This window comes from Saccopteryx leptura, chromosome 3 (assembly GCF_036850995.1).
Source record: "Saccopteryx leptura isolate mSacLep1 chromosome 3, mSacLep1_pri_phased_curated, whole genome shotgun sequence".
In the NCBI taxonomy this organism is placed as follows: domain Eukaryota; kingdom Metazoa; phylum Chordata; class Mammalia; order Chiroptera; family Emballonuridae; genus Saccopteryx; species Saccopteryx leptura.
This window is the reverse complement of record NC_089505.1, coordinates 337,551,765-337,840,122: the sequence shown is the minus strand read 5'-3', so window position 1 is coordinate 337,840,122 and position 288,358 is coordinate 337,551,765. Positions and strand designations below refer to the sequence as shown.

At 41.3% G+C, this 288,358-nt stretch overlaps 3 protein-coding genes and 5 pseudogenes across 8 annotated transcripts; 5 read left to right on the top strand and 3 right to left on the bottom strand.

Annotated features, from left to right (window-relative positions):
* Nucleotides 1-7,282: 7,282 nt before the first annotated feature.
* LOC136401807 (small nucleolar RNA U3) lies at nt 7,283-7,394 on the top strand (annotated as a pseudogene).
* A 59,878-nt stretch (nt 7,395-67,272) lies between these two features.
* Nucleotides 67,273-86,300, top strand: PABPC1 (poly(A) binding protein cytoplasmic 1). The gene is made up of 15 exons (XM_066379240.1): nt 67,273-67,950; nt 70,815-71,008; nt 71,538-71,653; nt 73,870-74,009; nt 76,001-76,095; nt 76,432-76,569; nt 76,762-76,857; nt 81,197-81,469; nt 81,664-81,754; nt 82,426-82,536; nt 82,629-82,783; nt 83,548-83,632; nt 84,171-84,301; nt 84,943-85,036; nt 85,848-86,300. The coding sequence occupies exons 1-14, from the start codon at nt 67,758-67,760 to the stop codon at nt 85,033-85,035; spliced, it is 1,911 nt and encodes a 636-aa protein (XP_066235337.1). The 5' UTR covers nt 67,273-67,757; the 3' UTR covers nt 85,036; nt 85,848-86,300.
* A 31,495-nt stretch (nt 86,301-117,795) lies between these two features.
* Nucleotides 117,796-122,508, bottom strand: LOC136401281 (malignant T-cell-amplified sequence 1-like; annotated as a pseudogene).
* A 10,469-nt stretch (nt 122,509-132,977) lies between these two features.
* LOC136398047 (protein FAM114A2 pseudogene) lies at nt 132,978-134,513 on the top strand (annotated as a pseudogene).
* Nucleotides 134,514-145,912: 11,399 nt separating this feature from the next.
* Nucleotides 145,913-148,766, bottom strand: LOC136398566 (tigger transposable element-derived protein 1-like; annotated as a pseudogene).
* Nucleotides 148,767-165,912: 17,146 nt separating this feature from the next.
* On the top strand, nt 165,913-239,493 carry SNX31 (sorting nexin 31). Of its 4 annotated transcripts, none has more exons than XM_066372481.1 (14): nt 165,913-165,995; nt 166,369-166,443; nt 179,980-180,094; nt 181,811-181,875; nt 197,489-197,599; nt 201,283-201,373; nt 202,864-202,951; nt 206,397-206,466; nt 213,181-213,273; nt 217,654-217,857; nt 225,689-225,802; nt 227,868-227,945; nt 234,430-234,486; nt 238,508-239,493. In XM_066372481.1, the coding sequence occupies exons 3-14, from the start codon at nt 180,037-180,039 to the stop codon at nt 238,598-238,600; spliced, it is 1,122 nt and encodes a 373-aa protein (XP_066228578.1). In that variant the 5' UTR covers nt 165,913-165,995; nt 166,369-166,443; nt 179,980-180,036; the 3' UTR covers nt 238,601-239,493. The 4 variants fall into 4 exon arrangements, with proteins under 4 accessions (XP_066228578.1, XP_066228577.1, XP_066228575.1 ...); XM_066372480.1 differs by lacking the exon at nt 165,913-165,995 and adding an exon at nt 166,108-166,262 and having other exon boundaries at nt 234,433-234,486; XM_066372478.1 differs by lacking the exon at nt 165,913-165,995 and adding an exon at nt 166,108-166,262.
* Nucleotides 239,494-253,096: 13,603 nt separating this feature from the next.
* Nucleotides 253,097-285,098, top strand: ANKRD46 (ankyrin repeat domain 46). 3 transcript variants are annotated; one of them, XM_066379241.1, is made up of 5 exons: nt 253,097-253,225; nt 272,572-272,671; nt 275,694-276,024; nt 277,694-277,852; nt 283,122-285,098. In XM_066379241.1, exons 3-5 carry the CDS (start codon nt 275,714-275,716, stop codon nt 283,336-283,338), a joined length of 687 nt encoding a protein of 228 aa, XP_066235338.1. In that variant the 5' UTR covers nt 253,097-253,225; nt 272,572-272,671; nt 275,694-275,713; the 3' UTR covers nt 283,339-285,098. The 3 variants fall into 3 exon arrangements, with proteins under 3 accessions (XP_066235338.1, XP_066235341.1, XP_066235340.1); XM_066379243.1 differs by lacking the exon at nt 253,097-253,225 and adding an exon at nt 253,609-253,687; XM_066379244.1 differs by lacking the exon at nt 272,572-272,671 and having other exon boundaries at nt 253,130-253,225.
* A 45-nt stretch (nt 285,099-285,143) lies between these two features.
* Nucleotides 285,144-285,940, bottom strand: LOC136398045 (ferritin light chain pseudogene; annotated as a pseudogene).
* Between the last annotated feature and the right edge of the window lie 2,418 nt (nt 285,941-288,358).

The window sequence follows — 288,358 nt, the reverse complement described above, 5'->3', positions numbered from 1 at the left end:
GCTTTCCTCTCTGTCTCTCCTTTCCCCTCCCGCAGCCAAGGCTCCATTGGAGCAAAAGATGGTCCGGGCGCTGGGGATGGCTCTGTGGCCTCTGCCTCAGGCGCTAGAGTGGCTCTGGTCGCAACATGGCGATGCCCAGGATGGGCAGAGCATTGCCCCCTGGTGGGCAGAGCGTCGCCCCTGGTGGGCGTGCCGGGTGGATCCCGGTCGGGCGCATGCGGGACTCTGTCTGACTGTCTCTCCCTGTTTCCAGCTTAAGAAAAATGAAAAAAAAATAAAAAATAAAAAAAATAAATGTAGAACGAATGAAGAAAATAGAAAATCGCCATTAGAACCACAGAGGTAATTGTTGCAGGTGAGATCCACACTAATGGATGCTAAAACTAGTAGGCAGAAGTTTGAGAAGAAACATAGTCTCCAAGTATTTCTACCAACATACTAATTCATTACAAAGAGAAAAACTGTAAGTGTACGCTGAAAAAATCAAGCAGATGCCATCTTAACCAAGTGATCAGGGTTCATATCACCAGTATTAAGACACATTGAACCTGACCTGTGGTGGCACAGTGGATAAGGCATTGACCTGAGATGCTGAGGTCGCCAGTTTAAAACCCTAGGCTTGCCCTATCAAGTCACATACTGAAGAGTTGATGCTTCCTGCTCTTCCCTCTACTCACCCCTTTCTCTCTCACTCACTCTCTCTAAAAAAATCAATAAATATTATAAAATATCTTTAAAAAGACACATTAAGCCCTGGCTGGTTGGCTCAGTGGTAGAGTGTCGGCCTAGTATGTAGATGTCCCAGGTTTGATTCCTGGTCAGGAAACACAGGAGAAGCACCCATCTGCTTCTACACCCTTCCTCCTCTCCTTTCTCTCTTTCTCTCTCTCTTCCCCTCCCGCAACCAAGGCTCCATTGGAGCAAAGTTGGCCTGGGCTCTGAGGATGGCTCCATGGCCTCTGTCTCAGATGCTAGAATGGCTCCTGTTGGAAAAGAACAACACTCTAAATGGACAGAGCATTGCCCCTAGTGGGCTTGCCAGGTGGATCCCGGTCAGGCACATGCGGGAGTCTGTCTCTCTGCCTCCCTGCCTCTCACTTCAGAAAAATACAAAAAAAAAAAAACCCAAACAAACACATTGACATTTTTTGACCCTCTGATATTTTGCACTAAGAAAGGTATTCATGCCAAAAATGCATAACTTCAACTTAATCATGAGAAAACATTGAACAACCACAAATTAAAGAACATTCTAGAAAATAACTGACCAGTACTCTTAAAAAATGTCAAGGTCATGAAAGACAAGGAAAGATGAAGAGAATGTCACAGATTGCAATTAAATAGTAATACATGACAACAGTGCAGCATGAGATCCTGGATTGGATCTGGGGACAGAAAAAGGACAATAATAGAAAAACTGGCGAAATATAAACAAACTCAGTAGTTTAGTTAATAATATTGCACTTGTACTAATTTCTCAATTTTGATCACTACTATTGGTATGCTAGTGTTAACATTAGGGAAAGGTGGGTGAAGTATATAATGGAAATCTCTGTATTTTTTGTGCAACTTTTATATAAGCCTAAAGTTAGGTCAAAACAAAAATGTTTTTTTAAATCATAAAGTGAAGCCCAGGGTTGCTCAGTTGGTAAAAATGTCATTTCAATGTGTCAAGATTGTGGGTTTGATCCTCAGCCAGGCCATACAGGAATTAAATAATGAATGCATAAATAATTTATAATTTATTATAAATAAATAACATATCTCTCTCTTTCCCTATCTAAAAATCAATAAATTATAAAATTTTAAAGGCAGTCAAGGCCTGATTGATGGCACAGTGGATAAAGCATCGATGCAGAGGTCCCTGGTTCGAAATCCTGAGGTTGTGGGCTTGAGCTCAGGCCCACTGGCTTGAGCGTGGGATTATCAACATGAGCCCAAGGTTGCTGGCTTGAGCCCAAGGTCACTGGCTCAGCGTGAGCACCTCAGTCAAAGCATGTATGAGAAGAAATCAATGAATAACTAAAGTGAAGCAACTACAAGGTGATACTTCTCATCTCTCTCCTCTCTCTATAGAAAAAAAAAGGCAGCCATGATTTAAAAAAAAAATAAAGTCATAAAGTAATGGAACTATTGTAGGACTTCCTTGCTTTATTAAATGATTTGGTATTAATTCTACTGTGAATTCCACATTGGGGGTAGGGAAGGAAAGATAAAGTGCTAGAATTATTTCAGGGCTCAGGGCTTCTAAGTGGTACTCTGGGCAAATTGATTGTTTTTGGAGGCTGAAAGAACTTAGAAACACCAGCTTCTGCATCACCACACCCTCTTCCAGGATGGTTTTAAGGTCTTGGGCTCCTGACTTCCAAGATTTATGGTCATACTTTATGGTGTCAATAAATCAATTCCACAAGAATGAACCATTCAACTTTAATTCCAGAGACAAATTATGCAGTACTGGGGGGGGGGTCATTTCCTTAGAGTAATAATAAAGTCTTTTTTGCAGGTGGTAAGAATTAGATGAGGACCTGGCCAGTGGCTCAGTGGATAGAGCATTGACCTGGCATATGGACATCCTGGGTTCAATTTCCAGTCAGGGCACACAGGAGAAGCAACCATCTGCTTCTCTCCCCCTCCCTCTCCCCCTCTGTCCATCTTCCCCTCCCACAGCCAGTGGCTTGATTGGTTCGAGAGGGCCCAGGGTGCTAAGGATAGTTTGGGTGGTCCAAGTGCGTCAGCCTCAGGTGCTAAAAATAGCTCGGTACTCAAACATCGGTCCTAGATGGGGTTGCCAGGTGGATCCTGGTTGGGGTGCATGTAGGAGTCTGCCTCACTATCTCCCCTTCTCTCAACTAAAAAAAAAAGGAATTAGATAATATAATATATGCTACATGGGTGGACCTTGAAAACAGTTTGCTGCACTTAGCCAGACACACAGGACAAATAGTGTCTGATTCCACTTACATGAGGCGCCTAAAATAGGTTAACTCATACTGACAGAAAGTAGAATAGTGGTTACCAGAGACTGGGGAAGGGAGAAATGAGGAATTATTGTTTAGCAAGTACAGAGTTTTCTTGGGATGATGCTAGACTTCTGGAGATTGATAGTAAGGATGGTTGTACATTATGATTGTACTTAATGTCACTAAATTGTACACTAAAAATGTTTAAAGTGGTAAATTTTATGTTAGGTATACCTTACCACAATAAAAAAAAAACTCCACTAAAAACATGTAAAAGAATTAGGTGAGATGATAAAAAGCTCCTATAAAGTCCCGGCCCATAGTGGACACTCAGATACCATTAGCTTCCTCCTTCACTAAGGTGTTAGAAAATAGAATTATTGTACAGTTGTTCAGTATGATTTTTGGCCATGGCAGCCACATATGACTTTTATAATTAACCACATTTTTAACCCTACTATGACCTGGTTTTCAGCACTTATTTTTTATACTTTATGACAGTTAAAGCTGAATGATGAATTCTTTAAAAATATTAAGCTCAAATATCCTGTAAGAGTACTTTTGTTTTAAATAGAGATAAAAACTGAAACTGACTAAATGATTTACAATACTGCTATGAGGAAATTTGGCCATTGCTCTAGATGCAACATTACAAATATGCTTGTAATTATACCCAATTCTGTTGACTAATGAAACATGTTCCTCCCTAGATTTTCCCAATTCCTTCTAACCCTTTCTCCACTCTAACCTCTCCTGCCCCTGTCATCACTAGCACAACTTCCCACCAAGTACACCTGAGCCAAGTGGGGAGGTAATTTCATACCTAGACTCAGCTTGGGGTTGGCATTGCTATGTGAGACCACTGAGGCTAAACTTGAAAATTACTCTTAGAGTTAGTGTTGTTAATGACATCTTACTGCTGCTGATCATGTGGCCAAACTCTGCTAACATGCCGACATGTGGCTGGCATTTTATCGCCCTTATCACTCAGCCCTGGTTTTGTGACAAGTCTCCTCACTGTCCAGTGAGACTTTAATGTTCAGCCTTTTTGTTAAATGAGGCTTACATGCAGGGCCATAGCCTTGGGTGGTAGGGGGAGACAGTCTTGCAGAAGGTTTCTTTTACATGGTTTTCTGTAATGAAACTTTGTATTGTTCTACATTTTTGCTTTGGTTTTATAATCACTGATTACATAATAAATTTTGATTCTGTGCCTGCAAAATCGGTTTGCATTATTAAAATCACAGGAGAGGATGCAGCCGCTTTGGAATACACAGTGATGGAGATGCCGTGTGCACACCTCCCACCCCCTTCACCACCATTCCTGCTGATCTCTTGGGAGATCAGTCCCACATTACACTACACTTTGTGGGGAGGGCAATGGCACAGCATGGCACCTCCTTCACTTTCGCACAAACAGTAGCAGATCCTAGGATGATTTGGGGAAAAAAAGAATGTTATGGAACTACTATTGACATATAACATTATGTTAGTTTCAGGTATACAGCCTAATTCAATATTTGTATATACTAATTGATCACCACAGTAGTCTAGCTACCATCTATAGCCATACAATTGACCTCCTTAACCTTTTTTGCCCGCTCCCAACCCCCTTTCCCTCTGGTAACCAGCAATCTGTTCTCTGTATTTACGAGTTTTGTTTGTTCATTTGTTTTGTTAGGTTCCACATATAAGTGAAATCATACAATATTTGTCTTTCTCTGTCGGACTTATTTTACTTAGCATAATGCTCTCCAGGTCTATCCATGTGTCACAAATGGCAAGATTCCCTTCTTTTCTATGGCAAAGTAAAATTCTACTCTCTGTGTATATATATACTGGAATAACACATGTCTATTTGTGTATATGTGTGTGCATTGTATAAGATGTATATCTTCTTTATTCATTTATCCATCAATGAAAACTTAGGTTGTTTCCATATGTTGGCTATTGTAAATAATGCTGCAATGAACATAGGAGTATATCTAAAATTATCTTTTTGTTTTCTTTGAATAAATACCCAAAAGTGGAATAGCTAGATTATATGGTAGATTTGTTTGTTTGTTTGTTTGTTTGTTTCAGATAGGGAGAGAGACAGAAATATCAATCTGTTTTCATATGTGCCCTACCAGGGATTGAAGTGGCAACCTCAGGATGATGCTCTAATCAACTGAGCTGTCCGGTCAGAGCTAGTAGTTCTATTTTTAATGACTGCCTTTTACTTCTATTTCTTTCTTAATTGCTCTAGCTGGGACTTCTAATATAATGTTCAATAAAAGTAACAAGAGTGGTCATGCTTGTCTTTTTTCTGATCTTAGAGGAAAAGCTTTTAGGTTTTCACTGTTGAGCTTGTCATATATGAGCTTTATTATGTCGAAGTACATTGTCTCTATACCTACTGTGTGGAGAGTTTTCATTATAATTCGATGTTCAATTTTTAAAATGCTTTTTCAGAATCTATGGAGAACATTGTATGATTTTTACCCTTTATTTTGTTGGTGCATCATGTTGATTGGTTTGCAAATGTTGAACCACACTTGCAGTCCCTGGAATAAATCCCGCATGATTACAGTATATGATCCATTTTCTATATTGCTGAATTCAGTTTGTTAATATTTTGTTGTTTTGAATGTATGTTCATCAGGGATGTTGGCCTATAATTTTCTTTTTGTGTGTTTTTCTTGTCTGGTTTTGATATCAGGGTAATACTGGCCTCGTAAAATGGGTTTGGAAGGATTCCCTCCTCTTCAAATTTTTGGAACAGTTTTAGAAAAATACATATTAAATGTTATTTAAGTGTTGGGTAGAATTCATACTGAAGCTGTATGGTCCTGGACTTCTGCTTGTTGGGAGATTTTTGGTTACTCATTTGATCTCCTTGCTAGTAATCGGTCTATTCAGACTTTCTATTATTTCATGGTTCAATCTTGGAAGATTATATGTTTTAGGAATGTATCCATTTCTTCTAGGTTATCTAATCTGTTGGTCTATGATTGATTATGGTAGCTTTTTATGATCCTTTGTACTTCTGTGGTATCAGCTGTAACTTCTCTTTCATTTCTGATTTTATTTATTTGAGCTGTCTCTTTTTCTTGGTAAATCTAGCTAAAAGTTTTAGGATGATTTGAAACTTGCAATCTTGCAAATCATCTACCTCTAGTGGGTCTATCTGCCTCACTTATGTCTAAGTGTTTGAAAGTCTGTGTTCCTTGGCCTCAAGATTAGGGTCACCAGATAAAATACATGACTCCCAGTTAAGTTCCAACTGCAGATAAACAATGAATAATTTTTTATTGATTGATTTTAGGGAGAGAGGAAGGGAGAGAGAGAAAAACAGGAACATCAGTCTGTTCCTGTATGTGCTTGACTAGGGACCGAACAGGCTACCTCTGTGCCTTGGGAGGAAGCTCTAGCCAACCGAGCTATCCGGCCAGGGTGGAATAATTTTTTTTAGTACATATGTCCTAAATATTTCATGGGATATACTTATACTAAAAAAAGTATTTATTATTTATCTGCCATTCAAATTTAACTGGGCATCATCTTATATTTATTTACTAAATCGGGCAACTCTACTTGAGATCAGGCTCGTGTTCATTGTCCTACCCTCTGGGTCTGTCCTTGTGGGATTTTGATAACACATCCTGCCAAGAAGTCTGAGACAGAATGAAGCAAAGGAAAAATTTTAATCACACTTGGCTTTTTGTTCTTATCTGGCTCCAGGTGTCACAGATATGCGTTAAATTCATAAATAAAACAAAGCATTCAGGTATAGCTGACGTTTAGATCATTTCTTATCCTGAAACTTTAGCAAGATTGGAAGAAGGATGTTGTGAAGAGGGAAGAATGATCTAGGGATCAAGAGACCTGGTCACTTATTCCAGGCTGAGTGGCCATGGCATGGCATTCTCTCTAGTTTTTATTTGAAAACTTAAAGGTTTAAATTAAATTACCTTTAGGGTTTCTTCCAGGTTCTATAATTCTAGCTTCAAAAGGTCTTAAACCTCCAAAGTATGTTATTGAAAATCACAATATTAGATTTTAAAAACTTTTAAACATCAGAAAATTTTTTATTAATGCTGATAGTTTTTCTGTTTTTTGTTGATAATTTTAAATAAATTGCTTATTGAATTTCTATCTGAGAAGGGTATCTTTTGACATTCTCAGAACTCTTGCTATTACATTAAATATTTGATGCAAACTTTTTATTAAATTAGTATCCAAGTACTAATTCAGATTCCTTGTCAGAAGACTATAATGAATTTTCCTTGGCTCTCATTTGTAAATGACTGTGGTAAAACCCAACATTCTAAATTGAAAAGACTATACTTTCAGGGATCAATTCTATAGTTTGTTACTAAATTGAAGCTATAACATAGACTATAGCATTAATAGTTACTCTAAGGAGAGATCGGTATGATCTTGGGTAAAGGAAGATATTTTAGGGAAACATGTTTAATTGAGGCCCAAAGTACATGCTAAGAAAAGGGGCATTTTAGTAAATATACTCCTCATTCCTTTCAACTACAGTCAATAAATATACTCATCACTTGGGCCATCCTGCACTCCCCTCTGGCCTTATTCTCTATTTATATTTTTATGGCAAAAATATCCATGTCCACAATATATTTTTTGTCTAAGTTTCAGAACTAAATTTCCACCTCCCCACTAGAAATTTCCACCTAGATGTAACATGGGCACCTCAAATTCAATAAGTCAGAATAAAATTCCTAGTACCTTCACCCTACAACAGGGGTCCCCAAACTACGGCCCCGCGGGCCACATGCGGCCCCCTAAGGCCATTTATCCAGCCCCCGCCGCACTTCCGGAAGGGGCATGTCTTTCATTGGTGGTCAGTGAGAGGAGCATAGTTCCCATTGAAATACTGGTCAGTTTGTCGATTTAAGTTTACTTGTTCTTTATTTTAAATATTGTATTTGTTCCCATTTTGTTTTTTTACTTTAAAATAAGATATGTGCAGTGTGCATAGGGATTTGTTCATAGTTTTTTTATAGTCCGGCCCTCCAATGGTCTGAGAGTCAGTGTATTGGTCTCTTCAAACTTGGCTAATGCTATTATTATCCACCATCATTATTAGCACATGCTAGAAATCTGGTAATTACCTCAACCCTGAATCAACAGGTTACCAAGCACTGAATTCTTCCTCCTGAATGTCTCTTGAATCTATGTCCCCTTTATTCATTGTAAAGTCACTGCCTTGGTTAAGCCCTCTCACCTGGACTACTACAGGGAGTGGTCTTCAGAAACTTTTTCACCATCTGCAGAGACAAGAGTAATATTTCTAAACTATGGCTCAGATCATCCTAAACTTTGCTTACAATGGCCCTCCACTGCCTACAGGAAGTGCAAGCTCTTTCACATGATGAACATGGCCTTTTAATTTCTGACCAGGCTGACTGCTCCAACTTCATCTCCCGATACTCTAACACTCAACAACTTGCCATTTTCCCAGTCTGTTACCCCCTTCCTGGCTTGCCTATTCTAATCCTTTCATATAACTATCCCCCTTCATTTTTTTTCAGCTGGCAAATTTCTACTCATCCTTCAAGACTTTGTTCAAGTGTCACCTCTGGGCAGGCTTCTCTGCCTAGTCCCCTTATTCCACCACATGCTCAGTTAATGACTCCTTCCCCTATGACGTCTCAGCTCATTGTTTATACCTTAATTATTCTGCTAACCTTTTGCATTAAAAGTATGTATTATTCATCAGCTTCCTCTATTAAATTAAGAACTCTTTGAAGATGGACCATGGTTTATTTGGCTTTGCATTCCTAGAACCTAGCCAAGGGCCTGGTGGAAGGCAAGTACTCCATAAACATTATTTGGGTGGGGTAAGGAGGGGGGATGAATAAATAAAATTTTTTTTAAAAGATGTGGCATTTTCAGATAGATATTGTGCTAAGTGCTTTATCTCATTTATTTCTTATAAAAACTTTATAGAGGAAGATACTACTATTAGCTTCATTTTATAGATAAGAAAACCAAGAGTTTAAATAACTTGTAAATACATAGTAAATAAGTCATGGGTGAAAGAGCCCACCCATGACTTTTGTTCCTGTAGATTCTTTCCATTCTTAATTGTGTGGAGGTATTAATGAGCAGAGAAGGGGATAAATGTCAGGAGGCATTAAGCGGGTACAATGAGGAGCAGGAATATTTGAGAGATTAGATAATGTTTCTCAATTATTAGAAACTCATTACAAATTCAATATTCTGTGAATCCCACTTAAATTTCTGGCTTCCTGGTCTTTATTTTGACTTTTTACATTTTTTATTACAACAAAATATTTGTTATTGTAGAAAAAGTGCACAAAACATATGTATGGTTTAAAAATAATGATTGTGTGTATAACCTCTACCCATGTCAGGAAGTAGAACTGCCAGGGCCTCAGAGCCTTGCTCCTCTTGTCTCTCTTCCTGGGCACTGAAGAACTGCCATCCTGACTTCTGCGATAATTGTTTCTTCGCTTTTACTTGTTGTTTTGCCATATACATAGAAATAGATCTAGTAGATATAGATATAGATACAGATATACAGACTTATAATGGTTCAATTTACAATCATTTGACTTGACAATTGTGCAAAAGTGATATACATTCAGTTGACACCATAATTTGAATTTTGAATTTTGATCTTTTCCTGAGCTGGTGATCTGTGGTATGATAGATACTCTCCCATGATCTGGGGAATAGCAATGAGCCCAGCTCCTGGTCAGCCACACAATCATGAAAATAAATAACCAATACTCTGCAATATAGTACATCATTAAAAGCAATTTCAACTATAATATTTTTAATTTATGATGGGATTATTAGGACCTAACCCCATCATAAATTGAGAAATTGAGGAGCATATCTATCTATCTATCTATCTATCTATCTATCTATCTATCTATCATCTATCTATCTATCTATCTATCTATCTATCTATCTATCTATCTATCATCTATCTATCCATTCTTCCAATAGTTTTCTATTGCTGCCATGACGAATTACTATAAATTTAGTGGCATAAAATTATCTTACAGTTCTAGGGGTCAGAGGTCTAAAATGACTCTGCAGGGCTCCTTCTAGAGACTCTAGGAGAGAATCTGTTCTCTCGCCTTCCCTACCTTTTCGAGGATGCCTACTTTCCTTGGCTTGTAGCCCTTCCTCCATCTTCAAAGCCAGCAGCACTCAATCTTCTCTACTCTCTGCCCTGTGTTCTCTTCCCTTTCTGACTCTGAGTCTCCTACCTCCCCTTGTGACTGCATTGAGCTCAACCGGATAATCCAGAATAATCTCTCCATATCAAGATTCTTATTTGCCAAGTTCCTTTAGCCTGTAAGGTAACATTCATAAATTCCAGTGATTATGTCATAAGCATCTTTGAGGAGCTATTATTTAGCTTATCACGATCCCTAAAAAATTTCCTCTAGCTATGTCTGTTTTTTGAACTTTATATATAAATATATGGAATCATATTGTATATATTCTTTTGCTCATATAATCTACTTACATTTAAAGAAATTGTATGTTGGAGTGTAAAACTACCATCTCACTTATATTTGTCTCATCTATTATACTATGTACTGCCTTTTCTTTCTTGCCTTCTTGGATTGTTCAAAAAAATTTTTTTTAATTCTTTCATTCTTTTACATCTACTGGTGTAGAAATTATATATTCACTATATTTTAGTGATTTTCCTAGAAATTAACATGCATCCTTAACTTAAAGTCTGAAATTAATCAATGCCTTTACCCTTTTCCCACATAGTTCAAAAACGCTGAAGCAGCCTGACCAGGCAGTGGTGCAGTGAATAGAGCGTCAGGCTGGGACATAGAGGACCCAGGTTCAAAACCCTGAGGTCGCCAGCTTGAGCACAAGCTCATCTGGTTTGAGCAAGACTTGAGCAAGGGGTCACTTGGTCTGCTGTAGCTTCCGGTCAAGGCACATATGAGAAAGAAATCAATGAACAACTAAGGTGCGGCAACGAAGAATTGATGCTTCTCATTTCTCTTCCTTCCTGTCTGTCTGTCCCTATCTGTCCCTCTCTCTTTCTCTGTCACAAAAAAAAATACCTTAAAGCATTTTAATTTTATGTACCCTTCCTGACATGTTATTGTTGTCAGATATTTTAATTCTATCTTGTTTTTATTATTTTTAACTTCTTCCCTTCAAGTCATTGTTATTATTGTTTTATACGGTTAGATGTATCCATATATCTTAACTTTTATTACTCTTTCTTTTTCTATCTTGGTTCTTCCTTGTAGGATCACTTTTATTCTACCCTCCCCCAAAGGGTTTTAAATGATAGTTCTTGTAGCAAACTCTTCCTGCTTTGATCTGTCTAAAAATGACTTTATTTTGACCTCATTCTTGAAAGATAGTTTTGCTGGATGTAGAATTCTAGCTTGGTAATTATTTAAATGCATTGATGGTTCCATTCCACTGACTTCTGACTTCCTTTTATCATTTCCTTTCTTACTGATGAGAATGCAGGTTTTTTTTTTCAGGTTGCCTTTGGTTCGTTCAGGTTTCACAATGATGAGTCTGGGTGTAGATTTTTCTTTTTTTCCTGCTTACTATTCTTGAATTTGTGGATTGATGTCTTTGGTCAGTTCTGAACATTCTTAGCCATTATCTCTTCAAATATTATCTTTATCCAAGCCCTTCTCTTTTTCTGAGATTCTGATTAAATGAATGCTAGATATTTTCATTCTGTTCTCCCTGTCTCTTAGCCTATCTTTTATATTTACTATATTGTTGTCTCTCTGTACTAAATGCTAAATAATTTCTTCTGATCTACATTTTAGTTTTCTGATTCTCTCTTTAGTTGTGTTTAAACTGTTTAAACATGTCTATTGAGTTTTTAATTTTGGTTATTGTATTGTTTTATTTTGAGAAGTTCTCTTTGGTTCTTTTTCAAATCTGCTAGGTTATTTATTTATTTATTTATTTATTGTATTTTTCTGAAGCTGGAAACGGGGAGAGACAGTCAGACAGACTCCCGCATGCGTCCGACCGGGATCCACCCGGCACGCCCACCAGGGGGCGACGCTCTCCCCACCAGGGGGCAATGCTCTGCCCCTCCGGGGTGTCTCTCTGTCATGATCAGAGCCACTCCAGTGCCTGGGGCAGAGGCCAAGGAGCCATCCCCAGCGCCCAGGCCATCTTTGCTCCAATGGAGCCTTAGCTGCTGGAGGGGAAGAGAGAGACAGAGAGGAAGGAGAGGGGGAGGGGTGGAGAAGCAGATGGGCACCTCTCCTGTGTGCCCTGGCCGGGAATCGAACCCGGGACCTCTGCACGCCAGGCCGACGCTCTACAACTGAGCCAACCGGCCAGGGCCTCATTTCTTTTATGTACATATATTTCCTCTTTGAATTTAGTAAGCTTAGTTGCTTTTATACACTCTAATAATTTCAAAATATTAAGTTTTTGGAGGTCTTCTTTTTCTAGTTCTCATTCTTGATGATTTATGTCATTATAGGCTAGTTTTTTTATTGTATGCTACTCATTGTTCTTGAAATTTTACTTAGAGGAATTCTTTGAAGCCTAGGATGACACTAATTTTCTCCAGAAAGAATTTTTTTGCCCCTGGTAGGCTCACAGGGGCACTTTAAACTAAATTCTAAATTTACAACTTGATAGATTTTTTTATGGTTTTATAGTTTTATTATTGTTGTTGCTTATTTATTTAATCACCAAGCAATATAGATTTAGAAGCTGTGAAAGTACAAACTCACAGCTGTAAATGATCAGTTTTTTACCATCACCACCTCTCTTGTGCAACTTTTCCTATCGTCTCCTGGGCCTCAGGGTAGATGCACATTTACTTTTTTTCACCCTCACCCTGAGGATTTGACCCACATTAATGATGAGAGGGGTGGGTTCTAGGATCTGATTCCATCCCCCTGACCTGAGAAGTCCTCAGAACCAAAAGTCAAGTTTGCCAAATTGGCAAATGTACTTAGTTCCAAAACAGCTCTAGGGTGCAACTTAAGGCCCTGGCCGGTTTGTTCAGTGGTAGAGCGCCGGTCTGGCGTGCAGAGGTCCTGGGTTCGATTCCCGGCCAGGGCACATAGGAGAAGCGCTCATCTGCTTCTCCACCCCTCCCCCTCTCCTTCCTCTCCGTCTCTCTCTTCCCCTCCCACAACCGAGGCTCCATTGGAGCAAAGATGGCCCGGGCGCTGGGGATGGCTCCTTGGCCTCTGCCCCAGGAGCTAGAGTGGCTCTGGTCACGACAGAGCGACGCCCTGGAGGGGCAGAGCATCGCCCCCTGGTGGGCGTGCCAGGTGGATCCCGGTCAGGCGCATGCGGGAGTCTGTCTGACCGTCTCTCCCCGTTCCTAGCTTCAGAAAAATACAAAAAAAAAAAAAAAAAAAAGGGTGCAACTTAACTTTCAGAGATCTTGTTATTCCTTTGATGTTGGGCTTTCATTTCTTACTATCTTGCCAGGTCTTTTATGCTTTTAAGAAGTTAAAAAAATTTTTAGTCAGGCCTGACCAGTGGTGGCGCAGTAGATGGAGCATTGACCTAGGACAGTAGTCATCAAACTCATCAGTCAACAGAGCCAAATATCAACAGTACAACAATTGAAATTTCTTTTGAGAGCCAAATTTTTTAAACTTAAACTATAAAAGTAGGTACATTGTTATTCACTTAATTAGGGTACTCCTAAACTGGCCTTTTCTAAAAACGTCCTCAGTCTGATTGAGGTACATTCGCTGAGGTCGACCCCTTCCAACTCTCCCACCCACACTCGTCTTGTATACTTGTTTTGTCTATCTCCTTTTGTTCATCCTCTCTATATGTCCACACCTTCTCAACATACCTTTCTCAATCCTCGACACTACATCTTCTTTCACTCCACAAATGCTTCCTAAAATTAATTTAATAAACTTTACTTAAAGTTTTAAGTCTTAGTTAAACTATAGGTAAGTTGAATAAAACTTGATATATATATATTAATAACGATATTATTTGATAAAATTAAATTGTAAGGTATACATAAAATTAAATCATGACAATGACTGACAAACACTAATGTGAACAATGGCCTTGCATCTCCTTGGAAAGCTTGGGTAAGTCAGGTTTGGATGTTGTTGTTTTTAATTTTAGGCATGATTCCAGGTTCTTATCAATAAGACGACTTCTCAATTTACTCTTGATAAGATTCATGCTTGAAAATGATTGTTGCATGAATATGTAGACCTGAATAAGAACAGCAAACGCTAGTTTTTTCAGCTGATCATATGAGTCAGGAATACTATTCCAGGTGTTAAAAATCAACATATCTTTCTTCTCCAGGTCTTTCAAAGCAGACCACTTGTGCTGTGAAACTAAGTTCACATTTGTTTTTCTCCAATATTTCTATATCAGCACAAAGACGTTCAAATTTCAATCTCCACAATTCTTTGTTTTTTTTTATTATTTTTTTATTTTTATAATAATTTTATTTTTTTTAATGGGGCAACATCAATAAATCAGGATACATATATTCAAAGATAATATATCCAGGTTATCTTGTCGTTCAATTATATTGCATACCCATCACCCAAAGTCAGGTTGTCCTCTGTCACCTTCTATCTAGTTTTCTTTGTGCCCCTCCCCCTCCCCCTTTCCCTCTCCCTTTCCCCCCTCCCCCTCTAACCACCACACTCTTATCAATGTCTTTTAGTCTCACTTTTATGTCCCACCTATGTATGGAATAATGCAGTTCCTGGTTTTTTCTGATTTACTTATTTCACTTCGTATCATGTTATCAAGATCCCACCATTTTGCTGTAAATGATCCGATGTCATCATTTCTTATGGCTGAGTAGTATTCCATAGTGTTATGTGCCACATCTTCTTTATCCAGTCATCTATTGACGGGCTTTTTGGTTGTTTCCATGTCCTGGCCACTGTGAACAATGCTGCAATGAACATGGGGCTGCATGTGTCTTTACGTATCAATGTTTCTGAGTTTTTGGGGTATATACCCAGTAGAGGGATTGCTGGGTCATAAGGTAGTTCTATTCTTTTGTTTCTTAAATCCAGCAATTGCATTTCAAAGTTGCCAATGTCAATATTAAAGGGAGAAAAATTTAATTCTATTACAGTAGCATTAAGAGGTTTTTTAACCAAGGCTAAAGTCACTTTGCTGTTTCTGAATTCCTGAAACTTGTTGAGAAAAGCTTCCCTCATATTTAAAAGTGTTGTGTGTTTTTTTTCTGTTTTTTTTTTTTTTTCATTTTTCCGAAGCTGGAAACGGGGAGGCAGTCAGACAGACTCCCGCATGCGCCCGACCGGGATTCACCCGGCATGCCCACCAGGGAGCGATGTTCTGCCCCTCTGGGGCGTCATCTGTTGCATCCAAAGCCATTCTAGCGCCCGAGGCAGAGGCCACAGAGCCATCCCCAGTGCTCGGGCCATCTTTGCTCCAATGGAGCCTCGGCTGCGGGAGGGGAAGAGAGAGACAGAGAGGAAAGAAGGGGGAGGGGGGGAGAAGCAAATGGGCGCTTCTCCTGTGTGCCCTGGCCGGGATTCGAACCCGGGACTCCTGCATGCCAGGCTGATGCTCTACCACTGAGCCAACCGGCCAGGGCCTAAAAGTATTGTTTTGAAATAGCAAATGTCAATATCAGAATTATTTTCTTGGCGATGTTTCAACAGGCTTGGAAAGTGAATCGAAGTTTCTCTTTCAAAATCTTGAGCAAAAAGAGATCATTTTTTTCGAATGAAATAACTTCTTCTAACATCGAAAAAAATGTGTTTCCTTTCCCCTGTAGTTTACAATTAAGCTGATTTAGATGAGACGTAACGTCTACCATGAAATAAAATTTTTGGATCCACTGATCATTTGTTAGTTCTGGATAGTGAACACCCTCTCAAGGAGAAATGCTTTAATTTCTGTTAATAAGGAAGCAAAACGTTTCAAAACGTTTCTTCTTGATAACTAATGTACCTTGTTATGCAGCAGAAGATCTGCATACTCTCCATTTCAACTAAAAATTCTTTAAGTTGCCGATGATTAAGAGCTTTAGCTATAATGGAGTTGATCATCTTAATTACCAATTCCATAACTTTGCAAATTTCTTCCGGAAATGTCTGTGCACAAAACGCTTCTTGATGAATGATGCAATGGTAAGTATCTTGTGATTAATTTTTTCTTTCAAAATAGCAACAAACCCTTTTCTTACGCTGGTCATACTTTTCACCCTGTCTGTTGAAACTGAGACAATTTTATTGAGTGGAATATGATGTTTTTCCAAACACTCAGTTATAGCATTTGCTATATCCTCTCCACATGTTTGACCTTTGAGTGGCAATAATCCTAAAAGTTTTTCTTTAGGACCTGTAGATGAAATAAATCATTCAAAAAGTGAAACTTGTGCTGTATCATTTATGTCACAAGACTCGTCAACTGCTATTGATAAAGCTGAAACCAATTTAAGATCTTCGACTTGCTGGCTGGTTATAGCCGAAGACATTTTGGCTGTTCTTTCACTGTTTTAGCAGACAATGGTAACTTTTTTTTTTTTTTTTTATACAGAGAGAGAGAGTCAGAGAGAGGGATAGATAAGGACAGACTGACAGGAACAGAGAGATGAGAAGCATCAATCATTAGTTTTTCGTTGTGACACCTTAGTTGTTCATTGATTGCTTTCTCATATGTGCCTTGACCGTGGGGCCACAGCAGACTGAGTAACCCCTTGCTCAACCCAGTGACCTTGGTTCCAAGCTGGTGAGCTTTTGCTCAAACCAGATGAGCCCGCACTCAAGCTGGCAACCTCGGGGTCTAGAACCTGGGTCCTCTGCATACTGGTCTGACGCTCTATCCACTGCACCACCGCCTGGTCAGGCCAATGGTAACTCTTTAATTGTTTTTTAGAATATCTGCTTTGTTCTTAAAATCCTGAAATAGCTCTTCGGATGCATTTATAAAACAACTTTTTATGTATTTGCCATCTGTATATGGTTTTCCTCTCTTAGCAATTTCTTGACTAACCACAAAACTTGCAATATTAACATTGTTGGAAGATTGCATCCAGTAATTAAATACAAAACTTGATTTTTCTTGACTCTTCCAAAGTTACTCAACTGCTTTCTTCCTTGCATCACCGACAGGATATTTTGTACTAAATGACACATGTTTAGTTGTAGAGTGTCTCTCCAAATGTGATTTCTTGTTATGCGCCAATTTTTCCTGACAAATAAGACAGGTCGGAAGGCCATTTAAGTTTTGAGTAAACGCAAAAGTCTCGGTCCATTCAACTTTAAATTCACGGTTTTCATCTTCCGTTTTTCTTTGCTTCTTCTTTGTAGCCACGTCAGACAGGGCACCTAAAAAATGTTTTATTTTATAATAATAAAGCCACCAACACAAAATAATTACAATTATTAAATTGATGACAAAAATACCTGTAGGATTTGCAGCTGGTTGGAAAAATCCAGGTAACTTTATGCTTCAAGTAAGAACTTTTGTCACCCACGCACGATTTGTGGACACGAGTAGCACTAACCACTGCACAATGAGACTGCTGACTGACTGGCTCACTCAACTCGTACATGAATTGCACTCGCCTCCCCTGCACTGCGTATCCTTGGCCCGCCTGCACTGTGTCTCCCATTGCCCAACTCACCGACACCCACGTGTATACCTGTGTGCCCGCACGTGGAATTTTGTGGAAGAGCCACACTCGAGGGGCCAAAGAGCCACACGTGGCTCACGAGCCACAGTTTGCTGACCACTGACCTAAGACACTAAAGTGCCATGTTCAAAACCCCAAGGTCACCTGCTTGAGAGCAGGCTTATCTGGCTTGAGTGCAGGCTTACCGCCTTGAGTGTGGGGTCACCAGCTTGAGTGTGGAATCATCGACATGATCCCATGGTCTCTGGTTTGAACCCAAGGTCACTGGCTTGAGCCCAAGGTCACTCGTTTGGGCAAGGGGTCACTAGCTTGGCTTGAGTCCCACATCAAGGCACCTATAAGAAGCTAAGATACCGCAACTCTGAGTTGATGCTTCTCATCTCTCTCCCATTCTGTCTGTCTGTCTGTCTCTCTCTCTCTGTGTCTCTCTCATGAAAAAAAAAGAAAAAATGTTAGTCAGCATTTTTGGTTGTTTCTAGTGGAAGGTTGGACTGATCCCTATCCTGTTGGATTACTGGAAATGAACATTCTCCCCTGATCTTCCCAGCTTTGGTTAAACTGCACCCTTGGAAACTAAAAAACCAACATGATCTGTTTGCTCTGAGCAAGTCAGCACATGGAAAAGTAAGTATACATTTTTAAAGTCTTCAAGATATGTTCCCTTAAGTAGACTACAAAAATTAATTGCATACAACTCTTTAGAAATATAGCTGAATTTTTCAAGGAAGTGTTTTTCAAAAAATGTAATTTTCTAACCACTACTAAATTATTTTAAAATTGCAGCACATTATCCAGAAATTACTTTTCCAACAAACTCAACTACCCACAAATGCAAGAGTAAGTATAAAATGACTCTACATAGTCTAACTAGATGGCAAAAGTTGCTCACCTAAGTTAATGTACTTTGTTCATCAGGAGATCCCTAGGCCTCGTTCAGAGCTTATTAACTGCTATTTCATACACAAGTCAGAGAAATCTCATTCTCTGGTTTCTAGTCCATAAACCTAAAACTATACAAGTTCTAAAAACTATAACTTGAAAGACAACATGCATGTTGAAAGGTAGTTTCATTATAAGAGCCAGGAATGGTGTCTGACAGCTCCACAAAGAGAGAGCAGATTTTTTTAGGTAAAAATCTGCCTAAAAACTCCAGAGGCACATGGAGCCGTTTAGCCCGATGCACTACCTACCGCTCATGGTAGGCTCGCTGCTCTCTCCGTGAGCAAACAGCTGTGCTCTTGGTACTGCTCTTGGAGCAGCTTCAAACCAGTGAGGCTGCTTCTGAAGGCAGCGGTCTGTAAGCCCATCAAGCATTGTCTGTATTTATAAGTAATTAAATTTAATCATCAATTTATGGTAAAAAAAAATTTTTTTTTTCTGATTTAGAGACTCTCACTTGCTAACAAGATCCAATAAATAAACATTTCTGTATTATAGTCTCTTAACACTCAATGTCCTTCTGAGAGTGACTACAGAAAATTCAGAGTTTATGAATGTCCTAAATTAAGGTGATCAACTTTTTTACAAGGAAAAGGACAAAAATAAATTGAAGAAAACAATATTGAAAATAAAAGAAACATTTTATTCATTGCAACAATAATACACTATAATATGATAAATGTATAATAAAATCATTTGTAATATTTTATATTGTAATTATGCTTACATGCCTATTACTTTTTAATAATAATTGTAAGGAAAGAGTACTCATTTAGATACAAATACGTCACATCACATGCAATGGATCGACTCTGCATCGATTGAATACAGACATTTACAGATTAGTCTTCCAATATCAAAAAGGAGGACATGTAGGAGGACACTTTTCGAGGGAGGACAGAACTGACAAAAGAAGGACTGTCCTCCCTAAAGGAGGACGATTGGCCCCCTTACCTAAATACACCTTTAAGTCTTCTAGTTTTCAGCCTAGGACTTCAAATAGAAACTTAAGAGAAAACAGCCAGACTGGCCACATGTGAGAGTCAGAAGGGTCTGGCTGTACTTCAGAGCAGCCTACTTTGGACAAGTTGTGCAGGTCCATGAAAGAGAACTTTTATCAGTGTCGATGGACATGTCAAGATTGCTAAGTGATAGCTAATAATCGGGGCTCCCAGGGTGCATGGGGAAGGAGATGTAAAGGGAGTGGGAAGAAAGAAAATGCTCCCCAGACGAGGCCTGCTTTTATTTATCTCCCTTTCAGGTCAAATAATGCCATCCTGCCTCTTGAAGTATGTGAGAAGCCAGGACTCTTAACTTACACATTGATTTTGGACCCAGCTGAAATGTAGGCCCTGTTTCTGTGGCATTAGAATCATTACTTGAAAGGTTTCAGACTTTGCTAATCTCATGAGATGAGATGATGAGTTTTAGCATCAGTCTCATTATTATATTGTCAGGACCCTTCTAGAGTCTTAAAAGCAGGAAAAACCCAGACATTGGCTTCTTGGGAGATGCTGGCTATGTCATAGCCTCCACTGTCCTTCCCTGCATTTGTCCTGTAGTATTTATCATACCAACTTGACTCTTTAAATATTGTTTTATATTTGTAATATTTTTCTTTTTTTATTCCCCAGATGGAGTCAAAAACTGACCTGAAGGAGAAAAGGGCTTTCATTTTGAATTGTAAAAGAAGTTTTATTTTGCAAGCCAATTCTGGTTAATTTGATGTTTTGAAGAAGACCGAAGCTGTTTCTAGGCTCTGGAGGAAAATGCTCTAAAATCCACTAATGATGTCTGTGCAGCACAGGAGAGGGCGGGCCGCAGGCCTGTCCAATATTTGTTATCCTGGGCTAGTGCAACAAATATTGATTGAAAACCTATTATATACCAAGTAGTGCATAACGTGCAGTCTTTTTGTTTGTTTGTGATTTCTTAAAGGCATCCTAAGAAGTGGCCCATATAGTTCTTCTCCCTGTCATCCACAGCCTTCATCTTGTTGGTAATGAATCCTGGCTGAATGTCATATGGTTATAGGTTACTGTCCTGTACATCTGAAGGAGCCAAGGTAGGGATTCACAGTGAGTACTCCAGGAGATCCACATCCTAAAAAGGACAGGAATGGCCTATAACCAGAGCAATTATTTTGTTGAAGTGGTTTGTTTTTTTTGTTGTTATTGTTGTTTTTTACAGAGACAGAGAGAGAGTCAGAGAGAGGGATAGACAGGAACAGACAGACAGGAACGGAGAGATGAGAAGCATCAATCATTAGTTTCTCATTGCGACACCTTAGTTGTTCATTGATTGCTTTCTCATATGTGCCTTGACCACGAGCCTTCAGCAGACCGAGTAACCCCTTGCTGGAGCCAGCGACCTTGGGTCCAAGCTGGTGAGCTTTGCTCAAACCAGATGAACCTGCGCTCAAGCTGGTGACCTCGGGGTCTTGAACCTGGGTCCTTCTACATCCCAGTTCGACGCTCTGTCCACTGCGCCACCACCTGGTCAGGCAAGAGAGCAATTATTTTGAAAAGGTATAGCTTTGTGAGTAGTGTCAGGAAGGCCAAAACCTAGAATAATCTGAGGTTTGTGAAATGCTCAACAAAAAGACTTTTACAAGCTATGTTTGGACTATAAATACCAATCAGGTAGGACTAAGATATATTTCTTGGGAGAGATATGTAATGCTAACAGATTATAAGAAAAAAAAATCACCAAATTATTTCCAATTACTTTCCTCCATTTAGGGTGTTTCTCACAGGGTGGTACATCAGAATCATCCAAAATGTTTGCTGAAATGCATACTCCTAGGCCCCACCTCAAATTTACTAAGCCTAAATCTCTGAGAGAAGGTTGGGAATGTGCATTTTTAACAGCCTCAGCCTCCTCTAAGAGATGCCGATGTGCTCTAGAGATACTAAACCACTACTCTTACAGACAACAATAGCTATGGGGAAATGAAGCCTGAGATAAATGAGGAGGTGGTGAGAGAGTACCAGCTGCTTCAAATGAGTTTAATTCTGTAAAACCTATCAAATACATCTAGGAAAATGAAATAACTTGCAAATGTGATCATATAAACATCAACATTAATCTTTAAGAAACCATGGAGAACGGCAGAAGTGCTTGAAGCTTAGAGATAGGCAAATATTGTTTGCCATTTCATGGCAGAAAGAGGGATTCAAAAAAATATAAAACGGGCCCTGACTGATTGGCTAAGTGGATAGAGTGTTGGCCTGGCATGTGGACATCCCGGACACTCATGAGAAGCAACCATCTGCTTCTTTTTCCCTCCCTCTCCCCCTTCTCTCTCTTTTCTACTCTTATAGCCAGTGGCTTGATTGGGTCAAGCGTCAACCCCTGGCATGAAGAATAGCTCAGTTGACTCAAATAGTGGCCCCAGAAGGGGGTTGCTGGTTGGATTCTGGTTGGGGCATATGTGGGAGTCTATTTTAATCTCCTCTCCTCTCACTTAAAAAAAAAAAAAAAATATATATATATATATATATATACACACACACACACACACACACATATATGTATGTATGTGTGTGTATACACACACACACACACACACACACACACAAACACACAGTGTGTCCATAAAGTCATGGTACACTTTTGACCGGTCACAGGAAAGCAACAAAAGATGATAGAAGTGTGAAATCTGCACCAAATAAAAAGAAAACCCTCCCAGTTTCTGTAGGATAATGTGGCAGCATGTGTGCATGTGCACATGATGACATAACACCGTGTATACAGCGGAGCAGCCCACAGCCATGCCAGTCGAGATGTGGACGGTACAGTGGGAAGTTCAGTGTGTTCTGTGGCTCGCTAAATTCGAATTCGTGACCAAAGTGCAACGTAAATATCAGCACGTTTATAACGAAGCACCACCACATAGGAATAACATTACTCGGTGGGATAAGCAGTTGAAGGAAACCAGCAGTTTGGTGGAGAAACCCTGTTCTGGTAGGTCATCAGTCAGTGACGAGTCTGTAGGGGCTATACAGGATAGCTACCTAAGGAGCCCTAAAAAATCTGTGTGTGAGCCCACATTGAACTGCACTGAATAGGTATGAAACTAGGAGAGTTTTTCTTTTATTTGGTGCAGGTTTCACATTTCTATTATCTTTTGTTGCTTTCCTGTGACTGGTCAAAAGTGTACCATGACTTTACAGACACACTGTAGATAGATAGATAGATAGATAGATAGATAGATAGATAGATAGATAGATAGATAGATAAATAGATAGATATAGATAGATATTTAACTCACACATATATATGTAACTGTTGGTTTTATGTGGATTCCTAGCAAAACTTGAAAAGGATTAACAAACAGTGTTTGTAAGCACATAAAAATGGAGTGTTGATCATTAAGAGTTAGCTTGGGGGATGCATTCGGGCAACACTAGAATCTATGTAAACACAATAAATTAAAATCAATAAAAAAAATAGTTAGCTTGGAGTTACCACAAATAAATCTGTATGTATCATTCATTTTAAGCTGCACCAATCCCTTGTTGAAAATACTCAAGTTATAAATTATAAATAAGAAATTCCATATACTAAACTAAACTCAATTCTTCTTCTTCCTCCTCTGCCTCCCCCTCTCCTCCTCTTCCCCTCCTTCACCCTCTTCCCTTTTCCTCCTCCTCCTTCTTCTTCTCTGCTAGAACAGTAGGTGAGGAATTTAGCTTAAGTTGGGTTGTTACGCATTTGACAAAATGTCTCATGGGAGGCATTGGGCGAGATGAAGAAATCTGAGAAACTTGATAAGATTAATATTTATTAAGAACTTACTATATGTCAGTGTTAAGCCTAATCCAGAGATACTCGAAACATTGAAGACGCAAACAAAGTCCGTCGATTACACACCAAAGCTTTATTGTCTAGCTTGGCCAAGCGGCTGCAGCAACGACAGAAATCTGAGGGAGAGCGCTCTGGCCCTTTGTTCTACCTAGTTTTTATAGTTTTGTATGTGGGAAGTACAGAAGCAAAAATTGCAATTAGGTGCCTTTTACCACTATTGGTTATAGTCATATGTCCTTTAACATGATAGGACTATGTTCAATTTGCAAGCCATACATCATTTTGGAGAAAACAAAATTTACAAGTCAACACAATGGTAGAAAGATGTCTCTTTACATATTAAAAGGCATTCCTATATTCTCTAATGTTTATCCGCCATCTCTGTCCAAAGTCACACACATTAACCACATGCATTCACATAGGAGAGGTAGTTTCCATGGGGACAAATACCCGCAAATGGCTCATTGCTATAAGAAAAGGTTTATTTTGGCTTTTCTCTTCCTGCACCTGGCTAGCCATTCACTCCTTTCCCCATAGGTGTGGTGGAATGTCTGGGAATCCATGTTTTCCTTCCCTTTGCATTTACAATACAATGCCAAGGGCCATCCTGGTTTTATGCCAATCACACAGTACAGAGACTATTCTCACAATTTCTCTGTGCACCTTAACCCAAATTAATAAAATGTTCTTCAAGCCTCTTAAAATATTAATATTAATTCTGCAGCTTTTGGTACTTTACAACACCTGCGGCTAAAGTGGCACAGTGGCTCCTCATCAGGAAATGTGCTGTTTTGTGAGTACTAATTCATTTAATCCTTGACCCATCCTTATAAAGTAAAAACTATCCCATTTTCTCAGTAAGTAAACTAAGCAAAGATTCATGAGGGGACTTACCCAGGGTCATATAGCTAAGATATGGTGGAGCTAGGGTTTGAGTGGTCTGCTCTGAGATCAAAGCTTGGGTGCCTAATAGCTGCACTATATTCCAGGTAAATGGAATCACAACTGAGTAAAATGCTGTCCAGACAGAGTTGATCTGTAGACTCATGCCAACCTGGGGGACTCACTAATGGCTGCATGTGTTGTAAAGTAACGTTTCACTGGGTTTATGTAGAGACACCAAGTCCAAATGAATTTTAAGGAATTTTATTAAAAGGAGGAGATTTAATAATATGCTGGCCACATATGACTAACACGGGGCATAGCTGACCCAAATCGTGCCGACTACAACCATGAGGCAGGTTATATACCTTTGATCACACACAGGTTGGCAGGAAAAGGAGGAGGGGGAGAGATGACACAATTCATTAGCAAGCTTCTAACATTAGTCTATAGGATTTATAAAAATATCTCTACACATTAAAACTTACAAGGTAATACAATAGCGAAAAATATTGTTCTACATATAAAAAGATATTCCTAAATTTTCTAGTGTTCATTTGCCATTCCTTTGTTTAGAGGTATATACATTGATTACACGTTTTCAGGAGGGGAGGGGGAGTCTACATGACATCAGGGAATAAGCATCCGCGAATGGCCCATCAAAGAAGGAAAGAGAGGACAGGAAAAGGGCGTGCCTTTCTCTCCCCTCCCCCCTCACCTGGCTAGGTGTTTACCCTGTTTCTCCCAGAGGTGGGGGGAGGGGGAATCTAAGTCTCCCCAGCACAAAATCTCTTTACAATACAATGTTGTTGTCTATCCTGAGTTGGTGCAAATCACACACAAATATAAAAATTATGTTTACAAAATCTCTCTGTACGCCTAGCCTAAATTATAAAATGCCCTTTAAGCTTCCTAGTAAAAGGGGTTTCCTACACAGTATGTCTCTACAAGCCAGAAAACTTCCACATTCCTCTCCTAAAATATTAATATTAATTTTTCCATTCTTTGGAACCTTACTACACATTAGTCCACAAAATCGTCCCAAAGGTGCTCCACATTTTTATTAATGACTTTGATAGAGGTATGGAAGTTGGGTTTATCAAATTTATAGATGGAAGAAAGCTAAAGGGAAGAATAATTAACATGATAAATGAGAGAATCATGATTCAGAATGATCTTGGCAGATGGGAATAACAGGCCAGAATGCACAGATGAAATTTAATAAGGAGAGCGTTGGCCTAGCGTGCGGAGGACCGGGGTTCGATTCCGGCCAGGGCACACAGGAGAAGCGCCCATTTGCTTCTCCACCCCTCCGCCGCGCTTTCCTCTCTGTCTCTCTCTTCCCCTCCTGCAGCCAAGGCTCCATTGGAGCAAAGATGGCCCGGGCGCTGGGGATGGCTCTGTGGCCTCTGCCTCAGGCGCTAGAGTGGCTCTGGTCGCAACATGGCGACGCCCAGGATGGGCAGAGCATCGCCCCCTGGTGGGCAGAGCGTCGCCCTATGGTGGGCGTGCCGGGTGGATCCCGGTCGGGCGCATGCGGGAGTCTGTCTGACTGTCTCTCCCTGTTTCCAGCTTCAGAAAAATGAAAAGAAAAAAAAAAAAAAGAAATTTAATAAGGACCATGGTAAAATTCTATACCCTGGTTTCAAAAGTAAGCACAGTTAGGAACACACAGCTAAAGAGCCTAAGAAAAAAAAATGTAGAAACCTAGGAGATTAATTAGAACTTTGATAGAATCGGTCTCCTATAGATTGAGTTCAAAATAAAAAAGTGCCGCAACAACACAGTGACTTCATGTACCTCTCTGTGTAACTGGCTCCCTGGCCCATACCACTCCAGATCTGAAGCTACCATATTGCATCAGGTCTAAGATGCCATTGATTGCAAGATGCACCAGTGTCTCAGCACCACTGAGGAAGGGGAGGGGATGCCATCAATTAAACTAGGACACAATGCTGTCACATCACTTCGTTAGCATTTTTAGTTTATAACGATTGAAAGAACTTTTAAAACATTAATAGCAATTTGAGAAAGGCACAGTGATTGTTGCAGCTCCTGACTCACGGCTGTCAGCTCTTGCCCAGGAACAGGTTGGTCAGGAAGTTTGTAAGGATATGGGCAAGATACCTATGCAGCCAGAGGGAGCAATTCACAGAAGAGAGCCACACTAACCAGCTTTACGGGTAAAACCCCTGGAGAAGGTGCGGGTTGACTTGATTAGAGGCACAAAGGAAAAGAATTTCAAAGTGAAAGTTCTCAGGATCAATATGAGAAAAACTCCTTGGGTTGAATGTTCTAAAATTTGGGATGGTTTCCAACAATGATCATTGATTTGCACCGTTCGTACAAGATTACGTAGATTACGTCTATGAATACAGAGCCAGGAGTAGAGACTGACGTTGCCATTTCTGACACTTAACTATTTTAATTAACTCAATTTCTAACAAAATGTTTAATAGACGTTAATTTTATCACATATCAAGTATGCATAAGCTTTGTGAGTAAGAAAGGTCAAAATCCAGAATAATCTGAGGTTTGTGAAATGCTCAACAAAAAGTCTTTTACAAGCTATGTTTGGACCATAAAGACCAATCAGGTAGGACTAAGATACATTTCTTGGGAGAGATATGTAATGCTAACAGATTATAAGAAAAAAATATCGCCAATTTATTTCTCATTATTTTCTTCCATTTAAGGTGTTTCTCACAGGGTGTTATATCAGAAGCACCTGGAGTGTTTGTTGAAATGTATACTCCCAGGCCCCATCTCAAATTTACTAAGCCTAAATCTCTGAGAGAAGGCTGGGAATGTGCATTTTAATAACCTCAGCCTCCTCTAAGAGATGCTGATAAATAAAAGAGAAATAAATAGGTTAAAGTATTCCCCAAACTTCTTATTCAGAATTCAGTTTTAGAAAGTGTGTTTCACTTCAGAATTGGCTATATATGTTCTATTTTTTCCAAATACAATCATCTTCCAGAAATGTCAGTTATGCAATTATTTTTTAAAACAATTCTTCCAATGATTTTCTTCTAAGCAGGTGACTCCATTCCCCTCCCCCCATCCAAAAGTTCTGATGCAGGTTCTTTTTTTTACCTTTTCTGGTGTCAAAGAAGGTTTCAGAAAATAACTAAGATAAATATTGCCTCCTCAAATGGTCCTTACATTATTTGCTGAATGAAACATTGATGGATGTCATTGTCCCTGTGCCATCAGAAATATAAAGCAAGCCTGACCGGTGGTGGGATCATGGTCACTGGCTTGAGCCCAAGGTTTCTGGCTTGAGCAAGGGGTTACTGGCTCAGCTAGAGTCCCTCAGTCAAGGCACGTATGAGAAGCAATCAATGAACAACTAAGGTGGCACAACTATGAGTTGATGCTTATCTCTCTCCCTTCCTATCTCTCTCTCTCTCTCTCTCTCTCTCTCTCTCTCTTTCTCTCATGCTCTCATAAAAATAAGAAAAATAAAGCAAGTTGGCACATGTGCAGGCAGCTACTGCTACATCTTTTCTGTCAAATGGCCAACAACAATTATGAGACACCATCAATTAGAACAAGCATCCTCATTTCAGAGATGTTAAATTGAAAAGGTATGTTCTAAGAATCCAAACATTCTTTGTAATTATGCTCTACTTGCATGTTAAACCCTATCCAAACTTTGGGATCTATGCTGTCCCATGACAAGGGAACTTCAAGAGATTCATACATTCAAGGATTTAATAGTTACAGTCCTATCTACTCTGGTCTAACTAAATCTAATCATCCACGATTTTGCTGAGAGAACCATTTGAATCCTTGGTTTCCAGGTGGGGTGTGAGTTAGTTCCTGAGCTGGAGAGTGGCTTTGGCTAACTGACATCCAGCAACTCCACCTCAATGTGTCATCTAGTTCCCACACCTCATGGCATGGGCAGGAGTCATCGCATACTCAATAACAATCTTTTCTGAAATGCGTGGTCATTAATTTGGGGATTTCCAAACAACATAAGATGCCTTTTTGTATAGTGAAGAGCATAAAAATTGAACTCAGGCCGACTTGGTTTCCATTCTGACACTTACTAGATGCATGATCTTGGCTGAGTTTGCCTTGCTAAGCTTCAATGTCCTCATCAGTAAAATAGAGGTTGCCATAATTATTGCTATCAAGTAAGATAATGTATATAAAATGCTGAACATCATGCCTGGCACATATAGTAAATGAACAATAAGTGGTCCACCAGAATAGATTTCAGATGGTTTAAAGCTTTAAATGTAAGAAGCGAAATAACAAAAATAGTTGAAGATGGCCCTGGCCAGTGGTTCAGTGGATAGAGCATGGGTCTAGCGTATGGACATCCTGGGTTCAATTTCTGGCCAGAGCACACAGGAGAAGCAACCATCTGCTGCTCCCCCTTCCCCTCTCCCCCTTCTCTCTTTCTTCCTTTCCCACAGCTAGTGGCTTGATTGGTTCAAGCACAGCCCTAGGGCTGTGGATAGCTTTGTTGGTCAAGCACGTCTGCCTCAGGTGCTAAAAAGAGGTCAGTACTGAAGTATCGGACCTAGACAGGGGTTGCCAGGTGGATCTTGGTAGGGGTGCATGTGGGAGTCTGTCTCACCATCTCCCCTCCGCTCACCTAAAAAAAAAATTTTTTTTTCAAAAATAGTTGCAGATAACATGGGAAATTATTTTTATAATAGCAGAATGGAGAAGGCTTTTCTAAATAAAGAAAAGACGCCTGAAATGAAAAGACTGATACATTTAACTACTTAAAAAATTAAACTTTTCTATATATTAATAGAAAAAAAATAAACGGACAAATGACAGACTGGAAAAAAAGTAGTTGTATCATATAACACAAAGGGGTATTTTCCTTAATATATAAAGATCTTCTAGAAATCAACAAGGAAAAGAACATTAAACTATTAGAAAGTTTTGCAAGGAATATGTAAAAAATATATAAATTGTTCTTAAATATATGAAAAGATGTGTAACCTCTTTCATAAGAAAAGAAGTAGACAAGTCAAAACTACAGCCACTCCCTGGTTTCTGTACCCTCCCTCTGACACTGTGCCTTACCCACCTGCCAGGACCTCTGCTCACTGACAAGTGCAGGACTTTCTTCACCTTGGACTCCCTCTCCTGCCTCCTTCTAGGACCCCACTGACTGTAAGCTCCTTGAGGGAGGAGCCCCTCCCCTATCCCCAGAACTTCCCCTAACTTCCAGGTTCTGAAGATTCCAGGCTGGCTCCCTACAGTGAGCACTGAACTTCGACTAGGAAGAGTTTTAAAACATGTTTTGTTTTTATATAGTATTGAGTCCGTATCCAGGAAGCAATAATCTGGAATGTTCTGTACCAATCAAACCACTGTAGACTAAAATGTTCTGTTCTTAGATAAAGGCAGTGCATTCAACTGAGGGCAGCCAGTAGGGTGACAGGTATTGAAACCATGTCATTCAGGAAATAGCTGAAGGAATTGAGGATGTTGGGGTTTGAAGGAAACTTGCTAAAAGCGAACACAGTTGTCCTCAAACAGGTGAAAGGCTATCTGTTTTCGGAGAGTGGGTCAGGCTTGCTGGGCGCAGCAACCGAGAGCAGAACTTGGAAGGAAGGGTACAAGCTGCTGGGAGAAGATCTGATAAACTTCGGAATAATCCGAGTTTGTTAAAAATGGAAAGAGTGCCTTTTAAGGGAACGACCTTTTTGTAGCTGCACATATTCAAGCAAACAGTGGATTACAGACTTTGAGGGAGAAATGCTTCTCAGAGACGTTACCACTGGCCAACCTAAAATCTCACTCTCTCTTTATTCTCTCTCTCTCTCACCATATACCAACACCTAACATCCCACATATTTTACTTTATCTTGTTCATTGTCAACTTCTCTCAACTGAATGGCACCTCCTGGAGACGAGGGACCACCTGCTCTGTTTGTTGCTGTACCCACGGCTTAGGACAGGCTTGCCATAGAGCAGGCATTCACTGCTGAATGAATGAATGAATGAATGAATGAATGGTCAGGGATCATAGTAGAAGGAAACTGCCTGGGGCAGTTAGGGGTCTGGTTATCTCTGGGCACTTTCCAGCTCAGGAATTTTAAGATTTTATAAGCCCTATAAAGTGTCCCTCATGGTTCCTGACATTTGGAGCTACCAGTGGCTGGAGAGGCATGTGACTGGGAGGACCAACGAGGCCATGCGTGCACATTCCCAAATAGGTGCAGAATGCATGTGGCAGTGCAGAGCAGGGACTGACGCGTGGCGACTAGGGGAGGCGAGAGGGGCAGACCAGTGAGGAGGAGTGATCTGAAACATGAGCTGTACAGGAGGGCATAGATTTTAGGTGGGAATCTCAGTCTTTGAGCAAGTTACTTAATGTCTCTGAGACTCAATTTCCTCATTTACAAAAGCCTTGCATAATATTGTGAAAATGAAATGTGAATCACTAGGCCCAGGGCCAATCGCAGAAGGTGGTTGTTCAGAAAGTGCTTGCTTTCCTTATGGTGACTGTTACTGTGCTAGCTGAGTTTGACTGAGTGAGATTTTATCAGTAGAGGTATGTAAAAAGGACTTGCAGAGTAGAGGGCAGGGCTCTGCAAAGGCTTACATGCAGGAACATAAAGTTTATACTAGAGCATGGAGCTCAAAAGCAGAGGGTACTGAACTCAGCTGCTTCCCTTCGGATCCTAGCTCTCACTAACTGAGTGACCTCAGGCAAGTCTAACATCTCTGTGCCTCGATATTGTCATCTGTAAAATGGGGCTAATTATAACACCTATGTCAGAGGTTGTTGTGAGGATAAAATGAGCTACCATATGTAAAGCATTTAGAACAGTGACTGGCACAATATGAACATATTAGCTATACATGTTAGCTTAAATTAAGATTATTATTATTATTCTGAAAAAAAGTCAGCCACAGGTCTGTTTAGTTGAAGGGGTGGAGGGAGACGTGGGGAGGCAGGGTGAAACCAGACACAGGCAGTGTGAGCGGTGTGAGCTCTGCCAGACATGGGCTTTCGTACATAGAAGTCCAGGCCCATGTTCAAGATCCAGCCCACATCCCTTGTCCGCTTCCCACAGAAAGCCCCTCCCAGCTGCCCCACCCTCTGGGTTCTCAGACCACCCTGGATTGCTGCTTTATATATACTGTTTATATTATCAATTACAGTTTTATATTATGCTTCTCCAACTCAATGTGGACTCATTGAGGAAGAAAAGAAAATGCCTGTTATAGGCCACAGTTAATCCATGGGTTCACAGGGGATATGTGGGTAGATAAGAACAGGTGGTCCTATGTTTTAATCCCACATCTCTCACTTCCTAGATATATGACCTGGGACAGTTGCTTAACATTACTAGACCTCACTTTCATCATCTATAAAATGGGGACAATATTATCACCTATCCCATAGGGCTGTTGTAAAGATTGATAACGCATAGAAAATATTTAGCACAGAGCTTGTGCTCATAGTAAACGTTTGGTAAGTGGTAGCTTTGATTATGCTCAAAGCAAGAAAGAACACTGCTAAAAAGCAATCCCATCAGCACAGTCTGTGGTTTACTGCAGACTGGAGTGGGGAGAGCAAGGTGAGGCACTCACTGAGCTAGCCCTGAGCTAGCCCTGCGCTGCTGCAGTGGGAAGGACCTTTGACCTACACTCTTTGCCCCTCCCACCCTCACCCCAAAGTGGAAGCACCAATCCTCCAATCCCATTGAGAGAACAGTCTTAGTTTCAGTAACAAAAGACTAAATACCAGACTATGGATTGCATCAATATCAATTTCCTAGATGTGATAGAATGCAAGATGTCAGCATTGAAACAGCATGAAAGGTAGATGGGGTCTCTCTATTATTTCTTATAACTGTATATAACTTATAATGATCTCAAAATAAAAATCACTTAAAAGCAAGTATCTAAATTAACTCTTATGTTTCATGGCCCCCTTTTTTACAGCCTTCATTTTCCATGACTCTGTTTCCACAGGTCTTGCCTGCCCTGTGTCCTGCACACAACAGCACTTACATTAAATAATATCAATGGCCCACACGAATCTTGTGAGAAAAGAAGACAGCAGAACTAAGACTCTAAATTTGCAGAGCTCCAGAGCTTCTTTGGCCACTATTCTTTGTAGAGCTCATAAAATCTGAGTGCTTAATTATTAAAAACAGCATTTTTAAGTGTTTTTTTTTTTATTACCACTGGGGTTTCCTTTATCTGTGCTCATCAGACTTTGTAGGCAGGCCCCGAGGAGTCATACAGCAGTAAGGAATGGCAAACTCAATCCCTCATCTCTGTCAAGCCTTTGCCCAAATGAGGCCCTGTCCAGGAGGCCTGCTCTGACCTCCCTGTTAAAGGTTTACAGCCCCTGTACACGTACCTACCCCTGCTAGGTGACTAATTGTCCTGATTTGCCAGGAAATCAAGGGGTTCCTAGAATAGAGACTTTTCGGTTTTAAAATAAGGACAGCCCCTGGAAAGCATGAAGGAATTGGTCACTCTAGGTTGCTTAGCCGACCTTATCTCTCTCCCCGACAAGCCGGGAAGATATTAGAGACAACGCATTCCAAGCTGAGGCTAGAGCAGGTGCAAGGTCTTGAGGCAAAATGTACTTGGTAAACCAAAGGGAGAGCAAGGAGGCAAGTGTAACTAGAGCAGAGTAAATAAGTGTGTGACAGAAAATTAAGACAGAAAGTTGGGGCAGGGGCAGATCATTGTAAGACTTGGCAGTCTTGGGAATTCTACGTACTCTGGATTTTATGTGCTTTGACAGAAGGGAAGCCATTGGAGGGTTTGAGTAAAGAAGTAACATGATCAGACTTTTACATTGTAAAAGTATCCCTGTGTTAAGAATAAACTGAGGTGGTGGGGAGGTAGAGGCAAGATAAGGGCCAAAGCAGGATGAACAGTTTGAAGGCTATTGCAATAATCCAGGTTGAGGTGATGGCTTAAACCAGGATTGCGGCAGTGGAAATAATGAATATTAGCTCCCAAAGCAGAGCTGATTGGATTTGCTGATAAGATGAATTTGGGGTATATGAGAAAGAGAGGAGTTGAGGGTGAATCCAGAATTCTTGGCCTGAACGATTAGTGGCATGGAGCTGCCATTTTCTCAGGAGGAACAGGCTTAAGGGCACAAGTCAAGAGTTCAGTGCAGGAGGTGTTGAATGTAAAACTACTATGGGCAACCAAGTCAAATGCTGAGTAGGCATCTTTAGATATATCAGTCTGGGCTTCCACAGAGGAATCGGGGTTAGAGATTTAAATCCAGAATCTTCCCAAATTGGTTATTTTTACCAGTACATGACTTAATGAGAATACCTGGGAGTGTTGCTAGGGAAGAGGACCCAGGACGGAGCCTTGGGTCTCCCCATTGCTTGGCAGTAGGGAATAGGAGGAACTATCAAAGGAGACCAAGAACGGCTGGACTTTGAGGTGGGAGGAGAGTGGCGAGTCTGGGGCATCCCAGAGAGCCAGTGAAAAGGGCTCTCAGAAGGAGCCAGTGAGCTGCTATGTCAAACGAAGCTGCTGAAATGAGTGCTGACAAAAGACGTTGGCATCACTCTGGCTTTGGCAGCACGATAGTCATTGATGACCCAATGGGAGCTGTTTTTCTGGGATGAAAGTCTGATTAGATTGGGTGTAAAAGAGAATGAACTAAATGCAATGTGGTGTCTTTGATTGGATCAAATAGAAAAGTACATTAGTGTAAAAACTGGTGACACCCTAAGTAAGTCTGGTGTTCAGTGAATAGTACTAATGTGCTAATGTTAGTTTCTTGGTTTTGACAAATATGCCATAGTAACATAGGACATTAATGTTATAAATACACAGGTGAGAGTTGTGTAGCTGCTCTCTGTATTATCTTTGTAACTTTTCTATAAATCTAAAATTATTTCAGCCTGACCAGGCGGTGGCGCAGTGGATAGAGCATCGGACTGGGATGCAGAGGATCCAGGTTGGAGACCCTGAGGTCGCCAGCTTGAGTGCGGGCTCATCTGGTTTGAGCAAAAAGCCCACCAGCTTGGACCCAAGGTCGCTGGCTCCAGCAAGGGGTTACTCGGTCTGCTGAAGGGCCGCGGTCAAGACACATATGAGAAAGCAATCAATGAACAACTAAGGTGTTGCAACGCACAATGAAAAACTAATGATTGATGCTTCTCATCTCTCCGTTCCCATCTGTCTGTCCCTGTCTATCCCTCTCTCTGACTCTCTGTCTCTGTAAAAAAATAAATTAATTAATTAATTTAAAAAATAATAATAAAATTATTTCAAAACAAAATATAGGCCCTGGTCGGTTGGCTCAGTGGTGGAGTGTCCATGTAGCATGTGGCTGTCCTGGGTTCCATTTCCAGTCAGGGCACACAGGAGAAGTGACCATCTGCTCCTCCCCCTGCTCCTCCCCCTGCTCTATCTCCCTCTCCCTCTCACTTACTTCCCCTCCCGCAGCCATGGCTCAATTGGTTTGAGCGCATCGGCCCAGGGAGTTGAGGATGGCTCCGTGGAGCTTCTACTTCAGGCTCTAAAAATAGCTCAGTTGCAAGCATGGTGCCAGATGGGCAGTGCATCAGCCCCAGACGGGGTTTGCCAGGTGGATCCCGGTTGGGGCACATGCAGGAGTCTTATCTCCCCTCCTCTCACTTGGGAAAGAAGAAAAAAAATCAGAGAGAGGGAGCGAAGGAGAGAGAAAAGATGAAAAGGAACCAGCAAATACAGACAACTCTCTAAAGATAGAATAGTTTGTCTGTGGATGACTTTTGGGCTCTGCTGAAATTCTACCACTATAATTTTCAGCTCTTTGAAAAGAGGTATTTTTTTTCCCTCTGCTCTAAAGCAAATGCTCCTGTAAACAAGAATCCATTAATCCTTTTAGTCATTTATACTTTAGTACAATAAAAAGTTTATCAGCTAGCTTTCTGAGAGCAAGTGGGGCAAGGAGGAAGTCAGGGTTACTTTCTTCATAATTTAGTCAAGGACTAGACTTCTTGAGTAAGGTACTTTATGCCTGTTTAGTTTTGCTTTCAATCTTTACATTATACTAATGTAAACTCTATCGTTCTTGGCCTCTTTTTCTTTTCTTTTCTCTCTCTCTCTCTCTCTCTCTTGCCCTTCCTCCCTCCCTCCCTCCCTCCCTCCCTCCCTCCCTTCATTTCTTTCTTTCCCCTTTCTTCCTTCTTTGATAATTATCACTTACAAAATTAGCAAAAATTGGGGCAGAAACTTGTTTTTTCCCTTGGTTACGGTGCTTTTAGGAAGTTGCATCTTTCACAACTCCCTTGCTCCTGGCAGTAACCCAAGGGTAATCCACTACAGAAAACCGTGTCTGAAGCCCCAGATAGCACTGCCAGGCCAGAGGATGGCTGCAGGAACGGCAGTCTCTCTGAAAATGACATGTTCTCGCCTTATCTCACTCTCACAGATTCTTGAACTTTTTGCTACTTGTGTTATTTAGAATAAGAGTATTAGATTCCTGGGAGTAGGAGAGAAACCCATACTAAGGTGAGGTCTTATATTTAAAGAAGCTGTTCTATGCATCTTTTTTTTTTTAGTCAAATGCCCCATGTGGAATTTTATAATCAATTTTTATAAATTCTTATAAATGAAAACAAGAAAAATATTTTGAACTATTTTTATTTTAGATTTTCTTTATTGAATTATTATTATTATTATTATTATTATTATTATTTCAGAGAGAAGAGTGAAAGAGAGACAGAGAAAGAGGGGGTAGATGAGAGAAGCATCAACTTGTAGTAGTTGCTTCCTGTATGTGCCTTGACCGGGCAAACCTAGGGATTTGAAATGGCAACCTCAGCAGGTCGATGCTTTATCCACTGCACCACCACTGGCCAGGATGAACTACTTTAAATAAGAAACTTCACAGTGTTACAACACAACAAAACTTTGGCTTTTTAAAGATGAAATTATACTTAAATAATTTTTAGTTCATCAAAGCAAAAACTTTAACTTCCAAAGGCAGAAGGAAATATAAACTAGTCAGTTAGTAACTGCAATTTCTACTAAACTTTAAAATACAACTGAGTTTGCCTGATCTACAGTGGTGTAGTGGATAAAGCATCAGCTTGGAACGCTGAAGTCGCCGCTTCAAAACCTTGGGCTTGCCAGGTCATGGCACATATGACAAGGAACTCCCTCTCTCTAAAATGAATAAACAAAATCTTTATAAAATAAAATACAACTGAGTTTATTATTACATATAAAATCCTTAGCTCCATAAAATTTGCTTTGCTGTTTTTATTTTTTTAATCCAACCATAGTATTCTTTTCAAATTTGTAATACTGTAATGGGTCCTTTTTGATCTTAGGAGACTTGTTACTGACTTCCAGGCCAATTTATAGAAAAATGAGAACCTGTCCAAGATCTCATTAAAGAGAAACACAAAACCTTTTATGTTGTTGGATATTTAGTCTTAAAAAACATAATGCTAGTGGAATCAAGAATCCTTATTTCATCTGTAACTTCAAATGCCACAATTTTACCTGGAAAGAAAAGTGAGTCCTTAGCTTGCCCTCACACATTGCTTTGGGAAGGTAGAAAAGCCCCCTTTGGGAAAGTGACGTTTAAGCTGAGACTGAGGCCAGGACCAAGTTCATGGGGGTATGACTTGTGTGATTAAAGAGGACCCCACACTCAGAAGGGCTTGTGCTTAGTTTAATTCTCTGCTGTTAACATCTTGAAATTTTTAATAATTTTTTTTCAGTGAGAGAGAGAGAGAGAGAGAGAGAGAGAGACAAGAAGCATAAATTTATAGTTGTGGCACTTTAGTTATTCATTGATTGCTTTCTAATATGTGCCTTAACAGGGGCTGGGGGGATGCTGCAGCTGAGCCAGTGACTCCTTGCTCAAGCCAGAAAGACCTTGGTCTCAAGCCAGCAACCTTGGGCTTCAAGCAAGCAGCCATTGATTGGGTCATGTCTATGATCCCATGCTCAAGCCAGCAAGTCTGCACTCAAGCTGGTAAGCCCTTGCTCAAGCCAGTGACCTTGGGGTTTCGAACCTGGGTCCTCAGCATCCCAGGTTGACACTCTATCCACTGCACCACCATCTGGTCATTTTTATTATTATTGTTAATTTCTTTTTTTTTAATGAGAGGAGTGAAGATACAGAGACAGACTCTTGCCTGCACCCTGACTAGAATCCAACTGGAGACCCCAGTCTGGATCTGATGCTCTGCCCATCTTTGGCAGATGCTCACAATCAAGCTATTTTTAGCACCTGAGGCAAAGGCTCAATGGAGCCATCAGTGCACAGGGCTAACACGCTCAAATCAACAGACCTATGGCTAAGGGAGGAAAAGAGAAAGAGAAGGGGAGTGGAAAGAGTGGAGAAGCAGATGATCGCCTCTACTGTGTGCCCTCACCAGGAATCCAACACAGGATTTTGACACGCCGGGTAGATGCTTTACCACTGAACCAACCAGCCAGGGCCAAAATTCTTAATAACTTTTTAATAAGAGGTTCTGATTTTTATTTTACTTGGGGTCCTTTATACCCATCCATTATACCAGTCAGTTCTAACTGGTATAGATTAGTGCTTTGTGAAATATTTGTTGAGTGGATGACAAGAAGGACCAGGTGTGCGCACAACCCGCAGAGGGATGTACCAGGCAGAAGGACTGGCAGGTGGCAAGGCCTTAACACTGGAAATGAGCTGGCATGTGTAAGCTGGGCTGCCATGCTGCACATTTCCAGGGGCATCATTCACCCTGAAGCTCACTGAATGCCCTCCCTGGAATTATGCAGTGCACAGTCTGTATGCCCACGTGGTGGCCCTGTGTGCAAGAAATAGGAAAGGCAGTAGGAATAAATCATTCCAAGGTGGAGGGGTGCTGGTGTAGACAGATTACTATAAGGAAGAGGAGAGAAGAATGCTATGAAATAGGAGGGTCAGGCAAGGGCCAGATCATATAGGGTTTTTATCTCTCCCCCTTCCTTCTTTTTTTTTTTGAGAGTGAGAGAGAGAGAGGCAGGGAGAGAGAGAGAGACAGGAACATTGAGCTGCTCCTGTATATGCCCTGACCAGGGAATTGAACTGGCAACCTCTGTGCTCCAAGATGACTCTCCAGAGCTATCCAGCCAGGGCTACATGGGGTCTCAGAGACCATGAGGATGAGCTTGTAGTGTATTGTGAGATGAGATGGACATGGATGAGTTTTAAGGAGATGAGTGGCATGATCTGATTTACATACAAGATGCTTCCCTGTGAAAAAATGGAGAGAGATGGTCAGAATGAAAGCAGGTAGACTGGTTAATAGTCTAGGTTAGTGATCACATCATGATGGCTGGACTTTGGTGGTAGCGGCAGAAAGTGAAGTGTGAGCCTACTCAGTGTGTATTTTACAACCAGTAGTAGTATTTACTAGTGTATTTACATCTGCTTCTGCTGGCAGTCACTATCCTGGTTTGTTCTATGTCATAGGAAGTCACTAAATTCTCAAGGTCATCCAGTGTGTCAGAGCTGACGGAGTCTGGTCTGACTCACCTGTTTCGAGAGTACACAGCTGCATAACAGATCTGGGTTTATTCAATTTAGATTATGAAGTCATACTCATATATGAAACAGGGAACTTGGCATTTGTGGATATATTTATTTTTGGTTATCAAGAGTTTCTGTCATATCAATAGGAAATGAAACCATAAAAAAGAAAACTATCAAAAGTACTTAAGACAAGAACTGCTGTATCATAATGACTATGTTCCCATAGCAATCTCACAAGATATGCAAAGACCTGGGGCCACTTTGCAGTCAGCACACGGCTATGGATTGACAGTGAGCTCATCGGTAGATGGTGGGAATCTGCTTGGAGCTGCCAGTCCTTCCAACGGGCAGAAACACTCACCAGCAGCCGGAGGTGAAAGCTGCCATAGCATTCAGCTACCTTAAAAGCACCCTGATGCACAATTGTCAGAGAACTTGTGTCGTGCTTTTCAGTAAGCAGGCTCCTCTTTCCAGCACGGGCATGGAGGGTAGAGGTGTGACAACGACTCTGCCTTGCTCTGGAGCTGGGAGGCAGGGCAGCACACCACAAGGACAAAAGGCAACGTGCCTGCGGAATGCTCAGGAGGAAAGGGAAGCCCATAAACCGACATAGTGTGTCACAATTAGACCCAGGGTGGGTCAGCTCTAGTACAGAGGAGGCAAAACAAACCACGATAATTCTGGAAAACAGTCCTACGGATGGGCGGAGAGCCACAAACCAGAAGACAGTTCGGTGTGGGAGAGAATGCTGAGGCTTCCTGCATATACACACACAGCATTAGGAGGAGAGAGGCGGCAGCTGCCCCGGAGTCCAGACTGGAAGACACGGCTCGTTCTGGCTCTGTCACCCACTAGCTGTGGAACATTGGGCATGTCTTTTAAGTTGTTTTAGTCTCAGTTTTTTGCATTTGTCACCAAAGACAAATTCTGAGTATCTGTCCTATGTGTCACTGCAGCAGCATTTGGAAGCGGTACCCACTGTGACCTTAAAGTGCCTTGCTACCACTCTGACCACTCTTCATTCGTTCCTCTCCTAGTGCTCCCCTTTTACAGGCCAGTGCTCCCCAGCCCTGGTCCCGCTTTCCATGTGACACTCCAGGCTGTCCTGGTCACATCCACGCTCTGACTACCAGTGCTTTCTAAATCTCTGTCTCCAGCACTAACTAGTCTCAGGGTCCTTGGACAACGGTCTAGGATTGGACAGTTCTATCTCAATACTTTTCAGTCAACTCCAACTCATGGTCTGGTATCAAGCTTATGTTCTTCTCTCCTTTCTCTTCCCCTAGAATCTCTACCACGGTTGTAGCATCAGCATCCACTTACCTAGAAAGCTAGAATTTCTCCTCTTCTCTTTCCTCCTTCATCATAAAATCAAAACAGTCATCAAAACAAATTTTATTTCTCAAACACAGATTGTGCTTTTCAATACATAGTGCTACTTCAGCTCTGCCTTTTTTTTTTTTTTTTTTTTTTTTTTTTTTTTTTTTTGCAATAGTGACAGAGGCTGTTAATTTTCTGCCAGTATTCATTCCTTGATTTTTCTTTTGGTATAGAACCCCAAGTTTTAGCTGTACACAACCCTGCCCAGTTAGAAACTACATATTCCAAGGTTCCTTATAACTAGGAACCACATGGCCACATGACTAGGTTCCAGCCAACAGAATGTCAGCAGAAGTGATGCACTCAAATGATTTGAAGAGAAAATGGTGGCCCTGGCCAGTGGCTCAGTGGATAGAGTGTCAGTCCAGCATATGGATGTTCTGGGTTCAATTCCTGGTCAAGGCACACAGGAGAAGCACCCATCTGCTTCTCTTTCCCTGCCTCTCCCCCTTCTCTCCCTCTTCCCCTCCTGTAGACAGTGGCTCAATTGGTTCAAGTGTGGCCCCAGGTGCTGAGGATAACTCAGTTGGTCTAAGCATCAGCTCTAGGCACTGAGGATAGCTCGGCTGATTCTAGCATTGGCCCCAGATAGGGTTGCTGGGTGGATCCCAGATGGGGCTCAAGCAGGAGTCTGCCTCACTATCTCCCCTCCTCTCACCTAAAAAAAAATGGTTTGCACTCTTTGCTTTCTTTCTACACTTTCCAGGCTGGTCCCAGAGTTTTGAACCTGAGAGATGAAAATGAAATCTTACGTGAGTATCTCTCAAACTTGAGTGTGCCTCAAAATCACCTGGACTGCTTGTTAAAACACAGGTTGCTGGGCCATGCTCAATCTAACAAGTTCCCGGGTGATACTCACACTGCTGGTCCAGGAACTGCACTTTGAGAACCGCTGTCTTAGGGGTGAGGAATAGATTGAAGAAATACAATGAAGTCATTATAGTCAAGCACCTAAATTACTAAAATCACGTAGGTTGAGGCCTGAGGAAACAATTCTATTCTTGTTCTGACTAGACTGGAAACCTAAACTTTTCAGTCCTGTGTCAATGGCTGAATATACCTCAGTTCCTTGTGTGTTAATACCTGGACATACTCCAGACCTCTAGATAACCCTAAGTGCCCCCTGAAGGACTCACATATCCAGACCACTGACGTCTATTATCCAGAGCGGACGTGACCAGACTTCCTGGTGTTATCTTGCAGACCACCTGGCACCCATCATTCAGACTGCCTGACATCTGACTAATAACTGCCTTGGACCAATTCTAGGGCTAAGAATGCAAGCCTAATTATTCTCAACAATACACTCTTTACTATAAAAACTCTGAACTTTTCTCTCTTCTTTGGAGCACTTTAGAACACTTTTGCCTACTTGTGTTTACAGTTTGCAAACTTTAAGACCCTTGAATAAATCTTTATCATTTATTTCTAGCCAAAACCTTCAGATTCTCTTTAAACTTATTTGACATGGGATAGTAGAGCGACAAGATTGAAAGGAATTGGGGTTTTTGAGTGGCCTAATGGAGTAGTGTCATGGCCCTTGACTGTTTATTTTGAGACTGTTACATGAGAAAGAAACTCTTTTGTTTTTGTCTTATTTTGAGTCTCTGTGTTACAGAATCTTAGTCTATATCCAAGTAATAAACTCTAGTCTATTCTTCATGATTCAACTTACATGATCTTTTCAAACCACTAATCTGACATAGCATTCCCCTGGTTTAAATTTGTCAAATCTTGCCTTTTGCAGCTTAACTCAACCACGATGTCCTGAAAATCTCTGAGACCTGGAACGTTGTGAGGAAGGTGCAGAATTTCAGGTGGCAAGCTGAAAATTGGGCATGACCCTCTCCTATTCCTCTGGGGAATATGATTTTTAAAATCTGAGCGCTCCAAAGGAGAAAGTATACAGTGACTATCTCCTCAGGGCAGATAATAACAATAACTACATCCTTGGATTATATGCCAGGCACATACTCTCCCAACTGCCCTGCTGGGGGGATCTACTACTAATAATGTATCTTTACTTAGCCAATGAAGGAACAGAGACACAGAAATGCACCGCTCAGAGCCCCTCAAGGAAAGGGCTCACCACCCAGCTCTCAATGGACAGCTTCCTGCTTCAGGGTTTCCCCAGCTGCAGAGACGCACATCACCCAAGGTCATACCCTGCCTGAGCATGTGGTGACAGAGGCCTGGCCACTGCAGCTTGATACAGGACAACTTGGACAGCCCATTCTCACTCAAGAACTTCCCATCAGGTTGGCTGAGACTTTGTTGGGCTGCTGTTGGACTTCTTCCTCTGCCAGCCCTGCTTTCCCTTCTTCCTCTCACGGCCTTGATTTCTAATACCCATCTGCACTTCAAAGTCTATCTCCGGTCCGCTTCAGAGAAACCGACCTGGGACACTGCCGAAAGTTCTATAGATGTCGTGGTAAGGCTGGGCTTCTGACAAAAACAGTTTACCTGTAATCACAACCCCACAGCAGATTGCAAAATTTACTCACAGGATAAGTTCAAGTTCCTTAGGGTGACATTCAAGACCCTTTGTAATTCAACTGCAATCTTCTTTGCGCACCTTACTTCCTACCAATCCCCATGATCAGGCTCTATTCCAGTGGTAGTCAACCTGGTCCCTACTGCCCACTAGTGGGCATTCCAGCTTTTATGGTGGGCAGTAGCGGAGCAACCAAAGTATAAATAAAAAGATAGATTTAACTATAGTAAGTTGTTTTATAAAGATTTATTCTGCCAAACAGTGAAAATCTGACATAAAGTACTTGGTAAGTAATTATTATTATATGCTTTATCTTGCTGTAACTCTGCTTTATAAATTTTATAAAAATTTTACTTCCCTACTTTATAAATCACCATTACTATGGAACCGGTGGGCGGTTAGAAAATGTTACTACTAACAGAGATACAAAAGTGGGCGGTAGGTATAAAAAGGTTGACTACCCCTGCTCTATTCCATTGCCATACCAAGCATTTGCTCAAGTGGTATTTTGACTGGAATGTTCTTCCTCCCCCAAACAAGGTCCTTCCAAGTCTAGCTCAGACATCATCTCTGTGAAGCCTCTCTGAGCCCCCTAGAGAGTAAGGAACAGCATAGTGTAGTGAATGAAGCCTGGGAGTCTGTCAGGCTTGAGTTCAGATTCCAACTGTGACACAGAGAGAATTCTGTAACTCCATCTCCTTCTGTAATACGGGGGATAATAACTCCCTCACTGGCTTGTGAATTCCATAAACTCTGTAAGTCTCATGTAGCTCGGTGCTCCTCCACCTTTAATAGGCATAGAGACAAATATCTTGCTAAAATGCAGATTTTGAATCGGTGGGGCTGGAGTGGGGCCTGAGATTCTGCATTTCTAAGAGCACCCAGATGATGTAGATGCTGATGTCTGGTGGACCACACTTTGAGTAGCAAGGCCCTAGCCCAGCACCCGGTACTTCATAGGCATTCAGTGATGTTTACATCTCCCTAGCCCCTTCTTACTCCTTCCTTTTGGTGCCCACAACACTTTGCTCACACCACCTGCATAATACTAACCTCATCATACCTCACTTAGTTGCTACATCTGTGTCTCCCACTAACCTGTGAGCAATTTAAGGATATAAACTGTATTCTCTTCCTCGCAATATCACTAGTGCCCAGTACAGAGCCAGGTATATAAAAAGGGATCAATAAATGTTTGATGAACTAAGCCTCTAAAATGGAAATATAAACATCAACTCTGCCTGTCTCAACAAGTTGTAATGAGCAAGTGTGATATTTTGGAAGAGAGCGCGTGGAAATGTATTGCGTGGTACAGACACGAAGTATGATCCGCCGCTTTCTTGTCAGCAGCGGCTCGGATTCGTGCAGCTGAAGCATGTTTACTCGTAGCAGTGGCTCACTCTGATGATTATAAAAACTCAGATTTATCTATAGTTTAAAAATAAACCAAATACTCTTAGAATAACAACTGTGGCATGTTTGCCTATGGTAAGAAAGGAGTTATAAGATGTAGATAAAAGGGATCTATCAATCAATCAGGAAGCAGGTACTGAGCACCTCTCTCCAGGTGGCACTGGGCTTCGGATCTACCTCCAGCAGCTGAGCAAGTGGTATCAGCCGTGTCATCCCATGCCTGTTTGAAGATGGGGAGATGAGTGGGGGATAGCAAGGTCAGAAGCAGGTTAGATGTGAGAATAGTTTGGGAAGTTGTTCAGAATCAGGCTCAAGAACAGAGAAAACACCCTGATCCTTTTTGGGTGGGGCCCCGGGCCATGTGGTGGGGTGAGCCAAGTGGCTTTACATGGTGTGTGGACATGACCCGTTTCACTAGTGGCTGATGGTCCCAGGAGTGGTGGGAGGGTATGCACCTCAAAACTAGCCACCTGGAACTCATTCCTGAAAAAAAGGTTATATAGTCAAGGGCTCATGCAGTGATTCACCTGAAACCTCCAGGTATATTCTCTCCAGCCTTTCCCACGTTTTCCATTGTCACAAAGATATTCTGTAATGAACATAAGACACAAAATCAGGAGATTGTTTGATAATTTTTAGTTCAAATTCTATCCAGCCTGACTAGTGGTGGCGCAGTAGAGGGTCAACTTGGGCCACTGGGGTCCCAGGTTTGAAACCCTGAGGTCGCCAGCTTGAGTGTGGGCTCATTGGCTTGAGCAGTGGGTCCCTAGCTTGAGTGCAGGGTCTTCGGCTTGAGCACAAGATCATCAACATGATCACAAGGTCACTGCCTTACAGCCCAAGGTCATTGGCTTGAGCCCCCCAATCAAAGCACTTATGAGAAGGCATGCACAAATTAATGCTTCTTACTCTCCTCCCTTTCTCCCCTTCCTCTCTATCTCTCTCCCCCTTCCTCTCTCTCATTTAAAATTCAGATGACCTCCTCCAAGACTGTCTTATGTGACTCTTGTAGCATTGGTCTCTGCTGTGACTGTGTAATCCATGTAACATGTGACATCAGTACCCACTGCACTCCAAGGCTGGGCCTTCCTCTTCCCGTTTGGAGCCAGCCCCTCTGGAGATGATCCCATTGCAGCTCTCATCCCATCTCCTCTAGGACTTGCTTCTATCATTAACTATTTCTCTCTTATATTCTGAGTTCTCTCGTCCACTGGCTCTTTGCTCTCAGGCTTCCTCAAGTCTTTCATGCTAAAAACAAAAAGTCCAGGCCCTTCCCAGGCAGCTCAGCTGGTTAGAGTATCATCACAATGTGCCAAGGTTGTTAGTTCGATCCTCTGTCAGGGCACATATAAGAATCAACCAATGAATGCATAAATAAGTGGAACAACTAATTGATGTTCTCTCTCTCAAATCAATAAACAAAATTTTTTAAAAGATTAAAATAAAAAGTCCACCAGTGAATTCTGTACCCTCTGCTATTGCCCACTTTTGTTTGCCTGCTCTTATAACAAAGAATAGCATCGGTGACTGGTCACACCCCTCAAGCTGGAATATCACTTCCAGAATCTGCTCAAGGCTACAGGTTAAGTAGTCCCCCTCCTCCTTCCATGTTTGTGGTAGATGGGGAAGACCTTGGATCCTACCTGAGGACCTAGCAGCGATGAAGGAAAGGGGCCCGCTTCCTTTCCATTCCTCTTTGCGTTTAGGAGCCAGGGGAGATTCCAGAGATTCCGGGTGAAAGACCAGCTTTCTCTCAGAAGACTCATACACACCATCTTATTTATTAATTTATTTTTAATATTTTATTTATCCATTTTAGAGAGGAGAGATGGGAGAGAGAGAGAGAGAGAGGGAGGGAGGGAGGGAGGGAGGAGAGGAGAGGAGAGTGGGGGAGGAGCAGGAAGCATCAACTCCCATATGTACCTTGACCAGGCAAGCCTAGGGTTTCAAACCAGCAACCTCAGCATTCTAGGTCGATGCTTTATCCACTGCGCCACCACAGATCAGGCTCATACACACCATTTTAATTTAGTTCAGATTGGACTGTGGAGGGAAGGACATCTTGGGCTCCCCCGTCACCTTGAAGTTAGAGGACTACACTTTAGATAAGTCCTTAGTCACATCCTTGGTCTTGCCTACAGAAAGCCATTGTCCAATGGGTCTGAGCAGGAACAAGCCTGAGCCCTGTGTGAATGATGGGGTATCTCATACTTCATAATGTGGTGGGTCTATATACCCTAGAAATTGGGGGTCAGGCAAGGTATGAGGAAATCAGAGCAGGGTTACTAACTAAAGGGGAAACGGCTCAGGAAGCATACTGATTCCGACGGTCAACAGATGGGCTTTCTCTCATTTCCAGATAGATTGCATCACTGAAAGCTATAATCATTCATGGGGAGCCTCCTGGCTTATTGTTCCCTCATTAGGAGGAACCTCTGTTGGAATGGAAGACAAATCCATCATCTACAAGTAGAGGGAAGCAAAAAGATGGAGAGGGTTTGAGGTGTCTAGTGAAAGTGGAGTGACGTTAAAGAAAGGGTCACCCGAGTCCCCTACCAGTATTGGTTTTAGGGATTCTCTTGTCTATCTAGGCTTCTTGTTCCTAATTGCTTAACTCCTAGGTAAGGCAGAAGATCAAAAAGAAAAGGCAGCCCAACAAAATGACTGTGGTCTACATCAGCATCTCAGGACAGAAAGCTCAGCAAGCCTTATAAAAGAGGGATCTACACTCAGTCTTCACTTCCCTGCTCCCATTCACTCCTGCCACACCACTGGAACCATCTTTCCCAGGGATACTGAAAACTCCCTTTGTGCAGAATCCAGTGGAATCCTTTAAGTCCTTATTTCCTGGATCTCTCTTAGGAGGTGTCACCCTTCTTTGAAACTGTTCCCTTGACTCCTGAAACTCTTCCATTCTACTTCTCTTCCTCTGGTAACAGGACTTTTGTTTCTTTTCACGGTTCTTCCTCTGCCTACCCCCTAAAAATTGCTGCCCAGGGATTTTTCCTTGGACTATTGTCCTTCTCTGTCTTGCCTGAGCAACCTTATTCGGTCTCAGACTTTAACTACTACTTCTATGTGGAGAACTTACAAATCCATAAGTCTAGTACTGTCTTCTCTGAGCATCCAGAAATTACATGTAACTGAATGCTGAACATCTCCATTTGGAAGTCACATGCACACACCTCAAAATTAATTTCTGCGCCTGACCAAGTGGTGGCGCAGTGGATAGAGCATCGGACTGAGACGCAGAGGACCCAGGTTCAAGACCTCGAGGTCACAGGCTTGAGCATGGGCTCATTTGATTTGAGCACAGCTCACCTACTTGAACTCAAGGTTGCTGGCTTGAGCAAGGGGTCATTTGGTCTGCTGTAGCCCCCCCCCCCCCCAGTCAAAGGCAAAAATAAGAAGACAATCAATGAACAACTAAGGTGCTGCAACAAAAAATTGATGCTTCTCATCTCTCTCTCTTCCTGTCTGTCTGTCCCTATCTGTCCCTCTCTCTGTCTCTCTCTCTGTTACAAAAATAAAAATAAAAATAAAAAAATAACATGAGCCTGACCAGGCGGTAGCACAGTGAATAGAGTGTCGAACTGGGATGCAGAGGACCCAGGTTCGAGACCCCCGAGGTCGCCAGCTTGAGTGCGGGCTCATCTGGTTTGAGGAAAAGCCCACCAGCTTGAACCCAAGGTCGCTGGCTCCAGCAAGGGGTTACTCGGTCTGCTGAAGGCCGCGGTCAAGGCACATATGAGAAAGCAATCAATGAACAACTAAGGTGTTGCAACACGCAAAGAAAAACTAATGATTGATGCTTCTCATCTCTCTCCGTTCCTGTCTGTCCCTGTCTATCCCTCTCTCTGACTCACTCTCTGTCTCTGTAAAAAAATATAAAAATAAATAAAAATTTTTAAAAAATGGTAAAAATTTTAAAAAAAATAACATGAGAAACTAACATTATTTTCATAACACTTAACCCCCGAACCTCGAGATGCTATACAACAAACCCTGAGATGCTTCCCCCTCTATTCCATACGTGAGTTTGTGGCACTGCCATCCACTCAGACACCCAAACCAGAACCTGGGTGACTTCCTGTCTCCTTTATTCTCTCTTCTGACATTGTGTGTCCAACTATTAAGTCCTTCGGGTATTTTCTTCTAAAATGTTTCTGCACTATAATAGGTCAGAACTATCTCTCTTCTACACTATAACCTCCTAACTTCCTCTGAACTAGTTCCATCTTAAAATCATAGTCCACCCTAGAGCTGGAGTGATAAATCCAAATTTGTCCTGTTGTCCTCTTGCTTAAAAAACTTGAATGACTTCTTCTTACCCATGAGGCTGACAGCTCTCTTTGATTTGACCCCATCTATTCTTTCAGCCCCCACAACTTATACGTGTTATTCCCACAGCTTGCCATGCTAATTCTCTTCTCCGTGCCCTGGACCAAGCTGGGAATGCCCTCTCTACTTCTCTTTACTTGTAAATTCTTACTTAGCCTTTAAGATCTAACTCAGAAGTTGTCTCCAAGAACCCTCCTCTGGACCCTCAAGGTGAAGTGTGGCTCCCTGTCATCATTCCCTATTACCTGGGGAAAAACAGGGAGGAGTAGCAGTCTCCTAAAACCTTCCCTTGGTGAATTTAGCAGTCCAGGCTTTGTACTCAACCTGACAGGTTCAGAAACCTGATTTCATTAGTTTATTGAGAATAGATCCTTCTCTTCATAGAAGCCTCAAATTAACTAACTCCTTTAAAAATGTATAGAGGCAGGGTATCAACAGATTAATTAGAAGAAGAGCTATTCCTTATAATTCCTTAGGACTGTAATACTGGAGTGTGCGAGAACAGTGAATTCTTTCCCTACAAAGAGACCTATCCATGCACATGAATGAGAATCAGCAGGGAAGCTAGATAAGTCAAACAACTCATGGAATTGGGCTTTAAAAAATGTGATGCCTCTTAGTCAGTACTCAGATGCTTGATGGGGATTTTTGCCCACCAAGGGACTAGGGAAAGAACAACAAGGAATTCTCACCCCCATAGAAATGGCACCCAATACCAGAAGGTGTGGATTAGGATATCAAAATTTAGCATAGGGGCCTTGGTAGCTCCTGCTACCTCAATAATGCATTGTGCAGACCCAATTACTTGGAAATCAGATAATCCTGTATGGGTAGACCAATGGCCCCTTTCTCAGGGGAAACTTAGGGCAGCTGCTCAATTGGTACAAGAGCAGATACAGCTTGGGCACATTGAACCATCTAATAGCCCATGGAATACACTTCCATATTTTGATCTTGTTGCCTCCTGAATTATCAAGGGGCATAGGCGACCCTTACAGCTTATAGGTTTTGAGCCTCAAAATTATTGTTGTTCTTTTTTTCAAGGGATCAACAACAATGGCTCTGGGAAACTTCCACTAAATGGCAAATCGCTCTTGCAAATCAATGGACAACTTTATACTGAAACTGTCAACTTAAAATCAGCTCAAAGTCTAGAATTATATGCCATGATCATGGCTTTTCAGCATTTGCCATATTCCCCCTTTAATCTATATACAGACAGCAAATATTTATGTATGGTGTTTCCACTATAAAGACTGCTGTCTTAGGGACAAATGCTGATGAACTATTTCAGCAGTTTCTCCTTCTTCAAAGACTTGTATGTCAACATAGAGCTCCATGTTTTATAGGACATACTTGAGCTCACTTCATGCTCCCTGGAGCTTTAGCACAAGGGAATGCCCTTTTTTGTTTTGGATTATTTTTTATTTTTTGTTTTTCTGAAGTTGGAAAAGGGGAGGCAGTCAGACAGACTCCCCGCATGTACCCGACCAGGATCCACCCGGCACACCTACCAGAGGGGGATGCTCTGCCCATCTGGGGTGTTGCTCTGTTGCAACCAGAGCCATTCTTGCACCTGAGGCAGAGGCCACAGAGCCATCCTCAGTGCCTGGGCCAACTTTGCTCCAATGGAGCCTTGGCTGCGGGAGGGGAGGAGAGAGACAGAGGGGAGGGAGAAGGGAAGGGGTGGAGAAGCAGATGGGCGCTTCTCCTGTGTGCCCTGGCAGGGAATTGAACCCGGGACTCCTGCACGCCAGGCCGATGCTCTACCACTGAGCCAACCGGCCAGGGCCTAGGAATTCCCTTGTTGATCAAACTACCCAAAAGAAAATTATTTGGAGCAACCATGACAGATCGAGCAATTCAGTCATACTATTCATCACCAGAACGCTGCAGCCCTGTGTAAACAGTTTCAACTTTCTCGAGAAGCAGCACGGCAGATTGGGAAATCCTGTCCAAGGGGTCGTATACTACAATCTGCCCCTTCATTTGGAGTTAACCCTCAAGGACCCATACCAGGACAACTTTGGCAAATGGATGTTACTCATATACCTTCATTTGGCAAACAGTCCTATGTCCACGTTACAGTGGATACATATTTTGGATTTATAGTAACCTCTGTCAGAACAGGAGAGGCTGCTAAGCATGTTATAGCTCATTGTCTTCATGCATTGTTCTATTATTGGATTTCCTAAACTGGTTAAACTGACAATGCTCCTGCATATGGAGCAAAAGCATTTACTGTATTTTGTCATTCTTACAATCTTTAAAGTCAAGGTATTATTAAAGTGTACCCAGCAAATATTTTAAGGTCAATTTAAAAGAAAAAAAACTTAAAAGGGGGAGTCATATCCTGGAACTCCTACGGGTCTACCATATCATGCTTTTTACTTAAAAAAATTTTTAATTTCTTTTGAATGCTGATGAACAGGAGATGCCAAATCTTTTTCTCCTGCAAACTACTACCTTCTTTATTTGATCCAGCTAATAACACTGTTTTGTCTTTTTCCAAATAGCTCCAGATATATGGAAAAGATTTATATAGACGATGGGGATCCTCAAACCCCTCAGCGAGATCTTTTGAGCATGGCTTTTAAGATATCAAGAGGCAGAAAAAGCCCAATAGAGATCAGGGGAACTACCAGCTTTTAGGATATGCCCTTAAAGGCTCCAACGCCCCAAAGGGGTCTCATAGGATGCCATCTGGGTCCTGCTTCAATAGTGGAAAGGAAGGTCATTGAGCTAAAGCCTGCCAGACTTACATGCCTCTGCTGTGAGGAAACAGGGACACTGGAAGGTAGGCTTCTCCCTCGCTCCTCTAAGGGAGGGTTCAGTCTCTTCCAGCCCTGCTCCAGCCACCTATGACCTAACCTTGCCCAGAATGCTGGGGTTTGCCACTGAAGGCTGAAGGTGCCCAGGGCCGTAGGCCCCATCTACGACACTGTGGACGAGCCTAGGATATTTCTTCCAAGAAGCAGGTAAACTGACCTCATTTGCACAAGGGCCACTTAACTATGTCTTGCCTGAATACTCAGGTTTTTAATTCTTTCCTCGAAGATCTCTGTTGTGGGTGTTGATAGTCCTATTTTCTGCTGCTTTGTTTAATATATAGTGTTTCCTTTATTCCTCCTACCTCAATGCCCCACTCATATTTCAGGCTGGGACCTACTCCTAATTTAGAGCTCTCTTTCCCCCTTTTGCCGACTTCTATTACGAATCTACCTTTGCCACCCAGCTTAGTGTATGCCAAGGTTCTCTTTACCAAGCCACAGTCGCAGAGCTCCAGGGAAAAGCAACCTGGTCTCATCTCTCCAGGCAGAGGAGAACAGAAGCTCCATCTCCACACATGCTCCAGATGGCTTTTTCAGTCTACCTGAATCATTACCAGCAGGAAGCAGCGGTCATTGGGACTTGGATGTGAGCTGAAAAGTATAGAATTGTGACAATTCCAGTGCCATGCGAACTTATCCTGGATGTGGACTTTTCCTGGACTCCTGCTCCTTGTGACAGCTCCTAACAGACTGAACTGGGGTTGGGTTGCATTTTTCATGGATTTGGCATGGTGTTGGGGTCAACTTGGACTTGGTGAACATATTAAGCACACTACTCTTTTATGGATTCTTGCTGTCTTGGCCAAGAGTTTGCTTAAAGGCTTTAATCACTGTAAAAAAAATTAGAAGACTGGATAAAGAAGATGTGGCACATATACACCATGGTATACTATTCAGCCATAAGAAATGATGACATCAGATCACTTACAACAAAATGGTGGGATCTTGATAACATTATACAGAGTGAAATAAGTAAATCAGAAAAAAACAAGAACTGCAGTATTCCATACATTGGTGGGACATAAAAACGAGACTAAGAGACATGGACAAGAGTGTAGTGGTTATGGGGGGTGAAGGGAGGGAAGGAGGGAGAGGGGGACGGGGTGGGGGAGGGGCACAAAGAAAACTAGATAGAAGGTGACGGAGGACAATCTGACTTTGGGTGATGGGTATGCAACAGAATTGAATGACAAGATAACCTGGACATGTTTTCTTTGAATATATGTACCCTGATTTATTGATGTCACCCCATTAAAATAAAAAGTTATTTATAAAAAAAAAAAAAGTGATGCCTCTATCTCCACATAAGGAACGGGCTTGCCAATGAGACCATAATGTTAGAAGTCTGTTCATTAATGTTCTCTCTTCCCTGGCCAAAGCCTGGCAGTCACTGCCAATGCTAGCCTCTGTAATCCTCTTTCTACTTCCCTGGCTGACCAAATTCCCATCTCCTGGTCTGAGTGCTTCTCTCTCTCATTAAGTCTTTAACGAAGTTTCAGAAGAGGTCTGTTAGCAAAGGCCATCATTCTGGCTTATGCTCTAATCCTTTAAGTGTAGACTTTATAGTTGAAGAAGTCAGACTTATTTCCAGGTTCTTGATGGGGACCTCTCCGTAGCAGCCAAATACAAAGTAGAAACTTTAACATTTATCTGTCATTAGCAGAAGCAGGGAGCCAGTGCCTTGCAGGGTGAGGGGATGGGAGTTTGGGGCACAGGTTTAACAATTCCCCTCCTCCACCTTCATTCCAGCACAATTTTCAAAAGCAGCAGCCTTGTAAACAATTTTTTCAAGTTAGAAGTTGCCACTTCAGTTGTTAACAGTGTGGTGAAAAGACTTATAGAAGAAGTGATGGATGCTCATGGGTCAGATCTTGAGACCTACAGAGAAGGAAGGCAAAGGATGGCACTGATTTTTCTGTGCCTCACACCCCCAACCCCAGCCCACCACCAACCCCGGGCAGTCCCAGAACCAGCAGTATCACCTGGAAACGTGTTCAAAACGCAGACTCTCCGGCCCTCCTCCTGACCTACTGCATCAGAAACTCGAGGAGTGTGGCTCAGTAATCTGTGTTCTAGCAGGCCCCTTGGGGAGAGTGTGATATGCAGCACAATTTGAGAACTACTGATTTATGGTTCTCCTCTCAATACACACTCCCACCCACACCCAGGCAGACCTGTTTCCTGGATAATTTCCACCTGCACTGCCCGTGCTGCCCCATGTCAGGAAGTCACTTTCCCAGGGCCAGGGTCAGGGTTAGGGATCCTGTTTTATTCAGATCTGTATTCTCAGGTCTAGTACACTGAAGGTTTAATACATGACTAATGAGCTAGACTGAATGGCATAAACTGAATTATATATGGTGGTTTGAGTTCACTTATGCTATTCCTTAGGTTTCTACAATTCTTGGGCAATACTCAAGATCTCTCTTTCATACCATTTCTTTTCATTTTCCTCAGAGATTCCTTTCCCTCTTCCCCATTTGCACGGAGCCCTCAAAGGTCCTATAGTCACAGTCCATTCTTTCCTCTCTGAGTTCAGTCCCTCAGAACTATTTACACTGTTTTAAATATCACTGCTATGGTATAATTTCCAGCTATAGAATCCCCCCCTGAATGTCCCAGCATGTCATACTCAACATGGCTGCCCCATGCTCTCTACCCTCTTTGTTCATTCCTGATCACCCACCCCCACTTGTCAGACCTCATTCCTTCTGTGAATGGTCTCACAATTCTCCCTCACTTTGGCTCTGACTCCTACTCTTACTGATGTCCCTGAATCTCTCCTCCATTTGTTGTTTCCATTCCATTTCATTCCATTCCATTCCAGTTAACAACACAATAACGTTTTAATTCCTGGGCAATTGTGATTGGCTCCCAACTGTTCTTTACCTCAAGTCTCTCCAACCTCTGATTCAATCACAGGTAATCACTATCAGAATAATTTTCATAAGACACCACTGTGGTCCTGACAGGGAAGGGAACACTGCAAAACAAACTATCATGAACATTACATACCTCCTGTACCTAAGAATTTTCACAGGTTCTCCCCCCCACACACACACATCATACAGTCCATCCACTTACATTAGCCTTATGCTTGAGCTAGGCTCCTCTCTCCCCATTCACTCTAATTTTTTCTGCCCTTCCCTCTCTGACAGCCCTCTGGAACTCAAAAATTTATCTTTATCATGTAAGCCATTTGACTTCCAACTTACTCCTGCCATCCCCTCAAGACTACCTTTTTACAATCAAAATGACCTAAGAAAGTGTTTTGCTAAGTCTAGTTATTTAGCTAAAGACAGTTTTTTTCTCCTAAAAGAAGTCCTGTTGACTGATTTTAATCTTAACAATCTACTGCTCACAAAAATTAGGGGATCAGGCTCATTTCAGTCTGCATTTTCACCAATGAAATAAAAGTTGGTTTTGCATCTCATTTGCATAATTGAACTTTCTTTGACTTGTCGTTTGCTTTTCTGATGTTCTTGTTTAATTAAAAAAATCAGGCCTGACCTGTGGTGGCGCAGTGGATAAAGCGTCAACCTGGAACGCTGAGGTTGCCGGTTCAAAACCCTGGGCTTGCCTGGTCAAGGCACATATGGGAGTTGATGCCTCCTGCTCCTCCCTCCCCCTTCTCTCTCTCTCTTTCTCACTCACTCTCTCTCCTCTCTAAAAATTAATAAAAGAAAAATTTAAAAAAATCAAATGCTTCCTTTTTTATCGCTTCATAATCATTTTGAAATATCCCCTAATTTTTGTGAGCAGTATAACTTTTCTCCCCCATACAAGGTGATGAAGATCATACAGGCTCAGACTACAGTAGGATATCAACATTTGGCCTAGTCAAGTTCTGCACTTTCTTAAAAATCAGCCTTGAAGGGGTGGTGGGAAGACAGTGCAGCACTAGAATGATGAGGCTTACTACACTTCCATAGACAAAGCTAAATCTGTTTCTTTTTGGATGTCTCTAGAGCAGTGGTTTTCATCTGGTGTGCCATAAGAGTTTTTAAAACATGCAATACCTGACTATATAGTCAGGGGCACTAACATCTTTTCCCTTAGATTGTCAAATAAAATAACGACAACAACCAACACAATAGCTGTCCAGTGTCAACGAATCAAAATTATACCTAGTGTTTTGTCAGCATGGCAAAAAAATGTATTTTTAGTGTGCCACAGAATTTTAGTAGTTTATGTGTGCGATGAGATATAAAAGGTTGAAAATAGCTGCTCTAGAGAGAGGGCAAGAACTGAAGACCCAGAGGCCAAGAGACACTCTAGCCATAGAGAAATCTCCCAGTTTAAAAGGTAAAATCCCAAACATTTCCTGGTAAGGTGTTCCTACATTTCCTGGAATGATATAATTGTTTTCTTGGTAAGTATGCATCTCTCAATCCTGGGAAGATTTAGAATTAGTAGAGATATAGAGAAGGAAATCCAACCTCACAGTATTTTATTTTTGTATTAGGGGATCTATATACAGTATTTGTTATTTTAAATGCTTCTAATATTTAATAGTATTTAATAGAAATACTTTTAATGTTTAGCAAAATACATGAAAATTAAACTTGCAATGTTGATATACACTAAGTAATTGACTTAGACTTAATTTTAAATTAAAAACTTTTTAAAAGTTTATACCCTGTGTTGGAAATTTAGTACCACATGCATTTGTTTATTTTTTAGTTTTATGAGAATCACTTAAGAATTTTGAAGGGCTTATTAATCAGAAAATTAGTATTTAAAAAAGATACTCAAATTATTAAATTACTAAGTGTACTTTAAAATGATAAACGAAATGGATCAGACATCAATTTGCTAGATTTATAAATGGAATTTAGAAATGGACATGTTTAATATAAAAGCTTAAGCACAAATTTTGAATTTGAAAGTAATGAATATTAATTTTTAAAATCAAAGTAGCTTCTAAATAATCATTTCAGGATGAAAAGTCTTAACACATTTTTTAAAATCCTTTCCTTTAGTTTTTCTTTTTTTATGCTAACATAGAGAAAGCTTACAAGAAAACATCCAAATCTATAAATGTGAATTCTCCTCAACAGCGCCCTGGCGAGAAAAGGGCATTTGAGGCTATGTGAGTAGGCAGCGAATGCAGTTTGGGGGAGAGAGTCAGAAAATGACACAATACAAACTCTGACTCCTCACCTTCTTTCCAGACCTGTTTCTCTGGTTGCCTTCAACCAAACATCCTTGCACCACCTTCAACTTTGCATTTCAAAAACTTAGCTCATCACTTTTAATCCCCATCTCCCCACTCTTAGCCAAAAGGCTTCCTCAGAATTAACACGTTTATTGCACTGTAATCAGCGAGCTCAATCAGCTGGAAACCTGGTCGTTTTACACTCTTTTATTTCTCCGCTAGTCTAAATCTATCTTCCAGTCCTGACTAGCCTTTCTCTGAAAGTCACTTTCCTTCCACTTCCTCTCTCACCACCACCGTCTGCGATTATGTCACCTTCCACCGGGATTACTGCACTAGCCTTTGGTCCGTCTCCCCTGCCGTGATTCCTTCTACACAGCCTCTGAGAGTCATCAAACTGCTTTCATCTCTTTTATTTGTGTAAGCTTTTACGAGCTCCCCACTGTCTGTCAATATAATCCAACTCCCCTTGACATCTAAGGTCTTCTACCAACTGGAAATACTCATTTTAGCATCCTCAGCTTTTTCTTTCTCTCTCTTTCTCTCTCTCTCTCTCTCTCTCTCTCTCTCTCTCTCCCCTTCTTTCCCTCCCTCCCTCCCTTCCTCTCTCTCTCTTTCTTTTTTTCTTTCAAGTGAAAGAAGGAGAGATAGTTCCCTTATTAACTCTGCTTTACCAGGTATATTGTTTTAAGCAAAATTTAATCTTTCCTGATTCCAATAATCTCATCAGTAAAATGAACAGAAGATGCCTTAGGAGGGGGTTTTAAAAATCAAAAAAATGGACATAAATAAAAAACTTTTTACAAACTTTAAAGTACCAAACAGGTGTATATTTTCAGTAACAACGAGGTAAGCACTTGGCTAATAATGACCAATACACGTTGACTTAGTGACTCGAACGAGTATAAGATGAAGAGCACATATCACTATTTCATAAGTGGCATCACTTCATAGATGGCATATCATAGCGGATGCAAGTAGCTTTAGTGATTCAAACACTGAACGTCTCTTACTTATGGAAGTAAATAGAACTCCAGATAGATGTTAATAAAATAAAATAAAATATACCATCATATAAAAACAGTATTTCTTTTAGAGTCATTTAGTATGTTTACTTAATTATGAGAAACTATTCAAAAGGGCAAACACTGTTTTAGGTCTTAAAAATACATTGGTAAAGACAGTTGAAGTTCTTGTTGTCCAGCATCTAACATTTCAATGAGAGATAACATGTAAATAAACAAATAACTATAGATTACAATAAGTGCTATAAAGATAGTAGTGTGAGCTGGAGAGAGGGAGCACTATAGATGGCACATTAAGAGACAGACATTAAGGAGGAGATGACATCTAAACTGAGGTTGGAGGATGAAGTAGAGAGCCACAGGAAGAGCCCAGGAAAGAGCATGCTAGACCCAGAGGAGTGAGGCAAAGGCCCTGAGGCAGGAAAGCCTGGCTGTGATAAGAGCCTCTGTGGCCAGAACCCAGATACTGAAGAGAAGTCTGGAGCTAGAGCATGCAAAGCTTGGTAGGTCTCAGTGAGAAGTTTAAATTTTATTCTCTGTGTGATGGGGTTAAAGGGGCCTAATTCTTATTAAAAGTATATTATTTTTTAAAACCATAGCATTATCATAATATAATAAATTGGGTCATTTCACAAAGTTTAGCAAGATTTGGATTAAAATATAAATTTAACAGCCTGACCAGGCGGTAGCGGAGTGGATAGAGCGTTGGACTGGGATGCAGAAGACCCAGGTTTGAGACCCCGAGGTCGCCAGCTTGAGTGTGGGCTCATCTGGTTTGAGGAAAAGCCCACTAGCTTGAACCCAAGGTCGCTGGCTCCAGCGGGGGGTTACTGGGTCTGCTGAAGGCCCGCGGTCAAGGCACATATGAGAAAGCAATCAATGAACAACTAAGGTGTTGCAGCGTGCAATGAAAAACTAATGATTGATGCTTCTCACCTCTCTCCATTTCTGTCTGTCTGTCCCTGTCTGTCCCTCTCTCTGACTCACTCTCTGTCTCTATAAAAAATAAATAAATAAATAAAAAATATAAATTTAACAGAAAAAAACTAGGAATTTTTAAATGTGGGCATCCTCCATATGGGTGAGGTGAGTGAGTAGGAGCGGCTAAAGGTTCTACCTGCTGTTATTCTTACCTTTCTTGTGAAATTTGTATTCTTCACATTCCAAATGCAAACTGTTTTATCAGTTGTTAACAGGGCAGACAGGCCACCTTCAGGTATCCTTCAAAATCAATTCTCAAGACTCTGCAGTCATAAGGAAGGCGGAGATTGTTGCTGTACTGATATGAAGTGATCCCTAAAATAAGAGGAAAACCCTTGCACGTAATGAAGGCACACCATCTTTATGTATAATTTTATATATATGCATAAAGTATCCCTGGCACACATAAGAAACTGATAACATGGGTCATCTCTATGAGTAGCTGGGAAATGGAGAGATTTCTTCCTGTCTACCTTTTTATATCATATTTTTAAATATTTTATTTTTTTAAACTTGTCATTTGTCTTAATTTTATTAATTGATTTTAGTGAGACAGAGAGGAAGAAGGAGAGAAGGAGAAAGAGGGAGGGAGGAAGGGGGAGAGGAGAGAGAGAGAGAGAGAAACACTTACTTGTTGTTCCACTTAGTTGTGCATTCATTGGTCGCTTATTGGTCACTTCCCATAGGTGTCCTGACCAGGGATCAAACTCTCAATCTTGGTGTTTCCAGACGAATCTCTAACTGACTGAGCTAACCCACCAGGGCTATTTTTTAATAGTTTAAAATATGCTTACCTTATTGAATAGCACAGATATAGATCATTTTTCCAACACATAAGTTCTATAAGATAGCCTAAAAAATGCAAACAGGTTTATGAACTAGCTTTAAAACTTAGCTGATCAATACATAGAGACTTAGGAATACAAAAATTCAAATATGTTCCTAAACTAGTTTTCCCAAGATGACTCACCAGAATGGCACCTTGAGGTGCAATCAAAACTCCCAGCATTAGATTTATAAGGCAGTTTAGGATATGATTGTTATCACTACAAAAAAAAAAATTGGTTCGCATTAGTATAGACACTGGCAGTTATGGACTAAAAGTCTAAATGTAAACTTAGATTAAGTAAGACCATATACTTGATATTTACTGAATTTGATATTCTGCACTGATTCAATGAGTCAAATAGTACTAACACGGTGTGTGAGTAATGAGATTCAAATTATATTTAACTTCTTTAATACAATTTGTCAACTTTTCTCATTTTTGCTATCATTATGAACTCAGCTTTTTACAAATTAACACATTTCAACTAACCAGAATCATCATTTTCCTTTTGATACTCAAATGGACAGAATTTAGTCAGTAGGTATCCCTCAATGGCCTTCTGTGTTCTTCCATGCAACACCGTTCTTTTTGAAAGCACTCTTGCTTTCTGGCCCAATAAAATGTTCCAAGATTTACCTGTACCTTCCCAGACCCAGACATGAATCAGCCATTTTTCTAAGGTGTGTTGTTTCCTTTTAAGTGAAAAATAGTATTCAGCCCCATAATTTAGGTCTTGGGAGTGCATATCATCAGACTTATGATGATGGAGTAACATTGTTCCTTGGCCATTTCATTGAACAGAGCTAGAAAAAATTTTTTCATGATTTTACTTTATTTGTTCAATGAGAGGAGGGAAAGCAGAGACAGACTCCTACATGCACCCTGATTGAGATCCACCAGCAAGCCCACTAGGGGGCAATGCTTTGCTCATCTGGGGCGTTGTTCCATTGCTCAGCAACCAAGCTCTTCTTAGCACCTGAGGCAGAGGCCATAGAGCCATCCTCAGCACTCAGGGCCAACTTGCTCAAACCATTCAAGCTATGGCTGTGGGAGAGAGAGAGAGAGAGAGAGAGAGAGAGAGAGAGAGAGAAGGAGAAGGAGGGGAAGGGGTGGAGAAGCAGGTGGTAACTTCTGTGTGCCCCGACCAGGAATTGAACCTGGGACTTCCACACACCAGGCCAATGCTCTACTACTGAGCCAACCAGCCAGGGCTCATGACATTCTTGATGTTATTTCCTCCATCTCATTATTTCAGGTACTTCCCCCCATCTTAAGTCCCCAGATCAAAGACCTCATCCTTAAAACTTGCATTGTCTCTATTTGAATCAGTTGTTCAACTTTTTTTTTTAATCAATTTTTTTTTTGTTGCATTTTTCCAAAGCTGGAAATGGGGAGGCAGTCAGACAGACTCCCGCATGCGCCCGACCGGGATCCACCCGGCATGCCCACCAGGGAGCGATGCTCTGCCCCTCTGGGGCATCACTCTGTTGCATCCAGAGCCATTCTAGCGCCTGAGGCAGAGGCCACAGAGCCATCTCAGCACCCGGGCCATCTTTGCTCCAATGGAGCCTCGGCTGCGGGAAGGGAAGAGAGAGACAGAGAGGAAGGAGAGGGGGAGGGGTGGAGAAGCAGATGAGTGCTTCTCCTGTGTGCCCTGGCCGGGAATTGAACCCAGGACTCCTGCACGCCAGGCCAACACTCTACCACCGAGCCAACCGGCCAGGGCCTAGTTGTTCAACTTTTTAAGCAAATGTATTTATTGATTTTAGAAAGAGAGGAAAGGAAAGAAAGACAGAAACATCAATCTGTTCCTGTATGTGCCCTGTCCAGGGATCAAACCCACAAACTCTGTGAACGGGGACAGTGTGCTAGTCAATTTACCTATACTACCAGGGCAGTTTTTCAACTTCTTTACGCCTTAATTACCTCGCTAACAATATTGTAGTTTCACACCTGATAGGGTGTGATGAGGGGGCACATAAAAACTCAATAAAAATTAGCTCTTAATATTAATAAAATTTTTCCACTTACCATAAATGTATTTTTGTTATTCTTTATACCTATGTACTTAGATTATTTGTGCCTTAGGAACCATGGTTCTAGAGTATAATCCATTTCAAAGTTCTCACTCTGACCCCTCCTCACATAATTCATACCCTAGATTTAAATTAGATTTTTCTTTTTGTTAGTCATCTAATATTTACATTGTCTCAACATAACAATTGCATTTTTCTGTCCTCCAAATTAGTTTAGGACAGTAACAGTTGTATATTTTATATATCTGTATGTGTGTGTATGTTTAATACTTCTGCCATGAATTTGAATTTATTATCTGCTAAATCAATGTGTAGTTATATTTATGGAAATGAGAATCAATAATGTACATGATGTAATGTCAGTTCAGTTTACATATAATAACCTTATTCAGGTCTCACAATAATCCTATTAGGTAAGTAATGGTATGCCTGTTATATCATACCTATATATCGATGGCATACCTTATTGTTATTACAACAAACACACTGGTTTTACACAACCAGTATAAATGGCTATGTTGATGGCTATGCCATTAGAAAAGCACTTTGTAAGAAATCTAAGTATTCTGAGATTTCTCTGTGTTTCTTTTTCTCTTCTACAATAAAGCCTTTAATTACTCTTTTGTCCCAATATTGCTTCTGCGTTTAAGACCCACTTTAAGTAGGTCTGTTTCAGGATCTTCATACTTGGCAGTCATTTTCTCAGAACTAATGTTATGTTATATCATCTGACACAATGTCAGAACCAATTGAAACCTCTTTTATAAATTCCTTTCTTTGTTCTTGGTTAGTATGAGGAAAATATGTAATTCGTGTACAAGAAAACGTAAAATCTGAAGGGACTCATTATAGGACATCCTTCTGATCATGATCACGACAATTTACAAATCTGTATAGGTGTTGTATTCCTCTCCAACCCACAAATCTAATGAAGCAAATAGCTATTCTTCTTAAACAATGCACAGTTTGGGTCTTATCATGAAAATTAATATTTTTCTACTTTAAGAATATACATAGCCTGACCTGTGGTGGCGCAGTGGACCTGGAATGCTGAGAGCTCTGGTTCGAAACTCTGGGCTTGCCCAGTCAAGGCACTTGTCCTTTCTCTCCTCCACTCTTTAAAATCAATAAAAATAAATCATTTTTTTAAAAAAGAATATAGATAAAGTGTATCCCCTTCACTCTCACTATTCATCTCAAATATATCAATATCTCTCAGTGTTACCAAAAGATCTTATAAGCTCAGTCAACATGAAACACTATAGTCTGGAGATAGTCTGAATATATCCTGGAAATAGCCTGAAAATTATTTATAAATCTCTAGTGAAGTTCAAGTGAACAAATTCTCTCGAGAACTCCACCTTTTATTTACTAAAACAGGTTAATTGAATGGTGTTGATGTCATTTGACATTCTCAGGCACCCATGGTGAGATGCTGCACTTAACAGCTTTCGGATCTAAAATTAGATATACACAGGCAAGCCAGATAAACATAGACAACATTTTTTAGGACCAAAAAGAAATGATGGGAGAGAAAAATGAGAGTAGTGTATTGAAACACCGAAGGGAATTGACAAATATTATGTCTTCTGTAGTCCTAACTACCTCTATCAGAAGCTACCATACTGCTAAACTTTAAGAGAGAAGCTGTCTAATAACCCCTGAAGGGTGATAGAATATTAATGGGATTGCCATTGTATAGGGTCCTTAGTTCTGGAGGTCCAGAAACTCCTTTTATCCAGCAGTCCTTGTCTGCCCCTTCTTGCCTGGTACTAGAAGTCTACTTCTTCCAAGCTCAGCACTGGAAATGAGCGACCGGCCAGTATGTTAGGAAATACTCCCTGCAATAGCCTATGCAGTTTAGAAGTAGTGCATTGCAGAAGGCTGCCAAGTGCTCTGGACATGAACACAGCCCTATGGTGCCCATGTGAACTTCAAGGTGAGATCTCCTGATTAACCCCCATCTTTGTGTGGTCAATACACAAGCCTGGCTGGCCTTCTCCCTCAGGTTAAATTAAAAAAAAAAAATCACCTCCAATGTGCCAGCCTTCATGCTTGGTGGTAGGAATACAGATAAATAGAGCATAGGCTGTTTTAGAGCTTACAAGTTATTTTGGGAGACAGCTCCTAAGCAGACTATTTTAAAATGATGTGCTAAATGTAGCAGCAGAGGGGTGGGTGGTCAGGGTAAAACCCAAAGGCAGAGTACCCAGCCCGGTGTGGTGGTCAGGAAGGGTGATGAAGAGACAGGGAATAGTCTGTAGAGCTGGGCAGAACCAGGAGACTTGTAGCCCAGAAGCCAAGAGTGTATTTAAAAAAGAGGAGGAAAACAGGGTCAGATTCTGCAGATGTTGAACAAAATGAACCTGAAGAAAGTCAATTGTCCTGACCTGCAGTGGAGCAGTAGGTAAAGCATTGACTTGGAATGCTGATGCTTCCAATTCCTCACCCCCCCCCCCCTTCTCTCTTCTTTCTCTTAAAAGCAATATATAAAAATTTTTTTAAAGAAAGTCAATTGGATTTGTCAAATAGAAGAGGACACAATGATGGCTGTTGACAGGGCAGTTTGGATATGGGAGAAATCGTATACTAGATGGCTTGAGGAATTAAGGGGAGACAAGAAGTGTAAATAAAGTTTGACTGAAAAAGAAAGTAAATTAGAGAAGAATATGTTATTAGGGGAGAGGTGGGGTTTTCTTGTGTTTTGTTTTTTAATCAGAAAGGTTTCTAATTGGAGAGAAATGAACTGGTTGGAGATAAAGAGGTGACTTGATTGATGGGCCAAGGGAACAGGTTCTTGGTTCCAATTTCAGATAGCATTCCTGTTCCTGCCTGAGATGGGCTCTGACTCCGTCTCCTGATTCAACTAGTTCTCTCCCCGCAGAGATGAACTTTGCTTCTAGTTTCCCTTGTACATACTCAACTGTACCTCCCTAAAATATGACAATGACATGCCCTGAATGTCAAGAATCACAGCTGCATGAGAACGTTGATGACCCTTTTCCTTCCCAAAGTATTTATTAATCAACAAAGAGCTGATATACCTTCCCAGTGACTAGAATACTTCTGTCTACTCCAGGGCATCAATTTCCTACATCAAGGTGCCCTGGAAGCTCAACTATTAATTGGACTTAGCAGTTGGGAAACTGCTTGTTCAAAATGGCTTCATAACAAAGAGAAGTCTTTTGAGAGTTATTTAATCCAAGTTCTAGTAAACCTGATTAGTAAGCTCTTTCTAGTGACTGGAGTATTCAAACCCACCCTAGATAGTGCTCACCAAAATCTTGTTCTCTGACAAAATTCTAGACTCCAGACCATTTCTTTTCGTCTTTGTTATTTACAAACATGTTTTAGTGAGGTTCATCAAAAACTGTTCCCTCATCTTCTCCTACTAGAAGTATATACATAAAATCCCCCGGATAATCTTAGTAATTATCAATATTTGTATAATTTAATTTATAAGTTATTGGAGGTGATTTCCCTTTACCCCTTTATTGATTTCAACTCTTCTTTTATCCTTGTTTGGCTTTTCATATTGTATGTTCAGTAACTTAATTAAAAAACTAAAATGGCCCTTGCCAGTTGGCTCAGTGGTAGAGCATTGGCCCGGCATGTGGAAGTCCTTAGTTCGATTCTGGCCATGGCACACAAAAGTAGCACCCATCTGCTTCCTCTCCCTTCCCCCTCTCTTTTCTCTCTGTCTTTCTCTTTTCCCACAGCCAAGGTTCCTTTGGAGCAAAGCTGGCCCAGGCACTCAGGCGCTAGAATGACTCCAGTTGCAATGGAGCAACACCCAAGATGGGCAGAGCATTGCCCCATAGTGGGCATGCTGGGCGGATCCCGGTCGGGCACATGCAGGAGTCTCTCTTTGCCTCTCTGCTTCTCATTTCAGAAAAAAAAACCCAAACTAAAATGAAGTCATGTTTTCTTTTAAAGTACAGTAATGGAATTTTTATGCTCTTATTTTTTAGAAAGTAACTTAGAAGCTAATAAAAAATTGTCATAGCTAAAATGCTGGGATTGAATGTTTATTGTTTCAATTAAATTAAGGTTTCATTGTTTATATTTATGACTATCAGAGGAACTCATCGTAAGCCTCCTGAGTACAGGAATTTTTGTTTCATCTATCTTCCTAACTTCTGGATATATTACTCTCCAGTTGGTAAGCACTCTATAAATATATTGGATTGATTTTAATCAGTTCTTATAGACTGAATGGTGATTTATCATTTAGTAATAGATGTATTTTAATGCACAGTCCTAAATTTTTTGCTCTTTTGCCTAATAAAGCACATGAGGCAACATGTTTTTCAGAAATATCTTCTTCTTACCAGGATAGGGATAAAGAGAACTTATGTGGGACTCTGCTGGTTTAATTTTTAATTAAAAAGAGAATAGAGTACCCGATCCATACCTGCCAATATATGTGCCATGCACTGAAGTTTACTGAATTAAGGAATGCACTGGACAATCATTTGAGACGGTTCCCTTAACAGTAAAATCATTACTACTTGCTCTGCGTCCCACACAAGATTGCTATAGAGAACAAATCATAGGATGTTCATGCAAGTCCTTTAAAAACTATTAAATACAGCCTGGCCTGTGGTGGCGTAGTGGATAAAGCATTGATTTGGAATGCTGAGGTCTCTGGTTCAAGACCCTGGGCTTGCCCAGTCAAGGCACATACAACAAGCAATCCATGAACAACTAAAGTGAAGCAACTATGACTTGATATTTCTTGTTCTCTCCCCTCCTCTCTCTGTAAAATCAATAAATAAAATTAAAAAAACTATTAAATACATTATTACAAGAAAATGGGAATTTGTATGTTGATATAGTCATTCCCATTAACTGGCATTTTCTATGGCTATCTATTCATTAAACTTAGCATTCCTATTAAAGGCCACCACTAATGTATAAAATTGCTTAAAACATTGGTAATATTGCATTATAGACTATTCCTAAATTTGCCTGGTTGCGGGTCTGTGGTGCCATGTAAAACTGTAATAGATTCATACTTTTAAGAAAAAACATTTTTTCCGAGTCATTTCTTCTGCCTCGAGGAAACTTTTGACAGAAATAGCACGAATCAATGATTCCAACCTAGCATCTTACATTAATAGTGATCACGATACTTTAAAAAGGGAAGGGGACAAAAAACCCCAAACAGCTTTCCCAAATTAAAGTCACCGACCAACGACAGGGTCCAATGAAGAGACTGAGGAGAGTCTAAGGCTCGGAAACCAAAGGCCAAGGAACCCAAGCACCCCTCCCCCCACTCCACTAAGGGCACCGCGGGGCGGCAAACGGGGTTTAGCCCCGGGACGGTTGGGGGCCGCCCGGACTGCGGCCGGTTGGGGTCACTGGGCACTGCGGCCGTTGGGGACTCCAGCTCCCAGCAGGCAATGCTCCTGCGGCCGACGCGCGGGGCGGTGCTGCGGATGGGACTCGTAGTGCGGTCGGGGTAGGAGAAAGGGGAAGTCTGCGCTGGCTCCTTTCACACACGTTTTGGAAACGGGACCTAGAAGGGATCACGACTGCCCACTTGTGCCCGGCGTCCCTCGGGGGCGGGGACTACCGAAACCGGGCTGGCTGCGACGGGAGGAAGCCCGGGCGACCGTGCACGTGGGGAGTAGTTAGTCCCGAGGAACCCGGAAGCTCCGCGCACCGCCCACGGCGACGGTGACGGGTTAACGCTTCTCCCGGGTGGAGGTAGGGGCGGGGTGTGTGGAAGAGGGCGGTCCCACCCGACAGCTCCAGAGCGTCCTCCGAGCCGGCCCTCCCCTCCCCCACGGGCCCCGCCCCCCCAGCCGCGGCGCGTGCGCAGAATTCCCGCCCTTCGCCCTAGCCCCACCCCTGTACCCGCAGCAGCCGCCGCCGCCGCCGCCGCCGCCGCCGCCTCCTCTTCCTTCCACTCTGCTTTCTCCACCTCCTGTTTTCTCTTCCCTCCACCCTCTTGCCTCCTTTTCTCCTCCTCCTCCTCCGGCGCTGACGCTTACGTAGGGTCCTGGCGTCAGACGCGCTGGGGCGGGGCGAGCACCGCGTGGGGTATAAGTAGAGGGTGCAGGAGGCGGTGCTTCCCCTTCTCCCCGGCGGTTAGTGCTGAGAGTGCGGAGTGTGTGCTCCGGGCTCGGAACACACATTTATTATTAAAAAACCCAAAAAAATCTAAAAAAATCTCTTAAAAAACCCAAAAAAAATTTACAAAAAGTCCGCGTCTCCTCCGCCGGAGACTTTTATTTTTTTTTTCTTCCTTTTTATAAAATAACCCGGTGAAGCAGCCGAGACCGACCCGCCCGCGGCCCCGCAGCAGCTCCAAGAAGGAACCAAGAGACCGAGGCCTTCTCGCTGCCCGGACCCGAAACCGCCACTCTCGCTCCCCAGCCGGCAGCCAGCGGCAGCGGATCGAACCCGTTTCTGCGGCTGTTGAGTAGTTTTCGATTCCGGTTGATTTTTGTCCCTCTGCGCTTACCCCCCGCTCCCCTCCCCCCGGCTCCGGCCCCTGCACCCGCTCTCCTCCTCTCACGGAAAGGTCGCGGCCTGTGGCCCTGCGGGCAGCCGTGCCGAGATGAACCCCAGCGCCCCCAGCTACCCTATGGCCTCGCTCTACGTGGGGGACCTACACCCCGACGTGACCGAGGCGATGCTCTACGAGAAGTTCAGCCCGGCCGGGCCCATCCTCTCCATCCGGGTCTGCAGGGACATGATCACCCGCCGCTCCTTGGGCTACGCGTATGTGAACTTCCAGCAGCCAGCGGACGGTGAGAGCTGGGCCCGGCGGGCGGGCGGCCATCGGGCTCGGGCGGGCGGGCTAGGCCGGCGGGCCCCCCGGTGGGGGCGGAGCGGGCGGGAGGGCATGTCACCCCCACCCCCAGGGCAGGCGTGGAGAGAGGCTCGGGCGCCGGGACCCGGCTCCCCAAACCGGCGGGGAACACGCGGAGCCGGCAGCCGCACGCCCCTCGCACGCCTGGCCACTTCCTCCTTTGCAACCATTTTCTCGGCCTCAGCCGCTCTCAAACTTTAGGGTGATGACGCGCTGGGAGGGTTGGTGAGGTTGGGTTCTTCCACGACGCTTCCGCCAGTAGCCGGGGGGTTCTGGGGCGCCGAGCCCCCTGTTGCGGTAGTATGTAGGGGCGCTCTTAACACCTGGTCTTTTGCCGGCGCCTCAGCACCGGGAGGAAGTGCAATTCGGTGCTCGAAAAATACCACGTGTTGAACCCTGTAACCTAACAGGCCCGAGGCCTGTTCTGTTACTGGCCCAATCTCCTGGGAAAGTGACAGGGCCTTAGAATAAAATTAATATGGTGATACAGTGGTGATTCTCAGGTTTCCGATTCCATTCTTAATAACTTGTCAGTGATTGATGGCTCTAGAAATGTAAATTACCGATGAGCTGCACATTTGCTGTTTTCCCTTAGTTCTAGCACTCCTCACTGTAACCTTTAACAGAAGGGTTAGAGGAGGGAACGTGGAGGATGAGCCCTTTGAAGCCCTTTTTTTTCTCCGGCAATTTAGGTCATTTTAATTTTTTAATCAAGTTATTTTCGTAATTTGTTCACAATATTGTTTTTTCTCTTCTCAAGTTCCTATGATTTTGATGGGTTTACTCAGAAACATATACACCAAGTTTGGCTGTAAAATGTTACTTGGGACCACAGTGTAGACTGGATTATTATTAAAGTGGCATAAGAGTAGTTCAGGTTTTTAAAAAGTGCCCCAGAATATCCATACCATAAATCATGGCGAATGATTGAGTACTGAGTAACATTCGAATGTAGCTTGAAACTTACGTGTAAGTATATTGCTAATCTTGTATTTTATTTTGAAGTTAAGCAGTTCACAGAAACAAATTTTGGCAGATAAGATGTGTGGCCCTGATGCATATTGCCAGGGTGTTTTCTATTTTATTAAATTCACTTAGTAGAACTTAGATTACATAATGGTTAGCTTTCCACTAGGTAAAGTTAATATTGAAATTTTGGGTAAGCAGACTATTGAGTGACACTGAGCCAGAATTTGTAAAACTGCACTGCAGGTTTCCTGCCCTTTTGCTCTGTAAGCAGTAGTAGCTCCAGCTGTCATTCTACAACAGTCCTTTCTATTACTGGCCAAGATTAATCACTGAAAATAATATCAGGGAACATAACTTTGGATCAGGTAATCTTGATCTAACGAATAGAGAGAAATTGAACAAATCCTAGAGACCAGAAAATGGTAGCTTTTGAAAAGTGTTTTTTATTTTTTCTAAGCTTAACCATTTTACATTTTTTTAAAAAGCACTAAATTTCTTGGGACTTGAAAAGTTGAACTTTGGGTTATGGTTATAGTATACCCTCTGTATTATCAGTCTATAATAATAGAACAGTGCTGTGACTGTTCAAAAGAAGACAGCATTTCTATATGTGTGAATTACTATCTTTCCAAATAGTTTTTCAGTGGGTTATTTTTCCCTTTATTTATTGCTACATGGATGGACATGTAGAATAGCTTATGATAGTGACCAGGTTCCAATTTAACAGAAAGAGGTGGCTCATTCAAAAGAAGCAAAGTCAGCTAAAAAAAAAAAAAAATTTAAAGGAGCTGAGCAGGTGTGGTCAATTGATATCGTCACTATTTCTGGGAAATGAAACTTTCATTTATAAAATAGAATTTGTCCTCTCAATAACTTTACAGTTAGATTGGCATAGGATTTGTGAAACTTGGTGTAGAACTTAAAATGGACTGTTTTTCTCTTCTTAAGGAACGAGTCTTTTTCACTTAGAGGATGTATTTTTTTTCAGTTACAGACCTAACTTTAATAAGTGTTTCTTTAATGATGCATATAATTCTTCATAGATCCTGAAATCAGAGGGTAGATCTTGAAATTTCTTAGCAGTATTCAAAAAATAATTGGTTAAATTATCAGCTGTTAAGTAGAAAAGTGATCTAAGATAAATTTAGTTTTGTGTGTCAAGAAAGCATTAGTAGTGAATTGTGAATATTGTGGACTTGGTAGTTCAGGAATTCTGTGTTGTAAAGGTAAGTATGCCCAATTTCCCATTAGTTTTTGAAGGCCTGATTCAAATCTTGATCTGAATAGATAAAGCCTTTCCTTTTTGTGTTTACATGGCAATAGGAAGTTGTGCCAAATCCCCCTAATTCAGAGACTTTCATTTTTTAAGATAATTAACTAGTTTTTGTGTAATATTGGCAGTGATAAGCTGCCAATGAAAGGACCGATTTTGGCAAGACAGAGGAAAGAAGTTTAAATGCTTAAAAATTCACAAACTACTCTTAGCCTGTGGATAATCTGTAATTACCTAATGTCTTTAATGTGAAAAGGAATCTTGGTTTTATGTTGACTAGGAACAAAAGTGTGCTTTTAAATATGGCAATTAAAGGAAGAGATTGTTTTCCTTTCAGTGATATGTCATTCGTTAACGGGGGAAATTGGAGGTTCTGATTTGTCTGTTACTTCAGTTTAAATCTCAGCTAGTGCAAGGTAAGGTCCAGCCATGTTGAAGTGTGAAGAAATAAGATTGTGGGCCCAAGAACCACTCCTCCCTCGTGCAATAGTTTATATAATTTTAAGTGGGCTGTGAAAGTTTAGAAGTAATAATTCACTATGGAAATGTCTTTCTTGCAGCGGAGCGTGCTTTGGACACCATGAATTTTGATGTTATAAAGGGCAAGCCAGTTCGCATCATGTGGTCTCAGCGTGATCCATCGCTTCGCAAAAGTGGAGTGGGCAACATATTCATTAAAAATCTGGACAAATCCATTGATAATAAAGCACTGTATGATACATTTTCTGCTTTTGGTAACATCCTTTCATGTAAGGTAAGGAAAAATATGACAGGAAAACATGTATACTGTTTTGTTTTAGCTACTTATAGATTATCCCTTAAAATAGTAAGCATACACTTACTGAATACCTTTATTTCCCAAACACCCAGGTTAGATGACTGAAAAGTTATAGTTTTGACCCTTGAATAAATAACAGTCATTTGAACTGTGTGGGTCACATAAATGCAGGTTTTTTTCCAATATACCTATACTGTTTACTGTCTGTGGTTGGCAATCCATGGGTATAGATGGCCAATTATGCATTTTCTATACTGTTTTATATAGTGGACTTCCACAGATTTTGGTATCTGCATAGGTCCTGGAACCAATTCCCCAGGGATGCAGAGAGGCAGCCTATGTATTTAGGGGGTCAAAGTTATATGTGGATTTTTGACTCTGCTGTGGTATCAGCTTCCCCAAGCCATCTCTACCGTCTCAGTGTTGGTCCACTGTAATTCTCAACAGTGGGAGAATGCTAAATTAATAGTAAGTAATGAAAAACTGGTACACATTTTTTTCCCAGGTGGTTTGTGATGAGAATGGTTCCAAGGGTTATGGATTTGTACATTTTGAGACACAGGAAGCAGCGGAAAGAGCTATTGAAAAAATGAATGGGATGCTTCTAAATGATCGCAAAGTGTAAGTATAAATATTGAGTTAATCATCTTTAATTCTTAGTAGTTCAAATCAGTGCATTAATTTTATAAGTTGATGTATTTTAGCTCTTAAAGAAATAGAATGAAAGTTAATAACATCTTGGGAGAGATTTTATAATCGTCTCTTCCACATTCCATTAATTAATAAAGATGTAAAGAGCAAGCCAGTTCAAACCAAAAAGAAAAAGGAAAAAAATGGGTATCCTGGGATATCGAGCTTTTTCAGAGTAAGTGTATAGTTGAAGAACTAGGAATCCAGACAAACTTAATCATAATTCCTGAGGTAGTAATTAGCTCATTTTACGTTTGAGGAAACTGAGGCTAAAGTAATATGCCTGTAATTAAATGTTGGCATGACAAATGCGCTCAGATACAGACCCAGTGGACTAAACTCTTGAGTTGAGGGATGACTCTTGGTTATACTGTTGGAATTCACTGATGAAATTTAAAGATTTATTTTAACCTTTTGAACCTCCTTCATCTCTTTAAAGAAAAAGCTGAATTAAACCAGAAGTCTTCATGATTAAGCTTTCTGAAATAAACTTGTTCTTAAAAGTTGCAAACTTTTAAAATAATGGCACTGATAAAACCTGTATAAGACTATTTCTGCTGTGGTCTGTAAGGATTCACATTTTGAGCCAAAAAAAAAAGGCAAAATCTTAAAATATTTTCAGTGCCAATGGATCTGGGCAAATTTAGCAGTGAGGTCATACTGTAAATGATCTGTGAGTTCATGTTGCTGGATAATGATGGCATACAAATTAGATTTGGTTATAGGTCAGCTGCATCACTCTTAAGGCATGGTTCTCATAAACCAGTGCATCAAGTGGTGTGGTCAGTCTACATGAAGGAGTCATGCGCCTGTTTGAATTCTGTGTCAATTACATGGTGAAGGAAAGACTTTGTAATATGTGAAGAACCTAAGTCTAAAACTAGCAACTACTTAATATAAACAGTGTTTATAAAGGCTAATCCTTGGTACATCTTTGAATGAGAAATACTCAGCATCATTACTATTTGCAAATGAAAACATAGTTTGCCTGTGAGCAGCACTTTGGTGGGGAGGTAGTGCCCACTGCTGGTGGGGCAGTATAAAAAAAAAGACTTGATTTTATTGCTGTTTTGCATATTAAATGATACAACCCTTTGGGAAAACAGTTTGACTGTATATATAAAGTTAATTTCTGCATGTTATAAGAACAACTAGTAAAGTCTCATGAAGTTCCGGCATTATTTACAAAGATAGAAAGTTTATGTAAATAATGGCCACAGTGGAATATTATGCTCCCATTGAGAACATTTATAAAATTCATAACATTGGTCTTAATGCTGTGACCTAAGGATGTTCTCCATAGGATGTAGTAGACATTCAGTAGGGCTATGTTTCCCTGAGGAGAATACATTAAAAAAAAATCAACATGGAGAAGCACTACCATATGGGTGGGTAGGAGGTGATATAAGGAAATAAAATCATAGGTATCTCCTTTAATGTTCTTAAACACAGAAAACAGAAAGACATGAGAAGTCGATCATGATTTGTGTTTATAGATTTTAAACATATTTTGTTGATAATGTTGCAAAGAAAATTATGCCAGGGTAGTGTATGTTGAGAAGACAGAATTAACAAATTACTTTTTCAGTTAGGAAATTGCAAACAAAATGCAAGAGCCACTTTGAAACAGCTGTGAAAGCTTTCATGTCTGTTCATTGGCATCCCACTCATCTGTAGTAATAGATGTGATCTCTTTAACCCTGGGTTAGCTGTTCAGAAAGTAGAGAAGTGTGTGTATCAGGAAAAATGTTTTGGCCCTGGCCAGTGGCGCAGTGGCTGAGTGTCAGTTTGGAGCGCTGGGGTTGCTGGTTCGAGCCCCAGTCAGGGCATATAAGAGAGGCGATCAATAGCATAACTAAGTGGAACAAAAAATTGATGCTTCTTTTTCTCTGTTTTTCCATTTCTCTCAAAAAAATTTTTTTTTAATGAAGCAAAGATAAATGTTTTTTTTGTGATTGTAGTTATGAAGTTATATTTTGTGCTTTTATTTCTGTAGTTGAGGCTCTATTTGTTTTATAATATATAGTGTGCTTGTTATTAGAGATTCTGAAGTTATCAGTAACATTTACAAAATCAACCATCAGGCTTAATTAATGTGAAATTTATAAAATGGAACCTAATTTTATAGTTCTTTTGTGTTTTATTAGATTTGTGGGACGATTTAAGTCTCGTAAAGAACGAGAAGCAGAACTTGGAGCTAGGGCAAAAGAGTTCACCAACGTTTACATCAAGAATTTTGGAGAAGACATGGATGATGAGCGCCTTAAGGATCTCTTTGGCAAGTTTGGTAATGTGTCTGAATTAAATTTTTACACTCAAAGTTTTGAGTAATTGCTCAATATTAGTTTTGACTGATTATACTAAAACTAAATGAGACTTAATGCTACTTAAAATATTTGTAATCATTTATATTAAGCTACTGGTAGTCTTTTATACCGGTGGTCCCCAGGCCGCGGACTGGTACCGGTTCGCAGAGAAAGAATAAATAACTTAAATTATTTTCGTTTTATTTATATTTAAGTCTGAACGATGTTTTATTTTTAAAAAATGACCAGATTCCCTCTGTTACATCCATCTAAGACTCATTCTTGACACTTATCTCGGTCATGTGATACATTTAATCCATCCCACCCTAAAGGCCGGTCCGTGAAAATATTTTCTGACATTAAACCGGTCCATGGCCCAAAAAAGGTTGGGGACCACTGTTTTATACTACAAAGTAGTATATAAATAGAATTTTTTACAGTTTAAAGATTAATAACATTGTATTAGCACAATAAGGTGTGGCTGTAATTGGACCAGATATGGAAGATTTTGCTATGTTAAATTTTGGTGGACTTGTCCACTTATATGATCCCAGGAATGTAAGGGACAGAAAAGCTCAGCAGCTTTAGGCTCTATGGTCAGTCTAAGTAGCATCATCTTTGAGCAATTTAAAACTCATTGAGCCTAACCAGGTGGTGGCACAGTGGATAGAGCATCGACTTGGGACACTGAGACACGGGTTTGAAACCCCATGGTCACTGGCTTGAGCAAGGGGTCACTGGCTCAGATGAAGCCCCCCAGTCAAAGCACAATGGGAAAACAATCACTGAACAACTAAGGTGCCACGACTATGAGATGACACTTCTCATCTCCTTAATTAATTTTAAAAAACTGACTTAGAGACAAGGCCAAAGAGGGAGATTTTCCGAGACTTATCTCCTTGGGATGGCCTTCTGAATCTATAGGATCTAACTACTCTTCCCTTGCATTTCAAATTAACTTCATTAAACTTCAAATTAATGAACTGTAACCAACCTTACTTTAGTTTGTAAGTGATCTAAAGATGAATTAATTTGTACATTTTTGCAAATGATTTGCTTGTCCTGTACCCTTTGCTTTTTTTATGTTGATGAACATGGTGGCTTTTCTTGAAAGCTTTTGCCAAGCTAACATGCCCCATTGAACCTCTCTACTCCTTGGAGCAAAAAAAAAAGTTATCTTTGCACAAAGATGAATTGTGTTAGATGAGGAAAATGTGACGTCCTGTCTTGCATCTTATTCCAAATTTTTTTTAGTGACTGACTTTTGTATATTTTGTCTGTTTTTTTGTATTAGAAGCTATTTCTAAAGTTAGTTTTGTATATTGTTAACGGCTTATCCCAAATGAATAATGCTGTCAGTTGACAACTGATAGTAAATTTGTCAATTACGTACTTGATGGTTTTTTATAGCAGAGATTGATGAGCTCTGTATAGCAGATTGATTGGTATAGCAGAGAACCTACGCTCGTACCTCTTGCAAATTTTCTTTAATCAAATGTGGTTATTCTAGCCTTTTTGCTCTACCTACCTGAGAAATAGCTACCTCAGTTAAATTAAGTGTTCTGTGAATTCGGAAACATGCCACCTCCTTTAGATGATTCTTTGTTATTTCCAAATGTCATATGCTATATTCCCTCCACTGCCTGTTGAAATCTAGTGGGCTAAGGCTTAAGAAATTCTTTCTTAATTCTGATGTCAAGAAAACCAAATTGTTGGGTTAAAAATAAAGCAAATATGTTTTGTACTAATGCTAAGAATAAAACATTTTTTAACAGTTGTCTAAAATATGTCTTCATAAGTGGGGGCAGAAATGTTTCAGGGAATATTTTCTTAACCTTTTAGTAGAAACAAAGCATCTTTGAAGAGAATATTTGGTACTCGTGCATGGCTTTTGTTTTTCTATGATGTAATTTGAAATGTATAAACTAAATGTATGGAACATCTTTGAGTCATTATTTAAAAACTTTTTTAGGACCTGCCTTAAGTGTGAAAGTAATGACTGATGAAAGTGGAAAATCCAAAGGTTTTGGATTTGTAAGCTTCGAAAGGCATGAAGATGCACAGAAAGTAAGACAGACTTAAATACGCTAATTCAGGCATGGTGGGGTTTTCTATATTTTATGGTAAAGGGGGATATAATAGTCAAACTTACATGCATACCAATGACTATTTTACATGTTTATTTTTACATGTATTGTTTTGAATTATTTGCATTTTATATATTTTGAGGGTATAAATTGGGAATGTATATATATTTTCCCATAATCTCAAAGTTTAGTTTTCATGATGGATCTGTCTAGCTTTTATGACCTAGCATTTTTTTATTGTTAAAGTAATGAACTGGACTATTTCAAGTTAGTAGTTAAGTTTTTTGTAACTATTTTCTTCCCTTTTTTTTGTAAGGCTGTGGATGAGATGAATGGAAAGGAGCTCAATGGAAAACAAATTTATGTTGGCCGAGCTCAGAAAAAAGTGGAACGACAGACGGAACTTAAGCGCAAATTTGAACAGATGAAGCAAGATAGAATCACCAGATACCAGGTTTATTTTTAATTGAACAAGCAAGATAAGAAAGGGATGAGGAAACTTATTTTATGTTCATTTCATATACTGCCAGGTAACCACAGAGTGTGTGAGGGGAAAGGAGAAGAAACATGGGATGAGGCAGTTGGAAGCATGCTTTAAGTGCCACCATGGTTTTCTTCCCTCTCTTACTTTTATTTTTTTTTTAAGGGTGTTAACCTTTATGTGAAAAATCTTGATGATGGTATTGATGATGAACGTCTCCGGAAAGAGTTTTCTCCATTTGGTACAATCACTAGTGCAAAGGTAAGCATATGATACATAAGTTTTTTAGATTTTGAGAAAACCATAAATATAAGTGTCTACCGGAAAGTTTTGTTCGTTTTTTGGAATAAAACAAAATACAAATTTTTTTTTACCGTCAATAAACTTTATTAAATAATATAATTGCCATTATTATTAATGATTTCTTGCCAGCATGAGGGCAATTTGTATATCCCATTTTTGGAAAATGTTATCTTTTGATGTGAAAAATTGAACCAGTGCTTGTTTGATATCTTCATTTTTGAATTTTTTGCCCTTCAAAAAATTTTGTAAGGACAAAAACAAGAGATAGTCAGAGGGTGCTAAGTCCGGGAAATATGGTGGATGTGACAGACATGCTTCTGTAGCATTTCTTCCTAGTTGAAATTCGTAAAAATTACAGTGGCGTAAATGAACTTTATTAGTAGCCATGGGTACACTATGGCTTCACACATAAGACTAACGTGAATCAACTTTGTTTTAGTTAATTTGCTACGTCAGTATGTATACATTAAGTGATAAAAATAGAGAGGCATGTATGTTTACGTGTCGAAACTTGTGATAGAAACGGACAACTTTCCGGTAGACCTTATATATGTATTTAAATTTTGCATTAATAGTTATTTTCTTTATAAGTGAATAGTCCAAATGGGTTTCTCTCCCTCTAAATCTTGTTTTTCTGGAAATTGAGTTTTTGCTTCACTTCAAAATTCAAATTTAAAGCAGATGTTCTAGCCTCCTGGTGTACTTTTGCAGGTGGAGAGTTACAGATTCTTGCCTGAGGAAGGCTGCAGTTGATGACCATAGTTAACTTATTAACTATTGGGCTAATCTTTATGCACTTGATCATTCTGGGGAGTCCAACTTCAAGCCCCCAGCAGTGAAGAGAGACCATTTTCCCTTTTACTTGAAATCAGAAATTGAGAAATAACAGTAGTAGGATTCTATTCTAAATTCTGAAATTTTGATTCAAGAACCTTGTACCCCAGGTATTTTTTTATGGTGTTCAAGGTCCCAAGAATTCCTCTGAACGTAGTTTTGCGCATATGTGTTGGGTCAGGGCTAACTAAACTTGAGTCAGCTTCTGAGAAGAGTGTAGGGGAAATTAAAACGCGGTGCACTGGAATGACCTGTGGCTCATCTTTCTACTCAGCTTTTCCTGGCAACCCCCTTGACCGAGGGAGTGACTGAAAGCGAGGAATTGGGACACAGTAGATGAATACAAATAAAAAAGCAAGTGATGTGGTTGCCTTGTGTTTCCACCTGTGCTTTTGTGAGAGTACCTGAAGTGTGATAGAATTTATTTTTGAGTGTCTTTTTTTTTTTTTTTCCCCAGAGACAGAGAGGGATAGATAGGGACAGACAGACGGGAATGGAGAGAGATGAGAAACATCAATCATCAATTTTTTGTTGTGACACCTTAGTTGTTCATTGATTGCTTTCTCATATGTGCCTTGACCGTGGGCCTCCAGCAGAACGAGTAACCCCTTGCTCGAGCCAGCAACCTTCGGTCCAAGTTGGTGAGCTTTTTTTTGCTCAAGCCAGATGAGCCTGCACTCAGCTGGTGACCTCTGGGTCTCGAACCTGGGTCCTTCACATCCCAGTCCGACGATCTATCCACTGCGCCACCGCCTGGTCAGGCTTGAGTGTCTTTATCCTCAGTATTTTTCCTTAAAGCTGTTTAAATGAATATTATGCATCAGTTTATTTTGAACGTATGGCGTTTGCATGCTTTACAAAGGAGTGTCTTTAAAGTCTTGTGGATTATAGTATCAGTTTGCAAGGAGGTGAAAAGTTGGGCAAAAATTTATATATTTTAGAGGAGGTGGTCATTATGTAGATTTAATATTGCATGCTGAAAAAACACATTTAGCAAGACAGGAAGATAAAAAGTGAAAGGTGATGCCTGTGTCATCTTCCATTTTCAGTTTCCAAAGAGCTTGGGTGGCATTCCTAGATAATTGTTTATTGTTGTCCAAACTGTTAATATATATAAATAGGTTTTAAAATACAGGATTATACCATACATATTCTGCATTTTATTAACATTATATTCAAATACAGTGTGTATTTCAGGCATTTTTCTCTTTTTTTTCTTTTTTGCCAAGAGCTAAATATTCATGGAATGGATGTATCATAAATTGTTATACCTGTGTTGATAGCATCTGGGCTGCTTTGTATGTGTCCACTGTTAAATCCACCTCTGATAAATATTTATATATACACGTACATGCACACATGTATATACTTTTGCACACATGCCAATATTTCTGAAGTTCTAGAATTGAAATTGCTGGTTTGTGGGTATATATGTTTAAAAACAAAATTATCCAGAAGGACTGAACAAATTTCTACTAGTCTTGTCAATTTTTAGTACAAAGTGATACATATCTTTTCAAATGGTGACAGGTTTTTTCATGTATTTACTAATTTTGCCTTTATATGCATATTATTGTATTGCATTGATTGGTTGTCTTGTTAATTTAGGGAGAATTTTATGTCAGGCCTTTGGTTTATATTGCATATATTTTCTTCAAGTCTTTTACTTAAGACTTTGAGATCTTGTACGTCATCTTAGATTTTTCATATATTTTTGCGTTTTATATTCAGATTGAGAATCTGGCAATTTTTTTTTAACATGATGTGAATAAGAGAGTTAACTTAATTCTTTTCAATTATCCTAATGTACCATGTACTCAATAAATAGTTTGTCTTTTTCCCACTGTTTTTAAAATGGTTAATTTTAGGGAAAGGGGGGGGGGGTGAGGCACAAAGAAAACTAGATAGAAGGTGACAGAGGACAATCTGACTTTGGGTGATGGGTATGCAACATAATTGAATGACAAGATAACCTGGACATGTTATCTTTGAATATATGTATCCTTATTTATTGATGTCACCCCATTAAAAAAATAAAATTATTTAAAAAAAATAAATAAAATGGTTAGTTTTAACATACTAAATTCCCAAAATTGCATGGATGTGTTTCTGGAGGCATTTAAATATAGATATAATTGACTTAACAGTTTTAGGTTTACAACACAGTAATTCAGTGTTTGTAATGTGAAGTGATCACCACAATATATCACCATACATAGTTACAAAAAATATTTTTCTTGTGATAAGAACACTTTTAAGATTTACCTTAGCACCCTTCAACTATATAATACCGTGTTATTAAGTATAGTCTCCACACTGTACATTGTTTCCACGATTTATTTTGTAGCTAGGGGTTTGTACTGTTTAATCCCCTTTACCCAGTTTCCCCACCCCTCTGGCACCAACCAGTCTGTTTTCTGTATCCATGAACCTGGGAGGGGTTTTTTTGGTTTCTTTTCTTTTTGTTTGGGTTTTGTGTGTTAGTGCGGTTTTTTTGTTTTGTTTGGATTCCACATATAACAGATATTGGAGCCTGTTTTGTTCCTGTGCCACCAGCATACCATGTAATGAGGCTGAATAGCACGTTGATGCACATTGCAGGGCTAGTGAGGAGTTTGCATCTCCTCACTGCTCATTTAAAAGATCTTCGCAGCCAATGGAAACTTTGTCTTGAATATTGTTTTTACCCCAATATTCGTGACTCTTCTGGTCTTGAGTGTAAAGCATTTATTTTAAAATACAAGTGTAGGTTTAAACCCCCCTCCCACCTTTCTTTAAAAAATAGCAAGGGGTTTGTACTGTTTAATCCCCTTTACCCAGTTTCCCCACTTGTCATCTTGAATTGCTAAGAGTTTAATTTTTCTTTTTTGAGAGAGACAGGGAGGGAAAAGATGAGAAGCATCAACTTGTAGTTGCTTCACTTTAGTTGCTCACTGATTGCTTCTCATGTGCCTTGACTGGGGGACTTCACCCCAGCCAGTGACCTTTTGGCTGAAGCTGATGAGCCCTCTCTCAAGCCAGTGACTTTCGGTTTCAAACGTAGGACCTCAGTGTCCCAGGTCGAAGTCTGTCCACTGTGCCATCACCAGTCAGGCAAGAAGAGTCTAATTTAATTGGATATTTCTAGTGGTACTGAAAGAGTCAGATTTAGTAGGCCATGAATGTATCTAGAGATATTTAAACTTTAATATTGAAAATTTTAACATCTATGACTATCTAAAAAAGTTGCTGTTGTACCCTCTACTTACTTGCTTTCTCCTTTGCTTGGCCAGAATAATACTTGTGTGGACGTGCCCTTAATTTTTAGATATTATGGGGAAATTGTGAGGAAAAAAAACGGTGAAAGTATTAAACAAGGTTTGGTTATTTGAGTCAGTGGTTATGATTATAATTGTAATGCTCTCTTTTTGTGCCTCATTTACCATTGCATTAACCTTGTTTAATATTTTTTTTCTTTCAATAGGTTATGATGGAGGGGGGTCGCAGCAAAGGGTTTGGTTTTGTATGTTTCTCCTCCCCAGAAGAAGCCACTAAAGCTGTTACAGAAATGAATGGTAGGATTGTGGCCACCAAGCCATTGTATGTAGCTTTAGCTCAGCGCAAAGAAGAGCGCCAGGCTCACCTCACTAACCAGTATATGCAGAGAATGGCAAGTGTGAGAGCTGTCCCCAACCCCGTAATCAACCCGTACCAGCCAGCACCTCCTTCAGGTTACTTCATGGCAGCTATCCCCCAGGTAGGTTTTTATATTTGGTCATTTTTTATTTTGTGATAATGATAAAACTTTAAGGGGAATATATTAGGAGACGTGAATTATGATTTAAGTTTTTAAAATGCTCACACTGTGTGAGAACCTGCTAAATGTTTTGAGAGTATAGCTGGCTGCATTATTTGCTTTCCTTTGCTGATGTGTTTGCTTGCTTTCTGCAGACTCAGAACCGTGCTGCATACTATCCTCCTAGCCAAATTGCTCAACTAAGACCAAGTCCTCGCTGGACTGCTCAGGGTGCCAGACCTCATCGTAAGCCTTTCACTTTTTTTCTTAACGGAATGAATTATTTGAAATAAAAATACATATGAGGCCAATTAACTGTCATATTAACTTATTTTTCATAATTTCTGGCTTTCAGTGATTATTTTGAGGAATCCGGGCATTTTTTAAAAAGGAATTGTGAAATGCTTTACCTTTCCTGTATTAGTGAGACAGTGATTTCTCTGCTGGTTTGGTTTTCCTTTATGATAAGTTTGGGAACAGATCCAACCTTTTTATAAAAAAACTCGTTTATTTTACTTTGAAGTATTTTGTCTTTTTATTACTTTTTTGTTTTTCTTTTATTGTTAGCATCCAGCTCTTAATTTCATATTTGGTTAGGCGGTAGTTTTAAGAGATCTTGTTCTGTGTGAGGACCAGGGTCCTGGCATTTTGTCCTTGCCCTGTCTGTAGAACAGTGCTGTATTACAGAAGCACTTGGAACAAGATTTATGTTTCATGTTCAGATGTTAAGGATTTTTATTTACTGATGGTCTGCTCTGATAAATCTGGGGAAATTACAGGTGTGTGACTAAGCTTTTAAAAATCGTATTTATGTTTGGACATTTTTATTCTTTGTGCAAACTTCAGCTCTTAAAAAAGCAGCATAAACACTTCCAGTGAGTTTTGTGTTGATGTGTGTTTGTTGTCTTTAAATGCAGCATTCCAAAATATGCCCGGTGCTATTCGCCCAGCCGCTCCTAGACCACCATTTAGTACTATGAGACCAGCTTCTTCACAGGTTCCACGAGTCATGTCGACACAGCGTGTTGGTGAGGCTTAACCCTGCCTGTAACAATTGATCTCCAATTTTGAAGTAGCAGGTAAATGTACAAAAATATTTAAAAAAAAATTTTTTTTTTAGCTAATACATCAACACAGACAATGGGTCCACGTCCTGCAGCTGCTGCTGCTGCAGCTGCTCCTGCTGTCCGCACAGTTCCACAGTATAAATATGCTGCGGGCGTTCGCAATCCTCAGCAACATCTTAATGCACAGCCGCAAGTCACCATGCAGCAGGTATGGACTTACTGCTTTCTTCATAACGGTGACAGACCTTGGTTGCAATCAAAGAATTTACTTGTGTGGCTTGAGTTGAGAGTTTTGTTAGGTATAGCTGTAAGGAAGAAAGGTAAAATAAAGTTTAGTTTGTGAGATGTAGCTTGCCCTTTTTACCCTGGGACCAAAACTCATTGATCATAAATAGAAATCTGGTTCCAGTGAATATTCCTGAAAAAGATGAGATATCCCATGTGGTTATAATACTTGAGCAACTAAGTGTTAATAGTCATGCTGTATTTCTGTGTTATTGTTTTGTTTTGTTTTTAAGAGAGAGGAAGGGAGATAGTGAGACATGTCCGCATGCTCCTAGACCGGAATACACCCGGCTGGTGCTCGAATCAACGGAGCTATTTTTAGCTCCTGAGGGAGCTGTGCTTTGAAGCAGCCAAGCTATCCTTAGCACCTGGGGCCGACGTTCAAACCAGTCTAGCCAGTGGCTTAGAGAGAAGAAAAGAGAACAGGGAGACAGAGGAGAAGCAGATGGTCACTCCTTGTGTGTCCTGACTGGGATTTGAAGCCAGATATCCATATGCCAGGCCGAAGCTCTCTTCACTGAACCTAGCCTGCCAGGGCCTTATGCTGCATTTCTGATCCACTTAGCTTCTGTTTCTGTTTAGATTGCAGTCTTCATCATTTCTGTGATTTTCCAGTACTGGTTGTCCTTTGTGCTTGCCATTACTTCTGCACTTTAAACTTAGGAGTTTTTCTATTTTATATCTAAGCCTGCTGTTCATGTACAAGGTCAGGAGCCTTTGACTGCTTCCATGTTGGCATCTGCCCCTCCTCAAGAGCAAAAGCAAATGTTGGGTAAGTACCTTTGTCCTACCTAGTTGGCTAGAGACTAGAAAATAGATACATAGACCTCCTTTGCACCTAATGACAGCTAGGGTGGCAAGATTCATCTGAATTTGGCCTGAATGATTATAATGGTGCAGTTTGCATAACGAAAGCCCAGAACGCTATTGATGTGTGTAGCTTTCGGTGGTTAGGGTAACAGGGCATCGCGCTCTATTTCCCTTGAACTCGCACAGCATTTTTGGAAGTAAGAATTTGAAACAAATGAGGAAAGAACTGTGACTTTACTTGAGCACATTATAACAATTTAATATAGTAACATAGCTTAATCTCACTTTTTTTTTAACTAATAATTGCCAAGAATTAATTGCCTTTGATGGATCTTAATCTGTTTTATACTATTTTTCTCATTAAAGATTTAGTGAAATGGTGGGGAATGGGTTAGCATATATTTGCTCTTTATAAAAGGTTCTTATATCCCAGTTTTAATGTTAGATGCTTTAAAGGTTATTTTTGATTGACAAGAGTTTTTGAATGTTTTTGTTTCTAGGTGAACGGCTGTTTCCTTTAATTCAAGCCATGCACCCTACTCTTGCTGGTAAAATCACTGGCATGTTGTTGGAGATTGATAATTCAGAACTTCTTCATATGCTTGAGTCTCCAGAGTCTCTCCGTTCTAAAGTAATTTAAATTTATCATTTCTCTTAACAGCCTCTTAGTCTGTGTATGTATATTTCAGGGCTTTTTGTAGGAACTTAGTTTCATAGAACATTTTAAACTGCTATATACAGGGTGGGACAAAAGTAGGTTTACAGTTGTATGTGAAAAACAACACTTATTCTTGGATTCTTATTTATTGTATTTCCCATACAAACAACTGTAAGCCTACTCTTGCCTACCCTGTACAAATCACACACAGTTCTAAGAGCTTTGTAAGTATTAATTGTAAGTTCCAGTAATAACCTGCGGTGCTATTATCATTTATAAATGGGGAAGCAAGCACAGAGAAGCTGAATAATTTTCCCAATGCTCCAAAGCTAGGAAGTAACAGAGTTTGGTTTCAAATGTAGTCATTTGTACTCTCCTATCCATGTTCTCTTAACTGCTACTTTATTGGAAAAAGGTAGTGATATTTGCTAATTTTTCAGCTTTGGGGGATTTTTGGTAGGAGAGCACTGGTGGAATGGAACCCAAAAAGATATGAATACAGTTGGAATGTTTTGTTGTGTTCTGTTTTTATTAATAGTTTGATAAGCATTTGTTTAGAGTTGAGATCCTTCTGGTTAGTCCTTTTGATAGCCAATTTGTTCCTTTTCTTTAAGGTTGATGAAGCTGTAGCTGTACTACAAGCCCACCAAGCTAAAGAGGCTGCCCAGAAAGCAGTCAACAGTGCCACTGGTGTTCCCACCGTTTAAAGTGAGCTTTCCCTCAGGCTTATTGTTTTAAGCTTGTTTCTTTTATCTTGTTAACAGAGCATATTTTGAAACATAGCAAAGATTTATTTTGCCATTAATTCCAAATGTATTGCTAATTTTTCAAAGAGAAGTAGAAATATAAAAATTAAATTTTACCTGTTGCCCTGGTATTGACTTGAATTTTTAAAATCAAAATATGATTAAACATTTTGTATAGTAATTTTATTAAATGGCCTGTAATGGGGGTTGGCCCTTTGTGTATGTATGCTGAGGGCTTTCCCTAGCTTATCCGTCTGCTATTGCCCTTCATTACTCCCAGGAAACAGGGTAATGTAGCTGGTATGTTCAGGAGCAGGGATCGGCTAAGCTGTTCTGTTGTAAAGGATCAGATAGAAAATATTTTGGGTTTTGTAGGCCTTGTCTTTGTTGGCAGTAATTCAGCTATCACTGTTACTGTGTGAAAGCAACCATAGACAGTAGGTGGTGGTTGTCTAGTAAAATCTGACAGAAACAGGCTGCAGACTGAATTTCACGCATGGCTTTAATTTGCTACTGATAAGTACTAGTATGGGCCTCCTTCCTTGTTTTGTTGGTTTTGGTTTTATTAAGTATATTTATGTAACAGGCAAGATTAAGGTGTACCACATGTAAATTTGATACATTTCTGTATTATGATATGATCATCATTGTAGCAATACTTAGTATCTCTATAACTTTATATAATGATTCTTTCTTTGTAGTAGTTGGAATAGTTAAGATCTAGTCCCATAACAAGTTTGATGATCATAGTCTTTTTTCCTTCACATTTACAGATTGATCAGGGACCACAAAGAGAACTCGTGCTTCACCGAAGAAAAATAGCTAAACATCGAAAAACTTAAATATTATGAAGAAAAAAAAAAACATTGCAAAATATAAAATAAATAAAAAAAGGAAAGGAAACTTTGGACCTTATGTACCGAGCAAATGCCAGGTCTAGCAAACATAATGCTAGTCCTAGATTACTTATTGATTTTAAAACAAACAAAAAAAACCCACAAAAAAATAGTAAAATATAAAAACAAATTAATGTTTTATAGACCCGGGAAAAGAATTTTCAGCAAAGTACAAAAATTTAAAACATTCCTTTCTTTAATTTTATAATTCTTTACTGTGGAATAGCTCAGAATATTACTTCTGTTTAAATTCACAGAATTGATAACTGAGCAAGGAAACATAATTTGGATTATAAAATTTTTGCTTTAATAAAAATTCCTTAAAGAGTGCAGAGTGATGTTATTTTATTTCTCTTGGCTTGTGTCAATAGATAAGCTGGAATTAGCATAAGAACCTCTTGTAACAAAGGTACTAATTAGTTTCAAGAATGTCTTGTTTTTATGGAAAAGAGGCACAAGACAATTGCTCTAAAGTATTTTATGAATTTAGATTTCCTTGTGCATTCTTAAACAAGGTGTATCTGTATTTGTTAAGTGATCTTAACATTCCTTTGAGATGGTGCCAGTTTATGACCTGACTGTATTAAGGTTTCTAGGTTAAGAGAAGCCCTCATTTGTATAGTAGAAGATAGTAACAGCAGTTACTATATATAGAGAGGAGAGTGTGTTTGGTATAAGTTTTATATTGATTAAATGTCAAAAATTAGGATTCATTTTAAACAGTTTTGAAAAGTCTTAATTATGATTTCATCTCAGTATAATACCCTATCCAGAATGCTGTGAGAAATGAAGGTTAAAGGTTCTGCCTTTAGAGAATGCATATTAGAAGGTCAGGGCCAGGGCCTAGGACATCTGCATGAAACAAATATCCCTGGCAATTCAAAGCACTTGAGAATGGTCTCAACACCAGCTCTGTTGCCTTTGGGAGCAACTTATCCATATAAAACCATTCCTATGACAGTGACAACCTTCTGCACGATGAAGCCGTACAGTGCTTTGTACCTGGAGTACTTTTCACTGGCTTCCAATTTTGAACCCCAAACCCCACCTCTGTCCCATGATGTAAATCAGTGTACCTATAGGCATTCTAATGACTTGTATTTTGCCTAACCGTGGACTTATCTGTAAGGGGGCTTGACGTTTAAGATGAAAACAATTTCTCAGTCACCATGAATTTTTTTTCTCTGTTTTAGGAAGGTAGAGAAATACATATCCTATAGACTATTTTTAAAATTTGAATACAAACAAAATTGTTCAAGCTTTGAGATTTTAAAGGAGCCAGATCTTCCTCAGGGCACATAAACAGGAACAGGTCAATGTTCCAGTTTCTGTCTCCCTCTAAAATCAATTTTAAAAAATATAAAGAAGCATACTTTAGTTTGATACACCTTAGAAGTTATATCTATAAACTTAACAGTTGTATTCTAAAATCTAGAGTTGTAGATAGGAGTTTGAACAGACAGTAGCTTTATGTGATAGGAAGATACTTCATCTGTTCTGCATATATACCTTCATTTTCGTAGATGAAGCAAACTTCTGACTAGTTGATTTCAAATTTATGGCAGCTTCTCGAAAGTTTTAAGACTAAATTTGATACGTGACATTTTTCTGTAGGTACTAGATGTATACTGGCTAATTGAAGCTTTTTTAGCCTAGAATCTTTTCTCCATTTCAGCATTTATAATGAGACTTGCATGTATAAAATCAGCTAAAGGAATGTATTCTTTATACTTTTACAGTGTACTCTCTTTGATTATACAGGTGTCACTTAATGGTACATTCTGAGAAATAATTAGGCAATTTCTTATGTGGACATTATAAAGATTTTATTTACTGCTTTTTAGAGAGGAGTGGGAAGCATGAACTTGAAGTGGCTTCTCATATCTACCTTGACAGGGCAATCCTGGGGTTTCAAGCCAGCAACTTCAGCATTCCAGGCCAATGCTCTATCCGCTCTGCCACCACAGGTCAGGCTCTTACAATCTTTAGGGACTGCCATTATACAGGCAGTGTGTTATTTAATGACCAAAGTGCCATGCAGTACATGACTATTTTCCCTCATCAAACTATAGTCACGAGCCCTGGCCGGTTGGATCAGTGGTAGAGCGTCGGCCTGGCGTGCAGAAGTCCTGGGTTCGATTCTCGGCCAGGGCACACGGGAGAAGCGCCCATCTGCTTCTCCACACCTCCCCCTCTCTTTCCTCTCTGTCTCTCTTTAACCCCTCCTGCAGCCGAGGCTCCATTGGAGCAAAGATGGCCCGGGCGCTGGGGATGGCTCCTCCGCCTCTGCCCCGGGCGGGCGCTAGAGTGGCTCTGGTCGCAACAGAGCGACGTCCCCTGGTGGGCGTGCCGGGTGGATCCCAGTCGGGAGCATGCGGGAGTCTGTTTGACTGTTTCTCCCCGTTTCTGGCTTCAGAATTTAAAGAAACAAAAACTATAGTCACGCATGGCTTAGGAATGGGCATGCATGATGGGGGATATGTACTAAGAAATGTGTCATTAATTTGAACAGGGTGTGCACTTTCTCAAACCTGGGTGGTATAGCCCATTACACATACAGTCTATATGGTATAGCCTGTTATTCCTAGGCTACAACCAGGACAGGATTTTATATTGAATACTGTAGGCTGTTGTAATGGTATTTGTATGTCTAAACATAGAAAAAGGTACATGTTTTAAACAATAAAAACGGCATAAAAGGTAACATGGAAAACCTGTATAGGGTACTTACCAAGCAGGAATGGAGTTTGGAGGACTGGGAGCTGCTCTGGCTGAGTCTGCTTAGTGACTGAAGGTCTAGGACATTACTATAGACTAAACACTAACACTTAGGCTACACTATTTTTTAAAACTTTTTCTTCAATAATAAACTTTAGCTTACTGCAACTTTTTGCTTTTTTTTACTTTTTGGATCTTTGGTAATACTATGCTTAAAACTAACCCATTGTACAACTGTACAAAAATACTTTATATCCTTATTCTAGATGCTTTTTTTAAACTTTAAGATTAAGACTCAAACATTTAGCCCAGGCCTGTGGGCTCAGGGACCACCTCTACATCTTGTTCCCCTGGGAGGTCCTCGGGCAGTAACACATGGAGCTGTCATCTAGACACGAGGAACAGTGCCTTCTAGAACACCTGATCCCTCAGGATATTTCTGAGGCTGTTAAAACTCAGAAGTTTGTCCATGGTGGTTTGCTTGGGTTGTTTCTATTTCTAAGTTCCTATAAGCAGGTAATGCATCATGAACATTATTAATGAAAACCTTTTAGGTGTTGGGGTTCATGTTTTCAAACTTTTGAAGGACTTGGCTGAGATCTGCAAAATTTTCTGACCCCTTGACTTGTTCTGCAGTTTCCTTTTCGTTTTCAGCTATGCCTTCCTGCTCCAGCCCAGCACCTCAGTCAGTTCCTCAGGAACCCCCTCTAAGAGCTGCTCACTGTCGTCTTGACCCACATCCAGCTAGAGTTGTTTGCCGTCTAACCACAGGCTTGATTTTTGCAACCTCATCTTTGTCAAATCTTTTAAAGTTAAAGACCAACATTTTTTTTTTTAACCAGGCTTAATTCACTTTATTTTACTTATATAAAATTACATAGTGGCCATAACAGGAGCCTCTGCACAGAAACTGATGTGGGTCTTTACAAGATGATAGACAAACATTTTTTTGTTCATTTTAGAGAAGAAAGAATGAAGAGTGGGAGGAGCAGGAAGCATCAACTCCCATATATGCCTTGACCAGGCAAGGCCAGGGTTTTGAACCGGCGACCTCAGTGTTCCAGGTCGACGCTTTATCCACTGCACCACCACAGGTCAAGCAATAAAACATTTTAAGTGTCTTTCAGGTGACATACCCTCCTTGGTGATACCACTCCAAGCCCAAGTGAGGTTCTCAATGCAGTCCTAGATATAATCCTTTCAAAGATGCATCAGGCTCTTCATTTTGCTGGCATAGCAATTCAGAAGGACATCTTGGAAGAGAAGCCAGGTCATCTGTGACTTTTTAAAAGTTATATTTATTGATTTTTTTTTTTAGAGAGAGAAAAACATTGATTTGCTGTTCCACTCATTTATGCATTCATTGGTTGACTCTTGTATGTGCCTTGACCAAGATCAAACCCACAACCTGGAATGATGTTCTAATCAACCAAGCTCCTTGGCCAGGGCTCATCCACGACTTCTTATTGCTCCTGTAGTAACACTGGCAATGTGTGCTTATTGACATGCTTGAAGGCTCTGAGGTTTTCACCATGCCAGATAACAAAGGGTTTCAGTTTATAGCCTGCAAAATTGTCCCCAACTCCCTAAGCAAGACTGTTATCCTGGCCTTAAAAGTCTTGAAACAAAAGTGACTATGAAGGTGGAAAATCGGTGATGGTTATTACCTCTCTTCAAACATTTATTTTCAGAAGACGGAGTTAATTTTACTCCACAGCCAGCTTACCTAGAGTTTCCAAAAGTTTTCTGTTCCCTTCTCATCGGCACTGGTAGATTCACTACTCACTTTTACATTATGCAATGAATAATGATTCTTGAATCATTTGAATTACCTGGAGCTAGGAGAAAGTTCAACATCACAGTTAGGTCTAGCCTTTTCTTTCAACATGGCCAACAATGATTTTTTGTTCTGGCCATGATCATCATGGTGCTGAGAGGGATGTGTGGTCTTCAGTCCAGGTCATTAGGAGTTTCTCCAAGTCCCATATAGTCCCTTCTCGAATTTTTGTTAGTACAGTTGCTTTCAATGAAGCACATCCCTTGAACAGTTTCTGTCACTTTATTCTTGTTCAAGATCGTAGCTCTGGTGGAATGGGACGTGCATGACAGGTGAAAACTGTAACTGATTTTCTACCTTCTCAGTTCTTAATCACTTAATTTTGTCCCCAGGTCATTCACTGACGTGGCTGCTTACTGGGAATGTTGGTTGTAAATTTTGTACACTTTGGGGACATTATGAACAAAACATGGGACTGAATCATTTTGTGCTTGATTTAATCAAGTGACATGGTAAATGTATGAGGCTGCTGCTGATGTAACCATACTGTTGTACAGCAAAAAAAATTTTATAAGTATATTGCACTCTGAAATAATGATCTATTGATAGTATAATAAATACATAAACCCATAATTGTCATTTGTTATTTTTAAGTATGATGTGCTGTATAATTGTGCTATGTTTTTGTATGACTGGCAGCACAGTAGGCTTGTTTACGCCAGCATCACCACAAACATCAGTAATGCATTACACTATGATGTTACAATGTCTACAATGTTACTAAGTTCTAGGAATTTTACAGCTCTATTATAATCTTATGGGACCACTATTTGTATATGAGATCTGTATTAGACCAAAACATCGTTATGCATTATGCAACTCATGACAGTAATGGATTACAGGTGACATTTTAGAGTACTTTGAAATTTTTTTTTCTTTTGATATAAAACCATAGTCCCAGATTATGCATTTGTACTGAGTAAATATCTGAAAAGGACCTGGACATCTGTGTTTAATGAGTGCATTCTTCCTATAAATGAATTTCCTCCTATCCGCAGGGGGTATGTTGCAAAACCCCCAGCCGGTGCCTGAAACCATGGGCATTTTTATATTTTCATTTAAAGGAGGCATTTACTGCTTCTCTTTGGCATATCTGAATTGCCAGTATCACTACTTTTGTGCTTTGGGGCCATTGTTAAGTAAAATAAGGGTCATTTGAACACAAGCACTGTAGTACTGTGACAGTCAATCTGCTCACAGAGATGGCTATTAACGGGCGAGCAGGAGGTGTAGAGCGTGGAGATGCTGAACAGAGGGATGATTCATGTCCTGGGCAGGACAGTATGAGATTTCATCACACTACTCAGAATGGCACACAATTTAAAAGTTATGAATTGTTTATTTCTCTCTGGAAATTTCCATTTATTATTTTCAGACATGTTAACTGCAGGTAACAAACTATGGAAAGCGAAACTGCAGATAAGGGGATGACTGTAAACCAGTTCTTATGGAAACAAAGTAAAATCAGAAGTTGGGGTCAAACTGGAAGCAAAATGGGTGGAATTGGCCAATATACTGGCCAATACCGCCAAGCCATGATAGTCTGATACACTGCTCTACGAGGAAACCAAAGCATCATGGAGACATCTTGGGGTCTCCCAGTGAGGGCGGGTACACCTTTGGACGTTAATGAATTTCTGTCTCCCTTAATCTAGACTTCATATTGACTCGCTTTCTTTTTTAAATGAAGTTTGACAATCTAATTGGTTAGATTTAGGGTTCTTAGTTAGACTTTGACACATCTCAGATCTCAATCACCTAGTTTTGAGTGCTACATATATACATGGCAGAATTAAAGGGTAGCCCAATTTCAAATTTTAGGTGTTGTCTTATTCAGTTTATTTTTGTGTGTGTTTGTGTGTGTGTGTGTGTGTGTGTGTGTGTTTCTGAAGTTGGAAACGGGGAGGCAGTCAGACAGACTCCCGCATGCGCCCGACCGGGATCCACCCGGCATGCCCACCAGGGGGCGATGGTCTATTGCAACCAGAGCTATTCTAGCACCTGAGGCAGAGGCCACAGAGCCATCCTCAGCGCCCAGGCCATCTTTGCTCCAATGGAGCCTCGGCTGCGGGAGGGGAAGAGAGAGACAGAGAGGAAAGAGAGGGGGAGGGGTGGAGAAGCAGATGGGCGCTTCTCCTGTGTGCCCTGGCTGGGAATCGAACCTGGGACTCCTGCATGCCAGGCCGACGCTCTACCACTGAGCCAACCGGCCAGGGCCTTATTCAGCTTTTTATCTGTTCATCGTAATCATGGCAAATTTGATGGGGGAATAAAGATTGTTTTATCTACAAAGGTTAAAAAACACATAATTTGGGTGCCACAGTCATCACAAATCTTCTCTCCACCATCCCCTGTATCTGAACAAACCAAGTCGAATGTATTGGGGCGGTTTCTCAGTAGAAAAAGCCACCTTGGCTCGATTCTTTGCCTTCCACTTTCTTCTATTCATCATTGCAGCTTTGGTCATAGTACATTTACTGTTCCTCCACGAAACAGGATCCAGTCCCACAGGCATCCCCTCAAATGCAGACATAATCCCCTTCTGTCTTTGTTACTAATAATATTCCTGAAAACTTGAAACAACGTGGGATATTCATTAGCCTAAGCTAATATTTTTTTTTTTCTGTAAAGAAAAGACTCTTCACATTGGAAGTCAAAGTATTTGTATTTTTTGGAAAGATCCTATAAAATATATAGTAACCACTGAACAGATATATATAAGCAGAAGGATTTATGGTTGGTGGTGGGGTTTTGTTTTTAAATATCAATCCCTCCCCAACCCCCAGTAAAAGGTATGGTATTTGAAATATTTTATGATTATTTTCAAATTGCCAAGTAGATGTGCCGTCTGACATCCAAAAGTACTTTATCAGGCCCCAAATATTTTTTCCATCTTATTGAATTTATTGGGGGGATACTGTTAACAAAATTATACAGGTTTCATGCATGCACTTCCACAATTCATCATCTGTGCACTGTATTGTGTGTTCGCCACCTGTTGGGAAAATGAGTTTGTAAAATTTGTGTTATATGAGTTTGCTCACTTTTATTGTTAAAAATGGCGCTAGGCAGCCAGGTATGTGATCTGTGAAATTGCTAATTCCTGCTTAGGAAGGGCCATTGTTATGCTAATGTGTGCTGGAGGAGAGGTTTTGGCACCAGAAAAGTTTTAAAAAGAGAGAGGGAGAAAGAAGCCAAGATGGCAGGGAAAGAGAAGCCAGTTTGCAGAGAGAGAGGCCATATTGGCAGAGTGAGTGCAGACGGGGAACCAGAGGTGAGGGGCTTTGGGACTGGTGAGGCCTTTGATTCTAAGAGAAACCAGAGAAGATTTCCCTGGTTGTGGAACCAGAGACTGAGTCACTGTCTTTGTGAGCCCTGTGTGTTTGTTTGTTTGTTGTCCTGTGCGAGTTTTGAATAAAGAAATGGCCCACAGTTTTTTGGTTCCACTATTTCTTTTCTGTCTGTCCGAATCTAATGGAAACCTGCAATATGCATGGCCACGACAACGACGCCGTGACTACTGACCATACACCACCCCAAGTCTCCTTCGATCACCATTTGTCCCCCACGCCCTCCTTCACTTTTCCCCTCTTCCAGGCTTAGTCTCCAGATGTTAATATTTCCCAATCACTGAAGTCAATCTAAGACATTTTTACCTTTGCTGGGGAGGGGGGGGGGAGGGTAGGGAAAGAGACAGGAAAAGAGAGAGATAAACATCAACTCATAGTTGTGGCACTTTTAGTTGTTGTTCATTGATTGCTTTCTCATACATGCCTTGATCAGGAGCTCCAGCTAAGTCAGTGACCGTTTGCTCAAGCCAGCGACCTAGGCTTCAAGTCAGTGACCTTTGGGCTCAAGCCAGCAACCTTTGGGCTCAATCCAGGGACCTTGGGATCATGTTGATGATCTCACGCTCAAGTCAGCAACCCTGCTCTCAAGCTGGTGACTCTGTGCTCAAGCTGGTGAGCCTGTGCTCAAGCTGGATGGGCATGCACTCAAGCCAGTGACCTCAGGTTTTGAATCTAAGATCTCAGCATCCCAGGTCAATGCTCTATCTATTGCATCACTATTTGGCCATTTTGACCGTTTTCTAAAGTAATAGCCTAAAAAGTTATAGTGTAAACGAATCAGATGCTAAACTGTATGTAAACCAATTTTTCTACTTTTAAACTTAATTGTTGAATAGATCTATCTTTTAAAGTAATCACTTACAAATGTTGGTGACTATTATTTACAATACCAGTTGTGATACACTGATAATTTGTTGGCATCTTAATTATGGCCAACAATGCGGACTAAGCACACGAGGAACAAAGCTCATGTTCACTAAGAAGAGATGGCCCTCGTGGGCACCTGGATAAAGCAGTGATTCTTAAGGTGGTGGCATGTGTTGTTTGAAAAGTCATACAATCTCTTTTTTGGTTTCTTTTTGTTTTGTTTTGGTTTTTTGTTTGTTTAGAGTCTTTTTTCTAATAGTGAAAGAAATGCCTGCATTTGAGTCAATAATTATAAATTCTAACACTGACCATGTGCCACATATTTACTCATCAAGCGAACTCTTTACCTGCACTATGTCATTTAATTCTTATAACTAACCTATAAGATTGGTTCAGTAATATATTATCATTTACAGATAAAGAAACAAAAGCTTCAATAAGTATAGTGGCTTGCCCAAAGTACATAGTAGGTGGTGGTGAAGCTGGAATTTAAATCCACACCTGCCAGCTCTACAATTCACAGTGTTAGGCTCTATGTAATAAACTGCCTATAAGCTACAAGAAAAAAAATGTTCCATAAAATCTTAGGTACAGCCTGACCAGGCCATAGCACAGTGGATAGAGCATTGGACTGAGATGTGCAAGACCCAGATTCGAGGCCCCGAGGTCACTGGCTTGAGCATGGATTCATCTGGTTTGAGCAAAGCTCACCAGTTTGTGCCCAAAGTCACTGGCTTGAGCAAGGGGTCACTTGGTCAGCTGTAGCGCCCCAGTCAAGGCACATATGAGAATGCAATCAACGAACAACTAAGGTGCCGCAATGAAGAACTGATGCTTCTCATTTCTCTTTCTTCCTGTCTGACTGTTCCTATCTGTCCCTCTCTCTGTCTCTCTCTGTCTCTGTCAAAAAAAAAAGAAAAAAGAAATTTAATGAGCTACAAGAAAACTCAGAAAGATAAGTCTACAAAGTCAGTAATAAAACTAATGAACAGAAGAAGTCTTTACCAAAGAGATCATAAAATATAACCAAACAAAAATTTTTGAGCTGAAAAATTAAATGAAGGAGATGAAGAATGCAATAGAGAACATTTGTAATAAGGCAAGCCAGGTGGAAGAAAAAATAAGTGACTTAAAAAATAGGAATTTAGAGCCCTGACTGGATAGCTCAGTTGGTTGGAGCATCATCCCAAAGCACAGAGGTTACCAGTTTGATACCCGTTTGGGGCACATCCTGTCTCCTTTTTGTGTGTGTGTGTATTTTTCTGAAGTTAGAAGCAGAGAGGCAGTCAGACTCCCGCATGTGCCTGACCAGAATCCACCTGGCATGCCCACCAGGGGGCGATGCTCTGCCCTCTGTTGCGGCCAGAGCCATTCTAGTGCCTGAGGCAAAGGCCATGGAGCCCTCCTCAGTTCCCAGGCCAACTTTGTTCCAATGGAGCCTTGGCTGTGGGAGGGTAAGAGAGAGATAGAGAGGAAGGAGGGGGGGGGGTGGAGAAGCAGATGGGAGCTTCTTCTATGTGCTCTGATCAGGAATCGAACCTGACACTTCCATACACTGGGCTGATGCTCTACCGGTGAGCCAACTGGCCAGGGTCCACATCTTGTCACTTTCCTGCTCTTTCTCCTTCCTCTCTTTAAGATCAATAAAATAAACATTAAATTTAAAAAAAGAATATAGAAATAATTTAGTTAGAAGAGGAGAGAGAACTAAGATCTAAAACCAGTGAAGAAACCTTATGAGAATTACTGGCTTCAATCAGAAAGACAAATATAAGAATTAGTGTACCAGAAGGGAAGGAGTAGAGGACAGAAAGATTATTTAAAGAAATAATAGCTGAGAACTTCTCAAATTTGGAGAAGGACTTGGACCTATACATTCATGAAGCTAATAGAACATGCTATTTTTTTTTTTTTTGAGAGAGAGAGAGAGAGAGGCATAGACAGAAAGGGAGAGAGATGAGAAGCATCAACTTGTAGTGTGCTGAAAACTATCAGACATTGATGAAAGAAATTCATGAAGACACAAATATATGAAATGACATTTTGTGCTCATGAATTGGAAGAATTGATATCAAATAGTCATAGTGACCTTAAGAAAAAAGAAGGCCAGTTAGCTTAGTGGTAGAGCATCAGCCTGGTGTGTGGATGTTCCAGGTTCGATTCCCAGTCAGGGCACACAGGAGAAGCAACAATTTGCTTCTCTCCCTCACCCCTCCCCCTTTGCTCTCTCTCTCCTCCTCCCACAGCCATGGCTTGAGTGTTTCAGGCATATCAGCCCTGGACACTGGGGATGGCTTTGTGGAGCCTCCACCTCAGGCGCTAAGAAAATGGCTCGGTTGCAAGCATGGCCCCAAATGGGCAGAGCATCGGCCCCAGACTGAGGTTGCTGGGTAGATCCCAGTCCAGGTGCATGCAGGAGTCTGTCTCACTATCTCCCTTCCTCTCACTTGGAAAAGAAAAAAAAAATTAAAAAGAAAAAGATAAAAAGTTTCATCTAATAATACTTTATCAGGCAAAATTATCTTTCAGCCTGGTTGGTGGTAGCACAGTTGATAGAGCATTGACCCCGAGGTTGCCAGCTTGAATGCAGGCTCATCTGGCTTGAGCCTGGGCTCATCAGCTTGAGCAAAGGGTTGCCAGCTTGAGCATAGGATCATCGACATAATCCTATGGTCACTGACTTGAGCCCAAAGGTCACTAGTTTGAAACCTAAGGTCATTGGCTTGAGTAAGTGTTCACTGGCTCAACTGGAGCTCCTCAACAAGGCACATATGAGAAAGCAATCAATAACAACTACAGTGATGCAACTATGAGTTGATGCTTCTCATCTCTCTCCTTTCCTGTCTTTTTCTCTCTAGAAAAAAATAAAAAGGAAAAAGAAAAAAATTATCTTTAAGATATAGGAAAAAAAATAAAAGATTTTCCAGACAAACAAAAGCTGAGGAATTTTATCACCACTAGATCTGCCTTGAAAAGAATGCTGAAAGAAGTTCTTTAAACTAAAATGAAAATATGCTAATCAGAGACACCAAAACATATGACAGAACACAACACTGTGGTAAAGGTAAAAAATAGTAAGAGTTAGAAAACTGTACCTCTATATTAGAATGGTGTGTTAATATTAAATTAGAATTTACATTATTAACTATAGTATAAATATTAAAAGAAAAAATATTAGCAATCACTATAGCTTAATACAATTTAACAAATTGTTAACAAATACAGGGGGTTCTCAGGTTATGACACAGTTCTGTTCCTATGACAGTGACGTAACCCGAATTTTGGTGTAAGTCACTTACTTAGCGTAATACAGTTGTAAAATCATTATCTAGAGCATAAAACACAACTAAGCCACAGAAAAAGAAAAGGACATAAATATAGGAGCCATGATAAGGGCCAAAAAGTTGCCAAACCAAGCAACCCAAACAAAACACTTGCGCTTTTAACAGTCCAAAAATGGCTAGGTGAGCATACTGGGGGACACCAGCTCCCTCACTTATATGCTGCATTACTGCGAGTTCTTCTGCTGCACACAATCAAACTATGCCTGTGCAGTCCATAAGTACGACGCTAACAGCATAAGCCAAAACACTCATGTCTCAGTTTTTTAAAGTTTTTATGGGAATGAGGGTTGTAAACTCAAAATGTCGTATGTCAAGACTGTCATAACCCGAGGACCCCCTGTACACAGTATAAAAAGAAGTAAATTGTGGCATCAAAAATGTAAAAAGGGAGGATTAAAAGGAGATAACTTTTATAGATGAGTGAAGATAAGTTTCTAACAGCATGAAATAAACTGTTTTACTATGAGATGCTTTATGTAAGCCTCATAGTAGCCACAAACCAAAACTGTAGAGTAAATTCATGAAAAAGGGGGCAGGGTAGAGCATACCACTATGAAAAACTACCAATTTACAAAGGTAGGGTGTTACAGGAAAAAAAGAAACAATGGAGATAAAAAACAATGAGAAGTCAAACAATAAGATAGCAGTAGTCAGTCCTTACCTGTTACTAATCACTCTAAATGTAAATGAATTAAATTCATCAATCAAAAGGCACAAATGGCTAGATAAATAAAGAAGCATGACACAAATATATGCTGCCTATAGGACACTTATCTCAGCCTTGAAGATACTCATAGGCTCAAACTGAAGAGATGAAAAAATATATTCCCTGCAAGAGGAAACCCGAATAAACAGGGATACCACACTTATTTCGGACAAAGACTTTAAAGCAAAAATGATAATGAGACAAAGAAGGTTATTATATAATGATAAAGTGTTCAATTCTCAAAAAGATAAACAATTATAAATATAAACACACTCAACATTGGAGCACATAAATATATTAAGCAAATACAGATCTAAAGGGGAGAAATAAACAGCAATACAATACTAGTTAGGGACTTTAATACCCCACTATCAGCATTTGATAGATCATACAGACAAAAATATTAATAAGAAAATGTTGGAACTGAACCATACCAAATTAACTTCATAGACATAGAGAACACTTCATCCAAAAGCAGCAGAATTCACATTTGTATGGCCAGCAGCCACGGCCATCATCTCAGCCGCCTGGCCCATGCAGGTTCGCATTGGTTTTGGACAGTCGGTAATGGAACAACAGAGCCAAGAACTGGTGGGCCATCACCTTTAATCCTAGCTTGCACCCAGCAGGCAAGTAAAAACACACACTGGGCTCCAAAACCCACTCATTCAGTGTTCACAAAGCTACTGACTTATTCGAGTTTCCTAGAATCAAAGGTTTCTAGCTCACCAGACTTATTCACCTCTGTTCCCCATCTCCTTCCTTCTCCCTGCACAAACTCTGCACTAACTGGCTTCTCTTTCAGCAGTCCACCATCTTGGCTGCTTCTCCTGGCCTCCACGTGGCCTCTCTCTACTCTCCTCTCTAATGCTAATCTCAGGAAACCGAGAGAGCAAGCTCCCAGTCTGCCCCACTTTATAATGCAGAAATCCAAACCTTTAATCCAATATACAAACAAGAAAGTCTCTGATACAAAGTCACTTATCTGAGGCATAATGGGATTCCTCATGAGAGTGCACCACCCCACATCATGCAATCAGTCAAGGGCAGGGGTCCCCAAACTACGGCCCGCGGGCCACATGCGGCCCCCTTAGGCCATTTATCCGGCCCCCGCCGTACTTCTGGAAGGGTATCTCTTTCATTGGTGGTCAGTGAGAGGAGCATAGTTCCCATTGAAATATTGGTCAGTTTGTTGATTTAAATTTACTTGTTCTTTATTTTAAATATTGTATTTGTTCCCGTTTTGGTTTTTTTTACTTTAAAATAAGATATGTGCAGTGTGCATAGGAATTTGTTCATAGTTTTTTTTATAGTCCGGCCCTCCAACGGTGGGGGACAGTGAACTGGCCCCCTGTGTAAAAAGTTTGGGGAACCCTGGTCAAGTGTGTGGGGAAAGCTTAGTCTTAAAACTAAGTTTTAGGCTATAACCACCCTGCCAGGTTACAGCCTGTCCCCCACTCCCAATGCAAACTGTAAGCGAGCAAACATATATATCATATTTAAAAACTTATTTGACCAACAACAATATTCTCAAGTGCACACAAAACATTCTCCAAAATAGATTATAAGGCACACAGCAAGGCTTGGCAAATTTAAGATAGTTGAAAAATCATAACAACTATTTTTTTGTGACCACAAGGAAGTGAAACTAGAAATCAACAAAAGGAAAGCTGAACAGTCAACAAATATGTGAAAACTAAACAACATACTTCTGAATAGCCCATGGGTCAGAGAGGAAATCATAAGAAAAATAAAAGTTATCTCAAAACAAGTGAAAATAGAAACACAGAATATCAAATTCTGTGGGATTCAGCAACAGTTCTGAGAAAAGTTTAAAGCAATAAATACACATATTAAGAAATGGGAAAAAATCTTTAATAAACAATCTAACTCTGAACCTTAAGGAATTAGAAAGAGAACAAATTAAGTCCAAAGTTAACAAAAGGAAGAAAATAATATCACAATAGGCATAAAATAGATATATTAAAAAAGACAATACAAAAGATCAACAAAACTAAGAGCTGGTTTTTAAAAAGCAAAATTGATAAACCTTTAGCTAGACTAAAAAAAAAAGATTCAAATAAATAAAATTAGAAATGAAAAATGAGACATTACAACTAATATTACAGAAATACGTAGGCTCATAAGAGATTACTATGTACAATTACATTATATATCAACAAATTAGATAACCTATAAGACACGGATAAATTCCTAAAAACACACAACTTACCAAGACTGAATCAAGAAGAAACAGAAAAATCTGATCAAACCAATAAAAAGTAGAGATTGAATCAGTAAGCATATCCTCCCAACACAAGAAACTCTAGGACCATACAGCTTCACTGGTAAATTCTACCAAACATTTATAAAAGATTTAATGCCATATTTCCCAGACTCTTCCAAAACATTGAAGAGGAGGGAACACTTCCAAACTCATTCTACAAGACCAGCATTACTGATACCAAAACCAGATAAGGACACTACAAGGAAAAAAACAACTATAGATTAATATTCCTGAGAAATATAGATGCAAAAATTCTCAACTATATTTTAGCAAACCAAATTCAGGAACACATTAAGAGGATTATACAAACAGCAAAATGGTGGGATCTTGATAACATTATACGAAGTGAAATAAGTAAATCAGAAAAAAACAGGAACTGCATTATTCCATACGTAGGTGGGATATAAAAGTGAAACTAAGAGACATTGATAAGAGTGTGGTGGTTACGGGGAGAGGGGGGAAAGGGAGAGGGAAAGGGGGAGGGGGAGGGGCACAAAGAAAACTAGATAGAAGGTGACAGAGGACAATCTGACTTTGGGTGATGGGTATGCAACATAATTGAACAACAAGATAACCTGGACTTGTTATCTTTGAATATATGTATCCTGATTTATTGATGTCGCCCCACTAAAAAATAAAATTATTATTTTTTTTTAAAAAAAGAAGATTCGCCTGACCTGTGGTGGCGCAGTGGATAAAGCGTTGACCTGGAATGCTGAGGTTGCCGGTTCAAAACCCTGGGCTTGCCTGGTCAAGGCACATATGGGAGTTGAAGCTTCCTGCTCCTCCCCCCTTCTCTCTCTCTGTCTCTCTCTCCTCTAAAATGAATAAAAATAATTAAAAACAAAAAAAAGAAGATTATACAACATGAACAAATGGAATTTATTACCGGGATGCAAGAATGGTCTGATATATGCAAATCAATAAATGTAATATATCACATTATTAGAATAAAAGATCATGTGTTTATTGTAATAGATTCAGAAAAATCACTTAACAAAATACAACATCCTTTATGATAAAAACCCTTAGACTGAGTATTGAAAGAACGTATCTCTGCCTGACCTGTGGTGGCGCAGTGGATAAAGCGTCAACCTGGAAATGCTGAGGTTGCCGGTTCGAAACCCTGGGCTTGCCTGGTCAAGGCACATATGGGAGTTGATGCTTCCAGCTCCTCCCCTCTTCTCTCTCTCTCTCTCCTCTCTAAAATGAATAAATAAAATAAAAAAATTTAAAAAAAAAAGAAAGAATGTATCTCAACATAATAAAGGCCATATATGACAAGGCTACAGCTAATTTTATACTCAACAGTAGAAAACTGAAAGCTTTTTCCTCTAAGATCAGAAACACTAAATTTGCAGATATAAAAATAACCTACTTAGGGTCTGACCTGTGGTGGTGCAGTGGATAAAGCACTGACCTGGAATGCTGAGGTCGCTGGTTCAAACCCTGGGCTTGCCTGGTCAAGGCACACATGGAAGTTGATGTTCCTGCTCCTTCCCCCCTTCTCTCTCTATCTCTCTTTCTTTCTCTCACTCTCTCTCTCTCTCTCTCCCAACTTCTCTAAAATGAATAAAAAAATAAAAATATACAACTTAAATCAGTTGTATATCTGTAACATAATAATGCAACATCTAAAAAACAAAACACCATACCATTCACAATGGAAAAAAAAACAATAAAATACCTAAGACTAAGAGTATATAACAAAAACTGTAAGACTTTTTTTAAAAGAAATTGAAGAAGGCCCTGGCCGGTTGGCTCAGTGGTAGAGCGTCGGCCTGGTGTGTAGGAGTCCTGGGTTCGATTCCCGGCCAGGGCACACAGGAGAAGCACCCATCTGCTTCTCCACCCCTCCCCCTCTTCTTCCTCTCTGTCTCTCTCTTCCCCTCCCGCAGCCAAGGCTCCATTGGAGCAAAGTTGGCCCCGGGCACTGAGGATGGCTCTGTGGCTTCTGCCTCAGGCAATAGAATGGCTCTGGTTGCAACAGAGCGATGCCCCAGATGGGCAGAGCATCACCCCCTGGTGGGCATGCCAGGTGGATCCCAGTCGTGCGCATGCAGGAGTCTGTCTGACTGCCTCCCCGTTTCCAACTTCAGAAAAATACAAAAAAAAAAAAAAAAAAGAAATTGAAGAAGACACAAGATACTGTGTGCATGGGTTGAATTAATGTTATTATAATGTTCATATTACCTAAAGCTATCTAAATATTTAATCCCTATCAAAATTCCAATGGCATTCTTCACAGAAATAGAAAAAAAAGTCCTAAAATATGTGTGAAACTCCAAAAGACTGAAGAGCCAAAGCAATCCTGAGGCAGAAAAACAAATTGGATGTATCATACATGTTGATTTCAAACTATAGTTGACCCTTAAACAATGCAAGGGTTTGGGGCATGGACCATCTACGTGGCCAAAAATCAATGTTATTGGCCCTCTGCATTCACAGATTCCCAACTGTGGATAAAAAATACAGTTGATTTTTTTAAAAAAAATTAGTATATAAGAGGATTCTTGTAGTTCAAGCTCACTTTGTTCAAGGGTCAACTGCATACTACAAAGCTACAGTAATTAAAGCGGTGTGTTCTTGGCACAAAAATACACACATTGACCAATGGAACAGAATAAAGAGCCCAGAATCAAAACCTTGCATGTATAGTCAACTAATATTTAACAAGGGAGCCAAGAACACTCAATGGTGAAAGAATAATCTCTCTAAAAAATAGTGCTGAAAAAACTGGATAAATATGTGCTGAAAAAATAAAATTGGATCCCTATCTTACAACATACACAAAAATTAATTCAAAATAGAGATTTAAATATTGAGATCTGATACCAGAAAACTCCTAGAAGAAAACAGAGAAGAGCTCCTCGACATGGTCTTGGCAATGTCTTTATAAACATAACACCAAAAGAACAAACAAAAAAAGTAAAAATCAACAAATAGAACTACATCAAATTTAAAAGCTTCAGTACAGCAAAAGAAACAATCAACAAATGAAAAGGTAACCTATGGAATGGAAGAATAATTTTTCAAACCATATATTGAATAAGAGATTAATATTAAAAAATATATAAGGTACTCATATAATTCAATAACAACAACAAACCCAATCCAATTTAAGATGGGCAGAGGAACAAAATAGAAAATTTTCCTAAGAAGACATTCACATGACTGACAGTTATATGAGCAGATGCTCAACATCAGTAATCATCAGGAAATACAAATCAAAATCACAATGAGATAACACCTTGCTCTTGTTAGAATGGCTATTATAAAATGAACAGGAGATAACAAGTGTGGGTGAGGATGCAGAGAAAAAGAAATCCTTGTATTGAACTCTTACTGTGGGAACAAAATTGGTTCAGCCACCGTGGAAAATAATATGGAGTTTCTTCAAAAAATCAAAAATAGGCCCTGGCCGGTTGGCTCAGTGGTAGAGCGTCAGCCTGGCGTGCAAGGGGTCCTGGGTTCGATTCCCGGCCAGGGCACACAGGAGAAGCGCCCATCTGCTTCTCCACCCCTCCCCCTCTCCTTCCTCTCTGTCTCTCTCTTCCCCTCCCGCAGCGAGGCTCCATTGGAGCAAAGATGGCCCGGGCGCTAGGGATGGCTCCTTGGCCTCTGCCCCAGGCGCTGGAGTGGCTCTGGTCGCAACAGAGTGACGCCCCGGAGGGGCAGAGCATCGCCCCCTAGTGGGCAGAGCGTCGCCCCCTGGTGGGCGTGCCGGGTGGATCCTGGTCAGGCGCATGCGGGAGTCTGTCTGACTGTCTCTCCCTGTTTCCAGCTTCGGAAAAATACAAAAAAGAAAAAAAAAAAAATCAAAAATAGATTTACCAAACAACCCATCAATTTTACTACTGGGCATATACCCAAAGGAAATTAAAGCAAGATATCTAAAAAAATATGTATATATATATTTATATATACTCTTATGTTAATAGCCAAGATATGGAAACAACCTAAGGGCCTACCAACAGATGAATGAATAATGAAAATGTGATTATATACATACACAATTGAATGTTATTTAGCCATGAGAAAAAAGGACATCTTGCCATTTGAGACAACATGGATAGACCTTGAACAAATTATGCTAAATGAGATAAGTCAGACAGGAAAAGACAAACACTGTATGATATTTCTTACAGTATATGTGTCATCTATAAAAGCTATTGTGGGGTTCTGTTTTTAGATGATGAGCTAAGAAGATTTTGAACTCACCTCCTTCCATGGACACACCTAGTCTACAGCTACATATGGAACAATTTCCCCTGAAAAAACCCTAAAACTAGCTGAGCCACTCTTATACACTGGGCAAATGGAAAAACAAAGCAAAACCCACATTAAAACAGGTAGGAGAGGCTGACACACTGTCTCACCATAACCTTCCACCCCTGGTAAAGAGACCCTGAATCAGGAGGAAACTCAAAATTCAGAGCTTCTCCCTGAAGAGTAAAGGGTTTGAACCTCACATCAGGCACCCTAACTTTTAAGACCTGAGGGCTGAGCCCCTCCAAATATCTAGCTTTGAAAACCAGTGTGGCTTGCATCAATGATACTGTAATTACAAGGATATAGTGAACTGAAAAATTACTCATAAAGGAGGTATGTGCTTGGACTCACCCAAACCAGGGGCCAGCTAAGAGGCAGCTGATTGAGGGGCAGCCAGACTTCCTGTGAAAACAGCTTCTTTGTTTATCTTAGAGCGTTAACTTATGGGCAGGCATCTAATTTAATGGATATCTAGGGGCCTGCTGGGGTAGTTTCCAGATGGAGGCTAGTGGGTGCCATCTTTGTACTCTCCCTCTGCCTCACTCTAGCTTGCTGGTATCTCTGGGAAAGGAGCTTGTACCCTTCTCTAATACTTCAATTTTTGTGGCTGACACCAGGGGACATCTTTAAAGTGCCTGGTTTGGGTGGTCAGTGGGACTTAATGCTCACACATCTCACAAGACTGTAACCAATGAAGTGTTCTTAACAGGCTATGATCCCCAGGGCCCAAGAGGCATCCAGCCTTATTGTGAAAGAGGCTTCTTAGCTTATCTTCATAGCTGCAGCCCGAGAGGCAGGCTTCTAATTAAATCCACATGGAAGGGTCCACTGCAATCCTTCCCAGAGACTCCTGAAGGAAGGCGCTATCTTTGTCCTCTTCCTCTGCTGCGCTCTACTAGCATCTCCTAGATACTGTACATGTGTCTGGTGTCCTGGTTTTTATGGCTGCCACCCAGGAAATACCACTTGATCACCTAGCTCTGGTGGCCAGTGAGGTTGTGTTCCTCGTCCCATGGGATTGGAACAAATAAAGAGACAGTTCTTACCAGCTACCAACCCAGGCACTGTGCAAACAGAAGAATAAAACATACCCCACATTTTCTGTGAAAAAGGCCTATTTGCTTATCCTGGGGCTTTGCCCTTTGGGGCAGGCTTCTGATTTGGCACACATCTAGGAGTCTACTGAGGTGCATGCACTACAGGGATGGAGGCCAGTGATTGTAGTCTTTCCATTTTCCCTCTACCTTGCTCCAAGTTGTTGATATCCCTCAGAGAAAAAGCCTGTATACTTGTCTGACATCTCAACTTTTGTGACTGATGCTCAGGAAACACTTCTAGATCACATGACTTTAGCGGACAGCAGGACTTATGCTAGCAGTCCCATAGAATTGTATATATTTGCAAACTTAAAATCTGCTGTCAGAGTGTGTAGTTTCCAGTCAGCCTAAATCTAGCTGCAGACTTAGATCCTTTCCTTTGGAATACTGACAGGTCTTGGAACACCCTCAACTATAGGGAGCCACTAAAAATAAAATAAGATGCCTGGACAATCACAAAGATTTGAGAGACAATCAAGAGCTAGGGTAGGGTTGAACAGCAAGTTTCATTTTCCACACAAAGCCACTCCTTCAAGACAAGGAGAGGTAACTTTTCATCTAACATGTAGGCACTAACACAGAGAGTCAAGGAAAATAAAGAAACAAAAGAAATATTTTCAAAATAAAGAGCAAGATAAAACTTTAAAAAGTCCTTAATGAAATAAAAATATGTGATTTACCAGATAAGGAGTTCAAAATAATGATCATAAATATGCTTACTGAATTTGGAAAAAGGATGGATAAACAGTGTTAGAATAACAAAAAAGAATAATAAAATATTAAAAAGTACCAAATAGAAGTCACAGGACTGAAGAATATGGTAACTAAACTGCAAAACACACTAGAGCGGTTTAACAACAGACTAGATGAGGCAGAAGAAAGAATCAGTGAGCGCAAAGCCAAGGCAATGAAACTTATACAATCAGAGAAGAAAAAAGTTAAGATAACTTAAGGGATTATGGAATTACATCAAACAGATAAACATTTGCTCTATAGGGGTATCAAAAGAAGAAAAAGATAAAGGGGCAGAAAGTTTATTTAAAGAAATAATGGCTGAAAACTTCCCACACTCAGGGAACAAAACATGCATCTAGATCCAGCAAGCCTAGAGAGTTACAAAATGCCAAATCCCAAAAGATGAACACTAAAGCACATTATAATTAAAGTGTCAACATTAAAGACAAGGAGAGAATCTTAAAATCTTCAAGAGAAAAACAACTGCTTACATATGATATAAGAGAACTCCATAAGACTATCAACAGATTTCTCAGCAGAAACTTTGTGGGCTAGAAAAGAATGGCATTATATAGTCAAGTGCTAGAAAAAAACCCTGCCAACCAAGAATACTCTACCTGGCAAAGTTGCTACTCAGAATTGAAGGAAAGAGTTCTAAACAAAAGCAAAAGGGAAAGGAGTTCATCCTTACTAGACAAGCCTTACAAAAAATATTAAAGGAACTTCTTTAAGATAAAACAAAAAGGTACTAAGTAGTGGAGAAAAATATATAAAAGTATAAATCTCACTGGTAATGGTAAATACATAGTAAAATTCAGAATAATCTAATGTAAAGGTTGTAGTTTAAATCTATTGTAAAGGTGGTGATCAAACGAATATAAAGGTTAAAAGAGAAAGGTAGTAAAAATAATTATTACTACAATAATTTAATTTTCCAAAAGAGGCAAAAGACTTGTGAGCTGAAAACTATCAGACATTGATGAAAGAAATTCAAGAAGACTCAAATACATGGAATGACATTTTGTGCTCATGGATTGGAAGAATTTATATCAAATAGCCATAGCACTTTTAAGAAAAAAGAACAGGACCCTGGCTGGTGGGCAAATGGTATAGCATCAGCCCAGTGTGTGGATATCTAGGGTTTGGTTCCTAGTCAGGGCACACAGGAGAAGTGACCATCTGCCTCTCTACCCCTTCCCCCTCCCCTTCTCTCTCTCTTTCTCTCTGTCTCTCCCCCTCCCCTGCCCCTCCTGAAGCCATGACTTGATTGGTTACAGCGAGTTGGCTCTGGGTGCTGAGGGTGACTTGTGACCTCCACCTCAAGTGCTAAAAAGAACTTGGTTGCTAAGCAATGGAACAATGCCCTAGATGAGCAGAGCATCACGGCAGAGAGGGCTTGCCTGAGGATCCCAGTCTTGGTGCATATGGGAGTCTCTCTGCCTCTCCTCCTCTCACTTAATTTTTTTTTAAATTTTATTTATTCATTTTAGAGAGGAGAGGGAGAGACAGAGAGAGAGAGCAGGGGTGGGGAGAGACAGAGAGAGAGAAGGGGGAGGAGCTGGAAGCATCAACTCCCATATGTGCCTTGACCAGGCAAGCCCAGGGTTTTGAACCGGCAACCTCAGCATTTCCAGGTCGAGGCTTTATCCACTATGCCACCGCAGGTCAGGCTCTCACTTAATTTTTTTAAAAAAGGAACAGGCCCTGGTCAGTCAGCTCAGTGGATAGAGTGTCAGCCTGGTGTGTAGACATCCTGAATTCAATCCCCTGTCAGGACACACAGGAGAAGCGACCATCTGCTTCTCTTCCCCTCCCTCTTTCCTTTCTGTTTTAGTAGCCAGTGGCTCAATTGGTTCTAGCATTGGCCCTGGGTGCTGAAGATAAATCGGTTGGTCTGAGCATTGGCCTCAGGCACTGAGGATAGCTCAGTTGATTCAAGCATCAGTCCCAGATAAGGGTTGCTGGGTGGATCCTGGTTGGGGTGCATGTAGGAGTCTGTCTCTCTATCTCCATTCCTCTGACTTACAAAAAAGAAAAAGAAAAGAAGAAGAAAAAGGAACAAATTTGGAGGCATTTGCTCTCTGATTTCAAACTACATTATAAAATTTTATAATTATAACAGTATGGTATTTGTATAAAAACAGACATATAGATCAATAGAACGAAATAGAGAGCCCAGAAATAAGCTCACATGTATATGGTCCATGGAAAGAACCAAGAATATACAATGGGGAAAGGACAGTCTCTTCAATAGATAATGTTGGGAAACTGAACAGCCACATACAAAAGAATAAAACTGGATCACTATCTTACAACATATACCAAAAATTAACTCAAAATGGTTTAAAGGCTTGAATATAAGCTCTGAAACCATAAAACTTCTAGAAGAAAGCACAGACAGTAACCTCCTTGACATCAGTCTTGGCAATGCATTTTTGGATATGACACCAAAGCAAAAGGCAACAAAAGTAAAAATAAGCAAGTGGTGGGACTACATCATGCTAAAAAGCTTCTGCATGGCTTAAGAAACATCAATAAAGTGTAAAGGCAACCTATAAAATGGGAGAAAATAGTAGCAAATCAAATATCTATTAAGTAGTTAATATCCAAAATATATAAAGAACTCATAGAACTCAATAGCAAGAAAATAAATAATATTATTAATAAATGGGCAGAGCATCTGAATAGATATTTTTCCAAAGAAGACATACAGCTGGCCAACAGATACACCAAGAGTTGCTTAGTATCATTATACATCAGGGAAATGCAAATTAAAACTATGAAATTTCACCTCTCACCTTTTAGAATGGTTATTATCAAAAAGTCAAAAAATAGCAAGTGTTAACAAGGATATGGAGGAAAAAATGTTTTTTACTGTTGGTAGGAATATAAATTGGTACAGCTACTATGGATAATATTAGGGAGGTATCTGAAAAAATTAAAAATTAAACTACCATATGACCCAGCAATTCTACTACTGGGTATTAATCTAAAAGAAATTAAAACACTAATTCAAAAGGGTATCTGTACTCTCATGTTCATTGCAACATTATTTACAATAGCCAAGGTATGGGGACAACCCAAGTGTCTATCGATAATTGAATGAATAAAGAAAATGTGGTCTATAAACACTGGAATACTATTCAGCCATAAGAAAGGAAATCTTGCCATTTGTGACCACAGGGATGGACCTTGAGGGCGTTATGCCAAGTGAAATAAGTCACACAGAGAAAGAAAAATACCATAGGAATTTACATGTTGGTGCTTGCTAGAGTTGGGGGTGGGGGGTGGGCAAAATTGACGAAGTGGGTCAAAGGTACAGTCTTCAGTTAAAAAATAAATGAGTTAAAGGCACGCGGGGGTCGTCAAACTTTTTATAAAAACCATCCACTTTTGCAGTGCTGGTAGACCTGGTCCCTACTGCCCATTAGTGGGCGTTCCAGCTTTCATGAGGGCCAATCACGGCGCTGTTTGGTTGCACGGTAGGGACCAGGTTGACCAGCACTGCAAAAGTGGGCGGTTTTTATAAAAAGTTTGACGACCCCTGATTGGCTGTAGTTAACAATACCATAATGCATATTAAAACTTTCTCAGAGAGTAAAAGTTCTCATCACAAGAAGAAAGAACTAGTAACTATGTATGGTGGTAGATGTTTACTAGACTGACTGAATGATTAGGTTGTCCATCTGAAACTAATATAATGTTATATGCCATTTATATATCAATATAAAAATAAATAATATTTTAAAAAAACCAGTCTTATAAAAATAGAGTAAAATAGTGGTCACCAGTGGCTGGGTTTAGGATAGATAATGTTGAAGGGTACAAACTTATAACTAGCAGTAAATAAATTCTGGAGATTTAATGCACTGTATAGTGAATATAGACTATAATTTTGCATTGTAATCATCAAGCTTACTAAGAGACTAGAATTTAATTATTCCAACCACTAAAAAGAAATAATGATTATGTGATGTGATAGAGTGCTAATTTTTGCTATAATGGCAATCATAATATATAAATATATCAAATTAACACTTTAAATTTACACAATGTTATATGTCAAATACAGGTGTGGGCAAAAGTGGGTTTATAGTTGTAAGAATGGAAACACAGAGTTTATTTTTCTATTATTATTTATCAATTATTATTGTGTTATTTTCTAGACAAACAACTGTGAACCTAAAAAATAAATAAATAAATAAATAAATAACAAAAAAAGCCTGACCTGTGGTGGCGCAGTGGATAAAGCGTCGACCTGGAAATGCTGAGGTCGCCGGTTCGAAACCCTGGGCTTGCCTGGTCAAGGCACATATGGGAGTTGATGCTTCCTGCTCCTCCCCCACTTCTCTCTCTCTCTCTGTCTCTCCTCTCTGTCTCTCCCTCTCCTCTCTAAAATGAATTTTAAAAAAATTAAAAAAATAAATAAATAACAAAAAACTGTGAACCTACTTTTGCCAACCCCTTGTATATTTAGTAAAAAGGTAGGTGAATGGTATATGTTTTGTGCATTTGAGTGTAAACATAGATTCGATCCCAGCTCTCCCGTGAAGAAAAAAAAAAGTGGACTTTTAGAGAGATAGTGTATTTATCACCTGTGAATGTACTAGAATACTTCTAGTATACCACAAACAAGGTATCACGGAGTATTTTCTTCTAAATCATATCTTTGACACATGGCAATTTGGGAACATCACATTTTGCCCTGCCGTAAGGTTTTGTTGTTGTTGTTTGTTTTTACTGCAACCAGATTTTTTTTTATGAATTCTGTATCATATTTAAATTGAGTCTACTTATATACAGTGGGTACAAAAATCTAAAAAGTACAGCTTTTCAATTTTTATCTAGTGTTTATAATCATGTCATCACTACCAGATCAAGATATAGAATATTTTCAGCACCCTACGAGTCTCCTTTGTGCTTGTGCTCAGTTAATATCCACCCCTTCTTCAAAGGTGAACACTTTTCTTACATCTATCAACATACATTTGTGTTAGCTGGTTCTGAGCTTCATATAAATGAATTCACACAAAATGGACTTTTGAACTTGTATTCTACAACCATGATATATACATAATTGCTCATTTGTTCCAAATGTTTTTGGTTGATTTTTTTCTCCATAGATGATTATGTCATCTGCAACCAAAAATAGTTTTATGTTTTTCTTCTAAACCTATATACCTTTTATTTATTTTTTTTAATTTATTTTTTACAGGGACAGAGAGAGAGTCAGAGAGAGGGATAGACAGAGACAGACAGACAGGAAAGGAGAGAGATGAGAAGCATCAATCATCAGTTTTTCGTTACGACCTCTTAGTTGTTCATTGATTGCCTTCTCATATGTGCCTTGACCACGGGCCTTCAGCAGACCGAGTAACCCCTTGCTCGAGCCAGCGACCTTGGGTCCAAGCTGGTGAGCTTCTTTTTTTTTTTTTTTTTCATTTTTCTGAAGCTGGAAACAGGGAGAGACAGTCAGACTCCCGCATGCGCCCGACCGGGATCCACCCGGCACGCCCACCAGGGGCGACGCTCTGCCCACCAGGGGGCGATGCTCTGCCCATCCTGGGCGTCGCCATATTGCGACCAGAGCCACTCTAGCGCCTGAGGCAGAGGCCACAGAGCCATCCCCAGCGCCTGGGCTATCTTTGCTCCAATGGAGCCTTGGCTGCGGGAGGGGAAGAGAGAGACAGAGAGGAAGGCACGGCGGAGGGGTGGAGAAGCAAATGGGCACTTCTCCTATGTGCCCTGGCCGGGAATCGAACCCGGGTCCTCCGCACGCTAGGCCGACACAGGTGAGCTTCTTTTTTTGCTAAAGCCAGATGAGCCTGCGCTCAAGCTGGTGACCTCGGGGTCTCTAACCTGGGTCCTCGGCATCCCAGTCTGATGCTCTATCCACTGTGCCACCGCCTGATCAGGCTATTTCCTTTTCTTGATTTATTACATTATCAAGGCTTTCCAGTATGATGCTGAAAAGTAGTGGTGGGTTGATACCTTGCCTTGTACCTGTTCTTAGTGAGAAAGCTTCAAGGTTCTTGCTATTAAATATAATGTTAGCTGTAGGTTTTTGTAAATAATTTTTATCAAGTGGAGGAAGTTTTCCTTCTATTCCTTGTTTGCTAAGTTTTTTATCATGAATGGGTGTTCATTTTTATCAAATGCCTTTTCTACAACTATTAATATGATTCTGTGATTTATCTTCTTTGGCCTGTGGATATGATGGCTTTCATTAATTGAAATGATAACAGTATCTTTTGACTCCTCTATATTAACTATGTATAAATTATCCTATTCTACTTCTTTTTAATCTTTCCATTTTCTCTACAGTTTTTATTTTTGTTATTTTGTTCTTCTATATTTTTATTTTGGAAATTTGCACATGTATACAGATTAGAGAAAACAATGTAATAAATCTAATGTTCCCATCACCGCATTTCAACAATTAGCACACTTGGCCAATTTTGATTTTTATCTATCTTCCCCCAACCCATATGCCTCCAGATTATTTTGAAGCAAATTTCAAACAGCATATCACTTTGTAACTATTTTGGAAAAGAGCTATAAAATGATAAAGACAGCCTGGCTTGTGGTGGTGCAGTGGATAAACATTGACCTGGAATGCTGAGATCACCGGTTCGAAACCTGGGCTTGCCTGGTCAAAGTACATATGACAATCAATGAACAACGAAAGTGAAGCAACTGTGAGTTGATACTTCTTGCTTCACCACGCCTCTGTAAAATCAATAAATAAAATCTTTTAAAAAATTAAGACTTATAATTATAACCACAATGCCATCATCTTAGCTAAAAGAAATTAATAATAATAATTCCTTAATATCATAAAATATCCAGTCAATGTTAATGTTTCTTTAATTGCTGTGTATTTATATAAATATAAAAATAAAAAATATACATAACTTTTATAAGTTGTTTTTCTGAATCAGTATTTAAATAAGTTCAACTTATTGGTATTGATTGAATGTCTCTGACACATATCTTAAGCTTATTTTAATTTAAAGGTTTGGCCCTGGCAGGTTTGCTCAGTGGTAGAGCGTCAGCCTGGTGTGTGGATGTCTTGGGTTTGATTCCCAGTCAGGGCACACAGGAGAAGCAACCATTCCTCCCTCTCCCCTTTCTCTCTCTCTCTCTCTCTCTCTCTCTCTCTCTCTCTGTCTCTCTTTTCCTGTAGCTATGGCCTGATTGGTTCGAGAGCATGGGCCTGGGCACTAAGGGTGGCTCTGTCTAGCCCAGGGGTAGTCAACCTTTTTATACCTACCGCCAACTTTTGTATCTCTGTTAGTAGTAAAAATTTTCTAACCGCCTACCAGTTCCACAGTAATGGTGATTTATAAAGTAGGGAAGTAACTTTACTTTATAAAATTACTTACCAAGTACTTTATGTCAGATTTTTGCTAAGTTTGGCAGAATCTTTATAAAACAACTTACTATAGTTAAATCTATCTTTTTATTTATACTTCGGTTGCTCTGCTACCTCCCACCATGAAAGCTGAAATGCTCACTAGTGGGAAGTAGGGACCAGGTTGACTACCACTGGTCTAGCCTCTGCCTTAGGCACTAAAAATAGCTTGGTTTCAACCATGGCCCTAGACGGGCAGGGCATTGGTCCCAGACAGGGGTCACTGGGTGGATCTTGTTGGGGTATATGTAGGAGTCTGTCTCTCTATCTCCCCTCCTCTCACTTGGAAAAAGAAGAAAAAATAATAATAATTTAAAGGTTCCCATTACTGACCACTAGTAATACTGGGCACATTTTCATTGCTTATTGGACATCTGTATGTATATTTGGTTTTGTGAAGTATCTGTTCAAGTCCTTTACCATAAGGAAAGCCCTTGGACAGATATTGGGCTTTCTGCCCTTTTTTATTGAGATGTAAAAGTTCCTTATATGTTCTGAATATAAGTTTCTTTGCAATATATATACACATATATTCCTAATATATGTGTCTCAAATATTTTCTCTTATTCTGTGACTTGCCAATTTATTCTCTTATTTATAATTTCAATTTTTTTCTTCAATCTTAAGTGAAATATGACAATGTCTTTAATAGTATGATAAATGAAAAGGCAGAATATAATATTTTATACACAATGTGACATCAATTGCATAATAACAAAAAAGAAAAAAAACACACAAACGTAGTCAAGTAACTACAGTTACTTCTACAGGTTAAAACATGGTGCTTACTTATTCTCTCACTTTTTCTTTTTTAAAAAATTTATTGTGTTGATATGGTTTCAAGTGTCCCACTCAATGTAGCACCCTCCACCCCCCACCCCCCACGTCGTGCTCCCCACGCTCCACGCAAAGTCTCTTTCCATTCCCACATCACTCTTTTTTTTTTTTTTTTTTGTATTTTTCTGAAGCTGGAAATAGGGAGAGACAGTCAGACAGACTCCCGCATGTGCGCGACCGGGATCCACCCGGCTCGCCCACCAGGGGGCGACGCTCTGCCCACCAGGGGGCGATGCTCTGCCCCTCTGGGGCGTCGCTCTGTCGGGACCAGAGCCACTCCAGCGCCTGGGGCAGAGGCCAAGGAGCCATCCCCAGCGCCTGGGCCATCTTTGCTCCAATGGAGCCTCGGCTGCGGGAGGGGAGGAGAGAGACAGAGAGGAAGGAGAGGGGGAGGGGTGGAGAAGCAGATGGGCGCTTCTCCTGTGTGCCCTGGCAGGGAATCGAACCCGGGACTTCTGCACGCCAGGCCGACGCTCTACCACTGAGCCAACCGGCCAGGGCCTCACGTCACTCTTTTTGATGCTCCTTCTCTACTCATTCTTTTAATGGTATCTTGATGAGCAGAGGTTTTAATTTTGATCAAGTTCAATATATCAATTTTTTAATATGGTTCATGCTACTTGGGTCCTCTCTCCATGCACGGCAATGTAAAGGTGTTACATTTAATATTGTTAAACTTCATTATGATTGTTGGAGTCCGGGCGTAGAGGGGGCACCAAGCAGCGAAACCTTAGAGACTAATCCAGTTATGACATTTTTTTATTGAGATATAATTGCATATTATTAGTTTTGATGTACAGCATAATAATTTGATATTTGTATATATTGTGAAATGATCATCACAATAAGTCTAATTAATATCTATTACCACACAGAGTTATAATTTTTGTGTATGTGATGAGAAATTTTAAGATCTCCTTTCTTAACAATTGTCATAAATATATGAAATGGTGAATTATTTATAACTAGAAGTTTGTACCTATTGTAGAAAGAATTTTTTTTTCTTAAATCTATGAGAGTAAGTTGCCAACTTGATACCCTTCAACCTGAATACTTCAGTATCTATTTTCTATAAACAAGGACATTCTCTTACATGACTGTAACACCACCGTTCAAATCATTGATACATATCTCTCCAATTGTTTCAATAATGTCTTTTATAGTAAAAAAACCTCTAATTTAAAAGCATATGTTACATTGAGTTGGGTTTTGTTTGTTTGTTTGTTTGTTTTTTAAATAGGGACAGACAGACAGGAATGGGGAGAGATGAGAAGTATCAATCATCAGATATTTGTTGCAACACCTTAGTAGTTCATTGACTGCTTTCTCATATGTGCCTTGACCGTGGACCTTCAGCAGACCGAGTAACCCCTTGTTTGAACCAGCAACCTTGGGTCCAAGCTGGTGAGCTTTTTGCTCAAGCCAGATGAGCCTGCGCTCAAGCTAGCGACCTCGGGGTCTCGAACCTGGGTCCTCCACATCTCAGTCTGACTCTCTATCCACTGTGCCACCTCCTGGTCAGGCTGTTTATCTCTTTCAATTTGGAGTAATTCTTCAGTCTATTCTTGACTTTCATGACCTACGCACTTTTGAACATTATAGAGCATAGTTTACAGAATAATTATTTGTAAATATTCCTTAATTTTTTTTTTCTGATGATTTCTTATGATAAAATTGAGATTACATTTTTGTGTGTGTGTGTGTGTGTGAGAATGTTGTAGTATTGAGGATGCTTTCTTCTCGTTACATCCTGTCAGTATGAGTTCAGATTATTCCATTACTGATGTTTCTTGGAACAATGGATTAAGTTGGTAAAGGCACTGTAGCATTCTATTTTTCCTTTATAATTACTAAATATTTTATAGGGAGATACTTTGAGACTATATAATACCCAGTTTCTCAACAAACATTCCATTTATTCATTGATTTTTAAAAATATTTGTATGGATTCATGGTTTCCTACTTTATTCAGTGGGTTATAACATGTTATCATCAGTAATTTTAGAGCTCAAATTGTCCATGATGTGACTAGTGGCAGTCCCTTCAAGCTGGCTTCTGTGTCCTTCTGACATGTTCCCACGACTTTTTGAGCACTTTCATGCTTTTAGGCACTAGTTGTTCCAGGTTTTTCTATTTTTCTTGCTCCATTTCTTGCTCCATCCTAAAATCATCCATTTCTCTAAGGATCCTTGGTTTCTTTTATTGGAAAATAGCTTTTATTTATTTTTATTTATTTATTTAGCATCTGTTGAATTTATTCATCATAACCACAGAGGTACTGTCTGCATGCTGTCACACACAGACACAAACACAGATACAGCACAATATCCATATTTAGCCCAAGTGCATTCCTTCTGAGCCTCATTTATATGTCTCCATATGCCACGGCCCGTCATTTAAATAATGGATACTAGTCCCTGCTGAGGAGTGGGGGTGGCCAGCATCTGTTCCTTAGCCACACAGAAGAGGTGCTGGCTCGCTGGTTGGTATTGAACGGCCTCCGGGTTTGAATAGAAATCAGAGAATGGCTGAGTTTCAGCTTAGTGCATCCCAACCCCCTTTGTTTCACCAAGGGAAAAAAAGAAAGCACAATAAGTGATGCCAGAGATAACTTTCGTATTAGTGGCAGAATTTGGGCTAAGCTCCATTTGAAAGAGAAAGAGTATTTCTTTTTTTAATTATTATTATTCAGTGAGAGGGCAGTAGGCAGAGAAAGACCCCTACATGCGTGGACCAGATCAACCCAGCAAGCCCACTAGGGGGCGATGCTCTGCCCATCTGGGACATTGTTCTATTGCTCAGCAACTGAGCTCTTCTTAGCACCTGAAGGGGAGGCCAAGGAGCCATCCCCAGCATTCCAGGCCAACTTACTCCAATTGAGCCATTACAATGGGGGGGGGGGAGAGAGAGAGAGAGAGAGAGAGAGAGAATTTAGTAGTGGAAGGGGTAGAGAAACAGATGGGCACTTCTACTGTGTGCCCTGACTGGGAATCGAACCCAGGATCATCCACATGCTGGGCCTATGCTTTACCACTGAGCCCACCGGCCAGGACCAAGAAAGAATATTTCAAACTGCAAAGTATTCCACACAAAAGATACTTTGTGAGACTGTGATTGGTTGAACATATATGCACTCCCTCACATTTCTGTTCCATTAAACCTTGCACATTAGAGCCGTTGGGCAGGTATTTGGTGGTCCTCACTCCTTTTTCTGTGCAACCTCATCAAAATGTGCACAGTCCTTGGCGAGCATACATTTCTTTATTTTTCCCAGTTTTATTTGAGAGGAGTTTTATTTTCTTGAATGTGGAACTGAACCGCCCCTTCCTCTTTCCCATGTTGATGCCTAGCGTTCCCTCTCAGAAGCTCTCTTGAAGAACCCGGCTCTGAAGGTCAGGACTTATTTAAGGAACTTTTATTTGTTCCTTTTTCTACACTTTTTATGATGCTTAGGGAGAGAGAGGCTTAGAACATAAAGCTTCGGGCAGTGCCAAGGAGAGGTCTATTTTTCATCCCTTTAAGAATAGTGTGTTCTTCGTGTAGTCGAGAAATTGGTAGAAATAAAGAAAAATTTGCTTAAATTTTTAACACAATTTAATTACAAAGATAATACACAAATATAATCTTGAAAAAAAATCAGATATTCTAGGTAAAGCTAAATCCCTTTGATACCATCCATAGCCCCACTCTCTCCTCTGGAGAGACATAGCTGTTAACAGTGCAGTGGGTAGCCTTCCAAGCCTCTCCCCCTACTTTTTTTTTTTTTTGTATTTTTCTGAGCTGGAAACGGGGAGAGACAGACAGTCAGACAGACTCCCGCATGCACCCCACCGGGATCCACCCGGCACGCACACCAGGGGCGAGGCTCTGCCCACCAGGGGGCGATGCTCTGCCCATCCTGGGCGTCGCTATGCTGCGACCAGAGCCACTCTAGCGCCTGAGGCAGAGGCCACAGAGCCATCCCCAGCGCCCGGGCCATCTTTGCTCCAATGGAGCCTTGGCTGCGGGAGGGGAAGAGAGAAACAGAGAGGAAGGAGAGGGGGAGGGGTGGAGAAGTAGATGGGCGCTTCTCCTGTGTGCCCTGGCCGGGAATCGAACCCGAAACTTCTGCACGCCAGGCCAACGCTCTACCACTGAGCCAACCGGCCAGGGCTCTCCCCCTGCTTTTACACAGCTACATGTCTCTTGACACAGGCCGTCATTGTCTTTTTATAAATGATAAAATGTTACACAATTAAATAGTTGCAACTTGCCCTTTTCTTGGGGGGTAACTAATAATACATCATGGAGTGTTTTCCATATCTGTGTAAAGACTCGCCTCACTGCTGTTTACTGCTGTAGAACATTGTATAGCACAGGTGTTGTTTAGCTGCAATGATGGACATACAAGTTATCATTTCAGTTCCACAAAGACTTTATTTCTCAATTAACTGACTCTATTTAGGTCTACTTTTGGCCATCTGTCCTGTAGGGTAGGTTTTTTCCCACCCATTTCACACAGAGTATGCATTTTAACATTTACTGGGCCTCTGTTATATCCAAGCACTGTGCCTGGTGCTAGGACTCCAGACATGGGGATAACCTTGTTATTTCCATCAGAGAAGTCAGTCTTTCCTGAAACAAATTCTGTATATTATGATTTCATGCGCTCATTAAAAACCTACTGAAGCCCTGGCCAGTTAGCTCAGTTGGTTAAGAGTCATCCTGAAACAACAAGGTTGCAGGTTTGATCCCCGGTCAGGACACACAAGGGAAGTGACCAATGAGTACACGAATGAGTGGAACAACAAATGCTTCCCTTCCCCCTTCCCTCTCTCTTCCTTCCTTTCTCTGTCTCTCTAAAAATCAATAAAAATGAAGCCCTGGCCCATTTGGTTGGAACATCGTCCCCGAGCACAGAGGTTGCCGGGGTTCAATTCCCTGATCAGGGCACATACAGGAGCAGCTCCATGTTCCTATCTCTTGCAAAACAAACAAACAAATAAAACAAAACAACAACCACAAAAACCTATTGAATGGATGCAAATTGGGAGACTAGGAAACTTAGTCTCCCCTGCTCTCACCCCAGAATGCCCTTGGTGCCAGCACAGTTTTGCAGCAGCTACGGCTTTGACTCGTGTGTGTCTGTCCCCTGGGAGCTGCAGCAGGTGCGTGTGCTCTGGGGAGGCACCTGTTTTGTTCTCTGACCAGAAAAAATAGTTTCACAAGAACAAATTGTAAAAACTGGGAAAATGTTAATAATGTAAAACACCTGATTTAGATTGATCAAGGCCGCTGAATCCACTAGTTCTTGTCCAGAATAACTTGATAATCACATTTGAGGACTACATCCCTTCCCCCACAACGTACCGAAATCCAAGGGAAGAGAATTGCTGTCCTGCAGGGCATGTGCCAAACTGACAAGATTAAAATGAGCTCTATTAGCAAGGGCATATGCGTGCGTTATTAACCATGCACATTATGTCATGGGCTGAGGGCGATGTTGATCAGGGAAAACATTCCAGTCCAGGAGATTTTTAAAAATTAGTTGTCGTCCAGCATCCCCATTCTTAGGTTCATATCTAACAAATATATACATATGTTCACCAAGAGACTGTTTGTAACAGCTCTATTCATAACAGCTAAACCTGATGCACACCAACAGCTGGATGGATAAATAAATTGCGATAGAGTCACACAATTGAATTCTATATAACAGTGAAAATAAATGATCTGCTATCATATTTGACAACTTAAATGAATCCCACAAACATAATATTAAATGAAAGAAGATAGGAGCCAAAGAGCACATACTTTATTTTTCACTTGTATAAAGTTTAAAAACAGCAAAACTAAGCTGTAGTTATAGAAATTGGGACAGTGCTTACCTTTGTGGGGAGGTGGTGTTTAGAAAACGGCATAAGGCAGGTTTCTGGGGCGCTGGAAACGCTGTTTGCAGCACTGGTTGCAGTGGTGGGATTCAGCCGGTTCGCACCGGTTTGGCAGACCTGATACCTAATATTTTGTTGAGTTCAGCAAACTGGTTGTTAAAATGACACTTGTAATCACAGCTTTCTCTAAGGTGGGCACTTGGGCAGCTGCTTAATGCGGGAATCACAAATTTACATTTATTACTCTTTTAACATTCATCTGCGCAATAGTGTATTTATTCTAAGCGCCCGTATTAACGTTCACTTTGTCCATAGGTGAAAAAAATTGCCAGTGAGCATGCCAATCAAAAAGCAATATGGAAAATACCTTAACAGTTTTGTTGTTTTTTTGTCAGGTATTATTTAATATTTTTCCATTAATATTTTAAAACTCGTATACCATAATCTAGTTTTGTGTACCTCTTTGATTGTTTTATTTAAGTATTAAATGCATGAAATAATAAACTACCTTTTGGTATATTGCTTTTTTATACTTAAAACAGTCATAGGGCAGAGAACTAGTTGTTAAATTATTTGAATCTCATCACTGGCTGGTTGCCATGGTGTGCAAATTCAATAGACTGTAAGTATGTAGACTTTCTGTGTGTATGTTATACTTCAATAAAAAAATTGTAAAATTAAAAATAAGTAAATAAATAAGCAATATTTTTGATGCCAGTTCCTTTGTAGACATTCTCAGCATCTTCTCCAGACATCTCCATGACTCCGACACAAAGAGCACGCTGTTCTTGTTCTGCCATGATGACGACAATTGGATGGACCACAGCAGGGTCAAGTTTAGCTCCAGGAGAGGTGAAGCCTGGACACCTGATATTTGTGCCACTGAGTACAAATTTGATGGCTCTTTTATCAACCTGCTAGTGTGGCAGGATAAAAGGATATTTGTGAAGTAATCTGAGGGTTGAACTAAAAACGCCCTTCTCTTTATCTAAAAAAATAGTGACTCTCTGTTTAGTGTAAGGACTTCTATATGTTCATGGCATCGCACTATTTTGACAGGGTCTTTCTTAGGCATGATTTGATTAAGTCATGGCTCAATACCTGGAAATTGCTCTACCAACTGCTTCTTAATACTATTTATAACTGAGGTTTTCAGCTGGATGCAATTGGACACATTGTCTTTTTCATTAAATTTCTTGAACATGATTCAAGGTGAAGGAGGCTATAATAGAAGAGGGCCTGGAATGGGGAAAAAATTGAATTATCAAGGATTGGCAAGATCCCCTTATACAAGAAAAGCCAGCCCTGACAGTTGGAGCTGTTGTTGTTCTTCTTAAATAGCTATCAGAAGCCAAGATTTGGGTGTCAGGTGTACTCATATATTTTAAGAGGGTTACTGCACTTAAGCTCTCTCAGTGGAAAGTACTAGGAAATACACCCAAGAACTACTGAATCAGAGTTTCTATTTCCCCAGGAAATTCATATGCACATTGAAGTTTAAGAAGCATTCTCATGTAAAGTAATGAGCTACTGTCCAAGCCAGCTGTTGGAGCATCAGCTATTACAGCTGCATCTCAGGCACTGGGGAGAGGAAAGAGAAAAAAAGTCTCAGTTCCCTGTTGAGTCAGCTTCCTTTAATCCCAGAAGACTATAGCAACAATTCTGCAAAATCTTATTGCTTAGAACTTAGTCACATGGTAGAGTACAAGGGAGGCAGGGAACACTAGTCTTTCAGTTGGGTCCATGGCCAGCTGGAATAAAATTTGCATTCTATTTCTAAGGACAACAGGGAATGATGGATATTGAGTAGGTTACATGAGTCTCTGCCCCTCTGGGCTTACTTGGTAATCCCTGTGTCCTCTCTGCATGCTAAGAAGTTATTGGCAACAGAGTCAGCGCTGGGCACAGCTACCAATCACCCACATGTGGACAGCAGGGAGGTCACCATGGTCAACCCAAAATTGATACACAAAAGTAAAATCTGCCTTTTATGTAGACGCTGTCAACATCATGCCCTCCTACCCTGCCTTCTGCCTGGCCCTAGACCGGACCTCGGGCCAGACTTCAAGGTAGAATAGAAAATGTGGAAGACACAGCTTAAAAGAATAACTCAGCTGGCAGACTTCAGGCACAGACTTCCCAGGTTTCATTTCCAGAGCCATCACTTACTAGCTTTGGACTTTCAATTAGTTATGGCCACTTTAACTAACTTTTAGTAAGTTGCTCCAGTGATGAAAGGCCTCACAAGGCCTCAATGTCTTCACTTTAAAATAGTGATGAGTACAGGACTAGCTCATGGGTCGTGAAGATGTAATAGAAATAATTCATGAAAAGCTCTTAGAGCACCTGGCCCATTCAGAACTCTCTATAACTAGTAGTTTTTATTACTGAGCAGAACTACCAAGAGCAAAGATATAATCTCTCTGGAGATGGTTGCCAACCCTGACAGTGGACTTGGGCCCAGAGACCTGTTTCACAAGAAGCACAGAAACTACCAACTTGGAAATGTCATCAATTTACTTAATACTTTCAGCCCAATATTCCCACCGGTTTAGAGAAGATTGCAACTAGCTTTGTTTACTGTTTAATACCCTTGTGATCAACACCCAAGATTTGTCTGTTTATTGTTTTACAGCACAATATATTTTCTGTCCTTGAGTTTGGCTTCCTTTCTTGACTACTTGAACTACTTCCAACACATTTTTAAAAACAATACTTAAAAAAAGAAAAACAAACCCAAAAACCAATGTTCTAGTCAGGCGTCCCCAAACTACGGCCCCGCAGGCCACATGCAGCCCCCTGAGGCCATTTATCCACCCCCACCCCACCCCCACCCCCCGCCGCACTTCTGGAAGGGGCACCTCTTACCCTTTCATTGATGGTCAGTGAGAGAAGCACTGTATGTGGCGGCCCTCCAACGGTCTGAGGGACAGTGAACTGGCCCCCTGTGTAAAAAATTTGGGGACCCCTATAAGATACAGCGTTTGACTTTACACACATCCTCTCTGTGCTAAAACCTGCACTGTCTCCTTCCCAGGACTTAGAAAACCCTGGCAAGTCCACATCTGTCACTGGATACACAAAAAGTCACACTATCATTTTCTTGGACAAACATCCTGGGCAATTTGGCTTGTCTTCCTTTGTCATTAATACAACCGGTTTTGCTGAGTACCTTAAGGGACCTTGAAAGACCAGTTCTTGTGATTCTAATCTCCTCTCTGCTTTATCATTTTGGTTTATAATTCTATATTTGCCAGTGGCTTCTAGGTACCACTGAAAGAAATACCTAAGACAAACAAAGAGCATTTTCTCTTCTGGGGATCCATGTCTCCCTGACATGATGGGAAAGATTTAAAGAACGCCAGAAGCACGTGAGTGAGTGCGTCCGTGCCGCGTTTCTGTGAAACTAGGACTCAGTGTTCCTGCAGCAACGTTTGCTTTCGCTCCTTCTGCTACTTCCCAGTTTGGCTGAAACTGTTGGAACTAATCCCTCTGCCCTTTAAACCTCTGGTTTAAGCTAAAATGACACGTGGTTGGCTACTTCAGGGACCAGGGAAGTGAGTGAGAATAGTAACAGTGCCCCCTACTGGTATGTGCCTATAACAGTGAATTTGACCATCTAAGGAGCCCTGATATCTGGCCTGATGACATATGCAAACTGGTGATCAATGCTGTTATAGAGTGGCGCTCATTGCCAGTCTGTCGTGGAGGCCAGACACCACTCCTCTGCATTAGCTCTGCAGTGGGCTGTGGGAGCTACGGAGCTGGTTCTCCCTTTTCCTGGTACCAGTATACCTTTTCCTTCGGGAAATATCTACCCCACTCCAGGTGAATCTAGTGGGAGTTTGACAAGCCACAGTGTCTGATCCTGTCTATTGGGGTGAGATTATGACTCAACCAGACCAATCTTAGTCCTAAATCCTTGTTGAGTAAAGCTAGAGGTCATCTTTTTTTTTTTTTTTTAAGATTTTTATTTATTTAAAACTTTTTAAAGAAAGAGAGAGAAAGTGGGGCAGGAGGAGTGGAGAGTATCAATTCATAGTAGTTGCTTCTCACATGTGCCCTGACCAGGAAAGCCCGGGATTTCGAACTGGCGACCTCAGCATTTCAGGTCGACACTTTACCCACTGCGCCACCACAGGTCAGGCTGGAGGTCATCCTTGACACCAAACTCTCCCTTTCCTGCCACATCCAAGCTGTCAAGGGCTCCCTCCCACTGTACCTCCTAGCTTTCTTTCCTGCCTGACCATCTCTCCTATCACCCTATTCCCAGCTGTGATCATCTCTCTCCTGAACAACTAGCTGTATAGCCTCCAAAACAATTTCCCCACATCCATCTGAGCCACCTCCATCTAGTCTACTGCAGCTGGAGTCATCCTTTCAAAGAACAAACATAATTACATCATCCTACCCATCCCCCACTTCTATTCCGGCTTTAGTTGGCCTTAGATAAAGACAAAATTCCTTAATGTGGTCCACAAGTCACTCCATGGACTGCTAACTCCCCATTTCTCCTGTCTCATTTGCACACCCTCCACAGGGTATTTTCATTCTAGCTACTAAGGCTTTCTTGCAGTTGCAGGCGCTGGTATTAACATGCTGCTTTGTACACACTACTCCATCCATTCTAAATACCCTTGTCCTAACTCTTCAACCAGGTTATTCACCCTTTTTATTTTAGTGCATACATCATTTACTTAGGGGAGCTTTCGCAGACCTCCAAGGTCGAGTTCTTATGCACACCCTCATAGCACCATCTCTCTCTTTCTCAATGCCCTTGATACATGCAATTTTGCACTTACTGGCCAATTAATTTATATCTGTCTTTTCCACTGATTATGAGCTTCATGAGGCTAAATATGGTGTCATTTTGTTCAATAGTATTTGTTGAATGATTGACATAATAAATTGGTCCAAGAGGTGGGCACCCAACATAGGCTGGGCCAACTGGAGCGTTTCCCCAGAACTTCCCAAATCAAAGGTGGAAGGAAAGTTCTCTCTTTTCCTTTGGGATAATGAACTACCAGGGGCCAGGCTCTGGGTGGCAGATGACCATCTTCCCTGCCTTATGGTGCTTATTGGCATGCAAAATAAAATCTGGCCTGTGAAGAGGAAAGCCAGTCTTGCTGGAGTGGTGACCCTCATTCCATCCCCTGGTCCCTGAGCTCAGGAGCTCCTCCCTCTGCTCTCCAAGATGCCCCAAGTCATTCCCATCTGTGAGAGCTAATAAATAAATCGCCAGTTTATGTAAGCTTATCTGAATTGGGGTTTCATTACCTGCAGCAGAAAGACTTTTGGCTAAGACAAGTTAACCCAGTGATGTAAATCACAAGAGATCTAAAACTAGAGAGGCATAGAGTTAGGAGTTTAAAAAATAATCAGCCTAAAGGTAAGTTAAAACTGTATTTCATATGACAAATTTTGACGACTACAATTAGACCATATGGATGCCCCTTGCCATCTGCCATAGGAAAGGTAGCTGTAACCTGCTGGCAAGGATCGGGGACATGGTTCAAGTGTTTCATTCAAAGGTTAAGTCCATCCCTGCAGCAAACAGGCAGCAACTAATTTACCCAGCTATCCATGCTTGCAACACACATGTATTGTGTACCTACTATGTGTACCACAGATAACATAGGGAACATAGTTCCCTTGAGAAGTTTCCTGTAAGGTTTGTTAGGGTGAATGGCATAGACATAAGTAACAAGATAAGAAATTCTCAGATCTACTCTCAGTTAGCTAACCTTTCACAGGCTTCATGAGAGGCAGGGCAGCATACCATGAAAAGCCTGAAAGACCTGGTTGTGAATTTTGGCTCCTTTACTGACACTGAACCTTACTTAGTTTCCTTTGCTGCTAATGGGGATAATACTACCCTTGCACGTTATCAGAAGAATGAAAACAGATAAAATATATAAAGCATCAGCTGAAAGGCTTTCAGTAGATTGGAGCTAATGTTATTATGTGTTCAGATGGTACTTTGAGAACAACCTGGTAAGAACCATTATCAAAATTATATACACACACACACCCTACCCACCCATCCCGATCACCCAGAGTATTTAAAATCCCAAGTATTAGGAATTGGGGTTTGAAGCTCACAGTTTGTTGTTGTTGTTGTTGTTTTTAAATCAAGTGAGAGGCGGGGAGGCAGAGGGACCAACTTCGCATGTACCCTAACCGGGATCCACCCAGCAACCCCCACTCCTGTCTGGGGTTGATGCTTTGCCCATTTGGGGTCGCTGCTTCACTGGTCGGCAACTGAGCTATTCTAGCACCTGAGGTGAGGCCATGGAGCCATCCTCAGAGCCAGGGGCCAATTGCTCATTCAAGCCATGGCTGCAGGATGGAAAGAGGGGGAGGAGGGGAAGAGGTGGATAAGCAGATGATCACTTCTCCTGTGTGCCCCGACCAGGAATTGAGCCCAGGACTTCTTTCTATACGCTGGGACCAACGCTCTAGCTCTACCGCTGAACCAAATGGCCAGGACAGAGGCTTACAGTTTAATGGCTAGGAAATCCCTTTTGAAATGCAAATGTGTCACTTGAAAGCGCGAAGAGTGACTCATTGCATAAACAGTTATCAAGGATGAGGTAAGTTGATCAGCAAAGAACAGAATAACACTTGGAAAATAAGGCAAATGATAATATGACCTATGTGACCTAAGACAATTGACTATGCTCTTGTTGCTCAGTTTCTCATCTGAAGACCCTAATAATAATAACATCTGTCTCATTGGACTGTTTTGATAATTAATCAAGATAATACAGGAAAAGCACATGCTACAGTGCCTGGGCAGGTCAGAATTGGAGCCAAGGCCTGTCTGAGTGGTTAGGAAGCACTTGGAGCCCCAATCCACCAGTAAGGAGGGAGCCAGCAGACGCAAAGCGAGCGCTCAGGTTCACCTGCCACCCAGAGCAGTTAAGGATGCTACGGTAACATGACCACGGAGTACTGCTCATCCACCTTCATCAGCCCCTTTCATTTCCTTTGATGTATGCAGGAGTGAGATCCCTAGATCATATGGTAGTTGTATTTTAATTTTTTGAGAAACTCTACACAGTTTTCCATAATGGTTGTACCAATCTACACTCCCATCAACCACGTGTAAGGGTTTCCTTTTCTCCACATCCTTGCCATCATTTGTTATCATCAACTGAAAATGGTCAAGGAAAGAATGACAAGCAAGTGATGCAAGTGGATCCTTTCCTGGTGGCAACCTGGAAAGAAAGAGAGAAAACAAAGATGTGACCAGATCTCTCTTACCCTGAGGAATTTTTTTCCTTAAACTTCCACCAGTTCTTCAAATGTCACCTTTTTTTTTTTTTTTTTGTATTTTTCTGAAGCTGGAAACGGGGAGAGACAGTCAGACAGACTCCCGCATGCGCCCGACCGGGATCCACCCGGCACGCCCACCAGGGGCGACGCTCTGCCCACCAGGGGGCGATGCTCTGCCCTTGGGGGGGGATCGCTCTGCCGCGACCAGAGCCACTCTAGCGCCCAGGCCATCTTTGCTCCAATGGAGCCTTGGCTTCGGGAGGGGAAGAGAGAGACAGAGAGGAAGGAGTGGGGGGGGGGGGATGGAGAAGCAAATGGGCGCTTCTCCTATGTGCCCTGGCCGGGAATCGAACCCGGGTCCCCTGCACGCCAGGCTGACGCTCTACCGCTGAGCCAACCGGCCAGGGCCAAATGTCACCTTTTAAGGTCTGTTCTCTCTTCTTATACTTTCTAAGCCTAAGATATGCTCTGTATCTAATATTCTGAAAATTTGCTGAAAGCCTTTCTGCTTGTCACTTTATATATTTTATCTGTTTTCATCCTTTTAATAACTTGCAAGGGTATTATTTTCCCCATTAAAGCACAGGAAACTAATATAAATACAGAGAACAGAGTGGTGGTTGCCAGAGGTGTGGGGTTGGGCGTAGGAGAAATGTGTAAAAGGGATTAAGTACAAACTTTCAGCTATAAAATAAATTCTCTTAAGTCAGTGGTTCCCAAACAGGGGTATTTTGTCCCCTTGGCAATGTAGGAAGACAATTTTGTTTGTCACACTTGGAAGAGGAGTGCTCCTAGCATAAAGTGGACAGAGGCCAGGGGTGCTGCTCCGCATCCTACAATGCACAGGGCAGCCCCTCCACAAAATATCCTCTCATCGAAATGTCAGTAGTGCCCAGGTTGATAAGCCCCTCCCTGGGGTGACTCGTGTACCCAGCAAGGTTCTGGAAGCACCAAGGATCCTCAGTCTTCATTCTTGCAATTGAACCCGAATCTGGATAATTCCAGATTTTTTTTTTAATCAAAACCCCTTTAAAGAGAGAGAACCTACATTCCTGCAGGCTGCTCTGAGACTTCTTCTTTATACTAGAGGTTCTTAACTCAGGGTCTGGGGCTTCAGGAAATTGAGGAGCCCCCTGAAAATTCTTATTTATTTTATTTTTGAGAGAGAGAGAGAGAGAGAGAGAGAGACAGGAGTCGGGGGGGGGGGATGAGAAGCATCAACTCATAGTTGATTTACTTTACTTGTTTTATTGATTGCTTCTCGTATGCACCCTCACATTGAGGGGCTTACTTTTTAAATCCAGGTGAGAGATAATGGTGCTTAAACCAGGTTAGAAGTAGGAGAAGGTGAGAAGGAATAGAAATCTGGATATGTTTTAAAGAAAGAGCTATCAGGCTCTGTCTATGATCAGAGATGGGATTTGAAAGAGAGGAGTCAAGTAAACAAAGGCCCCTTCTATAGCTTAGTTCAAGTCCTGTAACTGTCTTAAGTTGTGTTTGCACATTTTATGTATTCAGTTTTAAGTATCTCAAATGCTAGACTAACAAGCATAATCTTTCCCAATACTTAAAGGACTATAGAAAATCTAATAAATTAAATGATTAATGACAGTGATTTGCTAGTTACCTTAAAAATTACAGTATTGTTAATAAACTTGGATAAATTATATTATATTTTTCAGTTTTAGAAAAATCTAGGGCCCTGGTCGGTTAACTCAGTGGTAGAGCATCGGCCCAGTGTGTGGATGTCCTGGGTTCAATTTCCAGTCAGGGTACACAAGAGAAGTGACCAACTGCTTCTTTGCCCCTCCCCACTCCCCACACCCCTCCCCCTCACCCCCCTCTCTTCTTCTTCTCTCTCTCTTGTTCTCTCTCTCTCTCTCTCTCTCTCTCTCTCCCTCCGCCCCTCACAGCCATGGTTCAATTGGCTTGAGCGAGTTGGGCAGAGGTGCTAAGGATAACTTCATGGCCTCTGCCTTAGGCACTAAAAATAGCTCTGTTGTGAGAAATTGGGCAATGCCCCAGATGGGCAGAGCATCATCCCATAGGGGGCTTTTGGGGTGGATCCCAGTCAGGGTACATGTGGGAGTCTCCTGCTCTAACTTAATTTTTTTTAAAAAGAAAAATCTAAAGTCCACAATTGATTATTCAACTATATATTTTACATTGAAAACACAAAGCTAGTATGTTGGCTATCCTACAATGCCAAGTCCTTTTAAACATAAAAAACATTGTAGGTACCAACTGGTAAATATTTCATAGGTCATATCTAAATTTTTTAAAAAATGAGAGTAGGAGAGATACAGAGAGAGATTGCTATATGCACCCTGACCAGGATCCACCCAGCAACCCCCATCTGGGGCCAATGCTCTGACAATTTGGGGTCATTTGCAACCAAACTATTTTTAGCACCTGAGGTGAGGCCATGGAGCCATCTTCAGTGCCCAGGGCTGATGTGCTCAAATCAATTGAGTCATGGCTGTGAGAGGGGAAGAGAGACAGAGAAAGAGAGAAGGGGGGAGGGGGGAGAAACAGATGGTCACTTCTCCTATGTGCCCTGACCAGGAATCAAACCTGGAACTTCAACATGCCAAGTTAACACTCTATCACTGAGCCAACCGGTCAGGGCCAGTTCACATCTAAATTTAACACAAGACTATTAATACAATGCATTTAACTTTATTATCTCTAAAATTAAGACTAAGATTTTCTAGAGGAAAAGTCACATGCCCAGTAAGAAAATAGTTGTTACCCTAGGTGAACAGAGGTTACATTCTCATGGATGGGACTAAGACTGCTGATTAATCAGGTGGAGATGTCCAGGATACAAGCTCTGAAGATGCAGAGATCCTAAGAGAGTGTTGTGTGTGTTTCACGGAGCAAGCTGAGCCTCCATGGAAGGACTCCTTGCCCTCTCCGTAGGCTGAGGCGGGGCGGGGGGGAGTGCAATAACCCACATCCCCTAGAGTCATGTTACTTATTGCCCAATTCTTTCAAAATTTCCTTCTACTTTATCCCCAGATTTGATTAGACAATATTTTATAACCTCCACACTGCTTGCTTCACTGCTTGACCAGATTCAACTATGGGTGTGGTTCTCAAACTTGCCTGCTGTGAAATCAGCTGTGGAGCTTTGTCAGGACCACAGGCTGCAGCAACCCTGTTTTACTGGTCTCAGGTGAGGCCCAGGCACTGGAGTTGTAACAGCTCACAGGTGACTACACCGTGCAGCCAGAGTTGAGGTCTGCTCCCGCAAGGTGTGGTGCTTGTCAAAAGTGAATATTGGCCACAATTTCCCAAGTCCTTCCAATTCTGATGATTCAAGGACTCTTTAATGTCTTGGAGACAAGGGTGAAATACTTGGCATCATCATTCATTCCTTTAGTGCCTGAGTACATTCCTGTGCAAGTCATTCTTGTAGGCCCCTGCTGGTACCGGGAAGAGAAAAATCCCTTCCCTGTGGGAGCTTACATTCCAGGATGGAGACAGTTGATGTCTAACAAAGAAGAAAGCAGATCAATGACTATGTGGAGAGCAATATATAGCATAGTGATTAACTGTTTGGACCCAGTTCTGTGTGACCATGGGCAAGCTATGTAGCAGGGGTCCCCAAACTTTTTACCCAGGGGGCCAGTTCACTGTCCCTCAGACCGTTGGAGGGCTGGACTATAAAAAAAAACTATGAACAAATCCCTATGCACACTGCACATATATTATTTTAAAGTAAAAAAACAAAACGGGAACAAATACAATATTTAAAATAAAGAACAAGTAAATTTAAATCAACAAACTGACCAGTATTTCAATGGGAACTAGGCTCCTCTCACTGACCACCAATGAAAGAGGTGCCCCTTCCAGAAGTGCGGCGGGGGCTGGATAAATGGCCTCAGGAGGCCGCATGTGGCCCGCGGGCCGTAGTTTGGGGATCCCTGCTATGTAGCCTCTCTTGCTCAGTTTCCTCCTGTGTGAAGAGTGGGTTATACTAGCAAGTTCAGTAGCAATTTATAAGGTTGCTATGAGAATGAAAAGAGTTGATTCATGTGAAATACTTAGACTAGTTTCACATAAATAGACAATATTCAGTAAGAATTAACTATTGTTTTAACATCAGATACTGATACTATTATGAAGACCAACCAAACTGAGTAGGGAAGGGCGAGTGAGAGAATAAGAGACTGGAAGGGAAAGTGAGATGGTTGTTTTAGCACAGGTGGTCAGGTGGTCCAAAGTGACATTTGTACAGAGACCTGAATAAAGAGAGGGATAGATGCATCACATATCTAGGGATGAGGCTGGGTCAGCAGCTGTGGCGGTGATTATGAATCCATAGAGCACAGGGATGGTACAGCCATCTGATGAGGAAAGTAATGATGTTGACCAGGTGATGACCTAATCATGTCAGATAAAGGTGATACTGAGACTCCAGTGATAACTGAAGCAGTCCCAATCCTTGAAGATGGAAGCTCTGAGCCAGCCAAGAATTCTGAGTCTGTTGACCAAAGTATCAGGCCAGAGAGTAAACCAGAACCTATGGTTTCTACTCAGAAAAGACCAGAGTCTAAACCTTCCAGTGACCATGAGACTTCAGAAGTTCTTCCTGTTCAAGTGTCACAGGCTGCAGGCGAAACTGTTTCCAAAGATGAACCCCAGACTGGATGAGGCTACTGGGGCAGCTGGGGCAAGTCTTTACTTTCCTCTGCCTCAGCTATAGCAGCCACAGTAGGACAAGGCCTTTCAAATGTCATTCAGAAGGCAGAGACTTCCCTTGGAATCCCTAGTCCCAGTGAAATTTCAGCTGAGGCCCAGCATGCAACAGGAGAGACAAATGCCAAACAGGATGAAAACTTCTCCCCAATGACTGGACCATTTGGTGTGTTCTCGACCATCACCTCTGCTGTTCAGAGCACAGGAAAGATTGTTATCAGTGGGGGTTTGGATGCCTTAGAATTCATTGGGAAAAAGACAATGGGTATAATAGCAGAAGGGGATCCTGGATATAAAAGAACCAAGGGTCTAATGATCCGGAATTCTACATTGTCTCAGGTTTTACAACAGGCGAAGGAGAAAGAGAAGCAATGGACTGCCAGTGAGATTACTATGGAAACGGACAAGAAAAGTCATTATGGGCTACTCTTTAATGAATTTCAAGGCCTTTCACATCTGGAAGCTCTGGAGATGCTTTCCCAAGAAAGCGAAGTGAAGGTGAAATCTGTCCTTAATTCTCTAAGCAGAGAAGAATTAGAGACTCTAAAACTTGAATTGGAGCAACTAAAAGAAGCATTCTCCATAGCAGAGTTCTCTGCGGAAGAGGAAGAGGAGAAAAATGGGGATGAAGACTTTACCAAAGAGATAACAGAGCTGTTTTCCAGCTGCATGTTTCCTCCAAACCAGGGAAACTTGCCAGGGCAAGAAATACAGCCTATGAGTGGATCAGAACATCTGTGGAGAAGCCATTAAAAGAGGAGGAAGAAGGAGAAAAACAGTTGGAAGGAGGAAAAACTGAGAAAATCAGTGAAAATTCAATGGAGGACATTCATGCATTTGCAATCCGGAGCGTAGCAGAACTATCGGCTTGCTCTATTGAACTGTTTCACAAAACAGCGGCTCTGGTTCTGCATGGCAGGAAGCAGGAAGTGACAGCTATAGAAAGGAGCAGAACCCTTTCCCAGGTGTCAGTTGTGTTGTGTAAAGAGTTATCCTCCCTGTCTAAAGAGTTTACCACCTGCCTAAGGACCGCTGGGGTCAAAGAAAAGGCAGACATCCTTAATCCATTAATTACTGCAGTATTTCTAGCGGCATCAAATAGTGCTTCCTATGTTCAGGATGCCTTTCAGCTACTCTTACCTGTGCTGGAGATCTTGCTAACTGAGAGCCAGACTGAATTACCCGAGGCCTGAGCTGCAGGCCCAGAGGCCTTTGACAGAACATTGAGGAACAGAGAAGACTGACCGGCAGGCAGGGTGTGATGGCTGAGAGATGCCAGTCTGCTCTGGGTACCCTTTGCAGGAGTGAGGGGGAAGGGTTATTCTAGTATATACAAATTCAGGCAGGGCAGCAGTTTTATGGGACGTTTGTTGCCTTCACTGCTTGGCTGAAGTATTCAGGTTCTCACACTGCACTTCCAAGTAGTTATTTCAATTATTTGAAAAGAAAGTTTTTAAAGAAAGTTAAAAAATAATAGCCCTAAAGGTTAGTGGGACACTCAGGCAAAAATATCAGTCTTTTCTTTGACAATGCAAAACACTAATAATTTTGTCATGGATATGATTTTGCAGCCCATGGATATAATCAGTTGTTAAGCAAGAGAAAAACTACTCAGTTTAGTATTCTAGAATTCACATGCTTGATCTATTAATGCCATACATTTTTTCCTTTCATTAATAAAATCTTTGATTTTAAGAAACTGAGTATGTATAAACTCTGTAATAATTATGCTTCATTACACAAATTCTTGGAATTGGTTAGAAAGTTTCATCTGCTCTTTAATTCTCAGCAGATAGTGGGCTTTGAGGAGAAATTTATAGAATATACTTGTAGCCACATGAATTAACTATGGTAATGTGCCCATTGGCTTCACATTGCTCTCACACCCCAAGATGACAAGCTTCAAGCAGTAGTTGACCTCCACTCAACTGGGGTCAAGACCAATAAGTGCCATTTAGAGAAACAGCTTCAACTGGGGTCAAGACCAATAAGTGGCATTTAGAGAAACAGCTTCATGTTTGCTAATATTCTGAGTCTCTCCAGGACGTTTTTCCTGCATATCCCATGTGCAGGATAAATTCTGTAAGAGCCAGTTCCAAAGGAGTGTGGAAGCACTTTTAGCACTTGTCAATATTCAAATGACAAAAATGGGGTTTTTGTCATTTGAATATTGTCGAAGTGGACTGAAGAGTTCCATAGAAATGATGTTCAGGCTCTGGCCAGTTGGCTCAGTGGTAGAGCATCAGCTTGGCGTGCAGGAGTCCCAGGTTCAATTCCCAGCCAGGGCACACAGGAGAAGTGCCCATCTGCTTCTCCACTCCTCTCCCTCTCTATCCTCTCTGTCTCTCTCTTCCCCTCCCGCAGCCAAGACTCCATTGGAGCAAAGTTGGCCCGGGTGCTGAGGATGGCTCTGTGGTCTCTGCCTCAGGCACTAGAATGGCTCTGGTTGCAGCAGAGCATCGCCCCCTGGTGGGCATGCCAGGTGGATCCTGGTCGGGCGCATGCAGGAGTCTGTCTGACTGCCTCCCTGTTTCCAGCTTCAGAAAAATACAAAAAAAAAGAAAAAAGAAATGATGTTCATTTATAACAGGATTTAACTGTAAGGCACATTATATTTTTTCCTCATTCTTTTTGTTCTAATGTATTCTTTAGCATTAAAGAATAATGTAAATAATGTTTGTAAATATAACTTTATCCTTTAGGTCTTCAGCCCTCTTTTTGCTCTCTTTGACAGTTTAAGAGACTGCAAGGGTATCATCCTAAAAGTTATTTTGGTATTTACTCTTTTTAAAAAAGTTCTTCAACTTTGTGGTTTTTAAATGATTCAGGTAACTTTTGTGAGTTCTGCCACTCATCTTCTAAAACCTTTAAATAAAATGTAATAATTGTTTTTAAAAAATCTAGGGATGAGGGTGTCGAAGGGAACACGAGGGAGGGGGAGATATATTCGGTGGGACACTTGAATCTATGTAAACACAATAAATTAAAATCAATAAAAGTTAAAAATATATATCTAGGGATGAGAGAACAGCAAAAGAACAAAACAAAACAAAACCCCCAACAACAACAACCCCAAATTTCTAAGGCAGAATACTGCTTGGTCCAGGAGGAAGAGGACTAGAAGACACAAGGGGGAGTGAAGGGAGCGGGTTCGGAAGTAGCCCATTGTGCTGCTCAGCACATGTGTGTGTGGACTGTGACCTTTCACTAGACTATGAGGCTCAAGTCTTTGTATCCCTAGGTACTACGTCAGGCTACGGAATTTGCTCAAAAGTATTTGTTAACTATAAGAACATTGTTAACTATGTATAGCTCCTCCATCAGCAAATTAGAATATCAGTATTCTAGGCTTAATTTTATACTCCCTAGTTCTATACAAAACCAACAGGGAGATGTGACATTAATGGAGCTCTCTTAAGGCTTTGTTTTACAAAAATATAGTCTGCAGGTCAAGAGGATAAACATCAGATGGGCCATCAATTGACAAGAACAATGCAAGTCCTTTTCTTGGTTCTTAAAAGTAAGTGGATACGATTCCCTAGAGTGCCATTATTGTGTACAACTGCTTATATGCAGTCAAGGGTTACCAAAATTAGTGCTTTGCTAGTGTTTCCTGGGGACTGATTTAACACGGAGCCAAGGAGCCAGGCTGTCAAACCCTGCTCTGGGGCGCTGCCATCTCCCACTGTGCATTGTGCACAGCATAGCCAGAATTCCAGCCAATTTTAGGTGGAAGCTTTATTATTGCATCATTGCTGTTATGTAGGGTGGCTTGTGGCTTTCTTTTGCAGGTTTTCTTGTATTTTAATGATAGCAATCTGGTTTGTTGTGGGTTTGTTTTATAATCTCTGCAGGCTATGGTAGGGAATGTTTTATAAACCCTTTTCCATTACTTGGGTTTTAAGTCAGTGTGCATTGGTTTTTGTGGATAACTGTCACTTTAGCCTGTTAAGCTCCCCTTCTACTTTCATGTAGTAAGAGCGCTTTACTTTTACTTTGGGACTCCCTCCCCCTCTCCATGTGGCCCTAGTGGGGCTGTGTAACTTAGAATCTTGCCTCCCCTGCCTCCCTCCTTCTTTGCCCTTGCCCCAGGGGTGCTCAGTGAACCAGGCCAGACAAGAAGAGCACTTCCTTCCCCTGCTCACAGTGAGCCCTGGGTTCATTCTAGACCACCAGGGTCCTCACTATGAGCTGGCAAGGCAGTGCTCACTAAGAGAGAGCAGACTGCCCTCCTCCTCTAAGACAGTGGTTCTTAAAACTAACACTTCCTTTTATAGAAACAATTATCTTGTTATTATCCCTTTAATATACCAAAAGGGAACTCAGAGATAATACATCTATATTATTAAATTTAAAAACATATGCTCTCCTAACTCTAATATATAGGAAATGAAAATTACTTATAAAAATAGTTTATAGTAAATTAATAATTCATCAATATGTAAATACATGGGCACACCTGCACTTCAACACATAAGATAATCAGATGTTTGCCTCAAATATGTAGAATCACCATGAGTGTGACAGTGACAGATAGGGATGTATGCAGGTGAGCTAGCTGTATGCTGCCTCCAATACCATTAGTGAGATTACCATTGGTAAAGTGATATCTGAAATAGTTAAATAGTGAACAGCCTTTGGTAAAATCTGAAATAGTTGTCCCTCACTTTACACATGGTAGTATTCATGAATAGTTCAGGGTATATTAACATTGAGCAACACATCTAGGGCCTACTGAGGTGCTCTCTGGGGACAAAGGCAGTGGATGCCATCTTTATACTCTCCTTCTGCCTTGCTCCAGGTCTCTGGTATTTCCCAGGAATGAATTTATACACTTACCTGCTCTTTCAATTTCTGTGTTTGGATGCAGAGGATACCTATAGATCACCTGGCCCTAGTGGTGGGGCTAATACTTGTGTGTCCCACATGATTAGTACAGAGTTCTTAACCAGCTACTACCCCTGCCTAGAGCAGCTGAGAGGCAACATATGGAGGAGCCCAGTCATTCTGTGAAAGAAGCCCGTTAGCTCATCTTCATAGCTGCAAGTTTATGGAAAGAATAATTAAATATACATCTAAGGCCATCTGTAATCTTCTCCAGAGACCTCACAGGGTGATTACAATCTTTGCACTCTCCCTCTGCCATACTCTTTGGTGTCATGTCAATTCCCAGCCAGGGCACACAAGAGAAGCTCCCATCTGCTTATTCCCCCTTCCCCCTCTCCTTTATCTCTATCTTTCTCCTCCCCTCCTGCAGCCAAGGTTCTGTTGGAGCAAGGTTGGCCCAGGCGCTGAGGATGGCTCCATGGCCTCTGCCTCAGGCACTAGAATGGCTCCTGTTGCAATGGAGGAACGCCCTCATGGGCAGAGCATCACCCCCTAGCAGCCATGCCAGGTGGATCCTGGTTAGGCGCATGCTGGAGTCTGTCTCTCTGCCTCCCAGCTTCTCACTTCCAAAAAAATACAAACAAAAGAAAATGTTGCTGGATCAGATAAGCGTTCTCTATGCCCCCACTCAGGGGAGCCCCCTCAACCTGCACCCCCAACCTAGCACCTGCTCTGTGCTCTATGGTTGTTCACATAGACTGGGTCACATCTGGAGTCTCTTCCAGTTGTGTTCTACATGTGGAAATCCTGGCTTCCCCATAAGACTGTTTGAGCGCAGGGACATCTGGCACATCCACCACAGTACCCACAGCCCAGGCACAGAACCAGACACATAGTAGATACCCACGAAACACTCCCTCCCTTCGTGGCTGAATACCAGTTCACTTTGCTTGACAAGCTCTCTGCTGGAACCACCAGCTCAACCTTGCTCCTACCACTCCCTGACTAGAGATGCAGAAAAGCTGGTTGTCCTCAAGTTCGTGTTGATTTACTGAAATCAAATCTGATAGCTGAATAGTAAGACGGGTTCAACAGGTAGGATGAACCCAGGCATGTTATTATTTACAGCATGTGCTGGCAAGGCTAGTAATGCCTTTTACCCCCAGCCCTGGAGCTGTGGCTCTCATTTCTGTTGAAGAAACAAAGTCTTTATATCAACTCTTGCACGATAGGGTTACAAGTGGCAGAGAAAGAGCCCTGCTCTGTTTTGTAGCTATGGGGCACGATCATACTTCACACAGTATCCCCGCAATGAAGAAAGAGGAAGAGGAGCTCAAAAGAATCAAAATCAAATAAAACAACTTTTCTGAAAAGGCATTCCTCAAAGGCCCGGTGCAATCAGAAAGGAGTGGTTAAGTCATTTCCAGTTGTACTGTTGAGAAAAGAGATATTTGCCCTTTACAACTCTCAAATACAAAGATGCTACTCAATGACGATCATAAGTTTCTAATTTACATTGATTTATTTTCAAAAGTAAAAAAAAAATTTTTTTTTAAGAAATAAGGCCAACTGTGTTATGATACTGTATTGTTGGGACAGAAATGTGTAGTGCTGAATAAATTCATAACCAGAAATGTTTTCTAGTCTATGAGCAGCTGAAAAGGATGTTATAATGGGACTTAAACATGGGGTAGGACATTTCAGATGATAAATGGTGGCAGTATTAAGAGCTTGTGTACTGCAAACATATGGTTCAACTGCCATCTCCCCAGCCTCACCCATAGCAGGCATTGCTAAGTGAGTATAGCAGTTCAGCAGGATGGTTGAGAATGTTGCCTCTAAAATCACACTGTCTGGGTTTGAGTCCCGGCTCTGCCATTTAACAGCTGCATGACCTTGGGCAGGTTTCTCAGCCACACAGTGCCTCCGCTCGTCAGTGAAGGAGCAGAACAGGACCTACCTCGTGTCATCACATTGGCTGAGTGACTAAATAATTTCATACATATAAAGCATTTCGGGGCATATTTGGCCCAAAGTAAGTACTCAAGGACTAGCAAGCTCTTAAGCCCAAAACTAGACACAACCCAAGTGCCCATCAGTAAGAGAACAGATGAATTGGGGTATATACAGATAATGAAATACTACTCAGCAATGAAAAGGAAAAACTATTAACATACACAGCAACCTGAATGAATCTCAAAGTAAATATGCTAGTGATAAAAAGCTAGACCAAAAAAGTATGTAGGGCATGATTCCATTTACATACAACTCTTGAACACACAAACTGATCCATAGTGACAGAAGGGACATCAGTAGTTGCTTGTGAGTGGGAGGCAGGGAGAGCAGAGGAAGGGGCTACAAAGGGGCGTGAGGAAACTTTTGTGTGTGTTCGATGGAAGTGTTTACTATCTTGACTGTGGTGATGGTTTCATGAGTGTGCACATATGTCAAACATCAAATTGTACACTTTAAATATGGGTGATTTGTTGTATGTATGTTAATTAAATCTCAATAAAACTTTAAGGAAAAATAAATATTAGCCATTACCATTACCCCATCCTTGTTCACACAACGGCCCAAGTGGTCACTACTGGATCAGAGGTAATACTCAATTCTAGTTGGATTTGTTTTTCCCTGGTTTAGATGAATCATTTGATTCTCTCTACTTATGAGAATTTATGATTCTATAATTGACTAGTCTTCTGATCTTAGACATGTCACTGAAACTCTCTGAGCCTCAATGTTTTTTTTATCAGTAATACTGAAATGATAATATCTACTTCGCCTTTCTAGTTTGTTGTGAAGGTTGAATGCGAGAATGTTCATCAAAGTGCTTCAAAACACTGTCTGGTGTTGGGCATTCGTAAGGGGATGAAACGTGGTGTATGAGTTCAAATATTCAATGTGCTTTTCAGGACTTAGTCTGCCAGCAGAACTTGATGCTAAGCACCTCTTAAAGCAGTCATTTTATAAATATGATTGGGATTTATGATTTTTGTGTGGATACATTTGTTAGCTTATTTTTGTGGTGAATCACCCGGGTCTGTGGAGAAAAGGGATGGAGGGTTATCAGAGTCCGAGGAACCCAAGCCAGGCCATTTAGAGAGGCCAGCCAGGCTTAGCAGGGATTGCTGAATATAAGAACTTTCCAGGCAGAAAGTCTGCCACTTGCGGAAGCTTTTTCCTTCTGAACAGAGGCCCCTGCCCTTTGATGAGTTAATACCTGGTACTAGGCGGCTAGTTGGACATGGCTTAATCTCTTGTGTAAAAATGATTTCATATTGTCCTAGAGAGCCTGCAAGGGTGGTTACACGAAACAACAGAATAGACCTCATTGAGGGGTTGGAGGGAGTTTATGAACCCAGAGTGAAAAAATACTGGAGTGATACAAGCTAAAATTGTACCAAAAGCAAGCCAAGAGGTGCAAACCAAATCACTAACCTGGCTATTTTTAGACCTGAAGTTGGGGAAGATTTTCACTTTCTTCTCTTGGTTTAATTGTATGTTCTAAATTTTCTAAACAAGTGGCTATTCATTTTGCAAAAAAAAAAAAAAAAAAAACAAAGACAGAGCAACAACAAAAAACCAAAACCGAAGTATTTCTGGTTTGGAATTGATAACCTTTGTTCAAAAAAGCAAGAAATGTTCTTGTTAACTCTAACCAGTAAAGATAAGCATCAGCTGCAAACAAACAGAAAAATAACATGCCTCAAGCCTAGTATGATCTGCCAGCTCAGACATCTGTCCCTGAGAACTATGCCACAGGATAGTTTCAGGAAAGTCCCACTGTGCCCCTTGACACACAAATGAAAAGTGTCCCCTAAGCCTCTTTATGTCCTTTAATGCTAGATTTTGCTCTGTAATCCATACATGAATATAAATTGTTAGATTGACATCTTTTGTGCTTGTGACACTCAGTTTGAAACCAATTGTGTTGTACCTCGAGTCCCCACAAACCTATCAGCCAGTAGGTCCAGAGCAGGCCCCACCAAGAGTGATGAAACAGCTGTCACTGGTTCATGTCCCTCTCTGCTCACCCGACACCTGGGCCCACTGCAAAGGACGTCTGAAAAGCGTGGTGATCCCGGGAGCTCCTCGGGTGTGCTCATGCGCAGTGCACTGTGGCCGTGCCCACTGGCCTGGCTCATGGCGTCTGCAGTGTTCACTGCAGAAGCCGAACACTCAAATTTCACATCCCGGCTTTGGGATTTACCGCCTGAGTAACCTAGGGCAAGATACTTCTCTGTATCTTGGTTTCCTTATCAGTAAAATGGGCAAAATAATATCTATTTCATAGGATTGTTGTGAGGGTGAAGTGAATTAATATAGCAGAGTGCTCAAATAGTGCCTGGCACATAGTAAGTGCTCATGCATGTTAACTATTATTTTTATTACTGCCCAATGCCTCTGCTCAGCCACTTGCTGTCTGTCCATAGGTTCCTAGCAGCACGTGAAACAAATCTTCACGCTATATATGGATGAAAAAGACTGGCTAATACCCCAGGTGGTGCTTCACAGACTTCAGTTTTATCTGAGCAAGCTGCTTAGATGTAGTTCTTAATGCAAGTTCCCTGGAGGCACTTTTTCCAAGACTAGACCTTATATCTCTTACAGAGCCAGTTGAAGTCAAATCTCAATCTTCAAAATTCTAGGGGCTGTGAGGATCTCTTATCTGTTGGGAGCCAATCCACTAGTGCTGGCTAACAAGGTCACAGCAGAAGAAGATCCACAACTGCTGGCTGACAAAGTCACAGCAGAAGAAGACCAATGGCTGCTGGTTAATAAAGTCACCGCAGTGAAGACTAACAGCTGCGGGTTGACAAAGTCACCGCAAAGGAAAGGCATAACGATACTTCCCCCTTTTGACCTTTTTGAATTAATCTGGCCTTATATCCCCCCTTTTCTGGGTGTGTGCTATCATTTATGGCACAGGGATAATAGTACCGTACTTTCCCTGTAGATTCGTAGTAATTTCTTTGGAAATGAGACAGAGGGTGTGAGTTCCACAGAAAAGCCTATAAGCCCCTTGAACTGGGCTCATAGACATAAGAGGCTGGCTATGATATCCCTCATAAAGGGTTAAGTTTGTAGAAGAATTTCTTCTTATTAATCATGTTAGAAAGAATAGATTGTGACTTATGAATAGGTAGGAAACAGTAACTATACACAGAGCACCTTTCAGCCTTCACTTAATTCATCACTTTTCCTCCCTAGCCTTTTCATGTGGTAGAGTAAAGAAACTTTCCATTCTTTTTGCATACCTGACCTGCAGGTGGTGGAACACTCTGAGAAAAGTAAAGTTAGAACTTAACTAGTGTATGAATATGGTAAATAAATAAAATTTGACTAGACAATAGAATCCTAGACAAGGTAGAGTTATTAATCAGTACTGACCTTTTGGAAGTTTGTACCAATATTGTTATTGCTGTTCAAGTTATTATATAATTGTACTTTGAATGACTTACCACCTGATTTATAGTTTATAGAAATGAATTAACTGTTACCTAGGAAATGTAACCATAGTGAAACAAAAACAATGATTAATCAATGTATTCTGAATACCATGTGATTATAACTTAGTGTGTGTGCATAAAAAGAAAGCTAGACCAGCATTTGGGAGAGATGCCTGGCAGTAAATGCTAACTAGAGAATAAAGAGAAAGAAAAGAATTCGGCTCTCTCACTCGATTCGTGCCGACGCCGTCTCTTCCTGTGGGACCCCTGGATTCTCCCCGGGGCTGGACCCCGGCACTTATCATATTGGGTTTTACTCACTCTCCAGTAGCTTTAATACCTAGGCTGTACCCCAAACCTATAAAATCGGGATCTCTCAGGTGGGACCCAGTTACCAGTATTGCTTTAAAAGCTTCCCAGGTGATTCTAGTGTGCAGCCAAGGCTGAGAAGTCTGTCTACACATAAACCAAATGTCACAATAGTAATGGATCACAGGTGGTGGCTGATGTATGGTTATATTTAAAGACATGAACAGATGTTATAAGCTGACAAGATTGGGGACAGGAAAGACTCAGGAAGGGGGCCCTTAGAATATCAAAGCTCCATGGTATCTTCTCACTTTTTTGAAAGATGCTTGGTTTAGGGGATCCCCAGTTAGAACTGCTTGTGTTCTTGTAATTTACAGTTTCCTTCTGTTTGATAAAAACCTGTCCTACTCTGAATCAGAACTCCTTGCATGAGTCCAAAGGCAGAGCTGGACAAGGGTACACTGGAGCCTCACACCTCTAAAGTGGCCCTGCCCTGGAGTCATCCAGTGTCTCACTGAGGAGAACTGATATATAAAGGGAAATAACCAGCCCTCCAGCACATGCTGAGAATGAGATGGGAAGCCGTGCCATGAAGCCTAGATAAGGAGGCTCTGGAAAGACTCTGAAGAGGACAGGGCACCCCCAGAAGAGGCCATGAGGCGAGGATGTGAGGTGTGTATCCTCTTTAACCCCACTGTGCTTCTGTTTCTTCAAATGGTCTTCTTTTTTTTCTTAAAGACAGAGAGAATCAGAGAGAGGGATAGACAGGGACAGACAGGAATGGAGAGAGATGAGAAGCATCAATTAGTTTTTCGTTGTGCATTGCAACACCTTAGTTGTTCATTGATTGCTTTCTCATATGTGCCTTGACCACGGGCCTTCAGCAGACCGAGTAACCCCTTGCTTGAGCCAGCGACCTTGGGCTCAAGCTGGTGAGCTTTTGCTCAAACCAGATGAGCCCGTGCTCAAGCTGGCGACCTCGGGGTCTCAAACCTGGGTCCTTCCGCATCCCAGTTCGATGCTCTATCCACCGTGCCACCGCCTGGTCAGGCTCTTCAAATGTTCTTAAGTCCTCAGGGTTACTGTGAAGATTTAATGAGTTAGTACAGTGTATTAAAATAGAAAATGCTTGGCACTGAAAAAACTCTTTACAGTAGGGTGAGCTGTTCTTCTTCTTTCTTCTTCTTTCTTCTTCTTCCCCTCCCCTCCTCCTCCTCCTTCTTCTTTTTAATTTAGTGAGAGGAGGGGAGGCAGAGACAGACTCCTGCATGTGCCCTGACTGCAATCCACCTAGCAAGGCCACCAGGAGGCGATGCTCTGCCCATCTGGGTCCCTTGCTCCATTGTAACCAGAGTCATTTCTTAGTGCCTCAGTTGGAGGCCATGGAGACATCCTCAACATCAGGGGCCAACTCATTCCAATTGAGCTATGGCTGCAGGAAGGAAGGATATGAGAGAGAGAGAGAGAGAGAGAGAGAGAGAGAGAGAGAGAGAGATAGGGAGGAGAGAAGGAGAAGCAGATGGGCACCTCTACTCTGTGCACTGGCTGGGAATCAAACCCGAGACATCCACACACTGGGCCAGCACTCTACCACTGAGCCAACTGGCCAGGGCCGCATTATTATTATTATCATTAGTATAATTATTAAGCAGCAATGGTTATTCATATTTTTCTACAACCTGGGTGATATTTTCCTCAATAATATTTCTATCACCTTTGAGAGGCAACAAACTCCTTTTGACTGTATCTTTTGGGGTAGCATTGCATGATGCTTTGAACTCTGATGTTCAAGGTCTGTGTTTATGTTACAGTCCTGATTGACGTATGTATGATGTACAATAGAGGCATGCCTTGGGAGATATTGCAGGTTCGGTTCCAGTCCACTTCAATAAAGTGAATATCACAATAAAGTGTGACATAAATTTTTGATTTCCCAGTACATATAAACATTATAGTCACACTATAGACTATTAAGTGTGTAACAGCATTAGGTTTAAAAGAGCAATGCACATTCCTTAATTAAAAAATACCCTTTTGCTAAAAACAAATGCTAACATCATCTGAGCCTTCAGGAAGTCGTCATCTTTTTGCTGGTGGAGGGTCTTGCCTTGTTGATGGCTGCTGACTGATCAGGGTGCTGGTTGCTGAAGGTTGGGGTGAATGTGGCAATTTCTTAAAACATGACAATAATAAGGTTTTCTGTGTTGATCAATTCTTCCTTGCATAAACAATTTCTCTGTAGCATGTGATACTTTTTGATAGCATTTTACCTACAGCTGAGATTCTTTCAAATTTAGAGTCTATCATCTCAAACCCTGCCATTACTTTATCAATTCGGTTTATATAATATTCTAAATCCTGTGCCATGATTTCAATGATCTTCACAGCATCTTCATCAGAGGTAGATTCCATCTCAAGAAACCAATTTCTTTATCACTGTAACACCGGTGGCCAAGGCCAGGCAGGTTCACATTGGATTTAGGCAGATGGTAGAGAAACTGCAGAGCCAGAAAGCATTGGGCCAGTCCTGTTTAATAGTCTCTCAACAGTCTGACCAGGCGGTGGCGCAGTGGATAGAGCATCGGACAGGGATGAGGAAAGAACCAGGTTCGAGACCCCGAGGTTGCCAGTTTGAGTGCAGGCTCATCTGGTTTGAGCAAAAGCTCACCAGCATGGACCCAAGGTCGCTGGCTCAAGCAAGGGGTCACTCGGTCTGCTGAAGGCCCACAGTCAAGGCACATATGAGAAAGCAATCAATGAACAACTAAGATGTCGCAACAAAAAACTGATGATTGATGCTTCTCATCTCTCTCTGTTCCTGTCTGTCTGTCCCTATCTATCCCTCTCTCTGACTCTCTCTGTCTATGTAAAAAAAAAAAAAAAAAAAAGTCTTGCAACAGCAGACGGAGTAACAAGCAGGGAAAAACCGCTTCTCAGGCAAACAAACAGCAAAAATGGCCCCTCGCAGTGTTGGGCAGGCAATCCGTAATCCACCACCCTGATCACAAGCACCCATAGCCTTACATAGACTATACAAACACGTGGTGCTGCCACGTACTCACGCACTAATCAAGCAAAGTGCTTGCAGCTGGTAAACCAGTGAGCAAGCCTAACACAGCTGTTTCCCCCACAATCATCCTTAAGAAACAACTGCCCGTTCATGGAAGTTTGATCGTGAGATTGCAGTAATTTAGTCACATCTGCAGGCTCCACTTCTAATTCTAGTTCTCTTGCTGTTTCTCCCACATCTGCAGTTACTTCTTCCACTGAAGTCTTGAACACCTAAAAGTCATCCATGAGGGTTGGAATCAACTTCTTCCAAATTCCTACTAATGCTGACATTTTGACTTCTTCCCATGAATCAACAAAGTTCTTAATGGCATTTAGAACCGTGAATACTTTCCAGAAGGTTTTCAATTTATTTTGCCCAAATTCATCAGAGAAATCACTGTTTATGGCAGCTATAGCCTTAACAAATGTATATTTTAAATAATAATACTTGAAAATCAAAATTAATCCTTGATTCACAGGTTGCAGAATGGATGTTGTGTTAGCAGGCATGAAAACAGTGTTAATTTTGTACATCTCCTTCAGAGCTCTTGGGTGACCAGGTGCTTTGTCAATGAGCAGTGCTATTTTGAAAGAAATCCTTTTCTCTGAGCAGATCTCAACAGGGGTCTTAAAATATTCAATAGGTCATGTTGTAGATAGATGTGACATACTCCAGGCTTTGTTATTATCTATATTTATAGAACACAGGCAGAGTAGATTTATCCTAATGCTTAAGGGTCCTAGGCTTTTTGGAACGGTAAATAAGCATTGGCTTTAACTTAAAGTCACCAGCCACATTAGCCCCTAATAAGGAAGTCTGCCTGTCCTTTGAAGTTTTTATCTTCTTTTCTGTTTGTCCTTTGAAGTTTGGAAGCCAGGCATTGACTTTTTCTCGCTAGCTATGAAAGTCCTGGATGGGATCTTCTTCCAATAGAAGGTTATTTTATCTACGTTGAAAATCTATTTTTTAGTGCAGCACCTTTTTTTTTTTTTTTTTTTTTTTTTTTTTTACAGAGGCAGAGATAGATAGGGACAGACAGATAGGAATGGAGAGAGATGAGAAGCATCAATCATCAGTTTCTCATTGTGCATTGCGACTTCTTAGTTCATTAATTGCTTTCTCACATGTGCCTTGACCGGGGGCCTTCAGCAGACGGAGTAACCCCCTGCTGGAGCCAGTGACCTTGGGTCCAAGCTGGTGAGCTCTTTGCTCAAGCCAGATGAGCCCGCGCTCAAGCTGGCGACCTCGGGGTCTCGAACCTGGGTCCTTCTGCATCCCAGTCCGACGCTCTATCCACTGCGCCACCACCTGGTCAGGCAGTGCAGCACCTTTATTAATTATCTTGGCTAGATCTGGATAACTTGCTACAGTGTCTACATCTGCACTTGCTGTTTCACCTTGTACTTTTATGTTACAGAGATGGCTTCTCTCCATAAACCTCATGAAGCAAAACCTCTGCTAGCTTCAAACTTTTCTTCTGCAGCTTCCTTACCTCTCAGCTTTTATAGAATTAAAGAGAGCTAGGGCTTTGCTCTGAATTAGGAGTTGGCTTACGGGAATGTTGTAGCTGGTTTGATCTTTTATAAAGAACACTAGAACTTTCTCCATATTAGCAATAAGGCGGTTTTTGCTTTCTTATTATTCATGTGTTTGCTGGAGTCACGCTTTTCATTTCTTTCAAGAACTCTGCATTCAGATATTTGCATTTGACACAAGAAGTCTACCTTTCAGCCCATCTTGGCTTTCAATATGCCTTCCCACTAAGCTTAATTCTTTCTAGCTTTTGATTTAAAGTGAGAGATGTATGACTCTTTCTTTACTTGAGCACTTAGAAGCCATTGTAGAGTTATTAACTGGTTATTAATTGTAGCATTGCTTTGTTTCAGAGAAAAGAATGGCCTTGTAAAGCCATAGAACAAGAGCTGTAGATGCAGACTGCTGCTTTTTATCCCAACTCCACCCCTTAAAAGTTCTGCCATTTGAAGCAAGTTTCTTAATTTCTCTGTGCCTCAGTTTCCCCACGTGTATATGAGGGTAATATAAGGAGGTTGCTGCAAGAATAAAATGAGTTCATTCATGTAAAGTATTCAGACAATGCCTGGCATAGTGAAAGTTCTCAAAAACTGTTAGTTATTATTATTGTACTTATCTCTTGGGTATATTTGAGCACTGTACCTTGTACAGTCCATGGTACACAGAAGGAGTTCAATAATGTTCACTGATAGGTTGTAAAATTAATAACCTAAAATGTGATGATAGGGAAACAAAAGTATAGAATTTCTGAATGTTATTGAAGTTATCAGCTTAAAATAGGATGTTTTAAATATATTTTATGTAGGCCTCATGGTAACCACATAGAAAAAAATCTGTAATAGATAAAAAAATATTATGATAAAGAAATCAAAGCATATCACCACAAAAAGCCATCAAATCACAAAGAAGAAAGAAAGGGACAAAAGAACTAAAAATAGAAAACAATTTACAACATAACTATAGTAAATTCTTACCTCTCATTAATTACTGTAAATATAAATAAATTAAATTCTCTAATCAAAAGACACAGAATGGCTGAATAAATAAAAAATATGATCCAATAATAGTCTGCTGACAAGAGACTGATTTCAGCTTGCAGGACACACAGGTGGAAAGTAAAGTGATGATAAAAGATATTCCAAGCAAAAAGAAAAATAAAAAGATATTCCAAGCAAATGATAACTGAAAGAGAGCAGGGTAGATTTTCTTATATCACAAACAGAGACCTTAAGCTAAAAATATCACAAGGAACAAGGAAGGTCATTACATAATATAAAGAGGTCAAATAATTGAGAAGGTATAACAATTATAAATATTTATGTTCCCAAAATTGGAGCACTGAAATGTATAAAGGTGGGTGGTTAGAGCATCAGCCTGGTGTATGGACATCCCAGGTTTGATTCTCAGTTAGGGCACACATGAAAAGCAATGACCTACTTCACTTCCAAACACATTTTATGAGGCCAACATAACCCTCATACCAAAACCAGGCAAGGATGGCACAAAAAAAGAAAACTACAGACCTATATCTCTAATGAATACAGATGCTAAAATACTAAACAAAATACTAGCAAATCGAATACAACAACATATTAAAAAAATAATACATCATGATCAAGTGGGATTCATCCCAGAATCTCAAGGATGGTTCAACATACGCAAAACGGTTAACGTAATACACCATATCAACAAAACAAAGAACAAAAACCACATGATCTTATCAATAGATGCAGAAAAGGCTTTTGATAAAATACAACACAATTTTATGTTTAAGACTCTCAACAAAATGGGTATAGAAGGAAAATATCTCAACATGATAAAGGCCATATATGATAAACCATCAGCTAACATCATATTAAATGGCACTAAACTGAAGGCTTTCCCCCTTAAATCAGGAACAAGACAGGGTTGTCCACTCTCTCCACTCTTATTTAACGTGGTGCTAGAAGTTCTGGCCAGAGCAATCAGACAAGACAAAGAAATAAAAGGCATCCATATTGGAAAAGAAGAAGTAAAGGTATCACTTTTTGCTGATGATATGATCCTATACATCGAAAACCCGAAGGACTCCACAAAAAGATTATTAGAAACAATAAACCAATACAGTAAGGTCGCAGGATACAAAATTAACATACAGAAGTCCATAGCCTTTCTCTATGCCAACAATGAAATATTAGAAAATGAACTCAAAAAAATAATCCCCTTCACGATTGCAACAAAAAAAATAAAATACCTAGGAATAAACATAACAAAGAATGTAAAGGACCTATATAATGAAAATTACAAAGCATTGTTAAGGGAAATCGAAAAAGATACAATGAGATGGAAAAATATTCCTTGTTCTTGGATAGGAAGAATAAATATAATCAAAATGGCCATATTACCCAAAGCAATATACAAATTTAATGCAATTCCCATCAAAATTCCTATGAGATTTTTTAAAGAAATGGAACAAAAAATCATCAGATTTATATGGAACTATAAAAAACCCCGAATAGCCAAAACAATCCTAAAGAAAAAGAATGAAGCTGGGGGCATTACAATACCTGACTTTAAACTATATTATAGGGCCACAATAATCAAAACAGCATGGTATTGGCAGAAAAATAGACACTCAGACCAATGGAACAGAATAGAAAGCCCAGAAATAAAACCACATATGCCTGACCTGTGGTGGCGCAGTGGATAAAGCGTCGACCTGGAAATGCTGAGGTCGCCGGTTCGAAACCCTGGGCTTGCCTGGTCAAGGCACATATGGGAGTTGATGCTTCCAGCTCCTCCCCCCATCTCTCTCTCTGTCTCTCTCTCCTCTGCCTCTCTCTCTCCTTCTCTCTCTCCTCTCTAAAAAAAAAAATGAATAAATAAAAAGAAATAAAAAAAAAAAAAACAAAAAAAAAATACTTCTTAAAACCACATATATATGGTCAAATAATCTTTGATAAAGGGGCCAACAACACACAATGGAGAAAAGAAAGCCTCTTCAACAAATGGTGTTGGGAAAACTGGAAAGCCACATGCAAAAGAATGAAACTCGACTACAGCCTGTCCCCGTGTACTAAAATTAATTCAAAATGGATCAAAGACCTAAATATAAGACCTGAAACAATAAAGTACATAGAAGAAGACATAGGTACTAAACTCATGGACCTGGGTTTTAAAGAACATTTTATGAACTTGACTCCAATGGCAAGAGAAGTGAAGGCAAAGATAAATGAATGGGACTACATCAGAATAAAAAGTTTTTGCTCAGCAAGAGAAACTGATATAAAAATAAACAGACAGCCAACTAAATGGGAAATGATATTTTCAAACAACAGCTCAGATAAGGGCCTAATTTCCAAAATTTACAAAGAACTCATAAAACTCAACAACAAACAAACAAACAATCCAATAAAAAAATGGGAAGAAGACATGAATAGACACTTCTCCCAGGAAGAGATACAAATGGCCAACAGATATATGAAAAGATGCTCAGCTTCATTAGTTATTAGGGAAATGCAAATCAAAACTACAATGAGATACCACCTCACCCCTGTTAGATTAGCTATGATCAACAAGACGGGTAATAGCAAATGTTGGAGAGGCTGTGGAGAAAAAGGAACCCTCATTCACTGTTGGTGGGACTGTAAAGTAGTACAACCATTATGGAGGAAAGTATGGTGGTTCCTCAAAAAACTGCAAATAGAACTACCTTATGACCCAGCAATCCCTCTACTGGGTATATACCCCAAAACCTCAGAAACATTGATACGTGAAGACACATGTAGCCCCATGTTCATTGCAGCACTGTTCACAGTGGCCAAGACATGGAAACAACCAAAAAGCCCTTCAATAGAAGACTGGATAAAGAAGATGTGGCACATATACACTATGGAATACTACTCAGCCATAAGAAATGATGACATCAGATCATTTACAGCAAAATGGTGGGATTTTGATAACATTATAAGGAGTGAAATAAGTAAATCAGAAAAAAACAAGAACTACATGATTCCATACATTGGTGGAACATAAAAATGAGACTAAGAGACATGGACAAGAGTGTGGTGGTTACCAGGGGTGGGGGGAGGGAGGACAGGGGGAGAGTTAGGGGGAGGGGGAGGGGCACAGAGAACTAGATAGAGGGTGGCGAAGGACAATCTGACTTTGGGCGAGGGGTATGCAACATAATTTAATGACAAAATAACCTAGACATGTTTTCTTTGAATATATGTACCCTGATTTATTAATGTCATCCCATTACCATTAATAAAAATTTATTAAAAAAAAAAAAAAAAAAAAAAAGAAAAGCAATGACCTACTTCTCTCCCTCTTCTCCTCCTGCATCAAATGGCTTGATTGGTTCAAGCATGGCCCCAGGCACTGAGGATAGCTCTGTTGGAGTGCATAAATGTCAGGCATTAAAAATAGCTTGGTACTCAAGCACTGGTCTCAAATGGGGTTGCTGGGTGGATCCTGGTTGGAGCACATGTGGGAGTCTGCCTCATTATCTCCCCTCCTCTCACCTTATAAAAAATAAAGAAATATATAAAGGAAAAACTAAGAGAACTAAAATAGCAATAAATAAAGGGGGACTTTAATACTTCCTCTCTCAACCGTGGACAGATCACCCAAACACTTAATAAAGAAACAGTGGATTTGAACAACATTATAGACCAAATAAACCTAACAGATATAAACAAAATATTTCAGCCAACAACAGTAGAGTATGCATATCTTCAAGTGCAAAGGGAATAATTTCCAGGATAATATGTTAGCTACAAAACAAGTCTCAATAAATTCAAGAATACAGCTTGACCAGGCTGTGGTGCAGTGGATAGAGTGTTGGACTGGGATGCAAAGGACTCAGGTGCAAAACTCCAATGTCGCTGGCTTGAATGTGGGCTCACCAGCTTGAGCGCAGGGTCACTGCCTTGGTCATGGGATCATAGATATGACTCCATGGTGGCTGCCTTGAGTCCAAAGGTTGCTAGCATGAAGCTCAAGGTCACTGGCTTGAGCAAGGGGTCACTCATTCTGCTGGAGCACCCTGGTCAAGGCACACATGAGAAAACAATCATTGAACAACTAAGGTCCACAATGAAAAATTGATGCTTCTCATCTCTCTCCCTTCCTGTCTGTCTGTCCCTATCTTTCCTTCTCTCTGACTCTCTCTATGTCTCTGTCAAAAAAAAATAATTCAAGAATACAGAAATTATGTCAAGTATCCTCCCTGAAACAATAGCATGAAACTAGAAATCAATAATGGAGGTTTTTTTTTTTAATTTTGCAAATACATGGAAATTAAGCACACACCTGAAGAACCAATAAATCAAAGAAGAGATAAAAAAAAATCTTAAAACAAATGAGAGAAACACAACATACCAAAACATAAGGATACAGCAAAAGCAGCTCTAAGAGGGAAGTTTATAGCTAAAAACACCCACATAAAGAAAAAAAGAAAGACCTAAACCTAACATTTCACCTTGAGGAACTAGAAACAGAAAAACAAACTAGGCCTAAAGTTAAAGGAAATAAATAATAAAGATTAGAATGAAAATAAATGAAAAAGAATAGAAAAGGAATAGAAAAAAATTTAAAAACCAAGAGATGATTCTTTTTTTTTTTATTATAATTTTATTTTTTTAATGGGGTGACATCAATAAATCAGGTTACATATATTCAAAGATCAACAAGTCCAGGTTATCTTGTCGTTCAATTATGTTGCATACCCATCACCCAAAGTCAGATTGTCCTCTGTTACCTTCTATCTAGTTTTCTTTGTGCCCCTCCCCCTCCCCCTTTCCCTTTCCCCCCTCCCCCCATAACCACCACACTCTTATCAATGTCTCTTAGTTTAACTTTTATGTCCCACCTACGTATGGAATAATGCAGTTCCTGGTTTTTTCTGATTTACTTATTTCACTTCGTATAATGTTATCAAGATCCCACCATTTTGCTGTAAATGATCCAATGTCATCATTTCTTATGGCTGAGTAGTATTCCATAGTGTATATGTGCCACATCTTCTTTATCCAGTCATCTGTTGACGGGCTTTTTGGTTGTTTCCATGTCCTGGCCACTGTGAACAATGCTGCAATGAACATGGGGCTGCATGTGTCTCTACGTATCAATGTTTCTGAGTTTTTGGGGTATATACCCAGTAGAGGGATTGCTGGGTCATAAGGTAGTTCTATTTTCAGTTTTTTGAGGAACCACCATACTTTCTTCCATAATGGTTGTACTACTTTACATTCCCACCAACAGTGTATGAGGGTTCCTTTTTCTCCACAGCCTCTCCAACATTTGCTATTACCTGTCTTGTTAATAATAGCTAATCTAACAGGTGTGAGGTGGTATCTCATTGCAGTTTTGATTTGCATTTCTCTAATAGCTAAAGAAGATGAGCATCTTTTCATATATCTGTTGGCCATTTGTACTTCCTCCTGGGAGAAGTGTCTGTTCATGTCCTCTTCCCATTTTTTTATTGGATTGTTTGTTTGTTTGTTGTTGAGTTTTATGAGTTCTTTGTCTATTTTGGATATTAGGCCCTTATCTGAGCTGTTGTTTGAAAATATCATTTCCCATTTAGTTGGCTTTCTGTTTATTTTGTTGTCAGTTTCTCTTGCTGAGCAAAAACTTCTTAGTCTGATGTAGGCCCATTCATTAATTTTTGCCTTCACTTCTCTAGCCATTGGAGTCAAATTCATAAAATGCTCTTTAAAACCCAGGTCCATGAGTTTAGTACCTATGTTTTCTTCTATGTACTTTATTGTTTCAGGTCTTATGTTTAGATCTTTGATCCATTTTGAGTTAATTTTAGTACAGGGGGACAAACTGTAGTCCAGTTTCATTCTTTTGCATGTGGCTTTCCAGTTTTCCCAGCACCATTTATTGAAGAGGCTTTCTTTTCTCCATTGTATGTACTTGGCCCCTTTATCAAAAATTATTTGACTATATATATGTGGTTTTATTTCTGGACTTTCTATTCTGTTCCATTGGTCTGAGTGTCTATTTTTCTGCCAATACCATGCTGTTTTGATTGTCGTGGCCCTATAATAAAGTTTGAAGTCAGGTATTGTAACGCCCCCAGCTTCATTCTTTTTCTTTAGGATTGCTTTGGCTATTCGGGGTTTTTTATAGTTCCACATAAATCTGATGATTTTTTGCTCTATTTCTTTAAAAAATGTCATTGGAATTTTGATGAGAATTGCATTAAAGTTGTATATTGCTTTGGGTAATATAGCCATCTTGATTATATTTATTCTTCCTAACCAAGAACAAGGAATATTCTTCCATCCTATTATATCTTTCTCGATTTCTCTTAACAATGGTTTATAGTTTTCATTATATAAGTCCTTTACATTCTTTGTTATGTTTATTCCTAAGTATTTTATTTCTTTTGTTGCAATTGTGAAGGGGATTATTCTTTTGAGTTCGTTCTCAGTTGTTTCATTGTTGGCATATAGAAAGGCTACTGACTTCTGTATGTTAATTTTGTATCCTGCGACCTTACTGTATTGGCTTATTGTTTCTAGTAGTCTTTTTGTGGATTCTTTGGGGTTTTCGATGTATAGGATCATATCATCTGCAAAAAGTGATACCTTTACTTCTTCTTTTCCGATATGGATGCCTTTTATTTCTTTGTCTTGTCTGACTGCTCTGGCTAGAACCTCTAGTACCACATTAAATAAGAGTGGAGAGAGTGGACAACCCTGTCTTGTTCCTGATTTAAGGGGGAAAGCCTTCAATTTAGTGCCATTTAATATGATGTTAGCTGATGGTTTATCATATATGGCCTTTATCATGTTGAGGTATTTTCCTTCTATACCCATTTTGTTGAGAGTCTTAAACATAAAATTGTGTTGTATTTTATCGAAAGCCTTTTCTGCGTCTATTGATAAGATCATGTGGTTTTTGTTCTTTGTTTTGTTGATATGGTGTATTAAGTTAACCGTTTTACGTATGTTGAACCATCCTTGAGATTCTGGGATGAATCCCACTTGATCATGATGTATTATTTTTTTAATATGTTGTTGTATTCGATTTGCTAGTATTTTGTTTAGTCTTTTAGCATCTGTATTCATTAGAGATATTGGTCTGTAGTTCCCTTTTTTTGTGCCATCCTTGCCTGGTTTTGGTATGAGAGTTATGTTGGCCTCATAAAATGTGTTTGGAAGTATTGCTTCTTCTTCAATTGTTTGGAAGACTTTGAGTAGAATAGGAACCAAGTCTTCTTTGAATGTTTGATAAAATTCGCTGGTATAGCCGTCTGGGCCTGGACTTTTATTTTTGGGGAGGTTTTTAATGTTTTTTTCTATTTCTTCTCTACTGATAGGTCTGTTTAGGCTTTCTGCTTCTTCTTGACTCAGTCTAGGAAGGTTGTATTGTTCTAGGAATTTATCCATTTCTTCTAGATTGTTGAATTTAGTGGCATAAAGTTTTTTGTAGTATTCTACAATAATTCTTTGTATATCTACGGTGTCCGTGGTGATTTCTCCTCTTTCATTTTGGATTTTGTTTATATGAGTTCTTTCTCTTTTTTCCTTGGTAAGTCTTGCCAAGGGTTTGTCAATTTTGTTGATCTTTTCAAAGAACCAGCTCTTTGTTCTATTAATTTTTTCTATAGTTTTACTGTTCTCTATTTCATTTATTTCTGCTCTGATTTTTATTATCTCCTTTCTTCGGCTGGTTTTGGGTTGTCTTTGTTCTTCTTTTTCTAGTTCCTTAAGGTGTGAAGTTAAGTGGTTCACTTGGGCTCTCTTTTGTTTGTTCATATATGCCTGAAGTGATATGAACTTCCCTCTTATCACTGCTTTTGCTGCATCCCATAGATTCTGATATGTCGTATTGTCATTTTCATTAGTTTGTATGTATCTTTTGATCTCTGCACTTATTTCTTCTTTGACCCATCCATTTTTTAAAAGTATGTTGTTTAGTTTCCACATTTTTGTGGGATTTTTTTCCTCCTTTTTGCAGTTGAATTCTAGTTTCAAGGCTTTATGATCAGAAAATATGCTTGGTACAACTTCAATTTTTCTGAATTTGCTGATGTTGTTTTTGTGGCCCAACATATGGTCAATTCTTGAGAATGATCCATGTACACTGGAGAAAAATGTATACTCAGTCACTTTGGGATGAAATGTCCTGTAGATGTCTATCATATCCAGGTGCTCTAGTGTTTTGTTTAAAGCCACTATATCTTTGTTGATTCTCTGTTTGGATGACTGATCTAGAGCCGTCAGTGGTGTATTGAGGTCTCTAAGTATGATTGTATTTTTGTCAGTTTTTGTTTTAAGGTCAATAAGTAGCTGTCTTATATATTTTGGTGCTCCTTGGTTTGGTGCATATATATTAAGAATTGTTATGTCTTCTTGATTCAGTGTCCCCTTAGCCATTTTTGTCTCTGAGTACTTTTGTTGTCTTGTAGTCAGCATTATCAGATATGAATATTGCTACACCTGCTTTTTTTTGGATGTTATTTGCTTGGAGTATTGTTTTCCAGCCTTTCACTTTGAATTTGTTTTTATCCTTGTTACTTAGATGAGTTTCCTGTAGGCAGCATACAGTTGGATTTTCTTTTTTAATCCATTCTGCTACTCTGTGTCTTTTTATTGGTGAGTTTAATCCGTTTACATTTAGTGTAAGTATTGACACTTGTAAGTTCCCTATTGCCATTTCATAGATTGCTTTCTGTTAGTTTTGTGTCTTGTTTGATCCTTCTCTTTCATTTTTCTATCTTTTGTTTTTATTTGGTTGTATTCCATACATCTTTCCACTGTTGCTATCTTTTTTATCTCATGTGCTTCTGTGGTGGTTTTTTCAATGGTGGTTACCTTTAAGTTATGAAAAGGGTTCCTACCCTGTTCATTGTAGCGCACTATTTTGTGAGTACTTTTGCACTCCATGGTCCTTTGCTACTGTTAATCTCCATCCTCTCCCCCCTTTCTTTTTGTTGTTGCCACAGTTTAAATTTGGTTTTATTGTGTTCTTCTTGGAGCTTTTACTTGTGGCTTTATTTTTTTTTGTTCTTTGTATCTGATTGGAGAACCCCCTTTAGTAATTCCTGGAGTGGGGGTTTTCTGATGATAAATTCCCTCATCTTTTCTATATCTGTGAATGTTTTTATTTCTCCTTCGTATTTGAAGGATAGCTTTGATGGGTATAGTATTCGTGGCTGAAAGTTCCTCTCTTTCAGGACTTTAAATATTGGGGTCCACTTTCTTCTAGCTTGTAGAGTTTCTGCTGAGAAATCTGATGATAATCTAATGGGCCTTCCTTTATATGTTGTATTCTTCTTTTCCCTGGCTGCCTTGAGAATTCTTTCTTTGCCGTTGGTTTGTGCCAATTTCATTATGATGTGCCTTGGAGTAGGTTTGTTGGTGTTAAGAAAACTCAGAGTTCTGTTTGCTTTATGAATTTGAGGCTTTAGTTATTTCCACAGGCTTGGGAAGTTCTCATCTATTATTTGTTTGAGTATGTTCTCCATTCCATTTTCTCTCTCTTCTCCCTCTGATATACCTATTATTCTTATGTTATTCTTTCTGATGGAGTCAGATAATTCTTGTAGGGCTATCTCATTTTTTTAAAATTTTGAGTCTCTTTCTTCTCTCTGTTGTGCCTCAAGTTGCTTGTCTATTTTACTAATCCTCTCTTCTATCTGGCCTGTTCTATTAGCCAAGCTTGTTACCTCGTTTTTCAGCTCGTGAATTGAGTTTTTCATCTCTGTTTGATTTGTTTTTATAGTTTCAGTTTCCTTGGACATATATTCCTTGTGTTCATTGAGTTGTTTTCTGAGCTCCCTAAATTGCCTTTCTGTGTTTTCTTGTATATCTCTGAGTATTTTTAGGATTTCTATCTTGAATTCTCTGTCATTTAACTCCAAGGTTTCCAATATACTAAATTTTTTCTCCATAGATTTTTCCTCATCTATCTGTGTTACTTCTCTTTCTTTTGTATCCATGATATTCGATTTTCTCTTCCTTAATGGCATCTGAGGGTGGTTTTGTTGATAGTATTAATGAGATTTAATAAATAAAAAGTTAAAAAAATAAAAAATCGAAAAAAGTTGTGTTTTTTTAAATTAATAATGAAATAAAGAAAAATAAAATAAAATAAAAATTAAAAAAAGGAAATTATTCCCCCCCCTCCTTTTTTCCTTTCCTCTCCTCTCCCCTCTTTCTTGAGAAAATCTTGTGGTGAACTGTGAAGTATATTGTATTTAATAGAACAAACAATGCCTGTAATGGAGGGCCTGAATTGGGGAAAAGTAATAAAGGGGCAAGAAAAAAAATAATAAAATAATAAAATAAAAAATAAAAAAGGTGGGGGATATGGACCCACAAAAAGCAAATAATGAAAAAATTTGGATCAAGAATAAAATGATTTGCATTTAGGTGTTGGTTGACTAAGAGTTATGATGAGAGGAGTAAGAGGGAAACAGGAAAATGGGGGGACAAATTAAAAAATTACTATTGTATTTAGTGGAACAAGAGCTTGATAAAATGGAGAGCCAGGGATGGGAGCTCTGCTAGTGAGTTAAAAAGGTGAAGTAAAAACCCCCCAAAATGCCACAAACATAAGTTTGAGTCCCAGATAAAATAATTTGTTCGTTATTGAGATTTGAATGAGAGGAGACATAAAGGAGAAAGGAAGAAACTAATATAGAGGGAGAAAAGAAAGAGAGAGAGAGAGAAAAAAGAGGGAACCACTAAAAGAAGAAAAAAGAAAAAAGAGGAGAGAGAGAGAGAGAGAGAGAGAGAGAGTTAAGGGTTTTGGAGTGCAACCCTCATAGAGAGAAAGGAAGAGGAAAGAAAATATAATGGGAGATGTGACACTTATGGGTAGTGTAGTTCAAGCAGAGGAGAGAGTAAGACCAGTAGAGAGTTAAATGACCAAATTGGAGGAGGGAAAAAAAAAATCAAGGATGAAGATAAGAGAAACAAACAAACAAATATAGTAAAATGGGATAGGTTATAAAGTCTGCAGATTATTCTTGATTTTGAGAGGTTATCTTCTTGCTTTTTCTTTTCTCTCCCTCTTCCTGGTCGGTGACTCTGCACCCCGGGTTCTGCCCCTTTGGCATGCTCAGGTAGAGGTTTGCAGTTGATAAGTCTCTATGGCGATGTCATGTATTGTGCTTCAGTCTCGTTGGCAGTCGAGGCTCATTAGCATTTATAGGCTCCGACAGTGAGAGAGTCCGTGTTCCTGGAGCCTCTCTCCTAGTCTTTCCTTCCTCAATTAGTAGCCTGAGAATCCAGCTATGGGGTTGCTGCTGCCTCTGCCTGGATAGTAAGAGGCTCAAAGAGCTGGAAACTCCCCACTCTATTCCCACTCAGCACAGGGCTCTGGGTAAGGCTCAGTCAGTCAGAGCCGCTAGCATAATCAGCCGGGGCTTCCGCCCACTCAAAGACCTCTGGCTCTGCCACTCTGTCCGGTACAACGGGCGGGCACCCACTCCCGGGGCGCTTGGAGGAAACTCTCGTTCACTATCTGCGCGGGCAGACCAGGATGTTAGACCGGAATTCTCGCCCTCTGAGTGAAACCCCCCGCCCACACTGAAAAGTTCCAGCGTTGGAATTGGCTCTCGCTCCGTCCCCATGTGCGGCTTTTTTAAGGCGCTGGGGCGGCCTGAGACTCTGCTCTCAGCCCACACAAAGGCCCCCGACTCTGCCCCTCCGTGGGACAACACGGGCTCCCACTCCCGAGGTGCTGGGAGGAGTTTCCTGCCCACTCTCCGTGCGCACAGACCAGGATGTGAGGCTGGAGTCTTGCCCTCTGAGTGAAACCTCCCGCCCGCACTGAAAAGTTCCAGTGTTGGAATTAGCTCTTGCTCCCTGCCCGTGTGCAGCTCTCCCAGGGTGCTGGGGCGGCCCGGGGGCTTTCAGCCCACACAAAGGCCTCTGACTCTGCCTCTCTGTGGAGTAACACAGGCACACCCTCCTGGGGCTTTGGAAGGAATCTCTCACCCACTATCTGCGCGCACCAACCAGGAGATCAGGTAAAATGGCTGCCCCACTTGTCTTTCTTTGTCTGGGTTTGGCGCGAGTGTTAGCTGTATTGCCCGGGTTGTCACAGGAACAGTTTTTCCTCGGCTTGGATCTCCGTGCCACAGCCTGGTTCGGCCGTTTGTGCCGCGGCCTGGATCTATTCACCCCCTTTGCCTGCCTTAGTTTCTATATTCTCAGTTTCCAGTGAAAACCGCCCTGTTTAGGTTAGTGAGGAAGGCGGAGCATTTCTTACTCCCTATTTCCTTCGGGGTTTGGTTATATATTTAGCCAATTTTTCGCTCGATCATACCTTTGGGTGTATTGCGAAACATCTGGAGGCTCCAAGGATAGGTTTTTCTGTTTCTGGTTGAAGATCTTGTTGAGTTTTGGGGGAGATTTATCGGTATCGCTTCCTACCCCGCCATTACTCTGATGTCATCTCCCAAGAGATGATTCTTGAAAAAGATAAACAAATTTGACAAATCTGTAGCTAGATTCACCAGAAAAAAGAGAAGGAAGACTCAAATAAATAAAATCAGATATGAAAGAGGAGACATTAAAAGTGATACTATAGAAATATAAAGAATTATAAGATGCCCTGGCCGGTTGGCTCAGTGATAGAGTGTCGGCCTGGCGTGCAGGAGTCCCGGGTTTGATTCCCGGCCAGGGCACACAGGAGAAGTGCCCATCTGCTTTTCCACCCCTTCCCCCTCCTTCCTCTCTGTCTCTCTCTTCCCCTCCTGCAGCCAAGGCTCCATTGGAGCAAAGTTGGCCCGGGTGCTGAGGATGGCTCTGTGGCCTCTGCCTCAGGCACTAGAGTGGCTCTGGATGCAACAGAGCAATGCCCCAGATGGGCAGAGCATCACCCCCTGGTGGGCATGCCGGGTGGATCCTGGTCGGGCGCATGCGGGAGTCTGTCTGACTGCCTCCCTGTTTCCAGCTTTGGAAAAATGCAAAAAAAAAAAAAAAAAAAAAAAAAAAGAATTATAAGAGGCTACTATGAACAATTATACACTAAGAAATTGGACAAACTAGAAGAAATGAACAAATTCATAGAAACATACAACTGAGACTCAATGATAAAAAAATAGAAAATCTGAACATATATATTACTAGTGGGAATATTGAATCAGTAATTGAAAATCTCCCAACAAACAAAAGTCCAAGACCAGTAGTTTCACTGGTAAATTCTACCAAACATTTAAAGAAGAATTAATACAACCCTCTCAAACTCTTCCAAAAAATAAAAAAGGAGAAAACACTTCCAAATATTTTATGAGGCCAGCATTACTCAATAAAAGTAAACAAGAATCTCACAAAAAAAATTACTGGTCAATATCCCTGATGAACATAGACCCAAATATCCTCAACAAAATATTGAATATTAGCATACCAAATTCAACAATACATTGAAAGGATAATACACCATAACCAAGTGGGATTTTTTCCAAGTATGCAAGGATGGTTCAATATCCACAAAAATCAATGTGATGTACCACATTAATAATTTAAAGATAAAAAACCATATGATCTTAACAGATGCACAAAAAGCACTTGACAAAATTCAACATCCATTTGTAAAAAAGACTGTCAACAAAATGGGTATAGCCCTGGATGGATAGCTCAATTGGTTAAAGCATTGTCCTGAAGCACAGAGGTTGCCAATTCCATCCTCGATCAGGGCACATACAGGAGCAGATCGATGTTCCTGTCTCTCTTTCTCTCCCTCACTACCTCTCTCTCTCTCTCTAAAATCAATACAATAACATTAAAAAAAAGAGTGGGTACAGAGGGAACATACCTCAACACAATAAAGCCCATAAGTGACAAAGCCAAGGCTAACATTATACTCAATGGTGAAAAGCTGAAAATTTGCCCTCTAAGACCAGGAATAAGACAAGGATGCCCACTCTCCCCACTTTCACTCAACATCATACTGAAAGTCCTAGCTAGAGCAATTCGACAGGGGGGGGGGGGGAAGGCATCTAAATCAGGAAGAAAGAAGTAAAACTCACTATTTGCAAATGACATGTTCCTAAAGACTCCACCAAAAAGCTATTAGAACAAACAAATTCAGTAAACTTGTAGGATACAAAATCAAAATACAAAAATCTGTTGATTTCTATATGTTAATAACAAACTATCAGAAAGAGAAATTAGTAAGATAATTTTACTTACAATTACATAAAAAAAATAGTATACCTACAAATAAATTTAACCAAGAAGTAAAGACTGAACATCTCTTTGAAGTGAGTCTAGTTATTAACACAATTTCATAGAGGATAAAAAAGGACAGTTTAAGTGTCCACTAACTTGCCCAAAGCATCTTAACTAGATGCCACTGAGCTGGAATATGAATTCCTGTTAACATTTTCTTAGCTATTATTGGATTATACCACCTCCCTAATTTAAGGTTCTGAGTCTCAATCCATTTTCTGTAAAACCAGAACTGTCAATGGTTCCTCACTCAGTTACTGAGGAAATTTGCTGGCATGATGTATACCAGAGCCTGGCACACAGTAAGCATGCAGGGAATAATGTGTGTTCAGCAAGTGTTGATTCTTCTTCCCTAGTCTCAGATTTCCATTTCAGGTGCTCAGCTTTCACCCAGTGATGACCTGCATTGTAAAGGACTTTCAGTGATTCCAGTTATTTCCTGGAATAAACTACTCAGACCTATAGAAATATGACCTTGGAAAAGTTATTCCCCTCTCTGGTCCTGTTCTGTCACTGTTGGATGTTGCTCTAATGTTGGCCTGGAAGAGTTATGGAAGGATAGAAGGACAGGAAGAAGCATGGAGGCAGCCCAGTGCCCGCCTCGCGACAGACACACATGGTGACTACTGTTTCGCTCTATCTCCCCCCTGCCCCAGTGGCCAGTGCAAGGTGGGAGAAATCTGTCCTGATTTAACTAAAGTAAGAGAATTAGATGGATTACTTTCCACAGCAACTAAAAAAAAAGAGACTGTTGAAAGAAGTTCAGATGCTTAGTCTGTTCTGGCTTCTATTAAAACCAGGGCTTTTTGGGAATCAAGAGAGGCCCAAGCTACTTCCATTTAATGAGATTTCTGGTATATTAATGAAAAAAAGTATTTTTAAAAGGAAAAATAGCCAAACCAGGCAGTGGCACAGTGGATAGAGCATTGGACTGGGACACAGAGGACCCAGGTTCAAAACCCCGAGGTTGCTGGCTTGAGTGCGGGCTCGCCAGCACTCAAGTTTGAGCGCATGGTTGGTGGCTTGAGCGTGGGGTCATAGACATGAACCCATGGTAGTTGGCTTAAAGCCCAAAGTCGGTGGTTTGAGCCTAAGGTGGCTGGCTTGAACAGGGGGTCACTCGCTCTGCTGTAGCGCTCCAGTCAAGGCACATATGAGAAAGCAATCAATGAACAACTAAGGTGCTACAATGAACAACTGATGCTTCTCATCTCTCTCCCTTCCTGTCTGTCTGTCCCTATCTATCCCCCTATCTCTTTGTCTCTATTACAAAACAAATAAATAAATAAATAAATGGAAAAATATTTAGTAATTAAAATACTAGAGCAGGGTTACAAATACAGCTGACTCTTGCACAGCAAGTGTGGGATTAGAGGTGCCAAACCACCCCAGCTCTCAGTTGAAATTTAGGATATAATTTAAGTTAGCCCTTTGAGTACTAGAATTCCCAACCTCACATCCAAAATACAGTTGACCCTTGAAAAAAGGTGGGTTTGAACTGCATCTGGCCACTTATACACGGATTTTAAAAATCCTTGTGTTACATTTAGCTAATGTTAACACAAAACACTGAACCTAACAAATTGTGATAATCATAAAGTAATTACTAGATTTATATATTTTTTTGAAAATTTAAGTTCATAGTTCACTGCAGGCAGTGTTGGCAAGTAATGGGAGACAAACTTTTTTCAACATGTCAAGACACTTAAAGACATGTCAACAAGTTTGTAGTTTGAGGGTGGGTCTCAATGTGATCTCTCTGTCTCTATCTTCAATGATAGACCCATCCTAAGGGACACTGGACATTATGCAAGCCACAGCGATCAGAATGGGACCCTGGAGTGCACACTTGGGAAAAGGCCGGTTTTTCTTTGTGCACCCCAGACCTCCTACCTTCCAGTAAGTAGCCCGACCTTGAGATTTTAGGGCAGGATGGCAAGTAGTTAGTGAATTACTCGTTTGGCACGTGTTCAAGGAACCCTCTGAAAATCTGATAAAAACCCTGGACCCCCAGAAGAATTTCATCTCCCCACCCACTTACCCTTGCATAGTTTCCCCTCAAGGAGTCCCCATACTCCAGGGTGAAACCCCTGCTCTGAGGAAGGCTCTGGCACTCTCTAGGATGTCTCTCTACTAAAGTCTATCCTAAATTTCGTCCCAGGTTCTGCCTGGCTCGTGGGAGCCCTGCCTCTGTCGCAGGCTGCTTGCGGGGTGTGGGGTAAGGCCCCTGGCCACAAACATGCTCCACACTCCAGCGGTCCGGACACCCCAATCGCTCAGCGGGAGCGGGGCGTGGACCAGGAGGAGGCGCCGCTGGGTCCCGGCCTCACCTGAAGATGCCAGGGGCGAGGTAGAACCCCGAGCAGGGCCCCGCCCCGGGTGGCGTGGCCAACCGGCGGCGCCCACCGCTCCCGGGCTCAAAAGCCGCATGTCCGGCTCCTGGGCTGTTTAGGGGCCGAGACTCGCGAGCCGCGCCAGTGCTGAAAATCCGGATTGCCCGCGGCAACCCCAACCGCGACTCGCCTACCGTGCCTCCGCTGCCACGCGAGCCATGAAAATGCACTTCTGTATCCCGGTGTCCCAGCAGCGGCCCGACGCGCTGGGGGGCCGCTACACGGTGCGCCAGGCTCTGGGTTCCCACTGGGCAGGAAGGAAGCGGTGACCGGAGGGGGCCTCACCTGCCCTCTGGGCTAACCCGGGACCCGACGTCTCTGTGTTTACAGCTGTACTCCGTGTACCTGGACGGGTTCCTCTTCTGCAGGGTGCGCTACAGCCAGCTGCATCGCTGGAACGAACAGGTGAGCAGCTGCGAGGCGGGTACCAGCCGGTTCCCCTGACGCACGTGAGGAAAAGCGCGCCCAGTGGGCTCTGGGCGAGTGACTCTGGCAAGATATTCGGTCTTTATAGGACTTTAGGATCCTAATCTGCGAAAAAGCGTCGTGGTAAGCAGCAATTGCGAATTATTTGGCACAGAAAATATATACACTTTGAGGCTCCTAATTATCTACAGCTAGGAGATGAGGGCGGGGGTGCAGGAGATCTTACAAACCCCCTTTCAGCCCAGTGACCCCCACAGCTTCAACTGGAGGGTGCAGAGGGACGGTGGGCTCCATTTCAGTGCCAGCTTTTCCCCAGCACCGTGTCCCCAATTCAGAATGAACAAACCGAGTCTAGACCAAGTCATAGTCTTAGGATCTTGTACATGGGTATTTAATCTTCTTTCTCCCAGTTTCTTAAGCTTATCCCCTTTAAAAAGGTGTGTCTTTATTTTTGTTTTCAAACGACTGTATTCACAGGCTTTAAGTAGTGGCAGGTTTGAAAATTCAGGAAACAGATGACAATAATATCAAGACTGGATGCGGTTTCCCACGTAGTTTCTCACTCTGGTGTTCTGATTTATTAGCGAGCGCGCGTGTGTTGGTCCTAATAAGGAACTGTTGCAAGTTTTCAAAATGAGTCAAAGAAGTAAAGTTTAGAAATAAACTTCACCATCTCCACCACCCCACTCCACTCCACCCCATGCACACACAGCTTTTTCTTTTATTATTATTATTTTAATTTTTTTTTCTTACAGAGACAGAGTCAGAGAGAGGGATAGATAGGGACAGACAGACAGGAACGGAGAGAGATGACAAGCATCAATCATCAGTTTTTCGTTGCGATACCCTAGTAGTTAGTGTTCATTGATTGTTTTCTCATATGTGCCTTGATCGTGGGCCTTCTGTAGACCGAGTAACCCTTTGCTCGAGCCAGCGACCTTGGGTCCAAGCTGGTGGGCTTTGCTCAAACCAGATGAGCCCACGCACAAGCTGGCGACCTCAGGGTCTCAAACCTGGATCCTCCACATCCCAGTCTGACGCTCCACTGCGCCACCGCCCGGTCAGGCCAGGCCAGGCCAGGCCTGAATTCTTAATCTGATTTATACAAAGCACTATAAAAGAAGAAACAATATAAAGGCGCCATCCGTGTGTGTGTGTGTGTGTGTGTGTGTGTGTGTGTGTGTGTGTGTGCGTGTTTGGTGAGTATAAGTGGATTTCCAGTTGCTTTCCTGGGAAGTTCTGCATCCCAATAGTATAAACTTTATCTTATAGAATTAACTGACTTATTCATGTACTTAAATATTTACTAAGTTCTGATTAGATGCTATTCACTCTGTTGAACTAAGTAAAGACTCTGACTTGAGCACATGAGATTTTTGGATTTAATTGGGTCTTTATTTTGTTAATTGGATATCTCTGAGACTGAGGAGAAGTGCCTGGCTCAGGCGAGGTGGACCCTACTCTTCTCAGCCAAGCTATGTGACTGCTAATGCAATAGGACTGAGCCTGGGGTGAGATGGTTGTGTTTCCCAGAGTTCAGCTGTGGACTGTGCCCTTCTAAGACATCACAGCCCTGTGCCCAGTGAGGCGCCCTCGAGGTCTGGCAGCTTGCCCCCTCTGCTGAGGAATGCTGCCCAGCTCTCTGCCATGTGAACTGCCTGGCCTGACTTCTTCTGTATCTTTAGATGGATAAAGCCATGTAATTTATGCTTCTGCCCTGGCCTGTACCGCCCTCCTGCAAATGAAATCTGTGAAGGAAACATGTAACTGGCTCATTTAGACCAAGTGTTAGACCAGGTGTGTAAGTGATACTGAACTCTATGAAAGGATGCTTGCCTGTTTGCTAATGTCTGCCAGCGCCAGACAGGCAATGGGGACAAGCCATGGACGCTTGCAAAGGATCTTCAGTGGAAGAGGAGAGCTGTGTGAGATCATATGTACTGGTTCAGTCTCCCTCCTTCCTGCCTGGTGCTGGCCTAGACTGGCTCCTTCCCCTCTTTCACCTGATCTCCCCTCATCCCCATTCAAACCCTCTATTCATATCAGGCTGGCCCATTCATTGCCTCTGCCTGGCTCACTTCCCCCTGCTTCTGGCCTCCTGGTTAGGGACCAGTCCCTTCTCAAGGCCCGCCTCAGGCCTTGCCTCTTCTGGGAAGGCCCCCTTGATGGCATGATATGTCTTTCTCTGCTCCCTGTGCCACTTCATGTTAGACCTCATCACGTTCCTTTTCTGTGTGTATATTTTGTCTCCCCTGATCATTTCATTGCAAAACCCAAATATTTAAATAAAGGAATGAATGAAGGATACAGGCATGCATACCCAGCACAGAAGCCTACTTTAGTAAATACTCAATAGGGATTTGGGGAAGGAGAAGGAAAATAGGGGCTGAGGAGAAGGATGAAGTAGCAAAAAGACTGTGTCCACATTCTGCCACACATTAGCTTGTAGGACCTGGGTTTAAGTCACTTCATCCCCCTGAGTTTTAGGTTCCTCCTCTTGTCATCTTGTTAAGGTGGAGGAATGTTGTCACATACTCTCTTCAAGGTGGAAGGAAGGCAATGTTAACTGTCATGATGATTATCTCCCTGATAGAGCAGTTCTGAAGAATAAATAGGATGATATACAAGCTTCAGGCTGATGTTTTGTGTGGTATCAGATACCACAGCCCAGACTGCTTTGGCTCTTTATCCCGAGAATCTATGATTTTGATTATAAGGGCCTTTGGAGAAGTGGGATGAATGAGTCAACATTAGAAACAAAGACTATAGAAAGGCCACTGTTTGTGTCTGTAATTTCACTGTCCCAACTCACTGCTCTGGGATAAGTTTAGGGGCTGTGAGTGCATAGGGTGGGAGTGAGGTGATATTTCACAATTGGCCATTTGAATCTTTTTGTTAAAAAAAGGCAGAACTACACACTGGAGAAACTAGTGCAGGAGATTGTTCTGGGATTTAAAATATATGTATTATCTGAACGTTGTATTGAAAAAAAAAAAGGCCAAACAAACCAAAACACTTCATAATAAAAGAACAGAAGAAGTACGTTTCCCTTTTGGTTTCTATCCTCTCTCCCTCTCCTTCTCTCTCTGGCTAAAAGAGAGAGAGAGATAGGAAGGGAGAGAGATGAGAAGCATCAGCTTGTAGTTGTGGCACTTTAGTTGTTCATTAATTTCTTCTCATTTGTGCCTTGACTGGGGGGCTCCAGCTAAGCCAGTGACCCATTGCTCAAGCCAGTGACCTTGGGTTTAAGTCAGCGACCTTGGGCTTCAAGCCAGTGACTTTTGGGCTCAAGCCAGCAACCATGGGATCATGTTGATGACCCCACGCTCAAGCCGCGATCGTACGCTCAAGCTGGCGAGCCTGCACTCAAGCCGGTGACTTTGGGGTTTTGAACCTGGGACCTCAGCATCCCAGGTTCACGCTCTATCCACTGTACCACCACTGGCTAGACTCCTTTTTATCTCTTAAGACAATTTTTTGAAAGACTGGGCTAAACTGTAATACCAGATAATTCTCAGTAGGCTACTGGTTTTAATACCTAAACTATGTACTGAGACCCATAGAAAAGGTTATATTTTAATAGCATTGAAGAACTTGTGGAACTGATGAGTGACTTTTGGCAGGCTTACCTATGGCTTATTGTCTATTTATCTTTTCTCTTCCAGCAGGATTAGAGAAGGAAGGCGAAAGATTCTTTGAGAAGTCAGCTCAGGTTGTAAAACCTGCTGGGAGACTTTTTGCTGTTTTATTATTATTTTTTATTGATTGATTTTTAGAGGGGGAGGAGAAGAGAGAGAGAGAGAGAGAGAGAGAGAGAGAGAGAGAGAAAGTGGAGGAGTAGGAAGCATCAACTCCCATATGTGCCTTGACCGGGCAAGCCCAAGGTTTTGAACCGGCAACCTCAGCGTTCCAGGTCAACGCTTTATCCCACTGCGCCACCACAGGTCAGGCGACTTTTTGCTCTTTAATGGTGTTTGTTAGGCAGATAAAATATATTATGCTCACTTTGTTAAAGATGGTGCTGCCCACATGGAAGCCCATTGCCCAGGTGATATTAATGTGTGTTCGGGGCGGGCTGTGGGCAGGCAGGATCCTTGTAGCCTGGGGCTTGGTTTTAGGACTAAGCCTTTCCCACCCTTTTTGATGTGGGGTGGTGCAATCCCATCATGCCTCAGATAAGTGACTTTGTATTAGAGACTTCCCTGTTTTGTATATTGGATTAAAGGTTTTGATTTTTACACTATAAAATGGAGGCAGAACGGGAGCTTGCTCTCTCGGTTCCTGGGATTATTAGCATTAGAGGAGAGAGGATAGGAGAGAGAGGCCACGTGGAGGAGGCCAGGAGAAGCAGCCAAGATGGCGGAGTGTTGAGTGAGAAGCCAGTTTGTGCAGAGTTTATGCAGGGAGAAGGAAGGAGATGGGGAACAGATGTGAATAAATCTGGTGAGCTAGAAACCTTTGATTCTAGGAAACTCAGATAAGTCAGTAGCTTTGTGAGCACTGAATGAGTGGGTTTTGGAGCCCAGTGTGTGTTTTTACTTGCCTGCCAGGTGCAAGCTAGGATTAAAGATGATGGCCCATCAGTTTTTGGCTCTGTTGTTTCTTTACCGACTGTCCGAATCCAATGCGAACCTGCATGGGCCAGGCAGCTGTGATGGTAGCCATGGCTACTGGCGTTACAGTGTTGGTTAAATAAGTTTGTACATATGATACATAGGTTTGCTCGCTTATAGTTTGCATTGGGTGTGGGGGACAGGCTGTAAGCAGGCAAGGTTGTTATATCCGATGGCTTAGTTTTAAGACTAAGCCTTTCCCACCCTAAGTGACTTTGTAACAGAGACTTCCTTGTTTGTATATTGGATTAAAGGTTTTGATTTCTACACTATAAAATGGGGCAGACCAGGAGCTTGCTCTCTCTTGGTTCCTGAGATTAATATTAGAGAGGACAGCAGAGAAAGGCCATGTGGAAGAGAGGAGAAGCATGGAAGAATGCTGAAGGAGAAGCCAATTTGTGCAGAGTTTATGCAGAGAGAAGGAGATGGGGAACAGAGGTGAATAAGGCTGGTGAGCTAGAAACCTTTGATTCTAAAAAAACTCAGATAAGTCAGTGGCTTTGGGAGCCCTGAATGGAAAAAAAAAATTGTTTTCCCACTGTGTGTATTTCTTGCCCGCCAGGTGCAAGCTAGGATTAAAGCTAATGGCCCACCAGTTCTTGGCTCCGTTGTTTCATTACCATCTGCCCGAATCATATGCATACCTGCATGGGCCAGGCGGCTGTGATGGTGGCCGCAGCTACTGGCTTTACAAATGGCTGTTAGAACCTGAATCCTTCTTGACTTTCTCCCCAGATCTTGTCCTTAGGGTAGAGGCTTCTGCAAAGATGCTCTGCTGCAGACACATCACCCAGGCAGCCCTGCTCACTCAAGGCTGCTGTGATTCCAACCAATTTGGGAGCAGCTGCGACATTTATGAACACATGCCAAGGAAGGCAATTGCCTTTTAAAGATCACTTAATCAGCTAATCAAAAAAATAATTGCATGCAAAGAAGACAGGATTTGGCTTCTATTTAATGGAATTAGCCGAGATGAGGTGCATAAATCCCAAGGAGTTTGAGCGGCGCTGCCAGGGACAGGTGCCTTTGGACAGTATCTGTCACAGCAGGAATATTTCCTTGAACTAAAAAGAAACAGAATTGTTACTATAATCTTTTATACTACTAGATTTAGAAGAAAGTTTACAAACGTAAATGGCTACAGGAGTCAGGCAGATCATTTAAAAAGCAGCTCAGATCAGGTGAGAGGCAGTGGGGAGTGGGGGGAGGGAGACCATTGCCTGAGAGAGTGGGAACTCAGGGGTGCCAAACCTTCTGATTTTTCAAGAGAAGCCAGAACTCAGTTTTTAAAAACTAAACTTTAATTTTGTAGACCAGTCTTAGACATACAGAATAACTGCAAAGATAGTACAGAGTTTCTATACATATATACCCAGCATCCAGTTTTCCTTGTTGTTTTCTATTAGTATGGTGCATTTGTTACAGTTAACCAACCAGTAGTGATACAGTGTTGGGCAGATAAAATGTATTATGCTCACTTTGTTAAAGAGGCCGTTGCCCAGGTGATATTAATGTGTGTTGAGAATTGTTGTAACCTGGGGCTTGGTTTTGGGATTAAGCCTTTCCCACCCTTTTTGCTGTAGGGCGGTACAATCCAATCATGCCTCAGAGAAGTGACTTTGTATTAGAGACTACCCTATTTTGTATATTGGATTAAAGGTTGTGAAGCTACACTATAAAATGGGGGCAGAACGGGACTTGACGCTTGGTTCCTGAGATTAGCATGAGAGAGCAGAGAGAGTAGAGCCAGCAGCGGAAGGAGTCCACGTGGAGGAGGCCAGGAAAAGCAGCCAAGATGGCGGAGTGCTGAGTGAGATGCCAGTTTGTGTAGTTTGTATCTGGGAGAAGGAAGGAGATGGGGAACTGAGGAGAATAAGTCTGGTGAGCTAGAAACCTTTGATTCTAGGAAACTCGGATAAATCAGTAGCTTTGTGAGCACTGAATGTGATTGGGTTTTGGAGCCCAGTGTGTATTTTTACTTGCCCGCCGGGTGCAAACTAGGATTAAAGACTATGGCCCATCTGCTTTTGGCTCCTTTGTTTCTTTACCGACTGTCCGAATCCAATGCGAACCTGCATGGGCCAGGCTGCTGTGATAGTGACTCTGGCCGCGGCTCCTGGCCTTACATACAGTATTATTGACTATAGTCCATAATGTATTCAGACTTCAGTGTTTACCTGATTTCCTATCTCTGTTCCAGAATCCCATCCAATTACATTTAGTTTTTATGTCTCCTTAGGCTCCTCTTAACTGTGACAGTTTCTCAGATTTTCCTTGTTTTTAATGACTTGACCATTTTGAGGAATATTGGTCAGGTATTTTGAATGTCCCTCTACTGGAATCTGACATTTTCACGTGGCTAGCCTGGGGTGATATGTTTTTGGGAAGGAGACTACAGAGGTCAAGTGCCATTCTAATTACATTCCACACAAGTTCTTACTAGCAACATGACTTATCACTGTGGATGTTGACCTTAGTCACCTTGCAGAGGTAGTGATTGTCCAGTTTTGCCACTGTAAAGTTACTCTTTTATCTCCCTTTACATAATGTATGCTTTGGAAGGAAGTCACTACATGTAGTAGCCCACACTACTCCTTGTGTAGATTTGCTCTATCTCCTTGTGGGATGAATGTCTACATCAATTTTTTGGGATTATTCTGCATAGGAGATTTGTCTATTCTCTCCTATTTATTATTTATTCAGTGACTTATTTATATTTATATGCATGCCTGGATATTTACTTTATATTTTGGGTTATACTTCAATAAGGCTTTATTTTGTTACTCAGGTTGTCCCAGCTTTGACCTATGGGACCTCTTTCAGTTTGCCTCTGTGTTCCTGTGATATACCTCTATTGCTGATTTTTTGTTTTTTAAGCACTTCCTTAGTTTCTGGTGCTACAAGATGTTTCAGACTTATCTTGCATATTTCCTGCCTCGGTCCTAGGATCAGCCATTTCTCCTTGTGTGATAAGGTGCCAAGGAGCTGCAAAATTGTTAAAATTAGTATTTTAAAAAGGAAGAGTCAGGACCCCTCACCCCTCCTTTCTGAAAAAGAAAGGAAAAAAAAAAAAAAAACCAAGAAGAAGAGCTTACAAGAGCCAAAAGTCAGCTAGTCATAGTTTAATTCCTATAGTTCTCTGGAAGGACTGACGCCACTTGCTAGACAGAGCAAAGAAGAGAGAACCTATCTGGAAAAAAAAATCCTTCCTCTTCTCTTTTCTTAAAAGCCTTTAGGAAACAATGTTTATGTACCTTAATTAAAAACTACACTAATCCTGACTCTTCCTCCCATCCTGGAGTCATGAGAGTGATGTATACCTCTAGACAAAGGGATCACGAGCCCCCCCTCCCTTGCATGAAAACCTGTATTCTGTAACATTTTATATGCTTTCTAATAATCATCATTTTGAAATTCTTTGTTATGTACAAAACTTGTAAACTAAGCAAGTGGGGACTAGCTTTAGACTTCCTAATAAGCTAGCCCCAACACTCTTAGCAAAAGTAACTTTATTTAGCTTCTCTCCTTATCCTAAACTAAACATTTCCCACTATTGTGGCAACAGGGATAGGTTGTAAATCCTAGAAGGTTTGGGAATGTCTTTGTTAGATGTGTAAAACATTCATCACTGCTGTGTTATCTTATGATCTTAATGTGTAGGAATGTTTTTTCCGTTTGATAGATCCTATAGGTAAATGTTGTAACAGGACAGTAAAAACTCAATACGCTTGTTAATAAATGACATTTGTACCATGCTCCCCCTCCTTTGCCCCCAACCAGTATGTGATTTTGTCTCTATAAAAGCAGCATCAGGACTATGATTTGGGCTGCATGATTTGGGTTAGCTATACCCCGTGTATGTCACCAGCTTATTAATAAAGCTTCTTCTAATATTTCTCCTATAACTTATCTTGGTGTCTCTATGTAACCCACGGATTATACTACTTTATAACACGTGGAGCCCTGGTAGCTTTTATTAGAGAACTGTATTATTAGAAACCAAGATCTGGGCACCAGATCTGCAGTGTTGTTGTTTCTAGGCCCTCTCAGCTGACAAAGTAAGGCCTATTGTGTGTATAGCATATCTATGGATAGTTCTATATATAACTGTGTATATCTATACTGCTCACAAAAATTAGGGGATATATCAAAATCAGTATGAAGCAACAAAATATCCCCTAATTTTTGTGAGCAGTATATATTAAACTAAATATGAGTTCATATCAGTTATCTCCAACTATTATCCATTACCCTATGGGTTATTCTTGCCTGCTTGCCCTACTTTTCTGAAAACTCTCATTCCAACTATGAGAAATATGATTCCCACCACCTGCCATCTATTTACTTAATTGTTCCATCCTACCCACACATAGAGCAGTATTAGAATTTTTCATCTCTACCCCCATGGAAACAATTTTCTTTTTTTTTCTTTTCTTTTTTTTTTTTTTACAGAGACAGTCAGAGAGAGGGATAGACAGGGACAGACAGATAGGAACAGCGAGATGAGAAGCATCAATCATTAGTTTTTCGTTGTGCATTGCAACATCTTAGTTGTTCATTGATTGCTTTCTCATATGTGCCTTGACCACGGGCCTTCAGCAGGCCGAGTAACCCCTTGCTTGAGCCAGTGACCTTGGGTCCAAGCTGGTGAGCTTTTGCTCAAACCAGATGAGCCCGTGCTCAAGCTGGGGAACTCAAGGTCTCGAACCTGGGTCCTCGGCATCCCAGTCCAATGCTCTATCCACTGCGCCACCACCTGGTCAGGCCCATGGAAACAATTTTATCAACATAAGCAGTGTTTCTCAACTGCCGGTGCACCAGAAATTTCATGCTGGTCCATGAAAGAGTTAACCACCTTGATGTTGTATGAATATTACAGACCCAGTGATCTTAGTCGTATTTGCTCACGCTTGGGGTGATTTCTGCCTTGGTGATTCCTGATATAACTCTCCCGTTCTCACCAGTCACCAGGTGGAAAAGGTCGGGCAATCACTGAACTAGAGTACAGTGCTTCTGTACAGTTTCTTTTGTTTTAGGTTTCACAGACTCCATTCACTTTCCAAGTTGCTTAGATCAGTACCATTGCCCTTCATTGCAATCTTTTTTACATTTGTAATATAGTTAAATTCTTTTATCACATTCTGCATTCCATCCTGGGTTTTTCTCTGCCTTCTAAATGATTTTTTTTTTTTTTTTTACAGAGACAGAGGCAGAGATAGACAGGGATAGACAGACAGTAACAGAGAGAGATGTGAAGCATCAATCATCAGTTTTTCTTTGTGACACCTTAGTTCTTCATTGATTGCTTTCTCATATGTGCCTTGACCACGGGACTTCAGCAGACCGAGTAACCCCTTGCTCGATCCAGCGACCTCGGGGTCTCGAACCTGGGTCCTTCCGCATCCCAGTCTGACTCTTTCTCCACTGAGCCACTGCCTGGTCAGGCTAAATGATTTTTAAAATATTTTCATACCTTAAGGTTGTGTTGTAAAGTTCAATGGGTTTGACAGATGCATAGCATTCTGTATGTGTCTACAATGACAGTATTATACAAAATAGTTTCACTGCACTAAAAATTTCCATGTGTTTCACCAATTCAGCACCTCCCCTGCCTTAAGCTCCTGGTGATCATCGATCATTTTACTATCTCTATAGTTTTGCTTTTTTAAAAATTTTTATTTTTTTATTTTTTACAGAGACAGAGAGTAAGAGAGAGGGATAGACAGGGACAGACAGACAGGAACGAAGAGAGATGAGAAGCATCAATCATTAGTTTTTCATTGCTCGTTGCAACACCTTAGTTGTTCATTGATTGCTTTCTCATATGTACTTTGACTGCGGGCCTTCAGCAGACGGAGTAACCCCTTGCTGGAGCCAGCGACCTTGGGTTCAAGCTGGTGGGCTCTTTTGCTTAAACCAGATGAGCCCACGCTCAAGCTGGCGACCTCGAGGTCTTGAACCTGGGTCCTCTGCATCCCAGTCCGATGCTCTATCCACTGTACCACCGCCTGGTCAGGCTCTATAGTTTTGCTTTTTAAAAAATGTCACAAATTGAAATCATATTGTATATAGCTTTTCCAGACTGTCTTCTTTCACTTAATATGCATTTAAGTTTCCTCCATGTCTTTTCATGGGTTGGTAGCTCATTTGTTTTTATTGATGGATAATATTCCATTGTATGGATGTACCATAGTTTGTTTATCCATTCACATATCGAAGGACATCTTGATTGCTTCCAGTTTGGGGTAGTTATGAATATAGCAGCTAGAAACATTCACATGCATGTTTTTGTGGATATAGTTTTCAAATCTGTTGGATATATACCTAGGACTGTGATCATTGGATATTACATAGTAAATATTATGTTATATAGTATTATATAATAAAACTACTTTAGCTTGTAAAAAAAATGGCCAAACTGTTGAAGTGGCTATACCATGCTGTATTTCCTCCAAGACATGTTTTAAAAAATTTTAAATCACAAAATTGATGTTGGAATCAAATTCAAATTCTCTAAAAATCAAACAAACAATAACCTAGCAGACCAAATAACACACATCAGGATGCTGTTGTCTTACCTATAGCCAGACAGTTAATAACATATAGCAAGTTGATTAACCTTCTAGATTTTAGGCCAACACTGTCCAATAGAATTTTCTGTGCTGATGGAAATGCTCTAGATCTGCTTTGTTCAATTTAGTAAGAACTTGCCACATTTTGAGTAGTTATTGAATATTTGAAGTGTGGCTAGTATCCCCGAAAAACTGAATCTTAAATTTTATTTCACTTTGTTAAGTTTAAATCTAAGTAGTCACATGTGCTTTCTAATATGCACATCATATTAGAAAGCACAGCTCTAGGTCATTTTCAGGATTTTTGCTTTTACTTGAGTGAGATGGGAGACCATGAAGGGTTTTGAGCAGGGCAGTGCAATGATCTGACTCACATTTTAAAGTATCACCTTAGATTCCGTACTAGGACTAGACTGAAGGGAGTCAATGGTGTAAACAGAAATCTCTTGGAAGACTACAGTAACCTGAAAAAAGATGACAGTGGTTTGGACATGGTGATGGTAGGGGTGGGGAGAAGAGGTCAGATTTTCCATGCATGTTGAAGTTAGGACTTATGCAAGGTCAATATTTGCTAAATATACACTGTATTTATGACAAAAGCCATGGAATGTAAACTCTTATCTGTTTGCAGTATGATTTCTCTTAGATCTTGACTACGCTAATAGTAGGGGTTTCAGCCCTCTGCTCCAGAGATACTATGTTAAAACCTGATTGGGTTTCTGACTGGCTTCCTTTCTCCTAATTTAAAAAGAATGATGCCACAGCCCTGGCCGGTTGTCTCAGCGGTAGAGCGTCAGCCCGGTGTGTGGAAGTCCCGGGTTTGATTCCCCACCAGGGCACACAGGAGAAGCACCCATGTGCTTTTCCACCCTTCCCCCTCTCCTCCTCTCTATCTCTCTCTTCTCCTCTCTCAGCCAAGACTCTATTGGAGCAAAGTTCGCCTGGGCGCTGAGGATGGCTCCATGGCCTCCGCCTCAGGTGCTAGAATGGCTCCAATCGCAACAGAGCAACACCCCAGAGGGGCTGAGCATCGCCCCCTGGTGGACATGCAAGGTGGATCCCAGTCGGGCACATGCGGAGTCTGTCTGCCTCCTCCCTGCTTCTCACTTGGGGGGTGGGGGGGTGGGGGAATAATGCACATCTTATCTTCAAGCTGCCACTCTAAGTGCAGGGCTGGAATGAAGGGACATACACTCTGGTTCTTTTAATTTAAAGATTATTTTGCCATCATGTTGGGTCATATGTGGGTCAGTGGGAGGGAAAGGCCTGAGTAATTTCTCATGGGATCATATATCAGCCTTATAGGAATCTGTAAATCAGCACTTTCCAATAGAAATACAATGTGAGCCACATGTAATTTAAAATTTTCTGGCACCCTGATTAAAAAGCAGAAAAAGAAACAGATGGAATTAATTTTAATAACATATTATTTAATCTAATATATTAAAAATATTATAATTTCAACATGTAATCAATTTAAAAATTATTAGTGTGATATTTTACGTTCTCATTTTCATTTCTAAGATACTAAGTCTTCGCAATGTGGGTGGTGTTTTTACACTTACGGCACATCTCAACTCAGACTAGCCACATTTCCAGTGCTTCTTAGCCACAGGTGACTAGGGGCTAACAGCTACCATATTAGCACAGCTATAAACATTGGCTGTTATGTTCAGGTGTGGTGGAGGTGGAGTGCAGCGGGGGAATCAGATTCCTACCATTGATATTACAGATACTATTGGGTATGAATTAAAGAAATATTGTATGATGTGAGTGGTGGGGAGTCTTGTAACAACAAGTAAAAAATTAAAATGTACCCCAAATCTACTAAACTCAGGCTGGAGTTGTCAGTCTGTAATATGTCTAACAGTATCTCTAGAAACCTATACGGAAAGAAATTCCTCTTTAAATCAATCAGAAGTATTCCTCTTTCTTTCTTCTGGCCACCAGGAAGGGTTAAAAAAAATTTTTTTATTGCATTTATTAGGCAGACGTTAGTTAAGAAAATTATATAGGTTTCAGGTGTACAGTTCTATAATACATCATCTGTATATATTTTTGTGTGTTCACCACTCCAAGTTAAGTTTCCTTCCATCACCATTTACCCCCACCCCCTTTACCCTCTTGTACCTCCCCTTCTCCCCTTTCCCTTTGGAAATCACCATACTGTTGTCTATCTATAAGGTTTTGTTTTGCTGTTTGCTTATTCAGGAAGGGTTAATTTGAAATAAAGCACTAGAGTAAGCCGTGCCCTAAGAGGAGTCATTGGTATTGCACCAGCCTTGAACTGGAAGCTCTTTGCTATAATGTGTGTTTTCTGGATCCCCCAGCTGAGACGGGTTTTTGGAGATTGCCTGCCTCCCTTTCCACCAAAGTACTATCTTGCGATGACCACATCTATGGCGAATGAGAGGAGGGACCAGTTGGAACGATACTTGCAAAATGGTAGGTATTTTTTTTTTTTTTTACTATAGGTTGCACTCTATAAAATCAACTCATTTACAATTCAGTGGTTATTAATATATTTACAGGATTGTGCAGCTATCACCATGATCTAATTTGAGAATGTTTTCATCCCTCCAAAAAGAAACCTCATACCTATTCTAAGTCACTCCTTTGTCCCCTCCCCTGCCAGCCCCTGTCACCTACTACACTAATTTCTGTCTTTATAGCTTTGCTTGTTCTGGACATTTCAGATAAATGGAATCATGCAATATTTCATGGCTTTTGTGTTTGGTTTTAAAAATAACTTTTCTCTAGCTTACTTTTTTGTAAGAATACAGTATGTAATACATATCACACACAAAATGCACGTGAAGCGACTGTTTACCTTATTGGTAAGGCTTCCAGCCAACAGCAGGCTATTAGTCGTTCAGTTTTGGGGGAGTCAAAGTTATACTGTAGTATTTGACTATATAGGGGCTGGCCTGTCTAACCCCTGTGCTGTTCAAGTTGTACAACGAAAGTTACATTTCTTTCCCCCCCAGGTCCCCAAGCTTCTAGAAGTACACACCGTACCAGTGGCTTGTGTAATCCTCATACACTGTCTGTGTGCAAACATGTGTATGTGCATTGCTGTTTGTCCAGTACTAATTGAAATTCACTCTACACACTTTTCTATATCTCATTTTTAAAAACTTTTATTCTGAAATAATCTCTGACTTACAGAAAAGTTGCAAAAAGTAATGCAAAAATTTCTCTTTACCTAGACTTCCCAAAATGGCCACATTTTATGTGCTCCATCATTCTCTCTCACTTTCCGGCGGGTATATACATATATACATAATCATATGTATTATATATAATTTTTAGACACTTATGTTGTACACACAAACCACTTCACCCTTAAATAGTTCTGTGTGTATTTCCTAAGATCAAGGACATTCTTTCTATAGCCACAATATAGTTATCAAAATGAGGCAATTGACAGTGATATAATAATATTATCTAGAGACGTTATTCAAACTTCACCAACTATCCCACTGATGACCTTCATAGCAAAAGAAAAAAAGACTTTTCTGTGTGCTGTTTTCTTCCTCTTAAAATATGTATCTTACAGGTCATTCTAGGTCAGTAATTATAGATTTACTTCGTTATTTTTCATGGCTGCATATTTTTTTTAAGCATAGTAAATGAAAATTCTAGAAGTCACCTATTTCCCATTTGCCTTTTGTAGTGGAGAATATACCTCTTTCAGACCTGTTATGCCCTTTCAAGCTCAAAATGTAATAATTTTTGAATTTTCATTCTCTCTTGGTTTGTTTTCTCATGTCTTAGAGAAGCACTCCTATTGGCACTGGCCTTTTCATAAATGATGACAGTGCTTAAGGGGCCAGTTTCCCAGGTCTGGCCTTTATCCAGATCACCAGCGTGACTCAGGCACCTTCTTTGGCAAGGTGGATAGTGAGCAACTGAGGTATGCATGAATGAAGTGAGATTCTGGCAAAGGGATCTCCTGGGACTGGCGTGATGAGTTCATGCTGTGTTCCAGGCTGCCTGGAGAAAGCTGGCTCTGCAGATTTTCATGCATTTAATGGTCACAAGCTCCACGGCCTTCTAGGAGGCTGGAAGGCCTCGAGGCTTCCCTGAAGGTCAGAGCAGTTTTAATAGAGAAGTCAACCCAGCCCTAGGCTAACCTGGCTCGCTGTCCATGTTTTTCAGTAACTGTGGACCCAAACATGTTGAGAAGTGATGTCTTCGTTGATTTTTTGAAACTGGTACAGCTGGTAAGTTTGCTCTTCTTTGTTAAGGTGGTTATTTCACCACAGAACATGTCTCTTCATTAAGCACATAGGTGCTTCCAGCCATCAGCCCCACGGAGCCTGGACGCAGGTAAACTACATTCATCTGGAGTGCATTGCAGGATGGTTCCTATTGTGTTCCTTTGGAGGTTTAGATTCTGGATGGAAAATTAAGTGTGTCACTTGACCTTTAGTTCATTTTAATAAAGCAGATACCTTTTTCTCTGTAGCCTAAGCATTGTACACCTCAAAACTGGTCATGAAGAAGAGATTCTTTTGTCATTCAGGACCCCATGACAGTGCAGGGATGCTACTTCTATAGCTGAGTTCCGAGTGTGCCCTGGAGAAGCCAGCAGGCAGCAGTCACAGTCACGCCACATTGCTTGCATAGTCTCTGCTCCTAACTGTACAGGATTTGACAAAGGTAGGTTTACAGTTGTTTGTGGAAAATAATACAATAATTAATAAATAATAATATAAGAATAAACTCCGTTTTGTGTACTCACAGCTGTAAACCTACTTTTACCCCACGCTGTATTTAAGTGGATCCCAGAGAAAACCCAATCTGCATAGAATGATAGACAGCAGCTCACCTTCCTTTGTTGGTCTGACCCCTGCCCTCTTGTCCACTAGGGGCTGGGAATTCGCCAAGCACATTCGTTTAGCACATCACTCATTCTAATTGTACATACGGGAACATTTTTATGCCTGAAGGTATGTTCTTAACTGAAAGGAAAAACTTTGAAAAGCTTAGTTGTACAATGATATATTATTAAAGTGGGCCCCTAGCTTGGGAAAGAATGATACCTTGGTCAGAGTTGTAAAAAGTGGAAGCAGATTTCATTTATTCAGTCATTCAACTATGTTGATACACTGACTGGCCCACTCAACCTGACCCCATAGTCTAGTCATTTGTATTTTCACATGCACTGGATGGTTTAAAGAACACACACACACACACACACACACACACACACACACACACACACTTTCCTTTTCTTCAAAAAGTTTGTTGTTGAGGTGGTGTTGGTAGTAACATTGAAAGAGCGTATAAGGGTCTGTGACAGGGGTCCCCAAACTTTTACACAGGGGGCCAGTTCACTGTCCCTCAGACCGTTGGAGGGCCAGACTATAAAAAAAACTATGAACAAATCCTTATGCATACTGCACATATCTTATTTTAAAGTAAAAACAAAACAGGAACAAATACAATATTTAAAATAAAGAACAAGTAAATTTAAATCAACAAACTGACCAGTATTTCAGTGGGAACTATGGGCCTGCTTTTGGCTAATGAGATGGTCAATGTGCTCCTCTCACTGACCACCAATGAAAGAGGTGCCCCTTCCGAAACTGTGGCGGGGGCCGGATAAATGGCCTCAGGGGGCCGCATGTGGCCCGCGGGTCGTAGTTTGGGGACCCCTGGTCTGTGATAAAAGGAACCACCACAGACCTCAGGGACAGCTGTGGTATACAGTTTACTGTGTGTTCTGCATGTGTATGCATATCACTTTTGCTTTACAAATAGGCCCATACTCCTACCCACTGTCTGATTCTTGTGTTTTGAAAAACTTCTATCTTGCAAATTATCCCATGTCCATACACAGAAGGATGTCTGACCTTGATTCTATCAGCTTTTGTATGTGTACATTATGGTTTTTACTTTCACTGCTTTTTTTTTTAATGGTTAGCATTATTTTTTTTTAAGTTTTTATTTTTTGTTTTTCTTTTTGTATTTTCTTTTTTTACAGAGACAGAGAGAGAGTCAGAGAGAGGGCTAGACAGGAACAGACAGACAGGAATGGAGAGATGAGAAGCATCAATTATTAGTTTTTCATTGCACATTGCAACACCTTAGTTGTTCATTGATTGCTTTCTGATAGGTGCCTTGACCGCAGGCCTTCAGCAGACCGAGTAACCCCTTGCTGGAGCCAGCGACCTTGGGCTCAAGCTGGTGAGCTTTTGTGCTGGTGACCTCAAGGTCTCGAACCTGGGTCCTTGGCATCCCAGTCTGACGTTCTATCCACTGTGCCACCGCCTGGTCAGGCACTTTCAGTGCTTTTTAAAAATCATTCACGGATATTGGTTATTTGGAGCTTTGTTTTAAGTGTCTTTTTTTGTGATAATTTGAGATATTTTTACCTGATTTAGTTCTCTTAGTATTTCACCTTTATAAATTTATGCAAACGCCGTCTGCTTCAGCTGCATTCAACAGTCTCTTGTTGCTTCTTCTGATAAAGTTTTTACAGTGGGTTTATTTTTCTCTTTCACTTCTATGAATCTTGTCAACTTACTTTTGTATCCTTTTCCCATTTTACCTCTTTACCTGTTCTTTGAGGTCTGAGTTCAGAGAAACCATATTTTTATTAACACATCTATCATTTTCATCTCCTTAGTGACATCATTTTTGGGATGTATTTTTTAGCCTTAGTTGGTCATGTTTCTTTCCCCCTTTCTCTCAGGGCTTTGCCTCTGTCCCTTACCAGTTCTTCTCAACTTTGAAGGGACCGAGCTTTGTGACCCAGCTGTCCCGACACAGAATGTAGGGCAGGAGATGGAGTTCCGTCATTTGATTCTGTCTGTTGTACTTCCGCTCTTGCCTCTTGTTTCTTCCCCAAATCCTGAGCAGCATGTCCGGCAGTGAGGCCGCTAACCGCAGTCTCTCAGTCACGATCTGCACTCTAACCCCACTGTCCACTAAGCAGCCTGAGCAGCATGTCCAGCAGTGAGGCCACTAACCGCAGTCTCTCAGTCACGAGCTGCACTTTAACCTCAGTGTCCACCAAACAGCCTGAGCAGCATGTCCGGCAGTGAGGCCACTAACCGCAGTCCCTCGGTCACGATCTGCACTAACCCCACTGTCCACTAAGCAGCCTTAGGACCGGCTCAGCGATGGCCTGATGACTCAGGACTGAGATGGCTGAGGTTCAAACTTGGTTGCCCGACTTCCGATTTGTATGGCTTGAGACAATTTACTTAGCCTTTTTGTATCTCAGTTTCCCCCTTTTTTTTTTTTTTTTTTTTTTCATTTTTCTGAAGCTGGAAACAGGGAGAGACAGTCAGACAGACTCCCACATGCGCCCGACGGAGGGGTGGAGAAGCAAATGGGCGCTTCTCCTGTGTGCCCTGGCCGGGAATCGAACCCAGGACCTCCGCACACTAGGCCGACGCTCTACCGCTGAGCCAACCGGCCAGGGCAGATTCCCCATCTTTAATAAGTTTATATCTAAGTGAACCTTTTTTTTTTAATATTTATTTTTATTTTATTTATTCATTTTAGAAAGGAGAGAGAGAGGGAGAGAGAGAGAGAAACAGGGAGAGAGAAGGGGGAGGAGCAGGAAGCATCAACTCCCATATGTGCCTTGACCAGGCAAGCCCAGGGTTTCGAACCGGCGACCTCAGCATTTCCAGGTCGACGCTTTATCCACTGCGCCACCACAGGTCAGGCTCAGTTTCCCCATCTTTAAAATGGGGAAAATAGCTGCTGTCTCTTGGGTCGTTTTGAGGAGTAAGTGAGCAAGTGCTCTTAAAGCACTTAAATGTCACCTGACACACGTTCACACTTACGAAGTACTTGCTGTCTTTATCAATGCCGGTCCTTTTTTTCTCTTCTCAACCATAATGAGAGGTTGCTTTCTGCAAAGGTGGTATGTCTGCACATTCTGTGGGCGTCCCCTGCCACAGGTGCTGTCAGATGGGCCCAGAGTTCTGTCCCAGACAGGCCGAGTGCCCCCTGACGCGCTGCCCCGAGACACCTGCACTGCTGAGCCCGTGCCACCCCCAGACCGCTGCCCCTCCTCCCTGCCCAGGCGCGCCTTCCGCTGCGCGGAGCAGCCCCTCTGAAAACCCAGTGTGCAGGCCTGCCGCCGTTTCCAACTTCTTCAAAGATTATTTCTTCCAACTGTTTTCTTATTGCCTCCAAGAAAGAGAGCAGGACAGGCAGCTTGACTCCTGAAAATGTTTGTAAAGGAAGTTTGCGTTATGATTTTGAAAAGGAAATTATGTTTAAGTCAGGAAAGTTGTCCCGTGTGTGTTGTATCCCCATCCTGTTTTATACCATTCCTTTAAGAATTATCTTAAGATTTTATTGATTTTTAAAAAGGGGGGGAGAGAGAGAGAGAGAGAGAGAGAGAGAGAAAGAAAGAAAGAGAGAAAGGGGGTGTGGGTGGAGCGGGAAGCATCAACTCATAGTAGTTGCTTTTCCTATGTGCCTTGACCAGGCAAGCCCGGAGTTTCGACTGGTGACCTCAGCGTTCCTGGTTGATGCTTTATCCACCGAGCCACCACAGGTCAGGCTATGCTGTTCTTTATTGTTCATATGCTGAACAGATATGTATCGAATGCTGCTCAGAGCCAACATCACTCTGGAGGCAGGGGAGACACCAGTAACAGCACCCAGTCTAGCAGCAGAGTTTCCTGTCTTATTGGGGAGAGAGGAAAATCACTGGGCAAGTCACTAAATGTAGTGAGCACCGTGATCTAGGACCAGGCACATGATCCAGGACTGAGCACTACGGTTATAGGCCACGATCCAGGAGAGAGGTAGGGCGCCGTCTAGATTTCCATCCTCTCGGCCCATTTGTGGGCCCTGCCACTCCCCAAATATTGTCACCCCCTGTCTGTGACCTGGTGAGGGAAGGGCAAAGAGTTGGGTGGTCCTTGAGCCTTGGCCTCCCTTGATGTGGAGGTCACACTCTGAGAGAAGTTGACCTCAATTAAAACCAGTGTCGCTGTGTCACACACAACATTGGAGACTGGACACAGGATGACCGTGTGTCTGGGAGACGTGGTAGAGGGCGCCTTGGTCAGGGAGCCCTTCTAAAGGAAGTGACATCTAAGTTGGTATTGGAAGATTTCCAGGTGGGGAGGCGAATAAGATCATACTCTAGCCTTTTCTTTCCATCAAGGGGAAAACCCAACAAACAACCTAATATCTGGCAGTCTGGGAGACTCAGGACTGATACTGGGAAAAGGGAAGCAGTAGCCACTTCTACTCCAGCTGCCCGTAGACTCCCTGCCCCTTCTAGAGCCAGAGTGATTTATCAGTAGTGGACAGGTGCAGCCGGTGTAGGAGAGACTCGCCCGGCTGAGCAGTGAACGGTTCCCGGAGGGCCCGTGGGAGCGGAGAGGGCTGGCGTGAGCAGCGGCGACAGGAAAGGAGCCCGAGCAGCGGGACGCGGTGGCTCCCCCACTCAGTATTATATGGACCCTACTTGGACATTTTCACCGCCAAGTTCTTGGACTGCTGTTTCCAAGTGGTTATTGCCAAATGGTCACATGTTCATAGGCCTGGCTCTCCAGGTCTCAGCAGGTACAAGGACACCTTCTGGTCTCTGGGCAAGAACACGTGACATTGGAAACGTGAATATACACAACCTTCCAGGAGGCCAAAGAACGCATTTCTCAAAGGTGGCAAAGGCAAGCTGCAAAAATAAGGGGGGGGGGTACCTCTACAGGGCAGTTAGTCTGGACGAGGCCTGCGCGCTAGGTGCAGTCCCTCAGGTGTTCCTTACAGCTTGCTGAGGGGGGTGCTGTTAGCTTCAGGGTCACTGACTTGCCCAAGGATACATATCTCACAAGTGGAAGAGCTGGGATCTGAACCCAGGGAGTCCTTCTCCACTGAGGTAAGATATTTCTGTCGTGGTGGTAGTCCACCCAGCCCTGCCTCCCACCGGGTCCCCTTTGTTTTGTGTGTCTAGATCTGATCTGTCCTGATCACCTTAGAAATGAAGGGACTTCTGAAAAGGCAAAACCAAAATCTTAGACTCAAGACAATTTTATGGTCCTAGTTCTTAAACTGTCATGTTCTATGGCCTCATGTGAACAACATGTTTGAGAAAAAGAAATCAAGAAAGCATTTGGAGTGGCTTTTGCATGTCTGTGAAGGGAGGGGTGACTTGCATATTTGGGAAGTTTTGCTGACCGGGGCTATGTTTGGCTCATCTTAGAAGTGACTATTCCCCATTTCCTGTTAAGAATGTTTCTTTGTAGTGAAATGATTAGGGCCCATTATTGGGATAGAAATTTAGAGCTTGGTGAGTCCAAGTATAGATTTTCTTGGATAAGAAACCTCAGTAATAAGCTCTGCGGCTATTAGTGCAGAGTATCAGTAAAACACACTAATTGATCTTCTTTGGGAAATTAAGAAACTTCTCAGGTTATTAAGTTCAATTGGAAAAGAATTACCAGATGTGTGAAAGTGTGTTAAGGCAACCCGTGGTATTGGAGGATTTTGATGTTTCTTAAAGATAAATGTGTTTAATTTTCTAGTGTAAAGTGTGCAGTTGGATACCTGATCCACCTTAGATCAAGGTGACAGCTTAGCTAAGACCTTGCTTCTCTATAATCTACATTTACCTAGTTGTCTTTTCCCTCTAATTGTGTTTTTGTATTGCTTTTTATTACCTTTTATTAATTATGTACATTCTCATATACTTCAAACACCACAGAAAGAGCCACATTCCTCCTTGATCACCACTCCAAACCTGGACGACCTGAGCTATTGTGCACCAGCCTTTATCTCATGATGTAAAGGTTCTTCTGTGCCATTATTTATCCTCTTTACCATGTTCTAAAAATGTGTATTTTTTCAAAGCAAATTGTGCTTACAGTTTTAAAAGTAAAATAGTGTTATAATGGATTATCACATAACCCTGTCCTGCTCTTCAGAGACACTGGCTTTCACATCTTTCAGCTTTTTCTTCAGAGATTTAATAATCTGGAGGTAATGATACACATCTCTAACTTTCTCTTATTCCTTAATTTGTGGACATTTTCCACTGACTGCCTGTTATGGGTGGGGGGTGAGGATTTCATCTTTCTTCAATCACCTTTTTCCTCTCCCCTTCTATTCAATTTTGTTATGAAAATTAAATCGTTAGCTAGTATTTCGATCACTATAATATGTAAATATTTACCTTTACCTTCTTGAACGACTTTCCTTTTTATCTGGAGTTAAAATGGCATCATTTAAAAGAAAATGTATATGCTTAGTTGTCTTTAAACACTTTATAGAAAGTTGATTTTCTATACCTCCAGCAGTACTGAGAACAGAACTTTCCCATGGTCAAATCGGCCAGGTCCTTTTCTTGGAGGTGATCCACAGAGAGTCTCTGTCTTTCTGTTGTTGAGGATGAAAGAAGCTTGAGTAAGTTTTCCTGCTGGTTGGAAATAGCTAATAGAAAAGGAGAGTTTAAGAGTCGGAGTGGGTGGGATTGGTCTTGTGTTCAATGGCATCTAGTAATAGAGGGAGGAGGGTTGAACATGAATTGAGTCTGGTGGAGGAAGGATGCCTTTTAAACTGAATGTGAGACAAAGAGAAAGAAATACTGGGCAAGGCGGCAGGCACGGTCCAAGGTTTATGAGTAGATGCAGAGCAAGTCCCTTCTTGACATTTCTTCCATGATTATAGGAGGTAAGGTCAGCTGGTAGGGATGAGGGAGGAGGTAGATGTGGTTGGATGGTTGGGGAGAGTGGAGAAGGTTGAAATAGAGTGTGAGTCAGAACTCCATTGACTGAGGCAATTGGTAGGACATGCCAGAGAGGAGGAGGAAGATCGAGGACCAGTTGTCATCTCATGTGTCCCATTCCAACAAATGTCAGAGTTGGATGGTCCTTGAACCTTTTTCTTCCCTTGATGTGGAGGTTACCTGCTGAGAGAAGGTTATTTCAACTGAAACCATGTTGCGGTGTCAAACAGAACATAGGAGACTTTAATTGGAATGTTCTCTTCTAAAATATAGGCAATGTAAATATGCACTGGTGGGCTAGAGAGGGAGGTACCAGTTATAAACAATCGGGTTTTTTTTTATTTTTTATTTTTTATTTTTTTATTTTTCCGAAGCTGGAAACGGGGAGAGACAGTCAGACAGACTCCCGCATGCGCCCGACCAGGATGCACCCTGCACGCCCACCAGGGGGCGACGCTCTGCCCACCAGGGGGCTATGCTCTGCCCCTCCAGGGCGTCGCTCTGTTGCGACCAGAGCCACTCCAGCGCCTGGGGCAGAGGCCAAGGAGGCATCCCCAGCGCCCGGGCCATCTTTGCTCCAATGGAGCCTTGGCTGCGGGAGGGGAAGAGAGAGACAGAGAGGAAGGAGAGGGGGAGGGGTGGAGAAGCAGATGGACGCTTCTCCTGTGTGCCCTGGCCGGGAATCGAACCCGGGACCCCTTGCACGCCAGGCTGACGCTCTACCACTGAGCCAACTGGCCAGGGCTAACAATCGGTTTTTAAATGTTCAAGTTTAGATGCCACCATCCTTTTTTTAAGCCTCTCACTTAGATTGTTTGGAGAAATATGGCACCAAGATTGTTCAAATATCCATTTGTACAGGTACTGTTCAAAAGAAATTACTACATAATCCTTTATCTGAAGGAGCTTATCATCTAAGTAGCTCCTGAACCTAGCTTTAAACAAATTAAGTATAAGAAAGCCAAGAGCATTCAACAAACAAATAGTTGGATAGGGTAAGGCAGTGGTCCCCAACCTTTTTTGGGCCACGGACTGGTTTAATGTCAGAAAATATTTTCATGGACCGGCCTTTACAGTGGGACATATAAATGCACAAAATAAAATTATGCGACCAGCATAAAAACTGTGGTATTTTTAAATATAATTGTCGAACTTACGAGACAGGCGTCCAGAGTGAGTCTTAGACGGATGTAACAGAGGGAATCTGGTCATTTTTAAAAAATAAAACATTGTTCAGGCTTAAATATAAATAAAACAGAAATAATGTAAGTTATTTATTCTTTCTCTGTGGACCAGTACCAAATGGCCCACGGACCAGTACCAGTCCGCGGCCCGGGGGTTGGGGACCACTGGAGTAAGGTATTGGATAGATCTATTTAAGTTGCAAGGGAAAAAAAATCACAAATGGGAACTCTGTTCATTTAGATGAAAAGTCGAAGTCTGGCTGGCACTCCCTCCCCGCTCTCTACTCAAAGCTCCGTTTCTTCTCTGTGTTGACTCCATCCTCACAGAGCCTCTCTCCAGGCTGTGATAAAAATGGCCATGTGCTTTAAGATTAGCAGTCCCAGTGGGAGGAGAATGCCCTCACCTTCCTTCATCTTTCTCCCTAATAGAGTCATAACTCCGCTGGATGCGGCAACCTATGGGGTAATCGCTAGGAAGAAGGAGGAAGGATAGGGAGGGCAGTTGCCAATTGACTTGTTCCGTCCTGGCCAGTGACAAAGGGCTGGGTGTCTGTGACAGAATAAGAAGTAAATACATATTTGGTCTCTGAACTTGGTTCCCACACAGAGCTCCAAAAACCTTTGTAATTTTTTGAGTGATGGGGTGACAGGCATGTCTTACACAGAGCTTCTAAGAACTTTATATATATATAAATGTCAAATTATGTTACACAGCTGAAACTCATGTGTTATAAACCAATGTTACCTTAAAGAAAGTGTCTTTTTGTATGCTAATGAGATGACTGGTGACTGGGAACCCCTAGATAGCTTCAAGGTAGGATGGTCAAAGGAGTAATGAAAGGATTGGAACTTTTTGCCTCATTCCCTGGCCCTGGGGAGGAAAGAGGGGATAGATATTGAATTAATAATTGATCATGTCTATGTGCTGAAGTCTCTGTAAAACTCCCTAAAGCAGGGGTCCCCAAACTTTTTACACAGGGGGCCAGTTCACTGTCCCTCAGACCGTTGGAGGGCCGGACTATAAAAAAAAACTATGAACAAATCCCTATGCACACTGCACATATCTTATTTTAAAGTAAAAAAAAAACAAACAAACAAACAAACAAAAAAAAAAACGGAAACAAATACAATATTTAAAATAAAGAACAAGTAAATTTAAATCAACAAGCTGACCAGTATTTCAATGGGAACTATGGGCCTGCTTTTGGCTAATGAGATGGTCAATATCCGGTTCCATATTTGTCACTGCTAGCCGTAACAAGTAATATGTGCTCCTCTCACTGACCACCAATGAAAGAGGTGCCCCTTCCGGAAGTGCAGCGGGGGCAGGATAAATGGCCTCAGGGGGCCACATGTGGCCCACGGGCCGTAGTTTGGGGACCCCTGCCCTAAAGTGTGGGGTTGGGAGAGCTTCAGAGTCTTGAGCACACAGAGGGCTGGGAGGGTGGTGCACCCCGGGAGGCAGGGGAGCTCCCGCCCTTCCCACATACGTGGCCCTATGCATCTCTTCTGTTTGGCTCCTCCTGAATTGTATCTCTTACAATAAATGAGCAATCATAAGTAAAGAGCTTTCCTAAGTTCTGTGAGCTGTCCTAGAAAATGATCAAACTTAAGCAGGACATGTTGGGAACCTTCCATTTACAACTGGTTGGCCAGCAGGGTGGGAGGCCTGGACTTGCAATTGGCATCTGAAGCTGGGGCGCAGCAGCCTTAGGGAACTGAGCCTGGAACCTGTGGGGTCCAAGCTAACTCCTGTTAGTCAGCGTCAGAGGTGTTGGTGTGAACAGAGTAGAGAAAACAGGGTTTTTCCTTTAGTGTTCATGAGCAATGTAAAAGACGTAGGAGGGTTTTAAGCAAGAAAAGGACATTTTTAGTTTTGCATGTGAAAAATATTTCTCTGGCTGCTGTGTGGAGAGTGCTTTGTGGGGGGGGGGGCACACTGGGGAAGGGGAGGTAGAAGCGAGGAGACCAGTGAGGAGGCCATGGCAGGGGTCTAGGGAAGTGTCAGTTGGCTCTAAGGTGCTGGTGGGGAGATGAAAAGTAGATGGATTCAAGAGATAGTTTAAGATGTAAAACATGCAGGACTCAGAACTTGACTAAATATGAGTGTTGAAAACATCTTCCTGATTCTTTTCTTGACTCCTTTATTTTTATCTGTTGCCACTAATTTAAATTAAAGATGTAACTTCCTCCTCACTTTCCCAACCATAACAAAACAATAAAGCTGCTGTTTGAGGGACGACCATGAGTGCTCTTCCAAGTTCTAAATGCTGCCTCCTGAATCCTCACCACAGCCCTGTGAGGTGAGCACTATTACTATCCTGATTTTATTTTATTTATTTATTTTAAAAGATTTTTATTTATTGATTTTCGAGAGAAGAGGGAGAGAAAGGGGGTGGGAGGAGGAGCGGGAAGCATCAGCTCATAGTAGTTGCCTCTCAGATGTGCCTTGACGGGGCAAGCCCAAGTTTTCGAACCAGTGACCTAGCGGTCCAGGTCAATGCCTCATCCGCTGCACCACCATAGGTCAGGCAACCATCCTTATTTTAGAGCAAAGGAATGAGGTACACAGAAGGAAAGTAACCTCTCCAGGTTTACACACCATCAATGCGATGAGTGAGGGAGGTATCCTGGTAACCCAGACAGTCTGCTCTGTAGATTATGTGCTTCTTAACCATGTGATCTGGCCCAGACCCTCAGTACCTTATGCGCAGATTACTGCAGCCAACCTGTCTTGAATCTCCCCTACCCCCCAGACTCCGTTCTAGTCCATTTTCACCACACTGCCAGCCAAACCTTTCTATAACTCCATTTCCATCCTCCCATTTCCCCATCCAGAACCACCATAGCTTTCTTTTGTCTTTTTAATAAAATCCTCGATTGTCTGATTTCAGGACCATCTGTTATCTGACTTGCTCTACCAATCAAAATGCTTCGTCACTCTTCTTTTGCAGAAGAATTTAATAAAGATATGCATTTATATTATTTTAACTTTTCATATAATTTAGATATCTTACTGGTGGTCTGCCGTATGGTTTGAGTTGGGAGCTACATTGAGGTAACCTGAGTTAACACTGGGGTTTGCTTTAGAATCTTATCACAAAGCAATGGCATTCTTTCCATTCACTCTGTGAGTGGTCCTGTCTCCTATCCCGCCCCTGCCGCGAGGTAAGAGATGTTTGAGATATTAGGCAAAGGTGTACCTAGAAAAGGACTATTTCCAACAATCCCATCAGGGGAACCCCTGACTACCTGTGTATAGGCTAAATATGGTGTTTTTTTTTGGGGGGGGGGTCTTGCTGGATTCACCATCAATCAGTTATCATGACTGTAGGGGAACTAGGGAAGTTTCCAAAATTCTCCTGGAAAGATAGAAGTGAGGAAAGTGTCGCCTGAGGTTGTATGAGGATTGCTCAGGGCCAGTGCTGTGGAAAAGAAACCAGCAGCTCTGACATTCTGGGAAAGATCTTGGAATGATTCTTGAGGGATTCTAGGAAGTAGATTGCCCCAGTACTGGATGCTTAGAGGGAAAACGTGGTAGGTGACTCAGCATTTGCTGGTTCAGAGGCCGATTCTGACAAAAAGACACAGGACTGTCTGAAAATTGATGGTGATCGGTAGGTGGCTAATTTATGGCAGGTCTCCAGAGACCTATTCTATGTGGAAGGAGGCAGCATAACATGGTAGTTGATGCAGGGGCCATATAACTTACACTTGGACACTTTGGGAAATGAAAGGAGTGCTAAAATTATTATACTTGTAGTAGACCGCTTTAGCTGCCTTAACAAAATATAGACTGGATGGCTTAAACAGAAATTCCTACAACTGAGAAAGAAATTTCTTCTTTGTGCATGCATGGAAAGAGAACAAGCTTCCTGCTGTCTCTTTTATAGGGGGACATGACTTCAACTAACCCTAATCACCTCCTAAAGGCCCCATCTGCAAATACCATCACACTGGAGGTTAGGTCTTCAACGTATGAACCGGGTGGTGGAGGAGAGACAACATGTAGTCCATAACAATGGTGGATGACAGGCTCACCCTGGAACCTTCCTGGGCCAGCTCGGAGTTGTGATCACCCTATTGAAAGCCCAGGCCCTAGAGTCTTGTGGAGCTGGCCTTGAATTGTGCCTCTGCCACCTTCTAGAAGTGTGTCCTGGGCTAACTTATTTAACCTTTATGAACTTCATCTGAAAAAAGAGGAGTTAAGTTAGAAAAATTAAACTAGCTACTATATGTGAAGCAGTTAGCACAGAGCACTCTAACAATATATTTGTGTATAATAAATGCATAGATCTATTTACTCATAAATTATATGCTATAGATACATGTCACCTACATAGGTAGATATAATACATTCAAAAACATATGTTGTTTTTTTTGAACCAATCTTTTGAATTTGGAAAACAGATTATCTTCTTTAAAGTATTTAGGCTCAGAATGATAGAAACTTAGTAATTGTAAGTATGAGGGGAGGAGGAGTTAAAATGTAAACTCAAAGCTTACCTTTTGATAACAAAATTAAGAAAAGTAAGCCTGTCATTAATGTGATTGTACTTTTGAGGTAACTGGGCAATGTGGTTGAGGGTTTTTTTTATTATTATTATTTTTATTTTATTTTATTTTATTTTTTTGTATTTTTCTGAAGCTGGAAACGGGGAGAGACAGTCAGACAGACTCCCGCATGCACCCGATGGGGATCCACCTGGCACGCCCACCAGGGGGTGATGTTCTGCCCCTCCGGGGGGTCGCTCTGCCACGACCAGAGCCACTCTAGCGCCTGGGGCAGAGGCCAAGGAGCCATCCCCAGCACCCGGGCCATCTTTGCTCCAATGGAACCTTGGCTGTGGGAGGGGAAGAGAGAGAGACAGAGAGGAAGGAGGAGGGGGAGGGTAGAGAAGCAAATGGGCGCTTCTCCTATGTGCCCTGGCCGGGAATCGAACCCGGGTCCCCCGCACACCAGGCCGATGCTCTACCACTGAGCCAACCGGCCAGGGCCTGTGGTTGAGGTTTAAATCTCTCCCATTCCCTACAAAGCCTGATGTCTAATCTATTGTGTCTGTGAATAAGGGGGGGTGAGTGAAAGATAAAGGGGAAGCATTGCCTGTTAGTGGGGGTTTACCTGGTCAGCTTACCTGAGCCTCCGCTCTGCGATCTCAAACAATCTTCAGATTGGCCATTTGGATCTCCTCTCCTGATACCAAAAGGTAAGGTGACCTGGGCTGGATGCAAATTTTTTAGTTACTAAAGTGATTACTTCCTCCCTCGCCTTGCTCCACCCTCTCTATTATTAATATTCTGATTTATATAATAGGATTCAAACACAGTAAATGGTTTGAGTGACTCTCAGTTCTCCCAAGGTAGACCTATAGCCCGTGCCATTCTAAATGCCTAGGAGAAAAGTGAACTGACTGCCTGCATACCACGAGTATTAGGGTTAATCTGTCATCGAGGCCGGGATGGGAAAGTCTGTGACCTGAATCAGCCTCCCCAGAGATGGGGCAGCACTGGGAACGGACAGGATCCCCTTTGGGAGGTGCTAGAAACAGCACACCTTCAGATACAGCCGCTCTGTGAGGCCTGTCTGGGCAGCTCCGGGCCATGCCTCCTCCTGGGGTCCTGCTCTCCCTGGAAACTAAGCGCCAATCAGTAAATGTCAGCCTTGAACTTTCCTAAACTCTGATGGCCTTCCAGTGTCTCTAGAGCAGGGGGTCTCAAACTCAACTCAGCATGTGGGCCGCAGAGCAAGATCACAGCCGTTCTGCGGGCCGCACTAGGTCTACAAAAGGCAACTGTTACGCAACACTTTTCTCACTGCAGTTGAAAACAAAAAAAAATCAGTACAACAAGCACAATCGTACATGCAGTTTACTCAGTGTCACAAAATGACCAGAAACTGTAGTTCGCATCACAACTGCTGTTAACTAAGCTAATATCTAGCTAGGATGCTAGAGAAATGAAAAATACAAGTAGGCCCCTAGGCTTACTTAATTTTATCCAAAATATTTTGAACTTCGTGGATTAGTCTGCGGGCCACACAAAATTGTTCAGCGGGCCGCATGCGGCCTGCGAGTTTGAGACCCCTGCTCTAGAGTGTCCTTGACAGTTTAAAGCAGTCCCTGGAGAACTCACAGGTCAGACTGGCACTCACCGTAGCGCACACGTGCGCCTCCTGTGTGCACAGGCACAGGTGCAGCTGCCCGGCCTCCAGCGTGCACAGGCACAGGCGCAGCCGCGCGCCCTCCTGCGTGCACAGGCACAGGCACAGGCGCAGCCGAGCGCCCTCCAGCGTGCACAGGCACAGGCGCAGCCGAGCGCCCTCCTGCGTGCACAGGCACAGGCGCAGCCGAGCGCCCTCCTGCGTGCACAGGCACAGGCACAGGTGCAGCCGCGGGGCCTCCTGCGTGCACAGGCACAGGCACAGGCGCAGCCGTGCGCCCTCCTGCGTGCACAGGCACAGGCACAGGCGCAGCCGCGCGCCCTCCTGCGTGCACAGGCACAGGCGGAGCAGCACTGAGCAGGGAGCGCCTCAGTTGGGCGCCCACAGCAGCCGCTCGCTGCCACACAAGTCACAAGCTTGCACACTTAAGATTTTTGCTGTAGCAGAATCATAAATTACTGCAGTTTATGGACTTTTAGGGATGCCTGAAAATAGTAAAAATGAGAGTTTAGTAAATCTGAGACCACCAAGGACATATAGATGATTTTTTCCCCCTAAAATGGATGCCTTGTTGTTTATCTGAAAATTATTCAAGTTCTATGTCATTGCATTGCTTTGGCCCCTCTCAATCCCCACCGTGTCCCCCAAATCTCTGCCCTGGGCTCTCATGTGCTTCTGCATACTGTGTCCCTCAGGGTCGGGCGCAGGACACAGCTGACTGTCCCCTCCGTGAGGGGTGCCCTGAGGTCATGGCGGGGCTTATTGTGCTTTCCCTTTGCTCACAGGACACGTTTAGCATCTCTACCAAGAAAGCCTCTCTGGACATATTTCTGCCCAATGGAAGGAGCATTCCAGTTGAAATCCTAACGTCAGACACCGCCGAAAGGGTCCTAGAGGTAAACTTCATCTAAACTCCAGCCCAGAACTAAATGCAGGAAGAAGCACTATTTAAAGGCAGGGACTAGGATGCAGTTTTCTTCTGGAAGCTTCCTGCCTACCGTTTCACCCTGGACAATTGATCTGCCAAGATGCTGGGATCTTCTGGGAGACTGGCCGGGGAATCTGAGCTACAGCCAGTACCAGGTTTTACTCTTTGGTTTTACTCTCCCTGTGGACATCAACTTTCCAGAGATCTCTTAGAGCCTTCCCAGAGCTGCTGTCAGCTCCTGGGGACTCAGCCAGGGATGTGCCCTGGAAATACAAGTGCTTTGTTATGGGGGGTCCTGTGGGTGGGAGCAGAAAGGAAGGTGGAGCCCAGATGAACCTGAAACAGGCCACCGTGAGGAGGGCTGGTGACAGGGTCTGGGAGAATGTGACGTGGGTTTGTCAAAGGCTAAAAGAATTGTACTCCTCCCTCCCAGGGAAAACCCCTGAAAGCAACACCCCAGCGAGCCTAACTCTGTGCCAGACCTTAGGTTAGTGGGCTCTCTGAGGACTCTAAGGGACGAGACCCAGACAGCTTCCTCCCCTTCTTCAGATGTGGCTGTGACCAGCGCTGCCCTGGGCCTGTCCTCCCTCTGAGCTGGGCTGTGGTCGGACACCGTCTCCTCACACCCACACACTGTTCCCAGTCCCCTTTTCTCTGGAGGGTTTTAGTTCTATCCTCCAGAGAAACTTACACGGAAGAATAGGAAGTTATAAACAGAGGAAGTAGGGGAGGTTCCAGGACCCTGCCAAGGCCAGAGTTCTTTTGCTGGGGTCGTGATATCTGCTGCCTTCCGAGCCTGAATGAACCAAAGTGCTCCCTGCTGGGTCCCCAGCTCTCGAAGTCACCTTTGCCCAAGACAGTGTGTGTGTGTGGAACAGGGTTGGTTCTCTGCGCCGTGACTCTTTCTAGCCTGGAGATTCAGCCCACTGTATCTCCCTGCCCTCAGAAGAGCAGTTTGTGTTCCCAGATAGGAAACACCCTTTCTCTAGATCTTGGCTCCACCTGAGCACGATCATTTTGGATATTTTTTCTTGGGAAGTCGGTGCACATACCCCACCCTAGCCTTTTCATAGCCCCTGTATTTCTGACCTGGTGAGTGGCAGTAGCGGCCACCACATTGCTGAGGCCATCCATGGAGAAGTGACTGCAGGCTCCTCCTCTGACTCTTCCTGCTGCTGTATCCCATGTCTCTCTCCTGGTCATCCTTCCTCCTGTTTCCTCCTTTCTACCCCCATGCCCCTGGTTCAAGCCCTCATCATTCTTAGCTAGCTTTCTACAAGCAGCCCCCAAAATGGTCTCCCTGCTTCCAGTCTTGCTCATCTTCTGTACAGATTTCCAGAATGATCTTTCTAAAAAGCATCATAGGAGTTGATGATTACTGCTTGAGGGGATTTATACCAATCCCCCACTCCCCAAACCACAGTTCCCTCAATTGCCCTCCTGGGACCTACAAAGTGGGAGATAGACACATAAATGAAAAAGGAGAAGGACAGGAATAGTGAGAGTGGGGACCATAAGCTCAGATGCCTCTGGGGCTGGGCAGGTAGCTCAGGTGCAGCTGCGGGTGTAAGAGAACCTGGAAATGGTTGGGCCTCTGGGGCCCTGGAGAGCACCTGCCCCACCTGATGACATCATCTGCCCCACCTGATGACGTCATCATTGACATGTTTTCACCGCTGGGCTCGCTGGCCAAGCTAGACCTACCTGTAGCTGAAATTAGGGGCTGGTGGGAGTCTGGGGTCTCCTGTGTGCTGTCATGTCATAGCTGTGTAAGTCTGGGTGAGTTGCTTAAGCTGTCAAGACAGTGTCTAAGTAATTATAGAAATAGCTCACATTCCATCAGAAGTGCTGGTTAGGGTTAGTCACTACCATTGGTATTGTTAGTGATATTAGAGGTAGTGCTACATAAGTATTGAGTTGGGCAGTAAGGCTAGGGTTCCACAATACGTCTGTCTTGTCCAGTTTCCTGCCTAGCATAAGTTGAATTAGATACATTTGTGATCTCAGGAAAACGTACTTTCTCTCTTCCAATCACATTGGCTTGTGAGAAATTCCCACCTATGACACTGACATCATTAGCATCAGATAAGTTTAGCTGAGGCTCTATCCTTAAAATGGTGGAGTTTCTGAGCACATAGCCTGGCAGAAATGTGTCTTCTCTTCCAGGAGCTGGAGATTCTCCTGCTCGCATAAAAATGTAATTAAAATTTTGCAATGAAAAATCACAGTCTGTGTTTCCTAAAGCATCCTGCCTCACTCTCACTTTGCTGTCCCTGACCACCTCACCCCCATTTTGCTGGGCTCTTTAAGGACTAGCAATAAGTCCACAGCTTTTTTTTTTTTTTTTAAATTTTGGATGCGTTTGTGTTAATATCGCTTTATTGCTGGTGCTTGTGTTTTGTAGCATTGTTAACATTTGCCAAGAAATATCATTGTCTCTTTCTGTAGAGGCTTACTCCACTCAACAGAAGGTGCTTGTATTTGTGTCTTCATAATGAGTCAGAGAAGAGAGAAATCTATGTCATTTGAGTGGATGTGGGTCAGAGATCTGTATCTACCAGCACATATCCTCTCCCCCCACGCACAGAGGGGCCCATGGGTCCCCCCAGAGCATGGGGGAGAAAGTAAGGGAGAGAGGAGAATGCAGCTTAGTGTTGGGAAAAGTTGGAGAAAGTTCCCAGTCCTTTGCAAGGCTACACTGAGAACACCCACTCATTCTGTCCATCTCATAAGGTTGCCTCATGAGGGGTAATTGTCAGATATCGGACAAGAAATGTCCCCCTTTGAACCTGGCATTTGTACAGCTTCCACATGAGAATGTGGAGCCATGGTTAAAGTGTTGTCTCAGGCACAGCAGCGTAAAGGTGAATCCTTGGGTGTTAGAGATGATGTGTAAGTGGGGCATCCAAAAAACCACTCAGAAACCCAGTCTTAACGAGGCAACAGTTGGGCTGGGTGGGTGATGATGGAGAGTCTGGGGTAGTGGCATGGAAGTTCCTGCTAGGGGAACACTACAAGGTTACAGTCCTGTGACCCACTGGGGAAGATGCCCCCATTGGTATTGAAATGAAAGTCCTTTGATGTGAAAGTCAAAAAGGAATTTGAAATGAGGGTAGCTCGTGCCTGGGACCTGAGTATTTCAAGTGTGCATACGCCATGTAAATTAGATGTGAACATCACAAGAGGCATCAGACAGAAGCAGGCCTAGGGTATCAAAGGCTTGTAGCTCATAGACTGTTATATGACAGCCATGTAGTAGGAAATACACCTTTCCCCAATATCTGGTAATTAAGCCCACAGGAAGGTGAATGTTGTAGGACAGATGTTAGTGGAGAATTTAGTGCTGCCCTCCAGTGGACAATAAAGTCCTAATTGATCCAGGAGACATGTCCACATCTGAGGTGGGACATCCAGCCTCAGCTGAAGCCAGTTAATGTCCATTGTGGTGGGACAGATACTTTTTTCTTCACTATCACTTTTTTTAATTTCTAAATTTAAGCATGGACCATTTCAGATTCAGAAAACATTTATTTTAAGGTGTGCCCATTAAAGCACTTTTTATTGTGTTTACAGTCAGTTTAAAATTCTGCACATCATAGCGTACATGGTGAATACTTCTAACATTTCCCCTTTTCTTATCTTTGGCTAAAGGTGGTGTCACAAAAAATTGGACTGTGTCGGGAGCTCTTGGGCTACTTTGGCCTATTTCTCATTCGGTTTTGCAAGGAGGGGAAGCTCTCTGGTAAGAATGACAGAAGGAGCCCTGGCTGATTAGCTCAGTCATTTAGAGTGTCATCCTGAAACTCCAAGGTTGTGGGTTTGATCCCCAGTCAGGGTACATATGGGAAGCAACCAATAAATGCACAACTAAGTGGAACAACAAATGAATGCTTCTCTCTCTCTCCCTTCTCTTTCTTCCTAAAATCAGTCAATCAATAATTAATAATAATAATAAAGGACAGAAGAAATGTCATGTAGGCAGGTGCTCAGCCCAGAGATGAAAGAGCTGGTCACCCCCCTCCCCAGGGTGTGTGGTCTCTACTACTGTTCTCCACTCATGGATGAAAAGTTGGGGGGATGGGAGGTGGCGTCTGTGATCAGGGCGAGCTGGGACAAGTAACTCCAGAGAGGTGGCATGAACAGGAGCAAGAAGTCAGGTCTTCCCAGTAACTACGTCCTCCTGTGCCTGCCCTGGTCCCAATCCTGATAATCCACCTCACCTTGACCAGCCTGCCCTGGCTGCTGACCACCAGCTGCACCCTACGCCCCTTGGAGTGCCAGTCTCCAGTCACCAGGACATCTCATCCCACCATCATTTCTCCTTGTGAAAGAATATTCTATAAAGTACAGTTGATATAAATAAGTTCTTAGATTCTTTAAAGAGATATAATGAGATAATAGAAGATGACAGTCCAATTCACCTAGCTTTTGCGTCTTTCTGCAGTGCATTTCTAGATAGTGTGAGTTTTTTAGCTGTGAAATGTTACCAATTATCACAAAGTAGTTTATATACGTCCCGAGGAAGCTGTGGGAATATGGTTTGCAGTTAGAAGTTAAGGGGATTGTGTGTTGGCTTGGCCACTGGGATCTGTGCGTGCTGCAAGGGCGCTGGACCTCTGTGGACCTCTGTTTCTTCATCTGTGTAAAACATTGCTTACTGAATTGCTGGTATTTTATGAAGATGAAATGTTATTTATTTTTTTACTAAACCTTACAGATACAAGAGAATATTATATTTTATTCTTCCCAGTAGAAATGCTTTATGTTCTCTCTCTCTCTTTTTTTTTTTTTTTTGGTATTTTTTTGAAATTGGAAATGGGGAGGCAGTCAGACAGATTCCTGCATGCGCCCGACCGGGATCTACCCGGCATGCCCACCAGGGGGTGACACTCTGCCCATCTGGGGCATTGCTCTGTTGCGACCAGAGCCATTCTAGCGCCTGAGGCAGAGGCCATGGAGCCATCCTCAGTGCCCGGGCCAACTTTGCTCCAATGGAGCCTCGGCTGCAGGAGGGGAAGAAAGAGACAGAGAGGAAGGAGAGGGGGAGGGGTGGAGAAGCAGATGGGCACTTCTGTGTCCCTGGCTGGGAATCGAACCCGGGACTCCTGCACACCAGGCCGACGCTCTACCACTGAGCCAACCGGCCAGGTCCTATGTTCTCATTTTAAAGCCACTGGATGTAAATTATCTGTGCTGTTTCAAGCGGTAAGACTCCCTTTCCTCTCTCCCCAGTTATGAAAAAGTTAGCAGACTTTGAACTCCCTTATGTGAGTCTTCGAAGTTCTGAAGTGGAAAACTACAAGGTCGGACTCAGGAAGTGGTGAGTAAGCATTGTGACAGGAGGCACTGGAGGTTGTCTTGCCATCACCGATCAGGATTTGTCATTCTAACCATGTTGGCTCACAGCCCGACAGCCAGTGAGAGACTGGGGAAGGCGAAGAGGAAAGTAGTGAAGAAGTCAGAGCGGGCAATGATGGGTCTATTTGTCCTAAAGGGAAGGATGTTGAGGATGACTTTCACTGGTCTCAAGTAAATACTCAAGGGATAGTATTGTGAGGATGGCAGCATGAAGGTAAGTAAGGCTTAAAAAACAAGGGCTATTGGGGTTGGGATGGAAACAGGTAATGGTGAGGAACTGTGGGTCGTGGGCTTGCTTTCAAATGGATTATCGACTGTATTAATTGAAGGAATTTGTTGATGATCATGAACAGGTCTGACTCATTTGTTGAATTGTGATGTTCCCTGGAAGCAAAGGGTGGACTCAACTAACTTGCAGTGCATTTAAACTCTATATAGTCAGCTTATATTCTGAAAGGATTTCAGTGATAAGTCCATATATACCAGGACCAGCCATATTCCTAGATCAGTAGGGCACCTTGCAGAAAATCCTGCCATTTCCCCAAGAAACAGGGGCCCTACAAAGAGGAAGGAAAAGAAATAAAGGAAAATAACAAGACCCAGGACACTCCCCTAACCCCACATAACCTGTAACCTGTAGTTCGAATATTTATTTCCATGGCTATATTGGATTGCTTCTTTGGTTCACTCTCTCCTGGCTCAGATATTCAGTAATCTGAGCGCAGAAGCTTGAAAGCAAAGCATTTTGAAATCTAGGAATAGTAGTTATCTTGACCTTGTGATGCCCTGCTAGAGCTCTGCTCTACGGTTTTTAATTTTGGAAGGACATTCCCAGCAAGGCTAGAAGTTCATTTACTGTTATTCAAAAGTATTCTGAGAAATGGTCAAAATCTTTGGCATGGAACCCTGAGAAGGGAAAAGGAAACCCTTGCATGGTTCCATCCTAAGGTTTCTAGAGTAGCCGTTCTTCTGGAAGCTGCTCAGTGTAATGAGTGGCTCAGCACAATTATTCCTGGGATCACAATATGTGAATCTAAGCCCCAGCTCCCTCAGGATTTAGCTGAATAACCTTAGCCAAGTTATCTAAAATGTCTAAGACTCAGTTTCTCTATCCATAAAATGGGAATAATAATAATAGAGTCTACTCCATAAGATGATTGTGAAGGTTAAATAAACTGATCCCCAATGCTTAATAAATGTTGGTTTTGTTTGTTATTGTTATCTTGAGGATAATAATGATGATAATAGTAATGACAACAACAGAAATTTCTGGGGCTTCGACTTGTTGCCCATGAGCTCTCCGGAGAGCCTGAGCAAAGGAGAGATGAGGATTCTGTTCCTCACCTTGAAGCTTGAATTAGCAATCGGGCTATGCCTATGTTTTCATTAAATAGGTAAATGCTAGATCATATGTGCAAGGTCAAATGTCTGCCTACAAGCTCACATTTCAGATCCAGACAGATGCCTTCGCTCTTGGTAACTGGGAAGAAAGGAGGTCTCCCTTCAGTTGTTAGAGGTGGGGACCAGCTCACCGGAAGGGGAGAGCCTGGCACAGGGTCCTGCAGGTGTCCGGTCCACTTTCTGGGGGAAGTCTTACAGGATGAGAGCAAGGAGGCTTCACAGTGAGCCCTAGTCAGTCTCAGAGATTTTTCTCTACCCATAATTCCCTGGTACATCTCTCCAATGATGTTATGCTTCTTTCCAGACCTGAGGGTGCCCACCCTCACCTCTCAGAGCCCCAGTCTGGGATGGGCCTGGGGGCTCTCCAACTCTCTGATGTAACAGTTGCTGTTGTCTGTTACGTGGGGCCCCTGGGATGCATGAGTGAAATAGTTAAATAGAAAATAAATAAGAATGTTTCAGCTGCCTCTTTCCCCACGCCCCAGAATGAAGTTGATCTTCAACTAATATTTTCATCCTATTCCTAGTCTCAGCCATTCCATTGCCTATTTGCCTGACACATCTGAGAGCAGCGGCCCTGCTTCCCTCTGCCTCACGCTTTCCTGGCCGTTTCTGCCAGTTCTTAGCGTGCTGCTGTACTTCTATCTGTCACTTCCATTCGTCTTGGTGATTCTGGGTCCCTGAGACAGACATGGTACCTTACTGTATGCTAGTCAGTTTGCCAAGGTGCAGAGGGCAACTCTGAACAGGACCCAGCCCCTGGGCTCAGGGGTCCTCATACTTGGTATCAAGATCAACTTGATTAGAGCAGTGATCAGGATAAACTCAGGGTGCTGAGAAAGCAAGAGTGGGTTTAAACACAGCCTTGGAGAGTAGGGAGCAGAGGAGGGGACATGCGGATGAGGCTGCCAGGAGAAGCAGACACAGCAGGGACAGGGTTTGCTGAGGTGTGTGCCCTTCCAAGCAGAAGGACAGAAGAGAAAACGTGATCGGAATACCGAGTGTTGGGGAGGGGGATGTGGTAAGAGGTGGAACTAGAAATGAAAATGGGTGTCCGTGAAGGGCCTTGGAAGGGAGCAGAATAAGTGCTCTAGTTGCTGAGACCACGAGAGTCTGGAAGGTTACGCAGGAAACAGTACCCCTGTTAGAATGTAGAGCATGACCGAGGGAACACCAGTGAGGCAGACAGCCTCCTGAGGAGGTGACCAGAGCAGCTCAGGCAGGAGATGAGGGTGTCCCGGGTTCAGGATGGCGATATAGGTGTGGGTACGGGCAAGTTAGAGTGCCAGGTATTGTGGGGTGGGGAAGCTCCCGCAGGACTTGGTGACTCAGTGGGGCTGCTGTGAACAGGGTGCAGACCACTCCCTGAAGCATTATTGGTTTGCCCCTCTGCTCTCAGTGCGCACTAGGCAAGAGCCTACAGTGTGGAGGGAGTGGGAACGGAAGAGACGGACGAAGTGGAGGGACAAACTGAAGGCTGGGCACGTGGAGGGGTGGGGCTTTGTCAGAAAAGGTTCCTGCGTTCCAAGTAGAGAGGGCCACCACCCCAGAAAGCAGGCACTCCCAGCTGTGCCCGCTCGCTGTGTCGTATGAATTAATGCAGCATAGGCCCTGGCTGGTTGGTTCAGTAGTAGAGCGTCGGCCTGGCGTGCGGGAGTCACAGGTTCGATTCCCGGCCAGGGCACACAGGAGAAGCGCCCATCTGCTTCTCCACCCCTCCCCCTCTCCTTCCTCTCTGTCTCTCTTTTCCCCTCCCGCAGCCAAGGCTCCGTTGGAGCAAAGATGGCCCGGGCGCTGGGGATGGCTCCGGGGCCTCTGCCTCAGGCACTAGAGTGGCTCTGATTGCAGCAGAGCAATGCCCCAAGATGGGCAGAGCATCACCCCCTGGTGGGCGTGCTGGGTGGATCCCGGTTGGGTGCATGCGAGAGTCTGTCTGACTGCTCCCTGTTTCCAACTTCAGAGGAAAAAAAAAAAAAGAATTAATGCAGCACCCCTGAATTATGCAGGTACCTGGACCCATCCCTCGACTCCATGCTGATGGACTGCAGAGCAGCTGTAAGCTTGATCTACATGCAGGTGAGGGGAACCAAGAACACCACATATTATGGGCCACTTGGGTTTAAAACATTGGGAAAAAATTGTAGGGCCTAAGAATTCTGCCTCCCTACCTAGAATAGGCAAATTCAGAGACAGAAAGTAGAACAGGGCTGGGGGAGGGGAGGAAGTATTGTTTAATGGGTACAGAATTTTCACTAGGCATGATGAAAAAGTTTTAGGTTTAGAGAGTGGTGATGGTGACGCAACATTATGAATGTTTTGGTGCCACTGGATTGTATGGTTACAAATAGTTAAAGTGAAAAGTGTTATGTGTATTTTATCACACCAAAAAAAGTGGAGTTTAGAGAGAGAAAAAAAAAAGATTTCTACTTCCATTTTAACAATCATTGCCTGAATTTGCAGCTGACTCACCATCATCTAGACCAGGCGTCCCCAAACTACGGCCCGCGGGCCGCATGCAGCCCCCTGAGGCCATTTATCCGGCCCCCCACCGCACTTCTGGAAGGGCCACCTCTTTCATTGGTGGTCAGTGAGAGGAGCACTGTATGTGGCGGCCCTCCAACGGTCTGAGGGACAGTGAACTGGCCCTCTGTGTAAAAAGTTTGGGGACCCCTGATTACTTCAGCCTAGAAAGGATATTCCCAGTAATTTAGTCACACAGCGTTCCTGTATTTCACTTCAGCACTATCTTCTTTTCCCCGGAGCCAACAAGCAGCCTTCCCGCCCCAGCACCCATGCATGTGCAAGTGGCCTGTGGCACTGGACTAGGCTGTGTGTTCAGAAGGGCCTCATGCTTGTCTAATGCTCTGCTGTCTCATCTTGAAATTCTTAATAATTTCTGAACAAGGGACACCACATTTTCACTTTGCACCAGGCTCGGCAAACTATGAAGTTGGTCCTACCTATCCCTGTTCCTCCACCTCCAGGGGAGTAAATTTAGAGTTTGCTCTCGTTCCCTTTCCCCAGTTCGCACGGTGAAGGTTCTGCCGAGCAGTGGAATGGTCAGCAGGTGCTGCCTGCCTGATACACGGTGCAAGACCTGGTGCCCATCTCAGTTCTGCCTCCTGCTTCACCAGCTCCCCCTAGTGTTCACTTCACCGAGTCAGCATCTTGGAGGCCTGATCCTTTCTGAGGCCCGGCTTCATAATTCTGGGAGAGAGGCGTGGAAACTTGCCCTGTTCACACCCTCCCACGTCTTTCCATTTCACTCAGACGAAACCCCGATTTCTGCCACACTTGTTTTATTATCTTCTTAGCATTTCCCCGTTACACATACACACAAACACACACGTATATATGTGTATTTATATATGTATCTTAAATATTTGTTTTACTATCCCTCTTCCTACTAGAACGATTTCTTCATGAAATCGGGTATTTGTTGGTTCACTGCTGTCTGCCCAGAAACTGTAACTGTTTCCGGCATGAATGTCGGCACTAAGCCCTGTGGTGGGCCTGACATTGTACTAATTGTTTTAACTGCATGTGGGCCTTCCACATTTGTAAGAAGAAACAGAAAATTTTCTAACAAAAGATTGAGTAGACTCAAAAGATATAGAAGATGTAGAAAGAGAATATAACGATACTTTTTGCAGGTGGCTCTTATGTTGTGTGAATCCAGGCTGCTATACTCTGTAGCGAGGGAAGAAACACAGGGTCTGTCATTACTTTTAGTGAGTGCTTCAAGGGGACAAGGCAACTATATAGAAACTACTGTAAGATTTTGAAAATAGCAAAGAGTAAAGCGTTGGCTTTGATGTCTTGGCTTATTAGAGAACATAGAAATGGAAAAGAGCCTCAGTACATACTTCCTCTGGTGACTTTTGTTTTTTATTTTTGTTTTAAGCACGTGCATCGCTTTGATTGTATTATCTGAAGTAATGCTTCAGTTTTGGAGTGTGTGTTGGGCAGCAGTAGCTAACAGATACAAAGCTATTTCTATTGTTTTCTCTTTAGTTATGTCTATTGCTGATATGTTATATGTCTTGAGCCTAATTGTCATTTAAAATGACTTCAAAAAGTTTATACTATGATTCTGCATGGAATGAGAGTTGTCACTGATACCAAAAGGCAACAATAGAATGGTGGGGTTCCCTTTTATAGCAGTAACGCAAACGTTCACCTCTGAAGAAATGACCCCAGTTCCATATTCTCTTGCGTGGATAGAGGCTTTATGTGCCCAGAGAGAGGAAACTGCTGTTTTATACTGAGAGGCATGTGAATGGACTGCCTAGTGCAGGCTGAGCACTGCAGCTGAAGGCAGGAGGAACCATTAACAGCCTCAGAAGAAAGGGAAGTAATTACCAGCCAGAAAAAGGTTGGCATGGCTGGTTCATGCACCACACAAGGCTGTCACTAGGCACTGTGTCATAAAATAATTGGCAGCATTTTTTCTTAGTGCCACACAAAATCATGATACTTAAGAATTTGACAGAACAGAACGTCATTTATGTATACATCTCCCCCACTAGACCACTAGCCCATGAAGGGACTTTGACTTTTGTGGCACAAGGCTGAGAATTTGGGTACATGACTGCACAGACACAAGAGATTTCAGCAGCCAGAATGTCAGATGAGGAGTCACAACCTTAATACCCATTCTTCCTTAGGTGACTTTTTAAGAGACCAAGACCATCTCGTCACTTCTACAAAGTTTTTCTAAATTCTAAGGAGGCAAATCAAAATATTATTCAATAGATGTTTAATATTCACTATGTATTTTTATGGCTAGAATATTGTTTAGAGTTCATTTCATATTATACTTTGGCCTGTGTAAAAGCATGCTCAGTGTACTTATACCCGTGTTACATGAGTTTGCATGTAATTTACTATTTTAAATGCTTACTGAGACTCATCACCATTGTAGTCTTGCTATTGTGATACATTATTATTTGTATTTGGTTTATTTGCTATTACACCCTTGATTGAGAATACATCATCTAACTCTAATATTGTTCCTGTGGGAATTAGCACCTTTGTGGCATGGTTTCCAAGGATATATTTTGTGGTGTGAGGTAGGGACTGCCAGCATCCTAATATGATTTCTATCTGTCATCACTAATGAACTATAAACCAGAAAGAAATAGATGGTGTTTCTTCTGCTTACGGGGGTGAGGAGATGGCTTCATGGAAAGCACACTGAACTGCAGTCTCAAAGATGCATTCTGTCCCTTGCTCTGCCACTGCTTTCTCTGCATATGACCTGGGACCAGACACTGAATCTTTTTGGAACTGGAACTACCACATCCCCTGTCAAGCAATGAGGTTAAACTAACAGGCTCTAAATTTTCTCCTAGTTTTAACAGACTGTCATTCAAACTTTAGCTCTGGCAAAGTCTTTAAAAAATTGGCATTGAAGTCATAATGACCTGTGCCGTTGTCACCATCATCATTATTATTGCCGGACCTCAGTGGAGGTACTGAGAAGTTGAAAGGGGCCCCAGGTCAGCAGGAGGGAAGGACCCACCATCCCCGCCTTCTTTGGGAAGGACCCACCATCACCGCCCTCTTTGGGAAGGACCCACCATCCCCACCCTCTTTGGGAAGGACCCACCATCCCCGCCCTCTTTGGGAAGGACCCACCATCACCACCCTCTTTGGGAAGGACCCACCATCCCCGCCCTCTTTGGGAAGGACCCACCATCCCCGCCTTCTTTGGGAAGGACCCACCATCCCCACCCTCTTTGGGAAGGACCCACCATCCCCGCCCTCTTTGGGAAGGACCCATCATCCCCGCCCTCTTTGGGAAGGACCCACCATCACCGCCCTCTTTGGGAAGGACCCACCATCACCGCCCTCTTTGGGAAGGACCCACCATCCCTGCCCTCTTTGGGAAGGACCCACCATCACCGCCCTCTTTGGGAAGGACCCACCATCCCTGCCCTCTTTGGGAAGGACCCACCATCACCGCCCTCTTTGGGAAGGACCCACCATCCCCGCCCTCTTTGGGAAGGACCCACCATCCCTGCCCTCTTTGGGAAGGACCCACCATTACCGCCCTCTTTGGGAAGGACCCACCATCACCGCCCTCTTTGGGAAGCCTTCCTCAGATCCTCCCAGAAGAAAATGCCTCCCTCTTCTCTGCTCCCAGGGCTTTTTGTTCACACCCCCTGTTGTGGCACTTCTCACCCAGCACTGGGAATACTGGTTCACATATGTGTCGCCCTAACCACAGTCTGCATGGCCAAAGGCAGAGGCTGTGTCCTGGGTGCCTAGGATATGTGAGTGGCAGAGGAGCAATTATCCTTTAAAAAAAAGATAATGCAAAAGTTCTTATGAGTTTTTCTGATTAAATAATATCACTATCCTTATTAACTATTAAGACCTATTCTTTTAATTTTTCGAAAGCAGATGTGCCCAGTGATGTCCCAGGATCAAGTGGACTCTCACAACGTGTTTTTCATCTTCTTTTTAAAAATTTGAGCGCCATTAACCAAATGGAAGATTGCATAAAGAAGTATAAATTTCTGGATTTTTCTCAAAAATATTGACAGTTTGGTCAATTCTGGGCCTATATTCAGCAGGGCCACCACTGGCCCATATGGTAACTTTGTGCAAATTAGAAAAAGGTACCCCTTCCTCCAGGCAGGGACCGTGGCTTGGTGAGGGGAGTGTGGGCTACCAGTCAGCCCCTCACACCCCCATGGCTCGCTGCCCTTGGACAGGCCACAGCGGCCACACATGCCTGGTCTGGCTCTGCCATGCCTTAACCAGCTGGCAGTGAGTAGCTGATGCCTTTTTAAAAGAGGCATGTGTGCTCCATTTCTCACTGTATCCTCTGCAGAAGGCGCTAGAGTACTCTGTGTAATGGAAACTCATGAAAACCATGACTGGTGGGATCTGACGTGGTTTTAAAAATTAGGTTCTACATAAGTTGCCATCAGCGAGTCTTTGGAGAACCACAAAAGTGAGTGGAGACATTTAACACGACTCTCTCATTGTCTGGAGCAAGGTACTGTGGGTAGCGTATCTGAGTGATGACTCATGAACCCATAAAATAATTACTTACAAAGGTAAGTACAAACACAAAGGTAGTGAAACAAAAAGTTATGTTGCCTGTCCTGTCAGACATTTAAATCTCTGCGTTTGAGAGTGCTAAGTCCCCTAATGATGAATGATGTGTCCTTACTGTCATGATTGATGTTTAACTTTATTTCTCCAGGCTTTCTCTTTGACATCATTGCCCTGTGCTGACAGTCCTTACAGGGCTCTAACAAGTAGAATTCAGGAAAGGGAGGGCGTTTAGTTCTTCATGCCCGTGCTGATTCCATTCTGGTACGGCACCCAGGTTCAGTTTTGAAAACAGTTGGGAACAAGGAGAAAGTCTTGGGCTTGGTAGCTGCCTATGTGGTAAGATTTCAAAGCTTGGGCAAAGGTAGGAGGGCCACAGGAAGTCATAGAAGTCACGGTTTTCATGAGCTTCCATCACACATACTCTAGTGCCCTCTTCAGAGGGTACAGTAGTGAGAAATGGAGAACACATCCCTCTTTAAACAAGGTATCAGCTAATCAGCTCCAGCTGGTTAACACACGGTGTAGTGGTCAGATATGGGTTTTAATCCAACACTTGCCACTTACTTGCTGAACCATCTTGAAAGTTATAACATCTCTGGATCTCAATTTACCTATCTATAAAATGGGGTAATTTTCCTACCTCACAGGATAGTTCAGAAAAGCGAATTGAGAAAATCTATCTAAAACAGTTTCTCGACAAATACTATTTTTCTTCTTCTCTCTAAACTCATCTCTTTTTCTCCCAACCTAAATAACAATGTCAAAAATTTATTCAGCGTTTCATTCTCCTCTTAGAGATAAGGCACCCTGTCAATATTACTGAGGGATGTAATGCATAGACTTATATTCAGAATAAGGTGTAATTAAGCACCTGATAATTGACAAAGAACTATTGCGTGTTGGCTATATAGAAGACATTGGACAAGCTACACGGAGCTGGAGGACCCAGGGTCTTCCCCAGAAGGGTTCACACCTAGCTGAGGACCAACAGAAAAATCTTTAAAGTATGATAAAGCAGGACAGGCTAATTGTACTAATTTAAATCCCATCAGTTCTATATAGAAGTTCCTGTTTTCCCCGACCCTGAATTATACATATTTTTTAGTCATTGTCAAGTTGAGAGGGAAAAAAAAATTATTTGATTACTAGTAAAGTTAAATATTTAATTGTCATTTAGAATTCCTTTTGTCTATTGCTGATATATATCTTCTGCCTATTTTCTTCCTAGGGATGTTTACGTTGTTTCTATTGTTTGCTGTTTACTTGTTGGTTTTGTTGGTGGTGGTTTGTAAATGCAGAGGTTTTATATTTTCAATTATTATATATTCCTTCATTATGACATTTTGTCTTTGTATCTTAAAAAAGATATTCCCCACCTCAAATCAAATTCAGATAAAAACATTCACCTTTATTTACTTCTGGTTCTTTTATAATTTTTTTTTACACTTTGATATTTAACATACCTGGATTTATTTGATTGGGTGGTGTGGGGAAAGAACTAACTTTCTTTTCTTTTCCAAGTGCTGCCAGGTGTTCCCCAAACTATTGAACAATCTTTTACTACACCCACTAATTTAAAAAGTAACTTTTATAACATGCTATGTTCTTATATATAGCCACTTGGGTCTGTTTTTACAGCCTTTCATACATGAGTATGTGTTTGTCAGATTAATTCATTTCTGATAAGTTTGCTAATTTTATAATTTATGTTCTTTTAAGGCAATACAGGACATTCAAAAAGAATGGGCCAGACCCACACAGGCACAGAGGCAGAAATTAGAGGCTCTCCAGAGAGAAGACAACCAAACAAAGGTGAATAAAATATTGCACCAAAAGGAATTCCCTGGGAGTTAAAGAAACATGTTGAAGTGGGCTGTTTCTATAATCTATAAACCCAACAAACACTACAAATTGGATTCAAAAAATCAGAACACTTTCATTAATTTTTCTGATTATAACATTAATAAAGGCTTTTTGTTTAGAGGTTTTAAGAAATACAATTTATTGTGAGTCCTTTATCAAGTTAATTAATACAGACCCTCAACATTTTTAATGGCCACAGAGTATGTATTCCATTTAATGGTCATGTTATCATTTAGCAAACCAATTTCCTTATTTTTGGAAACAAGTTGTTTTCAGCTTTTGCTGCTATCAATCACTTTGGCAGCAAGCACTGTGAGGCCCAGGACTGTGTCTAATTTATACTTACCGTGTGTATTCCCAGGACCTGGTATGATTCCTGCTCAGGTTCTCTGAGCACTGCAGCCCCATCCTCTGTCTTTGAGGATGGGTTGTGTTACTCTTTAGGATATATTTCTAAAAGTCCATTTTTTAAAGTTTCCATAAAGATGGTACCAAGTCACACAGCCCTATCCCCAAGTAATGAATATGAATCTGACAAACAAGACACATTTTAACAGAAGAAATAGCCTCCACTTTATTGTGTTGTCTTTTTAAATTCTTTATATTTTGCCGTTGTTCACTACTAAAGCATTGATTTTGAGCAAAATACAAAGAAAATATGGAGGATTCATTTATGCTTAGGTTGATAGAGAAACTAATTTTCAAAATGGTATTTTGAGAATTTTACTGACAAACTGAGGGAAAAAAGGAAAGGGAAAAAGTATATCCTGCCATGATTTAGTATTTTCTCCCCTTGGTATTCCACTGTAGATTTGTCTCAGAAATTTTGGAATTTCAGTGTCTCTGTGTATTTGTAAATTTTTACAATTATAGTTTCTATTTTTATGGGTAAAATATTGCTGCTACTTTGAATACAATTATCAATTTAAAGGACATTTCTGACTTCTTCATTTAGTAAGAATATTATTTTTAACTATACTGCTGTGCTCTACCAAAATTTGTTTTTGTATTTTTGTTAGAAAACAATTTTTATTTCCTTTGGTAAGTATTACATCTGATTTTATGATACTATTTTAATGGTGGTCTTTTTAAAAATTTTCTTTGTGTGTATGCATTTGTCCTAATTTAGTTCTCTAAATTTTCTTGGCATTTTGTTCAAAATCAATGCCTTAGTGGTAAACACTGGCTGAATCTAAAGAGTAAAAAAAGACAATGCAACGAAGCAGAGGCCGTTCCTTGTGGTAAAAATATGTCTTGTTTGTCAGACTCATTTATACACACTGCACAGGGACAAGGGTTGTGTGAGTTCCTTTCCATCCGAAAGAAATGGAACCATTATTTAAATTAATTGAAACACGTTTCTCTTGAAGCATCTAAAAATATTGTTATTAACAGCAGCATTATTTGTTTGTGAGGTTCTTTGTCTGCTAATGGAGCCAACATTTTAACTATTGCTTTATTTTATACACATGTCCAAGAAAACTCAGAATTAAAAATGAGTGAAATTTGCTGGACTGGTGGGGGCACAGTGGATAGAGTGTTGACCTGGGACACTGAGGTCCCAGGTTTGAAACCCCAAGGTCATGGCTTGACTACAGGCTCATCCAGCTTGAGCACAGGCTTGCCAGCTTGAGTGTGGGGTTACCAGCTTGCACATGGGATCATAGACATGATCCCATTGTTGATGGCTTGAGCCCGAGGTTGCTGGCTTAAGCTCAAGGTTGCTGGCTTGAGCAAGGGGTCACTGGCTTAGATAGTCATGCTCATTCCTTTATGTATTGCCGAAGATACTTTTGTGCTAGAGCAGTACAGGTGAGTAGTTGCAATAGAACCCATAACCCTACAAATCAAAATATTTACTATAAGGCTCTACAGTAGTGGTAGTCAAACTGGTCCCTACTGCCCACTAGTGGGTGTTCCAGCTCTCATGGTGGGCAGTAGCGGAGCAACCAAAGTATAAATAAAAAGATAGATTTAACTATAGTAAGTTGTTTTATAAAGATTTATTCTGCCAAACTTAGCGAAAATCTGACATAAAGTACTTGGTAAGTAATTATTATTATATGCTTTAACTTGTTGTAACTCTGCTTTATAAATTTTATAAAGTAAAGTTACTTCTCTACTTTATAAATCACCATTACTGTGGAACCGGTGGGTGGTTAGAAAATTTTACTACTAACAGAGATACAGAAGTGGGCGGTAGGTATAAAAAGGTTGACTACCCCTGTTCTACAGAAAACTTTACCAACTCCCAATCTAAATGAAACTATATAAGTATAGCTTCTGCAGTTTTACATGTAAATGATCTTCTCCAGGTATAGTCTTCTTAAAAGAACTGATTTTCAAGTAGATGATTCTTGCAGATTTCTGTCTTCTGGTTTTCATACAGTCAGCAATATCACTGCACTTCCTCCTGAATGGCAAACGCCAGCAAGCATTTTAGCAGTTACTTATTCATCTCCACTTTCTTGAGAAATGGAGCTTAACATTTAATTAAACAAAAACTCTTGCCTGACCAGGCGGTGGCATAGTGGATAGAGCGTCAGACTGGGATGCGGAAGGACCCAGGTTTGAAACCCCGAGGTCGCCAGCTTGAGTGCGGGCTCATCTGGTTTGAGCAAGGCTCACAAGCTTGAGCCCAAGGTCACTGGCTCAAGCAAGGGGTCACTCAGTCTGCTGTAGCCCCACAGTCAAGGCACATATGAGAAATCAATCAATGAACAACTAAGGAGCCGCAACAAAGAATTGATGTTTCTCATCTCTCTTTGTTCCTGTCTGTCCATCCCTATCTATCCCTCTCTCTGACTCTCTCTCTCTGTCTCTGTTAAAAAAAATTAAAAAAACTTTCATCTCTTTTAGATCATTGCATCCAAGAGTTTATTATAAAATATTTGTTACCTAACAGTAAGATAAACTAAAGATTTATGATGAGAAACTTCCTTATCAGGAGCATGAAACTTCCTTATCTGTAGCTGGATTACTCAGTCCTTGCCCCGCCTCTGCGCAGGTAGGATCTACTCACACCCTGTCATTTCTGACCCAAAAGGAGGTCCAGCAGCAGAATGCATGGGACACAGCACAGGGAGCTGGTACAGCATGTGGTGGAGGGACTGGAGCCTTAATACTCCTCCCACCTGCACCGAGGGTCCGCGGGTCCTCACTGCGCGTGTCTCAGCCCGTTTATCAGCAAGCGCCTCATGCAGTGCTCAAAAGGGAAGTGTAAGTTACCTTGCTTCAGGAAAGGACAGGAAAACACCAGTTGTCACGGGAAGAGAGGGTTCTGATTTCACCATGTGTTAAAATGAGAGCCTCCCTCTGTACTCACACACCTCACATATCATCAGTCAGGGCCATGGTGAAAGCTGAAAGAACAAAGTGGAGGTCAGCTGATACCAGGTTATTTAAACGTAATCGTTACCTGACCTGTGGTGACACAGTGGATACTTCGTGGGCCTGGAACACTGAGATCACTGGTTTGAAAGCCAGGGCTTGCCGGGTTAAAGCACATACAAAAAGCAACTATGAGTTGATGCTTTCCGCACCTCCCCCACTTTCTCTCTCTCTGTCTCTCTCTCTCTCTAAAAATAAAAATAAAATGTAATCGTTAATGATTGTTAATGTTCACTTTAATAAAATCCTCAATAGATGTTAACAGGACAGGATGCCGGGGCCACAGGTGTGAACTGTAACTGTCCTCTGTTCTTAAGTCATGTCAGGAGCAAAGGAAAGAGCTAAACGTTAAACGTTGCATAAACTGCTCCCTTGGCACTTGGTTGCTGTCTGGAACTCTACTTAAGAAGCAGACTCACTCCTGCTCTCATTTCATGACTATTTCCAAAATCTCTTTCTGTGACAGTTTATACCACCATTCCATAAAGCAGCCTGTAAAAATGAATTCCTTTCCTCCTACATAGACCTCAGTTTAGTTTTTTAAAGATGGTATTTTAAATGTACACTTTTTCTTATTTTGCTGTTATTATCTGCTGAGATAGAATCATCTTATTCAATTCACTCTTTTCTTCATCATTCATGCATTGGATATTTTCATTCTCGACTGTGTACTGAGCACTATGGAGCAGGGACACTCTGGTAAGTGAGGCAGAAACGGTCCCTGCACTGGGAGGTCACACCATGGACTTCCCCAGGCCTTACTGTTAGAGATCACAGGGGCATTGTCTTCCTTCACACTGTCCAGAAGAAAAAGGCATTCCCACTATAACTCAACTCCATGTGTTCTACTAAAATGGCAGTAGCTTCTCACATGAGGTTTTCTCTGTTTCAAGTGGTCTTTTGCTTCCTCCTATCTCCCCACACCTCCCTTTGGAGCAGTTTTTGGAGCTGTCCCGGGAGGTACGGCACTATGGATACGTACAGCTGGATCCCTGTACCTGTGACTACCCGGAACCGGGCTGTGGGGCCGTTCTTTCTGTTGGCAATAATGAGATCAGCTGCTGCGTAACCCTGCCTGATAACCAGACCCAGGACATCATCTTCCAGATGAACAGAGTCAAGTGCTGGCAGGTCACCTTCCTTGTGAGTATCTCGACACTGCCTTATCCATGATTTAAAGTTTCTACTCATGATTTTAAATCCTGTTGTTTTGGGATGACAAAGCTGATGTAAGAGACAGGTCTGCTATTTGAATCATCCATGTACCTCAAGTCATGAGCATCTCAGCCACAGTAAGCATCACCCAGTAGTAAAGTGTATTCACTGACTGGTGCAAGTTCCCCACCCATAGCAGTTGAGATGCCCATCTTCCCACCTTCCAACAACAGGCTTCTCTGCTACTGGAAGGGTGGCTACAGTAATAACAGCATATAGAAATAATAGCTATCTCGTATAGAGCACTTAATACGTACTTAGTACTGACAAGATCTCTACCCTTGGAAACAGGCTGCTACTGTAAGCTACACTTAAGGATCCCTGGCATTGTCCCTACATTGCCATCTCCTCCCAAGAAAAACCTGTGATCAGATTTGTTGAATGCCTACTTTGTACTGGATGCCATGTGAGGCATTGCCACATCTATTATTTAATTACATTCTTACAATGACTAAGTGAATTAAGAGGGATTATCCCCTTTACACAGAAAATGGAGGTTCATTAGTAGAAAGACAAACTTTAGTAGAGCAACCGTGACACCCAGTTGTTCAGTCCACAGAATCCAAGGGTATCTCTGATCCGGCAGAGTACTAGTCATCTCCCTTCCCCTCCCCCCTCTCTTTTGTGGGCCACTTCTCCCTCTGATCACTTCAAAAATGCTGATATTCCTATGAGTTCTATTTCTAGCATCTTTGCTCTACACCAGGGGTCGGGAACCTATGGCTCACAAGCCAGATGTGGCTCTTTTGATGGCTGCATCTGGCTCACAGACAAATCTTTAATTTAAAAAATAATAACGTTAAAAATATAAAACATTCTCATGTATTACAATTCATTCATTTCCTACCACTCATGGTCATGGTTGCAGGTGGCTAGAGCCAATCACAGCTGTCCTCCGGGACAACACCAAATTTTTACTGGATAATGCATAACATACACAGGTCGTTGTGAGGTCAGGAAGTAAACTTCCCTCCTTTTAATCAAGTAGTCAGCTAGCTAATTACAAAAACCCTTTTGTAATTACCCTTTTGATGAAGAAGATGGCTAAAAGAAAAAAAGATGAGGAGTATTGTATTTTTCAGCAGGAATGGACAGAGGAATTTGCCTTTGAGGAGAAAGCAGGTTCTGCAGTGTGTCTAATATGCAATGATAAAATTGCATTGATGAAATGGTCAAATATAAAGTGGCACTTCGACACACGCCATACTACATTTGCATCGAAATATCCAGTGGGGGACAGCAGGAAGAAAGCATGTCAAGAGCTACTGTGCAAAGTGCAAGCTAGTCAGCAGCAACTCCATGTTTGGACCCAACAAGGTGACTGGAATTCAGCTAGCTTTGCTGGTGCTTTAGCAATTGTGAGAAACAGAAAACCATTCACAGATGGGGAGTATGCCAAAACATTCATGCTTGATGTTGCCAATGAACTTTTTGACGACTTTTCAGATAAAGACAAGATAATCAAACGAATAAAAGACATGCCTCTGTCGGCAAGAACTGTTCACGATCCTACCATTATGATGGCAAATCAAATTGAGGCAACACAAGTGAAGGACATAAATGCAGCACCATTCTTTTCTCTCGCTTTGGATGAGTCAACAGACGTAAGCCATTTATCCCAGTTCAGCGTGATTGCAAGGTATGCTGTCGGTGACATACTACGTGAGAAAAGTCTTGCTGTTTTGCCTATGAAAGAGACAAGAGGGGAGGATTTATTCAACTCTTTCACCTAGTTTGCTAAAGAAAAAAACCTACTGATGGATAAACTTATTTTGGTGTATACTGATGGTGCTCCGTGCATGGTGGGGAAAAACAGAGGATTCGTAGCGCTTCTTCGTGAACATGAAAAGAGACCCATCCTAAGTTTTCACTGCATCCTACATCAGGAGGCGCTTTGTGCTCAGATGTGTGGCAAACAGCTTGGTGAAATGATGTTGCTGGTCATTCGGGTGGTCAACTTTATTGTTGCCCAAGCTTTAAATGATCGCCAGTCTAAAACACTGCTCGATGAAATTGGGAATAATTATCCTGGTCTGCTTCTGCACAGCAATGTGCGTTGGTTGTCAAGAGGGAAGGTGCTCAGCCGTTTCATGCCTTGTCTGAGCAAAATCTGGACTTTTCTTGAAATGGAAAACATTGAGCACCCTGAGTTAGCTAACACTGAGTGGCTCCTGAAGTTCTACTATCTTGTGGACATGACTGATCATCTGAACCAGCTCAATGTGAAAATACAAGGTGTTGGAAATACAGTCGTATCCCTTCAACAAGCAGTGTTTGCATTTGAAAACAAGCTGGAACTCTTCATCACCAACATTGAAACAGATCGTTTACTACACTTTGAAAAACTGGGAGAGTTTAAAGATGCATGCACAGGAAGTGACCCTGCTCAACATTTTGATCTCCAGCAGCTAGCGGGCTTCACATCTAATCTCCTACAGTCATTCAAAGCGTGCTTTGGAGAATTTTGTGAGCGCACGCACTCATCTTTTTAAGTTCATCACCCATTCATACGAGTGTGCAGTGGACAGCGCCGACCTGAGTTACATCCCCGGTGTCTCCGTCAGAGATTTTGAGCTACAAACTGCTGACCTGAAGGCCTCAGACATGTGGGTGAATAAGTTCAAGTCACTGAATGAAGATTTAGAAAGACTTGCACGACAGCAAGCAGAGTTGGCGAGCAAACACAAGTGGGGAGAAATGAAAAACTTCAACCCACGGACCAGCTGATTGTCAAAACTTGGAATGCGCTTCCCATCATATACCACACACTGCAGCGTGTGAGTATTGCTGTACTAACAATGTTTGGCTCTACATATGCATGTGAGCAGTCTTTATCACATCTAAAGAACATTAAGACCAACCTAGGATCACGTTTAACAGATGGAAGTCTCAACGCCTGCATGAAGCTTAACCTCATCACATATCAACCAGACTACAAAGCCATCAGCAAAACCATGCAGCACCAGAAGTCGCATTAATGGTAAGAAGTACTTTATTCATCATTGGTTAGCAATAGCATAACAACGTTATTAAAAATAATTCAGAGACTTATTGTACTTTAAAAGTGTTGGTCTTACATAAAATGCACACATTTACTTGTATTTAGTGTTAAACATATTATATGGCTCCCACAGAATTACATTTTAAAATATGTAGCATTCATGGCCCTCTCAGCCAAAATGGTTCCTGACCCCTGCTCTACACAGTCTCTGAAATCAATTACCCAGAGCCCTCTCAAAAGGGCCAGTGTTTTCTTCTGCTTTCTCTACATCTTCACCAGGTGTCCCATGAACATCTAAACTCAACCTTTCCCCACACCAGATTCATTCATTCTGTCTCATGCTCATCCTAGGGTTCTTCCTCCCGTGTTTCCTATTTCTGTAAATTAAACTTCCACCACCACCCCCTAATTGCCAAACCATTAATGTTGAAATTATCTCTGACTTCTTCTCTCTCTTACCTTACATGTTTAATTGGTAGTGGAGGCCTATCCATTTTACTGCCTTACTTCCCCTCAAATCTCTTCCTTTCTGTCCACCCTCACAGCTTGGTCTCAACACTTCCTGCCTTACTGGACCCAACAACCTTCTAAACCTTCTCCTTGCCCCACTCTTTTGCCCTTGGGGTCAAAGAAATTAATTTCACATGACTTCAGTCCTTTTAAATGTATGGGAACTTGTTTTGTGGCCCAAAATTTGGTCTATCATGGTAAATGTCTCATGTGCACCTGAAAAGAAAGTGTATTCTGTCACTATTGGTGGAGTATTCTATAAATGTCAATTACATCACATAGTTCATTGTCTTCAGCTCTCCTATGTCTTCATACATGTTCTCTCTACTTGTCCTATCAGTTATTGAGAGGAGTGTTAAAGTCTTCAAATATAATTGCAGATTTGTCTATTTCTTTTGAGTGTCATCAGTTTTCCCCCTGCCTTATTTTATAATTCCAGTTGTATTGCTTTTTATTAGCTATACCTTTAAAAAATTATTTATGGTTACTTAAGAGTTTTTATGGGTCATGGGGGGCACAATGTGGGGGGCAGAGGGTGTTGCATTGAATGGTACACTTAAAACCAAGTCAACACAATAGATTGAAAATAAAAATTAAAAAAAATTTTAATATACATCTATATCTTATTACAGTCTACTTTCAATATACCACTTCACAAGAGTGTAATAACCTTACAACAATGTACTTATTTGCCCCATCTATTGTTTGTGATATGTTTCCATACTTTAATTCTATATATAAGCCTCACATTATTATTTCTTTTGCTTTAAACAATTATTTTTAGTTAATTTATTTATTTAATTAATTGTGTTTACATAGATTCTAGGGTCACCCTGATGCATCCCCTCCCCCCTATTCCTCTCAACATCTCACTTGCCCCCCTCCTTACAGCGCCCTCCCCACTTCCCTTCAGGTTTATCCCATCCTATCATCCCCTTTCCCTCTGTCCTCTTTTCCTCAGGTCCCTTTGATCCCTCCTCTGTCTCAATTCCATTCCTCAGTTCTCATTATTCCTTGGATTCCTCAAATGTGTGAGGTCATATGATACTTTTCTTTCTCTGCCTGGCTTATTTCACTCAATATAATAGTTTCCAGGTCCCTCCATATTGTTGCAAAAGGTAATATTCCCTTCTTTTTCATAGCCCCATAGTATTCCATTGTATATATGTACCATAGCTTTTTAATCCACTCTCCACTGATGGACACTTGGGCTGTTTCCAGATCTTCACTACTGTGAACAATGCTGTCATAATCATGGGGGTGCATTTCTTTTTTTCAGTTGGTGATATGGTATCCTTGGGATATATTCCTATAAGTGGGATGGCTGGGTCAAAGGGCAGTTTCATTTCTAATTTTTTGAGGAATCTCCATACTGTTTTTCACAGTGGCTGCACCAGTCTGCATTCCCACCAGCAGTGCAAGAGGGTTCCCCTTTCTCCACATCCTCGCCAGCACCTATCGTGTGTTGTTTTGTCAATGAGCGCCATTCTGACTGGTGTGAGGTGGTATCTCATTGTGGTTTTAATTTGCATTTCTCTAATGATTAGTGATATTGAACGTAAATCGTGAAACCATAAGTATCCTAGAAGAAAACTTAGGCAGTAAGCTCACCGACATCTATCGCAGCAATATCTTTGCTGAATTATCTCCACAGGCAAATGAAATAAAAGACAGGATAAACAAATGGGGCTATATCAAACTAAAAAGCTTTTGCACAACTAAAGACAATATGAATAGAATAAAAAGACAAACTACACAATGGGAGAACATATTCGACAATACATCTGATAAGGGATTAATAACCAAAATTTATAAAGAACTTGTAAAACTCAACACCAGAAAGACAAACAATCCAATAAAAAAAATGGGCACAAGAAATGAATAGACACTTCTCCAAAGAGGACATACAGATGGCCAGTAGACAAATGAAAAAATGTTCAACATCACTAAATTTTTTATTGTGATATAATTATAGATTTATGTGCAGCTATAAGAAATGGTGCAGAGAGCCTGTGTACTCTTTAACCACTTGTTTTTATTATTTTATCTTGCAAAACTATAGTACAATATCACCACCCTGGATACTGATAACGATACTGATACAATTAAGAGTCAGAACATTTCTATCACAAGGATCCCACCTGTTGGCCTTTTATAGTACCCCTGCTTTCTCCAACCCCCACTCCTCCTTAGCCCCTTGCAACCACTAACCTGTTTGCCATTTCCATAATGTGTCATTTCAAATACATTATATAAATAAAGTTTTGAAAGTGATGGGTATATTTATTACCTTGATTATGGTGATGGTTTCATGGATATATGCATGTGTCTAAACTCATCATATTGTATACATTAAATATGTGCAGTTTTTTTGTATGTTATACAAAAACAAAACTATTTTTAAATGAGGTAATGAGGTTCTGTATTGATCAGTTGGTGAAAATGTGATCAGAAGTTCACAGGAACCAAACCTGTATTTTCTCTTGGGCTATAATGCAGTATTTAGTAGTTCAGTGTTTTATGGTGACTTTATAGAACATGACTACTGCGAATAATAAGAATCGACTATTCTGATGAAATAAAAATATATGTAAAAGCTAAGAATTTATTATCTTGGGGGGAAAAAAAGAATGTTACATGAATGGAATCCTGTAGCCTTTTGGGATTGGCTTTTCTTAGCATAATTCTCTGGAAATTCATCCACGTTGTTATATATATGTAGTTTGCTTCTTTTTGTTGCTGAGTCATATTCCATGGTATGGAACAGCTAAATTTTCTTTAGACATTTGCCCAATGAAAGGTATTGGTTGTTTCCAGTTGTTAGCTGTTATGAATAATGCTCTTATAAATATTCATGTATAGGTTTTTGAGCACAAGCCTTCATTTTTCTGTGATAAATGCTCAGGAATGCAATTACTGGGTCATATAGAAGTTGCATGTTTAGCTTTTTTAAGACAGTGCCAAATTGTTTTCACAAGTGGCTGTGCCAATTTACATTCCCACCGGCAAAGGATGAGTAATGCAGTTTCTCTGCATCCGCATCAACATTTAGCATTGTCGTTATTTTTTATTTTTGTCATTCTGATAAGTGTGTGATGGTGTTTCATTGTGGTTTTAATTTGCATTTTCCTCAAGGCCTGTGATGTTGAACATCTCTTCATGTGGTTATTTGCCATCTGTGTATCTTCTTTTATATCTTTTGCCCATTTTCTAATTGGATTGTTTCTTTACTGTTGAGTTTTGAAATACTTAATACATTCTAGATCCTAGCCCTTTGTTGGATATGTGGTTTACAAATACTTTCTCTCTAGGTTTTTTCTGTTCTCTTAACAGGTCTTTGTGGAGCAAGACTTTTTAATTTTGACAAAGTCTAATTCATCAATTTTTTTTATAGATTGTGTTTTCAGTGTCAAGTTTAAGAACTCTTTGCTAAACTCCAGACCCTGAATTTTTTTCCCCTAGAGTTTATTCCTAAAAATATTGTAGTTATAGGTTATACATTTAAGTCCCTGATCCATTTTGAGTCCCTGATCCATTTTGAGTTAATTTTTGTATAGGGTATGTAACTTAGAATAAAGTTCCTTTTTTTAATTTTTTTTTTTTTTTTTTGCCTAGGAGAGTCCAATTGCTCTAGGACCATTGTTGAGAAGGCTACCATTGTTAGAGTATGCGTCAGTACTTCATTCCTTTCTAGGGTCAATTAATATTTTATGATATAAATATAACAAATATGGTTTATCCATCTACCTATTGATGAACATTTGGGTTGTTGCTACCTTTAGGTTGTTTTGAATTATGCTGCTCTGAGCATGTGTGTACAAGTCCTGTGTAGACATAGGTTTTCATCTCCAAAGGAGCTCAAGGTTTCTAGGAAATTCTTTATTATGACCTCTTCCTCGGGTCTCTCTACTGTGGAATCAGACCAGGGGCACAGAGAGTATTTGTTCAATTGGTCTGAGTTTGGGTCATGTGACACCCTTCAGGAAGGCCGTGTTCCCTGCTAGGCCTGCCGATATAGCCTTAGGGGATGCGAAATGGTGTCCTCAAGGGAGTATGCGACTCCTGTAGCAGGAGAAAGAGGGAAAGAGGGATAGATGCGGTATAGCAAGAATCGCAGGTGTTTTCTACCAGTCCTGTAGCTTCGGGCCCTAGCCTCTCCTCTAAGCCTCTTCTCTCACCACCCACACGCCCTGTAGCCTGTGCCGCTTAAATTCCATTGACTATCAAATAGTATCTTTTCCTCTACAGGGGACTCTGCTAGATATGAATGGGCCCCAGCAAACTCTCAACCAGAACTTGGAGCTCAGATTTCTGTACAGCGAGGAGAGTCGCTGGCAGTGGTTTGTCATTTACTCCAGACAGGTGAGTTCTCAGGGCAGAGCACAGAAGCCCACGCGGAAGCTCTGGCTGCCGGGTGGAAGCAGCACTTACCTGACCGTTACTTGTTACTAGAGTATGCTGCGACTCTCTTTTCGGGCTGTAATACTCTTTTCTGTTTTGTTTTGTTTTGTTTTGTTTTGTTTTACAAGTCACCATAGCCTTCATATCCATTAGAAATGAATTTAGTTAGCAAATAACAGAAGACTCCACTAGCAGTGGCTTAAACCAAGAGTCAGTAAGCTTTTTCTCAAAAGGCCAGATGGTAAATATTTTCGGTTTTGAGGTCCATTTGGTCTCTGTTGCAACTACTCAACAAATATGAGACATTCTTAGGGGAATAACAGGATGTTTACTGAGGAAGATTTGCAGTTACTTGGAGAGACATAGATTTCGGTTGTGAAGCCACCCTTTCTCCCTGAGCATGCGAAGTGCAGTAGTTAGATTTTATTATGGTATTTTAATCTAGTCTGTAGCAAATGAGTTTAAACCACTACAGAAAGATATAATAAACATTTTTTCAAAGGATGCCTAGAAAGGGCTTATTTCCTTTAGAGTGTGGGTTTATTGATATGCAGTCAGAGATTACTTTTGCAAAAGGCAGAAATGTGGCTTGTGTGCCTTGCAAATACATGCAAATGAGGGCTTGAACCTAAATCTTTTCTAGGCCCTTTAACCAAAATCTGTCCCTTTATATTTAATAAACCTTACCTGGTTTATAACAGCGTCCTAACCTATTCAATACATAGCTGCGTACACTGTATAGTAATATGGAGTCAGTCTGAACCATGTGGGGCACCATTAAATATCCTTCCTAGCTGCAGCAGCTGAGGGAGTGCTTTTTGTGTGGGTTACATATATGCACAGGAAAGCAGGGTTAGTCCTTATCAAAACCAGGAGGTTAAAATTTATTGTATAAAAACCCCACATCTGTTAGCATTTTTATCAGTGGCAGTGCCTTTCTTCCCTCTCCCCACATTTCTCTCCCCTTAAAAATAAATTTTTATTTATTTTTATTTGCTATCACGCTCTACTCTCTTGCAAGACTTGGGGTTGTTCCCTCTATGTAGCCCCCTCTCCCTCTAATTATTTTTATAATATAACTATCCTTCAAGAGTTTTCTACAGGGGCTACTACCCCAACCCGAGCTTTCTCTCTCTCTTGTCCTTCCCATCTCCACTCCCCACCCAACCCTTGAGCAGAAACTCATCGTAGGTTCCTGTAACCTCAAACTTTGAGCTTCAGTTGTCTCCAACCTTGCTAGGGCCAGAGGAGAAGAGAGCAAGCCCAGAATTGGAGCGGGACAAGAGAGGAAAAGGGTTAGTGGGAAAGGAGCAAATGGGAAAATCGTAGGGAACTTTCAGTTTAGCAAATAGGGGTGAAGATCCCGGGACAAGGAAGACCCAGGCTTTGTGTAGCATGATGGATAACATGTATGTCTTGGACTAACCATGATAAAGAACAGGAAAGCCACAGGTGATATTGGGGACAGCTGTCAGTCTTTAAAATGAATGATTGAAGATGCCAGAAAAATCAGAAAGTGAAGGAAAACAACTAATTTCTTTTTGGTTCTGTAAAAGCCATAAGGTGATTATATATTCTTTCAAACAGATGAGTTAATATTTATGCCTTGTAATAGGTCTCTTAGTTATTATGCATAGTTAACTAGAAGATTGACCAACATCAGCTCATTTGATTACCATAAGAAGCAGTTCTTATTATTTGTTGCTTGTATATAGAACATGAGCTGCTTATAAAGTAGTAAGAAAAAAAAATGGGAGGGGAGGGGGAAGTTTTAAGAAGGAAAAAGATTAGTAATGATCATGGCAATTTTTCACCTGTCTTTTAAAAAATTACTGTAAATATATCTACATAATTAAGAAAATTTTTTGTTATTGATTAATTATATCTTATGCAAATTTATGGAAGTTAAAAAATAATTCTAAAGTTATACTATTTGGAGGGCAGAGCTCCAAGTCTGCCTAGGGGTGTGAGGAGGGAAGGAAGATGATCTCTGGCTGAGAGACTTCTTTATTTCCGGATTTCTTAGGCATTTTTGCTGAGTAGCTGCTTGAAAAAAATGATCTCAGAAAAGATGGTAAAGCTAGCTGCAGAGAATCCAGAAATGGTAAGTGCTCTTATCTGTGTATATTTTTCATTTTAAGTTCCCACCATCAGCTGACACTAAACTACACTGATCAACTCGCTGGGACCCAAAGGAGGAATCCAGTAGTGAACTCCTCCGCCCCCTGGGAGCTTAGTCTTTAGAATTCAAGTCGTTTTTCCAATGAGAATCATTCTTGGATTGCTGAGAACTCTCTGACACTCTACACTGCATCCTTGTATTTCTACTTTCCCCACAAAAGGAAGAATGTGGACTTACCATAAAAGCTACGTTATAAAGTCAGGGTCTTGAGAGGTCTTTAACACAGCAGCAATGATCTTAAGCTCTACAGTTTCATCTCTAGAAAGAACCCTAAGCTTCATGATATTTCCACTGTGCCAAATTAAAATGCCTTTAGCAGTTGGGAGAAGCTATCAAGTAAAAAAAGCTCTTGAGCCTATAATTTTTTCTCAGTGTAAAATTAAGCTTTGTTTTTCTAGTCTATATCTCTTTAATAAAGGCTTAAGAACTCATTGAAAGGGTTGGTGGCAGGCTGTAAAAAGAATTACTGAGATAGAGTTACTTTTCTACTTGCTTTGTCACCATCATGGTATAAGGATGTCCCTAATAAGATAGTACAGTTTTATTTTTTTCTTTTTATGATTACAAATACTAATGCCTGGTTGACATTTATAAACATAATTCTTTTACCGAATATTAACCTTATCTTTAAAAATACATTTGAAAACGTTCCCTAATGTTTTCATTTAAATTTAGTCCTTTATAAGATGGACAACATCTTTAGTTTAACATTGCTCTTTCTGCAGCTTTTCTCTAAGAAAGTAGTTTCATTTTATCCTTATTTCTCTTTCAGAGCTGAAAATATTTTTCCAGGGAAAATAAAAATGTAGTGCCTCTTGGTATATAAATAATTCAAAATGGACTAGAGTACCAAATCAAAGCAATAAAAGAATCAGGGATGCTGTTTTTAAAAGAATAATAAAATTTGACTTGGGGTGGTGAACACACAATATAGTATACAGACGATGTATTATATTGATAGAACTGTACTCCTGAAATCTATATAATTTTATTAACCAATGTTACCCCAGTAAATTCAATAAAAACATTATTTTTCTAAAAAAGAAGAGTAATAAAATCTACTTGGGCTCCAGTAAATATGTATGTAAAAAGAAGAAAAAGAAAGAGAAAAATCATTAACTGAAGTAAGTCTCATTAAAAGGAAGACATACTCTCAAATGTTGAATAAAACGTAAGCTACCCGTTAAAAGGAAAATACTTGTACAAAGACTAGCTAAAGAGTTTGCTCAATAATAGACGGTAGTGATCTATCTAACATTTTCAAGAAAAGCAACCACACTACCTACATTCCTTAGAGCTGCACACAAATTGAAATCTATAGTTTATCCATGTGGCTGATCACAAAATCAGCATATGGGTCAGCATTTGTATTACTTTAGCCAAAAACTCAACAAGTTTTATTTTCACAAACATTTTTTTTATTTCTTATTTTTTTCTTGAAAAGGTAAGGTAAGACCCTTCCTCTTGAAAATTGGGTTTTCAAGAGGGAGTTGTAGGGATAATTTACATTTCAGTCTGGAATTTCATTGACAAATCCCTGGGTAGAAGGGGACCCTGGCATGGAAAAAACAGATCAGCTGTTTGAACTTCAACTGATTCTGGGCCTGCTCTTTTGATAAAAAGCAAGTCAGTTTGAATAGCTTAAAGGAGCCCTATAGCCTGACCAGGCAGTGACGCAGTGGATAGAGCGTCGGACTGGGATACAGAAGGACCCAGGTCCTAGACCCCGAGGGCGCCAGCTTGAGCACGGGTTCATCTGGCTTGAGCAAAAAGCTTACCAGCTTGGACCCAAGGTCGCTGGCTCAAGCAAGGGGTTACTCGGTCTGCTGAAGGCCCGTGGTCAAGGCACATATGAGAAAGCAATCAATGAACAGCTAAGGTGTCGCAATGAAAAACTAATGATTGATGCTTCTCATCTCTCTCTGTTCCTGTCTGTCTGTCCCTGTCTATCCCTCTCTCTCTGTCCCTGTAAAAAAAAAAAGAGCCATATAAATGTCTGCCTGTGACATTCACACCCACATAAAATTTGAACTTACACGTATCACCCACTGAAGGCCTGTATAGACTAGGATACAGGAATCTCGGAAGAATAGATTCCAAGATTTTGATAGTCATGAAGAATTTGGGGAGGGAGAGAGATGAGGAAATTATAACCAAAGGAGCCCCTTAAATAAAGCAGATAGATGGTCCCTAGAAGCAGATTTAATAGCACTGTTTTATCCTAGTAAGAAGGAAGGTGTAAAAGAAGAAATTTCGTGCTACCTTAAAGGGAATCGGCTTAGTTAGCTTTAGGAAATGCTTTCAAAGGTAGATTTGAAGTATTTATGAAGAGATGGTTAAGATCTAAAGTTAAAAAATGCACTAAAGAAAAATATAAACAGTCAATAAAAAAAAGTCACTTTAAAGGCAATATTAACTGCAAGCCAGAAGGAATGAAAAAGCTTCCTACACTAATGCCTAAATTAGTTTTGTTAATGTTTGCTATTTTTAGCTAGAACAGAGTTATAAGGATTATTATATTTGAAAATAAAGCATATTAAGAGTAGATTTGGCTACATATTACAAAAAAAACCAAAAGTGTCATCAGCAAAAGAAAAGTTTGTTTCTCTCACCTAAAAGAAACTCAGAGGTAAGTCTAGGGCTGAAATGGTGGCTCTGTGATGTCACCAGAGACCTTTCTTCTCGGCCATCTTCAGTGTCTTTCATCTCGTGCCCAGTATGGCTGCTTGAGCGCCAGTCATTACACCCACATTCTAGGCAGCACGTCTGAGGAAAGTCAGAACAAAGACCCTTCGCTTTTCTTTAAGATGTAGTCTCAGAAGTGCCACACAAAATTTGTGCTTACAGCTTACTGACCAAGAATTACTTACACCATAGACCCACACCTGGTTAATTTAGTCTTTTTATTTGCAGGGTTGTGTTGTTGTCTCTCCAGATACATTCAGATGTTATTACTTTCAACAAAAGGTCACTGTCGCCCTGGCCGGTTGGCTCAGCGGTAGAGCGTCGGCCTAGTGTGCGGAGGAGCCGGGTTCGATTCCCGGCCAGGGCACACAGGAGAAGCGCGCATTTGCTTCTCCACCCCTCCGCCGCGCTTTCCTCTCTGTCTCTCTCTTCCCCTCCCGCAGCCAAGGCTCCATTGGAGCAAAGATGGCCCGGGCTCTGGGGATGGCTCTGTGGCCTCTGCCTCAGGCGCTAGAGTGGCTCTGGTCGCAACATGGCGACACCCAGGATGGGCAGATCATCGCCCCCTGGTGGGCAGAGCGTCGCCCCTGGTGGGTGTGCCGGGTGGATCCCGGTCGGGCGCATGCGGGAGTCTGTCTGACTGTCTCTCCCTGTTTCCAGCTTCAGAAAAATGAAAAAAAAAAAAAATAATAATAAAAAAAAAAGGGCACTGTCACCAATCTAATGCCAACAGGAATTTCCAATCTGGGATGCAGAAAGAGGAGAGAAACTTTATTCAGATGAACAGTTCGCAAATGAGGGAAATGCAGCTTCCAGCAGAAACAAAGTGTTTTCCACCAAAGCAAAGGGGAGGCCAGCCCTGGTCCCTTGTTGGTTCAAATTTGCACAGTTTGATTGGTCCAAATAGTACTGTCCTGATTGGTCGGAACTGTGCATCCAGATTGGTCATTATAGAGCTACTCTGATTTGGTTGATAAAGATGCAAATGAGGATATAGCTATACAGCTCCAATTGGACAGGGCAGGTCTTAGTCCATTGGTCAAAACATGATTCCAGCAGGTCCTTTATAAAGTCAGTTCAGACTGTAGGAATATCGTGCAGGAGATAGGGCAGCTCAGTCTGTCTTTTCCCTAATATGCAGTGTGTGTATTATCCTCTGTAAACAATGGCTGCTAGACTCTGATTATGAATTTGGACCCAGTTACCACAAGGAGTCTTTCTTGGCAGATATATTTCTTCTCAAGGCCCACATTACTAAGAAAGAAGGACAGAATGAATAATGGAGTGAGCTACCAGCAATCCCTGCATGTAAAGAAATATAAACGACAACAAAAAAAGAAAACATGTACTTTATACAGTAGATGTGTTCCTAAGGAGTTTCTGGAACTGTATCATTGTTGTTACAGTTTTGTATATCAAACCATAATCTGAATATGTGAGATGTATCAGGTATATGCTAAATAATTTTCTGAATTAAAAAATATTTTACATTTTTAGTAATCCGTACTTAGATTTGTATTAGTTTGTATATTCTTTCCTTAGGTTCACTTTAAAGTGGGTCTGACTCTCTAAATTGGTTTTCTAAAAAATAGCAGAAAAGGAGATGGCCTTCTGCTTCCTGCTCGCCTCATAACTCTCACCCCCTCCCAAACTACTATCACCATATATATTTTTTCTCTCCACTTCTCTTTCATTTTGGGTAAAAGCAGACCATGTAAAAGGCCACTGGGTTCAGAGATAGGGGCTTTGAAGTGTGCGCCTGTTATGTAGTAAGAAGGGGACACGCTAAGGGCAGTGCCATCTGATGTCCCAGCAACCTCAGCCTTTGAATAGCTCACGCAGTTCAGAAGACAGAAGTACAGACATGTGACAGCTGTCATGAGAATGGACTGAACCAAGCAGGAGGACAGTTTCTGAGAGCCAAGGGGAAGTTATGATTCGGGGGTAAGTGGTTAGATTATCAACAGAAACCACTCTGATGATGACAGAGCAAGTGCAGGAATACTGCGCATGAAAAAGGATTAGCTCCCCCCAACTGTATTCCCTCTAGTACGTAAAATATTTAAACCCGTATTAAAATAAGTTGAGGAAACATTATATCAGAAATAGCTTAACATTTGTGGTAGGTTCTATTTTATTTATTTTGACATAGGGTGAGTGGAATGAGACTAGAAGAGAGAAAAATTCCCAGTCCCCCCTACTTTATATTTCATTGCACAATACTACTTACAAACTATAATGTAATATTGTAAAAGGATAATAGTAAAACACATAAAGCATTAGAACATTAACTTCCCATTACTGAAACTTAATAACTGATATTTTTAAATTGCTGAGATAGACCTCAAATATAAAAACTTCTCTCTTAAGAATACTAACCTAAAAGAAGTCCTGTGTGTACTTTAAAGCGATATATAGTAATCAAAATTAAGTTAACCATAGTTAAAAGATAATGCTCTTTTGCAGTGTGATGTTATTTATCCCATTTATTTAGAAGTGTCCTGCACTATATTCTTATGAATAATGAGCAATAACAAAATAATTAATTCACTCTATCATTTATGAATGCCAGTATTTGACATGCAGTGGCTAGAAGCTGAGTATCCGGCATCAAGGAGCTTATTTGTTGGCGGAGAAAGGCAGTTAATAAAGAGACATTTACAGTTATAGAGTGTTGAGTTGAGACATGTACATAATTGTTTAATAGTAGTTCTCATCTTTTCTTATAAGAAGAGTCTAAAAACTCTTTCCCCCAAATCCTGGCTAGGTCAGGCTTACCAGCTGTGCCAGACATACTCATTGCCCTTCCAGGTTTATTCTCCACTCTCTGCCAGCTTCTCTGCGCCCTGGAGAAGGACCTTTGTGTACTGCGACCTTTTCCTTTGACCTCCAACCTTGGACCATGCTCACTAATGGGGAAACCCAGGGAGATTGGAGGGTGGGAGAAAAGTGAGATTGTCGCATTTATTTCTCCCGCTCTGTCCTCACTGGGCTGCTGCAGCTGTCACGGCCCTGTGGGTGGGGCTCTGCAACTGTAGTTACTCTCCTTCCGGTACCAGCTGCTCCTGGCCCCTTTAGGCCCAGATGAGGAAGAACCAATCCCCCACCCCCATCCCACCCCCACACACACCCTAGTCCCTGGGGACTCCAATGTCCCTCCATTGATTAAATTTACTCCTGCCCACACCTCCATTAACAAGTTCCTTTAAAAAGCCTCTTTAGTCACCCCAAGAGGGCGCCATCTGTTTTCTAAGACCTTGACTGTTACGTTAAGTTTACTTTACACACATGAGGTAGATTCAAGTGCCTTGCACTTCAGTTTGATTCTTCCCTTGCTTAATGGTGCCTTTTGATTTAAACAAAGCCCCATTTGGCTTTGATTCAGCATATGGATTAGAGCTCCATGAATTATTTCAGGATTTAGAAATTCATTTTATTTTGTGTGAAGTCCTTTTGGGGTCTGTATTAAATCACAATATCCATAGGCAACCACCAAGGTTAAACATTAAGTTTCACTTAATTTTTGGTAACTCAATTACTCCACCATGTAGACACTTGTAATTGAAGAAATATGCAGAAGACAAGCAGGTGTGCCTCTGACTGGCAGCTGTCAGGGCCATTAAGAGGATTGTTATGGAAGGGGAACCGTGCTAGTTAAATGGGTTATTTGTGTTCACGCTTCTCTAGGCTGTGCTGGCTGACATTTTACTAATCTTCTTAGCAGATCGAAGTTCCAGAACAAGGCAGAAGTAAAAAATACCACATTCAACAAAGCCAGGTCTGTGAGTAAAATTATGTAATGGATACGTTATAATTTTGATAAATCTGTCCCCTTTCCCCCTTTAGTCTAGTTTTAATAATAAGCCAGAATTCCCGTTTTTTAGAAGCTTTTCCATGTAGGTTAGGTAGGCCAATTGGAAGGCCATCAGAGGAGTATAGTATGATATTGTAGCACTCAGTGGGACTGGGAGAAATGCTTTTCTGAGTCTTTACTTAAAAAAAAAATTTTTAATTTTTAAGAACAAAATTTTTTAATGATTACTTTTCTACAGTGTACTGTAAAAAAACAACTTGTAAATTTATAAAGTACATTTTTGAGCATGTTGTTCTGCTATGCAGATAACAATAACAGTTAAAATCATAATAGAAAGCATTAATAGGCTTTCATTATTGCCAGGCACTGTTTTAAGTCTTTTATGTGGATTAACACATTTATCCTCACCACTATGCTGTAAATCAGTTGGGATAACTGGGGCACAGAGAGGTTAAGTGACTTGCCCCAGGTTGCACAGCACTCAGTGGTGGAAGGAGGCAGGTGGTCTGACTCCAGAGCTGTGCCCTTACCAACCTTTTCTAACTTCCTTTCTAGGTTCAAATCCTACAGTAGGTGAATGAAATAAAGGTGACCTCTTAGTATAACTTGAATGGGATTTATTATTGGTCCAGCTCCTGTGTATACAAAAATAGTATATAAGTATAATATTCATAAGTATATAAATGTATAAGGTCCTTTCTTGAGTGAATTAGCTCAGAAAATAAATTAAAGCAGACTGAATGCAAAGCTTTCCCTATTTTATAACAACATTTCTGGCTGCTTAGATCAGAGACAGAGATAACTCCACCACTTAATGGCTGTGTGTCTTCAGGCAAAAAACTAAATGAGGTCCTTATTAAAGTGCAGACTCATGGGCCTCACCCCAAAAGATTGATGCAGTAGGTCTGGGATAGGAGCCCTGAATTAGAATATATAACAAGCACCTCAGTGGGAAACACTGCACCAAGCTACAGTTTTTTTAACTCTAAAATGTACAGAGTAATCACTCCATCATTTATTTAAATGCATCCATTTCAGCAGCATAATAACAATGTAGAACTGTGGTTGTCAACCTGGACCGCATATTGGAATCACCTGGGGATATCTAAGAACTAACCATGGCTGGCTGGGGCCTGGCAACAGAATTTTTAGAAGTTCCCAGGTGGTCTAATGTACAGCCAGGATTGAAACCATTGCTCTAGAACAGTGGTTCTCAAAGTGGGGTCCTTAAACCAGCAGCATTAGCATCCCTTGTGAATTTACTAGATTCAAACTCTTAGGCTCCAAACCTACTGGATCAGAAACTCTGAGCCTGGGGACCAGTCATCTGTGTTTAGCAAACCCTTCAATTCAATCTGATGCTTGTTCAAATTCGAGAGCCACTGTCCCAGAACAACAGGCAACACAACATGTAGGCATAAGTACAACCAGCATTGGTACTAATCCAGTTGCCCTGTCCGATGAACAGCAGTGCCAAACAGGCAGGCCTCCTTCATGCTCCGGGCAGGACAGCATGTCAGAAGGGGTCCCAGTGTCCCACCATATTAATTCCAGCTTCTTTTAGCAAACCTTTCTTTTTTTTCTTTTTTTTCAGTATGTATTTATTTATAGTTTTTTATTAAAGTATAGTTGACATAAAATAGTATAATAGTATCAGGCCCACAACATATTAGACCTTTATATACCTTAAAGCAAACCTTTCTATAGAGCTTATTCTGAGGCAGGGACTGTTATAATTACTTTCTATATATAATCAATCCATTTAGTCTTCATAAAAACCTAGGTATTTTTATTATCCTTGGTTTATAGCCAAGAGAACTAAAACACACACAGAAAGGTTAAGTAACTTGCCCAAGGTCACACAGCTAGTAAATGGTGAAGCCCATGTCCAAACTCAGGTAGTCTTCATTTGTTGTTTAACAAATAAAGTTCATTTCCTTTAACCACTCTGCCATGGGGTCTCTCTATCAAGACAAATCCCTCATAGAAAAAAATTTTTTGATGATCTACCCCCTGAGGTACCTCATATTTATTTCATCAGGGCCAAAGCATATTCTCCATGGCTCCTGTCTGAGATTTCATAGATATTGAAGGCTGTCTTTGTTACCTGCAAAATGAGGAGACCTCGATTCTTATCTCCTTGAAGGAAAGAATTCAGTTAAGAGACCAAGTGTAGCAAGTAAAGCAAGAATTTATTGGCCATGCAGGAATATACTCAGAAGGGACTGAGCCCGCAAAGAAAGGGGGCCTTGGAGACAGGTTCAAGGGGTTAGCCCAGGACGAGCTGCTGCTGCCCATTGCTCCCCGGGTTGCAAGTCTTGTGGTGTCCCTTAGAGCTTAGGAGAAAGAGAGGAAAAGGCTGAGGGTAGGGAGGGACGAAGGAGCCAGTGCTCCCTGGAAGAAGAGAAGAGAGCAGTGAGAGTGGGCTGGGTCCTCCTGCCGAAGGGCTTTTAAGGGTGGAGAGTTTAGGGGCAATCCCAGGGGAGGATCCTAATAGAGTATTCATCAGCTTTCCAGGTGTGTCCTTTTAGGGTGGTGATCGCCAGTGATTGGTTGATGCCAGGGCAGGGGGTTATTAGTGCTCCTGGTTCTTAGGTCAGCTGGAGCATAGCTTGTCTGGTTTTGCTGCTTTTCTGGACCTGGCGCTAAAACACAACTGAGGCCCTAGCAGGCGTCCCCAAACTATGGCCCGCGGGCTGCATGCGGCCCCCTGAGGCCATTTATCCAGCCCCCCCCCCCCCGCCGCACTTCCGGAAGGGGTACCTCTTTCATTGGTGGTCAGTGAGAGGAGCACTGTATGTGGCGGCCCTCCAATGGTCTGAGGGACAGTGAACTGGCCCCTGTGTAAAAAGTTTGGGGACCCCAGCTAGAGGTTAATTCTTAAGGGCTATTTTCTGGCCCCCTTGTTTGTTTCCTATCTAAGCGGGTCTAGCCTGCATAACTAGCAACAGGCCATGGGAGGAAAGGTCAGGGAGGGTCCGAACTGCATGACCAGTGATATGAAATCAGGGATTCTAAACCTCATGACTAGCAATATTCTCGTGCAGGAAAGGTCACCCTGGGGGTGAGATCCTTCTTTCTCAGGTTTGCCCATTGCTAGGCACCTGGGGCTATCAGCCTACAGTCTTTGCTTTGCTTATGTCTGTCTAGTTGCTTAAAACAATTTCTCATTCACTGAAGGTTGGTAGCAAGCAGAAACTCTTAAAATGTTTTAAAATAAATATTACAGTTTTTTAAAATTTGTATTGGAGTGGAATGTGCACTAAAGATTTGTGATGAAGTTAAAAGTTGAGAGTCATATGGCTCTAAGACAGGGGTCTCAAACTCGCGGCCCGCGGGCCGCATGCGGCCCGCCGAACAATTTTGTGTGGCCCACAGACTAATCCACGAAGTTCAAAATATTTTGGATAAAATTAAGTAAGCCTAGGGGCCTACTTGTATTTTTCATTTCTCTAGCATCCTAGCTAGATATTAGCTTAGTTAACAGCAGTTGTGATGCGAACTACAGTTTCTGGTCGTTTTGTGACACTGAGTAAACTGCATGTACGATTGTGCTTGTTGTACTGATTTTTTTTGTTTTCAACTGCAGTGAGAAAAGTGTTGCGTAACAGTTGCCTTTTGTAGACCTAGTGCGGCCCGCCGAACGGCTGTGATCTTGCTCTGCGGCCCACATGCTGAGTTGAGTTTGAGACCCCTGCTCTAAGAGAAGGGAAAAAGACAGAAGAGAGATACAACTGCTTCCTAGAGACTGCCCAGTGCCTGCAGGTGTTCTAGAAAGGGCTACCTCCACATACCAGCAGGGGGCGCACACAGCCCTAAATGTAGCTGCTACAGGACAAAACCTTTTAGAATAACCATTGCTTAATCAAATGTAATTTTCTGTTGTCTTTTTAATGTTAAAATTCTTGACTTTTTAAAAATTGTTATTATACGGAAATCATTTCCTCCCATATATATATATCCAACTCTGTTTATTTCACAACAGAAAGACTCTTCTAGTTTTCTACCAAGAACAAGCAAGATCACGACAGCTGAGGCTGACTGTGTTTTGGGGACCGTAGAGGAAGAAGGCCTTTGAAGAGAGAGTCTCACTTTTTAAAATGTCCTTTAAGGCTATCTTCATAGTACTTATGGGTTGAAAGTGAGCTTCCTACCATCAATGAAAGAAATTTGACCCCTTTCTATTTTTGTGACATTAAGAAGGACCCTATTCATCAAGACCTACTTCAGAACTCTGTTCAACTCAAGATGAAAAAGAAATACAAGCCGAAGTTATACAGTTTGTTTTTAATGACTCATAAATGACAAGTGGCAAATCGAAATCAATTACCGTAGTATGAAGCTTAGTTTCATCCCCCCCCCACCCCCTAAAATAGATGTCTCCCTGGCTCCATAAATTTTTGTATATGTTCTGATATTACATGAATGAAAGGCTTACTATAAATGCATTTGGAGTTAAATTTTGAAGACATGACGCATCAGATGAAGAAGAAGTGGCTTTAAGAAATGGAGTCATTGAAAAAGAAATCTGGACCCCACTGATGCGCCCACAGCACCAGAGCAAGGAGGGAATGACTGATTTGTTTCCTTACATAACTCTGAGCCTACCAGTGTGGGTGTACTCAAAACAATAGACTGTCCAGTCTTCTGTTTCTCCACTCTTATAATTATATTCTGTCCTTAGAGTACTAAGTTCAGTTCAGTAGTCATCATGCTACTTTGAATATTTTTTTTGAAAGCAAATGAATATCAGTATCAGATATCTTATAAGTCTCATAGCTTTAAAAATATGCCTACTTTTTCACTAGATTTTTTCTTATCCAGTTTCAGTCTATCATGATAATTCATGTAATTATATAGAGAATAAAGATCACAATAAGGGAGAAAGAAGAATCTATGTAATGTAATTAGATAAAGTGTCATATTCTGATGTTCTTTTCTACTTGAGTTGTGTAACTAATTAAGTAATAAATATGAAATATATCCCAGTGGTAATAGAATTTACTAATGGAAATTCTGTGAATAATTTTTTTGAAGTATGTAATCTATTAAAGCCCTATAGTATTTATAAAGCAATGCCTCTAGCTATACCTTCTAGTACCATAAAGTTTTCTTTTTTAGATTTTATTTATTCATTGTTATAGAGAGAGGAGAGAGAGAGAGAAAGAGAGAGAGTGATAAAAGGGAGGAGCAGGAAGCATCAACTCCTATGTGTGCCTTGAGCAGGCAAGCCCAGGCTTTTGAACTGGCGATCTCAGTGTTCCAGGTCAACACATTATCCACTGTGCCACCACAGGTCAGGCAAAGTTTTATATTTCTATTAAAGCTGTCATAGGAAATTTTGGTAGAGGGAATCATAAGCATCTTAAATCATCAGTGGTAAGTGTATTAATTTGTTAGGATGCATTTTTAGATGAAAATGGAAGCTTATCTATTATTGTTTGGCTAACTTAAGAATAGTCGAGGCCTGTTTGCTTTTAATGGCAAACTCTTACACTGTGCAAGGGACTATTATAGACACTAGGAATGCAAAGAAAATTTGTATTTGGGGTGAAAGATGCATTTATTAGGTTGAACTATATGCACTTGCTGTCTTGTAGGTCATAAATAATTGAATGTTGTCAATTTGTTATGTTTCAATTTGATGCATAAGAGTAATGCCAGACAACATGTAGTAGGTATTCAATGTGTAGTGTGGACCTGTGTGTGAAAGGAAGTTGGGGCGGTCAGGAAAGCCCAAGGGGAACAGGGGTCAGGGACTTGGAAGAAAGAGTAGAGCCAAGCAGAGGCAGAGTGTAGGCACAAACTTAAAGGAAAAGACAGACACCAGTGGGAGAATGAGTGCAGTGTTTGGGAGTGATCAGCGAGCCTGCTCCATGCTAGCCAAGTGTTAGGTTCGGGGAGTAGTTAGGAGACAGGGCTAGGAAGAAGAGGGATCAGCGTGCATGCACGAATGCAACATTCCTATAATATAAGCCAAGCAGTTTATCCCTTGTTTGCAGATGGCAAAAACAGAAGCATTGTATTTGTTAATTTTTTTTAAGACATTGAGGTTATCATTAATTTATATCAGAATATGAGAAGAAAATACAAGTAATGAAGTACATTCACAGTCTAGTCTATTCCATGAAGAATAAAGGGACTGGGATGGTAGAAAACAAAATCCAGGACTTCCTTTGTAAAATGACACATTCCTTGGCAGCTCGGTGAGAGAAGGAGCGTTGGCCTCTTTGGGGATCACTGAGCCTATCTTTATCTAGAAGGGGTGTGGGGCTTTGAATCACTTCTGGGTCAAAACATATCATTGTTGGATTAAAAGTCTGAACTCCAACGGCCAGAGTGGCCTTCCCCGCCGCAGGCCCTGGGAGAAGACGCCCTGTCACGCCTGCCGCAGGTGACCTCACTCTTCAGGTGGTGTTGCTGGGGCGTGACCTTCCCAGCAGCTCAACCACCATCGCAGGAGAAGACACCAGCCAACGCATGACCTTTATAAAGGTAGGAAACTCTTGAAATCCTTCAAGTAATTTCGAAGAGGTGTGGCATGGCTTGGGGAATTACCAGCGTATCCTTCAGGCTCCAGAGTCACTCCTCAGACACCTGCAGAAGGACCAGGTGTTCTCCTGATGCATCTACACTCACCAGCATCACTTCTCTCACCTCTTCCAGACACGCACCTCTGTTCCTACTGCTGTTCCCACTCCTGCGTTAACTGGCGTAAGCTCTCTGCCTACAGGCAAACACACTTGAATTTTTAAAATTTCACAAAACTCCTAAGGAGAATAAAGGGCAGAGCTGACTAAATTGTGGTTAGGCCCAAGGTCTGAGCCTCTTTGGGTCAAATGGCAGGAAAGCACCTGCAGGCTTTGTTTGAAGATCTGACATGCTCGCCAGAGCCGGGTCTTGGTCGAGGCTTTGTTTGAAGATCTGACATGCTCGCCAGAGCCGGGTCTTGGTCTAGGCTAGTGTGTGGTGAGCTTACGGCTTGCACATATCCCCACATGGACAATTGGGAAGCAAATTTTATGTTAAATATCTAAGTTACATATGATCTTAATTTCACCCTCAAAGTGAATGTGTGAAGAGCTAAATGATCTTAATTTGTGGAAAACCGAATAGGTTCCAAGCCTTGGTGAGGAAATAGTGGCCAAAGTGATCCTAAAATAGAAAACTCAGCAAAGGAGACCATTCTGTGTTTCTGGATGTGTCTTGGTCATCCTCCGCCCTGTAGTGTGTGGTCCGTGATCCACCAGGCTGCTGAGAACTCGGGGTGGCAGGAGGTGGAGCAGAAAGTCCTTCTCTCATTTATTACACTGGCCTCGGGACTATCATCAGTGAACCCAGAAAAAAAACATCAAAAAGTTAAGTGTATTTTTCTGGCTTTCATCACCCCAAAATAAGATGTGCTGAGTTAACTTAGAAAAAGTATGGCTAACCAATACACCCTTATAAAATGGCCTTTAATCCATATAGTTATCCATCGTACTTTCCTCCCACTTTACTGAGGTATAATTACACTTGGCATATAAGTTGCTTTATAATAGCTATTTGTTGTATTCTTAAGAAGTAAATCATTTGTATAATAATTTTCCAGGCGAGAAAAAGTAGAGCTTTAGAAAAAGTTCACGGAGAACTTGGGTCTTCGGTCTAGCCCTCGCGCAGGTCCTTTCCTGGCGGGCAAAGTCTGGAGCCATGGGCTTTGCTTGTGTAATACCTTGGAAGAGGTTAGACGTTCAGTTGATTTAAAGGCACTGACCCTGGGGCTTTTGCACTGTTTCTGCACCGAATATGGTTTCTATCCCAGAAATGTGGGAACACAGAGTTGGCTGTACTTCCTAATGGGTTTTCCGTCTGTCCACACGAGCACGTGTTTGATGGGTTCTGTGGTGTGGCAGCTGTCTGGGACAGACACGCTCAGAGCAGCCGACTGAAAACGGTACATGCGAGCTGGCTTTGCTGTGCACATGCGCACTCTGCTTCTCACCGGAAACTGATCCCTGCAGAATTTCGGGGGAGCCCTACTCCTTTGTAGTAGGGTCTAGTGTGCAAAGGAAAAGATCATGTGAATATACTGTTTTGGGATCCTAATCAAGGGAAGTTTAGAAATTGATTTTCAGAAGAACAAATCATTGATTTTCAGAAGAAAAAAAAAAGATGAGTAAAACAAGTGAAATGGCAGTTATTAAACACATATGTTGCAAAAGGCAAACACTTGGAGAAAAGTTCTAGTCAAAACTCAATTAACTCTAGAGTTGGTTCCCAGAAGTTACTTCACAATAGCGGGTGGAGCATCAGAGGCACGAGGTTACAAGTCCGTTTTCTTACACACAGAGGGAAAGCCGGTCTACAGCCCAGCACCTGTACAGCACCAGGTTAAGGAAGCAGATAGAAGGATTGCATATCAGAATTTATTTTTGTATATTGACCAAATGTGCATTATAATATTAAATCTAAGGTTCTTACAAGTCACTGGATTTATATCAATTATGTATATAAGGAAGATGGCAGCAGAGTAGGTGGAAGCTACGTTCACCTGCTCCTGGCCCTAAACTGGATTTACAACTAAATTGTGGAGCAATCAGCCTGAATAACCAACTGATGACTAGCTGAACTGAAATATTGTAAACAAGGCTTTACAGAAGAAGTCACCTAGAGACTGGTAAGAAGGACAGAGACTCAGAAAGGGCTAGCCCCGCACCCAGGTGTGGCGGCTGAGAAGCTGGAGGGATACTGAGGCTGTACAACTCCCCCCGCCTCCAGGAGTGTGTGGTCTCAACCCCATGCAGGGTTCTCCAACCCAGAGCGACTGTGATGAGAAGAGGAGCCCACCTAGCATTTGGTGGTGAAAATCAGTGGGGATTCAGCCTGCCTGGGAGCCCCAGATGCCACTTCCCCAGGGACAAGCCCTCCTATTGTCACAGCACCAGCCTGGGGAGTGCAGCGCTCAGTCCCCGACTGCGGGTGAGGCCACTCTGCCATGCCCTGTCCTGCAGAGGGGTCTGCTGGCTGTGCTCAGCAGTGCCCTTTGGGGCTCTCATTTTCTGGGGAGGGTATTGATGGAGACTCAGTGACTAAACTGTGTGGCTTTGGAAAGGAGACAGGTCTCCCTTTCTCAAAAGCACAGTGGGCACCACCATCCCCATTAGTTGAAACACTTAGTCGGCCCCAACCTGCTGGGTTCAGCTGCTCAGGCAGACCAGAGTGCCACAAAGAGCTAGGACTTTTTAGAGCATGTCTCCCAGGGAAGCTTTTGTCCGGGAACCAGACAGCCCAGAGCTGGGGTGTGTGGCTGCATAACAAGGGGGGCACTGCTATCTCCCCTGCAAGCTCAGCCTGCACTACCCCCAGGAAAGAGAGGAAGTGCTCGCCCCCTCCTACAGCCTTTCAGGCACCACCCCCAACAGGAGACTGCTTAGATCTGCCCAGCTGAGCTCAGTTCATCAGGCGAAGGGAGAGCAGCTCAGAGCTGGGACGTTCAGAATGAGAGCCCTCCAGAGGCTATTGTCTGGAGCCCTAGAGGAAGTGCTTAGCCCCCTCCTGCAGGCGGGCTGGCATCACCCCCAACAGGATACTCTCTTGATCTGTTTTCCTAAGCCCAGTGGCTCTGCCTGGCAGAGCTTGCTCCTGCAGGAGGGACAGCTGGCTGCACCCAGCGTGAACCTATGGCATGCCCCTCCTGGGTAAACTAAAGTTGGACACTCTGGCAAAGACTCAGTGGGAGTGGATTTGACTCTGGAGCAGGGACCATTTTCCCTTCTTTGAGTGTCTGACCATGTATTTGTGGATTGGAAGAATCAACATTAAAATGTCCATACTACCCAAAGCTATCTGTAAGATTCAATACAATGTATATTAAAATACCAATGGCATATTTTACAAATCTAGAACAAATACTACAAAAATTTATTTGGAACCAAAAAAGACCCTGAATAGTCTCAGCAATCTTGAGAAAGAAGAACAAAGTGGGAGGTATTACATTTCCTGATATCAAGCTATATTACAGGGCCAATGTAATAAAAACAGCATGGTACTGGCATAAGGACAGGTATACAGATCAATGGAACAGAACAGAGAGCTCAAAAATAAACTTACACCTTTATGGTTAATTAATATTTGACAAAAGAGGCAAGAGTATACAATGGAGTAAAAGCAGTCTTTTCAATAAATGGTGTTGGGAAAATAGGACAAGTACATGCAAAAAAATAAAACTAGACTACCAACTTACATCATACATGAGAATGAATAAATTTAAAATGGATAAAAGACTTAAATGTAAGTCAAAAGTGCTGGCGAGGGTGTGGAGAAAAGGGAACCCTCATGCACTGCTGGTGGGAATGCAGACTGGTGCAGCCACTGTGGAAAACAGTGTGGAGTTACCTCCAAAAATTAGAACTGGAACTGCTTTTTGACCCAGTGATCCTATTTCTGGGAATATAACCTAAGAAACCCAAAACACTAATTTAAAAGAATATATGCATTATTTACAACAGCCAAGATTTGGAAGCAGCACAAGTGCCCATCAGTAGATGAGTGGGGAAAAAAAGCTGTGGTACATTTACACAATGGAATACTACTCAGTCATAAAAAAGAAGTAAATCTTACCTTTTGCAACAACATGGATGGACCTGGAGATTATTACGCTAAGTGAATTAAACCAGTCAGAGAAAAACAAATACCATATAATCTCACTTATATATGGAATTTAATAAACAAAATAAAATGACGAGCAAAATAGAAATGGATACATGGAACAGACTGACAGCTGTCAGAGGGGTGGGGAGTTAGGAGACTGGATGAAAGAAGATGAGGGAATTAGCCAAAAAACATATATACATAACTCACAGACACAGACAGTTGTGTCTATGGGAAAGGGGGTGGGGCTCGGTGGAGGTGAGCGAAGATGGGAAACGGGCACAGGAAGAGACTTGACTGGGGGTGGAGGGCGCACGGTGCAGTGAGCAGATGATGTTTTATTGAGTTGTACACTTGAAACTGTGTGGTTTTGCGAACCAATGTCACCTCAATAAATTCAATTTAAAAAATAAAAAGTAAGTAAAAATATACCCTAAATGAATGGTGGCCACCATATTAGGAAATACAGTTAAAAAATAAGGTAGCTCTAACTAAGGTAGTAATAGAGAAAAAAAAGTTCAAGATTTATCAGGTAAAGAAAAGGGAACACTATAAAAAATGTGAATAGGAAGAAAGTATGTGTGTACGTATTGTTAGTCCTTTGCAAGTGCCTCTGGGTGGTTTTCCCCTTTCCCTTTCCACATCTCTTTTCCTGTTTCAAAGTTAAAGCTGGTGACATGTAATCTGAGGATCACAATGAAGATCGGCTGAGACCTTAGTGAATTAACTGGAGGAAAATCCTAAAACCTTACAGCCCTATCGCAAATTCCCTTACCTGTCACTTGAAAAAAAAATCCCATTGGATTACTGACAAAACAAAAACACAAAAAGCAACTAAATCCATTTGTTTTTTTAGTGGACCTTGTCAGCTTGGAAGATAGACATGTAAAATACTTTTTTCAGGGTGTTTTTTTTAAAATGATCATTTATAAGTCTTCTCATTCTGTTTACCCTAAAACAAAGGCACAGATTAAGAGTAATTTATGTTACTTTCCCACTTTTTTTCCCCCATAAAAATGTCAAAAGTTTCCGTACTTGTCAGTCGGGAGTGTTAAAATCAAAAGATGGATTAGTCCAGTTGTATTTGCAGAAAACAGTTGTCCGAGTGGAGTAGCTTCTGGCTTTGTCCTGACTTGGGCATCACAATTTGGGAAAGGTGGAAATGAAACCATGAGGTCAGTGTTTTGAGCGGAGAGCAGAACTGAGGCAAGTTCTGACAAAGGTCCCTTCCTGGGGTATCATTTCAAGACTGAGAAGGAGCTCTGCTTTGCTTCTGTCTGAAAAATCAGACAGAAGGCGTTTGTTTTGAGACAGCATGAGAGAGAGTTCAGCTCACTCTAAGCCTAACATTTCAGTTCTGTCTGAGTCTCTGCAGTGAACTAAGTGCCCCTCTAGGGTTGAAGAGAACATGTGAACCACACAGGTGGCAGGAACTGTCCAAGCTGCTCATTATCTGCACCAAGCAGACACCCCAGGGCCTTTTGGGATCAGCATGAGCTCTTCTTTAACTTCTCCTTTACCAGACTTAACAAATCCTAAACTAGCAGGGTCTCTAAAAAATGAGACTTGAAGGGTTAGAAAAGAAACTTATAACCAGAAAGGAACTTTAAGAAGGCAAGGTTAGCCTGGACTGTACGCTTCCCCATAATATCTCCTGTTGCCTTTCCTTGTCTGCTTCTGCGGAAGTGTACAGATCTATTGACTTCCAAAGTTTCTGATTCTTGTTTTGAAGTATAAAATAAATGATCACAGACGTGAACATCATCATTTCTTATGTACCCTAAGGGTTTTTATTGATTCTTTCAATAATATGCAGCAGTGTTCTTTGGGAGATCATTTTCTGAACACGTTGGAACCCAAGTTCTCACATAGTCCACATAGTCCTCCATTCTAAGTAAAATATTACTTTCACCAGGCTAATAGCTTCTGTCAGTGATTTTGACATCTGGTGGTCACAGGCATATCTTCTCACCAAAGAGCCTCTGTAACCCAGGTGCCCAGAGACTGTGGAATGAAAATAGTCTGATTTAGGTGTAACTGCTCACAAACTGTTAGCCTGGGAAGGAAGCTCAGAAGTGATGCATGAAGTTTTTCTACTATTCTCTTTAAATACTCAAAAGCATTTAAGTTCCACAAAAAATGAGAGGCATGATGGTGGAATGGAAGATGATTTCCCTAATTTGAATTCGTAGCTTGCTCCTGCTTTGAGTTAGCAAAGTGAATCTCAGCAAGTTACCTAACTATATGGCCCTTAGTTTTCTCATTTGCAAAATGAGTTATAAAGCTCATGTATGTACTGGGTTTTTGTGTGTGTGTCACCTGGTTAAGTTGGTACTATGTTTCTCAGAGTCCCTCACCTGTATGGTTCCAGTTTAGAATTAGCCCACAAAGAACCTTGCATGAGAAGTGGGAGACAGTGAAATATAGAGAAGAAAGTTTTTAGCAATAGGTGATTTTAAAGGCTCTTAGCATAAGTAACTTCATTTAACTTCTCTTTTGTTTTAAACTCTAATTAACCTCAGAACTTACTGAGGTTTAAAACTCCCTACTCCTGGCCTTGCCAAATTGCAGAGGTGTCAGGGGTAGGTCGTAAATCCTAGAATGTTTAGGAATGTTTTTATTAAGTATGCGAAACATTTATCACTACTGTTATTATCTTCAAAAGCTCATAGCCTTAGTGTGTAGAAATACTTTTCCTTTTTAATGGATCCTATAAATGTTGTAACAAGACAGTAAAATTTAATGAGCTTGTTAGTGACATTAATGAACATGATTTATTGCTTTTATACCGTGCCTTGTTGAGCTTCCCCCCTCCTTCCTACCCCAACCAGTGTGTGATTTTGTCTTTAAAAACTGGCCCCAAACTGTGTTCGGGTCGCATGACTTGAAATGACTTAGGTCTCCATGCAGTTGCCAGCTTTAAAATAAAGACTCCTTAATTCGGCTACTTAATTGGTGTGGCAAAACGTGTGTTTCTCGCTGTTCTGATACAACAACAGAGCAAGGGAGTAGCATTACCTTCTGAAGGTCCTTTCAGAAGGATGCAGTGACGTGCAAACGTGAGATGCCCCCAGTTTCCAGCTGGTCCTCACCCCCTGCTCCCCATACTCAGTTCTTCTTGCTTGCTGGCCCTGCTGACCAACAGAGCCCAGGCCTGCCACCAGTTGCTTGCTAGGGGACTCACAGGGCAGCAATGACATGGAGGCAATAGCTTGCTTACACCTATCCAAGAGCTCTTCCTTAGTGGTTCCACCTTAGTGGCCCCCTAGCCAGGCTTGGCTTCCCTGAATTCTCAGGCAGACTGGCTTGTGACTTATTATCTTATACTCCAACACCCACTTCCAAACCTTCACTTTCTGGACTCCTCCTGCAATTGTGTGGTGTGGAATGCCCATAATAAATCTGTTAGGATGGAACACAGCTGTTCTTCTCCCCTAACTGAACCCAACCTCTCACTAGTCACCTTTAAAGGCTTTGCAAAGCAATGCAGTTGCTTCAACCTTTGCAAAAGCTGTTCCCTTACTAATGATCGGTTACTTAACTTTTGGAATGGAATGTTAGTCGGGGTTAGTCACTATATACATTATTTTGTCTAATATATGTGTGAAAATCTCTGTGGTTCTGGCATAGATGGGTAAGTGCAAAGAAAAAACAACAAATGGGAGTCGCAAGGAGGAGTCAAGCTGTTTTCTTTGCAGGGATCCAGATGTTTTCTTACAACACCACAAATTCAAGGCACTCTGAGATGTTTACTTTGCAGTTAACAAAGGGAAGAGATCCCTTCCTGACAGTTTTACTTGAATGTTTAATTGCTAGTTGTGCTGTATGCTGGAGGAAAATGTGATCCTCTAAGTCTTTACATTTTTTCTTAGTTTTGCAAATATAATGCCTGACACACATACATACTTCATTTCCCCTCCCTCCTCCCTGGTGGTTTTAACTGTTTAAACTGTTGGAGAACTGAACCGATCTAACTCTGGTGTAGATAAATATATGCTACTTGTCTCATACTCTGTGACGTACTTATTTAATGGTTATGTCTTGAGGTCCTCGGTGTTGTTAAAACACAAACAAAACCCACCTGATTCACACGAGCACTGGGTGAGATGGGACACCTGCAGGAACCCTTCCCGAGCATGTCTCCCTCTGATGGTCATTCATTAATATTACAAAAAACCAAAATGCCTTCTGGAATATAACTAGAGCCCCAAAACAAGAAGAAATGCCTCTTCCTTTGAAGGTACAATACGTTTTTAAAGCACCTTCCCATTCCAACACATCTCTTTTCTACAGAGACAACTGGTTACACCGAGATAATTGCCAGATCATTTTGAGTCTCTTCTAAGCATTTAATTATGTTTTGGGAAGTTTTTCTGCATTTTCTGAACATATATAACCAAAACCCTTCTTTTCCTTAGATATAAGAAAACCTCCCAAAAGAAAACTGTACCCCAACCAATGTTTTCTGTTATCCATGCATTCATTCATTTAGTTGTATCTAACACAGTGGTTTTCAACCCTGGCTGTGCACTAGAATTCCCTTAGATGCTTTGAAAAATATGGATACTGGGCCTGACCTGGGGTGGTGCAGTGGATAAAGCGTCGACCTGGAAATGCTGAGGTCGCCGGTTCGAAACCCTGGGCTTGCCTGGTCAAGGCACATACGGGAGTTGATGCTTCCAGCTCCTCCCCTCTTCTCTCTCTCTCTCTCTCTGTCTCTCCTCTCTCTCTCTCTCCCTCTCCTCTCTAAAATGAATAAATAAAAAATTTAAAAAAATTTTTAAAAAAATATAGAAATTGTATAACAAAAACACTGAAAACATAAAATATATATATAAAAAAAGAAAAATATGGATACTGGGCCAATTATACTTCACACAAGTCTGATTTGGTCTCGACTAGTGGCTTGGTGTTGGTATTTTTAACCTCCTGTGGTGATTGTAATGTGCTGCCGTGGTTGAGAACTACAAGCACCTACTATGTGGCATCCACTGTGGTAAGTGCTGAGGATTTAATGGAAGGGATACAACTGGCTGCACTGACCTTCTGACATCACCATTCTGTCCACACATACTGTCCCTTCTGTTTGGAACACTTCCCTTGTTCATTGCTTAATTAACTCTTCATCTTCTGTGTCTCAGATGTCTCCCTTATTCAGAGACATTGCTGTTCTTCCATTTAAATTAGGTCCCATATTTTGGGACATTATTTGCCCTCCTAGCATTTCTCCTCTTTTTTTTTTTAAACACATGTCCCAGTTGTAATTACAGGTATTTCTTCCCATTGGAACTCTCATAATCAGAACTCAGGACAAAATAGATTTTGGTAATGAGGAAAAAGAGTGACATTTATCTGAAGGGAATGGAGTTTAAGCTTCAGGGTCCTTGTGGTAGATTAAATAACAACCCCTCAAAGATTCTAATCTCTAATCACATGTTCTAATCTCCAGAACTAGTGACTGTGTTACCTTACATAGTAAAAGGACTTTGCAGATGTGATTAACTTAAAGACCTTGAGATGGAAGACAATATTCTGGTTTATTCAGGTATGTCCAGTGTAATCCAAGGATCTGTTTGAGGGTCAAAGAGAAGATGCAAGGAAAAAAGCAGAGGTCAGAGAGAAAAAAGATGCTACACTGCCGGTTTTGAAGATAGAGGAAGGGGTCCTGTGCCGCAGCCTGCTCGGGAAGTGGAGACCTGAGTGGGGGCGACAGAGGATTAATGAAAACACAAAGACATAGATAGAGTTTGGGCCAGGTGGGACATTGTGCTCTGATGGAGACACAACGACCCCGAGAGCCTGTGGTAGCACTGTGTGCTTGCTGCCCTGCTTCTGGCATCAATACCATGAACAGCCTTCAAGTAGTTTTAGTGACCTTGCCCTGCCAGGTCACTCAAGGCCGAGCAGGGCCCTTCCTCTGCTCTCAGTTGTATGTAGGCTGGACCCATTCAGATGCAATGGCTCTCTATAGTCCTCTGCCAAGGAGTGGGGGCAGATTTCTAGAAGGCAAAGAAATGGATTCTCCTGACAGGCCCCAGAAGGAATATAGCACTGCTTACACTTTGGTTTGATCCTAGTGAAACTAATTTTGGACTTCTGACCTCCTGAACTGTAAGGAAGTAATTAGTGTTGCTTTCAGTCTGAAAGTTTGTGATACTTTGTTCTGGTGACACTAGGGAACTAATACATCCTCCCTTTGTATAGGCCCCTTCCAAGATCTTGGGAGAGACTCTGAAAGTTTGTTCACACACTCCAGTGTTTCTCTAAAGCTTGCAGAATTAAAATATTTTTACTATAATTGATTAAGTTTGCTGTCTCTGCACTTAGATTTCCCAAGGCTTTCTTTTCCTTTGGTTGAGTAGCATGGAATGACTACACACATTTTTGGGCTCTTGCTCAGCATATATGCAGCTGGGGATACTTTGGTTTGCATTTAATAAGATAAATTTCTTTAAAAAAATTTTTTTTTAATTTATTGATTTTAAAGAGAGAGGAAGGGAGTGAGACAAGAACATTGATCTGTTCCTGTATGTGCTCTGATCAGGAATTATACCCACAACCTTAGCATTTCAGGATGATGCTCTAGCCAACTAAGCTATCTGGCCAAAGCTAGTGGGATAAGTTTCTGTGGTTCATGGTCACTTGCATGCAGTGCTAAGTTAAGAACGGATCGTGCCTGACCAGGTGGTGGCGCAGTGGATAGAGAGTCAGACTGGGACACAGAGGACCCAGGTTCAAAACCCCAAGGTTGCCAACTTGGGCATGGGCTTTTCTGGTTTGAGCCCAAGGTCGCTAGCTTGAGCAAGGGGTCACTCGGTCTGCTATAGTCCCCTGGTCAAGGCACATATGAGAAAGTAATCAATGAACAACTAAGGTGCCTCAATGAAGAATTGATGCTTCTCATCTCTCCCTTTCCTGTCTGTCTCTCTCTTTCTCTCTCTCTCTCACACACACATACACACACACAAAGAGCAAATCACTTGAACACTAGGGAAAGGTTGAAATTCTTGGCTGATTTGACATCATTTATGGGCATCAATGAAAATATTATAAAGTTAATGACACAACCACAAGGAAGACATCCATGACAAATTGGTTAATAAGTATCATCAATTCGAAGAGTATTTAATATTTGTGACTAATTTGTGATTTGTTACTGCAAAAGAAAATGTGAAATGCCGTGAAATCTTAAAATTTTTATATGAAAGAAATTTGATAGAGGTTTTCTCAATTCAGTAATAATCCTAGGGAGTTAATGACATTTCCAAGAACAAACTGTTTTGACTGAGAAAGAGCCCTTGAATGGGTGGGCAGGAGACACCCTAAGGGTGGCTTGGCTGAACAAGTGTGCCAGAATTCAGAGATGGGATAACCATTGTGCAGAGGAAGTCTTGGCGGTAGGACCGGAGTTGGTAAACTAAAAGAAAAAATACATTTTCAGTAAATCAACTTCTTACCACCCCACCACCCATATTTTAGTTTTGGCAGTACACATGTATGTTGCATTTAGTCTGGGAATCCTAAAAGGGGTGTAAATATTCAAACCATTTTAGAAAAAAAACCCAAAACTCTGAGTCATATTTTACAGTTAGAACACTCTAGTCACTCATTGCCATTAATAATAGATCTATTTGGGTTATAGAGAAGACTTACCTAGCGGCCAGCAACTATTAATTGATGCCTATAGCTCTTTGGAAGACTGTCCTTGCCTCTGAAGCCTTCATTTAACTGAGGGGTTGGGATGCCTATTTAGAAATGGACTTGAAAATTGCCAAATGCTCCCAGACTCAGATCGGAGAAAACACTTTTAGATTGTCTTGCCCTTCTCCTATGCCACAGTTTTGGTACTTGGCCTAATTCAGAGAAGGCTGACTCTTGAGTGTTTCTTCAGAGCCGGCCGAGCCGCCGTGCGGGCTTCCCGCCTCTAGGGGGCGCGTTGGCCGCCGCAGCGTGAGGCCGCTCTGGCCAGACCGGGCTCCGCTCGTTTCTGTGGCCGGCCTCTCACCTCCGCCAGCCGACGCCTTCGCCGCCGGGACGCTGCGGCAGCTGTCACCTCTGCTCCGCGGAGTTGCAGGTACCTGGGTAGGGGCCCCTGGGTCGCCACAGGGTGGAAGCCGCTGACACCTACCCCGCCAACCCTGAAGTGCCGGAGAGACGCGGCCCGGGGCCTGGCCGAGGGGCCTGAGGAGCGAGGCCGCCCGGGCTCCCCGCACCTACTCGGCGGCCGGAGGGGGCTGGACAGGCCCTGGCGGGCCCGGGGTCCGAGCTTCTCCCCGAGGGCCGGGGAAGGCCTGCGGGTTCTTGTTCGCGCCTGCGGGGGAGGCCGTGGTTGTCCGCGGGAGGGTGGTCCGTGGTTGTCCGGCCCGCGGCGGGGCTCGCTCGCGGTGAGCCCGGAGGTTTGAGGTCCGAGCCGAGCCCTGGCCGGACTCCGGTCATCAGGCCTGGGCCACACGTGTGCTTTTGCCGCGTTAGCACGGACAGTACGCGGTCGGCTATTAGGAGCCCGCAGCCTGGCGTGCGCAGAAGCTGCTGACATGTAAGTGAATTGTCCAGAATGGCACCTGGCCCTGGGGCGCCGTGTTAGAAACAGCCTTTGCCCCTCGATTAACGAGAAATGCTGAGAAGCAGGTTGTTTACCACCACCCCCCACCCCAGATTTTCCAACACGGTGCTCTGCCTCGAAAAAAAGATACTTTTATTCATTAAAACGCTCCCAGTGTTCAGAATATGAAGATATTGAGGTAAAATATATACCATTGAATAGTTACACTTCTCATTTCCTAAAAAATAATGGTGGTACCAGGAGCTCCTAGCTTAAACAGGTATTTGTTATTTATTAGAGCCACATTGTCTAGTACAGTGGCTTCGACCACATACAACTATTTACATTTTAAATGTAAGGTGCATTAATAACTGCAATATTGGTTCTCAGCATTCTGGTGTGCTAGTATTTAGTGCTGTTTTAAAGTACTTTTTAAAAAGATTTTATTTATTTTCGAGAGGAGAAAGGGGGGAGGGAGAGAGAGAGAAAGAAGGGGGGAGGAGCAGAAAGCATCAACTCGCATATGTGCCTTGACCAGGCAAGCCCAGGGTTTTGAACCGATGACCTCAGGATTCCAGGTTGACACTTTATCCACTGCCCCACCACAGGTCATGGTGAAGTATTTATATTTTTGATTATACAGTGTGTCCGTAAAGTCATGGTGCACTTTTGACCAGTCACAGGAAAGCGACAAAAGATGATAGAAATGTGAAATCACCAAATAAAAGGAAAACCCTCCCAGTTTCTGTAGGATGATGTGGCAGCATGTGCGCATGCGCTGATGATGACATAACACCGTGTATACAGCGGAGCAGCCCATGGCCATGCCAGTCGAGATATGGACGGTACAGAGGAAAGTTCAGTGTGTTCTGTGGCTCGCTAAATTCGAATCCGTGACCAAAGTGCAACGTGAATATCAGCGCGTTTATAAGGAAGCGCCACCACATAGGAATAACATTACTTGGTGGGATAAGCAGTTGAAGGAAACTGGCAGTTTGGTGGAGAAACCCCGTTCTGGTAGGCCATCGGTCAGTGACGAGTCTGTAGAGGCTATATGGGATAGCTACCTAAGGAGCCCTAAAAAATCTGCGTGAGCCCACATCGAACTGCACTGAATAGGTATGAAACTGGGAGAGTTTTCCTTTTATTTGGTGCAGATTTCACATTTCTGTTGTCTTTTGTTGCTTCCCTGTGACCGGTCAAAAGTGCACCATGACTTTACGGACACACTGTATATCTTTGTATAGTTTTTTGGCTATTTTTTTTTTTTTTTTTTTACAAACCTTTAAGTATTTATGTCTTGGGATACAGGGAGGGAATTATATGTTCTGTTACAACTTTCAAATTGAATTAATGGTACATTTGTTTTTTTAAAGTATTCTGTATATCCATGATCTCAAAAGTATTAAGACAATTGTTAAAGCAAATCTTTTATTACAAAAATAATTCTAACTATATTCAGAGACTTTCCAAATAAGCAAAATATGAAATTGACAGTATTGAAATTGATTCAGGTACCCTGATGAAATTAAGAGATGACAAATTGGAAATGTTTTCTTTGACACAGTCTAGCTCATTATCAATAAGATTTCAGTTTCTGCAAATATAAAGAAGTAATTAAAAGGAAAGTGTTCTCAAAGAAGAGATGACACAATTTGAAGATAAAGGAGTTGGTAATTATATTAGCATTATATTGCCTCTTGTTAATATAGGGAGATTTTTCAGCATCTGGAAAAATTTACCAAAAATATGCTAGCAACTCATTTACAATGCTTTATTTTCTATTTTTTGTGGTTATTTCAATTTTCTTTATTTTCATGTGGTTTATTTTTATATAATATTTTGCTTTATTTTTCTGCCAATTTATATTAGGATGATGGTATATGTTTATCTCATTTTTATGTTTATATTTTTATTGGATGTTCTGAAATGTTGCTAACACTTTAATTTGAGATGTACTGAACACTTAATTTTACTTGTTAAAACATCAATTCTGAATTTTAAAAAATAGCTACCATTAATGCTATTATTACATAAAATAAGTATTGAAATATCCATGCTGTCATTTTGCTTTAATGTTGTCTTTCTACTAGTACATACCTGTTATAGAAGGAGTGACAAATATTGGTTTATCATTTCTAAATATTTATAATTTCTACTTCTTGAACATTAAAAGGCACTCAAGAAGTAGACATATGATCATGATTTCTCTTTAAATGTGATGTTAGTGTTATTGGTGTCCCGTTTTGGGCCATACATTTTTGTTTAGGTATATTCTTTGGCCGATTTCAAAAAGTGTCTTCATGCCTGTTGTTGCCATTTAGGCATTAATGTCAACTTCCATGCTCCATTGAAAAACATATTTGAATGCATTTTATATTTAGACCATACATTCATTTAACTAAAAAGTATGGATGGAGCACTTAATATATATAATTGACACTATTAGACTCTGTGGATTGTGTTGAACAAGACAAACAAGCTCCAGCCCTCAAAGAACTTACATTCAAAGGGGGGAGATATATAGTAAATGATTAATCAAGTAAACAAGAAAATTCTAGATGATGATAAGAACCAAGATGAATTAAACCAATGATGTGAGAAGTAACTTGTGGGGATAAGTACATTTGAGCTGATACCTGAGTGCTGGGAATGAGCCAGTTGAGTCAAGATCTGTCCAGGAGAAATACATTCCAGTAGAAGGAAGAGTAAGTACCAAGACCCTGAGGCAGGGAAGAGCTAAAGGGAACTTATAGGAGGCTAGAAGGACTAGAGTAGAGAGAACAGGAAGTGGGGATGGTTCAAGATGAAATCAGGTAGGCAGAAGCAAAATCATTCACAGTTTTGTAGACCATGGCAAGGATTTTAATGTTATTATTTTTTTAATGCAAGGGGCTGCCATTGACTTATTTAAATCAGGGGAATGACATGAAGTGATTTGTGGTTTTAGAAGATTGTTCTGTGTGGTGAAATTGTACAGAGGGAAAAGAAGAAGTGGAGAATGGTTAGGAGTTTATTATAGTAGGCTCAGTAAGAGGTCATCTGTGGACCATTGGAGCCCCTGAAAAGTTCTTAGCTTCAATGTGATGTTCCAAAAGCATGAGGTGGAGGTAGCCAGTAAGAATGAGACTGAGAGACCATTAGGAAAGCAATAGAAAACTATGGAAAACAGGGGTCCCCAAACTTTTTACACAGGGGACCAGTTCCCTGTCCCTCAGACTGTTGGAGGGCCAGACTATAAAAAAAACTATGAACGAATCCCTATGCACACTGCACATATCTTATTTTAAAGTAAAAAAACAAAACGGGAACAAATACAATATTTAAAATAAAGAACAAGTAAATTTAAATCAACAAACTGACCAGTATTTCAATGGGAACTATGGGCCTGCTTTTGGCTAATGAGATGGTCAATGTGCTCCTCTCACTGACCACCAATGAAAGAGGTGCCCTTTCCGGAAGTGCGGCGGGGCCGGATGAACAGCCTCAGGGGGCTGCATGCGGCCCGCAGGCCGTAGTTTGGGGACCCCTGATGTAAAAGGTTGTATGTTAGAGCCAGAATTAGGAGTGGAGGCGGTGTGAACGGAAAGGAAAAAGAATTTGAGAGACAGTGAAGAATGAAGAGTTGACAGGACTTTGTGTCTCATGCAGTATCAGGAGAAAAGGCATCAGGGATGATGATGACTAGAAGCTGGGGTTACTAGAGAGTTGTTAGTACATACTATCGACAGAAATTTGGAGTACTGTCTTTGTTGGGGTGTAGTTATGGGGTGTTGGATTTTAGATATGATGTAGAGGTGAAGATGCCCAGATGGGACTGTTCATAGAATTGCCCTGTGTATTCATGTGCCAATGTACAGTTACTGTTACTGTCTCTTTGGATTTCTCTGCTTGCTCATTCTGTCCTTGCGGAGCACCATACTCTTTTAAGAGTTCTTCTTATTATAACCCCTGATCTCCTACAGGGCAGAATTCAATTTATTCATTGATACTAAGATGTAGAGATCCTTTACCCTAAATTCAGACTCATATTTTTAAGGGATACTTTTACTTGGAAACTAGGAGAAAAAAAAACAACTAGCATCTCATATTTGTTTCTTGCATTATAGTTTTCAAAGTTCTTCATATAAAAAACAAAGCAGATAAGGCAGATATATTATCCCAGCTTTTCAAATGAGGAAACTTAGGTTCTTAGAGATGGCCTACTCAAGACTGTACCCTAGAAATTGGCAGAGTCAGGACCCAAGATGCGAATCGTTGGTATCTGGTCCTCAGTGCCTGTCCTAAAGAATAATTCCTGATAAATTTACAGAGCACAGATCTCTTGATTCAAGTCTAAGTCTGCCTTCACTTTATAGCTTATGAGCATCCAACCGGTTATTTTTCTTAGCTTCATCCTTGTCTAGATTGAGGGGAAATGGTACCTTTGGGTTAGCTCAGGGGTAGTCAACCTTTTTATAGCTACTGCCCACTTTTGTATCTCTGTTAGTAGTAAAATTTTCTAACCGCCCACCGATTCCACAGTAATGGTGATTTATAAAGTAGGGAAGTAACTTTACTTTATAAAATTTATAAAGCAGAGTTACAGCAAGTTAAAGCATATAATAATAATTACTTACCAAGTACTTTATGTCAGATTTTCGCTGTTTGGCAGAATAAATCTTTATAAAACAACTTACTATAGTTAAATCTGTCTTTTTATTTATACTTTGGTTGCTCCGCTACCGCCCACCATGAAAGCTGAATGCCCACTAGTGGGCGGTAGGGACCAGGTTGACTCCCACTGGGTTAGCAGAACCCTGACACTGAGATTTGATCCAGTTCTCAATTCCTTCTGAAAGTTTTTAGTCTTTTCTCCAATTCATAATCCCCTCAGGTCTTCCTCTCTGACGGTGTACTTGTGGTCATTGTCCTTTTATATTATAATTCCTTGTCCTCTGGATAGGAAAGGCGTTTTCTTCCTTGGTGGAGGTGGGAGTGTCATCTGCCTAAACATTGGCAGGAACCAGAAGCTGGCTGGAGAGAGTTAGGGAAAATTGTGTGGACAGGTGTCTTTCCCCTGTGACCAAAAGGGCGCTAAAGGAGAGGTTGAGAAATATAGATAGGAGACATTTCATAAGATGTGAGGGAGTGGACAAGGTGGGAGAGCCAGAGCTAGCTGTTGGAATGGGGAGTTACTGTTAATATTGGGTGTAGAAACAAGTTCCGAAGGGCAAAATCCAGGTAAGGGTGACTGAAATGAATGAAGTAGAGATAAAGATATTTGACAGTGAGAAGTATGAGGAACTCTTGGGTTAATCATTTTTCATGTGATAAATTACATACACGGAGCCATCCAATAAGATATAATGAAGCCTGACCAGGCGGTGGCGCAGTGGATAGAGCGTCAGACTGGGATGTGGAAGACCCAGGTTCAAGACCCCAAGGTCGCCAGCTTGAGCGTGGGCTCATCTGGTTTGAGCAAAAATTCACCAGCTTGGACCCAAGGTCGCTGGCTCAAGCAAGGGGTTACTCGGTCTACTGAAGGCCTATGGTCAAGGCACATATGAGAAAGCAATCAATGAACAACTAAGGTGTTGCAACGAAAAACTAATGATTGATGCTTCTCATCTCTCTGTTCCTGTCTGTCTGTCCCTGTCTATCCCTCACTCTGACTCTCTCTCTGTCTCTGTAAAAAAATAAAATAAATAAAAATAATTAAAAAAGAAAAGATATAATGAAAAACTCAAATTTGGACCAGTGAAGACAGAAGGAAAGTGATATGAAAAATCAGTGTATTTGGTAAAAACTATTTTAGATTTGTTTTCGTATCACTGGGAAGAACATGCTGAAATATCAGTGGTACGTTTAATAGTTACTTTGCACTTAAAAATTTGTCTTTAATTTGTTTTTATTTATTTATTTTTTTCTTATATTTTTCCAAAGTGAGAAGCAGGGGGAGGTAGACAGACAGACTCCCATATGCACCTGACTGGGATCCACCCGACTTGCTCAACAGGGAGCAATGCTCTGCCCATCTCGGCCATTGCTCTACTGCAATCGGAGCCATCCAGCGCCTGAGGCAGAGGCCATGCAGCCATCCTCAGCGCCCGGGCCAACTTCGCTCCCATGGAACCTTGGCTGCGGGAGGGGAAGAGAGAGACAGAGAGGAAGGAGGGGGGGGGGGTGAAGAAGCAGATGGACATTTCTCCTGTGTGCCCTGGCTGGGAATCGAACCCGGACTTCCACATGCTGGGCCAACGCTCTACCATTGAGCCAACCTGCCAGGGTCTTTAATTTGTTTTTGTGTCTGTTTCTGTACTTCTCTGCCATTTAAGATGCTAAACATTCCATAATCCTAGATCGTTGTCCCAAATACAAAGCTTGTAAATTCTGATAATGTAATTTATTTATCTAAATATAAGAAATTTATTCTCTCACCTATTGTTTGAAGACAGTGAAGTCATTATCTTTTGATAGCATTTTAAAGAACTTTTTTTCTTATTGATTAATGTCACTCCATTAAATTTAATTTTCTAAATGAAATTATTTTAAAAAACTGTTTTCCTATTATAACTATTTTTGCTTGACATAGTAGGATTTTCTTCAGTACAAGAACAAAAGTTTAAAGTAGCAGTTATTCAAACTTAAAAAAAAACCACACCACTCTTCCTAACAGTTTTATAGTACATCATGCTCCTATTGACAGGTCATCTAGAAAAAAAATTATATTTAGACATTTACCATATTATTCCCAATCTCTTTGGTATTTGTCATGGAACAGATAACAAAATTGAGGCATGTGCCACATAACAACATTTTGATCAACAACAGATAGCATGTTTGATGGGGGCCATATAACATTACAGTCTAGCTAAAAATTTTCTGTTGTCTAGAGAGTGATATCATAGCTGGCTGTTGTAACATCATAGTGGAGCACACTATTCATGTGCGTGTGCTGATGCCGATGTAAACCTATTGTACTGCTAGTCATATAAAAGTACAGCACATACAATTATGAGCAGTACATACTAGTTGATAATGATAATAAATGACTTTTACTGGTTTACAGTATACTTATAAAAGTTTGCTGTAAAACAGTTAGTCTGACATCAGACTCATACACCGAATGTTATCACATCTCTTGACTTCATTATTTTCTTTTATGCTGGATTTAATCTCATGTTGTACATGCTGTACGCACTTGTAGCCTAAGAACAACAGACTATACCCGATAGCCTAGGTGTGTAGTGAGCTGTATCAGTGTTTTTCAAATGCCAGTCCACAAACCAGTGGTTGAAGACTGCTGGGCTATAGTGTCTAGGTTTGTGTATGTGCACCCTATTTGCACAATGATGAAATTGCCTAATGATGCATTTCTCAGAATATATCTCAGTCATAAGTAGCACATGACTGTGTTAAATAGTTTTGAGAGTAAGGACCAGAAAGAAAATAAGTTTGTATTTGCTAAAACCAGCAAACAATTTTAATGGACTGTGTTAAGGAAAAAATATATATATATACTGTTGAGAAACCATTTCCTGGAAAACAGCAAATCTGAGAGAGCTGTGTAGCTGTTAAAACTTCAGATCCGGCCCTGGCCGGTTGGCTCAGTGGTAGAGCGTCGGCCTGGCATGCAGGAGTCCCGGGTTCGATTCCCGGCCGGGGCACACAGGAGAGGCGCCCATCTGCTTCTCCACTCCTCCCCCTCTCCTTCCTCTCTGTCTCTCTCTTCCCCTCCCGCAGCCGAGGCTCCATTGGAGCAGAGTTGGTCTGGGCGCTGGGGATGGCTCTGTGACCTCTGCCCCAGGGGCGCTAGAATGGCTCTGGTTGCAACAGAGCGATGCCCCAGATGGGCAGAGCATCGCCCCCTGGTGGGCGTGCCGGGTGGATCCCAGTCGGGCGCATGCGGGAGTCTGTCTGACTGCCTCCCCATTTCCAGCTTCGGAGAGGTGCAGGAAAGAGGAAAAAGGAAAAAAAATTTTTAGGAAAAAAACCCCAACAACTTTAGATCCCTAGTTACTAACCACTCTTCTCTGTTGGTTGTAATGACCGGTAGGTCTCTGAGCAGTCAGTTAAAAATAGCTTCATTAAGAATTTGCCAGCCCCTATTCCCATTTCTGAAAGATTCCCTAAAATTCCCAGTACATAGATATAAATTGAGCCAACTGACCCATCTACCATTTTGATAGAGAGGCAGCCATGGCCAGCTGGCTCAGTGGATAGGGTGTTGGCTCAGCCTATATAGATGTTCCAGGTTTGATTCCCGGTCAGAACACACAAGAGAAGCAGCTATCTTCCCTTTCTCTCCCTCTTTCCCTTCTCTCTCTCTATCCCTTCCACAGCCAGTGGCTTGATTGGCTTCATTGGTTCCTGCTTGTGCCCCAGGCAGTGAGGATAGCTCAGTTGGTCAGTTCTGAGCATGTCAGCCTCAGGCACTAAAAATAGTTCTGTTGATTAGAGCATTGGCCAAAGATGAGGGTTGCTGGGTGGATCCTGGTCAAGCGCATACTGAAGTCTGTCTCACTATCTCCCCTCCTCTCACTTAAAAAAAAAAAAAAAATAGGAGAGAGGCTGTGTGGGGATCAGATCTCAATCAGAAAGAGGAGTCTTTTAATTCAGTGCCCTCCCCTCAGAACTATTGTACTTAAGCTATCAGGATTGCTGATTCAGCTCTGCTTTAGAAATTGGCATTTCCCACTTCTTGCCCCACATCTTAGGCTCCTAAGTGACAGCAGGAGGAAAGTTACAGCCAAAAAATACAGTTTCTGCCTGTAATCCTCTACTGATTTTTATTCCCCTAAATTGGGCTAGAAAACTGAGGGGGGGAAATCCACATTTCTCTTTCTTGAATCTAGAGTCATTTCTAAGCATATAACTCCCTGCTTTCCTTTTCCTGGGTATCAAAAGATGCTTTTGCCAAATAGGTTACCCCAGTCTAAAGGGAGTATAACAGGAAAAGACTACAGATACCACCCTTAAAGCCTCAGATCCTCCTCAGCTCTCTTAGACTCTTTACTTGCTTCCTACCAAAGGTCTCCTTCTTAATTCTTATATCCAGTGGGAAGAAAGAGGAAATTTCTAACACCTCATATGGTGGTCCTTTTGTGACTATACATAAACATGCTATTTTTAAAGGCTGTTTGGTTAAGTTGGTTTCTTAGTCCTATCTTCAGTCTTTTTTCTTTTTAATCTGTCCTTGTTTACCAGGGTCTCCTGATGGAATGAATAGGGTAGGATGTGAGTCTAATAATAACAATTTGTAAGGAGTTCTTGAATTTTGAGAGTCCACCTATGCCATAACTAAATATCATGGAGCTCTAGACTAGGGTGATTTGCATAACTCCACATGAAATCAGACCACGCATCAAAGAAGGCTATTAGATCTTCTCTGAGGCTGTACAGGGGGCGCCCTCGTCTGCCCTGTGTCACTAGAATGGATGTTTTGTATGAACAATGCAGTACATCTTACACCATGAATCATGAATATGGCTACAACCTTGGGGATGAGAGGTAGTGTATAAAGTAGCATATAAAGTTACAGCCTCTCTGGTTCTCAGTATCCTTCTCTAATAAAAGAAGGAGACTGGGTGAGATAATCCTAGATGACCATTTCAGCTCTGAAATTTCATGGAAATATTTAAGTTTCTCCTAGGAGCACAATCTTGTGCCTTCAGACTTCAGGCAAAATCTGCTTTAAATTTTGTGGACTTTTTAGAAAATAAGGAATAATTTTAAAAAGTTGTAGTCTCTATATTTTTAAATAACACTGAATTAATGAATAAGCAAGAATGCTGTTTTCATAAAACTTTAATTCTGTGTAAATGAAATCTGCTAAGGTGGGTTCAGTGAGGTTTAGCTTTCAGAATAGGCCTGCAATCATGTTTATGCTATTTGCTTGGCAAATTTTTTTTAAGGGACATTTGACTTAATCAAACTCTGAATTTTCAAAAATTCAGAATTAGTAAAAATTATAAGAAGTAACTGAAATGAAAGAGAAACTTCAGAGGTGCTCTTTCTGCTTTATACCCGTACTAGAGGCTACAGTTGCACTTAAAGCCCCGGTAGACCACCGGGTGGCACCATTAGGCTGTATCAATAAAAAGCTGCTGTAGCTAGAAAAAACTTCTTTAAAAAAGTCAAATAACTTTTTACAGAAATACTCTGTGTGCATGAAAGACTTAAGATTGAGCTCCCAGTGCTTAGTTAATATCTTTATTATAAACTGTATAAACTGGAAATTTCCAGTGGAAGGAAGTCCCTTGCTAAGAATTTTAAACATAGTAAAATTACACAGTAAAGATTTTGGAAAATATCGAAAGGTATTACAGTAAAATAAAATATCCCAGATGACCAATATTTCCTTTGTGAACAATTAATTTTTATTTCTTTTAAGCCAATATCTTCCTAAAACTTGAATTGTAACTAAGTTTTAATAATGTTAAAAAATAAAGTAATATAAACATTACGGGAAAATCATGTTAGAAATTCTTGTTTGGTGTTTTTTGATATCCTGATGGGGAAAGAAAATTTGCGGCAAATGTTTTCCCACTATTCTAATGAGTAAGGAGAATAGTGAGTCCAGGAATTTAGTCATGTCCTATAAAGTAGAAAACATTTCCAAATATTTTATTATTGTTTTCTCACACTTTTAAATTTTGTGTCATGTGACATGATTGCAAAGAGTTAATTCAGACTTAATGAGCTAAACTGATGTTTCCTGTAAAGTAAGAAACATTTCCAGATATTGATTGTTTTTCCACAGTAAGGAGTTAATTCATAATTTGTGGACTAGAACTAATGTTGCTCTTTATGTAATCTTTGATGGAAAAGTTTTCTAAACTGATTTATTATATAAAAAAGAATCTTAAAAAAACAAACTTAGTGACAACTCTTTCACCCATAAAATGAGGACAATGGTAGTACTTACCTTGCACAGTTTTTATGAGGATAATAACCTAATAAATGTTAAGTATTATGTATCTCAGATGTTGCTAAGCAGTTGTTTTCATAGTAATAGCAAATATACAAACAAATCTTTTTTTCCTTTTTATTAAGCTTTGATCCCTAAGAACCGCTACTAATATGTGATTAGCCTACTTTTAATTATTGTATGAACTTAAAAATAATGAACTGGCCTTCCTTAAAGTAGTATTCTGTAATTTACACATTTCACGTTAACCTCACCTTTACTGCATTTATAAAGTTGGCAATGAAGAAATCCCAAAGTTAAGAATTTTAGACTCAGTCAAATTAGACTAAACTGTTGGAAATAAGACAGAATGAGAATTCTCCACAAATTTAGAAATAAAGTAAAAATATATCTGTCCATGGTAGAGCCAGATCTATTTTAAAATTATTCTTACTGAACATCTAGTAATTATTTTTGAGCCTTAGAAGTATAATCTGGAAGGGTCTACTTACATATATTCTTCCTTTTTCCAATGTTATTCATAGTACTGGGATATCCTAAATAGATAGTATTCTCAGTTCCTTTTTAAATTTACTTAGTACCATGCTTTCAGAAAGAGGCCTACCTTTGTCCTGCGTTAAGAACTCCAAGTAAATAAATATTCACATATTTTGTCTTTATTTCCAATAGACAAAAGTTAAAAATTGGAATCCTAGCCATATGACCTATGAGAATTTACTTCCCAAGCCCTTCTAAGACAGCCTTCCATAAAGTAAACACAGATCCTTAATCCAGCTGAGTTTAAGATGAACTGTAAACTAGAATCTTGGAAGGTTTTTAGTGAGCAGAACAAGCATTGCATTAAGATGGCTGTCCCAGTGAAATGATTTGCAAATAAAGAAATGAGATGACTGGTTCCATAGCTATACATTATAGTCAGATCTATCTGTATTTTTCCGAAGCCAGAAACGGGGAGGCAGTCAGACAGACTCCTGCATGCGCCCTACCGGGATCCACCCGGTACGCCCACCAGGGGGCGATGCTCTGCCCATCCGGGGCGTCGCTCTGCCGCAATCAGAGCCATTGTAGTGCCTGAGGCAGAGGCCATAGAGCCATCCTCAGCACTGGGCCAACTTTGCTCCAATGGAGCCTCGGCTGCGGGAGGGGAAGAGAGAGAGAGGACAGAGAGGGGGAAGGGTGGAGAAGCAGATGGGCGCTTCTTCTGTGTGCCCTGGCTGGGAATCGAACCCAGGACTCCTGCACGCCAGGCCGATGCTCTACCACTGGGCAAACCGGCCAGGGCTTTGTTTCATATCTTTTAAATACATTGTCTGCGAACCCATTATGATACTCAAAGTTTTATAAAAAAATATTGTTTTATTATTCTCTTAGATTGTGTTTTGATTGGCTTAAAATGTCAATGAATTTAAATCCTTATAAAAGGAAAAATACAGGGCAAATTCTCTTTTAATGTACTAAGGAAATCAATAAGAAAATTATGGTACATACTTGCAGTAGAAGACAACCATTACAAATTATATAGAAGACTGGTAACATGGAAGGATGTTCACAATATAGTAAGTAAAAAGTTTAACATTACTGTACATAGTATGAATTAAGCCTATATGTTCATAACAGAGAAAATATGTTAGAGACCATAGCACCAAAATATTAATAATGGTTAATTCTAGTTGGTAGGATTAAGGTAACTTTTATTTTTGTCTCTTTGTTCATATTTATTTTTTTTAAAGATTTATCATGAACTGTAGAACTAGTCATAAGAAAAATGTTACTTTAAAATCCTTTTTCAATGAACTTAATTGAGTGTACATTCAACAAAGATTCACTGGGTTTTCCTATGTCTACATTTCAAGAAACAATGTGCCAGGTACTTTGTAGTCTCTCAGGATACAGATGATAGATCAGATCAGACCATTTACCAACTAAAGACATGGTCTGGCAGGAAGTTTTGCAAACAATTTTGAATAAGTAACAAAGCTTTAATAACTGTCTAGAGGCCACATGACAATTTGGAAATATTTGAAACTAAATTTGAAGCCCCCTCTGCCACTTACAACAGGCTTGCCTTAGACTCATTAATGTCTCTGAGCCTTGAAAATTATTAAGACCACTCTATTAGACAAATATAGCTGCTGAAGGTAAGCAGACTGAATAAATATTATATATTATTAATGTTTTGGGAAGGATTTTAATTGTTAAGATTCTTACTTGTTCACAGCTAGATTTCTTATAAATCAGGCTTTTTCCTTGCCTAATTAATATTGTGGATCTGCACAGTACTTAGGTTTTAAGAACAGTAATTTTATTTTAATTTTTTTATATATTTTTTAAATTTATTCATTTTAGAGAGGAGAGGGAAAGACAGAGAGAGAGAGAGAGAGAGAGAGGAGAGACAGAGAGAGAGAAGGGGGGGAGGAGCTGGAAGCATCAACTCCCATATGTGCCTTGACCAGGCAAGCCCAGGGTTTTGAACCGGCGACCTCAGCATTTCCAAGTCGATGCTTTATCCACTGCGCCACCACAGGTCAGGCAAGAACAATAATTTTAAAGTGCTAGCAGTTAGGATTTAATGACTTTGTTGAAGGTTTTTGTTTGTATTATGGTTCTTTGAGGTTATTTTATATTTTAAAGTAACTATTCTTTTAAGTGAGTAAGAATTAACTAAGTGAGGTAGAGAGAATCCAGATTTTGGGGTTCCATTTACTATATATCATTCTCACTTGGTTTTAGTACTGTACTTTTATCCTTACATTACAAAATATAGGCAATAGGTGTGATAATGTATCTCTTCAGATATGCCATATGTGTTTCTTGCATTTTGCTGAAGTGTCTGGCATTTTGATCTCTGATTAAAGTTGCTATATAAGCATAATGTAGTCAGTCCATTTGAACTAGGAATTCTTTTCTAGTGACCTTTCAAAATGAAAAATAAATCAACACATTATATATGGTTGGTGATATTGGATATGAAAGACCAATTTAAAGTTACTATACAAGAAGTATATGTTACCTGACCTGTGGTGGCATAGTGGGTAAAGCATCAACCTGGAACGCTGAAGTTGATGGTTCAAAACCCTGGGCTTGCCCAGTCAAGGCACATACAGCAAGCAACTACGAGTTGATGCTTCCTGCTTTTCCTCCTACCTCCCCCTAAAAATCAATAAAAAAAATTTTTTTTAAGTATATGTTAACATAGAACATGTTCTTTCCATTAGTTTTTAACCATCAAGAATACTCTCTTGGCCCTGGCCAGTTGGCTCACTTGGTAGAGTGTTGGCCAGGCATGTGGAAGTCCTGAGTTCGATTCCCAGTCAGGGCACACAGGAAAAGCGACCATCTGTTTCTCTACCCATCCCCTCTCCTTCCCCCCCTACCCCCAGCCACGGCTCATTTGAGCAAGTTGGTCCTCAAGCACTAAAATAGCTGGATTGCCAGATGGGCAGAGCAGTGCTCCATAGGTGACTTGCCAGGTGGATCCCTGTCAGGGCAGGTGTGGGAGTCTTTCTCTCTGCCTCCTACCTCTCACTTAGTAATCATAATAATAAAAGAATACTCAAAGTTGTGCAGATTGACCTCAGATTAACATAAAAAATATATAAAAGAAAAGGAACATTAACAAGAACTTCCCATCAAGTCAATGATTTACAAGCTTCCACCAAGATCTCCTTATTGTTTTTGTTATTTGGATTGAGACAGCATTATTTAGTGTTAGGAGTTCTTGTAACTGAGTTCTGGCTGACTGCCTTGTCCCAAAGGATGAATGACTCCATCCCTGTGAAGTTTTTCAGGTAGTGCCACAGCGCACGGGGTTAGGAGTTTTAAATGCTGGGCTGCACCAGCCTTATAAGACCTGACCATCAAAGTCTTGCTTTTAACAATCCCAGCAAGTCAGCCTTTGAAACAGTCAGTGGACACTGTCCTTAGGAACCAAACCATAACGAACAAGCAGAGAACTTTCTGGGGCTTGTTGATCCCTACTGTTAACTGTTCTTGGGGTTTTCCCTTTGCCAAGAACTAGTTCTCTTTTTCTTCCCTGGAGGTCTTTACTACCCACTAGAGGTCGCCCACTGTTAGAAACTGCTATGTAATCAGTAGATCAATGTTCTTTGCAAGCTGTCTTCAGTACAGTAAAGGACTGGTCCCCAAGAGCTGTGTTCAGTCTTGGGAGGGTAGTGATTGTTATTTTTGAGTGATGAAGTCATACAATTAGTAAGTAGCTGAAATGAGTTTCAAACCCAGGCTCTCCATCTCTGGATACGTTCTGGATGGAGTAGCCACACTCTTTTAACAGCCTCTGGCAATAGAACAACTGCTTCTACAGAGTCCCACACACCTAAAAGTAACCCCTCTCAGGACAGTTGGACTGTATCATGTCTCCTTCTGGCATTCCCCACCTCTAAAAGCAAACTTCAATATTGTTAGCTTGCACATCCATTCACAGGGGGAACAGACTTCCCTCTGTGAATCTTGAAAGTTGCTAGTTCACTGCTCATACTCACACATTAGTGCCTCTAACTCTACTTTTGGAATGGTTTCTGTTATTCCCTCTGATAAAATCAGAGTATCCACCTGAGCCCCTCCAAATGCTTGGTCCTATGAGCTCTTCCATAGATAACTTTCCTGGTTCCTTGAGGCATTCAGACAGATCATTCATTCTTTTTTTTTTGTATGGGGAAGATAGGCACCTTCAGAACTCAATTTTTTTAAAAAAAAATTTTATTTATTGATTTTTAGAGAGAGGAAGGGGAAGGGAGAGACAGAGAGATATCAGTTTTGTTGTTCCACTTATTTATTCATTGTTTAATTCTTATATAGGCCCTGACTGAGGAATCAAACCCACAACCTTGGCATATTGGGACGAAGCTCTAACCAACTGAGCTACCTGGCCAGGTCCATCAATAATCTTTTTGTCAAAATCTTTAGACTACCATACAACCCAGCAGTTGCACTTGTGCTTATATGCCCAGAGAAATGAAGACTTATGTTCACATAAAAATGTGTACCTGAATGTTTAGAAGCTTTAACATAACAACCAAAACCTGGAGACAGCCAGATGTCCTTCCATAGGTAATAATTAAACAAAGTGTGGTACATACATCTTTACCATGGAATAATACTCAGCAATAAAAAAAGAAACAAACTATTGAAAGAGGCAACCTGGATGGATATCAAGAGAATTATGTTGAATGAAAAAATAAAAAGCAATTCCCAAAAGTTATATAATGTATGGTTCCATTTATGTAATATATTTGAAATGACAGTATTATAAAATGGAAGACAGAGTAGTGGTTCCAGGGGACAGTTTGGGTGGGGGCAGGAGGGAAATAGGTGTGGCTGTAAAAGGGCAATGTAAGAGATCTTTGTGGTGACAAAAACCTCCTCTATCTATCTTGACTGTATCAGTGTCAGCATCCTGGCTGTGATATTGTACTATAGCTTTGCAAAATGTTACTCTGGGGGGGGGGGGGACTGGGTAAAAGGCACATAGGCTCTTACATGTGTTACAACTGCATGTGAATCTATAATTATCCCAAAATAAAAAGCTTAATTCAAAAAACCTTTAGTCCCCGGGACGCAGAGGACCCAGGTTCGAAACCCGGAGGTCACCGGCTTGAGCACAGGCTCACTGACTTGAGCGTGAGATCATAGACATGACCCCATGGTTGCTAGCCTGAAGCCCAAGGTCGCTGTCTTGAGCAAGGGGTCAGTTGCTCTGCTGTAGCCCCCACCCCCCATCAAGGCACATATGAGAAAGCAATCAATGAACAACTAAGTTCCCACAGTGAAGAACTGATGCGTCTCATCTCTCTCTCTCTTCCTGTCTGCCTATCCCTATCTATCCCTCTCTCTGACTCTCTCTGTCTCTGTCACACACAAAAAAATCTTCAGTCCTTTTCATCTTAGACCATAGTTAATATGTGTCTGGAATTTTATTCACTTTCAAACTTCTTGAGGAAGCTATGGATAAATTTCTAGTGATGGAGATCTGATTGGGGTCTTAGACATTTTCTTAGCAATTTTCTAGGCATTAGATCTAATGCATTTGTACAATATTGTTTGAAACCACATAAATCTATATTTTATCACATTTATTTTATCATGAAGTCTTGTTATATCAAAAGAAAATGTTAGTAGTAATGCCTTTCTGTGGATTTAAGAGATTATTAAGATTACTGGGGTAGGATATGGGTATAGCTATGGAATCTAATTCTATCTCCAAACAAGAAGTAAACTTGTCCTTTTTTGTGATGTGAACCCTACTATCTTCAGAGTAACCCCCCTGTACCATTTTAACATTGAAAATTAAGGCCAGGTTATATATTAGATAGAGGCTCTATTCATGGAAATTTAGCTCCAGGAGTCAGAAAAAGAAGTGAAAATACTGGGCTTTAGGTGAATCAGAATATTTGTTCATGGAAATTGAATAAGTGTCTCTGTGACAATAAATTTGTCTAAGTTGATATTAGAGATTTGAAGAAAACTAGGAAACATTGAGGAGGGTAGATATTTGTGTATTACCAGTCATCGTGTTATTTGTTCACATTGTTGTGGGACAGTCCTCACATATAGTTTGTCAGTGCTGGTCTTCACTTCCAACCTAGCACTGATAGCCCTTATGATACACCCTGACTTACATATTGTAAATGGAGCTTCATAAAGAACCATTAATCAGCTCTCTGCGTAAGTTTAACAGTGAACATGAGTGACCCGGTGAAAGGTCCTGAATTTCAGCCGGAGCTATAAATTTGGGATTTAGATTATATGTCCCACTACTTAGCATGGTACTGGCACATGTCAGGCACATAGTATATGTTTCTTTAACAAATTAATGTTGATTTTAAAAAATATTTTATCCTTAGAGAGAGAGGGGAGAGGGAGAACGGGGGAGGAGCAGGAAGCATCAACTCCCATATGTGCCTTGACCAGGCAAGCCCAGGGTTTTTTTGGTTTTTTTTTTTACAGGAACAGAGAGAGAAACAGAGAGGGATAGATAGAGACAGACAGACAAGAACGGAGAGAGATGAGAAGCATCAATCATCAGTTTTTCGTTGCAACACCTTAGTTGTTCATTGATTACTTTCTCATATGTGCCTTGACCGTGGGCCTTCAGCAGACCGAGTAACCCCTTGCTCGAGCCAGTGACCTTGGGTCCAAGCTGGTGAGCTTTTTTTGCTCAAGCCAGATGAGCCTGCGCTCAAGCTGGTGACCTCAGGGTCCCGAGCCTGGGTCCTCAGCATCCCAGTCCAACACACTATCCACTGCGCCACTGCCTGGTCAGGCAATCCCAGGGTTTTAAACTGACAACTTCATTATTCCATGTCAATGCTTTATTCACTACCACCACAGGTCAGGCTAATGTTGATTTTTTATGGTCCTTACTGCCTGTCCACGACTGCCTCTGCCACGATCCCTCAAGAGGAGAGTGCAGTGAGACAGTTGGTACTCTCAAAATATCTCTCCGTGTGCAGAGTGGACACCTGACTAGGTCCCAGCATCACAGTTAGGAGGAGTGGGATCAGCCATGTGACGAAGACTGCAGATAGATTTGAGCCAGTTTTTCTTTCACACTGAAAAGAAAAGAGGGAGGACAATCTTAGGAGGAGATCTAGCCACCATTTACTTGAAAAATATGCGTTCTGAATTCCAGTGACTTAGAGTGAATTGTCAGAGCCCAGTTTTTTTTTTCTACTGATGACACATAATTTCATAATGTGATTCTTTTTCTTTTATCTTTCTGTCCATTCTTTCTTGTTTATGGGCAACAGAGCCACTCTTTATTAAGCGCTTTTGTTCTTCCTTTTTATTGCTTTATTACTTGTCAGTTTCTTTACTAGGCTCATAAATCGATGCCTTGCCCATAGACTTTCTGGAAAATATCTACCCACTAACTTGTCTATGTTAGTAGAACAGCAAGTCCTTTTTCACACCACATCTTTGTTATAACCAAATTTTCTATTTACTTTAGATCCTTGCTGGTACATTTCTGGATATCCTGTTGAACCTTCTTAAGAATTCAGAGAAATTGCCAGGTGACCACTGAAAAAAGATTTAATCGTAGGGCTTACGTGAGTATTTTCTGTTGTGGCCTTGCTTTATGACAGATCCAGTTCTGTAATCAGAATAAAAAATGTTATCTATCATTGAGGTTATTGAACTTGAGGGTAAAATTAGCAGTTTCTCAAGGGCACAAAGAAACTCATAAAATGTAGCACACATTTTTTTCTTAAAAAATAGACAAGAGAGGCATTTTTTTCTTTCTTTTTTTTTTTAAACTAAGCCAACATTCAAAAGAATCCCAGTCTGCAAACCACAAGAATTCTTACTGTGTTTGAACCAAAACACCAAGTAAATTGTTTCAGAATCTATTCATACACAATTTAACCAAAACACATTACATCTTGAAAAGCACTTACATTGTATTTCATTTTTTAAAAGTTTTTTATAGCTTTGTCTTTTTTAATGTTCCAGTTTTAATGATCCAATCCAATGAATGTTGTGGGAAGAAAATAGGGAGATTACCATCAAAAGAAAATTCTTGACAATTTTTTTTTTTTTTTTGTATTTTTCTGAAGCTGGAAACGGGGAGAGACAGTCAGACAGACTCCCCAACTGGGATCCACCCAGCACGCCCACCAGGGGCGACGCTCTGCCCACCAGGGGGCGATGCTCTGCCCCTCCGGGGCTTCGCTCTGCCGCGACCAGAGCCACTCTAGTGCCTGGGGCAGAGGCCAAGGAGCTATCCCCAGCGCCCGGGCCATCTTTGCTCCAATGGAGCCTTGGCTGCGGGAGGGGAAGAGAGAGACAGAGAGGAAGGAGGAGGGGGGGGGTGGAGAAGCAAATGGGCGCTTCTCCTATGTGCCCTGGCCGGGAATCGAACCCTGGTCCCCCGCACGCCAGGCCGACGCTCTACCGCTGAGCCAACCGGCCAGAGCCTCTTGACAATTTTATTGAGTAATTTCTTCTCATCAGGTTAATTTCTTTAAAAAGTATTATATAATGTCATAATCTACAGTTTATTTTATCTTGATCTCTGTAATTCTTAATCATAAGCAGATTTCCCCCTTATTTAGAATTATCCCTAACAGCTACTTCTCACTCTTTATATCCAGCAGATCATTAAGTTGTGCTCATTTTATCTTCTCCCTCTCTAGAATGTTCCCTTCTCTCTGCCACTGCCTCAGGTCAGGCTCTCATCATTTCTTGCCCGAATTTCTAAAATGACCTACTGATTGATCTCCCTGTTTCCAGTCTTGACCCCCTCCAATCTAACCTCTTCATATTGCCAACAAAGTAATCTTTCTGAAAGACTAATATAATGAGACCATGCCATTTTCTTGGCTTATCCTTCAGTGACTCCTTACTAAAATTCAGGTACAATAAATCTTATCATGGAGTTGTTAGGAAGATTAAATAAAATTCAGTGAAAAGCTCTAATGCAGTGCCTAGCTCAGCACAGGCCTTCAGTATTTGTTAATGTTTTCCCTTTACACACAAAACCCAGGGCAGCAACAGAGCTCTAGTTTAAGGAAGCCCAGCACTAGGGGGACAGTGGTTCTGCTGGCAGACCAGGCTAAAAAAGGAGTAGGGACCCAAGAATCTCATAAAACTACACAGCCGTGCTTTCCTGATACCCTGCAGGTTAGGTGCAGGAATAGATTGGTCTTGCATCCAATTCCCTTAGTGTTCCAGAACGAAAGACTTTGTCTGATAAATTACAAGCCAAGCTTATGTCTGCCTAAGCTTCTGTAACCGGAGAAGGGGAGTCATCTCTATAATAGACGTATCAGTCTCTGCCTTTGTGTTTTCTTGTTTTGGTTTATTTTCTCCTCAGTTCCTTAGTAAAGATTCATCAGGCATTAACTTATTCATATATGAACCAAGAGGGGGGGCAGGGAAGAGAGACACACCAAGAGAGAAAGAGACACAGAGAGAGACACACACAGAGAGAAAGATACTAATACTGAAAGACAGAGAGAGAGAGAGAGATGGAGAAAGAGACACAGAGAGAGAGAGGGAGACACTGAGAGAAAGGGAGAGACACTGAAAGACCACTGGGGCAGAGAGGTATCAGTGAGAGAGATAGGGTCAAATTGGTAAAGCTGCGTTGCTCAGGGGGATGAAATAGTAGTGTGGACACTGTTGGGATTGCTGCTGTTGGGATTGCTGCCTTTGTCCCACTCTATTCCCAGACAGACCTGGTTTTCCTCGTCTCTGTCTTCAGACAATGGGAATTTGGTAAAGTGATATGTAGATGCCATAAAACAGCAGAAAAGGATTAATACTCTAAAAAAGATAGACAATCAAGAAAACCAGTTAGAAGGTGATGGAAGACAATTGGGCTTTGGGTGATGGGAATGCAGCATAATCAAATGTCAAAATAACCTGGAGATGTTTTCTCTGAACATATGTACCCTGATTTATCAATGTCACCCCATTAAAATTAATAAAAAAAAGGACAGTCTGAATTGATTTCATATTTCCAATTTTTAAGTTCAGTTGGTTGCTTTCCTTAGCTTTTCTCTTTCTATTAAAATTTGAAGTTTATGCTATAAACACAACGTTTAGCAGGACCTTATTGAGTGCTTAAGTTAATTTGCTGGGTTTCTATCCTGCTGATTTAGTTAACTTTTGAGCATATAGTTCCATTTACTATGTAGAATATCGCAAATACAATTAGAAGCAAATATATGAAGGAATTACTTTGTTTTAAATTAGAATCTCTATTAGCAAGTATGTGTAGGTATGTCTTTGAAGTCTAAGGATCTCATATTCATGTTTTCTGAAAATGCAGTAAACTTAAATCTAAGCAGTTATATCTTGCTTAACTTTAAAAACATCTCAATCTTTTTACCTGTTGAAAACCAAACTAGAACGTTTTAGTAATTTAATTGTAATTTTGACCCAGCAGATATGAAGGAAATAAGACATTTTAAAGGAAATTAAAATATAACTGATAACATTGTTTCTGTTTGGTGAGGTGATTTATCAGAGGCAGGAGCCCAGAAGGATAACCAGTACCTTTCTCAGTGACTTCATTGTTTTGGTTTAGTTTGGCTTCACCGAATCTCATCCCACATTTCATTATAGGCATCCACCACATCAGAACAATGTCCTACGTTTTTGTGAATGATTCTTCTCAGACTAATGTGCCCTTGCTACAAGCCTGTATTGACGGAGACTTCAACTATTCCAAGCGGCTTTTGGAAAGTGGCTTTGACCCAAATATTCGTGACAGCAGGGGCAGAACAGGCCTTCACCTTGCAGCAGCCCGTGGGAATGTAGACATCTGTCAGTTGTTGCATAAATTTGGTGCAGATCTTCTGGCCACAGATTATCAAGGGAACACAGCTCTTCATCTCTGTGGTCATGTGGATACTATTCAATTTTTAGTGTCCAATGGACTCAAAATTGATATTTGGTAAGTTCTCTGTCGTTTCTGAAATCTAGTCATTTCTTTCCTTTAGTCTCTCAACCGGTGGGCTAATTGTGGATTCTAAGGATTTTGTTTCCTCATTGATCAATTGTAATGACACATTCAAAAAGGCATTGAAAACAATGGGACCTTGTTAGGAGAGTGAGGGAACAAGAGGCTGACTTCTGGATTTATGCTGAAGCAGTATAAGTTCTATGAAAATAGTGGCTATGTTCTGCTGTTAATTGTCTATTGTAAGACAAGAGAAAAAGAAAAACTAAAATTTGTTGGAAATCTGTTATGGGCTGAACACTGTGTTTACTTATGTTAGCTCATTCAATCCTCAATGAATAGCTCTTGAAGTAGGTGTTATCTTTATGTTACAGATGAAATAGTTGAGACAAGGAAGATTAAGTGACTTAACAAAGATCACCTCACTAGAATTTGAACCTAGTTCCACCTGATTCCAAAGCTTGTGTGCCTTCTGTCATATAATATTTCACACTAGCTTCAGAATCTCTCTAGGGCTCAGAGTCCTTTTTATACCGAACAATTTGAAGAAGTGATTCTCTTTGTTTTGGAGATACTTTCTTGAGTGGGAAAGATGTCAGGCTACCTTTAAAGTTAAGCTTGACCTTTAAACTACAGTTACATGTTGCCCTAATTTATTAGGTGCTATAATGTTCCTAAATCTGAATAAGATAATAAGTGGTTCTGCTACCGTATAGACGGCACGTGGTGGGAATTGACTACGGGATTCAGTGTTATTCGGACTCTGCCCTGTTCGATGTTAAAAGCTAGATAAACCAAAGCAGCTTATTTGTTTGCTTTTGGGATTGTCTTTTATTTTTAATTCTTAAACTTTTTAAAAATAAAAACATTGTTCCCATAAAATGTAAATTTCAAATAAAAATGAATCTAGTATTAGACTTTCTAAATTAATTTCTGGGAAGATGCCCTTTTTTTCTTTTATTTATTCTCATTTATTCACTCTTTTGCCTATATATTCCTTTTCCTTTTTCTCTAAAAGGGAAAAAAATAGGTTAACTCAAAATTCAGGTTTCAGCTTGACCATTGGTTCTGCTCTGGGTTGAAGTTTTGACTTAACTGGACTTATACATTCTTCACTATCTATACCAGGGGTCCCCAAACTACGGCCTGTGGGCCACAAGCAGCCCCCAGAGGCCATTTATCTAGCCCGCCCCACTTCCGGAAGGGGGCACCTCTTTCATTGGTGGTCAGTGAGAGGAGCACTGTATATGGAGTACTGTATGTGAGCAGCACTGCAAAGTGCGGTGTTGCTCACATACAGTACTACTTCCGGTGACACGGGAGGCACGCATCATGGCTCCAGAAACGCATCATATTGACGTACATCCGGTCTGCGGCTGCGGTGCCCCACATTGAAATACTGGTCAGTTTGATTTAAATTTACTTGTTCTTTATTTTAAATATTGTATTCCCATTTTTTTTTTTTACTTTAAAATAAGATATGTGTAGTGTGCATAGGGATTTGTTCATAGTTTTTTTTATAGTTCGGCCCTCCAACGGTCTAAGGGACAGTGAACTAGTCCCCTGTGTAAAAAGTTTGGGGACCCCTGATCTATACAGTAAGTACTAACAATGTAGTACAACTACTGTGATGACCTCTTTATATTTATGACCTTTCTTTTAGCAATCATCAAGGTGCCACACCCTTAGTTCTGGCCAAGCGCAGGGGAGTGAATAAAGATGTCATCCGATTGCTGGAATCTTTGGAAGAACAGGAGGTAAAAGGATTTAACAGAGGAACCCACTCAAAACTGGAGACCATGCAGACAGCTGAGAGTGAAAGGTACTTAAGATATGTTTTTTAATGGGCAAGTCACATTAAGTCCCTGGGTCATCTGTGAAAACTTCGTGCAATTTATATTTCTTTGCTTTCAAGAACAGAGCTTCGATAGTTTCTTTAAACTTTCTATAGGTCCCTATGGCTCTAGATTACAGTTGAAAAGCTATTAACAGAAATTCCTAGGTGTCTATTATGCACATAATGTTCTGTGCAAGGAAACCTGCTGCCTGGGCAGCACGGGAGAAGAGGTGGATGAGAGCTGAGCAGGAGGGGCTGGAGGTCTTAGTACAGGTCACAGAGGGAATGGGACTTCAAACCGGGAGAGAAGGAGAAGTAAGGCTAAGAACTGGGATAGTATTAGAAAAGACCGAAAGGTAGTTTAAATGGTAGGGAAGTAGACTGGTGAGGAAAGTAAAATAGGAGGAGAGGAACAAGATGAAACTTACCATGCACACAGTTCAGTGATGTGGAAGTGAGAACGGGTGGAACAAACGGAATGTGGGCTCCTGGGAGTAACTGAAGCTCAGATGCAGTGACTGATTGGGTCTTTTTTTAGTTTATTAATTTTAGAGAAGAAGGGAGAGAGAGAGGGAAATACCAATTCGTTGTTCCACTTATTCACGAATTCATTGCTTGATTCTTGTATATGCCCTGACTGGGGATAAAACTTGGCGTATCGAGCTGATGTTCTAGCCAACTGAGCTACCCAGCCAGGGCAAACTGGGTCTTAAATCTCTCACTGTTCTTATCTACAACCAGTCCAGAACACAGTTTAGGGAACTCTAAAAGGTGACAAATCATCTTTTCTCCTGGCCTCACTGGCTCAACAGACTTGGTTGTACTAGCATGTAGTTTCATTGACTGCCATGGAGTTTCAGCCTTCCTGGTTATTCCAGGTAAGGGCCATGAGCTTAGTATAGTCTTCCCACGAGGTTGTCAGTGCAGTATATTTCAAGGACCCTCATCAGCTGCTGACCGCTAGCTGAATGAACAGATTGGGGTTTAGGATCGCAGACCACCTAGACCAGTGATAGTGAACCTTTTTATAAAAACCACCCACTTTTGCAGTGCTGGTCAACCTGGTCCCTCCCGCCCACTAGTGGGCATTCCAGCTTTCATGGTGGGCCAATCGTGGTGCCGTTTGGTTGCTCCCCTAGGCCCACCATGAAAGTGGGACCGCCCACTAGTGGGCAGGAGGGAACAGTTGACCAGCACTGCAAAAGTGGGTGGTTTTTATAAAAAGGTTCGGCACCACGGACCTAGACCATTAGGATCATTGTTTCTTTGAGTTCTAAATCCAATCCTCTATTTTCATGGTTCACCCCTCAGATTCTCTGTGGCCATGATTGCTTTCCTCCCTCTTCATGTGCTGGCTGGTATATTGAGGACCGCTAATTCCACTCTAAAGCTTAGGACTGTTTTGTTGAGACGCTCAAATATTTATTACTGTCCAAAGAAGTTAAAGAGTTTTACTTCCAGAACAGTGCGTGCTTCTCATGAGTTATCACTGAAAGCTGATAAGTAGATAAGTGTGCAGGAAGTCAAAGATGCATCTGCAAGACCTTTTCTCTCACCTGCGAACTTCGGATTGACTGTCAGGATGCAAGCAAGCTAATAACATTGCTATCTATTATTTGTTACAGATTATATTCTTCCAACATAACTTGAAATTTATTTTCATCTTTCTAAAAAATAGTAGTAAATTACTATAAGCTTTTTTTACCATGAGAAATGTCTAAGAATGTGCTTTTGTTTTTGCTAGGTATATTTTGAGATCTTGTTGTATTTTGTTAATAACTGGTTTCTTGGTACCTCTTTATCAGAAATTGATTTTTAACTCGTTTTGCTTCAGTTGGGATTACTTAAGAAGTAATGAGTCATTCGAGCAGCTCAGTGTGAAATATTTATTCCTGCTTCTCTCACATACCTTCCATTTCATTTCAGCATGAGAGTCTGTATTAGTTACAGCATTGTGTAAAGCCAGTTCTTCAAAAATTGAATTTTTAATATTTGCACTACCTGGTTGTCCTATCTGACTTCTGCCCCTTAGCATCATGATAGAAATGCAGTGGTTATAGCTTAAAATGCTTAGAGGCCACATCATTAGTCATTAGGGAAATGTGAATAATCAAAACCACAGTGAAATACCACTTCATACCCAGTAGGATGGCTGTCCTCAGAAAGACAGGTGGTAACAAATGTTATTGAGTCTGTGAGGAAGTTGGAACCCTCATCCATTGCTAGTAGGAATGTAAAACAGCCTGGCCGTTCATCAAAAAGTTACATAGCGTTGCCTGACCAGGCGGTGGCGCAGTGGATGGAGCATCAGACTAGGACATGGAGAACCTGGGTTTGAAACCCCGAGGTCGCCAGCTTGAGTGCGGGCTCATCTGGTTTGAGCACAGCTCATCAGCTTGAGCCCAGGGTCGTTGCCTTGAGCAAGAGGTCACTCGATCTGCTGTAGCCCCCTGGTCAAGGCATGTATATGAAAGCAGTCAATGAACAACTAAGGTGCCTCAACAAAGAATTGGTGCTTCTCATCTGTCTCCCTTCCTGTCTGTCCCTATCTGTCCCTCACTCTGTCTCTGTCACACACACAAAAAAAAATTTACACAGCATTACCACATGACCCAACAATTTCACCTCTAGGTATATACTGAAGAAAAGTGAAAGCACATATTCACCAAAAACTTGTACACAAATGTTCATAGTGGCATTATTTGTAATAACTAAAAGGTGGAAACCACCCAGAAGTCCATCAGCTGATACATGGATAACAAAATGTCATCTATCCATCCAGTGGAATATATTATTCCACCATAAAAAGTAATGAAATACTGCTACAAGCTATAACATGGATAAACTTTGAAAACATACTACATGAGAGACATCAGTCACAAAAGGCTATATATTATTGATATATAGGATTCTTCATATGATGTGTCCAGAATTGACAAATAGGAAGTAGATTAGTGGTTGCCAGGAGCTGCAGGAAGGGACAGGGTAGGAGTGACTGGTGATGGGTATGGAATTTCTTGTAGAAACGATAAAAATGTTTTGGAATTAGATAAAGATGGTTGTAAAACTTTGTGAATGTATTAAAAACAGTGAATTGTACACATTAGAAAGTTGAAATTTTTAGTATCAGAATTGTATCTTAATTAAAAAGTGAGAAAAAGCTTATAGGAATTGGCTAGCATGTGGCATTATGGCAAACTGTGTAACAGCCTTTTCTAGAATAGAAAATAAAGCAAGAGTTTGAATGTATTTACTATAGTAGTTTCCATTTCCCTTAGGAGTCCCTGAAACAAAATAATTTAAGGGCCTATGTAAATCAAGTTGGTGAAAAATATTTTCCCATTCCCCCATATATCTTAAGTTTAATTTACTTCTTTTTTACTTTGTAGGTACAGGATGATTAAGACAGTGTAGATGACAAATGTACAAAAAGAATTGCACACACACACACCATCATGCTAGAATCATGTATTCGTGGACAGTAGAAAATATTTCATTGAATAAAGTCACGATAGAAAATTCTGATTGGTGGAGCCTCATGAGCTCCTGGAGAAGGCTCAATTGAATTCTCATTTTACATCTAACATCTTGAATATGAGACCATGTCAGCTCAGACATAGTCAGTACATTTTATATGTCAGAATTAATTTCTGACCTTTATCTATTTATGGTTTTATGGGTTTAAACCTTCTCAACATTCTAATCTTATTTTTTATTTTTAAATTTTTCTTGAGAGAGAGAGGCAGAAAGAGAGAGAGATGAGAAGCATCAACTCGTAATTGTGTCACTTTAGTTGTTCATTGCTTGCTTGTCATTTGTGCCTTGACCGGGGCTCAAGCCAAGCCAGTGACCCCTTACTCAAGCCAGTTTCTTGGACTCAAGCCAGCGACCCTGGGATCGTGTCAATAATCCCATGCTCAAGCTGGCGACCTGTGTTCAAGTCAGATGCTCCCGTGCTTAAGCTGGTGACCTTGAGGTTTCAAACCTAAGACCTCAGCATCCCACATCAACCTTCTATCCATTGAGCCGCCGTTGGTCAGGCAGAAAATAAACATCTTTTAATTTGAAAAAAATATTTTTGGATGTCGAGCAAACTAGCCCATTAGGAAGTCAGCTTCCAATAAGAGAAGACTTCTAGTATTAGTGAAGGCTGAGGGACCTCTGGTTAACCATGTCAAGAAATAAAATAGAGCTGTAGATTTTTTTTAGCTGCTAATTTTACATAGTGAAACAGACTGAGGCATTGTTTTGTGTTGTTTGCATTGTTCTGTACCCAGATATTTGGAAGACTATGAAGAAGAGAGGGTTTGGGAAGGGTAGTAATGACTTTTCTAAGCAATAGATAGTTGATACATATGATTATGGTCATTGTGGCTTTAATCTAAACGATAGCCTGCTATTGCCTGCGTGCTGTGACATAATTGTGGGTGCTGATCCCTAGAGCTTTGAATTCATCACAGTGTGGGCTTTCAGATACCAAAGTCAGATATACTGTTTGCTATTTATAGCAGTCATATTTCTCCTTAGTAGAGTTCTGAAAACCAGAATCAATGTTTTATGGTGTTTGTATTACTTTATTTCAAATAGATTCAGCCTTTATGCAGAAGAAAAATACACTTCTCCTGTATTATTGTACAAGCTAGAACTAAAATCAGTGGGAAGAAAGTATTAAAAAGAATTTCTAATGAATAGACATGTTCAAATGTACAACAGACTTAGGAGTCAGCTTCCATTATTAGAGGATTATAGTAAAAGACAGAATTCCTTTACTGATCAGATTATTAAACTAAATAATAACCCTCTTTTAACTGTGAGAGTCACATAATGTATTAAATGATATTTTTATTTGCATTTCTTTGCTTATTTTCATTAACACAAATGCTCAAATTATAAATCTTCGTTTTGAATTCCTCTAAATTTAAAATAACCAAATGTGTTTTGGTTTAATATTTGAGCTCATTTGACCTACTCAAGACTCCTTCTTGGGACTTTTTTTTTTATTAGAAAAGAACTTAAACTTTGACTCTGCTAGGTACAAAACCAAGAAGCATATTCATTATGGTTTAACAATTTATAGTTTAAGGTAGATTGTCCAGATACATAAATCAGTACATAAGTGTGTGAGTTTATGTACATGTCAGTTTTCTTCTTGTGAGTATTTTCTAAATAATATAGTTTCTGTTGTTTTATGTTTTTGAAACGGGTGAATTGTGTTGTTTCATGCCCATTTATTTTCTCTTTGCCTCTTTCGCAGCGCCATGGAGAGCCATTCTCTCCTCAACCCCAACCTACAGCAAGGTGAAGGCGTGCTGTCCAGCTTCCGAACCACCTGGCAGGAATTTGTAGAGGATCTGGGCTTCTGGAGAGTCCTGCTCTTGATCTTTGTCATTGCTTTGCTGTCTCTCGGCATTGCCTACTATGTGAGTGGGGTGCTACCCTTTGTGGAAAACCAGCCTGAACTGGTGCATTGAAGCAGCTCATGGAAGGTGAGGCCCAGGCCTGTTTCCTGGCTGCAGTGTTTCTCAGTTCCTCAGAATTGTTCTCTTAGTGCAAGGCGGTGAGGGCTGTACAGGGTTTCTTTTTGCATTTTTACATGTTGTAATCCTTTTAGAATGACATGTTGATTTGAACTATCTACATACTTTAGTCAAGTATACTGCATCCTAAAGCTACCTCTGACTCTGCCTGACTTCTTAGGAACCCACAGCCTTGATTAAAACATGAGAAAGATAAGGGAAGTCCTTGCCGTAGAAACCTTACGCTAATACAGGACCAACTAAAGTGAAGTGTTCAAAAGAAAAAGGTTTTCTTGTATGATTAATTTTGGTCGGTGATTTTATTTTGTTTTGTTTTTGTTTATTTTTGCAAAAGCCCCTTTTCTTTATTTACAGTCTCTGGAAATAGAGGAGAGACTGAAGCATTCAACTTAAAACTTGAAGTGCTTTTTTCAAATCTTTCATAGTAAGTCAGTATTATTAGAATCGGTTTGTTTGTTTTTTAATACTTTCAAGTCTAGTCACAAACCAAATAGAACTTTTGAAATTGAGCTATATTTTCTTCAAAAATGATGGATATTTATTTGTTTGTAGGATAATTTTGGTTTTTTGTAAACTGCTTTGTTGTTAATATTTGTGAAAAATGAACTTAAGGAGTTCTTTTTGTTCACTTTTCAGTTTCCCCAAGTGCTTATTTCAGAGATGGTCTATTCGTCAAAAATATAGTTCAAAAAAATTCTTCTGTTCAGTAGTTGGCAGAGAAAAATATTTCTGATATTTAACTGTCACTGTAATTTTGTAGTGCTGTTGTTATAGTGAAAACTTCAGTTCTAGGAGCTTGCTGGGGTGTCACAATTGTGCCATAGTTCATAATTATTTCACTTTATGTGCAGTTCTGTTTAGAGGCCCTGTAAAATTGTCATAACGATTTCATCCATGTCATAATTCCCTGATGGCAGGAATCGATGAAGTATTTGAGTTAACAATGCTGAATATGATTGTCCTGGGTGTCGTAAATGCTTTATGAATGGTAATATTATGTAAATTGAAATCTGGCCCCCAAACTATATTGCAGCATTCAATGGTATGTTTGGAGGCCTCTTTTGTTAATGATTCTGTTATGTATAAATCATATTTTTGGATTGTTAAAAGAGAATATGGAGACTTGATAATTATTCATTGGGTATAGTCAGAAAACTAATGAAAGAACTAATTGGTTTCACTTTTTAGAACAAAGACATTTAAGCTACTGCTCATTAAATTGTTGCTAGAATTAGAACTTAGAGTTTAGAATAGAATTGATACTTCTGTGATTCTTCTTGCTTCCTATCATTCTCTCTTTTGTATTTATGTATGTAGGATTGAACTGGCTTTATCCTCTCTTAAAGAGGTATTTTAAAGTTCCTGATTTACCTGGCTTCTTCTTTATCAGGCTCACAGTCTTGCTTTCAGATTAGCTACAGACAAAATAAATCTTGGTGTAAATACAGTAACAAAATAACAGTAGGTTTTTAGAATAGAGAACAGTAAACACTAGAAATCAAAGTATATTCAGCATGAAAGCTATGGAATTAGCTCTATATTTGTTTGTGAATCTAAACAGATATGCAGAATTGGTTAAATGTATGTACATATGTTGTATTTTTAAGATGTTTCCTTTTAAGTTATGATTTCTGTGTATTTTCTGCATTCAGAGTTCAGTAACATTACCAATAAATGTATATATAATCTCTTAATCACAATCTATTTTCTTTTCTTTCTTTCTTTTTTTTTTTTTTTTTTTTTTTCTGCAAAAAGCTTTATTTCAATTTGGTCCAATGCATGGGAGAGGGCTGCAGGGAGGTTAAAAGGATGCGGAATGGTTTCAGGGAGAGGCTCAAACCAATGCCAGACACACTGCAGAGGGGAATGCAGAGGGGAATGCAGAGGGGCCCCTGAAAGGCTTCTGGGCTCTAAAGGCTCCTAGTCGTGCTTGAGTGTGAGCCTTTCAAAGAGATACTCGCCCACCCCAGCCTGGGGTTCAGCCAGTCTGCGGAGGTTGGTCAGGTGGTCGCCCATCTTCTTGATGATTTTCACCTCCTCGTCCAGGAAGTGGTCCTCCAGGAAGTCACAGAGGTGAGGGTCTGAACGGGTAGAACCCAGGCATGCAGATCCAGAAGGGCCTGGTTCAGGCTCTTCTCCAGGGCCATGGCGGCTTCCATGGCATCCTGAGTTTTACCCCAATCATCTCGGGAAGGCTTCTGCACATCTTGGAAGAGAATGTGGCCACCACGCTGGATTTGCAGCTTTAAGAGACGCTCAGCGCCCTCCCGCTTCTCCTTGGCCAACTTGTGGAAGAAGTGGCTCGCACCCTCCAGAGCCACATCGTCACGATCGAAATAAATGCCCAGAGAGAGGTAGTTGTAGGAGGCCCACAGATGCAGGTTGATCAGGCGGTTGACGGCAGCCTCCATGTCCGGGGAATAATTCTGACAAACTTGGGAGCTCATGGTTACTACGCAGTAAGGAGTTAAGATCAAAAACAGTGTGGGCTGGTCTCTGGAGGCTGAGGGGGTTCAGAAGGTAGTGACTGGAAAAGAGATTGAACCTTGGGACACTTGAGCAGCCTGGTCTTCACCACTTTCCTCTGCCCAGGTGCATCGACCCCTTCTACTCTGACGGGCATGATGTGGTGGGAGTCCCACTGGGTGACATAGCAGCTGCTGTAGGATGCCTCTAACACTGCAGAGCCGCCTGTCTAACACTGCAGAGCCACCTGTCTAACACTGCAGGGCCCTCTGTCACCCAGATGCCGCAGCCAGAGTCATTCTGCATGCTGTGTGGCAGTCCATGGTCATCCCAGGCGGTCAGTGTGGGAGGAGTCCCTGTCCCCGGGCTGGAAGAATGTGCAGTGAACCTAAGGCCTTGGGGCCCACAGTGCAGTTCTCCAGCATCTTCTGGGACCTCAGGTTCATGCAGACCACTTATAGCCAGAGACAGGGGAAAGCAGAGCAGGAGAGACCACAGCCACATGGTGCCAGCAGGAGCCTTCCACCCGCAAGGCCTGCACGTCCATTGCCAAGCCCACAACCTATTTTCTTAATGTAGTATTATTTTTCTTTTAATTTGTTTTTTTGTTTTTTTGTTTTTTTTAAATTTTTTTGTTTCTTTTCTGAAGCTGGAAATGGGGAGAGACAGTCAGACAGACTCCCGCATGCGCCCGACTGGGATCCACCTGGCATGCCCACCAGGGGCGACGCTCTGCCCACCAGGGGGCGATGCTCTGCCCCTCCGGGGTGTTGTTCTGCCACGACCAGAGCCACTCCAGCGCCTGGGGCAGAGGCCAAGGAGCCATCCCCAGCGCCCGGGCCATCTCAACATTGCCCAATGGAGCCTTGGCTGCGGGAGGGGAAGAGAGAGACAGAGAGGAAGGAGGGGGGGAAGCAAATGGGCGCCTCTCTTATGTGCCCTGGCCGGGAATCGAACCCAAGTCCCCCGCACGCCAGGCCAATGCTCTACCACTGAGCCAACCGGCCAGGGCTGGTTTTTTTGTTTTTGTTTTTTTTTTAAATTAGGTTGTCCTGGCCGGTTGACTCAGAGGTAGAGTGTCGGCCCAGCATGTGGGTTCGATTCCCGGCCAGGGCACACAGGAGAAGTGACCATCTGCTTCTCCACCCTTCCCCCTCTCCTTTTTCTCTGTCTCTTCCCCTCCTGCAGCCAAGGCTCATTGGGAGCAAAGTGGGTTGGATGCTAAGGACGGCTCTATGACCTCCGCCTCAGGTGCTAGAATGGCTCCAGTTGCAACCAAGCAATGCCCTAGATGGGCGGAGCACCCCTTAGTGGGCTTGCCAGGTGGATCCTGATCGGGCACATGCTAGAGTCTGTCTGTCTGCCTCCCTGCTTCTCACTTCAGAAAAATACAAAATAAATAAATAAAATAAAATAAAAAGTAGGTTACAATTGGCTGTTTAAAAAACAAGGAGGTTTTTTTTTTTTAAGTCTGGTTTAATAGGTCTGTCCAGTTTATGTTTGCCTTGTAATTGCTCTGAAACTAATTTGGGTGAGTTGCTTGTGGATTTAAGTGATAATAACTGCAATAATCAACCAGCTCCCGATGTACAAGTCACTTTACACCTCATTTCGCTTTGTCCTTATGCTCCCCCCACTCCACTCCACTTCCCCTTTTATAAAACGGCAGAACTGACTCAGGGAGGGATAAGTAGCTTGTCTAAGGTCAGCTAGGATGCAGTGGAACGGATTTTACAAACTGAGGCTCTATCCCCGACTGTAAGTTTGCTTTTTCTTACTGTCCCTGCTGTCTGTCATCTGGCAGAGGAATCATCTAGACCAGTAGTAGTCAACCTGGTCCCTACCGCCCACTAGTGGGCGTTCCAGCTTTCATGGTGGATGGTAGCGGAGCAACCAAAGTATAAATAAAAAGATAGATTTAACTATAGTAAGTTGTTTTATAAAGATTTATTCTGCCAAACTTAGCGAAAATCTGACATAAAGTACTTGGTAAGTAATTATTATTATATGCTTTAACTTGCTGTAACTCTGCTTTATAAATTTTATAAAACAAAGTTACCTCCCTACTTTATAAATCACCATTACTGTGGAACCGGTGGGCGGTTAGAAAATTTTACTACTAACAGAGATACAAAAGTGGGCGGTAGGTATAAAAAGGTTGAAGGTTGACTACCCCTGGTCTAGAACCACGCCTGCTGCCTCTCCACAGCATGTGACTACAATTTCCACTTCTGTTCCTAAATACTTAGATTTTCCACTTTTTATAAACACTTTTTATAGTGTTTTCCCACGTCTTCCCAGTATCACTAACCTTTAAAATTCAAGCTCAACCCCTGGCATGATCAGAAAAACTTCCATAGTTACCCATATCTGCCTGTCTGCTCTGTACCTGTCATTTTCTCGTTTACCAGGCTCAGGAAGCATCTATTTTGTTTTTTATTAGTCTCTTTAAGCTTCATGAGAGCAGGTAGTTAGTTAAGATTTACTA

Coding starts and splice junctions, on each gene's coding strand:
- ANKRD46 (XM_066379241.1), top strand. CDS start 275,714: ATGTCCTACGTTTTTGTGAATGATTCTTCTCAGACTAATGTGCCCTTG. Junction 276,025..277,693: donor GGACTCAAAATTGATATTTG/GTAAGTTCTCTG, acceptor CCTTTCTTTTAG/CAATCATCAAGGTGCCACAC. Junction 277,853..283,121: donor CAGACAGCTGAGAGTGAAAG/GTACTTAAGATA, acceptor CCTCTTTCGCAG/CGCCATGGAGAGCCATTCTC.
- PABPC1 (XM_066379240.1), top strand. CDS start 67,758: ATGAACCCCAGCGCCCCCAGCTACCCTATGGCCTCGCTCTACGTGGGG. Junction 76,096..76,431: donor GGCATGAAGATGCACAGAAA/GTAAGACAGACT, acceptor TTTTTTTGTAAG/GCTGTGGATGAGATGAATGG. Junction 76,858..81,196: donor GTACAATCACTAGTGCAAAG/GTAAGCATATGA, acceptor TTCTTTCAATAG/GTTATGATGGAGGGGGGTCG.
- SNX31 (XM_066372478.1), top strand. CDS start 166,197: ATGAAAATGCACTTCTGTATCCCGGTGTCCCAGCAGCGGCCCGACGCG. Junction 202,952..206,396: donor AAGGTCGGACTCAGGAAGTG/GTGAGTAAGCAT, acceptor TGAATTATGCAG/GTACCTGGACCCATCCCTCG. Junction 206,467..213,180: donor TAAGCTTGATCTACATGCAG/GTGAGGGGAACC, acceptor TGTTCTTTTAAG/GCAATACAGGACATTCAAAA.